We start from the raw sequence: 288,358 nt of genomic DNA, 5'->3' as shown, positions 1-288,358 counted from the left end.
TCTTTAGGTTCAGCATTCATGTGCAAACAAAGATGCTGCTTCAGATCATCAACATGTACACTATGCACACGTAGGGAGTTTACATCATCATTGTATGCAGTCTATGCTGGGCAACCACTGGTTCAGTCTGTCCAATGCAAGACGTATAGCAGTGTCCAGATCGTATAACTTCACAAGTGAGGCATGTCTTAAAAATACAGTAGTTGTCACCCGATTTCACACATAACGCACAGTCATCATACACTGTTGTAATAGAAAGTGGCACACTAGTAAGGTGATTGTCTAGGGGAAAACGAGTTGGATAATACTCTGTAGTCATCTGCTGAATGATGTAGCGCCCTGCACGACATATTCCGTCCCAGTCGAACTCGGAAATTGGCACTTTAACACACTTGGATACATTTTCAATCTCCATTCTCGCATGCAAGCCCCAGACATGATGCGCTTCCATAGCAATGTTCACATGCTTCGATCCACTGGGAGTTAAATTGTATGTGGAGGTGAAAAGCGTAGGTGCACTCGATGCCTTCTTATCCACAGTATCTGCACTCCGTGGTTGCACTATCACAGGAACGTTCTGCTGGGATGAGTCATATGTTGGTGACCAGTACTGACCTCCATCTTGTCGTTTAACACCGCCAGCGACAGCATTCGATGTGTTGGGGGCAGATTGCGTGTCCTCATCACGCAAAGCGATGAATGGGACGTACAACAGCAACTCCTTGTCCTGCTCCATCAAAAATGGTTCAAATGGCTCTGAGCACTATGGGACTCAACTGCTGTGGTCATCAGTCCCCTAGAACTTAGAGCTACTTAAACCTAACTAACCTAAGGACATCAGACACACCCATGCCCGAGGCAGGATTCGAACCTGCGACCGTAGCAGCAGCGTGGCTCCGGACTGGAGCACCTAGAACCACACGGCCACCGCGGCTGGCCCTGCTCCATCAAGTGGGCTATGTGCACTACCAGATCCCATGTGGCCGCTACTGGTTCAGATGCACTGGATGCTGTTGCTGCAGGTCTCGACAAGATGGCATCCAAGGTTGCTACAGGTCCGGACATGGCAGCAGAGCTTGGCATGTTGGCACTCAACGATGTTGAACAAAGACGAGGAAGCATTAGACATGGACCAAGACGCAAAAACATTGAATAATGATAATAATAATAATACTAAGACTAACCAGAGAGAAAGATGTAATATGGGATGCTTACTTTTCCGTTTAATCCTGTTTTGCTTGACTGTGCTGTAGTGCGACTGCTATTGACGCTTCATTGTTCTTCTTCTTCTGCTGTTGCTGCTGACTGACTGAGGTCCCAGAGCTGCTGAGCCTCTCCTATATCTCCTACTATGGTGTCACCAGATACTACCATCCTACTTGCTGAAGTTGAGCACATGACCAGATTAAGGGCTCCTATTGGGCCCCGCCATTATCCCCCATTTTAGACCGCCATCTTGGATTACATCACAGAACAAACGATAGCGCCCTCTGGTGGTGGTACTGTGTACTAGACCACTTGGGCCTCATGGTGAACACACTGTTTCCCGCCATCTTGGATAACAGTACTCGTGCCATCAGCTGACGTCATGTCCATCATCTTGGACGACAGCACCCTCTGCTGGTGGTAGTGTGTACTAAGTCAGTTGGAGTCCAGACCTTATGGTGAACACACTGGATGGCTGCACTGCATGAAATTGTTTAAATAATGACTGGTGCATGCAATATAAAGACTTATGTGCAGCACTGGTTGAGTCCTTTTCTCACGAATCCCTAGGAGGAGGTAGCGGTCGGATGACTTAGGTTAGTGGAGGTGACTTTTCTTTCTCGCTATTTACTTAGGTTAGTAGAGGTGCCCCAACTGACCTATTTCACAGCCAAAATTCAAACTTGGCGCCAGTTCATAGGACAAGGTTGTGGTCTGATGACTTAGGTTAGTGGGGGTAGCCCAATTGAACTATTTTCCCGCCATTTTCTTAGGTTAGTAGAGGTTACCATGGTGTGATGCATTATCCTGTTGGAATCCGAACTTTCCGCAATTTTTCTGGGGGATGGGTGGGGAGGGGGTTTATGTTAACGGAGGTAGCCCAATTAACGCATCTTACAGCCAAAATTCAAACTTCCCGCCAAAATCCGCCATCTTGGATGACGTCATCGCCGCCATCTTGGATAACCCACCTTGCCCCAATACTGACATCCATTAATGACACGAGGCGCTTGTGGGGGTGGGTTGGGGGTGGAGAGGGGGTCGAAACGAATCTCACCCATTCTCACGTGAGGGAAAGGGGGTCTCGGCTAATATCACATAATTTTTTTCCGCAAGAAACAGTGTAAAATTGTGAGAGAATGGGTTAAATTAAGTAAAACATGTTTCTTCACTAAAATATGGCTAAATCCTACACAACAATATTTATCGCAGTTATGCGAAAGCCACTAAGTAGCACAGTGGCTCCTCGATTGTTAAGCCGCCACCGGCCGACGAAACGCTCAAATCGAACAACGCTGCGGCGTACGAGCCGGGTGGCAGTGACAGGTCCCGCCCTACCGTGTTTACTCCCGTAAATGTTTCCTTACTCGATGGCTCAGTTAACGCTGTCACTCATAAAGAATGAGTTATCATTATTATGTTGCAAACGTGAAAAGACACATCTACAAAAAAAAATAAATGCTGCCAGAAAAAAGTGACAAAGTTATGGAATGCAGCAAAGCAGAGCTCCTGAAAAAGGAAGACATGGCGCTGCACGTTCAACATGAGATCGAGCAGGTCATCAGATAAGCGGCGGAGAGAAAGGCACAGGCTACTTGGGCTTCCTTAATAATGTAGGGTAAATACCTTTCTTTCTACTGAACCTCTGTGTGTGAGCGACAACGCTTTAGAGTGGCTACATCAGAGTGAGGTTGAAGTAGCAGATGATTTTACTGAAAATCACATGGACACGTTGATTCGAGTAGTCACACACGTGAGTCCCCGTGGATTGATTAGAATGGATATTCTTTTACGAATTTCTGTTGTTCCTTTTATTTCAGTATTTTGTTGGTCGATTTTCTCACTGATTCAGCCAACTTTGTGTCTTAAATACTAGTCTTAAATAAAAACAATTAAGCAAATTAAATTTTTTGAAATAAATCCAAGCCAGTCAAGAGAGATTAATGTATTTACACAAAAATACCCACTTTGAAAATTTCAAGTGAGATTCGGGGAGGGAGGGGGAGAGGGAGGGGATCGAATCAAATCTCACGACACCTCACCAAGGGGGGGAGGGCGGGCCGAAAAGACGCCAAAATCACCTCACCTCATTAATGGGCGTCCCCTTAATAACGCGTGCGATCAGCACGGAGGGCAATCCATGCTCTGCAACAGGCTCTCATGTGGCCACAATGTTGATAAGGGGTTCTTGTAGTACGGCGTTCCATTCCTCCATCAGCGCGGTTGACAAATGGTGGGTGGTCGTTGGCGCATGTGGATGAAAAGCAATACGTCTCCTCACTGCGTCCACACATGCTCAATGGGATTTAAGCGAGAGAAACGGGCAGGCCACTTTTCGTTCCAAGAACTCCTGCACCTGTGCTGTTCGAGGCGCTCGAGCGTTGTCATCCGCAAAAATGAAGTCAGGGCCGAATTCATCCTTGAAAAGATATACATGGAGAAGGAGCACAATATTACGAGAATGGACCAAGGTGAGTGTTTGGAGGTCAGTACTTCCATGCAACATTATGCCTCCCCGAAATGTGACGCCTGGACCACCAGAAGATCATGTTCAACAGCGTTCCTGGGCGCATTACGTTTCCTCACATCTCGCCATATGAGTGTATGTCCCGAAACACTACTCAGTCTTAATCTGTTCTTATCCGAGAAGAGCACACGACACCTATCCTCATTTGTCCAGTCTCTGTGCTTTTGACACAATTCCAAACGGTGCCACCGACCTGCAGGTGTCAACGGAACCCAACGTACTGGTCGTCGAACAAAGAGACCGCCCCATGTAGTCGCCGCCTACTTTGGAGCTTCAGGTTGCATGCCTTGCAGTCGTGTTAATTTGGTTGCAGTTGAACCTGTGAGGTTACCTTCGTAGCACCTCTTTCGTTATAAAAACAAATATAGCCACTGGTTACAAAAATCAGATATGACGTTGCTCTTTTTGAACGCGCAGCGCGCCAATTGTGGCTGCCGTTCAAAGTCAACCGGTCATTAAAGATGGTTCAAATGGCTGTAAGCACTACGGGACTTAAACCTAACTAACTTAAGGACATCACACACATCCAAGCCCGAGGCAGGATTCGAACCTGCGACCGTATCAGCAGCGCCGTTTCGGACTGAAGCGCCTAGAACCGCTCGTTCACAACGGCCGGCTGTCATTAAAGATAGGGGTACCGTAATATGTTTACAGCCGAGTGTGCGAATAATGTTTAGCGTTGGCGCGAGTGTAGGGAATATCGTCCCAGAATGAATCATTTCAGAACGCAAGGTGCTATTAGAATATCGTGGCATGATATCATTATTCTTATTTCACATAAATCAATAGTTGCATCTTAGTCTGTTGTGGTTTCTGAACTTCATCCACCGATAATTATATGTTATTGAGTAACAAGTCATCGTTAAAAAAGAAGAGGGAGACAAAGAAGGAGGATGGGTCTCACAAACTCTGTTTGACGCGGCTCCTTTCTTGCTTGTTGCATAATGTAGCCGTAGCGTGCCGCCGTTGTTGGCCTCCTCTCCTTCGGGCAGTAGTACCCATGGTTCGGGACGCTCCCCATGCACTTAAAACAATGTTCTGCTACACTACTCATACATCGACCTTCTTCCAGTTTCGCGATTATTCTTTCCGAAGTGAAATCATACAAATGTATCCGAGCCATGTAAAGAAGGGCACAACCACAGTGCACCGTAACTTCTCGCTGATTGACACACATTGTCTTTTCCCGTTTTTTCAACAGCCTCGTGTTATGGGGCTGTAGTTACGCTGACGCGAAACACACCTCATTTCCGTCGAGTAGTTAATCTTTATATAAAAAAAAATTCAGTCTGCGTATGTTTGTGTTCGCAAAACTCGAAAAATAGGGGATCGACTGACTTGAAATTTTTATCGCCACAGTACATTTAAGTATGCGCGAGTCTTTATAGGCTATACGATTTTTTTAAATATATGTAATATATATTTACTATATAAACGTTAGTGCCAAAAATCTAGAATATTTTTGTCTGATTTAATTCAAATTTTTACTCTATATTCTAGAGAACGTTACGACGGACATAGGCCATACGATTTTAATAAATGTAATATAGTAATATATATGTAACATATAAAGGGGAAGCATTGCTGACAAAAATCTCGAGACGTTCTTGAAAGATTTACTTAAAATTTTACAAGATACTCTAATGAATATTAAGACAGATGTAGGCTACACGTTTTTAATATATATAATATATATGTAATATATAAAGGGGAAACTTTGTTACCAGAAAACTCAAAAAGTATGATGCCGATTTGCCTCAAATTTTTACATGTTACTATTATAAACGTTTAGACACATGTAGGCTAGATTTTTTTGTATATAAAATATATAATAATGAAATGTTGTTGGCAAACGGGAAAGATGTATTTAGGCCTTACTGGCTTATGTTTAGAACACTACTACAGAATATAAATGTGCAATAATGATAAACAAGGTTCAAATGGTTCAAATGGCTCTGAGCACTATGGAACTTAACATCTCAGGTCATCAGTCCCCTAGAACTTAGATCTACTTAAACCTAACTAACCTAAAGACATCACACACATCCATGCCCGAGGCAGGATTCAAACCGGCGACCGTAGCAGTCGCGCGGTTCCGGACTGAAACGCCTAGAACCACTCGGCCACCGCGGCCGGCGATAAACAAGGCTCAAGGTCAGAGAGAAGGCAGAAGAGGTTGGTTGGTTGGTTGGTTTGGGGGAGGGGACCAAACAAGGATTAGGGAAGGATCTACATCTACATCATACTCCGCAAGCCACCTAATGGTGTGTGGCGGAGGGTACTTTCGGTACCACTATCTGATCTCACCAACCCTGTTCCACTCGCAAATAGCGCATGAGAAGAATGATTGCCGGTAAGCCTCTGGATTGGCTCGAATTTCTCGAATTTCCTCCTCGCGGTCAACACGCGAGATGTATGTGGGAGGAAGCAGTATGTTGTCTGACTCCTCCTGAAATGTGCTGTCCCGAAATTTCAATAGTAAATCTCTCCGTGATGCACAACGCCTCTCTGTCAGTGGAGTTCGTTTAGCAGATCCGTAACGATTTCTCGCCAGTTAAACGATCTCTTGACGAAACGCGCCGCTCCACGTTGGATCTTCTCTATCTCCTCTATTAGTCCTACCTGATAGGGACCCCAGACAGATGAACAATACTCAAGAATCTGGCGAACAAGTGCCATATAAGCCACTTTTTTCATGGATGAGTTACATTTCCTTAAGATTCTTCCAATCAATCTGAGTCTGGTGTCTGCTTTTCCCACTGTCTGTTTTATGTGGTCATTCCACTTAAGGTCGCTCTGGATAGTTACGCCTAGATATTTTACGGCAGATGCTGTCTCCAGCTGTTTGTCATCAATAGTGTAGCTGTACAGTAGTGGACTTCTTTTCCTATGTATACGCAATATGTTACATTTATTTACGTTCAGGGTCAACTGCCAGAGTCTGCACCATTCATCAATTCTCTGCCGGTCGTTCTACAATTTCTTATTATCTTCTGGCTTTGCTACTTTGGTATAAACAACTGTATCATCTGCGAATAGCCTTAAAGAGCATCGAACGCTTTCTACTACATCATTTATATATATTGTAAACAGCAACGGTACTATCACACTTCCCTTTGGTACTCCGGATATTACCTTTACATCTGTCGGTGTATTTCCGTTAAGATCGACGTGTTGAGTTCTATCTGCAAGAAAGTCTTGAATCCAATCGCAAGTCTGCTTCGATACTCCGTATGCTTGTATTTTTTTCATTAAACGGCAATGCAGGACGGTGTCAAATGCCTTACTGAAATCAAGGAACACGGCATCAACCTGGGGAAGGAAGTCGGCCGTGCCCTTTCAAAGGAACCATCCTGGCATTTGCCAGAAGCGATTTATGGGAACACGGGAAACCTAAATCAGTATGGCTGGACGCTTGTTTTAACCGTTGTCTGACCGAATGCGAGTCCAGTGTGCTAATCACTGCGCCACTTCGCTCGGTGGCGGAAGAGGAGATAGGCAGAGGGATGGGAGGAAATGGACATAGAGAGAGCGGAAAGGGGGCGATGGGAGGGAGGGGGTGGGAAGAGATGGAGAGAGGGGTAGGAGAAGATGGACCGAGAAAGGGGGGGAGGTGATGGACAGAGAGAGGGGGTAGGAGAAGATGGAGAGAGGGAGAGGAGAAGATGGGAGGCGGAGTTACTGATGGTCAGAGAGAGAGGTAAGCAGAACGACATGAACAGAGACCGATGGAGAAGGAGATAAGGACATATATCTACTTCATCTACGTATTTAGCTACAGCAATGCATGGCCGGGTATATCTAGTATGTTATGTTATTTTATCTATCTCGTCCTTAAGTATTGTAGAGCAGTGTATTGCAGGTGGTTGCCTTGGCTTCATGATCCTAAATACTCCACTAGCCAGTGTTGGAGGTTGTTCCTGTACCAAAGTTAACTATTTTGTGTCTTATTCCACTCGCGTAATGGCCGCTGGAAAAGTTATGGTTTCTGCACGCGCTCTAATCTTTTGTACATTATTCTCACGGTACCTGTGTGCGATACACGAAGGAGGCAGCAGAATTGTTGGCCAGTCCTCCTAGATCAAATGGTTCAAATGGCTCTGAGCACTATGGGACTTAACAGCTGTGGTCATCAGTCCCCTAGAACTTAGAACTACTTAAACCTAACTAACCTAAGGACATCACACACATCCATGCCCGAGGCAGGATTCGAACCTGCGACCGTAGCAGTTGCGCGGTTCCGGACTGCGCGCCTAGAACCGCGAGACCACCGCGGCCGGCTCCTCCTAGATCAGCAGCCCTCTAAGTTTGCCCAACACGGTTTCACGAGAGTCCTATTTAAGTTCAGTGAACATTCCTCTTAGAATTCAATTTCATATAGATTAGACTGACCTATTACGATCCTACCAAGATGTCTCTAAATTCTTTTTCTACATCTCCTGTCACGTATATTTGATACGACTCAGAATTAAGGACCAATACATAAGAACTGGTCACACTAGCGTCTTGTATGCTATTGTAGATGCATTGCCGCTTTTCCACAACCCCCACAACAAATCTTCATGCCCTGCCTCCTATTGATTTTAAGTGCTTCTTACTAGCTACCCATAATTTTTAAACGATATTGCGTTGCTCCAGAACTTTGTCCCTAATAGTGTATCCGGAAACTGTTGGATTCTCTCTCTTTGTTATGGGCATTAGCTTGAATTTATGAGGCAGTGCCCGGCGGAGGTTCGAGACCTCCTCGGGCATGGGCGTGTGTGTTTGTCCTTAGGTTAATTTACATTAAGTAGTGTGTAAGCTAATGGACTGATGACCTTAGCAGTTACGTCCCATGAGATTTCACACACATTTGAACATTTGAGGCAGCGCCGGGATTGACCCTCTTCCCGTCTTTCATCCCATATTAATGCATAACAACAATGCAGACAGAAACTCCAAAAACAACCGTCACAGTCGCCCACAATAAAAAGAAACATTCGTGGCACTCCACTGACAAGTCAGACGAAGGCATGTACAAATCACCACGAAGAAATCAATGCGAGATATCTGCACTAGATTTGGCCCCCAGCGCTCAGTACACATCTGACGTCGTGTCATCCTTGTACAACGAAGAGTCAAAGAAACTTGTACACCTGCCTAGTATCGTGCAGGGCCCCCGAGGGCACGCAGAAGTGCCGCAACACGACATGGCATGGACTCCTCTAATGTCTTAAATAGCGCTGGAGGGAACTGACACCATGAATCCTGCAGGGGTGTCTATAAATTCGTAAGAGCACGACGCGATGGAGATCTCTGCTTTACAGTACGTTGCAAGGCATCGCAGATATGGTCAATAATGTTCATGTCTGGGGAGTTTGGTAACCAGCGGAACTGTTTAAACTCAAAAGAGTGTTCCTGGGGCCATTCTGTAGCAATTGTGGACGTGTGGGGTGTTGCACTGTCTTGTTGGAATTGCCCAAGTCCGTCGGAAAGCATAATGGACATTAATGGATGCAGGTGATCAGACATGATGCTTACGTACGTGTCACCTATCAGAGTCGTATCTAGACTTATCAGGGATCCCATATCACTCCAACTGCACACGCCCCACAACATTATAGAGCCTCCACCAACTTGGACAGTCCAGCGCTGACATACAGGGTCCATGGATTCATGAGGCTGTCTCCATACACGTACGCGCCTATCCGCTCGATACAATTTGAAACGAGACTCGTCTGACCAGTCAATATGTTTCCAGTCATCAACAGTCCAATGTCGGCGCTGACAGGCCCAGGCGAGGCGTAAGGCTTTGTGTCGTGGAGTCATCAAGGGTACATGAGTAGGCCTTCGGCTCCGAAAGCCCATATCGATGATGCTTTGTTGAATGGTTCGCACTAAATCTTGTAGCAGCAATTACCGATCTAACAACTGCGCCAGACACTTGTTGTCTTATATAGACGTTGGCGACCGCAGCGCCGTATTCTGCCTGTTTACATATCTCTGTATTTGAATACGCATGCCTATACAAGTTTTTTGGCGCTTCAGTGCATATCAGTTGAATTCCTCAGTCCTAGGATTTGTTGATACAAAAAAAGGAACTTTAGGTTAACGTCTCGTCCATTTGGAGGTCAAAAAATGTGTGTGAAATCTTATGGGACTTAACTGCTAAGGTCATCAGTCCCTAAGCTTACACACTACTTAACCTAAAGTATTCTAAGGACAAACACACACACCCATGCCCGAGGGAGGACTCGAACCTCCGCCGGGACCAGCCGCACAGTCCATGACTGCAGCGCCTTAGATCGTTCGGCTAATCCTGCGCGGCATTTGGAGGTCAATATCGATGGATGACTAGATTAGATTGAAATTGCTTGAAGTGAGGATAGAGGGGGCTCAGTAATGGAGACTGGAGCGGTGGGGGAGGGGGGGGGGGGAGTAAAGGGGGGGGGGGTGGAATGAGTAAAAGGTGAGGAACTGTGAGAATCGATTTCGCTGGTGTGCTTACATTTTAATTACGAATCGGTTTTGCGATGGTCATTTGTTTTAAACAAAATAGTGTATCCAGTCAGCTAGTCCGGTCTTGCCAGTACGATGAAGTGATGGTATTCATAACATTTTTAACGAAAAGGGAGTACAATTTTCTGATGAACCCAAGTGAAGCTGTGGCGAGGAAATAGTTCAAGAGCAATGACTAAAATCGTTCTTGTTGTTGTTATTGATGTTTTCATCAGGCTGAAGACTGATGCAGCTCGCCATGCTAGCCTATGTTGTGTAAATCGTGTCCTATCTACACAATTACTGGAACCCAACGTAGGTAGAAATTTAACTTCATCCTACATCCATCTGAGCCTGCTTACTCAAGTCTGGTCTCCCTCTAAAGTGTTAGCCCCAATACATTTCTCCATTCAAGAGCGCCCATACCCGACAGCAAGCTTCAACCCCCTCACCTAGCTCCCAGGGAAAGGAGAAAATACAGTGTAGCAGGTGTTTTCTTTCACAGAATTATTTAAAAGTCGATATTACGCAGGTTTTTAACAGGGTCGAACTGGAACTATTTTATGGCTACTGACAATTCGCCATTCGTCTTGCAAAATATGTAAAATACTCTATACCTCCAGGTCTAGCCCGCTCCCCCCCCCCCCCCCCCTCACCCCTACAAACCATCGCACGGGTACTCTTGCATTCATTACCAAATTAACTATTTCTGTATGTCTCAGGATATATGTTATCAACCTGTCCCTTCTTTTAGTCAGGTTGCGCTCATAAAACTCACTTCTGCACAGTTTGATTAAATACCTCGCCGGTAGTAACTCGTTCTACACATCTGATCTTCAGTATTCTTCTGTGAGCCACATTTCAAAATCTCCCATCTTGTATTTGTCTGTAATGTTTAAATATCTTTCTATGTCAGATGATCAGAACGAAACTAATTTATTATGCCCAGTTAAAACACGGGCGTTTTGGGAAAAAAGTGTGGCGTTATCGCTGGTGGAACATTATTGTACTGAAATATTTTAGGGATCTGGAATGGCTAGAAAACATCTGTATGAGTAAAGATACATTCCTATACCTGTGTACAGAATTAACGAACGCTTTGTGAGAAGCCATTGATTTTGTGCGAAAGTTTTTATCAACAAGCAGTTTACTTGTTAGCCAGCTATGCATAATATAGAGCTGTTGCCAACCAGTTCCGTTTTACTAACTGACTAAAGATATCAGCATTTACGTACCTCTTTCCATCTAGTAAGGAATAAAAGTGCTTCTCTCCAGTTAAATAAAGGAAATAAATAACTTTTGGTCAGTACAAAACTTTTCCTTGACTCAGCACTAATTGCTTCTTTCACATTAATCAACATTTAAAAAAGCGAGAGTATACATGACAAGCCAGTCCGGAGTCAAATGCGATATAATACCTCTTTTGGGAACTGAAATCCTGCAACCAAACCCACCTTTCCAGGATCTATGTTTGAGTGTTAACATCACCATTCAGGAGTGCGAAAGGTAAATCGATTCACGGAAAACCGGATCCAGGAGCCTATGTAAACGTACTGAATGCGAGTACTACTTGAAACAATGCCCTAGCTCAGACACATGCAGGACTGCTTTAACACTGTCACAGTGCCCTGTTTCCAACCCTCTAACTCTGATAGGTGAGTGCCGCCCTTACGACTGCGAAACAGAGAAGTATGTGAGTTTTACTGTCCCGGGGATTTCCCGCTACACCAGCCCTGAAATATTTAACAGTGACATGCACTACGGTTGCTCCCATCGCGTCGATCGATCTCAAGGTTCCTCCTACTTGACGTGCTTCATGGAACAAAGCGTGTTCTTAATTGGAATTTACTTCGATATAAACGAGTCAAATATTTCGTAGATGCTTCGAGAAAATAAATATACGTTCACTTATAGTTTCATCAGTGCTGTGATGTCCCTGCTTGAGAAGAATGTCAAGATGGTTCCTAAACAAAACAAACCATGGTCGAATTCTTTCCCATCCTGGTACAGTTACAGTTTATCTTCTGTCTATAGTAACTTCGATATCGACGGACTTTAGGATGTAAACTTCTTTCTGTCCTCCTTGGTCAGATACTTCCAGAGTAAGATTTCCCGTGTCTTTCCTAACCGGTTAGGGCGGAAACCTCCATGTGTCCTTTGAAAAACCACCAGCGGTTTCCTTCCCCATGTTTCTTCTATTTGTGTTTCGTTTGTAACGGCATCGTCGTCGACGGGATACTGAACCCTGAAATCCCTTCCTACTTTCATTCTCTCTCTCTCTCTCTCTCTCTCTCTCTCTCTCTCTCTCTCTGCTTAATCAATGTATCCTCGATTTATGATTAGGAAGACGCAACCATACAGAAAATATCTTTCGCAGAAAATTGTCTGAAGACATCACCAGTAATAGTTCTGCAGAGCATTTCTTTTAGACTGCTGTCGCAGATCTTGGTTTCTGAATTATTCCCATATACCACTGAGCTATTACGTGTTTATTGGCGGCGGGGAAAATTAACGTTTCGGTGTCAGCAATTTCATTTCACATGGAGCAGTGGTTTGCCATTAAAAACATGTGTTTCTGATAAAACAATAAACCCAGGGTTCGATCGTAATGATTTACAGAACCAACAGGCAACCAAAATCAGCATTATAGGTGACTGAATCTGGCTTCTGGGTGTTTTGCCTTTGCATCTAGCAAGTGGCTACAGTGCATCGGAGAAATCCTCACGTTGCCAAATAACTTGATTCACTGTCTTTTCACTAGACAAGTTTGTACATTGGTGACCATTAAATTTGCAACGCCAAGAGGATAGCTAATATATAATTGTTCCTTATTGTTCTTATACATCACGGGTGCTCAGCCTTTTTAGGCTTGAGATCTAGTACATGCAATTTAGTCCGTTTAGAGAGCTACTAAATTAAAAAATTCATAAAAGATCTAAGCAAATAACAGCACCTTAGCCAAAATACAAGAAAGGTAACTTCCTCTCGATCAAAAATTGTAGGCCTACTACTAAACTTTCAAGACATTACACATGTGAAAAAAACTAAAATGTACACCATAATAAATGTTGAAAAAAGTGTAGGGAGCTACCTGGATTTGTGTATCATTGACAAGTTTATTATAATCTGGTGAATAATTTGTCACAGCCAACCTTACACAAACTTAAAGATGAGATCAGTTAGGTTACTTCTGCACTTAGATTTCACTGTGTTCATCGTTGAAACGCTGCCTCGCATAGATAATTTAATCAAAAAAATGATAAAACATACGATGCTACTTTTACAATGTTGGAGACGGTTTTTACACTCACTAAATTTCAAGAGTTATCTTCATTGTATTCTCACTCTAAGAAAATATTTTGAAATTAAATTATTTTCTATTCAAGTTCAGTCTCATTGCAAGAGAAAAGAGTACTCACTTTACTTGAAATATCTTTCACATCTACTTTTTGGAAAGGCTGGGGTATAAAACGTAGAACAAGTTCCATTACCTTGAAATCTGAAAATTGGTTTTCAAACTCTGTCTTCACTGCTGTCAGCTTGGCTGTATACTTCTCTGCGACTTCTTGATTCAGTGATGTTTGTTGATCGAACAGTTTTGACGGATTCTGAGGAAAGTGTTTCATATTTAATTACAGTTCGTGAGTAGTAATCTCACCATGCAGAAGGGAAGATAACTGTGCGCGAGAGTTAAAGGCGGTGAAATTCAGATGGAGACGAAAGAGGTGGAGAGAGTGTTGTCAGATTTAGCGCCTACAAATACCGTGCGAAACATTCATTGCCAACAAACTGGTATTTTACAAAAACAGCTCGTTTAAACGGATTTCGGACAAAGGCTGGTTCAAATGGTTCTGAGCACTATGGGACTTAACTTCTGAGGTCATCTGTCCCCTAGAACTTAGAATTACTTTAACCTAACTAACCTAAGGAATATCAAAAGCTCAGATGGAAACCCAGTTCTAAGCAAAGAAGGGAAAGCAGAAAGGTGGAAGGAGTATATAGAGGGTCTATACAAGGGCGATGTACTTGAGGACAATGTTATGGAAATGGAAGAGGATGTAGATGAAGATGAAATGGGAGATACGATACTGCGTGAAGAGTTTGACAGAGCACTGAAAGACCTGAGTCGAAACAAGGCCCCGGGAGTAGACAACATTCCATTAGAACTACTGATGGCCTTGGGAGAGCCAGTCCTGACAAAACTCTACCATCTGGTGAGCAAGATGTATGAGACAGGCGAAATACCCTCAGACTTCAAGAAGAATATAATAATTCCAATCCCAAAGAAAGCAGGTGTTGACAGATGTGAAAATTACCGAACTATCAGTTTAATAAGTCACAGCTGCAAAATACTAACACGAATTCTTTACAGACGAATGGAAAAACTAGTAGAAGCCGGCCTCGGGGAAGATCAGTTTGGATTCCGTAGAAATAATGGAACACGTGAGGCAATACTGACCTCACAACTTATCTTAGAAGAAAGATTAAGGAAAGGCAAACCTATGTTTCTAGCATTTGTAGACTTAGAGAAAGCTTTTGACAATGTTGACTGAAATACTCTCTTTCAAATTCTAAAGATGGCAGGGGTAAAATACAGGGAGCGAAAGGCAATTTACAATTTGTACAGAAACCAGATGGCAGTTATATGAGTCGAGGGGTATGAAAGGGAAGCAGTCGTTGGGAAGGGAGTGAGACAGGGTTTTAGCCTCTCCCCGATGTTATTCAATCTGTATATTGAGCAAGCAGTAAAGGAAACAAAAGAAAAATTCGGAGCAGGTATTAAAATCCATGGAGAAGAAATAGAAACTTTGAGGTTCGCCGATGACATTGTAATTCTATCAGAGACAGCAAAGGACTTGGAAGAGCAGTTGAACTGAATGGACAGAGTCTTGAAAGGAGGATATAAGATGAACATCAACATAAGCAAAACGAGGATAATGGAATGTAGTCGAATTAAGTCGGGTGATGCTGAGGGAATTAGATTAGGAAATGAGGCACTTAAAGTAGTAAAGGAGTTTTGCTATTTGGGGAGCAAAACAACTGATGATGGTCGAAGTAGAGAGGATATAAAATGTAGACTGGCAATGGCAAGGAAAGCGTTTCTGAAGAAGAGAAATTTGTTAACATCAAGTATTGATTTAAGTGTCAGGAAGTCGTTTCTGATAGTATTTGTATGGAGTGTAGCCATGTATGGAAGTGAAACATGGACGATAAATAGTTTGGACAAGAAGAGAATAGAAGCTTTCGAAATGTGGTGCTACAGAAGAATGCTGAAGATTAGATGGGTAGATCACATAACTAATGAGAAGGTATTGAACAGAATTGGGGAGAAGAGGAGTATGTGGCACAACTTGACAAAGAGAAGGGACCGGTTGGTAGGACATGTTCTGAGGCATCAAGGGATCACAAATTTAGCATTGGAGGGCAGCGTGGAGGGTAAAAATCGTAGAGGGAGACCAAGAGATGAATATACTAAGCAGATTCAGAAGGATGTGGGTTGCAGTGTACTGGGAGATGAAGAAGCTTGCACAGGATAGGGTTGCATGGAGAGCTTCATCAAACCAGTCTCAGGATTGAAGACCACAACAACAACAACAACCTAAGGACAACACACACATCAATGCCCGAGGCAGGATTCGAACCTGTGACCGTAGCGGTCGCGCGGTTCCACATTGTAGCGCCTAGAACCGCTCGGGTACCCTGGCTGGCTTGAATTAATTGTTTAACAATTTACAGGAGTAAAATAGATCGCTAAAAACACTCGCCTCCACTTTCCAATGATCCTTCTTCTTAATAAAATATATTTGGTACTTTTGGGTATCACACGCAAACATAATGGAAATGAAGTAATGAAATTTCCGCCACAAATAAAAAAAAAATGTTCAAAAGTGTGTGAAATCTTATGAGACTTAGCAGCTAAGGTCATCAGTCCCTAAGCTTACACACTATTTAACCTAAATTATCCTACGGACGAACACACACACCCATGCCCGAGGGAGGACTCGAACCTCCGCCGGGACCAGCAGCACAGTCCATGATTGCAGCGCCTCAGACCGCTCGGCTAATCCCGCGCGGCCCGCCACAAATAGATCGCAGCGCTAAACGTATCCGAGGTCTTGTATGCACCAAAGTTTGACAACACGAACACTCTGCTCCACCACAACGTTTCTACTAGCCATATCTGATGACAAAAAATCCTACCGATCACACAAACTCGCGATCGTGAAGCGAGGGCCCTCCACGCCGGCCTTGGCGGTAGCTGCAGGCCCATCCTCCGGCATCCACACGCCCGGCCTACCGAACGCTCAGAGGTCGGATAGACTGTCACCAAGCAGTCAACCGATCAATTTACATGGGGGGAATGATCGTCCAGCGCAAACACCCATCGTATTGAAGCTTCTCAAGTAACACATACTCGTACGTCTGCTTCTGTCACCACTCACCTAGCGCACTGGTCACTTCGCCAGCCCCTGTAGCCGTGGGCAAGAGCAGACAGGTCGGCCCATTCTTTGTACCTAATCACACGTCGCCGGCCAGGCTAATCTGTGATTTCCGGTCGCCGAAACCTCGTGAATATTCATGCCGCCGGCCGCGATGCACTGTGAGGCAAAATGTTCAAATGTGTGTGAATTCCCAAGGGACCATACTGCTGAGGTCGTCGGTCCCTAGACTTACACACTACTTAAACTAACTTAAACTAATCTATGGTAAGAAGAACACAAACACAAATATCAGAGGGAGGACTCGAACCTCCGGCGGGAGGGGCCGCGTAATCCGTGACATGGCGCCTTAAACCGTGCGACCACTCCGCGCGGCGCGCTGTGAGACAAACAACTGCGGCTTGGATGAGTCCTCAAAGCTTACAAAATCCACTTTACCCAGTCCGAAACTGAAATGTTGTTGACCATATACCTCAAATATCTCAGGCGAAATAAGGATTTCTTCCTTTTATACGAGTTATAATCGAAGACAAAAGGAATTGAGGCTTATACCCGTTTTCATATCGCTGGAGCATCGTTAGTAGTTGTGAAAATTCTGCAACAGTATCGCATAGGCTACATTTCCTCTAAGCATTCTCTCATCATCGCTCCCAGTGGACACTGCCTTATACTAGGCACCTTCAGTGCCAGGCGGGACGGTTTGCGTATTTCGTTGAAGTCGGGAGCTGTGCTGGCGGTAGCGTAGCTACTGGCAGGATTGGTCTCTACTGAGGAGCCCCACGATGTGTGTCCCACAACACAGGGCAGGGAGGGCTCTAGAGGCGAAAAAAATAAAAAAAATTACGGAAATTCAACACAAGCCTCGGAAATTGGATGAAAACATGTATCACGACCGCTGCAAAGGAAACGGATAAAGAATCTGAAAGTATCATCATGGAACGTGAGGACGATGTTTCAGCCTGGAAAAATGAAAGAAAGAGATGATAAATATGATGTCGTACGGCTACAAGAAATAAGATGGCAAGGAAATGAGAAGATAGGTAAACCTGAGTACTCACTGGTATATAGTGGAAAAGAAGAAAGATCAGGCCAACTCGGAACAGGGTTTACAATATCTAGGGAAGTTAGAATTTGAACCCATAAAAGAATGGATGTGCAGATTCAGACTAAGAGGGTAGGGATATATCAGTAGTGAATGCATATACACCAACAGAGGAAAAAAAGGATATAATTAAAGAACATTTCTATGAAGACTTGGAAAAGTATGCTGCGCGGTACCTAAATATGACCTGATGCTAGCAATAGGAGATTTTAATGCAAAAATAGGGAGGAATGTACATATATATGGAGTTTCTCGAAAATATTCACTACATGAATAAAACAAAGAGAATGGAGACTTACTATGCCAATTCCAAGCAAGGAATAATATAATTATTAAAAGTACCTGCTTCCCACACAAAAGGATCCATTGCATGCTTGAAAGTCTGCAGTCAATGAAGTAGTCAATCAGATTGGCCATATTTTTGTGATTTCACGCTACTCCACGTCAGTTACGGATGTACAGGGCTGCAGAGGACCAAACTCTGACTCAGACAACTTTGCGATAAAATCAGTCTTGGGAGAGAAACTGTCAGTAACAAACGGCAACAGAACAGGAAAGATGATGAAATGGAATACTGGCAAACTGAAAATCCCTGTTGACGTAAAAAAATACCAAGTAACAGTAAGCAGGAAGTTGAGCAATGAAGAGACCGCGGTAGGAGTAGACGAAAAGAGGAGCAAGATTGAAAAACGCATTAAAGATGCTGCAGAGGAAATAATAGGCATGAGAAGGAACAGAAGAGCCCAGGAATTGTTTGACGAAGATTACAGGTGAGCGATAGAGGAAAAGAACAGGGAAAGAACAAAAGTCCAACAGAGAGAAACCAGAAATAATGTGGAACACTATAGAGAATTAAGGAGAAGAGCTAACAGACTGTGTAAGAGAAAGAAAGGAGAGTGCACTAAGAAGAAATTTCAAGAACTAGAAAAGTTCAAGGAACAAACTAAAATAAGAATGTTCTATCATACTGTAGGCAAAATGAAGAATAGATTCCAGCCAAAAACAATGGCCTGTTCCAGTAAAGATGGGAAAATGATAAGGGAGGAGGAAAAGATAGTGGAAGATGGGCAGAGTATTTCAAAGATACACTAAGCACCAGCCTAGAAGATGAAGAGACAGCTTCACTGGAGGAAGGAGTCGAGGTAGAAGTACACAATGATACCAGTGAGGCAACACTACACGAGGTCTCCCAGGTCTGTGCAAAAGACAAAAACAAACGAGACCCTCGGGAAGGACGCATAATCCCTGAATTAATAAAACCTAGTGGTGAGGCTGTAATAAAGGAACTGCACACATTAATATCAGATATATGGGAAACAGAAACTATGCCAGATAATTGGAAAACTGGAACAATAATCCCTATTTATAAGAAAGGGGACAGAACAGCATGTGTAAAATATAGAGGTATAACACTCCTAAGCACACCTTATGAGATCTTCACAACTATTGTAGACGAAAGGATACAGAAGAATGCAAAAACATACTAGGGGAATATCAGTGTGGCTTTCGACCAGGCAGAGGAACAACTCATCAAATATTTGTGATAAGACAAATGATGGAAAAGTTCTGTGAATATGATATAGATCTCCATTTCCTATTCATTGACTTCAAACAAGCCTTCAACACCATAAACCGGCAAGAGGTGTACAAACTACTGGAAGAAGTTGGTATATGTGCTAAACTAATAAGGGTAATCAGAATAACAATGACAGAGTTAAGAGCAAAAGTAAAGTTCCTTAGCAGAACAAGTGAAAGCTTTGACTTTAATAAAGGCGTGAAGCACCATATTTATGAAAACTAGCCAGACATGAGCATACGCTGATGACATTGCTATAGTAGGAAGCAATACACTGTGAGATCAAAAGTATCCGAATATCTGGCTGAAAATGTCTTACAAGATCGTGGCGCCCTCCATCGGTAATGCTGGAATTCAATATGGTGTTGGACCACCCTTAGCCTTGATGACAGCTTCCACTCTCGCAGGCATACGTTCAATCAGGTGCTGGAAGCTTTCATGGGGAATGGCAGCCCATTCTTCACGGAGTGCTGCACTAAGGAAAGGTATCGACGTCGGTCGGTGAGGCCTGGCACAAAGTCGGCGTTCCAAAACATTCCAGAGGTGTTCTATAGGATTCAGGTCAGGGCTCGGTGTAGGCCAGTCCTTTACAGGGATATTATTGTCGGGCATCCACTACGCCACAGGCCGAGCTTTATTAACAGATGCTTGATCGTGTTGAAAGATGCAATCGCATTCCCCGAATTTCTCTTCAACAGTGGGAAGCAACAAGGTGCTTAAAACGTCAATGTAGGCCTGTGCTGTGATAGTGCCACGCTAAACAACAATGGGAGCAAGCCCCCCCACGAAAAAGACGACTACACCATAACACCACCGCCTCTGAATTTTACTGTTGGCACTACACACACTGGCAAATGCTCACCGGGCATTCGCCATATCCACACCCTGCCATCAGATCGCCACATTGTGTACCGTGATTAGTCACTCCACACAACGTTTTTCCACTGTTCTATCGTTCAATGTTTACGCTCTTTACACCATGCGAGGCGTCGTTTGGCGTTTACTGGCGTGATGTGTGGCTTATGAGCAGCTGCTCGACCATGAAATCCTAGTTTTCTCACCTCCCGCCTAACTGTCATAGTTCTTGCAGTGGATCCTGATGTAGTTTGGAATTCCTGTATGATGGTCTGGATAGATGTCTGCCTATTACACATTACGACCCACTTCAACTGTCGGCGGTCTCTGTCAGTCAACAGACGAGGTAGCCCTGTACGCTTTTGTGCAGTACGTGTCCCTTCACGTTTCCACTTCGCTATCACATGGGAAACAGTGGACCTATGGATGTTTAGGAGTGCGGAAATCTCGCGTACAGACGTATGATGCAAGTGACATTCAATAACCTGACCACATTCAAAGTCTGTGAGTTCCACTTAGCGCCCCTTTCTGCTGTCTCACGATGTCTAATGACTACCGAGGTCGCTGATATGAAGTACTTGGCAGTAGGTGGCAGCACAATGCACCTGATATGAAAAACTTATGTCTTTGGAGGTGGCCCGGTACTTTTGATCACATAGTGTATTAACACACTCCAAGAAACATACCAGGCAATAGAAACACAAGCCTTAAAAATTGGCCCCCCAATGAATGAAAACAAAGCAAAATGTATGGTAATGTCACAATCTGAGACGAGAACAACCCCTAAAAACTTAAACATCAATTGGAACTCCTTCCAAGGAGCCCTGCTTGGCAGCCCTAATAACAAATGATAACAGTAATGGAAAAGCTATAAGGGAAGGAATACGAGCAGGAAACAGAGCTTACTTTGCAAATATGCTACTTTTCAGAAATAGCCATGTTACAAGAAATCAAAACTGCTAATAAATAATTCTCTAGTCCGTTCAGTTATCACATACAGGTCAGAGGTGTGGACGTTGACAGAAAATGATGATGAAAGTGCACTACGAATCTTTGTGCGGAAAATACTACGCAAAACCTATGGGCCAATAAGGAAGGAAGGAGTCTGGAGAATACGCTGCAGTGCCGAATTACAAGAGTTTATACACTCCTGGAAATTGAAATAAGAACACCGTGAATTCATTGTCCCAGGAAGGGGAAACTTTATTGACACATTCCTGGAGTCAGATACATCACATGATCAAACTGACAGAACCACAGGCACATAGACACAGGCAACAGAGCATGCACAATGTCGGCACTAGTACAGTGTATATCCACCTTTCGCAGCAATGCAGGCTGCTATTCTCCCATGGAGACGATCGTAGAGATGCTGGATGTAGTCCTGTGGAACGGCTTGCCATGCCATTTCCACCTGGCGCCTCAGTTGGACCAGCGTTCGTGCTGGACGTGCAGACCGCGTGAGACGACGCTTCATCCAGTCCCAAACATGCTCAATGGGGGACAGATCCGGAGATCTTGCTGGCCAGGGTAGTTGACTTACACCTTCTAGAGCACGTTGGGTGGCACGGGATACATGCGGACGTGCATTGTCCTGTTGGAAAAGCAAGTTCCCTTGCCGGTCTAGGAATGGTAGAACGATGGGTTCGATGACGGTTTGGATGTACCGTGCGCTATTCAGTGTCCCCTCGACGATCACCAGTGGTGTACGGCCAGTGTAGGAGATCGCTCCCCACACCATGATGCCGGGTGTTGGCCCTGTGTGCCTCGGTCGTATGCAGTCCTGATTGTGGCGCTCACCTGCACGGCGCCAAACACGCATACGACCATCATTGGCACCAAGGCAGAAGCGACTCTCATCGCTGAAGACGACACGTCTCCATTCGTCCCTCCATTCACGCCTGTCGCGACACCACTGGAGGCGGGCTGCACGATGTTGGGGCGTGAGCGGAAGACGGCCTAACGGTGTGCGGGACCGTAGCCCAGCTTCATGGAGACGGTTGCGAATGGTCCTCGCCGATACCCCAGGAGCAACAGTGTCCTTAATTTGCTGGGAAGTGGCGGTGCGGTCCCCTACGGCACTGCGTAGGATCCTACGGTCTTGGCGTGCATCCGTGCGTCGCTGCGGTCCGGTCCCAGGTCGACGGGCACGTGCACCTTCCGCCGACCACTGGCAACAACATCGATGTACTGTGGAGACCTCACGCCCCACGTGTTGAGCAATTCGGTGGTACGTCCACCCGGCCTCCCGCATGCCCACTATACGCCCTCGCTCAAAGTCCGTCAACTGCACATACGGTTCACGTCCACGCTGTCGCGGCATGCTACCAGTGTTAAAGACTGCGATGGAGCTCCGTATGCCACGGCAAACTGGCTGACACTGACGGCGGCGGTGCACAAATGCTGCGCAGCTAGCGCCATTCGACGGCCAACACCGCGGTTCCTGGTGTGTCCGCTGTGCCGTGCGTGTGATCATTGCTTGTACAGCCCTCTCGCAGTGTCCGGAGCAAGTATGGTGGGTCTGACACACCGGTGTCAATGTGTTCTTTTTTCCATTTCCAGGAGTGTAGATGGTATGGACATAGTAAAATTTGTGAAATCACAGAGAATACGATGTCTAGGACACTTTGAGAGAATGGCAGGAGATAGAATTCCAAAGAAAACTATGAAAGGTGTGATCAATTCAGCTAGGAGAAAAGAGAGAACTAGAAGAAGATGGATTGACGACTGGAGTTCGGGGCTGGAAAAGAGCTGCAAACAACCAAGAAGTGTGGAGTAAAATCGTTGAAGAAGCCAAGACTCACCAAGCACTACTGAAGAAGAAGAAGATTATTGTATCAGGTAAAAAAATCTGTTCTAATCAGCTAAATACCTGTTACATCCTGCATCACAGAACTAGAATATTAAAGTCATTTGCTTATGACAGTGTGCAAAGGTCTACCTCTGCCACAGGATGCCACCTTCCTTTCGAACTCCGTTATAGTAACCAAACGCTTCGTCACATGTAAACGTTCGTACTGTAACAGCACATAGAAGTTGTAAATATCAGGTTTATACTGCATATCACTTTCTAAATTCAGTAATACAGCTGATTTTTTAGTGCAATGAAAAAACACCTGATCAACACTCCAAGTCATGATGATGGTACCCTAGCGCTCCCTTCCACCCACCAAGCAGCACACCATTGATATCAAACTGATAGGCTAATTAATTTTCGTGCAAGAACCGTGAAGACTAGATAACAGAAATTAGCGTTCATAAGGAGGCATATAGGCAATGTTTTCCCTCCCTCTTTTTGCAGGTTGACTAGGAAAGGGAATGCCTAGTGGTAGTACACACCACAAGATGGCTTGCAAAGTAAGCATATAGATGCAGAAGCTATATAGAGCTCACCTCTCAACTCTTCTTTCGTCATAGTATTGCTTGCCTACCATATTCTCACGAATCTTCCAGTCTTCGATATACTGCATTTGAAACCACGTGATTTCCATGAGTAAGACATGCCCTCTCCCCCCCCCCCCCCCCACCAAGTCACAGACCCCAGCTAATTCTCTTGAAATCTCATGTTCTGACAGCACTACTCCATTAGTTAGAAGGCTCACTAGGTTGAGAACTACAACAACATGAAAAATGGCACACTAACGTATAGAAGGAGATTTACTATTATGCAGAGTATGTGCAGACTGCACTCAAGTCATTGACATCAAATGACAGTCTATGAATAACACTCTTTACATGTCCTAACCTCGTTTATCGTATTCCTATAACTACTATGTTAGCCATAGGACAATGTAATGGTGTCAGACTTCCTTGACAGTGCATAGCGCTCTCTCTCTCTCTCTCTCTCTCTCTCTCTCTCTCTCTCATTATCTCTGTAACATCCAATGGAATAAAACTGCAAACTATAATAAGATGTTACCGCATCCCTCCCTCGTGGGATATCAAAAGCAAATACTGTCTGCATGCTGACATCGTGCATATTTGGCGATACTACTAAGTATACAGGTATTTGTCCATTGGAGCACGTGGCCAGTAATCGAAGTTGCTTGCACAGAGCAGTGTAAAGCTTTGCTGTTCATACTGGATGAAAACCATATCATCTATCAATCACATGGAGAGGATTCTCATGTTGTTTTCTCAAAAGTGGTTTGACTCGTGGTTTTTCTGCTGTAACACATCCAAGAAGTGTATGACTACAGCTTTGTACACTGACACACATTTTGCTTTTCCACCAAGACCTCGAGGTCAGCCGGCCGTTGTGGCCGTGCGGTTCTAGGCGCTACAGTCTGGAACCGAGCGACCGCTACGGTCGCAGATTCGAATCCTGCCGCGGGCATGGATGTGTGTGATGTCCTTAGGTTAGTTAGGTTTAATTAGTTCTAAGTTCTAGGCGACTGATGACCTCAGAAGTTAAGTCGCATACTGCTCAGAGCCATTTGAACCATTTTTGAACCTCGAGGTCAGTGACAAGTGCTAAACTGACATTAACATGTTCCGATCCTTTGGCTCTCACAGAAAGCTGGACATCGCATGGTGTAAACTAAACTGCTCCCACAACACACAGGATGGTTGAAATAAAAGACAGAGCTGGTGTTTCTTATTGGCAAAAATGTAGAGGATATCGCAACAAATGGAAACTCGAAGAGTTTTTGGCATTGTGCAGGGCTTCCAAACAGCTGTCTGAGGGTGATGATCTCTACATTTAATTTCATCTTCCCCAATGACAGGATAGCAGTTGTCCTGGAGTTCCGCTTCGAAGAGACCAAGAGCATTGATTCCTCATACTGCAGCCATGTATTTGATCACTGTTTCAGTGATAGCCATCCCCGAAAGGTATAGCTCTCACTAAGACTCTCTGCATCTCAAACAACTGGTGTCAGTGAATCATTATGTGGTAATCAACAATGTACCAGTGGACAAATGGGATGGGAAAGACACTGTCGAAATGGGTCAATGAACTGTAATAAGCACCACAGATGACAGCACAATCAGTTCTAGTAATTTTACCAGTTTTTCTATAATTTCAATGCCATCCAGTGACAGAACAGCATGCTTCCTAATTTCTGTATCATCACTAAACCACCTCTCCACTACCTTGCGAGTACCATATACTAGATTGCGAATGTAGATAGATGACTGTGCAGTACATTGATTCATGGTTAATGCTTGTACATATACACCAAAGTATGCCAGACATTACCCCATTCTATGCTGATGCATTTAGGTTATCTACATATTTCTAGCACTTCGATCATAGTGTGGGTTTTATGATTACTATTGGCCAACTTTTCCTATGTCGATAGAAATCACAGAGTATTCTCGCATTAATAAGATACAGTTGAGCATTGAAAGATCACACTACACTATGTTTGACCAACACTCCCTGCAACACTGTCGCTTACTTAACTGTCAACTGACTCGAAGTAGAACAGTACTATACCCACTATATTCCACATCTTGTGAAGGAACTGAGTGAGCTGGAGCCTTAACTACTTTTCAGTGAAGACTGTTCTGCACCGATCCTACTCACGGCACCCATCCAAGTGCACAAGATCGCTCTTGATGCGTGCATGTTGAGGAGATTAGCGCTTCTTATTGGTGCATTGTAGATATGAGAGTGTTGTGGTGAAGTAACAGACAGTAAAGAAGAAATGTGTGGCTTATGCATGAATGGAGTTTGAAGCATTTTACATAAATCAACTGTGCTATCAATTTTGAAATATTGTTCTAGTGTTGGCGGCCAGTACCAAGAATGTACTGACAAGAGAGAAATGATCACAGAACATAAACACACACACTTCTAAGTCTACATGGTTATGCACTTAAACACGATATAATGTTAAAGACATGTGGTTTCTGAGATATTAGTCATGTGAAGTGCAATGCTTTTAATACTCTAGTATAAAAGAAATACATCCAACATCTGGCATACATCCACCCTGTAAGTTTTCTATCCCACTCACTGCGGTGACAACCTTTATGATGACAAAACTACTTCTTTCTACACCAAAGAAAACATGGGTTCTTTGTGACACATGCACAATATAATTTCTGGAGGTGTATAGCGCCCAGTGCTCAGATCTGATTATGATTCAGAAATTATTCTATGTTCGCAACAGTCCTGTAAAATGATCGCCAACAATGGAAAATGCATCTAATGAGGAAACTGACAACTGCACAGAAGCGGTGTCTGACATGTGAAATTACACACCAAGCTACACTAACTCCATAAACAGGACAACTGTCAAGCGAATCTATGCACACCAGGTTTGCAGTACCTCACAAATGTCTATCAGTGACATTGAAAAGGAGTCTGAAACATTTTACATAAATCACTTGTGTCAATAGTTCTGAAGTATTGTTCCAGTGTTTCGTGTCCATACCAGGAATGTGAATGGTTGCGGTTCAGATGGATAACTTGCTACCTGTTTGTCTATAAATGACGCTGCAGGGGAGACACTCTCTGTGTGTGTGTGTGTGTGTGTGTGTGTGTGTGTGTGTGTGTGTGTGTGTGTGTGTGTGTGTGAGAGAGAGAGAGAGAGAGAGAGAGAGAGAGAATGAAAACTCCTATGGCCAAAGATGCTAGCTGCAGTCGACACACTGTCAACTAATGACTAACTTATTATTGGGATAATAAAAATAAATACCCAAAAGCTATAGTTTGTAGACGTCCTGACAGAGTTGTGGGTACATGTCAGAACTGGAAGGTATAAACAGAAATAACGAAGCACATCTGGTGAGCAATAAGAGCATAAACTTATGGGAAAAAATGTAGAACTGTTCCAGACTTTAAGTTTCCATCAAGTGCAGCACCACATTGGAATGGAGACAGGTTCCCTAATGGGTCAGAGCAGTGCGTGGAATTGTTTCCGGATTCTGAGTTTCCAATACGACCATCAACAGCACCACCCGTTGAGTTTCATATAGGTATGATGGTACCTCTATTGTACTTTTCATGCATCCATGTGGATAATCAGGGAGAGGGGAAATCTTAAGATTTTTTAGTGAGTTGGTGTATAGATGCGCAAATATTATCGTAGAAAATCAAACAACACATGGGTATGTCAGCAATATGACCATATACATATGGAAAACTGTCGAAAAAATTCGAAAAACACATAAAATAGGTAAAATTCGAGGAAAAAACTCGTATAATCAGAAAAGTTGATGTGAAATATGTCAAATCTAGGAAAATACGATGAAATATGTCAAATCGCAAAACTTAGTAAAATTACTGAAACTGACTAGGAATACACAAAATTAGAGAAGAAATACCATGAAACGAATACTGACTGAAATCAATAAAATTTCGTGTTCTGTAGGGCAGTGGACTAATGCTCCACTATGTGATCAAAACTATGCGGACACCCACTAAAACATACGTTTCTCATACTAGATGCATTGTGCTGCACCTACTACCAGGTACTCCATATCAGCGACCTCAGTAGTCTTTAGACATCGTGAGAGAGCAGAATGGGGTGCTCTGCAGAACGCATGGACTTCGAAGATGGTCAGGTGATTGGGTGTCACATGCATCATACGTCGGTACGCAAGATTTCCACACTTCTAAACATTCCTAGGTCCACCGTTTCCCATGTGATAGTGAAGTGGAAACGTGAAGGGACACATACGGCACAAAAGCGTACAGGGCGACCTCGTCTGTTGACTGAGACCACCGACAGTTGAAGAGGTTTGTGACGTGTAATAGGTAGACCATCAAACAGGAATTCCAAACTGCACCAGGATCCACTGCAAGAACTATGACAGTTAGATGGGAGGTGAGATAACTTGGATTTCATGCTCATAAGTCACACATCACGCCGGCAAATGCCAAACGAAGCCTCACTTGGCGCAAGGGAGCGTAAACATTGGACGATTGAATAGTGGAAAAACGTTGTGTGGAGTGACGGATCACGGTACACAATGTGGCGGTCTGATAGCAGAGTGTGGGTATGGCGAATGCCCGATGAACGTCATATGCCAGCGTGTGTAGTGCCAACAGTAAAATTAGGAGGCGGTGGTGTTATGGTGTAGTCGTGTTTTTCATAGAAGGGGCTTGCACCCATTGTTGTTTTGAGTGGAACCATCACAGCACAGGCCTACACTGATGTTTTAAGCACCTTCTTGCTTTCCGCTGTTGAAGAACAATTCGGGGATGGCAATTGCATCTTTCAACATGATCGAGCACCTGTTCATAATGCTCAGCCTGTGGCGGAGTGGTTGCACGACAATAACATCCCTGTAAAGGACTGGCCTGTTCAGAGTCCTGACCTGAATCCTATAGAACACCTTTGGGATGTTTTGGAACGCCGACTTCGTGCCAGGCTTCAAAAATGGTTCAAATAGCTCTGAGCGCTATGGGACTCAACTGCTGTAGTGATAAGTCCCCTAGAACTACTTAAACCTAACTAACCTAAGGACAGCACACAACACCCCGCCATCACGAGGCAGAGAAAATCCCTGACCCCGCCGGGAATCGAACCCGGGAACGGGAAGCGAGAACGCTACCGCACGACCACGAGATGCGGGCATGCCAGGCTTCACCGACCGACATCGATACCTTTCCTCAGTGCAGCACTCCGTGAAGAATGGGCTGCCATTTCCCAAGAAACCTTCCAGCACCTGATTGAACGTATGCCTGCGAGAGTGGAAGCTGTCATCAAGGCTTAGGGTGGGCCAACATCATATTGAATTCCAGCATTACCGATGGAGGGCGCCACGAACTTTTAAGTCATTTTCAGCCAGGTGTCCGGTTACCTTTAATCACTTAGTGTACATATACCCACGTTAATAGTGGAAAGGGGAGGCATTTTAGAGATGCGATGTCGAGGCGAAGCGGCCATATTATCCCGCAATACAACCTAACATCACACTATGACTTCCGTGTGCAAGAAGAAGGTTACCAAGGGCAGTGTTAAACTGGGTGTTTATTTCCTCTTAAGATGTCACTGTTCCTTCATATGTATTTCAGCTGCCGATGATAATTTTATAGAACTGTTGTGAATGTATCACAATTTCTGAAGTGTAATCGGACTTGAACTTCATAAACAGCAGGCATCATACACCTCTGGAAACTTATGTAGTGTTTGTGTCACAAAGAATCGATGTTTCCTTTGATGTGAAATGCAGTTTTTTTTATACTCTTACAGTTTGTCACCATAGCTGATCAGAGACCAACTTGCTGGGAGAATGTATGCCATGCACTGGAAATATATTTCTTCCACTGAAATATTAACAGCGTTGCATTCCACACGTCTATAGCTCAGAAACCACTTAGCTCTAGCATTATAGCATGTTTAAGTGCAGAACCATGTAGCCCTAGAAATGTGTTATGTTCCTCAATTATTTCTCTCTTTCCTATACATTCCTGGTATAGACAACAAACACTGGAACAATACTTCAGAATTATTTGCACAAGTGATGTATGTAAAATGTTTCAGATTCATTTTCTAAGTCACTGACAGGTTTGTGCGGTACTGCAAACCGTATGTGTGTAGATTTGCTTGACAGTTGACCTGTTTACAGAGTTATTGCAGCATGGTGTGTAATTTCACATATCAAACACCGCTGCTATGCAGTTGTGTGTTTCCTCATAAGATGCATTTTCCATTGTTGGCGATCATTTTATAGGATTGATGCAAGCATAGCGTAATTTCTGAACCGTAATCGGATGTGAGCACTGAGCGCTATACACCTCTGGAAAGTATACTGTGCATGTGTCACAAAGGATCTATGTTTTTCTTTGATGTAGAAGGAAGTAGATTTTTCATCTTAAAACTTGTCACCACACTGAGTGGGATAGAAAACTTGCAGGGAGGATGTACGTCAGATGTTGGGTGTATATGTCCTGCATTAGAGTATTAGGAGCGTTGCGCTCCACATGTGTAATATTTCGGAAACAACACGGTTTTAACATTATAGTATGCTGAAGTACAGAATCGTGTAGCCTTAGAAGTGCATATGTTTATGTTCTACAGTCATTTCTCTCTTGCTAGTACTTTCTTGGTACTGACTCCTGACACTAGAACAATACTTCAGAATTGAGAGCACAGTTAATTTATGTAAAATACTTCAAACTCCATCTGTCTAAAGCTTGTCATGCATAAACCACACGTTTCTTCTCAACCGCCTGTTACTACACCACAACTCTCTCACATCTACTACGCAGTAAAGAATGGTGCTACTAGGATTGTTGATGTTTTTAAAAATATCGAGAATGCGATTTATCGATATTTAAAATGTAACGTATTTGGCCCTCAATATGTCACAAAAATTATCGCTGTATTGACGTTAAATACATCGACACACTGGCAAAAAAAAAAAAAAAAAAAAAAAAAAAAAAAAAAAAAAAAAAAAAAAAAAAAAAAATCGACTCCACATTGTAAATATACTGCCTGTTTTAGAGCTATACATTTAAGTATTGATTTATTATTAGGCATTCTGTACATTAGCAAGCTAGTAACCTGCTTATTCCACTTAGACCAAGAATTGAAAGGAAAACCGTGCACGTTAATGCTTGGCGATAACCACTTTGCTAACAACGGTAACTGCGGGTAAGTGGCACACGGATTTGTCTGGAACACTTCATGTCGACTTCCCTTTTCTTCATTTCTGCAAACGCCAGCGACCTTGCAGTTATAATGTCAAAATTGGGTGGTGAAGTTAAACATTGCAGTTTCTGTTGGTAGCACTGAGCGCCGATTACGTCAGCATTTCCCTCACACATCTCTGCTCACTGCAAAGACAATTCTTGTCCTTTAGATTCTTGTTCATCAGTTTCAGCAATTGTTTTTAAAGAATGTCGATGTGAAGAAATTGTACACTAATTGCGTAAAAAATTGTTTTTTAATGCAACTGGTGTGCTATTTCCTCACATCAGATATCTTATTTCATCCACACCGCCACCCTCACCCGTGCAACCGAACTTCTTCTTTGTGCCAGCTACACTTGCTTCATACAGCCAAAGAAGGACTGGACGTGATGAAAGCTCAAATAGTAGAAGACTCCTCTACACAGTGCAAGTAAAATTATGTTCTACTATAATTGCAAAAGAGCAGCTTCAAACATTTATCCAAAACTGCTATAAAAATATAACATAGAATAAAAATATCGGCATATGATACTGCTATTTTGATATCGGTATATCGATATAGGGTGAAAACAATAAAGCAGACACATGGCGATGTTTTTGGAAAAATGTCAGTATATCGATATAGCGATTAGCACACATCTGGAGAAATCTTGTGCACTTGGATGGGTGCCATGAGTAAGATTGGTACAGAACAGTCTTCTCTGAACAGCAGGTACGGACCCAACTCACTCTATTCCTACACAGGACGTGGAATGTAGCGAGTATAGTACCCTCATGTTCCTGGTTAGTTTAAAATTAAATCAGAGACAGTGTTCCAGAGAGAGCTGGTCAAATACAATGCGTGGGGATCTCTAAAGCCTCAGCTTTATCCTATGAATGCGAGAATACTCTGTGACTCCTATCCATATAGGAAAAAATGGCCAATCGTAATCGTAAATTCCGCACTATGATCGAAGCGCTAGAAATATGTAGATAACCTAACTGCATCAGCATAGAATGGAGATGCTGTCTGGTATACTTTGGTGTATGTGTCTGAATATTCGACGTACTGCACAGCCATCTATCTACATTCGCAATCTAGTATATGGTACTCCCAAGACACCGCAGGGGAGGTTTAGTCATGATACAGAAATGGGAAGCATGCTCTCACTGATTGACGTTGAAATTATGGAGAAACTGATAAAATTGCTAAAGTTAATTCCACTATCAACTGTGCTGCTTATTACAGTACATTGTTCCATGTCGACAGTGTTTTTTCATCCTAATCATTCACTAGTACCCTGTTCATTGACTGATTGACTGACATCACTTGTTTGAGGTGAAAAGTGTCTTGGTGGGAGAAACATTTTCCGGTGATATCTGGCACCAAAGCAGTGATTATGTACATGGTTGCAATATGAGGAACCTATGCTCTTGGCTTTTCCAACGTGGAACATCGAGACATCTGCTACCCTAACACAGTGGAAGATGAGATTAAATGTAGAGATCATTATCTTCAAACAGCTGTTTAGAAACGTCCCGCAATGCTACAAACTTTTCCAGTTTCCATATGTTGCGATAACCTCCACATTTTTGTCAATAAGTAACACCACTTCTGTCTTTTATTTGTACCATCCTGTGTGTTGAGCGAGCAGAGTAGTTTACACCATGTGATGCCAAATTTTTTGTGAGAACCAATGAATCGAAACATGTTAATGTTAGTTTAGCACTTGACACTGACGGCAAAGTCATGGTGAAAAAGCAAAATGTGTGATGGTGCGCAGAGTTGTATTCATACGCTGTTTGGATGTGTTATAGCAGAAAAATCATGTATCAAACAGCTTATGAAGGGACAACACAAGAACCCTCTCCTTGAGACTGATAGTCGATATGGGTCTTCCTCCAGTATGAGTGACAAAATTTACACTGCTCTGCGAAGGGGACTTCGATGACTGGCCACCTGCTCCAGTGGACAAACACAATATATTTAATAGGATTTGCACATATGCTCGATGTCAACAAGCAGACAGTATTTGTTTTCGATGTATCAGGAACAAGGTAATATCTTACCGAGTTCATCATCGGGTAACGTTATCGAGTTTTTATTGTTTGTAGTTTTCCTCCGTTGGATGTTGTAATGTTAACGAGGAGAGAAAGAAAGAGAGAGAGAGAGAGCTGTCAAAGAAGTCTCTGACACCATTACATTGTGGTATTGTCAATGTTGAAACAATAGGAATACGATAAAGGAGATTAGGGCATGTAAAGATTGATATTCATAGATTGTCAGTCGATATCGATGACATAGGTGTTATGCTTTTGAATTTTTTTGCACTCTGTCTGATTGTTAATTTCCTCCTGTACATTAGTGTGCTATTTTTCATGTTGTTATAGTTCTTTGCCTAGTCAGCCTTCTAACTAATGGAGCAGTGCTGATGGAACGTGATGGGATTAGAATTAGTGGCGTTCTGTGACTTGGTTGGGGGGGGGGGGGGGGGTAGATCCCGCACTTGTGCAAATCAATGTGGATTCAAATGCTATATATCGAAAACTGGAAGATTCGTGAAAATATGGTAGGTAAGCGATACTCTGACTTAAGAGGAGTTGAGAGGTGAGCTCTATACTGCTTCTCCTCCATCTATCTGCTTACTTTCCAAGAGTTATCAGGTGGTGTGTGGCAGGGGGTATCCTGTACCACCATTAGGCATTCCCTTTCTTATTCTACTCGCAAACAGAGCGAAGGAAAACACTGCCTAAACGCCTCCTTATGAGCGCTGATTTCTGTTATCTTGCCTTCACAGTCCTTACCCGAAATGTATGTTGGCAGCGACAAAATCCTTCTGTGGTCAGCATCAGATGTCGGTTCTCAATAGTGTTCCTCGAAAAGACCATCGTGTTGCCTCCACGGATTCCCATTTGAGCTGCCTGGCGAGTGTAATCCGACTGCTGCAAAAAAAATTACTCGCCTTGCAAAGTGATTCTCAGGATTAATTAGCCTATCAATTTGATATCAATGACGTGCCGCTTGATGGGTGCAAGGGAGGCTATGGTACCACGGATATGACTCAGGAGTTGGAGTGGTAATCAGGTATTTTTTCGTTGAGGCGATATCTTTTAACGAAATTGAAATCTCCCACCTACACAGGGAGAGACTGCCATCGTAATAAAATCAGCTGCATAACCGAATTTGTCCGCAGCTCGTGGTCGTGCGGTAGCGTTCTCGCTTCCCGCGCCCGGGTTCCCGGGTTCGATTCCCGGCGGGGTCAGGGATTTTCTCTGCCTCGTGATGACTGGGTGTTGTGTGATGTCCTTAGGTTAGTTAGGTTTAAGTAGCTGTAAGTTCTAGGGGACTGATGACCATATATGTTAAGTTCCATAGTACTCAGAGCCATTTTCTTAACCGAATTGAGAAAATGATATGAAGTATAAACCCTATATTTAAAACTTCTATGTGCTGTTACCTTAAGAGACTTCATGCGTTTTGAAGCATTTGGTTACGATAATGGAGTTCGAAAGTGAGGAGGCATCCTGTGACAGAGGTAGATCTCAGCACTCTGTCATGAGTCAATGAATTTAATATTCTAGTCCTGTGATGCAGGACATAACAGGTATTAAGCTGATTAGAACAGATTTCTTTTACCTGATTAGAGAATGCTTAGAGGAACTTAGCCTGTGCCATACTGTTGCGGATATTTCACAGCTACCAACGACACTTCAGCGATATGAAAACGCGTGTAAGCCCCAATTCCTTCTGTGTTCGAATATTACTCGTATAAAAGGGAGACATCCATATTTCGCATGAGATATTTGAGGTGTATGGCCAACAACATCCCAGTTTCGGATTGGGTAAAGTTGATTTTTTGAACTTTGGGGACTCTGTTACACATCCAAGCTGTTTGTCTCACACGTACTTCAACGAAGTACGCAAACCGTCCCGCCTGGCACTGAAGGTGCCTAGTATAAGGCAGTGTCCACTGGGAGTGATGATGAGAGAATGCTTAGAGGAAATGTAGCCTATGCGATACTGTTGCAGAATTTTCACAACTACTAACGATGCTCCAGCGATATGAAAACGGGTATAAGCCTCAATTCCTTTTGTCTTCGATTATAACTCGTATAAAAGGAAGAAATCCTCATTTCGCATGAGATATTTGAGGTATATGGTCAACAACATTCCAGTTTCGGACTGGGTAAAGTGGATTTTGTAAGCTTTGGGGAATCATCCAAGCCGCAGTTGTTTGTCTCACAGCGCGCCGCGCGGAGTGGTCGCACGGTTTAAGGCGCCATGTCACGGATTATGCGGCCCCTCCCGCCGGAGGTTCGACTCCTCCCTCTGGCATTTGTGTTTGTGTTCTTCTTATCATAGGTTAGTTTAAGTTAGTTTAAGTAGTGTGTAATTCTAGGGACCGACGACCTCAGCAGTTTGGTCCCTTGGGAATTCACACACATTTGAACATTTTGCCTCACAGTGCATCGCGGCCGGTGTCATGAGTATTCACGAGGTTTCGGCAACCGGAAATCACAGATTAGCCTGGCCGGCGACGTGTGATTAGGTACAAAGAATGGGCCGACCTGTCTGCTCTTGCCCACGGCTACAGGGGCTGGCGAAGTGACCAGTGCGCTAGGTGAGTGGTGACAGAAGCAGACGTACGAGTATGTGTTACTTGAGAAGCTTCAATATGATGGGTGTTTGCGCTGGACGATCATTCCCCCCATGTAAATTGATCGGTTGACTGCTTGGTGACAGTCTATCCGACCTCTGAGCGTTCGGTAGGCCGGGCGTGTGGATGCCGGAGGATGGGCCTGCAGCTACCGCCAAGGCCGGCGTGGAGGGCCCTCGCTTTACGATCGCGAGTTTGTGTGATCGGTAGGATTTTTTGTCATCAGATATGGCTAGTAGAAACGTTGTGGTGGAGGAGAGTGTTCGTGTTGTCAAACTTTGGTGCATACAGGACCTCGGGTACGTTTAGCGCTACGATCTATTTGTGGCGGAAAATTGTACTTTATTTCCATAATGTTTGCATGTGATACCCGAAAGTTCAAAATATCTTTTCTACATCCACATCAAGGTGGATACTCTGCACATCACATTTAAGTGCCTGGAAGAGGGTTCATTGAACCACCTTCACAATTCTCTATTATTCCAGTCTACTACAGCGCGCGGAAAAAAGAGACACCAATATTTTTCCGTACGAACTCTGATTTCCCTTATTTTATCATGGTGATCGTTTCTCCATATTTAGGTGGGCGTCAACAAAATAGTTTCGCATTCGTAGGGGGAAGCTGATGTTTGAAATTTTGTGAGAAGATTCCTCCGCAGCGAAAAACGCCTCGTTTTAATGATGTCCAACCCAAATCCTGTAGCATTTCAGTGACACTCTCTCTCCTATTTGAACTTTTTCCATGTACTCCGTCAATTCTATCTGATAATGATCCCACACCAGGCATCAGTACTCTTAAAGAGGATGGTCAAGCGTAGTGTAGGCAGTAGATCTGTCAGAATTTCTAAGTGTCCTGCCAATAAAACGCAGTCTTTGATTAACCTTCCCCACAACATATTCTATGTGTTCCTTCCAATTTATGTTGTTCGTAATTCTAATTCCTGGCTATTAAGTTGAATTTACGGCCTTTGGGTTTGACTGATTTATCGCGTATCCGAAGTTTAACGGATCCCTTTTAGCACTCACGTAGATGACCTCACACTTTTCGTTATTTACGATCAATTGCCAATTTTCGCACCATAGAGTTATCTTTTCTTAATCGTTTTGCGCCGCGCGGGATTAGCCGAGGCGCTGCAGTCATGGGCTGTGCGGCTGGTCCCGGCGGAGGGTTCGAGTCCTCCCTCGGGCATGGGTGTGTGTGTTTGTCCTTAGGATAATTTAGGTTAAGTAGTGTCTAAGCTTAGGGACTGATGACCTTAGCAGTTATGTCCCATAAAATTTCACACATATTTCAACATTTTTTTTCTTAATCGTTTTGCAATTTGTTTTGATCTTCTGATGAATTTACTAGTTGATAAACGACAGGGTCATCTGCAAACAACCTATGACGGATGCTCAGATTGTCTCCCAAATCGTTTATATAGATAAGGAACAGTAGAGGGCCTTTAACACTACCGTGGGGAACGCCAGAAATCGCTTCTGTTGTACTCGATGGCTTTCCGTCAATTACTACGAACTGTGACCTCTCTGACAGGAAATCATAGATCCATTCACATAAGTGAGACGATATTCCACAAGCACGTATTTTCACTGCAAGCCGCTTGTGTGGTACAGTGTCGAAAGCCTTCTGGAAATCCATAAATACGGAATCAATTTGAAATCCCTTGTCAATAGCACTCAACACTTCGCGCAAGTAAAGAGCTAATTGTGTTTCACAAGAACGATGTTTTAATCAGTGTTGACTGTGTGTCAGTACAATGTTTTCTCCGAAGTAATTCGTAACGTTCGAGCAAAATATATGTTCCAAAATCCTGCTGCATATCGACGTTAATGGTGTGGGTAACACCTACTACCTTACTTGAATATTGCTATGACCTGTGCAACTTTCCAGTCTTTGAGTACGGATCTTTCGTCCAGCGAACGGTTGTATATGATTGTTAAGTATGGAGCTACTGCATCAGCATACTCTGAAAGTAACCCAATCGGCATACAGTCTGGACCAGAAGTCTTGGTTTTATTAAGTGATTTAAGTTGCTTCACTACTCTGAGGATATCTACTTCTTCGTTACTCATGTTGGCAGTAGTTCTTGATTCTAATTCTGGAATAATTACTTCGTCTTCTTTTGTGAAGGCATTTCGGAAGGCTATGTTTAATAACTCTGCTTTGGCAGCACTGTCTTCGATAGTATCTCCATTGCTATCGTGCAAAGAAGGCATTGATTGTTTCTTGCCGCTAACATACTTCACATACGACCAGAATCACTTTGGATTTTCTGCCAGGTTTCGAGACAAAGTTTCGTTGTGGAAACTGTTATAGGCATCTCGCATTGAAGTCCGCGCTAAATTTCCAGTTTCTGTAAAAGATCGCCAATCTTGGAGATTTTGCGTCTGTTTAAATTTGGCGTGTTTTTAGTGTTATTTGTGCAACAGTGTTCTGACCTGTTTTATGTACCAAGGAGGATCATCTCCTTCGTTTGTTAATTTATTTGATATAAATCTCTCAGTTGCTACCGACACTATTTCTTTGAATTCAGGCCACAGCTGGTCTACACTTATACTGTTAATTTGGAAGGAGTGGAGACTATCCCTCAGGAAGGCGTCAACTGAATTTTTATCCGCCTTTCTGAATAGGTATATTTTTCGTTTATTTTTGTAGGGTTTGGGGGTTGCAATATTCAATCTCGCTACGACAATCCTGTATTCACTAATCCCTGTGTCCGTTTTGATGCTCGTTATTAACTCAGGATTATTTATTGCTAAGAAGTCAAGTGTGTTTTCACAACCGTTTACTATTCGCGTGTGCGACTGCTACGGTCGCAGGTTCGAATCCTGCCTCGGGCATGGATGTGTGTGATGTCCTTAGGTTAGTTAGGTTTAAGTAGTTCTAAGTTCTAGGGGACTGATGACCACAGCTGTTAAGTCCCATAGTGCTCAGAGCCATTTGAACCATACTATTCGCGTGGGCTCATGAACTAACTGCTCGAAATAATTTTCAGAGAATGCGTTTAGCACAATTTCGGATGATATTTTATGCGTACCTCCGGAATTAAACATGTATTTTCGCTAACATATCGAGGGTAAATTAAAGTCATCACCAACTATTATCGTATGAGTCGGGTACGTGTTTGAAATCAAACTCAAGTTTTCTTTTAACCTTTCAGCAACTGTATCATCTGAATTGGGAGGTAGGTAAAAGGATCCTATTATTATTTTATTCCGATTGCCAACAATGACCTCTGCCCATCCGAACTCACAGGAAGTATCTACATCAATTTCGCGACAAGTTAAACTACTTCTAACAGCAACAAACACGCCATCGCCAACCGTGTTTAGCCTATCCTTTCGGGACACCGTTAGATTTTTCGCAAAAATTTCGGCTGAGCTTCTATCTGGCTTTAGCTGTGGCCCAGGGCCTATAATGATTTGAGCATCAGTGCTTTCTATTAGCACTTGGAGCTCTGGTACTTTCCCAACACAGCTACGACAATTTACAACTGTTATACCAATGGTTCCTGTGTTCGGCCTGCACCCTTTGTGACTGAAGCCCTTCTTGTGTCTTCCCGAGACTCTCTAACTTAAAAAAACCGCCCAGTCCACGCCACACATCCCCTGCTACCCGTGTAGCCGTCTCCTGCGTATAGTGGACACCCGACCTATTCAGCAGAACCCGAAACCCAACCACCCTTTGGCGCAAGTCGAGGAATCTGCAGCCTACACGGTCGTAGAACCGTCTGACCCTCTGATTCAGACCCTCCAGTCGGCTCCGTACCAGAGGTCCACAATCGGTCCTGTCGACTATGCTGCAAATGGTCAGCTCTGCTTTCATCTTGCAAGCAAGACTGGCAGCCTTTACCACTTCTGTTAGCCGCTCGAAACCAAAATGACACACACCATTGGTACTGACGTGAGCAACCACCTGCAGTTGGCTGCATCCTGTGCTCTTCATGGCATCCGGGAGGACCTTTTCCACATCTGGAATGACTCCACCCGGTATGCACACGGAGTGCACATTGTTCTTTTTCCCTTCTTGTCAGTCAAGTTCCTAAGAGGCCCCACAACGCGCCTAATGTTGGAGCTTCCAACTACCAATAATCCTTCCCTCTGTGATTGCCCGAATCTTGCAGGCTGAGTGGTTTCCTCTGAAACAGGACAGGCGACAGCATCTGGCTCAGCGACAGTGTCAGCCACAGACAGCACCTGGAACCTGTTTGTCAGACAAAACGAGGAGGCCTTACGTGCGGCCGCCTGGGAAGTCTTTCGCCGCCTGCTTCGCGCCCGGGCGACCTCCCACTCGACCACAGGTGAGGGGTCAACCTCTGCACGAGCAGCAACTGGGCTGGCCACCGGTCAGGACCGATCGGAGGACTCGGACGTGCTGGACGTCCGTTGGATCCCCACGGCCGGCCCACAACTGTAGTGCCCATCCACTGCAGCCTCAAGCTCTGTAACCGAAGCCGTCACAGCGTGAAGCTGAGAGCGAAGTGTCACCAACTCGGCTCGCATCCGCACACAACAATCGCTGTCCCTGTCCATACTAAAGACCGTGGAAAACTGAACTAGCAAGATAAACGGACTATGGACTCGTACTGCGGAACTCTACTGTAGACGCTGAAGAAAACGCATAAATTGTGTTTAATAAATTAGATTAATACGTAGATATTGAAAAACTGAACTACCAAAGCACTCAGGTGAAACTAAATAATTCGCTCTTGATTAGCAGCTTGTCATATGTCACAAAATAGGTTTACTTTGCGACGCAAACGAAAACACGAGAACTATGGTTATTATATGTTAATTAACACGGAGAAACTCAAGAAACTAAACTATCAAAGCACATAAATGGAATTATACAATTTACTCCTGGTTAGGGACCCGTAAAAGTCACAAAATCGGTTACTTCCCTGTTGCTGCGTCTGTCTCGGCCGGCTGCTGCTGCCTGACTGGCTGACTAACGCCAACAAGCGGTCATAGCTTTCGAAACAAACAAACGACTGTCGACTCGTGCTACGAAACTCCACTGTAGACGCTGACGGAAACACAGGAAGCGTCTAATAAATTAGATTAATAAGCAGAAGTTAAAATACCCAACTACCGAAGCACCCAGCTGAGACTAAATAATTCGCCCCTGATTAGGAACTTGTAATATGTCACAAAATCGGTTTACTTTCCGACACAAACAAAAACGCGAGAATTGTGTCTATTATATATTAAATTAACATGCAGAAACTCAAGAAACTAGACTATCAAAGCACACAAATGAAATTACACAATTCGCTCCTGGTTAGGAGCTCGTAAAAGTCACAAAATCGGTTACTTCTCTGTTGCTGCGTCTGTCTCGGCCGGCTGCTGCTGCCTGAAGAGAAGTGTCATCGGAAGGTGGAGGCGAGTGTTTTTATAGATCTATTTAACTCCTGTAAATTGTTAAACAATTAATTTAATAGGGTAGAGCAAATGAACTGTTTCACTCTATTTTTGATACTGAAATTACGTCATCTCTCCCTTTGTCCCCAGCATTAGCCAACAGGAACACAATATTCTGAGAAGAGATGAAAACCTATGTCTGCATGTTTGGAGATGTTGGTTCACTCACACACAAACAGGCAGTAGGCTCTTTAAAAAGACGAAGACAGGAAGCGAGCCTGGAATTTCCCGATCAAAAGAATACCACCACTTGATACGTTGTTTGGAGCCGCGAGATCAAAGTAGGTTAACATCGGGTCCGTGGTCGGCTGTATTTAGTATCGTGATCTGTAATTAGGACCTTGGGTGGTTTTTGACCTACGTGGCGGCGTCCGGACAACAGATACATGAGTAGGGGACGCCCAATGGCCCCGGATTCGATTCCCGGTCGGGTTGGGGATTTTCTCTATCCGATGACTAGGTGTTTGTGTTATCCTCATCATTTCATCATCATAATCATCATTCGTGACAGTGGGTAGACTGGACTGTGTAAAAACTGGGACTTTGTACAGGTGCTGATGACCGCGCAGTTGAGCGCCCTACAGACCAAACATCACCACGCCCAACTGCGACTAATATACCGCTTTTCATTCCATTCCTTGGTGCTTACAGTTATTATATCATGGGTCCGCCCCCGGTAGCTTAGTGGTCAGCGCGACAGACTGTCAATCCTAAAGGCCCGGGTTCAATTCCCAGCTGGGTCGGGGATTTTCTCTGCCCGGGGACTGGGTGTTATGTTGTTCTAGTCATCATCATTTCATCCCCATCGACGCGCAAGTCGCCGAAGTGGCGTCTAATCGAAAGACTTGCACCAGACGAGCGGTCTACCCGACGGGAGGCCCTCGTCACACGACATTTCATTTCATTATATCATGGGAAGCGGGGGTGGGGGATGCAGATGTGAGCTCTACTCAAGTAGAGGGAGCCTTGTCTCCCATAAACTGGTTAAATACAGACTATGCATCAATATATTATTGACACTGATTTGGATTTCATGTCGTGAGATCCTTTCTCTCCAGCACAAAGTGAGTCGTTTTCCGCCAATTTTTTTCTGTGAAGGGTTGGGCGGGAGAGGGCGAGGGGTGGGGTGTGGGACATCGTCTGGTGGCGGCATTGTGCACTACCTCAGTCGATCCCTGCATAGCAAGGTGACCACACAGGAAAATTTTTCCCAAATTAACAAGCAAGGCAGAATCTTCAACAAATTTGGACGATTAACAAACCCCTCCACACCTTCATCATCTGGCAGACAGTGTTAATAGTAACCTCAGACTTTTATTAGATGACGCAATTAACCATAATGAAGTAATCTCACAAGACAAAATACTAATCACCTCGCCGGCCGCGGTGGCCGAGTGGTTCTAGGCGCTTCAATCCGGAACCGCGCGACTGCTACGGTCGCAGGTTCGAATCCTGCCTCTGGCATGGATGTGTGTGATGTCCTTAGGTTAGTTAGGTTTAAGTAGTTCTAAGTTCTAGGGGACTGATGACCTCAGGTGTTAAGTCTCATAGTACTCAGAGCCAATTGAACCATTTGAACTAATCACCTCCTTTAAACAGCATAGAGTTCGCTTTGTAGCCCTATAAATGGTTTAAAAATTGTTTGAGGTGGTCACATGACTCTCCACCACTGATATAAGTCATGGCATTGAAGTGGTGTGTATGTGCCAATCGGTATTCTGGAATCAATGCGGTAGGACCGGTCGCCACGGTGGCATGATTGAAAAATAAGGACAAAAAGAAAAAAGTATGTTCATTTTCGGCCCTCATAAATTTTTATAAGCGTTTTATAAAGGAAACTGTCATGACAGCAAACTTCTGTCGCTCGAGAGTGAAGAACGTCACGTGCAGTGGACTGAGGCTGAACAGCAGGAATTAGAGCAAGTAAAAGTATTGAAAACATTGTTGAGAGCATCACTTCTATTCCATCCTGGCTTGAACAAAAAGTTCTGTATGTCTACAGATGTGTTACAGACGAGTCTTGGGGTGCATTTATTCCAAGAGGTGGAACAATATGTAGAAGTGGTTAAACAGACGATCGCATTTGCCAGTCACACCCTGAGTAAGGGTAAAAAGAAATACTCGGTATCCGAGCTGGAGGCATTGGCAATTATTTGAGGGTTTATCAGGTTTTGATATTTTTTAATGGGGAGAATGACGGAAGTACACAGTGATCATAAGGCTCTTGAATTTTTGATGAGCGCGAAACTTTACCTTAAATAATTCAGGTCCCACGTCATACATATGCCCAGGAAAGGAAACAGCATGGAGAACGCATTGTCATGAGCACCCACTGGGTTAACACATGAGGATAACAGTGAACTTAAAGAGATGAAATCTGATATATTGTATATGAAGGGGGTAACATTTGAGAGATTTGTGGGGACCACACATGCTAATCTTGGCAAAGAACTAGACAAGGATCCCATCTTGATAGGCATCAAATTCAAGTGGCAAGATGCTGAAGCGGTCAGTATCAGACACTACTACTTAATTAGGCCCAATATATTGTTCAAGCGAACCAATCTCGATGAAAGCAGTGCGTTAGTGAGTGTGCCACGCGAGTTTATCAACAAGCTTCTGTGGTACTCTCACGTAAGTCACATACACTTCAGGCTACGAATATGTTGTAACAAATTAATGGAGTCAGTATATTTTTTATAATATGGACAAGTGCATCAGGAAGGTATCAGGTAGTTGTGTGCCACGCCGAAAGGCCAAACCAGGAACAGTCACTCATCGAGCACCTATGATATCCATAGTGCCAAAGAGCGTGTGAGATATCGTAGCCATTGACATTTTAGAGCCGATTCTAAGATCGTGTAGAGGACACCAACACATTCTTGTAACAGCTGAGCTCACATTTTGAAGTTCATAATTCTCACACCACTGAGAAGTGCCAGTGGCTGCACAGTGACGAAAGCATTCGATAAGCAATTTCTTGCTGTGGCCAGACGACTTAAGAGGATCGTATCTGACACTGGACTCCAATTTCGTTCTCAGACCTGGAAAAATTTTATGGCACACAAGAAAATATCTGCTGTGTACATCTCATACAACAACCAGGCCTCAAAATCATCAGAGAGTTTGTGAAGTTACACCATTTATATTTCCACAGCGGTGACATGACCTGGGATGAGTATTTAACGGATTTTCAGGATACAGTTAACGCTGTGCCACATGAGACGACGGTATGGCGCCATGGTTAGTGCTGTTGAATCAACTGTCAGCTGATAAAATAAAGGAAAGAGTAGATTATACAGCTATCGGGCATCGATATCACCAGCAAGTTGTGAAACTAATGCTCTAGAGGAGAGTAGAAAAGTCCATGAGGTGCCAGGAAAATCAGGATAGTGAGATAAGGCAGATTAAATTCACAGTAGGAAATAAGGCTTTGTTGAATGCTAGGAAAAGGTCGCACAAAAGCTAGTTCTTAAGCCACAAGTTTTTCCACATCTTCTATGGACTATATCAGATGAGAAGAATTATCCACTACAATGTTGTGGAAATAGAAACGATGAGAGGCCATAAATCAAAGGGCTATCTCCATATTTCCCAGTTCAAACTATTTATAGAATAAAGAGAGCCTGAGTCCACACAGCAAGTCTCACACATGTGGAAGGAAGTATATTTAAAGAGCAGAAAAATCAGTTTAATCCGTGGATTTCCAGCAAGCTTGATTAATTATGGGACAGCCACTTGTGTTAACCAGTTTGATGTAGAAGACAGCGGAAGTTGCAAGCTTCAGTTTTTTTAAATGGATGAATAGTTTTAGGTTCCCTAAACTCATTTTCAAATCATTCAAACAGCGAAATGGTATATTCGATAACAGCATGTAAACCACGTTAAGATTGTACATACATGTATATCAAAGTCAAGTTTTTCTATGAACACTGGCAGGACGAACATGTTTGTGCTGAAGAAAATTTTCATTGTTTTTCAACGTTTTATTGTGGGTTCAGATGGTTCAAATGGCTCTGAGCACTATGCGACTTAACTTCTCAGGTCATCAGTCGCCTAGAACTTAGAACTAATTGAACCTAACTAACCTAAGAACATCACACACATCCATGCCCGAGGCATTGGTTCCAGACTGTACCGCCTAGAACCGCATGGCCACTCCGGCCGGCTCTATTGTGGGGGAAACAGTAGAGGTATGCAGAAGTTTGCATTTATGTGTGTGTGTTTTCTTTTTGTGAATGAGCCTCAGTTGACAGCGATATACAACAGACTCACGATGATCCAGGGAAGTGTTCATACAGCCTGATGACCGGGAGTCATGGGTCTGCTTATCAGAGCAATCACTTATTTGGGAATTTTATGGTATTTTACCTGTCTGGCTACAGAGACATATCACTGCTAGTTGTACCTGTGTGCTTTGAAGAAGGACTGTAGTCACGCTGACAAGAGATAGACCATCTCCGCTCGACAGTGAAGTGAGCAAATAAAGGTTTATTAAGCATGTACAAGCCCCCAGGTAGACAAGTAACAATAAACACTTTATTGACAGTAACATAAAAGACATTTCTCTTTAAACCACGAGGGTCGCAGTTAATAACGTCACAGTAACACAACCAGACTTCTTGTATCAATTAGAAAATTGTCAAACTATCTAAATAACAGTACAGTCACTCATAATTTTGAAAGTAGGGGTTTCTAGTGGGACACAGCACCGGCAACCAATATGTATAATTATACAGGGTGAGTCACCTAACATTACCGCTGGATATATTTCGTAAACCACATCAAATACTGACGAATCGATTCCACAGACCGAACGTGAGGAGAGCGGCTAGTGTAATTGGTTAATACAAACCATAAAAAAATGCACGGAAGTATGTTTTTAACACAAACCTACGTTTTTTTAAATGGAACCCCGTTAGTTTTGTTAGCACATCTGAACATATAAACAAATACGTAATCAGTGCCGTTTGTTGCATTGTAAAATGTTAATTACATCCGGAGATATTGTAACCTAAAGCTGACGCTTGAGTACCACTCCTCCGCTGTTCGATCGTGTGTATCGGAGAGCACCGAATTACGTAGGGATCCAAAGGGAACGGTGATGGACCTTAGGTACAGAAGAGACTGGAACAGCACATTACGTCCACATGCTAACACCATTTTATTGGTCTTTTTCACTGACGCACATGTACATTACCATGAGGGGTGAGGTACACGTACACACGTGGTTTCCGTTTTCAATTACGGAGTGGAATAGAGTGTGTCCCGACATGTCAGGCCAATAGATGTTCAATGTGGTGGCCATCATTTGCTGCACACAATTGCAATCTCTGGCGTAATGAATGTCGTACACGCCGCAGTACATCTGGTGTAATGTCGCCGCAGGCTACCACAATACGTTTTTTTCATATCCACTGGGGTTGTAGGCACATCACGGTACACATTCTCCTTTAACGTACCCCACAGAAAGAAGTCCCTGCAGATGCTGCTCGCCGACCGTGGCCCGTGTTTGTTACAACACGCAACTGAACGTCGGAGGTTTCAAGCGTCAACTTTAGGTTACAATATCTCCGGATGTAATTAACATTTTACAATGCAACAAACGGCACTGATTACGTATTTGTTTATATGTTCAGATGTGCTAACAAAACTAACGTGGTTCCATTTAAAAAAACGTAGGTTTGTGTTAAAAAACATACTTCCGTGCATTTTTGTATGGTTTGTATTAAACAATTACTCAAGCCCCACTCCTCACGTTCGGTCTGTGGAATCGGTTCGTCAGTATTTGATGTGGTTTACGAAATATATCCAGCGGTAACGTTAGGTTGGGGGTTGGGTTGGGTTGTTTGGGGAAAGAGACCAAACAGCGAGGTCATCGGTCTCATCGGATAAGGGAAGGATGGGGAAGGAAGTCGGCCGTGCCCTTTCAAAGGAACCATCCCAGCATTTGCCTCGAGCGATTTAGGAAAATCACGGAAAACCTAAATCAGGATAGCCGGACGCGGGATTGAACCGTCGTCCTCCCGAATGCGAGTCCAGTGTGCTACCACTGCGCCACGTCGCTCGGTTGACGTTAGGTGACTCACCCTGTGTATACAGACGGACCACAATTTCGATGGCTGTCCGCAATCCACTAGCACCAAATACAGTCAGTGGTAGTGGATACCCAGCCCTGGAGTTGGAGTTTGCCGAAGCCGAGGCCACAGAGTGTACGTGGAAGACTGCTGGTACCCTGCTGATGCCTCCATTAGCGTAGGCATCCAAAATCGTGCGTTGGGTGCAACTGCTTGGCAGGGGTTGACGGCATCCTAGATTCAGACACGGCATATATGGCCTGAACTACTTTCGACCACCTGTCACCGCCTACAGAAGAAGGGCCACAATAGCCTTGCCTCCCAATGGCGAACTGTACGCTGCCTATCTGCAAAGTGGTCACTGCCTACCGACGAGGTGGGTGCCCCTGCTTACAGTAGCTGCTGCCCGAGTTTCCCAAGACAACAAACCGTTTTTTGTCGTCCTTTGAAACTATTTGTTTTTTAATTGTGACGCCAAGGTACCTACCAAGCTGCTCTAAGACCACTTGTCAGGCTGACACGGGTCAGAACACTGTTGCAGAAACAACGAAAAAGCGTGCCAAATTTAAACGGACACAAAATTTTCAAGGCTGGCGATCTTTTACAGAAGCTCGTAGTTTAGCGCGGACATCGGTGATAGATGCTTATAATACTTTCCACAACACAACTTTGTCTCGAAACCTGGCAGAATATCCAAAAAGATTCTGGTCGTATGTGAAGTATGCTAGCGGCAAGACACAATCAATGCCTTCTCTGTGTGATTGCAATGGAGATACTATCGTCGACAGTGCTGCCAAAGCGGAGTTACTAAACACAGCCTTCTGAAATTCCTTCACCAAAGAAGACGAAGTAAATATTCCAGAATTCGAATGAAGAGCAGCTGCCAACATGAGTAACGTAGAAGTAGATATCTTCGGAGTAGTGAAGCAGCTTAAATCACTTAACAAAAGAAAGTCTTCCTGTCCAGAGTGTATACCAGTCAGGTTCCTATTAGAGTATGCTGATACAATAGCTCCGTACTTGACAATCACATACAACCGTTCGTTCAACGAAAGATCCGTACCCAAAGACTGGAAAGCAGCACAGGTCACACCAATATTCAAGGCAGTAGGAGTAATCCACTAAACTACAGGCTCATATCATTAACGTCGATATGCAGCAGGATTTCGGAATATACACTACTAGCCATTAAAATTGCTACACCACGAAGATGACGTGCTACAGACGCGAAATTTAACCGACAGGAAGAAGATGCTGTGGCATGAAAATGATTAGCTTTTCAGAGCATTCACACAAGGTTGGCGCCGGTGGCGACACCTACAACGTACTGACATGAGGAATGTTTCCAACCGATTCCTCATACACAAACAGCAGTTGACCGGCGTTGTCTCGTGAAACGTTGTGATGCCTCGTGTAAGGAAGAGAAATACGTACCATCACGTTTCCGACTTTGATAAAGGTCGGATTGTAGCCTATCGCGATTGCGGTTTATCGTATCGCGACATTGCAGCTCGCGTTGGTCGAGATCCAATGACTGTTAGCAGAATATGGAATCGGTGGGTTCAGGAGGGTAATACGGAACGCTGTGCTGGATCCCAACGGCCTCGTATCACTAGCAGTCGAGATGACAGGCATCTTATCCGCGTGGCTGTAACGGATTGTGCAGCCACGTCTCGATCCCTGAGTCAACAGATGGGAACGTTTTCAAGACAACAACCATCTGCACGAACAGCTCGACGACGTTTGCAGCAGCATGGACTATCAGCTCGGAGACCATGGCTGCGACAGGAGCGCCTGCGATGGTGTACTCAACGACGAACCTGGGTGCACGAATGGCAAAACGTAATTTTTTCGGATGAATCCAGGTTCTGTTTACAGCATCATGATGGTCGCATACGTGTTTGGCGACATCGCGGTGAACGCACATTGTAAGCGTGTATTCGTCATCGCCATACTGGCGTGTCACCCGGCTTGATGGTATAGGGTGCCATCTCGGCACCGTCTCGGTCATCTCTTGTTCGCATTGACGGCACTTTGAACAGTGGACGTTACATTTCAGATGTGTTACGACCCGTGGCTCTACCCTTCTTTCGATCCCTGCGAAACCCTACATTTCAGAAGGATTATGCATGACCGCATGTTGCAAGTCCTGAACGGGCCTTTCTGGATACAGAAAATGTTCGACTGCTGCCCTGGACAGCACATTCTCCAGATCTCTCACCAATTGAGAACGTCTGGTCAATGGTGGCCGAGCAACTGGCTCGTCACAATACGCCAGTCACTACTCTTGATGAACTGTGGTATCGTGTTGAAGCTGCATGGGCTGTTGTACCTGTACACACGATCCAAGCTCTGTTTGACTCAATGCCCAGGCGTATCAAGGCCGTTATATCGGCCAGAGGTGGTTGTTCTGGGTACTGATTTCTCAGGATCTATGCACCCAAATTGCGTGAAAATGTAATCACATGTCAGTTCTAATATAATATATTTGTCCAGTGAATACCCGTTTATCATCTGCATTTCTTCTTGGTGTAGCAATTTTAATGGCCAGTAGTGTATATTGTGTTCGAACATTATGAATTACCTCGAAGAGAATGTCTATTGACACACTGTCAACTCATATTTAGGAAACACCTTTCTTTTGAGACACAACTAGCTCTTCGCTCACACGATGTGTTGAGTGCTATTGGAAACAGATTTCAAATTGATTCCGCGTTTCTAGATTTCCAGAAGGCTTTTGAAACTATACCACACAAGCGGCTTATGGAATACCGTCTCAGTTATGTGACTGGATTCGTGATTTCCTCTCAGAGAGGTCACAGTTCGTAGCAATTCACGGGAAGTCATCGAGTAAAACAGAGGTGATTTCTGGTGTTCCCCAAAGTAGTGTTATAGGCCCTTTGCTGTTCCTTATCTTTATAAACGATTTGGGAGACAATCTGAACAGCCGTCTTAGGTTGTTTGCAGATGATGCTGTCGTTTATCGACTGGCAAAGTCATCAGAAAATCACATCAAATTGCAAAAGATTTAGAAAAGAAATCTGTATGGTGCAAAAATTGATAATTGACCCTAAATAACGAAAATGTCTAGTCATCCACATGAATGCTAAAAGGAAACCGTTAAGCTTCGGTTGCACGATAAATCAGTCAAACCTAAAGACCGTAAATTCAACTAAATACCTAAGAATTAGTATTACGAATAACTTAAATTGAAAGGAACACATAGAAAATGTTGTGGGAAAGGCAAACCAAGGACTATGATTTATTGGCAGGACACTTAAAAAATGTAACAGGGCTACTAAAGAGACTGCCTACACTGCGCTTGTCCGTCCTCTTTTAGAATACTGCTGCGTGGTGTGGGATTCTTACCAGATAGGATTGACGGAGTACATCGAAAAAGTTCAAAGAAGGGCAGCACATTTTTTACTATGGCGAAATAGGGGAGGGAGTGTCACTGAAATGATACAGGATTTTAGGATGGACATCATTAAAACAAAGGTGTTTTCCATTGCAGCCGGAATCTTCTCACGAAATTTCAATCATCAACTTTTTCCTCCGAATGCGAAAATATTTTATTGACGCCGACCTACATAGGGGAAACGATCATCATAATAAAATAAGGGAAATCAGAGCTAGCATGGGAAGATATAGGTGTTCGTTTTTCCCACGCGCTCTACAAGACTGGAATAATAGAGAATTATTGTGAAAGAGGTTCAATGAACCCTCTACCAGGCACTTAAATGTGATTTGCAGATTATCCATGTAGATGTAGATGCAGATGGCGTGTTACGATGGTGGACTACATGTCACGACATTGTATCCCCCTCCCCCCCCCCCCCCCCCCAAGAAGAGAGATCGTAGGCCGTTTCGCTCTCACGAAATCTGGAGGGATCGCTTTCGGTGGCTGTTGGAAGCAGCATTCCTGAGCCATAAGTTCGATGTCCGTGGAGACGAGGGCATCAGCAGTGATGGGGACTTCATCATGAACGTCAGTGTCATGCTGACTTGCTGGCTCCCATTCCTGCAGGTGTTGTTGCCGCTGTTGTTGCTGCTGCTGTAGTTGGTCGAGCTCTAACATCAGCCATGATAAATTTGGAACAGAGACAATGGTGGAGCCCTGTATGGCTGAAGCTGATTGAATTGTTTGCAGAACTGGGTCTGGACAACCGGAACTCCACAATAGCGCTGGTGAGAAGGTAGGTAGTGTGTGCAGAGGCCCAGCGACGTATGCCCCACGAAAAAACAGTTGCCCACACTTCATTGTAAATCGTATAGTGACGACGGCGTGGCCTCTGATAGAGGAGGTCATAGACCACAGGTTTCAACACAGAGATATGAGAACACTGAGGAGAACCATGTAACCTTTCCCCTTGGACTCGCCCCATCCAGTGGAGTAGAAATATTTTATGCCAAAAAGAGTGTGAGAGTTGTGGTCCTTATGTAATTTTTCCATTTAAGATTTGAAAGTTCGAACAAAGTATTCCATCTTATCATTTGAGGCTGGATGAAAAGGACCCATTTGCACAAGTTGACTGTCATTTGAGTCACAAAACTAGTGGAATTCCATTGACATAAACTGTGGACCATCGTCGGTCACAATAGTTTGTGGAAGGTCTTCAATGGCAAAGCTTCTTGTTAACGCTTGAATGGTTTTGTTTCTCATTGTTGCGCGTATCTGAGAAACCTAAGGGAATTTTCTCCCTCCATTGGCTAGTATAAGCCATGGAGAGCAGCACTTACACTCCAGTCAGGAAAGACAGAGTGTGAAGAGCAGAAGAAAGAAGCAGAGGTCTGGAGCCTGACACTGAATGAGGCAAGACACAGCCATGGCAGCCTGTCTTCACAACTTAATGAGAACACAGGCAGAGCAATAACGAGATGGAGCAGCGTTGGTGTTCCTAGGAGGCAGGACAATGGCAGCATCGTGGCCCAGCAGCGGACAGCGCGTGGCGCCTTTGCAAGCTTCAGCGGCAGACAGCGGGCAGCACATCACACGTGAAGGCAACAAAACACCGTGGACGTCACTCTGAGACGCCCTGCCCAGCTCAGTGCAGTGAAGCGCATCGCTTTCAGCAGCAGCACTGTCTCATCTCGCCTCTACTCATTTCATTGGTAACCAGAGTAAGGTATGTCCTCACCTAACAATGTACCTACTGAAAATGGAGCCGCAGCAAATAATATTAGTATTAGTGATTCCCTAAACTCATTCCTGAGGCTTCTGATGTTACGAAATCTGCATTAAATTAATTTATAAATAATTATAGCTTTTGAACTAGTGCATGAAGCAGACCATCAAATATTTTTAACATTTGTAAAAACCAATATTCGGGGTCCTGTACATAGTAAATTGCTTGTGCATGAATTACCTTCCACATAGGGAGAAGTAAGAAATATTTTGCTAGAAGATACGCATGTAAGCGTACTTTAGATTTTTACGCATGTAAACTGTTTGCTAGTGCGCAATCAAAGAGAGAATCGATTGCAGATTAGGCCAGTAAAGTAGATTCACTTCAACTCAGTTTAGTGAAACTGCCAATGGTGCAATGGCAGCGTCATAACTGGTGGGATCTTTGTCATTAGAAGGAAAATTAAGCAGAGCTGTATTTATTCGAGGCATCTATGATTAGTGCTACAGACAACTGTGTGGGTGTTCCATCATCTTTCGGGCGTGCACTCGGGACAGCGATAATTCTTCTTGCGATATTTCGGCTAGAAACCTCCCAGCCATCTTCAAGGCTAGTCAGAGACTGAGTTCATAGCTCGCTCGCTCGCTTTAAAACTCTGGCTACATATGCCAGGCGTAGAGGCAGTTTAAGCAGCGGAGCTGCTGTTCCTGCGGTGACCTCTTTGGGGGGCAGTGGGACCTAACGGGTTGAGCTGTCCTCACTGGGCGTCGTTCATTGTGACGCCCTTTGGTTCGACATCGGGCTGCAAGAGATGATTACTCTCGCAGTAGGTCTGGCCAACGAGTCGTTGGCCTGTGGTGGACCTGGTGGCCCAGACCACGAATCAGGCGGCTGCCAGACTGTTCTGCATTGCTGTAGAACAGTCTGGCGATTTGCCGGAAGCGATCCCGCAGGAAGGGGATCCCAGCTTCTTCATGGAGCAGCCTCGTCGGATAGCGAGGCGGCTTGTGGAGCGCAAGTCGCAGCGCCCTATTTTGCACGCGTTGGAGCGTCGCAATGTGAGTCGCTGCCGCGTTACCCCACACCACAGCCGCGTATTCCAGTACCGGCCGGACAAGGGACAGGTACATGGTGAGGCCATGGCGTGGAGGAAGTGTCGATGAGGGATTGAGCAGTGGGTAAAGCGCACGAAGGCGCCCCACTGCCCGCCCTCTGACGTCTCGGACGTGTGGCAGCCACGTCAGGTGCCTGTCCAACGTCACCCCGAGGTATTTGCCGGTCCGCAACCATGGGATGGGGCCCCCCATGATCGTGACCGGCGGTAGGTCCGGTGGCAGCCTCTTTCTGCTGAAGATGACAGCCTGACTCTTCGTAGCGTTGAACTTTAAGCGCCATTTCGTGGACCAGGCGCCCAGGACGTCGCATCCGAGCTGGAGGCGACGGCGCATCTCGGCCGCGTTCATGCTGCGGGTGAACAACGCCGTGTCGTCGGCATAAAGTGCCAACTCCACGCTTGCCACCCGCGGGGCGTCGGCGGTGTACAGGGAGTACAGCAGGGGACCGAGGACCGACCCCTGCGGCACTCCCGCTCGAATCTGCCGGTCGGTGGAAGTGCCTCCATCTGCTCGGACGTGGAAAGTGCGTCCCGAGAGATACGAGCGCAGCAGGACCACGTGCGACGTCGGTACCCCGTGCGCAAAAAGTTTGTACACGAGGCCGTCGTGCCACACGCAGTCGAAGGCCTTGGAGACGTCGAGAAGCACCGCCCCTAGGTACTCCCGCGTCTCCAGCGCTCGCATCGCCTGCTCCACGAGGTGCAACAGCTGCTGCGTGGTAGAATGGCCGCACCGGAAACCAAACTGCTCCTCGGGAATGAGTTGCTATTTTGTCACGTGGCGCAGCAGCCGCTCCACGTACAACCTCTCAAACGCTTTTGAGAGGGACGGGAGCAGACTGATCGGCCGGTAGTTCGCGGCCTGGCATGGATCCTTGCCGCTCTTGGGGATGGCAACCACTTCCGCATGTTTCCACGCGGAAGGGAAGGTCCCAGAGCGGAGGATGCTGTTAAAGATGTCCGCCAGAGATTGGTGTACCTCCGGCGGAAGCATCCTCAACAGGCAGTTGGTGACACCATCCGTGCCACCCGCCTTCTTCGGGTTGAGTCGACGGAGCTGCAGGTCCACTTCCTCAGCTGTGATTTGCTCGATCTCGTCGTCTTCCTCCCGTGCAGCGAGGAAAACCGGCAGGCGGTCCGCCACCAGCGGGTTGAAAGTTTTCCACGAACGTGTCCGCAAGGATGCCGGCTTTCGCATCTGGCTCGCAGACAACGTTCGCACCCGCATGGAGAGGCGGGACTCGCTGGCGACGACGAAAGAAACGCTTGGCGGTCCGCCAATCACTACCGTCTGTCGTTGTTAGTGTGGCCACAAGGCCCGCCCAGTCCCGATGTCGATGGTCGTCGATGGCGGCCCGAATCTCGCGCCGCGCCCTGTTGAGGCGGCGCTTCGTCTCTGGCAGCCGTGTGAGCTTCCACTCCAGGAAGAGGCGATTCTTGTTTGTGATCGCCTCTAGGATGTGCGGCGGGAGTTGGTGCGACATCTCTCGCGGCCGTCCTGGCCGCCTGGGGGTGGCCGCCTCCGCTGCAGCCAGTGTGTGCCGCGTGAAGAAGGCCAACGCTTCGTCAGCCCCTTGCACAGCGGGATCGGGCGCGCCCTCGAGGCGGTCTAGGACCTCGTCACGAAAGCGTGCCTCGTCTATGCCACGGAAGTTGTGGCGGTCGGACGGCATAGCTGCACCGATGACGTCCATGTCGAAGACCACCGGGAGATGATTCGACGACATGGCGCATCTAACGGTGGCAGATGTGAAGTGCCCAACACCTTTGAGCACGGCGATGTCGAGCACATCAGACTGGCCGCGATGGGGGAAGACGGTGTTATCATAAGGCCCCAGTACTATCGCGCCATGCCGTTGTGTGGCGCGAAGGAGGCGGCGGCCGCTGGCGTTGGTGATGCGGGAGTTCCATTGCGGGTGCTTGGCGTTCAAGTCGCCCGCAATGAAGACTTTCCCGCGCAGTGCCAGCAGGGCGTCGACGTCAGCCTCCTGAAGCAGTCCCCTCGGCGGCCTGTAGGCCGCAACGAAGGTGATGACCCCCGCCGTCGTGGTGACAGCCACCCCAGTGGCCTCCATTGCAGCGAGGGGCGGAAGCTGGACTTCATGATGTTTGAGGGACGCCTTGATATAGATAGCCGTCCCGCCGCCGTGGGTCAACCTGTCGGTGCGGTAGCACCGATAGTTGGCCACCTTCACGTGTATTCCCGGCTTTAGGAAGGTCTCGCACACGAGGCAGATGTCAATTGCCTCGTCGCGCAAGAACTCCCTGAATTTCCCTTGTTGGGGGACCAAACTGTTTGCATTGAAAGCGCAAACGGTGAGGCCATGGATATGGCAATTATCCATGGCGCGGTGGAGTTGCAACGCCGCCCTGAAGGGCCGACGTGACCGCGGTGACGAGCACCGGGAGCTGCTCGAGCAGCTGGCTCAACGACCGCAAGAGCGATCGGCGCTCGGCTGCGCCGGTGGCCAAGGGGGCGGTGGGGGACGCTGGGGCGGCCTCCGCCACTGGGGCGGCCGGTTGCGGCCGCTCCGTAGTAGGCGACTGCCGTGGAGCATCGGCAGCCGGTCGCGGTTGCGGCGCAGCACGAGGTGCCGTCCTCTGCAGCGGCAGAGTGTCGTCGGCAGTCCGTTGTGCAGCGGCAGGGGTGACCCGGCCCGCGCGCCGGCGACGCCTGCGCGGGGCGGCAACCCGCGCGCCCTGCGTGGGCGCGGGGGTTGCCACCCCCACGGGCGAAGCCGTGCACTGCGCGGTCGATTGCTGCGTCTCGCGCTCCACCTGTGCCGAACTTCGGGTGGTGGAGGCTGATGGTCCTCCCTTGGTGGCGGCAGCAAAACTGGTGGACGGGTGCGCCTTACGAGACGGAGCAGCCCCTCCCCTCGGTTGATTTCGGCCCCTTTTGAAGGCCGAACAGCCTCTGTAGCTGGCAACGTGCGTGCCGCCACAGTTGCAGCACGTCGGTTTGTCTTCCCTGGCAAGCCCGCAGGACTTGCTCTCGTGCTGGCCCGCGCACTTGACGCAGCGGGGCAATATGGAGCAGTAGCGGGAGACGTGGTCGAGCCTCTGGCAGGAAAAGCACTGGGCCCTCTTGCCTTTGGCCCGGAGAGGTTCCACTGCGACCTTGACGACCTGGAAAATCTTCCGATTTTCCAGGTTGTCAACGAGGACAACCTGGTACAGCGGCATGTCGCGGTGCGTGCGTGGAGACTTCATAAGTCCGGTGGACCGGACGCCGAAGCCCATGTCCTCGAGCTCCTCTCGAAGGTAGTCCGCACCAAACTTGAGGGGACGGTGGCGGAATACCACCTTCAGAAGTTTGAGCGGCTCGGAGGGGTGCGTGTAGCACGGGAGGCCATCTTTGCAGATGGCGTCCATCACCGCGCGGTACTCCTCGTTGGACGACACTGTGACCTTGTAGAGGTCACGGCCAACGTTCTTGACAGCGGCGGACGTGGCCATCCTGTCCAGTTTGTGCTGGAACTCCTTGTACTCGCCGGCCCATTGGATGACGATAGGCGGCGGCTTCTTTTGGGCCGGCGCCAGAGGCGCGGCGCCATCCTCCATCGCATCGACGCTGGCGCCCGCAAACGTGTTGGCGGTCGGCAGCGGGGTCGGTTGCTGCAGCGCAGCAGCCCTGGCAGTGTGCCGCCGGGGTGGGGCGACAAAACCATCCTCGTCCGGCTGCCGGGAAGCGGCAGGTGAACGAGTGGGCCGCCGCGTGGTCTTCGTCGATTTCTGCGCGGCGGTGCCCCGGGAGGAGCCCGCGATAGTCAGCCCAGACTCTGTGGTGGAGGTGCGGGAGGCCCTGGAGGCCTTCTTCCGCGGCCTCTCTGCTTCAGATGTCTGAGAGGGAGTGTCGGAATCGTCATGCGTCACAGCCCGGCGCTTTCTAGGCGCGCGGGCAGCGTCAAGGTCGGTGTCACGGCGCTCCGACTCGGCAATCGCCTCAGCCAGATTTGCGTCGGGCAGGTCGATGTCCTCCATATCGGTGGCCGCAGCTAGCGCAGCCACGGGCTCTTCTCGTGTCTCTGGGGCCAGGGGGGCAACCGGGGGCACATCGACCTCTTCAGTGGTCGAGGCCAGCGGCGCAACTCCCGCCGAGGCCGCCACCGCCGGGACCGCAAACTCGTGCGATGCGACCGGCGGGGCTCTCGGTGGCACACCCGACGCATGCTGCCTCGTGTGCGGTAGAGCGGCAGCCTTCTGAGTGTTACAGAAGGCGAGTATAGCCGCCTCGTCGTCCTCTCGACCAGGGTAGGGGCCCCCGTGGGCGAGTTTGTTCATAAGATTGAACACTCGATCACGAGAGTGCGCGTCAGAATCCGAAGAGTCAAACCTGTCAGCGTTATTTGTCGAAAGCCGGTTCGTCATAAGTGGGGGGCCGGATGGGGCCGCCACCGGGATCAACTCAGTCGCCTGAGCTGGCCCCGACGGACGGCGATCCGCCACACCCTTCGCAAGTAAAGCATCCTCTCACATCGACATCTCGAACAGCACTCGCGTGCGTCCGTGCGTGCGTCGTGGCGTGCGTGCGTCCGTCGCGTCGTGAATGTGAGTTCATATCGTTTGCGCGTGCCTTTTTATACGGAGAGTCACGTGATACAAAGCTGCCGAGGATTGAAAGCGCATGCGTCAAAGATATCAAAGTCGCCACTACTGCGCTGTGTGGGTAATGGGCAAAAACATCACCCTTAGTAAGCCCACTGAGGTAGTTTTGATGGAAGAGTCGACAATTATGACCGCAAAAAAAGTCCGAGGCTTCAATGCCAGTCAGCTGCAACAAATTGCAACTTATTGTGACATAGAGGTCCTTGTCAGAAAGCGAAGGCAGTTTTGAGTTTCATGTCATAAGCCAGGGCACATGGCTAGACTGTTTGCTGCGAACACGGAGTAACCTGTGAAAAATAAGAAGCAGTGAAACGAAAGAGAAGCATAAGATTACAGTCACCTTACGCTGATTTGGGAAAGGTATTTAAAGTCGACTTTGAAAGTAAAAATGAATTTGTGGAATTGAATTGCCCATGCAGTATAGTAAGTCCATCAAAATTGCTTCTAGATAATGGAGCATATATTGGCTCGTTCAGTATGAAGTATTTGCGAAACCAGGTTTGTTCAAAATGTTCAAATGTGTGTGAAATCCTATGGGACTTAACTGCTAAGGTCATCAGTCCCTAAGCTTACACACTACTTAACCTAAATTATCCTAAGGACAAACACTCACACCCATGGCCGAGGGAGGACTCGAACCTCCGCTGCGAGAACTTACACAGTCCATGACCGCAGCGCCCTAGACCGCTCGGCTAATCCCGCGCGGCGAAGCCAGGTTTGGTGTAGACTCAAAGAAAGTATACAAATTAAAGGAATTACAAGTCCAGTCATAAATACATATAGGACAACAGTTTTAGATCTTGGAATAGCTCGGGAACTAAAAGTGAAACATAAGTTTCTTCTGGTAGGAGGGGAATTGGCTATAAGCCATGCTGGTTTAATTGGTAGAGAATTCTTTATGAAGCATGGTATAGTAACCAAGGTAAAAGCAGCATCTACATGGTACAGTAACCATGGGAACCGTGTGGATTGGAGATAGTCCAATTAGATTGAGTATGGAAATAGAAGCACAAGAGGCAACTACACAGAGGTAGTAGCTTAGGGAACCACAAACAGATTTCGAATCTGCAATGCGTACATGCAGTAGAGTTCATAGTTCTCTGAGTTGATCAGAGGCACTAATAAACGAAAGTATGCCAATGAAATGACGAAGTAAACAACGCCTAAGGCAGGTCTGGTAGCTAAAATAAAGTTATGTCCTCATGAGGAGAGAATTTTGAGGATAAAGTTTGTAGATACTAGCGTAAGAGAAGACATTGTTGAGAAACAAGAGCCGCAGGAAAGTGTGTACGTATTGGGGGCGCTGGTAAGATTTCGATAAAGACTTTGTTCCATTAGCATGTTAAATACATGAGAGATGGCATTTTCTCCTGAGATGCATCGCCTTAAGGCGGAAGAAGTTATGCTATTTAGCACAAGTCTAAGGCAAATTGTTCTCAAGCTAGAAAAGGTCTCGAGTGAGAAAAAATTGAGAATCAGTTTATTAAAAGAAAACTTACAGTTACATCATTTAAATGCCATAGAGAAGCAGTCCATAATGGAGGTGTGTTCTGCATGTAATAGAATATTTCATCTGCCAGGAGATAAACTGACATATACAGTTATAATGCAGTACAAGATGGTGGTTCCGGGAAAATGGCGGGAAATTCGCTCAGTCTGTTCTGAGCTTCCCAGGAAGACGGCCGTAATTGTTTACTATATACTATGTGTCCAATGGATGAGATCTCAGTGCTCAAGAAGGAAGAGTTTAATGTGTATATTAGCTGTAATTATACAGCTGAGGACTGTTTCTATAGCCACCTGCATGATGCTTGGAAAGCAATGATATTTGGTAGAGACCAATACACTTCATCAAATAAGGAAGATGCAGTAGGAGGGGGCTAAATTACGCTTTGCGCCTCATTCTGATAAGTGCATGTGCTGTAAACATAGATCATTTGATAAAAGTCCACTCAGTGTTCCGGAGTGCAAGACGTTCACCCACTACGGCGCAAGCGCTCACGGCACCACTATGCAGCGACTACAGGGTGGCTGCATACTAAGCACTTCCTGTCACGCTGGAAATACCTCAACCTTCTTTGTAGTGCATGCATATCCCTTCTCATCAGCACGAACTGCCTCAGGAGTTATTGCATTTAGTGTTTAAGCAATGTGCGGAATATTGCCACATACATATCTTGAAGATGTCACAACAACTAAATATACCACTGCACAAAGGGAGAGGAAGAACTTTGCAGATGATACAAGAATATTTAAACAATTTTCGATGAAATTACACATTTTATTTCGAGGAATACCACCATCGCACTTGAACACGGACTCTAACAAAGGAGATCACGATACACTTGTGAAACCTCCCTGAGGCACTTCCCGTGCTTTTGTGATAAATACCACATCCTTCCCTTGTCTTTGAAGACGAGCTGCCTCAGGAGCTACTAAATACAACTGAATATGTATGTAAATACACTTTCAAAAAATTCTCTACACAGTAGTTTGCTTCATTTTTGTGATGTATACCACCTCGCTTGAACAGAGATTCTAAAAAGATCGCAGTGCACTCGTGAAAACTCCCATCCAGTCTTCAACCCTTGGACACTTCACAAGCTTTTGTGGAAAATGGATACTAAAACCGATATCAGCTGCAATATCCGATTTTTTGGAAGTCGAAATAAATATCTCTGTAACTCTAAATAGAACGCCCACCACTTTTCGAGTTTTAGCTGTTTGTTTGAAGACACTGCCAGAGAGAGAAAAATTTCTGAGTCCTACTGCTACTGTGGTGTTCATCACTTTTCTGAATCGCTGAGTGGACTTGCTTTATGTTTGTTGCTGGAGTCAGGGACGTTAAGGCTTTTAGTTTTTATTTTCCTCATTTCTCGAAGCACTCTGGTGTCTAAGCACAGACAGGAAAATCAGAACAATATGAGACCCGAGAGAGCAACGGGGAAAAAATGTTTAAATGCGTGATAAATCGTCTGCAGCAACATCTTCATCTCTCTAGAATACATCATTAGTCTACCATTAAATCATACCTCATCACAACCCCATCTCAACCGATCACTGCATCCACTTTCTGTCATCATTTAACGCATATGCAAGTCAATTTAGAGGTATATGGTTCTCTTTTTTCCAGGAAAGCATCAAAGACAGCAGTCAACTTGCGTGTGTCACTATTATGTCAATAGACATACAGTAGAATGTTGTTTAAAAAAGTATACAGCAACTGATGCAGAGGGACTGTCTACAACCACACTGGAGCTCTACTGCATGGGGTCCTTAGCAGGTAGGTTCAAAAAAGATGATTTGTTTCGACATACGAGAGTGCCACAACTGTGATTCACTAGTGGCTGTAATCATTCAAAGACATCTCCATAGGAACCAACGCAATTATGTGGTTGAATGGAAGGACTTGATTCCAAATTGCGGACAGTATTTCTACCAGAAAGCGTAACACTAGAGATCTGAAAAGCCAGTGTATTGGTCATAGGATTTTGTACATTTCTTACAACTTCAACCTAGCGTTGGGTTTTTTTAAGTGATCCGTCACATACTGCACCATATACTGTATGTGATCATTCTCAATCAACCATCATCCTCCTTCGCCTATAAACCAGTGGATATATCGCAGAACCTCTGAGCTGGCATCGAAATAGAAAGCATTACAAATACTGCTCGTTAGCGTGAGAAATATCTAGCACTGGCATCAGGGAGTTGCAAATACCGGCTTAATACCATGTTCCTTAACCAAATCACTTTCTAAATTCGGTGAAAAAGATGATTTTATTACGAGCTTACACCATCGGTGACGTGCACCTGCGCAGTGATCACCGTCTATGTTCAATGTTGCGGTATCTGTGTGGAAGACCACTTCATTCGAAAGCCTTACCATAGCTCAATTTATAAAGCTTGTATAGTTTTCAACATGAATATCGTTAGCGATATTTGTGTGCGCTTGTAGAACAAAGATCGCTTTTTATGCAGGGTGACAGTATCATAGCCATTCCGATCACGTTTTTAATAGCTGGTCGTTTACAAGACGATTACGTCTCTCTTGCTTAGACATGCTGGTATTATTCCTAAGAAAAATAAATGAGACATGTCCATCCTTCGCGGATTTTCGCTCAGTATTGTTTGGTGTCACCAGCATTCAGTTATTGGTGAAGTATTACACTTAGTATGGGATAGGGTACAACGACGGATGTTCGCCACCAATTTACAAAACAATATTTTAAATTGTTTTCATTCGTGAAAACATAATGAATTATTTTTTAATATGATAAGTTTACTTCTATACATGCAATAAAAACTCCATTAACTATTGAAAGTGACGTAATAAATGATAGGAAATTTTTTCCCCACAATGTTGCCAACTGGCGAACTTCCCTCCCAGGGAGAGAATTTCGTCTGAAATCAAATTTTGTTTACTTTAAATTCTGTTGTTTATAAAAGACACTTGAAAATTCTACAGGACATACAAATACAATTTTAGATAAGTTTTGTGACATTTCCATGCACGTTAATCTGTATCAGAGTCCAAGTCATTGCAAACAGTACACAAGCCACACTTCTTCACGCCGGCCGGAGTGGCCGAGCGGTTCTAGGCGCTTCAGTCCGGAACCGCGCTGCTGCTACGGTCGCAGGTTCGAATCCTGCCTCGGGCATGGATGTGTGTGATGTCCTTGGGTTAGTTAGGTTTAAGTAGGTCTAAGTTCTAGGGGACTGATGACCTCAGATGTTAAGTCCCATAGTGCTCAGAGCCATCACACTTCTTCACAGACTGTCACAATCTTCATGAAATCAGTTCTGGCAACTTACACACTGGTACCACTCCAGTTGCCTTTCTCTTGGATAGTAGTAATCTTCTCCACAGTCTTTGCAGGTAGATGATGTGGCACATTTACGTATCTTGGGAGTCAGTGTTAGTCCACTGTAGTCAGGCTGCAGCTCTTTGTTTTCGCTGTGTCTACTTTTTCTTCGAACAGGTTCCGACGTACTTGCTTGTTCATTCCTACTGCTATCTGTGTTCATCGTGGAATTATTTTCGTCTTCGTTGGAAGAGAAGAGCTTCTGAGTGATCAAAACTGCCGACGAATTCATCGAATTTGTTATCCTTTTCCTCTGGATATTAGGAGTTGACGTCAGGTCATGAAAAGAAACACTGTGAATGTCGTTGCTCTCCAGGTCATTTTGAGATGCGCTTGCAGAACCCTGTTCAAGAGGAACTGAATTATCTGAGACAGTGCTTGGTGCAAAAGCTTCCTTTGGTATGGCTTCCGGATTAAAAGGGTGAATCCCGGTTGCCTTAAAACCGAAAATAGCGTTGCTTGGGACTGCCGTCTTCAACCAAGCCTCTGTAAATATTGCAGGAAATTAGATCTTTGACACAGGGCGTCCTGGGTATCGCCATCTAAAGTTGTCTACAGCTTTGTTCCAATAAACTTTGAGTGCTCGGAATAAACTTTTATTCAGGGGTTGCAGCTCATGAGAGCAATGACCAGGCAGATAGAGAATTTCGACGTTGGATCTTTCCGCTATATTCAATACTGCTTCGTCCAATTGGCTTTTGTGTCCATCCAGAATGAGCAATGCTTTTCCTGGCAGTCTGTGGCGCTTAAAATGTTCCATGAATCTGCAGAATAAATCAACAGTGATATACCCTTTAGGTGTCATTTCAAATATCGAGCCTGGTGGCAACCCATCATCCCAAATATCCTTCCTGTTCTTTCTCTTGTATAGAATCATTGGGGGGGGGGGGGGGGGGATGAAATTTGTTCCAGTGGCATTGACATAAGCCAAGACTATCATAGTTTCTCCCTTTTCCCCGTGTGTTGCCACGTGAACACGCTTTGAACCTTTCAAAGCTAAAATATTCTCCTGTAGATTAAGAGTGAGTTGCAATCCTGTTTCATCCACATTGTAGATCAGCTGTGGGGTAGATGAAAGATTCATGGCGTCATAAACTTTTCCCAGAAGATTATAAAACTGGGATACTCTTTCAGCATTAAAACTCATCAATCTTCCGTAACTCAAACTTTCTCCTTTTCTGAAAACTATTTCAGGGTGGCGCAATATTGTAATACCATCGACTGTAGTTTTTCTTTTGTAATCCCAAATCCCCCAGACTGGAGTCTGATGATGCGGGTAACAAGTTCATTTTCCGATCCACTGAAAGAGTTGGTGGCCTGCCGAACATCTTTCTTGGTGATCTGCTACCAGCACGTTTTACGTGGCCTTTAAGAGTTTAGCGGAAGCATACACAGATTGTCCACTGCGGACAACTGTAACAGCACTTCTTAAATCCTCTTCTTTCCATTTACCGTACAGACCCTTCGATTGTCTAACCATTTTGGTTGGAAAGTCAATAGAGAACGCCAGTTTAGCTAATTTTAAACAGGGTAACAGAATATGAAATGTGCATCAACTTCTAATTTCCCCCAAAATTATTGTCAACATTAAAAATCGATGAATATTAATAAACATTAATTAAGTGGTCAATTAAAGGAAAAATTCTCAAAATATTACGTAAGGTAGCTCTTCTACAATAATCTCTTCTATTGTTCACGAGTCTAGTCTAATAAATGTCGATGTATGGCGTCAGACGAGAACGGGAGGTAAATTTGCCACACTAATGGCGAAATTCTCTCCAGAAGCACGCTTTATTATACAATAATATATCACAGCATTGTTAAGTAATTTAAAATTAATTCTTTGTCGTTTCACTCGCAGCACATATTTATACATTTTAGCAGTCAAAATAATAATTTATTTATACTTACAGTAGCGAAAACGGGTCTCAAATGGTGGAGATGGAAAAAACGTCTCCTGTCTCAGTGTAAGTCTTCTCACGAAATGTGTTCCACTAGTGATTGTGAGGACAATACGAAATTTTCTGTACTACCACATAGAATGGGCATGCTTTGAATCAGTTTTTCTCATGATCGCCAACAGATGGCAGTGAGTGCTAACACATCTGTTGCAATAGAAAGGCAAATACGGCGAACTTCCCTCCCTGGCGAACATCCCTCCCTCTACCCTAGATTCACTGTGTTCAGTGTGTGTTGGGGTGTAAAGTTACTGTGGTCACTGTTCCGACATGTGCAAAGAAAATGACTGTCTTGTCATACGGAAGGTAAGGATTTGACTTGGAAAACTTCGATTTCAGTGCATCGATAGCTGTAAGGGGGATGAAAGATTTTACATGGAAAATTATGTCCACTCATAAGGAGGATATAGATATTTATATTTCTAGAGCCACAATCGTCAGGAGTGGGTATTTCCAATACGTCACTCGCTGTCGAATGTCATCTGTTGAGGCTGCAACCATAATATTTTATTGCAATTACTGTGATAAATATGTGTCTGGTTTCCTAGGACGATTCTGTCTGGCATGCAGGGAGCGTGGTGGAGGCAGCCTGTGTCTGGAATGATTGACATTTCCGGCTTATGGTGGGAGCCGTCGTCTCGAGCCGCCCAGACTGGCCAGATTGGGTTACAACATGCAGCTGACCTACCTCTGTCGCCCTCTAGGCAGCTGAATAGCAATTTTTTTTTTTACTTTATTGTTATTTTAAAGCCTGTACAACAGGCAGGCTGTCAGCAGCACACTACGCTGCTCTTCAGCCATAGAATATACAAGCAGCAAAAACAGTGAGAAGACACAAGTTACAGAACGGTGGGCAATAAAACAGGAGACACATAGAGACAAACACGGAGCCGTTCACACTCGTCGATAATCCACACTGCTAACTGATGAGACGACGCACGAACACTGAAGATGACGATGGCACTGGTGAACGAGGGAGTGTGACGGTGAACACTGAACACTAAACACGACGGCACACACGAAACACTGATGGCGGTGATCTCCGGCTCGCGAATGTCCACGTAGCGTGTGCGAGTCCGGGGACCTGCCAAGAGGGGAACAGGGGTGAGGTGGGGGAGAGGGGAGAAAAAGGATGCCAATTGCTGAGGAGACGGGGGCAGGAGGAGAGGGACAGGGGAGGGGAGGCCCGGGGGAGGAGGGGGGAGAAAAGGAGGAGGGAGGGAAAAGGGAGAGAAGGGAGGGAGGGTGCCCAGAGGAGCAAACACAGGAGGAGGGCGGGAGGATCAAAGTTGGTAGGAGGGGTAGATGGAGGGGAGGAGGGCATCATCAGGGAGGGGGAGCTGGCGGAAGCCACCTTGGGAGAGGTTAAGGAGGGTGGAGAGATGGAGACTGGGTGGGACGTGGGAATACAGGCGCGGCAGCGGGCGGGGGTGGGAGAGGATCGGGGAGACGAGCGGGTGAGGAGGATCGAGTTTGCGGGAGGTGTACAGGATCCGTATCCTTTCAAGGAAAAGGAGGAGATGGGGGAAGGGGATGAGATCGTACAGGATCCGCATGGGGGAGGGGAGACGGATGCGATAGGTGAGGCGGAGAGCATGACGTTCAAGGATGGGGAGGGATTTATAAAAGGTAGGGGGGGCGGAGATCCAAGCCGGATGGGCATAACAAAGGATAAGGCGGATGAGGGACTTATAGGTGTGGAGGATGGTGGAGGGGTCCAGACCCCACGTACGGCCAGAGAGGAGCTTGAGGAGACTGAGTCGGGCGCCTGCCTTGGCTTGGATTGTCCGGAGGTGGGGAGTCCAGGTGAGGCGACGGTCGAGGGTGACGCCAAGGTACTTAAGGGTGGGAGTGAGGGTGATAGGACGGCCATAGATGGTGAGACAGAAATCAAGGAGGCGAAAGGAAGGGGTGGTTTGCCTACAATGATCGCCTGGGTTTTGGAGGGATTGACCTTGAGCAACCACTGGTTGCACCAAGCGGTGAACCGGTCAAGATGGGATTGGAGAAGGTGTTGGGAGTGCTGTAGGGTGGGGGCAAGGGCAAGGAAGGCGGTGTCATCGGCAAACTGGAGAAGGTGGACGGGGGCTGACGGCGGCGGCATGTCCGCCGTGTACAAAAGGTACAGAAGGGGGGAGAGGACGGAGCCTTGGGGCACACCGGCAGAGGGGAAAAAGGTGTAGGAATCCGTGTTATGGACGGTGACATAGGAAGGACGGCGGGAGAGAAAGGAGCCGATCAGACGGACGTAGTTAATGGGAAGGGCGAAGGTTTGGAGCTTGAAGAGGAGACCGGAATGCCATACGCGGTCATAGGCACGCTCGAGGTCCAGGGAGAGGAAGATTGCGGAGCGACGGGAATTAAGCTGTTCGGAAAGGAGATGAGTGAGGTGAAGGAGAAGGTCGTCGGAAGAGAAGGACGGCCGAAAGCCACACTGGTAACGGGAAGGAGGCAGTGCAGGCGGAGATGCTGGTGGATGCGTTGGGTGAGGATGGATTCCAGGACCTTGCTGAAGACCGAGGTAAGGCTGATGAGATGGTAGGAGGAAACGGCGGACGGCGGTTTGCCAGGTTTAAGGAACATGAGGATACGGGAGGTTTTCCACAGGTCAGGATAGTAACCGGTGGACAGGACTACATTGTAGAGCCTGGCCAGAGTGGAGAGGAAAGAGACAGGAGCTTCACGAAGGTGACGGTAGGTGACACAATCGTGACCAGGAGCGGTGTTGCGTTTTGTGCGGAGTGTATCAACGAGATCCTGTGTAGTGATAGGGGCATTGAGTTCCGTGTGTGTAATGTTGTCCAAGTACTGGAAACCAGGAGCGAGGGGAGGGACAGAAGTGTCAGTTCGATCACGGATATCCGGGAAGAGGGAGTAATCGAACTCGGGATCATCGGGGATGGAAAATACATCGGAGAGGTAGGAGGCAAAGTGGTTGGCCTTACAAAGGGTGTCAGGGAAGGGGTGATCATCATGGAGAAGAGGATAGTAGGGGGAGGGTTTAGTTCCGGTAAGGCGACGGAAGGCTGACCAGAACTTGGACGAGTTGATTGGTAGGGTAGCATTTAAATGGGTGCATGTCTGTCGCCAGTCCCGGTGTTTCTTAGCCGCGAGCAAATTACGAATGTGTCGTTGGAGTTGCTGGTGGCGTCGTAGTGTGTCCGGATCACGCGTGTGGAGGAAGGCACGGTAGAGACGGCGGGATTCACGGAGGAGGAGGACGGCCTGTGGGGGTAAGGTAGGACGGTGGGCGTGGATGGCGACAGTAGGGATGTGGGCCTCCACGGCCTCAGACAAGGTCTGCTGGAGAAAGGAGACAGCATGGGTGACATCATCGGGGTGGTGGTAGGTGAATGGGTGTCTATCGACCTGGGTGGAGAGGGTATCCCGGTAGGCATTCCACTTGGCACGGGAATAGCCATGGACGTACTTAGGGGGAGGGTCATTACGAGGGTCGGGTCGGGGGCGACGTCCGTCTGAAATGGTGATGAGGACAGAGAGATGGTCACTACCAATAGGCTCCAGGACATCCACCGTTATGCGACCAAGGAGGTTGGGGCAGGAGAGAATAACATCGGGAGTGGAGTTGGATTCGGGACGGGTGTGCTGGGGGATGGGGACGAGGTCGCCTTGAAGGGTGAAGAGGAACCGGTGCCACCGCCGTAACTGGGCAGCGGAACGACTATGGATGTTGAGGTCGGCGGCGATCACGTAGGAGGAGAAGGTACGGTCGACGTGGGAGAGGAAGTCGAAGGGAAGAGGAGTGTTGGGGCGGACATAGATGGTGGCGCAGGAAACAGTAAGGCCGGGGAAGAAGAGACTAAGGATCAGGTGTTCGGTGGGGTCGGGAAGGAGAGGCTGGAGCCGAACGGGGATCTGGCGGCGGTGACCAATAGCAACTCCGCCACGCGCAATTGGGAGGGGATTATCGGAGCGGTGGAGGAGATAGGGCGAAGTATGGATGGTGTGGTGGGGTTGGAGGAAGGTTTCATTAAGGAGGAAGGCATCCACGCGGTGGGTGGCAAGGGTGTGCAGGAAGAGGTTCTTGCTGGCGGGAAGGGAGCGGATGTTGTTGAAAAGGATACGTTGCTGTCGCGCCATGACAGGGATTTAGACGAGGGTGTCAAGGCGGGAGAAGGTGAAATGGGCCTGGTTGTTGGAGTAGGTGGCGTACATCTTGAGTTGGAAGATGGTACGGGCGGCGAGGGAGATCTGCTGGAGGGTGTGGGGGCGCTGAAAGGGATGGACATTCTGGAGGACGATGGTGAGGAACCGGATGATGTCCTCAGCGGGGGGGGGGGGGGGGACGAAGGGAATTTCCAGGAGGGGTGGGGGCGTCCAGAGGACGGACTGGGACGGTGAGTTCAGGAGTGGTCGGAGGGGGTCGGGCTCTACACTTTTGGGAGTAGGTGGGATGGGGAAGATGGCAGGTATTACAGGAAGGAGGGGACTGGAGGTTAGGGCACTGCCTGAGGAAGTGCGCTTGCCTACAATGCGGGCAGGTGGGGGCCTCGCGGCACTCAGCTGTGGGGTGCGCGTTATAGCGCAGACACCTCTGGCAGCGCAGGGATTGAGGAGGGGAACGGGAGGGGTCGACCCTGTAACGTTGGTTGAAGAGGAGGGCACCCTCCTTCAGGAGACGGTCAATGGAGGGGGCGTCCTCAGAGAAGACCCGCATAAGGCGGGTGGGGCCGGCCGAGTTGAAAATGCGGCGGACCGCCCGCACCTCCAGCATGGGATGCGCCTTGAGCTCCGCCAACACCTCCTCCGTGATCGACGGACTGAGCCGAGTGATCACGGCGGTGAGGGTCGGCGGGCGACACGGGGGTTGGGGTTGGCGGGTAGGAGATGGGGAAGGAGCAGGGGTGAGGGAGGCGTTGGGGCCAAAACGGGCGATGGGGAGGCGGGAGAGGATGTCAGTATGGAGGGTGGGGCTGGGGGAGGAGATGAGAACGGAATCCCGTCTGGGAGTGAGGAGAGAGATAGGTGCACCAGGGAAGTGTTGGCGGAGGAGGAGGGAGAGATTCCGGGCCTCAAGAAGGGAAGGATCGGGATGGGAGAGGAGGTATTTGTAGAAAGAGGGGGGGAAGGAGGAGGAGGAAGAGGCGGAGGGAGCAGGGCCAGGTGGGGAGACATCCATGGCACCCTGGGGGGGGGGGAAGGAGGACGGGGCGGGGCCTTTTTGGGGGCGGAGGAGGTGGTGGTGCCACTAGGGCGCTTAACGGCGGCAGAAGGGCGGGTGGTGACAAGAGGGACGGGAGCTATAGGGAGGTGGTGGGAAGGGACAGGTCCCGGCGTGGACGCAGCAGTCGGCGACGGAGACGGTGACGGAGACGGTGACGGTGACGGCGACGGCGACGGCGAGAGCTGGGCATGGACAGTGGCCCGACGGGCCACCACCCTAGCCGGAGCTGCAGTGACAGGCTGGGGGAGTGGGGGGAAAGGATCAGAGCGAGAGGAGCGGGAGGAAGAAGCTGGAGAGGGGGCGACAAAGAGCGAGGGCGAAGGGAGAGTGAGAAAAGGTGGGATGGAAGGAGGGGGGTGGGACTGGGCACACCACGTTATAGTGGTGGAGGCGGCGGAAGGGTAAGTGTAAACTATGGCGGTGGTGGTAGCGGTTGCGGTGGTGGTGGGGGTGGACATGACGTCAGGGAGAAACAATAACGCACAGAACGAAAGGGAAAGGACACAAACAGGGGACAGACGAAGACAAAGACGGAGGAGGACGAGGACGGAGGAAGACGAAGGCGGCCAAAGACCAGGGTCGGACGGCGGCGGCGGCGGCGGCGACGGCGACGGCGACGGCGAGCACCGGCTGGCGGCGACCAGGCGGCGGCGGCGACCAGACGGACGGACGGACAGCAGGCAGCAGCGGTAGCGGCGGTGGCGGACAGCGAGCAGGCAGGCGGACGGACGGACGGACGGACGAACAGCTACAGCAGTAAGCGGCGGGCAGGCAGACAGACAGACAGACAGACAGACGGACACAATCTTCGAAGACGGAGATTACAACCTGAAAGTAGCCCAGGCTTTGCAATCTGACGCCTTCAAATGAGGGGATCCAACCCTCTGATGCTGAATAGCAAACTAATACTCAGTATGTTTTCTGCAGCCTTCGTGGTCGCACTGTGTTGAGAGTATTCTGCTTGTTAATTTGATAAGATTCGATATGGGTGCGTATTTTCACCGGACAATTATTAGCTCCTATGCAAATTGACAGGTCGACTTCTTGTACTGCCATTCCACACGTTTCCTATCTTTGTTTGGTTGAAAGAACATCGATTGTGATATGTGTAGTGTGCATCTAGATGGTGAAAAACACGTAGATGAGACATCTGCTAGTTCTCTAGACATGAGAAACACCTTAGCTGACTTTGTAAAGTACAAGGATGTTTTGGAATCTGTTATCTCATTGACATCAGTAATTTGAGTGAAACTTCCAGTTTCCTCTATTTTGGAGCTTTCACATAAAGATCTTCACAGATGAGATAAGTGTCTAATTACTCTGTGGTTTGCAGCACGTTCCACATAAAGACCTCGCTAAAGTTTCTGGTTTGTAGATATATAATGTCCACTCTTCATCTTAGGATTTATACATTACAAGGGATGGGTATCACACTGCTACGTGGCTTATATCGAGAACTGTCGCGTAAACGGCGTGATATTCTGGCAAACCATGTGAAAATACACATGCTCTAGTAATCCCAGCCCCCCCCCCCCCCCCCCCCATGAACCATGGACCTTGCCGTTGGTGGGGAGGCTTGCGTGCCTCAGCGATACAGATAGCCGTACCGTAGGTACAACCACAACGGAGGGGTATCTGTTGAGAGGCCAGACAAACGTGTGGTTCCTGAAGAGGGGCAGCAGCCTTTTCAGTAGTTGCAAGGGCAACAGTCTGGATGATTGACTGATCTGGCGTTGTAACAATAACCAAAACGGCCTTGCTGTGCTGGTACTGCGAACGGCTGAAAGCAAGAGGAAACTACGGCCGTAATTTTTCCCGAGGGCATGCAGCTTTACTGTATGATTAAATGATGATGGCATCCTCTTGGGTAAAATATTCCGGAGGTAAAATAGTCCCCCATTCGGATCTCCGGGCGGGGACAACTCAAGAGGATGTCATTATCAGGAGAAAGAAAACTGGCGTTCTACAGATCGGAGCGTGGAATGTCAGATCCCTTAATCGGGCAGGTAGGTTAGAAAATTTAAAAAGGGAAATGGATAGGTTAAAGTTAGATATAGTGGGAATTAGTGAAGTTCGCTGGCAGGAGGAACAAGACTTCTGGTCAGGTGACTCCAGGGCTATAAACACAAAGTCAAATAGGGGTAATGCAGGAGTAGGTTTAATAATGAATAGGAAAATAGGAATGCGGGTAAGCTACTACAAACAGCATAGTGAACGCATTATTGTGGCCAAGATAGATACGAAGCCCACACCTACTACAGTAGTACAAGTTTATATGCCAACTAGCTCTGCAGATGACGAAGAAATTGAAGAAATGTATGATGAAATAAAAGAAATTATTCAGATAGTGAAGGGAGACGAAAATTTAATAGTCATGGGTGGCTGGAATTCAGTAGTAGGAAAAGGGAGAGAAGGAAACGTAGTAGGTGAATATGGATTGGGGCTAAGAAATGAAAGAGGAAGCCGCCTGATAGAATTTTGCGCAGAGCGCAACTTAATCATAGCTAACGCTTGGTTTAAGAATCATGAATGAAGGTTGTATACATGGAAGAACCCTGGAGATACTAAAAGGTATCAGATAGATTATATAATGGTAAGACAGAGATTAGGAACCAGGTTTTAAATTGTAAGACATTTCCAGGGGCAGATGTGGACTCTGACCACAATCTATTGGTTATGACCTGTAGATTAAAACTGAAGAAACTGCAAAAAGGTGGGAATTTAAGGAGATGGGACCTGGATAAACTGAAAGAACCAGAGGTTGTACAGAGTTTCAGGGAGAGCATAAGGGAACAATTGAAAGGAATGGGGGAAAGAAATACAGTAGAAGAAGAATGGGTAGCTCTGAGGGATGAAGTAGTGAAGGCAGCAGACGATCAAGTAGGTAAAAAGAAGAGGGTTAGTAGAAATCCTTGGGTAACAGAAGAAATATTGAATTTAATTGATGAAAGGAGAAAATATAAAAATGCAGTAAATGAAGCAGACAAAAAGGAATACAAACATCTCAAAAATGAGATCGACAGGAAGTGCAAAATGGCTAAGCAGGGATGGCTAGAGGACAAATGTAAGGATGTAGAGGCTTATCTCACTATGGGTAAGATAGATACTGCCTAGAGGAAAATTAAAGAGACCTTTGGAGATAAGAGAACCACATGTATGAATATCAAGAGCTCAGATGGCAACCCAGTTCTAAGCAAAGAAGGGAAGGCAGAAAGGTGGAAGGAGTATGTAGAGGGTTTATACAAGGGCGATGTACTTGAGGACAATATTATGGAAATGGAAGAGGATGTAGATGAAGACGAAATGGGAGATAAGATACTGCGTGAAGAGTTTGACAGAGCACTGAAAGACCTGAGTCGAAACAAGGCCCCGGGAGTAGACAACATTCCATTAGAACTACTGATGGCCTCGGGAGAGCCAGTCATGACAAAACTCTACCATCTGGTGAGCACGATGTATGAGACAGGTGAAATACCCTCAGACTTCAAGAAGAATATAATAATTCCAATTCCAAAGAAAGCAGGTGTTGACAGATGTGAAAATTACCGAACTATCAGTTTAATAAGTCACAGCTGCAAAATACTAACGCGAATTCTTTACAGACGAATGGAAAAACTGATAGAAGCCGACCTCAGGGAAAATCAGTTTGGATTCCGTAGAAATACTGGAACACGTGAGGCAATACTGACCTTACGACTTATCTTAGAAGAAAGATTAAGGAAAGGCAAACCTACGTTTCTAGCATTTGTAGACTTAGAGAAAGCTTTTGACAATGTTGACTGGAATACTCTCTTTCAAATTCTAAAGGTGGCAGGGGTAAAATACAGGGAGCGGAAGGCTATTTACAACTTGTACAGAAACCAGATGGCAGTTATATGAGTCGAGGGGTATGAAAGGGAAGCAGTCGTTGGGAAGGGAGTGAGACAGGGTTGTAGCCTCTCCCCGATGTTATTCAATCTCTATATTGAGCAAGCAGTAAAGGAAACAAAAGAAAAATTTGGAGTAGGTATTAAAATCCATGGAGAAGAAATAAAAACTTTGAGATTCGCCGATGACATTGTAATTCTGTCAGAGACAGCAAAGGACTTGGAAGAGCAGTTGAACGGAATGGATGGTGTCTTGAAGGGAGGATATAAGATGAACATCAACAAAAGTAAAACGAGGATAATGGAATGTAGTCGAGTTAAGTCGGGTGATGCTGAGGGTATTAGATTAGGAAATGAGACACTTAAAGTAGTAAAGGAGTTTTGCTATTTGGGGAGCAAAATAACTGATGATGGACGAAGTAGAGAGGATATCAAATGTAGACTGGCAATGGCAAGAAAAGCGTTTCTGAAGAAGAGAAATTTGTTAATATCGAGTATAGATTTAAGTGTCAGGAAGTTATTTCTGAAAGTATTTGTATGGAGTGTAGCCATGTATGGAAGTGAAACATGGACGGTAAATAGTTTGGACAAGAAGAGAATAGAAGCTTTTGAAATGTGGTGCTACAGAAGAGTGCTGAAGATTAGATGGGTAGATCACATAACTAATGAGGAAGTATTGAATAGGATCGGGGAGAAGAGAAGTTTGTGGCACAACTTGACCAGAAGAAGGGATCGGTTGATAGGACATGTTCTGAGGCATCAAGGGATCACCAATTTAGTATTGGAGGGCAGCGTGGAGGGTAAAAATCATAGGGGGAGACCAAGAGATGAATACACTAAGCAGATTCAGAAGGATGTAGGTTGCAGTAGGTACTGGGAGATGAAGAAGCTTGCACAGGATAGAGTAGCATGGAGAGGTGCATCAAACCAGTCTCAGGACTGAAGACCACAACAACAACAACAGTAATCCCAGAGTCTGGAGATGGCTGTAGAAAGTGTGGCAGCAAGCAAGCAGGTCGAGGCTGGAAACAGTAACGCTTTCGTACCGGGGAAACTAGCCCAACCTTAGTACACCAGTTCGTAGAGTGACCGTTGTCCTTGGAGGGCGCTCTGGGCATCGAGCCAGTGTGTGCGGCGGCAGTTGCCTCATGACCGTTGCCCGCGGTGGATGACTGACTGACCGAGCTCGCGAGAAATATCTAGTGCTGCGACTATATACGGTGCCATGTACTTATGTTTTTTTGGATCTGTCTGCCTTCACGGTATATGTATGAGTGTCTGGTGGTCGACAGCTGTCTACAGGATGCAAAAGTGATGATTGTATGGTGCAGGATACTACATCGATATGGTATGGTGGTACAGTCGTTTATGATGATATTGCCTGGTTGGAGATAGGTTTCACACCGAAAAATTCAAACTTTACTCGACATTAGCAGAGCAGTGTAACTGAAGAAGTATATTTGACAGTAGTTTCCGTATTTCATGATCTGTAGACCACAATTGCAGGGTGTAACTATCAGTGCAATATGATTGCTGTTTGTTTTTCGATCTGTACAAAATAGTTTGCCGCTGAACGTCTCGTAATGTACCCATCTGCAGAAAGTTGTGGCAGTGCACCTACACCGACAGAAGCAATTTGGCTGGTAAATCCAGTAAGAAGCAATCAGAATGCTCCGTTCACAGGAAGTTCGATGACAGAGAGTCACAAGACATCCTATGTGTGGGGCATAGGAGACTCTACAGACTGGTACAAACAAAAGGGTGCAAGGTACTGGTATCTACGGAAAGTTCCATGACGTCTGAGAGTCACGTGGTGTCTTCTTTGTTCAAGTGTTCAGAGACAGGTCCAAGCAGACCATCCTTCTGTGGATTGGACAGGCAGGGTGTTGTCCCCCACTCGCCATTGTGGCTTTAGAGCAGGGCTTAACAACTGGCCGGTTTTGAGCGCGAGTACTCGCGTCTGCTCAGGCACGTGCTCGCGAGCAGGTGCAAGGTCGCTGAGTAGGGAGGGTCGGGATGGAGGGGAAATGCGCGCGCACGTTTGAATGGGGCCGCAGCGTGCCTATTGAATTCGCGCCGACTATGTAACGTTTAAAGTACTACGATCAGCTCTAATAGTCACTTCGCTGGTTAAGAATCATGTCAAGTCGCCGTTGTGTAACCCCAACCATGCTTTCGCAGTTGAACCCCCACTGGGAGGAATTGTATCTGTTTACAGAAAAAGATGGTGTTGCAAAATGTTTAGTATGTCACAAAACGCTGAATTCTTTTACGAAAATTATTTTGCAGCGACATTATATGTCGTACCACGTGAAAGACCACGGAAGAGGAAAGTGTGATGGACCAGATCGTGCACAGGAAGTTATTAAACTTAAAAGGAAGCTATCCGAAGAAGATCTGGACGACGAACAAAAATCAACTGAGGCAGCTCTCAGAGTGAGCTACAAAACTCCTTTGCTTTTAGCAAAATCCCTGCGCCCCTTCACTGATGGCGATTTAATAAAAGAATGTTTGGTAGTTGCAGCGGAACATTTGTGTCCATCTCAAGTTGAACAGTTTCGGATTGTGCCATTATTTAACATGACCATTATGCGTCGCATACAGGACATGGCAGACGACGTCCAGAGCCAGCTTGCAAATATCTGTAAAGATTTTATGGCGTATTCTCTAGCTCTGGACGAAAGTGTTGATATCACTGGAACAGCGCAGCTTGCCATATTTATTAGAGGTGTTACTAGAGAACTTCAGGTGAGGGAGGAGCTCCTCGATGTAGTAGCCATGAAGAACGCTACAACCGGAGGTGATATTTTAAGTAGTGTTGAAGAAAGTGTTGAAAATATAGGATTGTCGTGGAATTCTTTAGTTTCAGTGTCTACAGGCGGTGCACCAGCGATGACAGGGAACAAATCAGGTTTCGTTGCGCTGTTGAAGGAGAAAATGCAAAAACTGACCGTGCCGAATAAAATAAGGGGCGTTCAGTATGTGATCCACCAGGAAAACTTATGTGCAAAGAGTATCACTCTAAAAAATGTGATGAGTGTTGTTGTTCGTACAACCAATTATATAAGGAAGCATGGGCTACAACACAGACAATTTAAAAGCTTTATTGAGGATGTAGAAAGCCAGTATGGTAGCCTGCCTTATTACAGCGAGGTCCGCTGAGTTAGTCGTGGCGAACTATTAAATCGATTTTTTCCCCTAATATATGAGATAAACATGTTCATGGAAATAAATAACATGTGTGTTCCTGAATTGAAAGAGCCTTCATGGAACTGTGATCTCGCGTCCTTAGCAGATTTAACTAGCCATCTGAATGCTTTGAACATTTCACTACAAGGTAAAGATCTGCTAATTACTCATTTCATAGATCGAATACGAGCTTTTAAAATGAAATTGACACTTTGGGTGAGTCAGCTGGAAACAGGAAATCTAGCTCATTTTCCTAAATTATCATCCATGCAAGATGTTAACAAAGACTGTGAACGTTATTCACATAGTTTAGTTGTCTATAAGGAAGAATTTGATCAACGCTTTCAAGATCTGACAGCACTAGACAGTGATTTTGATCTGTTCTCCTCTCCATATTCAGCGAATATTGAAGAGATTCGTCCTGAGCTGCAACTAGAAATTATTGACCCGCAGTGTGACAGAGATTACAGAGACAAATTTCAGAACAAGAAAAACATTTTTGAATTCTACAGACACTTCCCTCAGGATAGATTTCCTCGTTTGCACAAACTGGCGGCTACAATAATATCAATGTTCGGTTCCACGTATGTTTGTGAACAACTGTTCTCTGCAATGAAATGTAACAAGACGCGCCTGAGAAACGCATTGTCTGATCGAAATTTAAGCTGCACACTGCGCCTACAATGCGCAAGAATATTACTTCGAACATAGACGCAATTGTAAAGGGCAAAAAGTACAAGATAACCGAGAATCCCACACTTCAGTGACACCTTTTATTGTGTAACAGTTCACAAATTAATACGAATGTAGATGCATACACTAAGCTAATAAAATTATGTGGCACGTGTTCATTCTCCTTTATTTGTTTCATTTGTCGCAATAATAATTCGTGAGTGTTATCCCTGCGGGTGGCCGCGGATTTACATTGACTGGCGGCAGCCGTTGTGTGCCCCACGTGACTCTCCCCACTCTCCGCTCTAGTCCGGTAGTGGGGGTAGCGTGCTCGCGCTGCTCCGTGCTCGCGCCTTGCTACTCATAGCTTGCTCCGCGAGCACGTATGTTGTGAAGCCCTGCTTTAGAGCATCTCCAGACCAGCAGCTGTAGGACATCGAAAATTCACCGAAATTCCAGCAGGACAGTGCTTCGAATTATTTTGCGTTGCTTTCACAAACTGTTGTGCAGTTCTAAATACGTCATGAACTTTTAGATATTTAATTGTTCTGATTTTCCTGTCTGGGCTAAGACACTAGTGTGCTTCAGGAAGTGAGGAAAATAAAAACTAAAAGCCTTAATGTCCCTGACTCCAGCAAAACATAAACTAAGCCCACTCAGCGTTTCAGAAAAATGATGAACACCACAGTGGCAGTAGGACTCAGAAATTTCTCTCTCTTTTCAGTGCCTTCAAACAAACAGCTAAAATTCGAAAAGTGGTGAGTGTCCTGTTTAGTGTTACAGAGATATTTATTTTGACTTACAAATATCGTCGTTTTGGCTTGTAAAATCGGATATAACAGCTGATATCCGTTTCAGGGTCAATTTCCCACAAAAGCGTGTGAAATGTCCGAGGGTTGAAGATTGGGTGGGAGGTTTCACAAGTGCATTGTGATCTTTTTAGAATCTCTGTGCAAGCGAGGCGGTATACATCGCAAAATTGAAGCAAACTACTGTGCAGAGATCTTTTTGAAAGTGTATTTACATACATATTCAGTCGTATTTAGTAACTCCTGAGGCAGCTCGTGCTCAAAGACAAGGGAAGGATGTGGTATTTATCACAAAAGCACAGGGAGTGTCTCAGGGAGGTTCCACATGTGTGTCGTGATCTTTTTTGTTAGAGTGCATGTTCAAGTGAGGTGGTGGTATTCCTCGAAATAAAATGTGTAATTACATTGCAAATTGTTTAAATGTTCTTGCATCATCTGCAAAGCTCTTCCTCTCACTTTTTGCAGTGGTATATTTAGTAGTTGTGACATCTTCAAGATATGTATGTGTCCATATTGGTTCAAATGGCTCTGAGCACTATGGGACTTAACATCTATGGTCATCAGCCCCTAGAACTTAGAACTACTTAAACCTAACTAATCTAAGGACATCACACAACACCCAGCCATCACGAGGCAGAGAAAATCCCTGACCCCGCCAGGAATCAAACCCGGCAACCCGGGCGTGGGAAGCGAGAACACTACCGCACGACCACGAGATGCGGGCAGTGGCCATATTCCGCACATTGCTTAAACACCAGATGCAATAACTCCTGAGGCAGTTCGTGTTGATGAGAAGGGATATGCATGCACTACAAAGAAGGCCGAGGTATTTCCAGCGTGACAGGAAGTGCTTAGTATGCAGCCACCCTGTGGTCGCTGCGTAGTGGTACCAAGAGAGCTTGTGCCACAGTGGGTGAACATCTTGCATCTTGCACTTCAGAAAACTGACTGGACTTTTATCAAATGTGATGTGGTTATAGCACATGCACTTATCAGCATGAACTACAAAGCGTAATTTAGCCCCTCCTACTGCATCTTCCTTATTTGATGAAGTGTATTGGTCTTCACCAAATATCATTGCTTTCCAAGCATCGTGCAGGTGGCTATAGAAACAGTCCTCAGCTCTATGATTACAGCTAATATACACATTAAACTCCTCCTTCTTGAGCACTGAGATCTCATCCACTGAACACATAACACACGGTAAACAATTACATCTATCTTCTTGGGAACCTCAGCACAGACTGAGCTAATTTCCCGCCATTTTCCCTGCACCGCTATCTTGGATTACGTCACAGAAGGAGAGGGCCATCTGGTGGTGGTGTTGTGAAGTAGGTCAGTTGGACTCCAGACCTTAAGGTGAACACACGGAATGGAGCTACTGTCTATGACGAGTCAAATTGTTTAAATGAACAATATACCACAATGAATACAAAATAAAGACTTAAGTTTGTCCTACCCAGCAATACAGCACAGGTTGAGTCCTTTTCCTGCCAATATCCAGGTGGGGAGGGGAGGGTAGGTGTGGGGTGGGGGGAGGGAGAGGGGGCTGGAGTTAGGTTAGTGGAGGTAGCCCAACTGACCTATTTTCCCGCCAAAATTTCAGTTTCCCGCCATGACGTCAGAGCGACATTGCCACATGTATGGCCACCAGCTTCTGTCTGCCGTCTTGAATAAATCTGGCAACAGCATAGAGTAGGGTGGTGCTCTCTTTGTCCATTACTGAAGGATATTGAGGAGTAATCAGAAAATGTGTTAGTTGTCAAAAAAAAAGGTAGTGTAAAATAAGACATGATATCTCGGTCGTCTGACTGTGATAATGTCTGGTTTGCGGGACACTCAGCAACGGTATTGTCAGCGCCCATACAAATTTCCAACCTTTACACAGTCCAGGCTCGCCATTTTCCAGAATGATGACGAAATGATGAGGACAACACAAACTCCCAGTCCCCAGACAAAGAAAATCCCCGACCTGGCAAGGAATCAAACCTGGGATCCCGCCATCCAGAGGCAGCAATGCTAGCCACTAGACCATGAGCTGCAAACATCACCTGATGGTAACAGATAGAAATAATAAAAAATACTAACATTCTAGGATTCTCAAACAAAGTTCGCTGTACAGCGGCTTATGTCCTGGTGCAAAGAATAATTCTGAGATTTGGGATACCCTTGGTATTACTCAGTGAGAATGACAGCAATTTTTTGAGTGACACACTAAAGAGATTATTAATGATTGGCATGGTACAGATGCGTTACCATCCCCAGAGGAATGGGACTTTGGAAAGATCATACTGAACTGCAACGGAATTCCTAAGACATTATATCAATAGGTTTCAATCAAACTGGGATGAGTGGCTTCAATTCGCGGTATTTGTGTGCAATGCCATACTCCCTATAGCAACGAATTATACATTTTTTTCGGTATAGAAAGTAACATACCGGGTGTATTACAAAGAGATCACACGGGCGTTACAGGTAAGCCTAATTGCAATGATTATGTACTCGAATTAAAAAAGGGAATGAGACACATGCACCAATGTGGCAGGGATTTAACACACACTGCAAGGAGAAGAAGAAAGCTTGCTATGGTAGAGATCAGAATCCGCAAGATTTTATAACATGTGATCAAGTTCTGTTGTACAATGAAAGCGCTAGAAGGGGCAGAAGTCGTAAGCTAGACATGTAATGGCCTGGGCCATGCACTATAGGAAGGGCAAAAGACCCAAATGTGGTCAAAATTTTAACGATGCATGCAACTAGGTTAAAGTAATTCTGGAATGTAACTTTTTCTTGAATTTCAGATGAGGAAACTGACGAAAATGTTGCTCTTGGTGAGCTGTATTGTAAGAGTGTACACCCTTGGACAGTTTTAAGATTTTAACGAGAGAAGTTTTCTTGATCGGCGAGCTCATATTCTGGCAGTACTGGCAAAGGGCAAATTTGCAGTGTGACGTGGAAAATTGTCAGTTATATTAATCTGGGACAACTTCAGGGAAATGATGACGAGGTAGAGAGACTGGCATATTTATCGGCAGAACATTGTAAACAAAAGTTTACAAGATTGGGAACAAGCGATCACGGAATACAGCTGTACGGTACCCCTTAGAATGTCACACGAAAAAGATTAGGAATTCACAAGGTCTAATTGAACAATTAACAAGACAAGCAGCACGTAGGTAATGAGATGTCTTAAATTTCGATGGTGAAATTAGCATAATATTGTTTGGGACATTAGACGAATAGAATGCCTCGTATTTTAAGTCAAAGATTAATTTGACTGAAAATGGACTGATGCAATTCCTTAAGTTGACCCAAGGAGCGCATTAAGCAATGCGCAGAAATTAACACGTTTTCTCAGTTGTGCACATGACATCAAAGTGGAAACAGCCGCGCCAAAGAGTACACTAGTTCGCGTTGTTTGTAATAATTTTTGCTCTATTTGGTGGAGTCCTTTGAGTTCTTCCCTCGGAACTACACAGTCAACAGCGAAAACTTTAACGAATTCGTGAGTGTTGCAGTTTTTGCTGTAAATGCGTAGAGATTAGATTCAGAACTTAAATAGTTAGCGAACAGTGGGTTGGGGTTGGGTTGTTTGGGGAAGGAGACCAGACAGCGAGGTCATTGGTCTCATCGGATTAGGGAAGGAAGTCAGCCGTGCCCTTTCAAAGGAACCATCCCGACATTTGCCTGGAGCCATTTAGGGAAATCGCGGAAAACCTAAATCAGGATGGCCGGACGCGGGATTGAACCGTCGTCCTCCCGAATGCGAGTCCAGTGTCTAACCACTGTGAAGCGAACAGTGGACAGCGGGATCAACATTAAGGTAGTCGGCTTTATGATTTATGGTTTGTCCTATGAAATACTCAGGGCAGAACGTACAAATGAGTTTTTCTTACAACTGGAACACAAAAGGAACTGACGTAATATATCACAGTTTTCCGCGTAACGAAACATTACAAAAACTATGGCTGTCCAAATGTTGTAGGAAAGACAGTATAAATGTTGCGCATGCACGAATATGCTCTCGCCATTTCACAGAAGCAGATTACGTGATGGGTTTACAGTCTAAACTGCTCAATTTGCCCTGAAAAAAGAGTTCTCAATCCAACGCAGTTCCGTCGTGCAGTTTGCCGTGCACTAGTGCGATGGTCAATGTGTCACCTGCAACAGAAGACAGAAGCTAACGGTTTAAGAGACAAGAACTACATAAAAGATCTCTCGAGACTCAGGAAAAACTGTCACCCAGTAAGAAACATCTTAGTAAGGGCACATTTGCGGATGACAATCTTTCTTCCGGTACAGATGAAGTTACTTTGATGAATGCTATAGCAGCGTTAGAAAGAAGAAATGCTGGTCTTTTGCAAACAAGTGTGTGCAACTTAGAGAGCGTAATAATGGTCTTCGGAGTCGGTTGTTGAGAACACAACGACTTCTGCGCTAGGAAGAAATTAATAAGGGGGTTCTTGTGTCTAATGGAATTACTCGTGCGTTGGGAAAAATATTTTCACTCAATCAAATAAAAAAGTTTATGAAATGAATAAAAAAGGGCTCGATGGAGTAAAGAGGACATTTGTAAAGCAATTACTCTGCTTGCTACATTGTGGAAATGTTATAATTTTCTGAGGGGAAAGATCGGGTATACTCTACCGGAAGTGGCGACGTTGAAGGCCTGAAAAACCGCTCTTTTAGTTGCTGGCATTTTGAAAGGTGTTTTAATTATGATGGAACATTCACCGACAGGGAATGTGTTTGTGTTCTGCCCTTCGACCAATTGAACAATGAAAGCACGATTTGCTATAATCAACAAGGCGACAGGGTGTTAGGACCCAACAGCAATGTTTTAGTTGTTACGGTGCGTGGGCTGTTGGCGAGTTGGAAACAACCTGTTTATTTTGATTTTGGTATTCGCATGACAGCTGTCCTCTTTAATGAAATTATTGACGCCTCAGCCATTCATTCGTATAAGATTGTAGCTTGTGTAGCAGACAAGGGAACAAAAAAACATTTCCGTTCGGAACGAGCCTGTCGTGACGCACATGAAACAACTGTTACCCTCATCCTAGCGACCCACGGAAACGTTCGCTGACGTTCCACATTTTCTGAAGCTGGTCAGGAATCACTTGCTGGATGAAGGCATAATTGTAGAAAATAATGCAGTGTTCGAGATGCTTTGGGCTTTAGACAGTGCGAGATGAAAATATCCCCAAAGTTAACTCAGCAACACATCAATGTTAAGGGCAGAGACTGGCAGAGTGGGAGTTTAGCCAGTGATCTCTATATGGAGATCACTGATTTAGCAGTCGGATTGCTGTCTCATCCAACTTCTCACACTAGTGACTTCATACAGCTGGTCGATGATACTTTAGTTGTCCTCAGTTCAAGGATCTTCGAAAGTAAGAAACCTCTGACATGTGGATTGGGAAATCATTTAGGAGCACAAGAACAATGTCTGCGCAAGTTCTACAAATGCTGTGAGCGCATGCGCGTTGGATCATCAAGACATTTTGTTACCTTTTCTGAAAGAAGTCGTGAAATGTATTCCGTCACTTTTAGATCTGGGGGAAGTTTGCCTTCAGAAACATGGCTTGAGACAGTAAGCCAATTCGAGCTGACTTTTGCTCAGCTTCATGACAGTGAGAATTTGTCTAGAGAGAGGGGGCTTCATTAGCAACACTTGGTGAGCGGTTTCCCAGCATACACAAAGAGACAATTAGAATTTTCGCTAGAACTCGCACGTTTATTCGTTTGCGCTGGCTTTCATTAAAAGACAGAGCAAGAATATCCGAGGCAGCTCATCGAGAAAAAGGAAGAAAATGAAATATACCATCACAATAATCAGTTCAGTATGTAACCTAATTGTTTTGAAAATAAATGTTGTGTCCGTAGGTACGTACATTTTTGACAGAATCATTGTATATGGAATGTAGTTGAGTGTGATATTGTGTTTGTAAATATCTCCTAAATCTTGTCACGGCGTTACAAGACCGATATTACGAAAGTTTTTATTCATGTACAACACCGCTTGTCAGTTTCACTGCAGAGGAGAAGTGGTGAGTAAACTTGCTTTTTATTTATATAGTCGTACTTCACAGCAGTTATGCCCTTATATAAATTTATTCCAATGCGATTAAATTAATAGTTCCTGATTTATTTGAATCAACGTCCCACATTTTAAGTGTGCGACAGTGTAGTTGTGACCTGATATTTTACCGATGAGTAAGCCATAAGCTAAGACCGAATATAACTCATCAGCTTTAACTGTATCATTTTAGCAGCTGAAAAGCAGTTTACACAACTAAATTCTTTTATTTTGGTACAAACAAAATCTTTCGGCAAAAACTTGACGTAAACCCGTATGCCGTGTCATCTGCTCGTGAACGCCTTCTTCCACGCTGTCACGTCAGCCAATGGCAGAGCATAGCGCTTACTGCCCAACATTATTATTCACTATCCTTGAATTGACCATAGGACATGTAACAGTAGTAAAAGTGTTTCAATCATACAGTAGCAAGCCTTGCATGTTCTGGGGAAATGTTATCAAAAAATGGAAAATACGCTAGTAGCCCTATCTGAAGAAACAGCACTTAGCTGTGATCGCTACTGTTGTTGATTTGGTGAAAGAGACCAAATAGCGAGGTCATCTATTTCATCAGGTTACCGAAGGATGGCGAAGGAAGTCGGCCGTGCCCTTTTAAAAGAACCATCCCGGCATTTGGCTGAAGCGATTTAGGGAAATCCGGAAAACGTAAATCACGATGGCTGGACGCGGGATTGGACCGTCATCCTCTCTAATGCGAGTCCAGTGCGCTAACCACTGTGCCACCTCGCTCGGTATCGCTACTGTTAATGAACAGTTGATACAGTTGGTATCGACATAAACTGAGTTAAGAAGGCCAAAACACACAGAAGTTCTTGATTCTGGGATGTCTACTTGCGTAGTAAAATACTGTTCTCAGTGGTCAGTGAGGCCTAGACTTCATAAACTCCACCACGGAAAATCCGATACTTCCTAAATGTCTGAAAAAGAGTAAGGTTGTGTCCTTTTATAGGGGTGATCATAAGAAAAATCCTGCAAATTATAGTCCAATTACTATCATGCAAGTCTTAAGTAACACTGTGGAAAAGCCTAGAAAGATAGAAAATTAAATTTTATAGAAAAGAGTAACATACTAAGTGAGGCACAGCATGGTTTTGGAAAATGCAGATCTACCACCACAGTCATAGTTAACTTTGTAACCGATGTTATGGGAGACTTAGATCAACAAAGAAATATCTGTGGTATTTTTCTTGACCTTGTGTGTGTCACTGCTAATTAATTTACAAGCATACATACAACTACAAGCGAGTAAAACTGCAAAGGCTGATAATATTTCACTTGAAGTGGGTAATGCAGTTATCAAAGAAGTTAGGAATTACAAATTGTTGGGTTTCATTGTTGATAACTATTTGACATAGGAAAACCATATCAGCAAAGTATGCTAAAAGCAAACACCATCATATTCTTAATTAGGATTATGTCTGGGACTGTAAACACAGAAATGCTCTTAATAATGTACTATGGTCTAGTCGACTCCCACTTATCATACTGAATTTCAGTCTAGGGAAATGCTGCCCATATACATATCTATAGTGAAGCTTCAAAAGAAGGCTGTCTGATGCATTGCAAATCTAACCCCAAGACAATCCTGCAGAAATAAATTCAGGGAACTTAATATCGGGACAGTCTCTTCACTATAAGTATGCATGTGAAAGCAAATAGTACTATCAAGTTGAATACACAATTATTATCACCTACACACACACAATAGCTTGAGTTATCTGAAAAAGATTCTGCAACAACTTGGCTCATTTTACACAATAAAATGCTACCCAGATTAACAAGCATTAAAATGACATCTGTTTTCAGAAACAAATTAAAAGGTTATTTAGTCTACTTAGCCCTGTATGGTTGAAATGAATACCTAGAAACTAAACAGTAGAGATAATCTTGTTTAAGGAGGGAAGCCATCATAAAATGTATCCATAAACCAATAGGCACAAATATAAAATACATGTACATCCTTATTGTATATGAATAATCCTGATGCTGCTTGCCCTTTTTTGTTTGTTTCAAGTGCCCTGAGAAACAAAATGAGGCTGCCAGGGTGTAAGATGGCAGATATTACTCAATGCATGGTGTACACTACTGAAGTGCGACGACGAAAACATAATATTGTAAAAATGTGAAGATGAACATGTGATTATCATGTTGTCATGAAAGTGTTAATATCCATGCTTTCATCTCTTTCAGGTGAAGACATGAGCCACATGAAACAGACATACATAATTTAGCAAAATGTTAATTGTTTCTCACTGATAAATACCAAATCACTAAAAAAAATTTATGTTAATTTCTGCCACAGCAAATGCACACAAAGGACCACTGGAATCTCACATAATTAATCCTGCACAAATAGTTAAATACTTGCATTTATTTTGGGATGCCAATTATTACATGTAACTGATGTTGTGTTTATGTCAGGCCTTATAGTAACTTATGTACGGTATTGAATGTCCCATTAGTGGAAAATGAACTGTTTAATTTGTTCTGAAGTTGAAGGATTTCAAAATTTATTCATGTACATACAAGAAGGGAAAGATTATTTGTTAATTGTTGAATCCAACTGGTATTATGCAAAACTTAGTAACAAACAACTGTTGTGTAAAGACTTAAAGAGATACAACAAGCTGACAAAATTTGTAACCAAAAATTCATTTTAATGTCCCCGTGTGATCATAAAATGTATGAAGCTAGGATGTTGCAACCAGTAAGGGAAATGCCCAAGGACTGTATTAAGAAGTTTTTCAAAACTAAATGGTATTGTTTGGACTTCATTGAGTCAGGACAAGTCATTATTTGTTGCTCTGAAAGAGGAAAGTTTGACAGTTTTGTGTAATGACAACAAACCAAGAGATATACTGGTCAAGGGTGCAGAGAAACTTATTTTTTTATGGCAGATGTAAAGGATAGGGATCAAAGGTGTTTGTATAGTCTGAGCAACTAATAAGAATCAATGTGACCAGTAAAGACACAGTGCCAGCATTAAACACGAAGATTGATTGCTGTATAATAAACAAGGAAAAGACAAACATTTCTGTGTTAAAGTTACACATGCCATTAGAACATTTAATACAACATTTAGATGACCCTAAAATAGCAAGTCATAAAATACAGAAAAGGAGAGGCAATAGCTTTTCAAGAGCAGCATAGTTTCTCAGAAATATCTTGGTATCATTATTCATTCTGATCTTACCTAGAAGTTGTAATGCTTACTGTTATATTTATATGTTGTCTTTGTAGATACTACAAGTGTTTTAGAGATAGTTTTAAATATATTCTGAAAGGCATATGCAATGATTGTTGTAACAGAGTGTTTGTGAGAACAACCACTGTAAATCGGTGTGAAGGGTTGGAGATAATATGCATCTGTAGTAGGTGTCCCTTATGTCCAAGCTGAGGAAATAGTGAAGAGTGAGATCAAAGCAACATTATGTTTGAACACAGTGAGGAAAGAGCCTATGCCAGCTCCACATAGAGATTGATCATTATGCAGGACACTGCAAAACTCCATTAGTACATAAGAAAATAGTTTTGTGAATTACATAAAAAATGTACACAAGAATCTTGTAAGGATATGTATTCTTTTTTAGGGTTATTATTGTAATTGCAATATGCAATGTTCTGTAATGATGTATTTATGTATATGTAATGTGAGGAAAAATAAATAAGCATATATTGACATGTACATGTACAAATAAGAGAGAGAGAGAGAGATAATTTTTTTCTGCTGTGAATAGGTACTTGTAACGTGCAAAAGAAAAAAAAATTACCAGTGGTTTATATTGATGTTTCCATGTACATGTAAGTGCAGTGAAGAATGAAACAATGTTTTATACTGATGTTGATCTGTGCAAAAGTGAAGTGAAAAATGGACGTAACAAAGTGCAAAATGTAAAGAAGCCTAAGTGATTAACCAAGAATGTATGTAATGTCATTTTTGAAAGTAGGATGCTTTAACTTCAACAGAGGCCAGATTATATATTTGTTGCCAAATGATTGTCAACAAATTTTTCCCATTGGGGGAAATGTCATGTACTGGCAATGTATTGACTTGTAAATTGTTAAGCTTAAGGCTGTTGGAAACCAGGAACAGCACTCAAAGACAGTAAATCAGAGACACAATGCAGAGAGTATGCAAACATGTTAGCATTTCGATTACCAGATGCAAACTGTAATGCTAGAGCCCTGTGAGTTGCAGACATTCTGAGGCAACTGCCCCAGGGAAGAAGTTTCACTTCAGAGAATTAACTGGTAACTTCATTCACCATCTGGGGGGACTGCAGTGGCGTGGGTGTTGGGAAAGTGGATCAGGCTCATCAGTGGTTATGTAGGATTTGCAGCAGAGATAGGAAGATAGTGGAACAGGAGGGGAAAATTGCTGCCCTTCAGGCTGAGCTAGATCAGGCTAGGGAAGATCTGGACAGGTTAAGGAGGGAGAAGGGCAAAGAGAGGTGGGAAGTGGCAACAGGTAGCAGAAGGAACAGGCCTAGAACTAAGTCTGACAGTTTTGTGGTGAATGTCAAAAATAAGTTTGACCTGTTGCTTCAGTTAGAAACTGATGAGCCTCAAGCAGAGGTAGGTGTAGACAGGACACAACAAACTTTCAATAGGAAATTGAAAAAGAATGTAGGAAAGTCATCGAAAAGGAAGAAAGTTTTGTTGTTAGGCAGTTCTCATGCCAGAGGTGTAGGCCAACTTCTGCAGGAGGAATTAGGACCAGAATACCAGGTCACAAATTTTTTCAAACCAAGTGCTAGTCTGGATCAGGTGACAGAGGATTTAGGTTCACTCTGTAAAGGATTTACCAGGGAAGACACCGTGGTTATTGTGGGAGGGCCAGGGAACAGCATCGACAGAGATCCTGGGTACAGTATAGAGTGTGACCTGGTAAAGATTGCATCGGCATCGAGACACACCAATGTTGAATTTGTATCTGTCCTGAGACGCCATGACCGGCCTCATTTGAACTCTTCTGTTGGGAGAGTTAATTTGGAGTAGGAACGGCTGCTTGGGTCGGGTGCGGGGGCTCATATTGGTGTGGTTCCTGTTGATTATCTCAGTAGGTGGGACTATATCAGGCACAGCCTACATCTCAACAGGAAAGGGAAGGGGAAACTGGCTGGGGTAATAGCAGGAAATTTAAGGGGGGGAGGCACTGCCATGAATGGTAAAATACCAGTGGTTACAGGTGTTGGAGCAGCACCTTTTTTAGGATAGGTAAGACAGAAAGATGTCAAGTTCTACGAGAGGTCAGGATTGACACAAATCTTCAGTTTAGGAAAGAAATTAAACAGCACAATTCTAGCACATTGGATCACCAATCACAGCTATCAATTATAAATTTTCACCAATCACCAGAAATTTTATCTCCACCAAGTTGTATCTCAGTCCTAGGTAATTCCATTGATGAATTAAAGTCACCCAACCCAGTTGACATAATCTGCCTCTCTGAACACCATGTGACCACTGGTATAGGAACTAGGCCTAAGCACAATGAGAAACTCAGACAGGAGAGTACTGCAAATGTTAGAATAAGGAAAGGTTCTCATAAAAGTATAATTAAAAATAATGTAAGTATATTTCATCAAAATATTGGGAGTTTAAAGAATAAAGTAGATGAGCTTCTGGTTTGTTTAGAAGATTTAGAAACTGAGAATGAAATAGATATACTATGCCTGTCTGAGCATCACATTGTTACTGACATGGATAAGGTAAATGTAAGTGGTTATAAGCTCTCTGCACATGTAATGAGAGAAAATATGGAGAAAGGAGGAGTTGCCATATATGTCAAAAGTTATCATTGTGCAAAAAGTATAGAAACAAAAAAGTTTTGTGTAGAGAAACATATACAAGCATGTGCCTGTGAGCTTAAATTAAATAAAGGCACATTTATAATTGTAACTGTATATAGGTCCCCATCAGGAAATTTTCATCTATTTCTCAAAAATTTGGACTCCTTGTGCTATCTGTCAGACAAGGGGAAGCAAATTATTATTTGTGGGGACTTCAATGTAGATTCTCTGAAAGAGGGTAATAGGAAAAATGACCTTGAAGTATTACTCGGTTCTTTCAATTTGACACCCGTTATTGATTTTCCTACTCGGGTGGTAAAGGATAGCAGCTCACTGATAGATAACTTCTTTATAGACCAAGATAAGTTTAACCAGATAAATGCTCAGCCTGTTGAGAATGGTCTTTCTGATCATGGTGCACAGCTAGTTACAATATATGACATAGCTCCATTCAGCAATACTAAACAGTCCTCCAAAGTAGTACGTTCAGTCAACGATTTAACAATTGCAAATTTCAGGGAAAGCCTACAGCAGTTAGACTGGGATGAGGTGTACCGTGAACCTGATGCCAATTTAAAATATAATTTATTTCATGACATTTTTGTAAATGCATTTGAAAACTGCTTCCCCAAGAAAATAGTTAAATATACTCGTAAGAAACCTTGTAACAAACCATGGCTTACTAAGGGTATAAAAATATCTTGTAACCGGAAAAAGGAAATGTATCTGACAGCAAGAAAGAGTAGTGACCCAGAAACTATCAAAAATTATAAAAAACTACTCTGTTATATTAAGAAAAGTTATTAAAAAATCCAGGAGTATGTGTATCATGTCTGAAATCAGCAACTCTGATAATAAAATTAAAACAATTTGGAATATTATTAAAAGAGAAGCAGGTCAACCAAGAGCAGAGGAAGACAGTATTACCATCAAATTGAATGAAAACTTTATGAACAAAAAGTCAGAAGTTGAAAATATTTTTAATAATCATTTTCTAAATGTTGTGGACATAGTAGGATCCAGGTGTTCATTAGAAGATGCTAGGCTGTTAATGGAAGAGGCCATACCTACGCAATTTGATACAATTGAAATCTCACCAACTTCTCCCTCTGAAATTAGGAAAATAATAAACTTGCTTAAAAGCAAAAACTCACATGGAATTGATGGCATTTGCAGCAAAATACTAAAAGCTTGTTCTCAACAGATAAGTAAGATTCTCAGCCACCTGTGTAATAGCTCTCTGGAACAGGGCATTTTCCCTGATAGACTGAAATATGCTATTGTTATACCTTTGCATAAAAAGGGGGATAGATCTGATGTCAACAATTACCGTCCAATCTCCCTTCTAACAGCTTTATCCAAAATTTTTGAGAAAGTAATTTATTCAAGAGTAGCTTCACATATCTGTAAAAATGAAGTACTAACAAAATGTCAGTTTGGTTTCCAGAAAGGTTTTTCAACAGAAAATGCCATATATGCTTTCAGCAGTCAAATTTTGAATGATCTGAATAACCAAACACCTCCCATTGGGATTTTTTGTGATCTCTCAAAGGCTTTTGATTGTGCAAATCATGAAATTCTGCTAGACAAGCTCAAGTATTGTGGCATGAGTGGGACAGTGCACAAATGGTTTAATTTGTACCTAACTGGAAGAGTGCAGAAAGTTGAAATAAGTAGTTCTCGTAACATGCAAAGATCAGCACATTCCTCAAACTGGGGAACTATCAAGAATGGGGTTCCACAAGGGTCAGTCTTGGGTCCTTTGTTGTTCTTATTATATACACTCCTGGAAATTGAAATAAGGACACCGTGAATTAATTGTCCCAGGAAGGGGAAACTTTATTGACACATTCCTGGGGTCAGATACATCACATGATCACACTGACAGAACCACAGGCACATAGACACAGGCAACAGAGCATGCACAATGTCGGCACTAGTACAGTGTATATCCACCTTTCGCAGCAATGCAGGCTGCTATTCTCCCATGGAAACGATCGTAGAGATGCTGGATGTAGTCCTGTGGAACGGCTTGCCATGCCATTTCCACCTGGCACCTCAGTTGGACCAGCGTTCGTGCTGGATGTGCAGACCGCGTGAGACGACGCTTCATCCAGTCCCAAACATGCTCAATGGGGGACAGATCCGGAGATCTTGCTGGCCAGGGTAGTTGACTTACACCTTCTAGAGCACGTTGGGTGGCACGGGATACATGCGGACGTGCATTGTCCTGTTGGAACAGCAAGTTCCCTTGCCGGTCTAGGAATGGTAGAACGATGGGTTCGATGACGGTTTGGATGTACCGTGCACTATTCAGTGTCCCCTCGACGATCACCAGTGGTGTACGGCCAGTGTAGGAGATCACTCCCCACACCCATGATGCCGGGTGTTGGCCCTGTGTGCCTCAGTCGTATGCAGTCCTGATTGTGGCGCTCACCTGCACGGCGCCAAACACGCATACGACCATCAGTGGCACCAAGGCAGAAGCGACTCTCATTGCTGAAGACGACACGTCTCCATTCGTCCCTCCATTCACGCCTGTCGCGACACCACTGGAGGCGGGCTGCACGATGTTGGGGCGTGAGCGGAAGACGGCCTAACGGTGTGCGGGACCGTAGCCCAGCTTCATGGAGACAGTTGCGAATGGTCCTCGCCGATACCCCAGGAGCAACAGTGTCCCTAATTTGCTGGGAAGTGGCGGTGCGGTCCCCTACGGCACTGCGTAGGATCCTACGGTCTTGGCGTGCATCCGTGCGTCGCTGCGGTCCGGTCCCAGGTCGACGGGCACGTGCACCTTCCGCCGACCACTGGCGACAACATCGATGTACTGTGGAGACCTCACGCCCCACGTGTTGAGCAATTCAGCGGTACGTCCACCCGGCCTCCCGCATGCCCACTATACGCCCTCGCTCAAAGTCCGTCAACTGCACATACGGTTCACGTCCATGCTGTCGCGGCATGCTACCAGTGTTAAAGACTGCGATGGAGCTCCGTATGCCACGGCAAACTGGCTGACACTGACGGCGGCGGTGCACAAATGCTGCGCAGCTAGCGCCATTCGACGGCCAATACCGCGGTTCCTGGTGTGTCCACTGTGCCGTGCGTGTGATCATTGCTTGTACAGCCCTCTCGCAGTGTCCGGAGCAAGTATGGTGGGTCTGACACACCGGTGTCAATGTGTTCTTTTTTCCATTTCCAGGAGTGTATTAATGACTTGCCATTCTATATTCATGAAGAGGCAAAGTTAGTTCTCTTTGCTGATGATACAAGTATAGTAATCACACCTGAGAAACAAGAATTAACTGATGAAATTGTCAATACTGTCTTTCAGAAAATTACTAAGTGGTTCCTTGTAAACGGACTCTCACTGAATTTTGATAAGACACAGTACATACAGTTCCGTACAGTGAATGGTATGACGCCATTAATAAATATAGACCTTAATCAGAAGCATATAGCTAAGGTAGAATATTCCAAATTTTTAGGTATGTCCATTGATGAGAGATTAAATTGGAAGAAACACATTGATGATCTGCTGAAACGTTTGAGTTCAGCTACTTATGCAATAAGGGTCATTGCAAATTTTGGTGATAAACATCTTAGTAAATTAGCTTAGTACGCCTATTTTCACTCATTGCTTTCATATGGCATCATATTTTGGGGTAATTCATCACTGAGGAATAAAGAATTTATTGCACAGAAGCGTGTAATCAGAATAATAGCTGGAGTCCACCCAAGATCATCCTGCAGACATTTATTTAAGGATCTAGGGATATTCACACTAGCTTCTCAGTATATATACTCTCTTATGAAATTTGTTATTAACAACCAAACCCAATTCAAAAGTAATAGCAGTGTGCATAACTACAATACTAGGAGAAAGGACGATCTTCACTATTCAAGATTAAATCTAACTTTGGCACAGAAAGGGGTGAATTATACTGGCACTAAAGTCTTTGGTCACTTACCAAATAGTATCAAAAGTCTGACAGATAACCAACAAGTATTTAAGAAGAAATTAAAAGAATTTCTGAATGACAACTCCTTCTACTCCATAGAGGAATTTTTAGATATAAATTAAGAAAAAAAAATATTAAAAAAGTAAAAAAAACACCAAAAAAGTTGTTATATTAACTTAAGTATGTTGTTAAATTAACCTAATTATGTCATGTATTGGAAAATTCGACTCGTTCCACATCATTACGAAATATCGTATTCATGATCCATGGAACTAGTATTAATCTAATCTAATCTAATCATCTAGACATACTTGTAAGGCATCACAATAAAAGATGGTCACAGACAGGAGTGTCTTAGGATGGGCAGCAAATGATATTTAACCCTGAGAATCACAATGACAGTGGGTTTATACACAGATTAGAGTGAGATGGGAAATGGGTAATACTGCTGCAGCAAGAGGCCACAGGGCAGGGCCAAGTGACATAAAACACTGTTGTTACTAGACATAATAGGAAGGGCAGTGATGTTTAGCTTTCAGAGGAAAACTGTTGCTATCAACCTTGGATTTTGAAAGTTACTTTAAAGGCCAGAAATTTCCTGACATACACTGTAGGAGGAGGAAAACAAGCTAAACATGATTGTTTAGAGGCATCAGGGAGGTGTAGAGGTGGTCAAATTGGCCAAATCCAATGCCGGTGGATTTGTGGACTGACTATAGGAAGGGAAAAACAGAACCCTCCCGCAGTCCTTTTTGTACTTAAGACAGTTCTCAGTCAGACCACTGGGATGCCAAATCCATGTCTCTCATTGGCAGCTTTGGATAAGCACCAAAATGTCTGTTTTCCTCACTTGGAGTGCTGCTCTCACAGTTTGTACTTATAGTGCTGCTAGTGTTTGTACTTTCCTTAGCTCTCACCCCAAGGACTCAGATACTGATATCTGTCATGCAGCCAGTTGCTTCCCTTGCGTCTTCTAATGTTTATAATTACCCCTCAGTCTAGTAATTAGTCTGATTGCACTTAAATGCCATTAATCAGTCTCCTGAGTTCCTTGAATCTCTTGCTGTGAGCATCCTATTGAGTCCCAAAATCCACCAGATATGAGAAATCACCCCACTTTCATTGGAAGTTTGTCTTTCTGCATTTGCTCCCAACAGCTTGTAAATTGCAGACCGACCTATAGCTCCATCTTCCCTCTGTCTTATGTTAGGACTCAACAGTATAATGAGACCGATATGTTTCACAAGAAGGATATTTTCTGAATCTGTCTATGGGTTGATAGAGCATTTTTATGGAGGTAAATTTTTATGTTCAAACACAGTATATGTTCCAAAATCCTATTGCAAATTAATGGCAGTGATATGGGTCTATAATTCAGTGGATTATTTCTACTTCCTTTCCTGAGTTTTGGTGCAACCTGTGCAACTGTCCGGTCTTGAGGTATGGATCTTTCGTCGAGTGAATGATTCCATATGACTGCTAAGTATGGTCCTATTATATCAGCATATTCTGAAAGGAATCTGATTGGTATACAATCTGGACTGGAAGACTTACCTTTGTTAAGTGATTGATTGATTGACTGATTAATTGATTGAGGGTAGTTATGGAACTAAACGGTGAGGTCATGAGTCCTGCGATTCCAAAGTTACTCGCCGAAGAGAAGGGGTCCACTAAAAATGGACTTATCCAGTCGGAGGAGTCAAACTATAAAATGAGGAAGGTAAAACACACACAGTAGAAGGCATAAAAGAGTGGACCAAATATGTAAACTGGAAAAACAGAGGGGTAAAAGAGCAGTCTTTCCACTCAGAATGGTCATTGGTCCCAGACCAAGAAAACGTGAAGAGTGGCCCCAACCACAGTCACCCTACCCCTGCTCCAGAAGTAAAGCAAAACCTTATATCTGAGAATAAAAGCAACTTTCATGAAGGAAACTGAGGACCGATTCAACCATCTGTGAATCATCTGCCAATATTAAAATTAAGTAATTAGGAAGACTATACTTAGTACAAAGGGCCAAAATAAGGGGACTTTCCAGCTATATATGGGATATGATCAGTCTGGCTCCACAGCCACATTCTGGGGATGGTTCGTTACGCAAGAGGAGACAGTGGGTGAACCTGGCATGACCAATATGTAGACTGCATAAGACAATGGACTCCTTCCGAGTGGAGTGGAAAGAAGAGAGCCAAACTGCAGTGCACTCCTATTGTGTAAGTTTATTACTGAGAGCAATAGTGCACCAGACGTCATTCCACTTTTGGGCACAGAGAGATTTGATGTAGAGCCAGATAACTGCAGCTGGAATCATGAGAGGGAATGGGGGGGAGGTATCTGCTTCTCTAGCCAAACCGTCAGCCAGTTCATTCCCTGGGATGCCCACGTGACTTAGGACCCAAAGAAAGACAACTGATCAGGTGGCATGTCCAATGGCAGAGAGGAGGGCATGGATAGCAGAGACCAAATGTGATGGGAGTAGCGTCAGTAGGTACATATTAAAACACTGTGGAGGGAGGCTTGAGTACCAAATGAAGGTCCCTGTTACTGGCTAGTGGCTCTGTTGTGAACACACTACAGAGTGCCAGCAATAAATGATGTTCTAACCCAGTGTGAGACATGAAAGCATATCCCACCTTATCTACCATCTTAGAACCATCAGTGTAGAAGATGGTAGCGCCCTGCAACTCTGCAAGGATGGAACGTACAAAACGCCAGAAGACCATAGGAGCGAAAGAGACCTTGTGACCCTGGAATATGCAGTCCTAACCTATGGTCTAGGCACTCTCCAAGGAGGGCAGGGGGAGGAAATACTTGGGGCACAGTCCAGTGAGTGGAGATGGATATCCCAACACACTGAAGTGAGGTGCATTCCAACTGACAGTTTCACCCATTGGTGGTTATCAGGAGGGAGGCATCCCTTGTTTACAAAGAGGACAGGGTACACGGGATGATCAGGGAATCAGCAAATGGTGATAGTGTAAGAAACCAGGAGTTGGCTTCATTGTATTTGTAGAGGGGGAATCCCCACTTCTGCAAGGAGACTATAAATGGGACTAGTGTGAAAGGCACCAATACCCAGACACACCCCACAATGGTGAACAGGATCAAGTATTTTCAGTGTGGAAGGAACTGCAGGGGCCATAAACCTAACTACTATAATCTAGTCTGGACAAGACCAGAGCACGGCAAAGATGGAGAAGAGTTGCATGGTCTGCACCCCAAGATGTGTGGGCCACGAGGCAGAAAGCATTAAGCTTCTGCATGCATGTACTCTTCAGGTGGTGAACATGGGGCAGCCATGTCAGCTTTTTATCAGAAATCAGGCCCAAGAAACAGGACTGTGCAACATGTAGGAGCTGGTCACCTAAGTAAGTTCTGGATGGAGGTGTACTATGGGTCAATGACAAAAATGTGTAACCTGCATTTTGGAGGGAGAAAACTGGAAGCCATGGGAGACAGCCCATGCAGAGCCCCATCAAATGGTGCCTTGGAGCCAGTACTCAGCAGATGCTACTGAGTGGCAGCTGCACAAGATGCAAAAATTGTCGACACACAACGCCGGGGTAACCAGAGGCCCAACAGAGGTTACAAGCCCATTCATGGCTTAAACAGAACCCTGTGGAATATCATTCTCCTGAATCTGAGGGTTGCTGAAGGAAGTGCCAACTCGAACCCAGAAGATCCCGTGGGATAAAAACTTGTGGGTAAAAATCAGGAGGGGCCGTGAAAGCCCTAGTCATGGAGGGTAACTAAAATGTGATGGCATCAAGCCATGTCGTATGCCTTATGTAGGTTGAAGAAGACCACGACAAGGTGCCAGCGGTTAGTAAAAGCCTGTCAGATTGCTGTTTCCAATCTGAATAAATCGTCAGTTTGAGATCATCCTTCCTGGAAGCCACACTGATACAGGGACAAAAGACCCCGTAATGTGAGTACACAACATAATCGGAAGCTAACCACCCTCTCAAGCAGTTTACAAAGTACGTTTGTCAGGGTAATTGGGCAGTAGCTATCAAGAGATGTAGGGTTATTTCTGGTCTTAAGAATGGGGACAACTATACTGTCTTGCCATTGTGAGGGGAAGGCACCCGTGAACCAAATGCACCCTGAGTAGACATTGCCTTTGGGTAATGTCCAAGTGTTGGATCATCTGGTTCTGGATGGAATCCAAGCCTGGTGCTGTATCATGTGAAGAGGTAAGAGCCTGCAAGAATTCTCATTCAGTGAAGGGTTCAACCTGCAGTTTCTACGGGAGAAAGGTAGCCGGATAGGAAGAGAACACCGATGCTGTCGCAGTGTGTTGTGAGGTGTTCTGCAAGGACCAGTGCATCAGTACACAGGGCACCTTGGAGGATAAGACCTTGGACAGTTGACTGCCACTGGGAGCCCAGAAGACTACGGAGCTAGGAGCAAACCTGCAGTGAAAAGGCACACGTGCCCAGGGAGGAAATGAAGTGCTCCCAGCATTCCTTTTTACTCTGCTTAATAAGGTACTGAGCTTTAGCATGGAGATGCTTAAATGTGATGATGTTGGTCTGTGAAGGGTGTCATTTAAATCTCTGGAGCACCCGTTGGTGGTCCTGGACAGCAACTGCTAAATCCTTCATCCACCAAGGTACTGGTTGATGATGAGAGGGACCTCTGAATCGGGAGAAAGCAGTGCCAGCAACATGAAGAATAGTGACAGAAATGCCCTGCATGACCACATCAATGCAATTAGAGAGAGAGGTGTCAAAGTGCACAGCAGACATATATAAAAGCCAATTGGCCTTGTGGAATGCCCAACACGGGTGCCTGTCTACCCATTGGTGGCAGGGGAATGATAGAATCACTGGAAAACTGTCACAAAGATCGTCATGGGGTGACAAATTTATGGAAGCCATGAGAGTAGGAGAGGAGATTGTGAGATAAATAGCAATAAAGTTACCATGAGTTGTGCTGAAGTGGGTAGGGGAATCGTCATTGAGGAAACACAATTCAAAGTCTTTAATAAGCCGGTCAATTAGAAGATCCCTACCTATCAAAGTGGCACTCCCCCACAGGGGGTGGTGTGCATTGAAGTCCCTGAGGAGAAAATTAGGGGTGGGAATTGCTGTATTAAGGTAGACAGTTCAACATAAGGAAGTGGACAATGTGGAGGAAGGTAGACATTGCAAATGGTGATTGATGGAGTCGTTTGCACTCTCCAGGGGGATTCAGTCACCAATGACATCAGCATGAACCAAAATGCAGACCCCTCCAGATGCTACCCTGGGGCCAGCTCAGTTCTGACAGAACACCCAATAACCACGTAATGTGGGAGAGTGGTCATCAGAGAAGTGCGTTTCTTGAAGACAGAATGCAGAACATAAGGAAGCAAGGCATTGTATTTCTGGAAGGTGATGACAATATCTGTTGCAATTCCACTGGATTATAGTGTGGCGAGAGTCCAGGTTAGACATAAAGAAGCTGAGGGGAGGTCATGTCACTCGGTAGTGGTTGTCACTGACAAGAATGGGGTGACATCCATAAATAAGATGTTGGACTCAAGTTGCGAGGGGGGAGATGGCATCTTGTGATGTTTACCTGCTCTACTTCTTTGTTGATAGTCCTTGGTGTCAAACGTACTGTATTGTTATACTGCCTGAAAAATGGGGGGGGGGGGGGGGGGTAGAAGTTCAACACTGACTGCTGTAAAGCATGTAGCCAACAGTTGCACAGTAGCTTTTCACAGTTCTTTACTTTCACTGTTCACAACCCCACAATATTACACAGTTATATGGCCAGTTAATAGTTTGTAAGCAAATGTCAACATATTGCTACAATAGTTTACTGTTGAGCATCTATGAGCAGTAGAAACCTAACCACACAGTTCTTGCAGAATAATACGGTACATGCGACTCTATTGAACAGACACTGTCATTGTAACACACAGCCCATTTGTGTTACACTAATTCCGCTGTTCAGTTGATGAATTGTTGTTACTCTAAACTAATACAGGCTTCTCACCTGAAAATCGGCCATTGACTAACTGTCTCAGGACCAAAAATCACACCTTTACATATCCTCACAATAGTAGGCACTAAAACTATACATTGTTTGATGTTTAAGTTACAGAAATTACAATTAAAACATAGCTCATTCAATTAATACATTGAAAAATTGGTTCTTTTTAACAGTTTCTTCTACCACAAAGGTTAGGCTGAATTGTTTGTTTAAATAATGAAATTAACAGATATAGTTATAAAAACAATACTTTTGACAAACCTGGTAATTATTTTGGAATTAATTAAGGGCTGGCTTTGCTAATATGTTTTCAAATGGAGCCAAATATATACTTTAAGAATCCTAGTAGTTCTTTTTCCAAATGTTTATAATTAGTACAGAGTTTATATTTGTTTATAAGTTAACAACAGAATCTAAGTCAAGAAACAATTACTGACTTCACCCTATAACGAAATATGTTAACTAGAAATAGTCAAAATAAATTATGAAATTGATTACCAACACGAAGCTAAGCACAAAATTAGACCTGGTGTTAAGTTTCTTAATACTGAGAGCCAACCTTTCTCTTTTATGGAAATGCAGATTATACTCCTTAATGGTAATTAGTCATAAATGAGAAAATGAATTTAAGGACACAGATGGCAAAACAAGAGAAGAAGTAAAGAGATCCCAGCTTGCTTCATCGTAACCTCCAGGGCCACCAGGGGAGCCTTGTCCTGGGACATATGTTTCCTCTTCTTCTCTTTTGGAGGTGGAGGAGGGCAGGGCACTGTGGGGTGCACAAATTGTACATCTCGTAGCCAAGGTGTGGTAGTAGGCTTCCAGCCTGAGAACATTGAGGGGAGGGGTCATAGTGGAAGGGGGAGCCCCATCACTGGCAGGTGCCAAAGAAGGGGCGCACTTCTTTGGCTGGGAAGGGGGGGCATATCCTGGAGGAGAGGGTGTGGAAACTGCAGGGAAGAGGGAGGAGAGAGGGAGATGGGGCTGGGGTAAGGAAGAGGAAGGAGGGGGAAAGGATGTAACAGAGGCAAAAGTTGAGGAAAGTGACATTGGATGACATCTGTCATATTTTTGGTGAGCCCGAGCATAAGTTAAGCAATCCAGGGCTTGTACTCTTGGATCTTCTTTTTTCTCTTGTAAGCTGGGCAATCTGTGGAGCAAGGAAAGTGGCAGTCATGACAATTGACACATACAGCTGGTAGAACACGGGGGCTTCGCTCATGGAGTAGATTTCCACAGTCACCACACCTGTCATACAGCAGGAAGACATATGCCAAAAACGCAAGCACTGAAAGCACCTCATTGGTTTTGGAATGTACAGCTTTACATCACATTTGTAGCACACAACCTTCACATTCTCTGGGAGGGTATCTCCCTCAAAAGCCAGAATGAAGGTGCCAGTATCAGTGAGGTTGTCTTTATGACCCTTCTGCATGCACTGAACAAAATGAAAGCAATGTCACCCCATATTAGCATGAAGTTCCTCATCAGTATGCAGGATGAGGTCCATATGAAGAATCACTCCTTGGATCATATTCAGAGACTGATGAGGGGTTACAAACACTGGCCATTGCCAAGATAACCACTAGCATGAAGAGCTGCAGACTGTGTGGCAGAAGTTTTGATCAACAGGGAGCCCAACTGCATCTTACTAAGGGACTCCACTTCACCAAACTTGTCCCCAATATTCTCCACAAAAAACAATGGCTTTGTAGCAGTGCCCCACCAAGAACCATGGATCTTGCCGTTGGTGGGGAGGCCTGCATGCCTCAGCGATACAGATAGCCGTGCCGTAGGTGCAACCACAATGGAGGGGTATCTGTTGAGAGGCCAGACAAACGTGTGGTTCCTGAAGAGGGGCAGCAGCCTTTTCAGTAGTTGCAGGGGCAACAGTCTGGATGATTGACTGATCTGGCCTTGTTAACAATAACCAAAACGACCTTGCTGTTCTGGTACTGCGAACGGCTGAAAGCAAGGGGAAACTACAGCCGTAATTTTTCCCGAGGGCATGCAGCTTTACTGTATGGTTAAATGATGATGGCGTCCACTTGGGTAAAATATTCCGGAGGTAAAATAGTCCCCCATTTGGATCTCTGGGCGGGGACTACTCAGGAGGACGTTTTATTATCAGGAGAAAGAAAACTGGCGTTCTATGGATCGGAGCGTGGAATGTCAGATCCATTAATCGAGCTGGTAAGTTAGAAAATTTAAAAAGGGAAATGGATAGGTTAAAGTTAGATATAGTAGGAATTAGTGAAGTTTGCTGACAGGAGGAACAAGACTTTTGGTCAGGCGAATACAGGGTTATAAATACAAAATCAAATAGGGGTAATGCAGGAGTCAGTTTAATAATGAATAAAAAAATAGGAGTGCAGGTAAGCTACTACAAACAGCATAGTGAATGCATTATTGTGGCCAAGATAGACACGAAGCCCACGCCTACTACAGTAGTACAAGTTTATATGCCAACTAGCTCTGCAGATGAAGAAGAAATTGATGAAATGTATGATGAAATAAAAGAAATTATTCAGATAGTGAAAGGAGACGAAAATTTAATAGTCATGGGTGACTGGAATTCAGTAGTAGGAAAAGGGAGAGAAGGAAACGTAGTAGGTGAATATGGATTGGGGCTAAGAAATGAAAGAGGAAGCTGTCTGATAGAATTTTGCACAGAGCGCAACTTAATCATAGCTCTAACACTTGGTTCAAGAATCATAAAAGAAGGTTGTATAAATGGAAGAAGCCTGGAGTTACTGACAGGTTTCAGATAGACTATATAATGGTAAGACAGAGATTTACAAAACAGGTTTTAAATTGTAAGACATTTCCAGGGGCAGATGTGGACTCTGACCACAATCTATTGGTTATGAACTGTAGATTAAAACAGAAGAAACTGCAAAAAGGTGGGAATTTAAGGAGATGGACCTGGATAAACTGAAAAAATCAGAGGTTGTACAGAGTTTCAGGGAGAGCATAAGGGAACAATTGACAGGAACGGGGGAAAGAAATACAGTAGAAGAAGAATGGGTAGCTTTGAGAGATGAAGTAATGAAGGCAGAAGAGGATCTAGAAGGTAAAAAGATGAGGGCTAGTAGAAATCCTTGGGTTACAGAAGAAATATTGAATTTAAGGCCCCAGGAGTAGACAATATTCCATTAGAACTACTGATAGCCTTGGGAGAACCAGTTCTGACAAAACTCTACCATCTGGTGAGCAAGATGTATGAGACAGGCGAAATACCCTCAGACTTCAAGAAGAATGTAATAATTCCAACCCCAAAGAAAGCAAGTGCTGACAGATGTGAAAATTACCGAACAATCAGTTTAATAAGTCACAGCTGCAAAATACTAACCAAATTCTTTACAGGCAAATGGAAAAACTGGTAGAAGCCGACCTCGAGGATGCTCAGTTTGGATTACGTATAAATATTGTAACACGTGAGCCAATACTGACCCTACAACTTATCTTAGAAGCTAGATTAAGGAAAGGCAAACCTACATTTCTAGCATTTGTAGACTTAGAGAAAGCTTTTGACAATGTTGACTGGAATACTCTCTTTCAAATTCTGAAGGTGGCAGGGGTAAAATACAGGGAGCGAAAGGCTATTTACAATTTGTACAGAAACCAGATGGCAGTTATAAGAGTCGAGGGAGCATGAAAGGGAAGCAGTGGTTGAGAAGGGAGTGAGACAGGGTTTTAGCCTCTCCCCGATGTTATTCAATCTGTATATTGAGCAAGCAGTGAAGGAAACAAGAGGAAAATTTGGAGTAGGTATTAAAATCCATGGAGAAGAAATAAAAACTTTGAGGTTCGCCGATGACATTGTAATTCTGTCAGAGACAGCAAAGGACTTAGAAGAGCAGTTGAACGGAATGGATAGTGTCTTGAAAGGAGGATATAAGATGAACATCAACAAAAGCAAAACAAGGATAATGGAATGTAGTCGAATTAAGTCGGGTGATGCTGAGGGAATTAGATTAGGAAATGAGACACTTAAAGTAGTAAAAGTGTTTTGCTATTTGGGGAGCAAAATAACTGATGATGGTCGAAGTAGAGAGGATATCAAATGTAGACTGGCAATGGCAAGGAAAGCGTTTCTGAAGAAGAGAAATTTGTTAACATCGAGTATAGATTTAAGTGTCAGGAAGTCGTTTCTGAAAGTATTTGTATGGAGCGTAGCCATGTATGGAAGTGAAACATGGGCAATAACTAGTTTGGACAAGAAGAGAATAGAAGCTTTTGAAATGTGGTGCTACAGAAGAATGCTGAAGTTTAGATGGGTATATCATATAACTAATGAGGAGGTATTGAATAGGATTGGGGAGAAGAGAAGTTTGTGGCACAACTTGACTAGAAGAAGGGATCAGTTGGTAGGACATATCCTGAGGCATCAAGGGATCACCAATTTAGTATTGGAGGGCAGCATGGGGGGTAAAAATCGTAGAGGGAGACCAAGAGATGAATACACTAAACAGATTCAGAAGAATGTAGGTTACAGTAGGTACTGGGAGATGAAGAAGCTTGCACAGGACAGAGTAGCATGGAGAGCTGCATAAAACCAGTGTCAGGACTGAAGACCACAACAACAACAACATTGTAGCAGTGAATGTGTCCCCATCCATCCTAGTACAGACAAGGTAACAGGGAAAGTGTTTCATCCCAAGACAGCGAGCCTGGCCTTTCTCCCAGGTTGTATCCAGAGAAGGGAAGGCTGGTAGGTCAGAGGAAGCAGCATTCAGTGATAATTGATCATTAGAAGAGACAGCCATTTGAGAATGGCCAGATTTTTGCAGCTTGATACACTTCATGTGCCAAGCATCCACCCTAATACCACCCACTCCAGTCACAGGCGCTCCCCATGGATGCCACCCAGCCACGCCAAGGGCCGCCTGGCACAGAGGCCATTGTTGGGAATTCTGATGCTCCAGGAAGATAAGCACCACTCCTTGGCATATATGCGGAAGGAACAGCTCAGGTATCAGTAGTGTGATCCCTGTGTTGTCAGGGGGCTCTCAGCCAGATGGGTACATAACAGCCCCACCACAAAGACTGGCTACATGTGCTGGTGACCTAGCTGGGTGGAGGGGAGCTATGGCAGGGAAGGAAGAGGGGAAGGAATGGGGGAGAGGAATCCATGGTGTGGATGCTAGGGAGGGAGTTTTTCCCCAAATGGCTCACACTAAAAACAGAAAATTTAGAAGTGAAGGTCAAACCTCAAGTGGGGACCTAAATGCCAAAAATGATGAAAGAGAACAGGCATGAGGAAAAAATTGTAAGCAATACATGGTAGTAGGTGGACAGCCCAGTCAACATAAATCAGAACTCCAAGAGAGGGGAAGGAGGGGGTAGTGGGAAAGAGCAACAATACAGAGGGACGGGCACGGTGAAGGAAAGGCAAGCAGGGAGGGAAGAATGGGCTGCAATTGCTTGAGGTCCCATGTGTGCCACACATGAACTCACAAAAGAACCATGAGCCCCATTGGGGGTTTATTAATTAATTTAAGTCACTTTGCTACATTGAGGATATCTACGTCTAAGTTACTCATGTTTGCATATGTGCTTGATTCAAATTCTTTAATATTTACTTCATGTTATTTGGTGAAGGAATTTTGGGAAGCTGCTTTTATAACTCAGCTTTAGTGGCATCGTCATTGGTAAAATTACCACTGGTCTCATGCAGGAAAGGTATTGACTGTGTTACCACTGGTGTACTTTACGTATGAACAGAATATCTCGATTTTCTGCCAGATTTTGAGACAAAGTTTCAGCATGGAAATTATTAAAAGTGTCTCACATTGAAATATGTACCAGATATCAAGTTTCCACAAAACAATGAAAATATTGGAGATTTTGCATTATTTTATATCTGGCATGTTTTATTCATTGCTTCTGCAAGAATGTTCTTACCAGTTTTGTGTATGACAGCAGATCAGTTTCATCACATACTAATTTATTTGGTCCAAGTGCCTCAATTGTTGTCAATGGTATTTATTTGAATTTAAGCCTTGTCTGGCCTATGCTTACATAGTTAGTTTGAGAGGAATGAATACAGGCTCTGAGGAAAACATCACATGAATTTTTAGCAGCTTTCTTAAATTGTTATAATTCCATCTGTTTTTGGTGCATTTGAATGTTGCAGTACTCATTCTCATTACACAACCTTGTGGTCATTAATCTCTGTATCTATATCTACATCTACATCAATACTCCAAAAGTCATCTTGCAGTGTGTAGCAAAGGGTACTTTGTGTACCACTCTCACTTTCCCCTTTCCTGTTTCAGTTGCAAACAGTTTGTGGGAAGAATGATTGCCGGTAAGCCTTCATGTGGGCTCAGACCTTCAGTTTCACCTTCATGGTTTTTTCACGTAATACATAGAAGGAAGCAATATATTTGTTGACTCATCAAGGAATGCACACTCTCAGAACTTTAACAATAATCCACACCATGATGCAGAACGCCTTTCTTGCAGCGTCTGCTACTGGAGTTGGTTGATCATCTCTGTGAAGCTTTTGTGCCTACTCAATGAACCTATAACAAGATGTGCTGCTCTTCTTTTAATATTCTCTATTTCCTCTACCACTTCAATGTGGTACAGATCCTGTACTGAGAAGCAATATTCAAGTATTGGTCAAACGAGTGTTTTGTAAGTCACTGCCTTTGTTGTTGAACTACATTTCCCGAAGATTCTTCCAGTGGATCTCAGTTTGGCACCTGCCATACTCATTAATTTTATGTGGGCATTCCACGTCAGATCCCTCTGTGCATATACTCCTTGATATTTTATGGAAGTAACTGCTGCTAGTTATTGTTCTGTGTTTGTGTAATCATACAATAAAGGGTCTTTTTGTCTATGTGTTTGTAATAAATATGTTACATTTGTTTATATTGAAGGTCAATTTCCACTCCCTGAATCAAGTGTTGATCCTCTGCAGGTCTTCCTCCATTTCTCTCCAATTTTTTTACATCGTGACTTCTCTGTGTACAACAGGATCACCCACAAAAAGCCTCATGGAAATTCCAACCTTATCTGTCTCGTGGATGGACAGAGCAAGCTGGGTTTCACATGATTGTTGTTTTTGGAACCTACGTTGTTTCCTAAAAAGGAGATTTCCAGCCTCCAGGTATGTCATAATACACAAGCAGAAAACATGTTCCAAAATTCTACAACTAAATAATGTCAGAAATATAGACATATGTTTTGTGTGTCCATTTGATGACCTTTCTTGAAAACAGGAATGTCCAGTCCTTCTTTCCAAACTTCAGGAACACTTCACTCACTGAAAGACGTACAGTACGCTGCTGCTAGGGGGAGGTCAAGTTCTTCTGGATACTCTAAATAGAATCATACTGGCATCCTGTCAGGTCCAGTGGCCTCCCCATTCTTAAGTGATTTCAGTTGCTTTTATATCCCATGGTAGCCTATTTTGATATGTAATTTTGTCATAAACAAAGATTTAATGAAGGAACTACAGTGCAATACTCAGTGAAACAATTTTGGAAAAAGATGTATAATATTTTGGTCTTTTCTGTGTCTTCCTCAGTTTCAGTGCCATTATGGTCACAGAGTGTGTGGACAGATGGCTTTGATCTATTTACTCATTTAATAAAAGACTGGAACTCCTTACGATTTTCTGTCAAGTCGGTAGATAGAATTATAATTTCATATCCATTGAATGCTTCACACATTGTTCTCCTTAGGCTAATTTTAGCTTCGTTAAATTTTTATTTGTCTGTGAAGCTTTGGCTATGTCTAAATTTGCAGTGAAGCTCTCTCTGATTTTGTAGCAGTTTTCTGTCATGGCCGTTAAGCTATGGTGGGTCTTTTCCATCCCCTTATAACCTTGTTTGGCATACACCTGTCTCAAGTGTATTGTACAATGCACTTGAACTTTGACCATTGATACTCAGTGTTGTTAGTGCTGGAGATGAAATGTTTGTATTGACTGCTCAGGTAATCAGAAATGTGTTCCTTGTCACACTTGCTAAGCAGAACGATTTCCTACCTTTCTTTTTATTCCTATTTACAGCTGTATTCAGTGATGCTGTAATGGTTTTATGATCACTGAATTCCTGTTCTATGCAACTAACTGAGTCAAAAAGTTTGGATCTGTATGTCAGCAGCAGATGTAAGATGTTATCTTTATGAGTCAGTTCTCTTGTCTATAGCTGGTAAGTTAAAATCTCAACCTAAAACTGTTGCATGACCAGAAAATGTATGCAAAGTATTCTCCATGTCTCCCCTCAACTCTTCCACTATTACTGCTGCTGAGACAGGAAGTCTGTAAAAGCATCCGATGACCATGTTTGATCCACCTCTAACACTTGTCTTTGCCCAAATTATTTCACATTTGGAATCTGTACTAATCTCACTAGATATTATCATTTTGTATGTCTATAAACACATCTCCACCAACAGCATTCACCTTATCTTTGCGATACACATTCCTGTCAGAATATATAAATTCATTGCTATTGACATCTGGTTTCAGACAGTGTTCTGTCCCTTGTACTATCTCGGCATTGTTACGGCTTATGTGTGAGATTTGTTCTGGGACCTTTCCACAGATGCTCCTGCATGTAACTGATACTATATTTACATTTTATGTCTCTGATCTGATATGATAAATACTACTATTTCTGGGCTTCGAAGGCATCTTATTAAGTCTGTGGAGGGATTTCTCTATTCCAAAAAACCCACACATGCACATCACGTGTCCTCTGCTATCTTAGTAGCCACATCCTGTGTGTAGTGCACGCCTGACTTATTAAGAGGAATCCTACAATTCTACACCCGGTGTGGAGGTCAAGAAATTTGCACCCAGTACCATCGCAGAAACATCAGAGCTTCTGGTTTAGATCTTCCACTATGCTACACACCAGAGGACCACAATCTGTTCTCGGAATGATGCTGTAAAATGATAGCTGTGCTTCCACCCCCACAGTCAAGGCTGTCTTCACCATCATCCATCATGATGTTCCCTATTTGCTTAGGATTATTTGTTTTTAGGAGGTCGTGTACATTATCACAACCATTTAAACTTTGAGTGGGCTCCTGAACTAATTACTCAAAATAATTTTTTGAGAAAGCATTTAGCACAATTTTGGATGGTGTTTTACGCATACCAAAGACTTTAAACATGAGTTTTCACCAACATATTAAAGGTAGATTGATGTTACCATCAACTATAATTGTATGAGTAGGATATCTATTTAAATGAGACTCAAGTTTTCTTTGAATCTTTCAGGGATTATGCCATCTAAAGAAACCAGTTATTAATGTATTCTGTTTGTCAAGTACAATCTTTACCTATGCTAACTCACAGGAACTACCTACTTAAAGTTCATTACAAGATAAACTACTTCCAATAGCAAATGAACGTGGCAGCACCAACTGTATTTAATCCTCAAACAACTTACAGGTATTCAGCCAGGTAATATTTTGAGTGAGCGCCGATATTTTGGTGGGAGTACATCCTGCCATTTTCAAGGCAAACTGCAATGGTCAGGCGATGTACAGGCAAATTTAAAACCTCAGTTCTTAGACTGATGCAGGAAAGTAACACACACTGAACACTAGTGCCACCGAAGATGACCAGAGACAGAGATATCGATAGTGAGACTACGAACTAGGAGGCGAGGTAACATTGACTCTGTCCCTCTGTTTTTTGACAAGGGAGAGAGCAGGAATCCAAACAGAGTTTAAACAAAAACCTCCATCCCTGTTCACAAGGTTGCTCGCTAATTTAATCTCAACTGCTTCCTTAATAGCACTGCCCCAATAGCTGGACGTGCATGCCAATATCTTGGTGTTGTTATATAGCATGGGGTGATCAGTATCCAAGCAATGTTCGGCAATAGCAGATCTACTTGGCTGCCGTAATCGTGTGTGCCATTTATGCTCAGTACATCAGTCCTCCATGGTCCTGATAGTTTGACCAATATATGCCATGCCACAGCTACAAGGAATGCGATATACACCCGCCTTACACAAACCAAGATCATCCTGAACAGAACCCAAAAGCACTTTAATTTTAGATGAAAGTCGGAAAACACATTTCACATCGTATTTCGATAAAATACAACTGATCTTGTTGGAAGTGCTTCCTATGTAATGTAAAAAGGCAGTAGACTTAGGTGTCGACTCAGAATTATCATCAATCAGCCAATGCACAGTTGGTCGATAGCACAACGCACGTTCAATCTGTATATCACTATAGCCATTTTGATGAAACGTAACTTCAAGATGGGACAGCTCAGCTGGCAAAGTCTCAGCATCGGAAACGACATGTGCCCTATGTACCAAGGTACAAAGTACCCCTTCATGCTGAGCTGGATGGTGACACTATTAGCCTGTAAATACAAGTCAGTGTGAGTACGCTTCCTGTAAATTAGGAGAATTAATATGGTGCACAACCTTGGCAAATGTTGGGACATGATTTTCATCACGACACCTCAATAAAAACGACAAAGCACATTGCAGTCTAACTTGACAGTTATGAAGTTTAGCCAATTCTCCTGCCACCAATTGCATTAAGGAACATGCTGGCTTGGCTCTTGTTCATGAAAGGATTCGTTTTACTCATTGATGTTTGGATTCTGTTTCCAAAGATTTGTTTTGTTTCCATTTAATGGTTGCTTTGAAATTGTCTGATTGCACTTGGGACTGGTGCCTCATGGACTCAAGCCAACTGAGAATACAATTCTGTTACTGCCCGGCATTTGGCCAAGTTTGAACGTTTTCATGGCTCGGAGTCTGATGTTATATCTCAAAGTTCTGTGATAAATCTCACAGAGAAATCTCTTGATGGCACAGCCTTATCTGTGCTTGGGAAGGGTTTAAATTTTGCACCCACACTGAAGGGTTTGCCGGTAGTTGATTTTATTAGTTCAATTGAACAGGCAGTTTGCAAACTACATCCTGACACTGCAGAGAAGGTTAGGAGGGAGGCCTGCCGTGTGTTCACTAGGGTTCGTCCACCCAAAAGTAATGTAACAGCAGCGTAGAGGGCTGCTTTACACTCTCTCAAAGTTGATCCTGATATTATTATTTTACCTGCAGGTAAGGGCAATGCCACCATTGTTTTAAACAAACAGGATTATCGACAAAAGATGCAACATTTACTATCCGACTCAGCGTATCGCAGAATCAATGCAGACCCCACAAAAAGTGTTGAGAGAAAGACCAACAACATCCTGAAGAAAAGTGGTTTGTCTCAGAACACTATCAAGAGTCTTAACATCTATAGTGCATTTCCCCCTAGGATATACGGCCTTCTGAAGATATACAAGGAAGGGGTTCCTTTCTGTCCTATAGTGAGTAATATTGGCGCTCCAACATATCGTGTAGCCAAGCATCTTTCTTCTCTGTTGCGTCCACAAGTTGGTCGATGTGAACATCATATCAGGAACTCAGCTGATTTTTTACGTCATTTGGAGGGGCTGCAGTTGAATGACTCTGATATTTTAGTAAGTTTCGATGTGGTCTCTGTCTTCACTCATGTTCCTCTGTCCGATTTGTTGTGGTTAATTGAGGTTAGGTTTGGTGCTGAATTAACTAATCTCTTTCGGTATGTGCTGACATTCAATTACTTTTTATTTAATGACCAGTATTACGAGCAGACAGATGGAGTTGCGATGGGTAGTTCGTTGTCTCCTGCGATTGCAAATTTGTTTACGGAAGACTTCAAGGAACGTGCATTGGAGTCGGCGCCTTTGAAACCTGCCCGTTTCTTCAGATATGTTGATGATACTTTTGTATGATTACCTCATGGTAGGGAGAATTTGAATGCCTTTCTAGAACATCTGAACTTGATCCACCCGAACATTCATTTTACGATGAACGTGAAAGACGATGGTTGCCTTCCGTTTCTTGATGTTTTGGTTAGGAGGAAGGATGATGGATCATTGGGACATGCAGTTTACAGGAAACGTACACACATCGACTTGTATTTACAGGCAAATAGTTGTCACCATCCGGTTCAGCGTGACGGGGTACTTCGTACCTTGGTATACAGGGCACATGTTGTTTCCGATGCTGATACTTTGCCAGCTGAGCTGTCCCATCTTGAAGTTACATTTTGTCAAAATGATTAGTGGCAGACAGATTGAACATGCATTGCGCTATCGACCAATGGTGCATCAGGTGATTGATGATAATTCTGAGTCGAAACCTAAGTCTACTGCTTTTTTGCCTCATGTAGGAAGCACTTCCAACAAGATCAGTCATATTTTATGCAAATATGATGTGAAATGTGTTTTCCAACCTACATCTAATATTAAAGTGCTTTTGGGTTCTGTTAAGGATGATCTTGGTTTGCGTGAGGCGGGTGTATATCGCATTCCTTGTAGCTGTGGCATGGCATATATTGTTCAAACTATCAGGACTGTGGAGGACCGATGTACTGAGCATGAATGGCACATACAATTACAGCAGCCAAGCAGATCTGCTATTGCCAAACATTGCTTGGATACTGGTCACCCCATGCTATATGACAACACTGAGATATTGGCATGCACGTCCAGCTATTGGGGCAGTGTTATTAAGGAAGCAGTTGAGATCAAATTAGCGAGAAACCATGTGAACAGGGATGGAGGTTTTTGTTTAAAATCTGTTTGGAATCCTGCTCTCTCCCTTGTCAAAAAACAGAGGGATGAGTCAATGTTACCTTACCTGCTAGTTCGTAATCTCATTATGATATCTCTGACTTTGGTCATCTTCGGTAGCACTAGTGTTCAGTGTGTATTATCCTTCCTGCTCTCAGTCTAAGAACCGAGGTTTTAAATTTGCTTGTACATTGCCTGTCCATTGCAGTTTGCCTTGAAAATGGCAGGGTGTACTCCCACCGAAATATCGGCGGTCGCTGAAAATATTACCTGGCTGAATATCCGTAAGTTGTTTGAAAATTGTACATACCAGGAGAAATTCAGATCCCACACTGTATTTAATCTATCCTTTCTGAACACCATTAGGTTCTTTGTAAAAATTTTGACTGAATTTAACTCCGGTTTTAGCTATAATGATTTGAGCTTCAGTGCTTTCTATTAGTGCTTGGAGCTCTGGTTAAGTCCAAACACAGCTATGACAATTTACAACTATAAAACTGATAGATCCTAGGTATACCCTCATTCTGTGCTAACACTCTTACCATTTAAAAACTGTATTATGACTGGTCATTGACTTAACATGGAGTTCTGCGCCAGTTTTGACTTTCCCCTTCTGTGCTTACTTGTCCAGCAATAAGACCCTCCTTACCTTAAACTTTTCTTCCTCCACTTAGCTTGCACATTGTGCCCTGCACAGTCAAACTGCTGCTGAATATTTTTGTCTGTTTGAATACTTCTTTACTCAGCCTCCAAAGCATTTAAGGTATTGGAGACAGCTGAGGCAACCAGACTTGCAACATCTCCTGGATCTTTTCACTTACTTGGAAAGGCTTGCTTGTAATTTCGTCTTCTCTAGTCCTAACATTACTACTGCAGCTCACAAAACTCCTAACTCTTCTCGTTATAGAGCCAAATCAGCTCTAAATTTCAAGATAAGTTGCTCTTTTCCAGTATCGTATAGCGGTAATGGTAATCACTGCATCTTCAGAAGAGACCTGCATCATTTCTCATGTTGATGGTATTACAACATGGCATATGTAAATCAGTCTGACGTTCCTCACTCTGATTGCCATTTCTGATGATTTTGCAGTAGTTTGCACACTGGTCCGTTATGACAGATAAGGTGTTCGTGTAAAAAACTCTTTTCAAAGAAAGGTAACATCTAAGGAAATGCTGAAATTAATTTTGACTAAACTGTTTGAAAATGAGACTTTTGTGACAATTGCATCCCGTAATTGAAATTTAGCTCAGAAGTTTAAATACATTGTGTAATATAATTTACTTGAGAAAGATAGCAAAATTATTAACAAAAAATAACTTCATTTACAAAAGAGAGATGAAAATTATTTACAATAGGTTACATTCACATGATCTGTAAGGGCAATTTAGTTGATCTTAGGTGTTGATTGACGAAGATTTTATGATAGATGCAAATGTTTACTGACAGAGAGACAGAGGTTCAGTTAATTCACCACTGATATGCAATGGAGAAAATTCTTACAACTTGTCAATTACATTAAATTCAACTAACAGTTGTATGAAATAATGATGTTAAAGAAAACTAAAAATTTATTAATATTTTTGTAAATGTAAATATTAAAGACTGCCTCTGCAGCCAAGTGGTCAGCACATTTGACTCTCATGCAGAGGATCCAGATTCATAGCCCAGTACTACCAGGGATTTTTCCTCGGTATAACTGGAATGGGGTACACTCACCCTAATGATGCCAATCGAGAAGCTACTTGCATGGGAAGAAGTGGCTCAATGGTCTGGAAAATCGACAATAGCTGGGAAATTGGTATGCTGATGCTATGCCCCTCCATACCACGTAACGCCACATGGCATCCAGTCAAAACTGTGTAGTCTTCAGGGGCTTATCACAGAGTTTAGTTTAGTTTTTAAATATTAAAACATGAGGAATGATGCAGGTCTCTTCTGAAGATGCAGATTCACAGCCTGGTACTACCAGGGATTTTTTCCTTGGTATAATTGGAACGGGGTACACTCACCCTCATGATGCCAATCGAGAAGCTACTTGAATGAGAAGTAGTGGCTCAATGGTCTGGAAAATCAACTATAGCTGGGAAATTGGTATGCTGATGCTATGCCCCTCCATACCACATAACACCACATGGCAGCCAGTTGAAATTGTGAAGTCTTTAGGGACTTATCACAGAGTTTAATTTAGTTTTTACATATTAAAACCTAGCTTTCAGGAACAGTGACATTGTATTGTTACCAGCTGTAAGAGAGGAAGAAAAGGAATACACTACAACTTCCTACATAACTGTGTTAATGAAAGAGATTTCCACTTGTCTGTGGGCTTTTGTTTTGCAGATTTTCATGAATATTCAAAACAATAGTCTATAGAAAACTCGAATATGTGTTTCATTAATTCAGTTATGAAATTTTTGCAATGTTTGAAATATGAGTGTAATAAGAGTAACTTGGACGGGTATTACAAGAAGTGTATATGCTGCCTTTTCAATGGGAGTAAGCTGATGTCCAGTTACTGTGTAATTAAGTGTGTGCCAATTGAGGAGCTACTTGACTGAGAAGTAGTGGCTCCATGGTCTGGAAAATCGACAAAAGCTGCGAAATTGGTGTGCTGACCCCATGCCCCTCCATACCACATCTACATGATGCCACATGGCAGCCAGTCAACACTGTGCAGTTTTCAGGGACTTATCATGGAGATGTTTGTCCCTTTAAGTCAATACAAAATTATGGCAACTATGTTTAACACATTAAAAAAACGAAATGCTATAATAAATTTTTGACCAGTGCCAAATGGTGGTTCATATAGACCAAAACTAGTAGCTAATTTTCATACAGTTTATACAGCAGCTGATAGTGTACATAAATACATCTTTCATTAAATGCTTTTTATAGCTGTAACCTATCTGATTTTCATAAACTCGATTATGTTTTCACATGGTTTCTGTTTAAAAATTGCATAGCCAAGGAAAGCATGTGTTTGGAAGGACAACATTTTAGTCGTTGAGGTGCAATATTCCCAAGGAATCTTTGTTGCTTATTCTTCTATGATCTTTGTCTGGGGAGGAAAGTAATAAGGGTTGTAGAAGGTCATACGGTAAATATCTATTTGTGTCTGAAGCACAATATGGCAGATTATTGCCCTCATCATCAAGTATATACTTCCCTCAAAGAAACTATAACAGAAGGGTATTCCATTTACTTACAGAAAAGAAGTACCATACTGATAATTTATTTATTTCATATCTGAATCCACAATATGGCAAGATGGAATGATACAAAAAAAAAAAAAAAAAAAAAAAAAAAAGAAAAAGAAAAGAAAGGACGGCAACACTGATTTTCAGATCTCAAACAGTAAATTCTCATCCAATTGTTAGACACATTGAGATTACAGGTATTGTGACAGTCTGATATTGTCAGTGCACTAACGGTTCATCTATGTAGAAATCTTTACAGTCAATGTTTCATTAATCATGAGCAAAAGTCATAATTTTACTATACACAGATCCAGCCATTTATAAACTTACTTTTATCACTAGTCTACTTTATTACAGCACACATCGGTTACAACATTCTCTCATCACACACAGTCTTTGTTCACATAGCATTTTACATTTCATTCTATTTTTATTTTGTTCAGAAAATAATAGGTAGTAGCTTATTACTGTCATACTAAAAGCAGCTACTTTAAAGAAATAATTTCTGAAGAAATAAAGTTGGATTCTGGAGGATTCCTGATATTCTGGTCAGTTTTTCTTCAGCTGAATGTGTGAGAATGTGGGGGGGAGGGGGGGGGGGGGGGAGCAGCATGTGCATGTAGTAGTAACATGGATGTGAGTGGCTGTGCATGCCTACACATGTCTATGCACATTCATTTTCATCAGCATATGAACCAGAGTAGGTACCCTGGTAAGTCCCTGTTAATCAAAGAAAGATGATCTCTCGCACTGCTTTATCATGGCACATAGTAGTATCAATTCTGTTTCTCATTCAGACCAGCAGTACAGTAGATTAATGCAACAAGTTTACAGAAACATAAAATAAGAAAAAAACAAGAAAAAAATATATGTCTGAAAGGAGTAAAATAAATTATAATGGCAAGAGATTCTTCATTGCAAGTTGTGCACCAAATATAGGATGAAAAAAACTTATTAAAATATTTTGTAAAAATAATGAAAAGATATTAACAAGGAAATGGCAAGAGTACGAGATTCTTAAATACAAGCTGTGCATCAAATATGACAAAATATATTCTAAAAAATAGACAGTAAAAATCTCCAGTCAGGAAAATAATATTAGTATTCCAGTGTGACACATTTCACTTTCAAGTATTCATTAAGGGCCTCCTCACCTGAAACAGAAACAAAAGAAAAATCAGTCTCCAATTATTGAGAAAGAAATCCTTTCAAATTGTGTCCATTCTTATGGTCATATAATCTACTAACATATAACTGCCGATTTAAAAACAAATGGTTATATGTAAAATTTAACCAAGTACTCCACTGGTGCGTAATGAAAAAAAAAAAAAATCACAAAACATGCACAATCTCTTCTTATAAATCAATATCTTGTTTGATTTTAAAGAGAAAACAGTCCAGTGACAATTTATTGTTAGTTTCTAATGAGGAGAACACAATTATTGCTATGCCCGTTCCGCAAAAGGTAATGGAGGGAAACAACTGAGAAATGTTACTGCAACTCTTGCATCTGTAAAGAAGACTATCCTTGCCATCTATGAAAATTTTCACACTTGGAATTCCATGGAAGATTTTTCATAAAATCCTAGGATATTCTGGTCCTATAAAAATGCAATGGATGGACTGGAACATTACAACAAGTCTAGCATTTAAATAGTTGTTGATGTCATAGGGTTGAAATTGCTTGAATAAGAAGGAGAGTTACTTTATTTGTAAAGGTCTGTCTTGATCAAAAAAAAAAAATGGTTCAAATGGCTCTGAGCACTATGGGACTTAACATCTGAGGTCATCAGTCCCCTAAAACTTAGAACTACTTAAACCTAACTAACCTAAGGACATCACACACATCCATGCTCGAGGCAGGATTCGAACCTGCGACCATAGCAGTCCCGCGGTTCTGGACTGAAGCGCCTAGAACCGCTCGGCCACAACGGACGGCTGTCTTGATCACTTGTATGATCAAGATGGATCTTTACAAATAAAGAGCCACAATATTATTGCGGACTCATTTACAGACTTTACGTCTTCAATTGATAAGAAGAAGAGGGTGTGTGGAACAAAAACATAAAATATCAAATTCTGGATTTAAAAATGCATTCCCCTGAAGAGATCACACCAAGTGTCACTGCCACATATACTTTGTATTAGCTGATAATGAAAAAAATGTCCAGCATTGAAAACCAAGTGAAGCATCAAGCACCAATGACAGACAAGATTACTATATAATGGATCATAAATGTTAAAGAGAAATGAAAATCATACAAGGTGTGATTGAAGACACCATAATAGGGCCACCAGTGTTCTCAAAATACACAGACGATTTGTCAGATGTGGACAGCAGCACTTGCAGAATAATTTCAACAGTTCATTCGACCAAACTCAACATAAATGTGCAAATTGTATCCACATTGCTTTCCTATTCTTGGGACTTAAAACACTAATATATTTTTACTGGAGAGTTCATTACTATATGAAAATTCTTCAAATGCATTTAGTTTCTTCAATTTCTTTCTACTACATATCTAGTACTACATTTGCTCAACTAAAGCTTCTGTTGACATCACAGGAAATCCCAACTTACTTTATACTAGTAAGTTCATTGCTTAAGTGGCTGTTACACAGTTGTTGCTACAGACTACTACATCAATTAATTACAAAATGCACACACTCAAGTACACACAAAAATTAAGAAATAAAAGGATGGTAGATCAGGGTTCAATAAGGTAATTAGAGACTGAATACAAGCTAGGATTGGACAGAGATATGGAAAGTAATCAGCAGTGTCATTTTCAAAGGAAAAACTCTGGGCCACACCTTAATGATTTGGTGGAAATCACAGAAAACTTAAATCTGGATGCCCAGAGATGGGTTCAAACATTACTGCTCCTGAATGTGAGTCCTGTCTGTTAAAAACTATTTCATCTCACTTTGTATCCAAAAAGGAAACTGGACATATACACAATGACATTAAAGAAGCTTAAGACATGACTGTAAATTGTAAGACCAAATTCAGTTGTTTAGATAAGAACCCAATGAAACTTTAAGAGAAATATAACAAATGTTATGTGTAACAAAGAGGATTTAATTTGATATGACAACAAAAGTAGTTTACAAGAAAATTTACAACTGATAAAGGAACTGGATAAAAGCACAGAAGAAGAAAATATGCAGGTCACATAACAGCATATGAAAGTGCAAAGCTAAAAATACAAAATGAGAACAGAAAACTATGTGGGGAAAGAAAAAAAGAAAAATCAACGAGTTGCCCAATCCTTGGTGAAGAATAAATCTATGAAGCATTGTCATAAAGAGGAAAGTATGGAAGAAGTGTATCAAGAAAGTATGAATATATCAAAAAATTTACACAAAACAAAGAGAGGAAAAAACTGAGATGGAAGGACTTTGATAAAATGGGAAAGCACTAAGATTACAATGACTCATAGTATGATTATCAACAAAGCCACAGGACCATGTTATGCATGTATTACATACGGTGCTGAGAGCTACAGTGCCGAGAGCTCTATGAATAGAAAACTAACTGAGGAAGAGATCATAACTGTATCACTGAAATATGAGAGATGCTTACAACAAGCATAATACAGCGGCTCAATGATTAATTACATATAACATCAAAAAAGTATAAAGAGAAAATAAAAAAAATAAAAAAATATAAATAACAGCATCTGACACCAAAGTAGAGCAGCTGTTGAGACACTGGACTCACACCTGGGAAAACAACGGATGAGATTCCCATTCACCCATCCCGATTAAGTTTTCCTGTTGTTATTGGGAATCACTTAAGGCAAATGCCGAGACGGCTCCTCTGAAAAGGACATGGTGAACTTCCTTCCCTAATCTCAACTTGCACTCTGTCCCTAATAATTGTCATCAATGAGACTCTAAACCCTTATCTTTCTTTTTTCCATTTCATACTGCACCACATTATCAATTGATAACCAAAACAGTTAAACAAAGTATCTTAAAAAATAAGTGACTGGCTCAAAGACTTATTGGCTAATAGAACGTGGTGAATGTTCAACACAAGCAAAAGTAATACCAGTAGTGTGTCCAAGTAAGTATAATAGAATTGCTTCTGTTCTCAATAAACATAAATGATTTATCACATGGAACCAGAAGTCTCTCAGATTGATCATTGATAAAACTGTGAAACATGCCACCCCCTCACATAAGAATTACTCCTGTACCACCACCAGCACATTGCTCTTGTCAATTGTTCATATGGTTGCACCAACTACTATTTTCCCTCTGGACAAACATGTGACTGATTGATGAGCACATTCCTCGGTTTACTCATAGTGCAATTTTGATGTAGTTGAATCCAAAATATGTGGGCTTCTCTCTATGCTGGCATGAGTGGGACATACACATTGCCTGATGTCTGGTATTCATATACTGCTCTGAGCCACTGATACACAATTTGACAAAAAACCCCAAAGCCTACAGCATCTTTAAATACTACAAAATGTGTTACTGAAACCATTATGTCATTTATGGGTTATAAATTTGAGCAGCCTTCTGATAAGGACGCAAAGTTGACGATGAGTTGTCAATTTGGTTAAGAACTCATCCAGCTACAAACTTTCATATAGAATTCACTTGACTGATTTTGAGTCAATTGCAAGTCACTTTTCTACATTTATAGGGAAAAAATCATTCATTCAAGCTAGAGCAAAAAGTGGATGATAGGCAAGTATTCAGGGCAGTTTGAGAGGGTTTCTCAACACAATTGACATATTTATTTGGCACCTCCCCCCCTCCTACCTCAGGTATTAGGTACCTTTCTTAGGCATTTGCTCATTTTATTACTGTTGTAAGTGTTATTATCTCTCCTCCTCCCCTCCCCCCCCCCTCCACCCTCATAGCTGAAAGGCATCATTCACACCCTTCATACAGTGGAACTGGGTTCATTTCCTGGTGACAGTACCAGTTTGAATTGACACACCCATTGCTGAAATGGCAACAGACAAAAAACAATATACACCATGCTGTGAGCCACATGAGATTCAATATTTAACTAAAAACATTATAATAAAAATGTCGTTGTGATATTTATATACAGGGTAGATCATAATCAATAATGAAAAAACACATCAGCAGAAGCAAATGCGTGCCACTAAATATAGGTCCACAAATGCGCCATTTGTGAGCCAGTTTTGAAGGTTTGGTTACGAGCTGCCACTCACTTCACTACGAAATACTGTTCTGGTACTATACATGTACATGAAATATAAACTTTTCATGTTATATACCCATATAATTAGGCTCAAATTTCACCCATGACCCAGTATACCTTGCACAATGTTGTGGAGACTAGTACAAGCATGATGGGACACAGGCATATTTTGCTGCTGACGTAAGATGACTTTTAACACACCAGTACTGCATAAGATGGGTTAAGCAGGCCCTGTACCTTGGCCACAAAGGTCACCTGCCCTCAGTACTCTGGACTTTTCTGTCTGAGGTCATCTCAGTAGTGTCATCGACATGGTTGAAAATCTGAAGCAGTGAAAAGGAAAGTCGCAATTTATGAGATGATCCGAGAGTGTTTGAAAGAATTTGTAACTCACTGCAGTATTACCTCCAAATGTAAAGGTGACAAGTGCAAGACCTTCTTTAACAGATACAAGTGTACAGTAAATTGTAACAAGTACGTAGCCTTGTATTTCTTGTTAAGGTGGGTGCTGGATGAAAATTTGAACCTAATTAGATGTGCACTTGATCAAAAAGTTTACATTTCGGATACATTTAGAGTAACCATGATAATAATTCATACTGAAGTCAGAGATGACTGCAACAGCACATTAGCAATTATTTCGCAAACAGCTTATCTGGAAACCCATGTTTACTGCAAGTTTTTTGCCTCCCATATCAAGTACTCTCAACCATTTCAGTTTTCATTACTAATTATGATTCACTCCATATACAAATGTTTCATTAACAGCCCAAGTGACCACTTGTGTCACTTGGACCTTAAATTTGCCCCGCAAGTGCTTTATAGTTATCACACTGTCATATTGTCTCTAAAAGTATTCATTTGTTTATGTATTCACATTTTCTATTATATCATGACAAGCAGATTTCTGGTGCTTTACTGAGAATTAGCCCTAAAACTTAGATATGAAAAAGTGTTTCACTGAGCAGCACTCTTGTTAAGAAAAAATGTTTCATCACAACTGAACAGTTTTTATGCTGTATTAAATATGTTGAATTTTCAATTTACCGAGTGGTAAAATCAATGAATGATTATACCATTTATAGTACGATAAAAGTGTTAATGACCTGAACAACCTTATCTGGTTATTTGGAGGGCACGACTCACTTAAGCAAATATTTCAAGCAATTTTCCAAAACAGTCATATGTTGAATGCTTGGTTCTACACACTTTTATATACAACATGGTGAAGTTATATTATTGTATTGCAGGAAATGTTCTGTGTAAATTTGCTGAAAGATTTTCAATGACTGTAATCCAAAATATTTGGAAGCTAAATAATATGTACCCAAGTCTTTTCCAAATCCAGATTGTTTGAAACCTCCAAATGGAGCTGCCACATCAGTCTTATTGTAGGTATTTATGAAAACTGTCCCTGCATCTATTTTCTCTGCTATGTAAAGTGCACGATTAATGTCTCTTGTAAATACTCCAGATGCGAGTCCGAATTCTGTGTTGTTTGCTCGGTTGATTACTGCGTCAATATCTCTGAAACAAATCAAAACAAATATTCTGAAATTGAAGTAAAATGCAACTAGATGGCAAATTTTGCATCTTGCTCAAGAAAAACATAATGGTGAAAAAATGAGTGTATTCACTAGCCTGTGGAACAATGAATAGAGCCAATTCATCAGTCATTCATGTTGATGTATGAACACGATGAATGTAGGTCATATCAATGTGTTGGCTGTCAAATACACTTTACAGTTTGTAAATATTTATTCACTGTGCACAATGTCAGTCTTATTATGTATCTTTGACAAGACCAAATATACATTATTTTGATGACAAAATATCATTTAGGCATGTCAGACTTTTCTGACATTTCAACTTGCACGTGAGAATGGTTATAAAGCCAAAAACATGATTATGTGAAATAAATAAATAGTAGAATGAGATTTTCACTCTCCAGCGGAGTGTGCGCTGATATGAAACTTTCTGGCAGATTAAAACTGTGTGCCGGACTGAGACCTGAACTCGGGACCTTTGCCTTTCGCGGGCAAGTGCTCTACCAACTGAGCTACCCAAGCACTGGAAGAAGTAAAGCTGTGAGGACGGGGCGTGAGTCGTGCTTGGGTAGCTCAGTTGGTAGAGCATTTGCCCGCGAAAGGCAAAGGTCCCGAGTTCGAGTCTCAGTCCGGCACACAGTTTTAATCTGCCAGGAAGTTTCATATCAGTGCACACTCCGCTGCAGAGTGAAAATCTCATTCTGGAAACATCCCCTAGGCTGTGGCTAAGCCATGTCTCCGCAATATCCTTTCTTTCAGGAGTGCTAGTTCTCCAAGGTTCGCAGAAGAGCTTCTGTGAAGTTTGGAAGGTAGGAGACGAGGTACTGACAGAAGTGAAGCCGTGAGGACAGGGCGTGAGTCGTGCTTGATAGCTCAGTTGGTAGAGCACTTGCCCGCGAAAGGCAAAGGTCCCGAGTTCGAGTCTCAGTCCGGCACACAGTTTTAATCTGCCAGGAAGTTTCATATCAGTGCACACTCCGCTGCAGAGTGAAAATCTCATTCTGGAAACATCCCCTAGGCTGTGGCTAAGCCATGTCTCCGCAATATCCTTTCTTTCAGGAGTGCTAGTTTTGCAAGGTTTGCAGAAGAGCTTCTGTAAAGTTTGGAAGGTAGGAGACAAGGTACTGACAGAAGTGAAGCTGTGAGGACAAGGCGTGAGTCGTGCTTGGGTAGCTCAGTAGGTAGAGCACTTGCCCGCGAAAGGCAAAGGTCCCGAGTTCGAGTCTCGGTCCGGCACACAGTTTTAATCTGGCAGGAAGTTTTAAATAAATAGTAATTTACAGTCAAATGGCGTACATTTCTTTCAAATACTTCTACTTAAGTATGTTTCCCCTTGAACGAAAAATTTTATTTCATGTTTCCTTTTAACTTAATTACTTATCATTGCTTATCACTGCATAATAGAGGGTACTTTTAATCCGATTAAATTAGATACACTTTTTGTTCCACAGACAGGAGACTACAAATACATATTTATAACAACCTAAACGCCCGCATCTTGTGGTCGTGCGGTAGCGTTCTCGCTTCCCACGCCCGGGTTCCCGGGTTCGATTCCCGGCGGGGTCAGGGATTTTCTCTGCCTCGTGATGGCTGGGTGTTGTGTGCTGTCCTTAGGTTAGTTAGGTTTAAGTAGTTCTAAGTTCTAGGGGACTGATGACCATAGATGTTAAGTCCCATAGTGCTCAGAGCCATTTGAACCATTTTTTGAACAACCTAAACAAGATAAATTTTTGACCCTTCCACTTATACTAAGTGAAATGGTCCTCATGGATTTGAAATAAGTCAAAAAAATTGCAAGCATATTTTCATTTAGATAATAATAATCATGTAACAAAACATGTAAATGTACAATACACTGAGGTTAATATGATAATCCTTGGGTTATTGTAACCACACATCGACAGACAGGAAACTGCTCACAATATTTCTTTCTGTTGATCACACTACTGCAATGAAAATGTGCCGAAGTTGGCTTTTACATGACATTCACATTACCTGATATTGCTAATTATATACACATCAAAGGGTTCTAGTAAGTAACTTGCAAGTGGAGTGGAAAACACTGAACGTGCGTGATCCTTTAAGCTCCTGTTACACTGAAAATATTTATAACTGCTGGCAAGTTACCGAAAATGTGAGTTCCTGAATAATGGACACTTTCTGGGCCACAACAAGCGACTTTATTTCTTTGTGTGAAGATTATTCTTATTTTTGGTACTGTTTAAATGAAGTGAGCTGTCAGTTTTGAAAACAAATATATTATTGACGACAAATTTTATCACTGGATAAATATGTTGGGAAACAATAGGTGGTAATCCCCAGCTCCCTGAACACACCTCTGCAGGATGTTCTTCAGTCCACACAAGAAATAATTCACGTTAAATGGTTTCAAATTCAGAGAACTTTAGCTTTGTTTGCTGAGTTAAAAAAAAGGATCATGTATGACATTATGGAATGATATGTTCCCCCCAATTAAATTTATTAGACTTATTAATGTCCATGAAAATTTCACTAGCTGATCTTTCTAAAACTATACTTGATATGCAATTTATTTTACTTGCCACCTCCTGCAATCTGTGGCAGACTTCTTGTTAATTTTAGAATTCCCACATATTTCCAGTGTTCTCTCTGATTCTTCTCAAGCATGGATTTAGCATTATGGAATGCAAGGGGAACACTGTGGTTTTAGTAAACACTACATTGTTGGGTTTTCATATTGTCACGGCAGCAGTTTCGGCGTATCCAGTGAACGTGTTCTTTATAGGACACTGTCAGAATGGAGTACCCCTTCTTCACTCAGTTGCTTACTTGTAAAGACATTGATGAGCCCTAAAACAGGACAGTTCCAACACCCATAACAGTACAAACATGGCTGCAGTATACCCACCCGACACCTGCCCCAATTCCTACAGTAACAGCCCCTTTGCCTCCTGCATGTCATAAGCTCAACAGTAGGTTTGTATTTGACCCATGAAGGTTTGCTGAGACTGTATTCAGTTCTACACAGTAGAGTGATTTTTGAGAAACACAGTCATTCTGTAGTGTAGGTTTATTCACCTACACTTCATATTTGGGCCTAAACTCAGAAGACATGCCAATTTTGGCACTGTAAGAGATGAAAAAATGGTGAAGTATCAAGGTCAATAAGATGTTTGGGCTTTCTTGAACTATCCTCCTCTTGAAACATATGAAGCAAAATTCATTGCAACATCCAGCCATAGAGTTAGAAGTTCTGTAGCCCAGCTGTCATGGCTAAACAGTAACATGCCAAGACGTGGGGAAGATGAGCATTTTCATTCAGTCCTCAGCTGTTTAGAGTTGACTCAACTGACCCATATTAAAAATGCAAAAAGATGTATTTTGGATATACCAATGAAATATGCTTACCTTTATGATGTAATAGTAACCTGTTGTTGTTGTTGTGGTTTTCAGTCCTGAGACTGGTTTGATGCAGCTCTCCATGCTACTCTATCCTGTGCAAGTTTTTTCATCTCCCAGTACTTACTGCAACCTACATCCTTCTGAATCTGCTTAGTGTATTCATCTCTTGGTCTCCCCCTACGATTTTTACCCTCCACGCTGCCCTCCAATACTAAATTGGTGATCCCTTGATGCCTCAGAACATGTCCTACCAACCGATCCCTTCTTCTGGTCAAGTTGTGCCACAAACTTCTCTTCTCCCCAATCCTATTCAATACTTCCTCATTAGTTATGTGATCTACCCATCAAATCTTCAGCATTCTTTTGTAGCACCACATTTCGAAAGCTTCTATTCTCTTCTTGTCCACACTATTTATCGTCCATGTTTCACTTCCATACATGGCTACACTCCATACGAATACTTTCAGAAACGACTTCCTGACACTTAAATCAATACTGGATGTCAACAAATTTCTCTTCTTCAGAAACGCTTTCCTCGCCATTGCCAGCCTACATTTTATATCCTCTCTACTTTGACCATCATCAGTTATTTTGCTCCCCAAATAGCAAAACTCCTTTACTACTTTAAGTGCCTCATTTCCTAATCTAATTCCCTCAGCATCACCCGACTTAATTAGACTACATTCCATTATCCTTGTTTTGCTTTTGTTGATGTTCATCTTATATCCTCCTTTCAAGACACTGTCCATTCCATTCAACTGCTCTTCCAAGTCCTTTGCTGTCTCTGACAGAATTACAATGTCATCGGCGAACCTCAAAGTTTTTATTTCTTCTCCATGAATTTTAATACCCACTCCGAACTTTTCTTTTGTTTCCTTTACTGCTTGCTCAATATACAGATTGAACAACATCGGGGACAGGCTACAACCCTGTCTTACTCCCTTCCCAACCACTGCTTCCCTTTCATGTCCCTCGACTCTTATAACTGCCATCTGGTTTCTGTACAAATTGTAAATAGCCTTTCGCTCCCTGTATTTTACCCCTGCCACCTTTAGAATTTGAAAGAGAGTATTCCAGTCAACATTGTCAAAAGCTTTCTCTAAGTCTACAAATGCTAGAAACGTAGGTTTGCCTTTCCTTAATCTTTCTTCTAAGATAAGTCGTAAGGTCAGTATTGCCTCACGTGTTCCAGTGTTTCTACGGAATCCAAACTGATCTTCCCCGAGGTTGGCTTCTACTAGTTTTTCCATTCGTCTGTAAAGAATTCGTGTTAGTATTTTGCAGCTGTGACTTATTAAGCTGATAGTAATCTACCTTAAAAAAAGAAGAGACTTGATAACTATCAAATGTTTAAGATACAGTGAGTGAGTTTTGTGTATTTTCTGTCAAATTTATTTCTTTGGTCCAAACATACACTCAAATTCAGCTAATGAGCTATAAGAAAAATGGAAATTTGAGAATCTTATCCCTCTTGGAAAAATTTCTGTGGACACCCATGCTTCCCCTCCACTCCCCAACCTATCAAGAGCATTAATGGATGATGAAAAGGGGTAATTCCCCTTCAACGGATCCTCCATTCCAACAAACCCCTGGCTTTAATATCCACTACCACTTTCTTGTACTTGTCTCTCACTTTTAAGGGTTTTTACACCTGTGTGCCTTGCAGCTAGTCACCATGCAACTGCAGCTTATGCCACATGCAAGCAGAGGCACACGTGTAGGTGCATGCTTCTTCCTCAACATGTGCATGCGAGTGAATCCATTTACACCTCTGTTAACACTGTGCGCCTCTACTTCCATGTGGAGGCAAGCTGCAAATGCAAGGTGATGAACCACAAGGCACACAGTTGTAAACACACCTTTAGTTTTCTCAAACCATATCATTCACCTGCACCATACGAGACTTATACTTCATTCCTTTCCTTTCCTTTCCTTCTTTCATTTTTCCTTTCCTTCTTTCTTTTTTCCATTCCTTATCCTACAGCTTAATACTCAGTGTCACTCAGTTTTATTTCCAGATGACATATTTGTAATCATTTAAACAGTCCCAATCAAATTCCTCAATCCATCATCAATACCTTAGAAAAATTAGAAAAGTAGATTAAAATTAAACACAGAAAAACTCACTTAACGCAACTTAAAACAAGCAAAGTTAAATGATATTCAAATTCATTGTAAAAATCAGAATTTGTAGAAATTTGTGAAATTCCTTGGATTCCAGTTAGACAAAAATTTATCGCAGTATATACTTTGCAAATAAATTAAATAGTCTAGTATTTGCAATAATGATACTATTACAATGCTATCAGTATGGAGATAAGGAAAGTAGTATATCGCAGCTACTTTGTATCAATAATATAGTATGGAATTATATTTTGGAGTAGCTCGAACCATATGTCTCTATTATTAAAACTTCAAAACACTATCATTAGAAATACGTACAATGTAAAGCAAAGAAAATCATGTTGCTCACTCCTAAAAGATCTAAGTACATCAAATGTTCCCTCACTGTACATCTATGAACTGATTACCTTTCTACATAGTAACCATCATTATTTGTACCAAATCAATTTCAACATTATTACAGCACCACCCACTATTTAAAGCTTTACGCTCAAACTCCACAGTATGTTGGTATGAAAATTTACAAGGTGAAAGGAAAGAATTTTTTCACTATTAATTTATAAACATTGCAAAGGTGCAGAAATGTTACCATTCAGTTGAAGAGTTCATGGAGGATGATCTGAAAATTTGAGCTTGAGAGAACACATACTTAGGATGTTATATTTCGTTATTTTTTAAAAATCCACATGTTGTGTAATAATTATGTATTCAGTACAGTATATTAAATTAATTATATTTTAAGGAAAACTGTAAACAAGCTGTTGTGTTTTGATGTTTTGATGACTCTCCTGTACACCATGTCAATGACTTGAAATTGTATGTTATGAGACAATAAACTTCTATTCAATCTGTTTCTCCTATTCTTGATCCTCATCTTTTTTCAAAAAATAAGGTTACAACATACACAATGTTTAGAAAACAGAACACCTGGAACAACTGGAGATAGTATGTTCATATTCACAAGACATGTACATTAGCATGTTCTGCAGAAATGATTAGCACGAGGTCAACATCGACATTGCGATGCAACACCACCTACCAGTAAAATGTGCCTGTGGCTCTTGTTGGCACAATGAAATGAAGGTAACGGACCAGTCTGACTTGATCAGATGTGCAGAATGTTCCACAGACATAGGCGCAAACCGTATCATCAAATTAGCGAGTTTGAAAGAGGGCACATTATTGGCATGAGGGAATGTGATGCATCCATCCAGGAAACTGCTTCATGGAAGGCCATAGAACACAACGAGATGGGTTAGGTCACACCACCCAGACAATCGCCTGCAAAGATCGACACCTCATCCGAATGGTATTGCAGGACAGATCTGTGACCTCCTCAGCTCTGGCGCAACAGTGGAACAGAGTAACACATCACATACTACCAGGGGTGACAGTCCATCACCATTTATTATGGCATGGATTACGTACGCGACATCCAGTTCTCCACCTAGCTTTGACGAATATGCAGAAACATGGTACACAGCAATTGTATATGGAACTACATCACAGGGGACAGGAATGGCAACAGATAGTGTTTTTGGATGAATTTAGGTTCTGTTTGTTTGAAAATGATGGCCGCATTGCGGTTAGCCACAGACTGGGGGAGCAGCATCATACTGACTGCATTCGCATAAGGCATACAGCACCAACTCAAGGCCTTGTGGTGTGGGGTGCTATTGGATACAACCGCAAATGGCAGGTGGTGCATGTCCAGGGCACTGTGACCAGAGTGACCTACGTGAATGGCATCCCATGACCCACATCCATATCCTTTCTGCACAACATCCCAGATGGCATTTCTCAGTAAGACAATGCATTACCACATGTTTCTGCATGAACATGTGCCTTCTTGATGTCACACTATGTCAGCCTTTTGTACTGGCCTGCCAGATCACCAGACTTGTGGCCAGTCAAAAATGTGTGGGATATGGCAAAACGATGGGTGCAGTGCTGTGACACAATGCCAACTGTCACAGATGAACTCTGAAATCAGGTGAACGCAGCACGGATGGTTATACCACAGGACACCATTTGTGCTTACACATGTTGATGTCATCACGCATAGAATGAATTATCTGGGCCCATGGTGGACCCTGTGCTCACTAGGCAATGGGACACATGCTTAACTGAGGTGACTGAAATGCTGATCATTTCTGCAGAGCATACTAATGTATATATCCTGTGAATACGAGCATCCTATCTCTAGTCGTTCAAGGTGTTCTGCTTTTTCTAATCAGTCTGAAAGTTGGTAAAGCTCTAAGTTTTCAAAGGTCGGAAACTGGAGCAAAAATCAAAATGTGAATTGTCTGTTGTGAAACAGGAGTAGTCTGTATCTATAGTCCGTAAATATGAATACGATAATAACATGTTTTTAGTCAGTGTGTGATTTATAATATTCAAATAAAGTGAATACTCGAGAGTCACACATAATTGCTGCCAACTCCCTTGATTCCTACACAGCATCATTAACCTCCTGCTTCACTGAAAACAGTTCTCTGCTCATGTGCTCTTTCAATACGGCAAAAAGAAACAGGTCACTTGGTGCTAGCTTGAGACTATACCCAGGTGATCCAGGATATCCCAATAAAAGCCGTTAATGACTTCTGCCAGTTTACCTGTAGTGTGGGCTGAGGTTCATCATGCAACAAACACACCCTCTTCAACAGCTGTTCTAACCCCCACCCCACCCTTTTTTTAACTGCCTGATAAAGCCTCTAGAGGGTCTCTCAGCACCTGTCAATATTTATGGATTGACGTGGAGTCAACAAGTCAAATATAAACAAACATTCTTATTAAATCCTAAAGAATATCACAACAATTTTTTTCCTGACAGAGATATAGTATGATACCACTGCATTAATTGCCTTTTAAACTATGGCATGTACTGGGTCATCTAGGTTCCATACGGTGTCACAGGAGATTACAGGAATTCTTCATCCCTCACAAACAACCCTGAGCCAACTCTACTCATTTTATACGTGTGGTGTTTGTTCTGTCAGAAATTTAACATAGTGGCTGTAAAAATCAATATTTTGAGGGAAGTACCAACGTCAGCCACAACTGGGCATTGCAACTGCAGCTGACATCAGTACCTCCTCAGAATGTTGATTTTTATTCTTTAATGTGTATGCACAATAGGGGCAATACTCCTTGTGGGAATACAGGAAATGCTGTGAGCAAATGAGGCAAATGGACAGGGATGCTACTTCATAGTGTGCAACAAGTTGAGAATTTGGGTAAGCTGGTAAGTGTGCTCAGATAGCAGTTAAAGCTACCACCTGCATAAAGCAGAAAGTCCACGTTTGAATCCGTGTTTGACACAAATTTTCAACTTTCACCATTGAATTGCACTGCACAATGAAAATGGGATAATGATGATGCACCACAAGTGAGTTATGCAAATTGGTCACAAACTGGCACTCATATAGGTATCAGGCACAATTGTAAACTTTGGCAGCCGACAGATGCATGTGTGATGATGCAGAGCAATTTCACAGCACAGCTGGCAAGGATAAAAAACAGGGGACATGTTGATACCAGGACATAAACTCTTTGTAAATTTCATTCAGTATAATCAGTTGGAGAGTAACTACACCTTGCAGACAGGTGCATGTACAATATACACAGATGTCAGTATTTGAGAGAGATTGTATAGTTTGGTTGGAGTAATCGGTGAATCGCTCTGCATTTGAATAGAAGCGATACCACTATATTTGATGATGTTGGCACGAATGGGTGAAACATGGCCAAACACAGTGTCAAGAAGGAGACAGCTGATCTAGGGAGATGACAGAATGAGATGACCGAGCAATCGTCAGATAAGCACTCAGAGCCCCAGATTCATCATCATCAATTCAACATGCAACTGGTGCTTCAGTGACCACATGGATCATTAATAGATAGCACACACAAGGAGGAATGAGCTTACTGTGCCCCTTGCACTGACTATCATTGACCTCTGTACACCGACAAGCCCATCTGCTGTGGTGTCAGGCACATTCAGCCTGAAATCTCATTGACTGGAGCAGAATTGTTTCCAGTGATGAGTCCTACTTTGAACTGAGCCCCAATGACCAGCAAAGACATGTCTGGAGATGCACTGGTGGCAGTGGGATAAAAACCTGACTGTTGCCCATCATACAGCCCAACAACCAGGAGTGATGGTCTGGGGTGCCATACCATTTCATAGCAGGACCCCTTTGGTTGTCATACATGGCACCCTTGCACCACTGTGGCACATCAACAATATTCTATGCCTCATTTTGTTGCCCTTCACAGCAAGTCATGCTGGGCTTACATTTCAGCGCAATACTGCCACACATTCATGTTGCGAACTTCTACTATTTATCTTCGTGCTTGCCAAACCCTATCTTGGCCAATAAGGTTGCCGGATCTCTCCCCAACTGAGAATATTTGGAGCATTATCAGTAGGGCCCTCCAAGCAGCTCAGGATTTTGATGACCTAATAGAACAGAATTTGGGACAATATTCCTCAGGAGAACACCCAACAATGCTGTCAACCACTGACATGCTGAATAGTTGCTTGTGTAATGGCCAGAGGTGGACCAACATGTCTGACTTGCTCAATTTGTGAAACTCTTCCTCTTCAATAAATCAACCAATTTTTCTGATAATTTGAGCATTTATTTGTCTGTACATGTACATCACATCTACCAATTTCCATCGCATTCAGATTATACCTTCATGTTTTTTTCCTTCCTTAGATTCTATTTCAGTGCCAAAATGCAGCTGACATCAGTACCTTACTCAATATATTAAATTAAATTTCTTTTGTGCTAAGTTATTAACATTTTCAGCATCAAGTGAGTTCACAATTTTTGGAAATCTACTCAACCAATTATCAATTGGTAGTTTGATCAATTTATGAATGTATTTCATACAAAAAGACAGCGGGCTTTGCAAAGCAACTATTTCAGAATGGTCCACAACTGATGGTTTCCAGCTCCTTTGTTCATCATGAAGTTTACAAAATAATCTTTAAATCCCAACACAACATCATCAATTTACCATGTAATATTATTTCATTCTAAAATGTTATTACTTCAGAGTAGATGCTGGCAGCCTTCTCACATTTCATGACAATGCACACTTTATACTTGACAAGATTCTGAATTGCCAGGTTCATGTTTAGAAACAACTATGGTACAGCCACTAAAGCTGTCGACTGAAAATGTTGGTTTGTATTCTGCTCTATATACTCCCCTTTACGCAGGAATATCACCTTAGCTGTGACAAACATCCCTCAGGGCCACAGACATACTGAATGCTCACTATATGAACATAACTGATACACTTTTAACATGTATGACCTAATGGCTCCCATCCCTACCCCTTTGTCTCGTTTGAGTAATGGAATATTCATACAATTACAGTTTGGGTTTCAAACGAGCCACTTTGTTGAGCCAGTTATTCATACATTTATTGAACACATAATAAAATGTTTAAATGATAAAATGTCACGAGTTGGGACCTTCTGTGACTTATGTAAGACACTTGAGTCCATCAATCACAATATTCTATTAAAGAAGTTGCATTTTTATGGAATACATAGTTCAGCACATGCCTCATTTATTTCTTATTTTAGAAACACAATGCAGAAAGTTACAGTACGGTTTTTGAATAATGCAAGGGGGATGCCACATTATCTGCAGGGAGAAAAATTACAATGGGAATCAATCAAGATTCAATCTTTGTCACACTATTCTCACTTTACATTAGTAATCCGGTATTTTATGTTAATCAGGAGTCAAAATTAGTCCTGTTTGCAGATGGTACAAGCATTGTTGTGAAGCAGTGCAAAGAAGCATCAACAGAGAATATAATAGATGATGTTATTGTAAAAGTTACTGACTGTTTTTGCATAAATAGGCTAGATTTAAGCTCTGAAAAAACATATCTCATCCACTTTTTTACTCTCATCAACATCCCACCTCCTATTAACCTAGCATACCAACAAGAAATAATAAATGATTAGGTGTGCTTAGTGGTAGAAACTTTAAGGGGAAAACCAGATAATAGACCTGATAAAACATTCAGGTTCAGCTACTTTTGCCATAGGAATAACTGCCTACTTATGGGATACAGAAGTCAATAAGTTACCATAGTTCACATATTTTCATTCACATTCTAGGGTAGCTTGTCATTTAGGCAAAAAGTACACATTGCACAAAAGCAAGTAATTAGAATTAAGTGTGGGGTTGATACACAGACATCTTGCAGGCATTTCTTTAAGCATCTGGGAATACTAACCACAGCCTCACAACACATTTAGTCACTTATAAAATTTGTTATCAACAATCCATCTGAGTTGCAGAGTAACCGATATACTCCCAAGTACACCGCTAGAAGGAAAAATGATCTGCATGACTCTCTAATGAACCTATCTTTGGCACATAAGTGGGTGGAACATGCGGGTATAAAACTCTTTGTCTATCTGCTCTTTGAAATAAAATATTTGACAGATAGAAAGAGTGTTTTCAGATTTATATTAGAGACATTTCTCCTTAACACATATTTTTTGTTGAAACTGGCATTAAAGAGAAATAGCTATGATTTTGTTTGTTTGTGTGTGTGTGTGTGTGTGTGTGTGTGTGTGTGTGTGTGTGTGTAATCATAAATGACTTAATACTTCTAGAAGGTTGAAGAACACCAACTAAGTGTTGCAAATATGAATAATCCAAGAGTGTTTCCATGATTGATTAGGATGTCCCACAAAGGCTTTCAATACATTAATGTAAGTGTATGGGTGGAACATAAACAACTGTATGAAACAAAACAAACATTCAACATACAGAGAAAACACTGAGCAGTAGATATGGACATTAAACAAGTGCCAAACACAGAAGCTCAGCTTTCTTGTATATTTCATCATAGTACACACAGTTATGAACATAAGTGTTCAAGTGCCTATCTATTACTCAACTATTCCTTGACAGGTCTCTCTCTCTCTCTCTCTCTCTCTCTCTCTCTCTCTCTCTCTCTCTCTCTCTCATTCCAAATTTTATCCTCCAATTTATTTATTTATGAAGCAAGCATTTGTTCCACTGAAATTCAATTTGTATTGTCAACTCCATTCACCCTGATCTCGCGTTATTTTTGTACTTCATAGAATTCTGAGATTCACTCTCAACTACCGAGTGCCACAGTCCTCACCATTTCACCATTTGTCATAATACCAGCCCATATGGCAAAACAAAAAGTATTTCCATTACATAAAAGACGTATACCTAGTTTTCTTGTTGATGGAGTTGTAAAGGAAAACAGAAAAATTTAGGATAAGAAAAGAGGTTTGCCAATAAGGAATTGTACAGGAACATGTGTCAAGAATTCCAAATTTATGGGGTATGCAGGGGCATGGGGTAAGCACACCACTCTCCAGTCAGTTTTCATGACATGGAGCCACTATTACTCAGCCAAGTAGCTCTCCAATTGGCATCCTGAAGCTCAGTGCATCCTGTTCCAGTCCTCCTACCAAGCTGAATTACCTGACACTACTGGGAATTGAACCCCAGTCCTCTACATGGCAGTCTGCCACACTGACCATTCAGCTACGGAGGCTGACACTTAAGTATACTACATATACCAAAAATAATTTGTAATGGATTGCCTATAGAAATCACAAATATAAAAAACATTATGCAAATATTATGTACATTTAAGAAAGTTGAAACATTTGTTAATATCTAATCATTTTTATAGCACTGAGAAATACATAAATACAGCTCTGCTAGTTTGTTCAAGAATACGTGTGATGTGTTTCACTGTGTCTTTTATTTGAAGAATGTTTCTTCTGCTGCTTTTGTGTGTGTGTGTGTTTCTAGCTTGAAAGAGGATTTGTCTGAAAGCTAGCAAAGTTCTCAGTGTTGTTTATGTTATAACGTCAAGTTGAACACACATATTTCAAAACGACACAAAACATATAAGTCACTGAGCAAGTTGACAAAGCAAGACATGTGAACACTGTAACATTCGAATGAGCACTGAGTCCAAGTCTAGCGGCTGCTGGCTGGCTGGCTGGCCGCTTAGGTGGCGCAGCTGCTGCATGGCTGGCAAACAGCGCCACATGCAGAGGATGCGCGTAATTGCGTGGCGGCACTTTGAATGATCGGCGAGTCACAACAGTTTATCTGCCTTTTAGCAACTCCACACCTCTATTATTTGGTGAATTGTTATCTTCACTACTGAAGTATTTACATTCCAGCAGTATTTCCATACACGATATACAATTTTCATTGTTTTTGTACATCATTAAGACAAAAAAAAAATTCCCAGACTATATTCTCTAATTTTGTGTGTTGTACATCACTTTGAAGTGACTTGCAGAAAATGATAAAAGGATGAATTATTATTATTATTATCACTACTACTACTACTACTACTACTACTACTACTACTACTATTATTATTATTATTATTATTATTATTATTATTATTTAGTAGTAGTAGCAGTAGCAGCAGCAGCAGTGGTGGTGGTGGTGGTAGTAATAGTAGTAGTAGTGAGTAAATATCTGATGTCATACTACACACTATTATGTTGCTGTATCAGTATTAGCTTTCAAGTAATTGTACAAGCATTACTGAAACACATGTAACACACATCACTCTTCATGTAACTGTGAAACACTGTTTTTGGTCTAAGATTAAATGTTTTGTAGATGATGCTACAGAGGAAATATATGAACAGAGTATGCTTTAGTTAAATGGGACAACTTACCCACTAGCAAACTTTGATATAACCATAACAGGCCCAAAGGATTCTTCCTGAGCAATAAACATGTGGTCTTCCACATTGGTAAATACCGTTGGTTCAAAAAAGAGACCAGGACGATCAGCTCGCTTTCCTCCACACACAAGTGTTGCCCCCTCCTTCACACCACGTTCACAATATTCGATCAGTTTATCAAGATGGGCTTTGTGATTTTGTGGTCCATGTTGAGTACTTCTGTTTAAAGGATCTCCCATCACCTGAGAGTCAACACAAACTGTGATTATGATTTGTACAATAAAATAGAAAAAAGGCTGCATATTTCACACACTGAAACCTCAAGAGGAGAGAAAAAGGAACATTTTGAGTTTGCACTGTGGTTTTGAAAATAAAGGTATCTTATGCTTACCATTTTTTTACACTCTGCAGCTACCCTTTCAACAAATTTGTCATGAATGGAAGCATCCACAAAGAGACGTCCTGCTGCTATACAGTTCTCACCCTTGTTGAAGAAAACACCACTCATTCCCTGAAAATAAGTTGAAGTAACTTAGTCTTTGCAACACATAAAAATCAAGTGAGACTAAACATTCATTTTCTTATAATTTTCTTTAGTATAGGTGGAGTCACATATAATACAAATACATAATGTAATTTTTACCATTCTAACTGCTCTGTCAAGATCACAATCATCAAATATAATGAGAGGGGATTTTCCTCCCAGCTCAAGAGATACTTTCTTCAAGTTAGAATCAGCACATGATTTCATTATAACTTGGCCAATTCCAGTACTGCCAGTGAAACCTAATTTCCTTACATCTGGATGGTTTGCTATGGCATTACCAGTTTCAGAACCTAGAAATGGGAAGAGAGATTACTGTAGCTGCATGTTTTATAATAGTCTACATCATATTACCCTAATCACTAAACTCACTGTATGAATATATCTGGCTGACCATGAAAAGGAAACTAAAAGAAAAAGCCAGTCACCCTGAAAATGCATCAAAATCTTCACAAAATGTTCCAAAGATGAGGCCAGGTTTTACACAAAATTTCAAGGTATGTTCTATAGTCATCTGCAGGGGAAGGTGAGAGATTAATCACAACTGGGTTTCTGCCTTAGCAACCACATGTTCCTGTTCTCTGATACCACCAACTAAATGTTTCACAGTCATATGATTTTTACTGTTTACTGTCAGATGATAATACACAGTGGGGTAGCACATCAGAGAATACCACCTCCTATACTACAAGTTCCTAAACACCCCCCGCCCAACTGCTACACTGGCTGTACAATTTCCCTGTAGTCCTAACAGTACAATATCTTTTTCACCAGATTTTTGGATGGCATCCTGCATGTTCTGAATCATTCATTCTGCTAGGTACATTTCTTATTCCACATCTACATCTACACCTGCAAGTGATACTGAATCTACACAACAGAGGGTACTTCCTACTGTTCCAGCTATTAGAGCTGCTTTCTGTTCCATTCACATATGGAAGAAGGGAAGAAAGATTTCTTAAATGCCTCTGTGTGAGATGTAATTAGTCTAATCTTGTCTTGCAATATATATGAGAGCACTACACAGGCATAGTTGACATATATTCCTAGATTCCTCACTTAAAGATGGTTAATGAAACTTTCTAGGTAGGCTTCCACAGCACTTTGGTTCTTTCAACATCTCGACAGCTTTCTCTCATGGGTCAAACAAACTTAAACCTGTGATCATTCATGCCACTCTTCTTTGTATGTGTTCTACCTCTTATAATTTATATTTGGTATGGGTCCTGTACATGTGATCAATAGTCTAGGATGGGTTGCATGCGTGTTTTGTAAGTTATGTCCTTTGTAGAAACATTGTGTTTTCCTAGAATCCTACCAAGTTCCTTGGGCGAAGTCGAGGTAAGTTGATTTATGCTATAAGTCTAAAGAACTCAGTAATATGCATTTCTGTTAAGAATGGAATTTCATTCATGCTGATGGTAGACTACTGTTCCATGGACTTGGTGATCATCAGACTGAACAATGTGAGGGAAATTGTATTGACCTCAGCTTACCTTCCTTATGAGGACAGTACTACTCCTTCCTGGGAAGTGAGGACACTGGCAGGCAGCTGCTAACAGCAAAATCAACAACTGCTGGTTTTGATGCCAATGCCCACAACCTGGTATGGTGAGCAGCAACACCAACAACAGAGGTGAGTACCTTCTTGAATCTTTCATTCAATAGTAAACTGGAGATCCTGAACAGGGGCAGGGAAGCTGCATTCAGGAACATAAGGAGGGAAGAACTAACTGACATAACTTTTGGGTCCATTTTAATGGGTAGCAATGTCAAACAATGGCATGTGGCATTGGAGCCATCCTTATCTGAATACATGTATATTATGTTTGAGATTCAAATGGGTGTTAAACAGACCATGACATACAGGAATCCTACAAAAATGGTCTGGGACCTTTATAGGAAAGTCTTCAACTCACACTTATTGGAAATCAAAACTTTGATAAGAAATCTACTAGATTTTGAGAATATGTAAGACACAATAACATCTGCCATTATGACCTCACATTTAGAACACTGGCCAATCACCAAGAAGTGCATAAACAGGAATGTACCTTGATAGTGTAATAACACAGAATTGCAAAGGAAGTAGTTAAGAAGACTGTTTAACCTTGCAAGAATGAAAGAATAATGAGCAAAGTATCAGGAGACCATTGCCAAATACAATCTTATGAACAAATAAGTGAAATTATCATCCTGGAAGGCATTAGGAGGGGAAGTGGAAGGTGCAACTACTTGTGACAGACTTCACAGAATCCTCACCAGAATACCAACTAATCCAGGAGATACTCTAAGGAAGGAGGATGGCGAATATACAAGGACAGTGAATGAGAGACTGGATTTGCTGCTCAAGACTCACTTCCCTCAGTGCACGCTGGCAAACAACATAGACCAAGATTCATTTCCTGAGAGGCACTGATTTACAGTCAATCAATGGGAGAACTGGGAATCTGCCAGGGAATGTGTTTATTTTAAAAAATCAGTGGGCAGTGGGAATGTTTAAACCATTCAAGTCACCAGGCCCAGATGGAATCTTTCCAGCTCTAATGCAACAGGCAGGAGAGTGTTTAATTAGATTCCTATGTAAGCCGTTTAAGGTCAGCCTAGCAGCAAGAATCATCCCCAAAGCTTGGAGAACAGTGAGGGTTGTTTTCATGCTGAAGCAAGGGAGAAATGATCATGCTAAGGCCAAGGATGTGAGGCCAATCAGTCTGTCCTCTTTTCTTATAAAGACATTAGAAAAACTGGTTAATGTGCACATTATGGAAAGCAGCCTAATCAAGACTTCTCTACAGTAAACTAACATGCATATCAACCAGGCAAATTGTGTGAAATAGCACTTCACCGCCCTGTTGGGAAGGTGGAAAAATGATTACACTTTCATGAAATAGCTCTCTGCATCCTCCTGTATGTTGAGGGGGCTTTTTGCAATCAGCCTTTGAATTTATTGTTATAACTGCAGAAGGGCATCGCACAGACCATCATATGCAGTGGGATTATGTTAGAAGCCACTATGTTGAATGAGAAAATGGCGATCAACATCACCAGGGGTTGTCCACAAGGCAGGGTTTTGTCCCCACTAGTGTAGAAGCTAGCAGTGAATGAACTCATTGAAGAGCTATGTACTAGAGGCTACTTTTGTCAAGGATACGCAGATGACTTAGTCATAGTAATACTTGGTAAATTTGCTAGTACTGTTAGAACTAAGCCACAATGTGCATTGAACTGGTGCAAGAAACAGGATCCAAGAGTCAGCCCCAAGAAAACTGTTGTAGTACCATTTATAAATTTATGAAGAAGCACATTCAGTACACAGACTGAAATCTTAAGTTTCTTGATGAAACTATGCCTGTAGAGAGGGTGTTTAAATATCTTAAGATAACCCTGGATGCGAAACTATCATGGACACCCACATAAAGAAAATATGTTCAAAGGAAAAAGACACTCTTCTGAGCACTAGAAGAGCAAGTGGGAAAAACTGGGGTACAAATCCCAAGAGTATGTACTGCATATACACCACTGTAATAAGACCTTAAGACCTGTGATAATTTATGGGGCTACAGTATGGTGGAACAATATAGGAAAGGAGGAGGCTGTTAAGGAGAATGGCAAGGTGCAGAGACTGGCCTGTTTAGCCACAATAGGCAGAATTAGCACCACACCAACAGCTGGGATGGAGATCATGCTGGACATGCTCCCATTACACCTGTGGGTTAAAACGGAGGCAGCAGCAGGCACATGCAGGCTAAAAACTGGAAATAAGTGGGTACCCTTAGGATATCCTGAATCCTGCATCAATATAGGGAGTGTGATAAATATAGGAATGTTATTTTATACATGTTGCATCTTGTGGACTCTGTGGCCATTAATGATAGTTTGTGAATAGGGAGTGTGATAAATATAGGAATGTTATTTTATACATGTTGCATCTTGTGGACTCTGTGGCCATTAATGATAGTTTGTGAATGGTGCAACCAGCTACAAATACTTTTTAAATGTTTTATTTTAGTGTCATAACTGGTTTCAGGCTAACATGCCCATCTTCAGATGGCTAATATTTTTTGTTACCCAGATGTTTTGACCAACAGCATGTTGTCTGCTCCAAACTGCACAAGAATATTTGAGTATTTAGTGCCACTTTATATAAGTAGTTTCATTCATAAAAATACGCCAAAGTGCTAGCATTACTTCTATACGATGCAAAATAGTTGTGTTCACTTACATAAGTTCCAGTAGATGGCAATTTGTTTTGTTGTGGTCCATGTCGTTTCCTAGCTCTAGCTCTAGTTCTCAAATACCACATAGCACATACATTGTAAATAAATTACTGTGGCACACTTCATAATACTCTTAAAATAAGTGATGAGCATCAGACATGTGCTTCACACTTGAGGTTTTTGTTTATTGTTTACAATGCAAAGATTACCATTAAGCAAGGATACAAAGATTACCATTAAGCAAGGATACAAAGATACCATTCATTAAATACTGACCAAGGACGTAAACAGAGCAATGATGATGTGTGGAATGTGCAAAAATGTAACATGTTAATAACATAAAAATGTTTGAACTCTAAGCGTAAACTTATTATTAAAAGACTGTACGACAAATTGCTTTCAGTAGTTTTCTTCCCCAGTGGAAATTATTGATGAAATACTTCAAAGCCAACCAATTGCATATTGTAAAGTAGACACACATGTGCACACATTTATGTATACCAACATTTGATTATCGTTACAGTTAACTGCAGGAAATATAAAATTACAAAGTTGGAGGGTGGGATGAGAGCAACACATTTTTTCATCGGGGTTGTTTATATCTATACAATTATATACTAGTATCAAACTGCAGCAGTGTGACTGTTAGGTGTGCAGCTTGAGTTTGATTTCTGTGAACAGCCCAAGGAAATTGTTTAGAAAATGTATGTAATATCTGTAAGTTGTCATTAATGTTAGAAACACAGTGTCCATATTAATTCAAGTGAGTGGCTATTGCAGATTTATTTAAAGTTTTAGTCTAGAGGTATTAATGTGTTCATGATATCTTGTACTGAAGCTTTTGCCAGTCTGTTCATGATAAAAGCTAGGGTAATTGTCACAAATAATTTTGTAAATTCCTGATTTTTCTAGGCATAGGCTGGTGGTTTTGGTGCTGTGGATAATCTTATGTTGCACAGTGTCACTGCCGTGGAAACATATTTGAACTCCTGTCCTTCAGAAAAGATTGGCAATTTGATATGAGACTGTGCCTAGGAAGGGAATGTATGAAAATAGTTCCTTATCTGCTGCTTGTCGTGAATTTAATGCAGGTGATTTACTATCTTTAATTTTATTGTACAGGTTGTCAATTATTTGTGGTTTACAGTCATTATTTTTATCTGCAATTTTGATAATATTAATTTCTTTCTCCTTAGCAGATGAACTAAGGGGAAGTCTATTTATATGGTTTAACATGGGCCTGAAGTAAGCCAGTTTGCACTGTGTAGGGTTGCACAGAGAATTCTGTCTGACACTCAACAGTGAATTTGATATTGGGGTCCATGTTACTCATGGCAGTTGCATACGATTCTATTTCATCTACTGTACCATTGAACCACATGACTGTGTCATCAACAGACCTTTTGTAATAAACCAGTTTCCCTTTTAATTGGGTACTGGCCCTCTTAGAATACAGAAATGGTCAGGGAAATGACAGCTGCTTCAATAAACCTTTCAATGTAATAATTTGAACTAGGGAGCAGGGGAAGAATGAACCATGACACTGAGCAGGAGACATAGTCTGGTTTACTGACAGATTAAACACAGATGAAGGCCCTAGGACTGAGGTATACACAACAGAGTGCAATCTCTCTAGGGAAGCTCTCCACGGTATTCCAGGTGAAAATATCTGCTATCAGGGTGTGCGGGGAAGAGAGAATTTGCGTAGGCATCAAAAAGATCATAGCATCTACATTTATTCAGACAGCCAAGCAGCTCTAAAATCCCTATCAAACACTGTAACAATCTTTGAGAGTAAAGATCGTTACACAATGTCATGAAGCCCTTGTAAGACTAGCAAAAAGCAATGAGGTAAACCTGCTGCGGGACTCTGGTCACTCAGAAATCAGTGGTGATGAACAAGCGGATAGGCTGGCCAGGACTGGTGCAATGACTCCAATTATTGGACCTTAACCTGCCCTAATCATTACTGAGGTGATGGTTAAAGCAAAATTACAAAACTGTATCAGAAGGCTGCACATAGAATATTGGACTATAATCCAAAAACAAAAACATGGCAAGCCAATGATGCCAAAGCCATGTTTTAGGAGAAGTTCTGTAATCCTGGACTTGGACAGAAGACAGAATAAACTCATGGTACAACTAATGACTGGCCATGGGAACTTTAATAACACCTACTCATGATGGATGTGCAGAAAGAAGCTCTTATGTGTAGGCTGTGTGGTGAGGTTGATGAAACTGCACCACACCTAATCTTCCAATGTGAAGGTTTGGGGACCAAAAGACAAAATATTCAGGTCTCCAGATCCTGAAAAAATCATGTCTCATAAACAAACACTAAAGGGCCTCCACCCACTCTTTGAGGGTACTAGTTGGCTTTACTAGAACTATAGGGATTGAAAAGGCACAATGAACCCTGTTACAGTGTGAGCAATAGTAAGCTAGGACAGCTGTTTTCATCTCCCTGTTCAACTCAAATCAACCCTACCAACATACTGAAATCAGCCATCTGCGTTACCTACAACTGAGTCGATGTGATCACTCCCCTGAAAATTGTTACACCCACATATTTCTACAAGCTGACTGATTTATGTGACTAATTGATATTGTAGCAATAGGACACTATATTTTGTTTTGTTTTGTGAAGTACAAACTGTTACATTACTGAACATTTAAAGCAAGCTGCCAATCTTTGCACCACTTTGAAATCTTACAGATCTAACTGAATATTTGTGCAGCCTTTATCAGACAACTCTTTATTACAGAGAAATTCATCACCTGCCAAAAGTCTGAGGTTACTATTAGTATGGTCTGTAAGGCCATTAATATACAACATGAACAGCACAGGTCTTAACACACTTCCTTAGGGCACACCTAAAATGTCTTCCACATCCATTAGTGACTTTCCGTACAAGATAATACACTGTGTCCTTCCTAGTAACAGTGTTTTACAACAGATGAAAATTTTATACAGGAACAACATCCTGCCTGCTACAGTGTCCCTGATGCAACAAACAGAACAATAAGGCCATGGGTCAAACGTCAAATTTAAAGCATTGTAAAATGCAATCTGTAGTACAAGATTTTTTTGTACTCACTTAACATTAAAATCTTTCTGAGCATCTGAAGCAAATTCCAATGATGAATTATTTCATTTCTGGCACTTTACCTTCATGCCTGACATTGCCAGAAACTCATCATGAATCCAAATGACTTAGGTTACATTCTGCTGATTCCTGAGTGTCTGCTTCATAGTTTGATGAGCGATGAGACCAGATACCTTTTAACTACACAAAAACAAGCATTCTAACGGCAGGTTTCTGCACTGAGGTGAGGAACTTATCACTCACCAGCTCAACAGACTTACCTTCTTGATGTTGATATTGGCCTCTCTACTGACAATACTTTGCCATGAAATGAGGAGTATTCTACCCAAAATCCTCTGCTTACCTCCCAAAGTGGTATTCCACTGATTGCCCAACCTGAGCAATATCTTAGTCCAGCCCTACACTGCTCCAGGTTCAACCCCAAACCCCACAACTCATGTCCCTGTAGATGACCCAGGTGTAAGATTTTGCCTAGACATACACTGATGAGCCAAAACATTATGACCAGCTGCTTAATAGCCTGTTTGCCCATCTTTGGAATGAAATACATCACTGATTCTGCATATCAGGGATCCAACAGTTTGTTAGTAGGTCCGTAGATGTGTGGGGCATTACATGTCTATGCACAGGTCATGTAATTCACGTAAATAATGGGCTGCTGATTTGCGTACGCAGTGACAACATCCAATAGCGACCTAGATGTGTTCCATAGGATTTACATCACACAAATTTTGTCACTCAGGCATCAGCCTCAAATGCTGGTTGCCTAAATTTTCTCAACAGTGTCTCACAAAAGCAAAGTCATCTTCCCTCCAGAGATTCTCCTTTGAGTTCATGAAACTTGCATGCTGATCAAAACTACCAGTAACAAATCTAGCAACATACCTTTGAATTGCTTTGATGTCTTCCTTTAATCTGGCCTGGTGAGGATCCAAGAATGGGGCACAATAGTTTGTCTGCTGTCTCCTTTACAAATGAGGTACACTTTCCTAAAATTCTCTCAATTAACCATAGTCAACCATTTGCCTTCCCTACTACCACCCTTACATGCTCATTCAATTTCATATTGCTTTTCAACATTAAATCTAGATATTTAATCGACAAGATTATGTCAAGCACCATATTACTAATGCTGTATTCAAACATTATGGGATTGTTTTCCCTACTCATCTGCATTAACATGGATTTTTCTACATTTAGAGCAAGCTGCCACTCTTCACACCAACTAGAAATTTTGTCCACATCATCTTGTATCCTCCTACTCAATGATGATACTTTCCTGTAAACTACAGCATCATCATCAAACAGTCACAGATTGCTGCTCACCTTGTCTGTCAGATCATTTTTGTATATTTAGAATAAGAGTGGTCCCACCACAGTTCCCTGGGACACTCCTGACGATAACCATGTCTCCTATGAACACTCGCCATTGAGAACAACATACTGTGCTCTAGTACCTCAAAAGTCTTTGAGCCACTCACATATCTGGGAACCTACTCTGTATGCTCGTGCTCTTGTTAACAATCAGTAGAGGGGAACCATGTGAAATTACTTCTGGAAATCTAGGGATATGGAATCTGCCTGTTGCCCTTCATCCATGGTTCGCAGGATGACATGTGAGAAAAGGGTAAGCCAAGTTTTGCATGAGTGATGCTTTCTAAATCTATCTTAATTTGTGGACAGAAACTCTTTTTCTCAAGGAAATTTATTAATTTTGAAATCAGAATATGTTCAATAATTCTGCGGCAAACTGTTGTTCAGGATATTGATCAGTAATTTTGTGGGCCCATTCTTTCACTCTTCTTATTTAAGTGTGTCATCTACACTTTTTTCCAATCACTAAGGACTTTGTATTGGGTGCAAGATTCACAATAAATGCAAGCTAAGTAATGAGCCAATGCCACATCGTACTCTCTGTAAAACAGAAGTGGTATTTAATCTGGAGCTAGCAACTCATTTGTTTACAACTCTTGTAGCTGCTTCTTTAAGCCAGGATGCCTATTACTATGTCCTCCATACAGGAGTCTGTGCGATGGTCAAACAAAGGTAGGTTTGTAAGATCCTCCTACATAAATGATTTCTTAAATGCAAAATTTCAAACTTTAGCTTTCCTTTTGCTTAATGACTGGACAGAAGCCTTTGACAAGGACCAGAATTTTCTCGCATTCTTGGCAAGATCTTGCACTGAAGTATGATGATGGAAGATGTACGCTATGTGCATCGATCGTTTTAGAGATGCACGAATTTCAACCAAGTTTTGCCCACTGATCTTGCCACAATCTTGTTTTAACTGAGTGTGTAACAATCTCTGCTTCCTCATCATTTTCCTGATTTTATTATTAAACCACAGTCAGTTCTTTTCCCACTAACTCAGCGTATACTTATTGTGATGACTGAATCATGGAGTGTGCTAGGAAAAAAAAGAAGAAGAAAAATCATGTAAGTATGGATATTAGGAGTAAGCCTTGTAACTTATGTACAGTGCAAGCCACTTTCATCAATTAAGTTGGAGGTCAGGGACATTGAGAAACAGCTGATTTCACACTTGCGTATTACAGATTGAAGGTAAAAGGTGACACAGTCATGTACCATCTACATGCAAAGAGGTCCAACTGCTGTATATAGAGGTCCACAAATGATAAGCAAGGCAGAGTTCCAGATAGAGAAGAGTTCTAAACAGCAGCCTCTGATGGGCAGTGGTTTCCAGCAGATACTATGTAAGTGAGCATTATACTCAATTGAGTTTGTACACTATGGACTTTCAACGCTTGCCTGTATGTATCTCTGAACTAGGATTGTTAGTTTTCAATGTCTATTAGTCTACATGTACCTATGTCTGTATGTCACTTTCATTGTGGCAAGTGCTTGAACCGAAGGGTTCAATTAGATAAATCGTTTGTAGTCTGTAGTACCATATGTTACTTCGTATACCTGAATCCTAATAAAATTATGGGCCAGGATGGTCATGTGTTTTGGTAGCTGACTGGAAAATTTAGTAAGCCTCTTCTGTGTTTTACACTAAATACGTGAAAAAGCAATGAAAATCAGACCAGTAAGCAAACTCAGGATCTCATTTCCTTATCACCATATCTACCTCCTTCGCCTGACATCCAAGTTATTCTGTAATGTTTCCAACCACAGAGACCTGAAAAATCTCAGCTTGACCCCATCGCCATCTGAATCCTATACATTGCCACTTGTGTACCAAGATATGGATGACCTCAAATCCCTCCTGGTGATTGAATTCTGCATCAGGATCTAGAAGGAGGCAGGACAGGGAGTCCATGTTGGCGTGTTGGATGGTGGGGTGAAAGCAGATTTCATGGTGGTACCCACTAAAAAACCATACTGAGTGCTGCAGGTGCTGCGCAGTCTTTTCCAGAAGCTTAGAGTGATGCCCATACAATGAAATCTAGGTTTTGTGATCAGTCAACAGGTGAAATTCCTGCCAAACAAAAACACATGAAATTTCTTGACCCTTTGAATGGTCACTAAAGAGCTCTGCTGCGGTCAACATTTTGGCCTGTTCAGACCCATCTGCCAACTTATGAGACAAAACTGCCACAATTCCACATGTCCACTGTAAGTGTCGATGCAGGCCCAGTTATATGGTATCCTACACAGCAACATCTTAAGACTGCCCTTAAGACACTGAAAAGCATAGTGACAGGTGGCGAACCACACAAATTTAATGTCCTTTTTGCACTTCTGAATTGGAGGGTGTGAAATAAATTAGGCATAGTGGATAATTTTACACAGGAACAACTGCAGCTGTTTAAGGTTAGTAGGGGTCAGCATATCAGTGATCTTATTGACGTGGTCACGTGTGCACGATACCCTTGCAACAAAGAATGTGCCCCAGTTATTTGATACTGGGGCCAAGGAAACCTCACTTTTCCAATTGACAGTGAAAGCCACTTTCCTGGAGCCATCTGAAGAGAGATTCGAGGTTGCTGAGCTGTTCCACATGCGTTGGCCTCATAACAATGGCAGAATGGCCTCATAACAAGTGTAGAATACCTTTTATCACTTGTTCTAAATACTTTTGTAAAATGGAAGGTCCACTAACAACTTCAAAAGGTAAGCAATTGTACCTGTGTAAGCCGAATGGCATATTTAAGACTAGCAGCTGACCTGACACCTCATCAAGCTACAGCTGTATAAACACATCCTTTAGATCTATCTCTGAAAAATAATGGTCCCCAGCCAGTTTAGTTAACAAAATCTGCATGTGGGGCATAAAACAGAGACCACTGCTGGACTGGGCATTTATGGATGACTTAAAATTAGCACAAATGCCTGAAGACTCACTAGGTTTCTTAAGGACAACCACAAATAACACACACCGACTGGTTGAAAATGGGGATACGCTTGAAGAACCTCTCTGATCACAAATGGTAGCTGGTGAGCTCTACAAAATTTTGGCAATGCTGAAGGCTTCATAGAGTTGCGAGCAGTAAAACTATGCGCACACCCAAGTGTTGATTCAAAAATCTCTTTGTACAAATTGCACAAAATGTCACAGGCAGAAGAAGGCACCATTTCAGACACTGAATTGAAACTATTTCGAAACCAAATCTGGTAAGTGCATCTGAGCTAGCACACAGATGCCAGTGACAGCTCTCCAAGAAGAGGAATGTTTGTGCAGCAGTAAGACACGACGCAAAACCAGGCTCTTTGCAGCAAAGGAGACCTGAGCTTCTGATATGTATCCTCATTGATTATTGACATGGCAGTGCCAGTGTGCAACTGATATTTTACAGTCCCGGCCAGGAAGTGTTGGCCAGCATAAGCTCCTGTGGCAGTAGGGGAGCCACATGCTCTGCAGCCATGACCGTGTGGGCTGATGTGCCATCCTCATCTCATGGCTGAGTATGTGACTGGTGGACATCTACATCTACATCTACATCTACATTTACACTCCGCAAGCCACCCAACGGTGTGTGGCGGAGGGCACTTTACGTGCCACTGTCATTACCTCCCTTTCCTGTTCCAGTCGCGTATGGTTCGTGGGAAGAACGACTGTCTGAAAGCCTCCGTGCGCGCTCTAATCTCTCTAATTTTACATTCGTGATCTCCTCGGGCGGTATAAGTAGGGGGAAGCAATATATTCGATACCTCATCCAGAAACGCACCCTCTCGAAACCTGGCGAGCAAGCTACACCGCGATGCAGAGCGCCTCTCTTGCAGAGTCTGCCACTTGAGTTTATTAAACATCTCCGTAACACTATCACGGTTACCAAATAACCCTGTGACGAAACGTGCCGCTCTTCTTTGGATCTTCTCTATCTCCTCCGTCAAACCGATCTGGTACGGATCCCACACTGATGAGCAATACTCAAGTATAGGTCGAACGAGTATTTTGTAAGCCACCTCCTTTGTTGATGGACTACATTTTCTAAGCACTCTCCCAATTAATCTCAACCTGGTACCCGCCTTACCAACAATTAATTTTATATGATCATTCCACTTCAAATCGTTGCGCATGCATACTCCCAGATATTTTACAGAAGTAACTGCTACCAGTGTTTGTTCCGCTATCATATAATCATACAATAAAGGATCCTTCTTTCTATGTATTCGCAATACATTACATTTGTCTATGTTAAGGGACAGTTGCCACTCCCTGCACCAAGTGCCTATCCGCTGCAGATCTTCCTGCATTTCGCTACAATATTCTAATGCTGCAACTTCTCTGTATACTACAGCATCATCCGCGAAAAGCCGCATGGAACTTCCGACACTATCTACTAGGTCATTTACATATATTGTGAAAAGCAATGGTCCCATAACACTCCCCTGTGGCACGCTAGAGGTTACTTTAATGTCTGTGGACGTCTCTCCATTCATAACAACATGCTGTGTTCTGTTTGCTAAAAACTCTTCAATCCAGCCACACAGCTGGTCTGATATTCTGTAGGCTCTTACTTTGTTTATCAGGCGACAGTGCGGAACTGTATCGAACGCCTTCCGGAAGTCAAGAAAAATAGCATCTACCTGGGAGCCTGTATCTAATATTTTCTGGGTCTCATGAACAAATAAAGCGAGTTGGGTCTCACACGATCGCTGTTTCCGGAATCCATGTTGATTCCTACATAGTAGATTCTGGGTTTCCAAAAACGACATGATACTTGAGCAAAAAATATGTTCTAAAATTCTACAACAGATCGACGTCAGAGATATAGGTCTATAGTTTTGCGCATCTGCTCGACGACCCTTCTTGAAGACTGGGACTACCTGTGCTCTTTTCCAATCATTTGGAACCCTCCGTTCCTCTAGAGACTTGCGGTACACGGCTGTTAGAAGGGGGGCAAGTTCTTTCGCATACTCTGTGTAGAATCGAATTGGTATCCCGTCAGGTCCAGTGGACTTTCCTCTATTGGGTGATTCCAGTTGCTTTTCTATTCCTTGGACACTTATTTCGATGTCAGCCATCAGCCATTTTTTCGTTTGTGCGAGGATTTAGAGAAGGAACTGCAGTGCGGTCTTCCTCTGTGAAACAGCTTTGGAAAAAGGTGTTTAGTATTTCAGCTTTAAGCGTGTCATCCTCTGTTTCAATGCCATCATCATCCCGGAGTGTCTGGATATGCTGTTTCGAGCCACTTACTGATTTAACGTAAGACCAGAACTTCCTAGGATTTTCTGTCAAGTCCATACATAGAATTTTACATTCGAATTCACTGAACGCGTCACGCATAGCCCTCCTTACGTTAACTTTGACATCGTTTAGCTTCTGTTTGTCTGAGAGGTTTTGGCTGCGTTTCAACTTGGAGTGAAGCTCTCTTTGCTTTCGCAGTAGTTTCCTAACTTTGTTGTTGTACCACGGTGGGTTTTTCCCGTCCCTCACAGTTTTACTCGGCACGTACCTGTCTAAAACGCATTTACGATTGCCTTGAACTTTTTCCATAAACACTCAACATTGTCAGTGTCGGAACAGAAATTTTCGTTTTGATCTGTTAGGTAGTCTGAAATCTGCCTTCTATTACTCTTGCTAAACAGATAAACCTTCCTCCCTTTTTATCAATAGGTCCAAAATGTTATCTCCACGAATCGGTTCTCTGTTTTAATTGCTCGAGGTAATTTTCGAATAGTGCACTCAGTGTAATGTCACTCGATGCTCTGTCCCTACCACCTGTCCTAAACATCTGAGTGTCCCAGTCTATATCTGGTAAATTGAAATCTCCACCTAAGACTATAACATGCTTAGAAAATTTATGTGAAATGTATTCCAAATTTTCTCTCAGTTGTTCTGCCACTAATGCTGCTGAGTCGGGAGGTCGGTAAAAGGAGCCAATTATTAACCTAGCTCGGTTGTTGAGTGTAACCTCCACCCATAATAATTCACAGGAACTATCCACTTCTACTTCACTACAGGATAAACTACTACTAACAGCGATGAACACTCCACCACCAGTTGCATGCAATCTATCCTTTCTAAACACCGTCTGTATCTTTGTAAAAATTTCGGCAGAATTTATCTCTGGCTTAAGCCAGCTTTCTGTACCTATAACGATTTCAGCTTCGGTGCTTTCTATCAGCGCTTGAAGTTCTGGTACTTTACCAACGCAGCTTCGACAGTTGACAATTACAATACCGATTGCTGCTTGGTCCCCGCATGTCCTGACTTTGCCCCGCACCCGTTGAGGCTGTTGCCCTTTCTGTACTTGGCCAAGGCTATCTAACCTAAAAAACAGCCCAGCCCACGCCACACAACCCCTGCTACCCGTGTAGCCGCTTGTTGCGTGTAGTGGACTCCTGACCTATCCAGCGGAACCCGAAACCCCACCACCCTATGGCGCAAGTCGAGGAATCTGCAGCCCACACGGTCGCAGAACCGTCTCAGCCTCTGATTCAGACCCTCCACTCGGCTCTGTACCATAGTGCATATTTTAATGTTTTGCGAAATGTCTGAATAATTTCCTAAAATTTAGGGAGAAGTTTTTAATGTGTTATCAGAGTGGCTAGCTCAACCTTGTTTTTTTTTGTATGAAAAAGCATCTGTTGACACACTGCTGCAAGGTGGTCCCGCTTACCACAGGTCCAACAGTCCACAGGACAGTGTGTACAGCTGCATCTTGAATGTCAGCTACCGCAGTCAGGGCAGGACTGGAGTTTTTTCAACTTGTGTGTAGCATGTAACAATGCTGAGGAGGGAGGGCATTCTTATCCACCAGGCTACTATTTTTTAAAAAAAAAAAAGTCATTCACTGCTGCAAAAGGAGCAGCACGATCTACGTATTTAAGTCTCTCACAAGATGCTGGCAATCCAGATGTTCATCAACTTGGGTGAAACTTAGGGGCAAGAAAAGATTAGGGTCAAGCGGAATTGTCAACTGATTGGTGTTTATAATGGCGAGGAACTACTGTTGACACTTTCACACCATTTGTGAAAGAATTCTGAGCTTCAGAAGCAGCCTAAAAAGCTTTTGCAATTTTAAGCATGTCAACACGGTTAGTATCCATACATGGTCAAAACTTTTTCATACAAAAAAAAAAAAACAAGGTTGAGCTAGCCACTCTGATAACACATTAAAAACTTCTCCCTACATTTTAGGAAATTATTCAGACATTTCACAAAACATTAAAATATGCACTATATTCATGACATTGTCATTTAAAATAAAGGGAAAAATCTGTTGGCAAACGAGCTGCTGCTCTCTTGTCTGAATATAAAATAGGGTCTATTACAATGAGGTGCATCATGATCTGTGTGCCAGAAGCATCACACACTCGATGGTCCTCTCACTGAAGCAAGAAGCCATGCGTTACACGGCTGTGTCCTATGTTAAGATGAGTGAGAAGGACCTCATTCCCTCTGCATGGCTGAAAGGAGGTACACTATGGCCAAATAATAGATTTTAACAAGTGCAGCTTATTGACTATCACTTCCAACCACTCTTCTTCCCATCTATGGAAAAGACCCACTGTTGTTTAACAGCGCAATTCAGAGAATGCTCAGGAAGCAAAGGCAGCTGCACTCATGGTACAAGAAAGATCGGGAGAATGAGGACAGGCAAAAGTTAGTAGAGATTCATGCTGCTGTAAAAAGAGCGATGCGCAAAGCATTCAACCACTACCACCGTCATACCTTAGCAAAAGATATTGCTGAAAACCCAAGGAAATTCTGGTCTTATGTAAAATTGGTAAGCGGGTCAAAGGCTTCCATCCAGTCACTCATTGATCCGTCTGGCCTGGCAACGGAAGACAGCAAAACGAAAGCTGAAATTTTAAATTTAGCATTTGAGAAACCTTTCACACAGGAGGATCATACAAACATACCGCCGTTTGAGTCTCGTACAGATTCCCGTATGGAGGACATAGTGATAGACATACCTGGGGTTGTGAAGCAGCTGAATGGGTTGAAAATAAATAAATTGCCAGGTCCTGATGGGATTCCAATTTGGTTTTACAGAGAGTACTCTAATGCATTGGCTCCTTACTTAGCTTGCATTTATCGTGAATCTCTTGCCCAACGTAAAGTCCCGAGCGACTGGAAAAAAGTGCAGGTGACGCCTGTATATAAGAAGGGTAGAAGGACGGATCCTCAAAATTACAGACCAATATCCGTAACATCGGTTTGTTGCAGGATTCTTGAACATATTCTCAGTTCGAATATAATGAATTTCCTTGAGACAGAGAAGTTGCTGTCCATGCATCAGCACGGCTTTAGAAAGCATCGCTCCTGCGAATAGCAGCTCACCCTTTTTTCACATGATATCTTGCGAACTATGGATGAAGGGTATCAGACGGATGCCATATTCCTTGACTTCTGGAAAGCGTTTGACTCGGTGCCCCACTGCAGACTCCTGACTAAGGTACGAGCACCTGGGATTGGTTCCCAAGTATGTGAGTGGCTCGAAGACTTCTTAAGTAATAGAACCCAGTACGTTGTCCTCGATGGTGAGTGTTCATTGGAGGTGAGGGTATCATCTGGAGTGCCCCAGGGAAGTGTGGTAGGTCCGCTGTTGTTTTCTATCTACATAAATGATCTTTTGGATAGGGTGGATAGCAATGTGTGGCTGTTTGCTGATGATGCTGTGGTGTGCGGGAAGGTGTCATCGTTGAGTGACTGTAGGAGGATACAAGATGACTTGGACAGGATTTGTTGGTTGGTTGGTTGGTTGTTTAAGGTTAAAGGGACCAAACAGCAAGGTCATCAGTCCCTTGTTTCAAATAGACTCCATTCTGCTAACGGGACATCTCAGAAAAGTCAGAACAATAAAACGGAAAAAGGGGAAACGTAAAAGGGCAGTCACGTTGTCATTAGTAAAAACAAATGAGGGAAGTTGGCAAGAGAACGAACCCAACACTATGCTGAAGCAGCATAGGCAAGACCACCTGTGACTTAAAAGGTACAACTGCTATAATGCAGAAAGTACGTACGGGAATAGAAAAACTAACCAAGCCTTAAAAAGAAGGGGTAAAAACAGAGTAAAAGGGGAAGAAAAGAGGATTCCGGTCAGGGAGGTGAATCGGGAATCTCTGAACGCTGCCTACAGTGGGAGACACCCAAACACTCACCGCCCTGCCCCAACACCAGAGGGACATTAAAAACTTTAAAACTGAGAATAAAAACCACTCTCCCGGAGGAAACCTAGAACCAGAGAGACCATCCGGGAATCGTCAGCCAACATCAAAGGTAAAGTGTGGGGGAGTCTGTACTTAGCACGCAGAGCCAAAAGAAGGGGGCATTCAACCAAAATGTGGGCCACTGACTGGAAGGCTCCACAACCACATAGCGGGGGTGGCTCATCACGCAAAAGGAAACCATGGGTCAGCCTGGTATGGCCAATGCGGAGACGACACAGTGTGGTCGAGTCCTTGCGGGAGAGGCGAAAGGAAGAACGCCATGGGCCTGGATTCACCTTAATTGCACGAAGTTTATTAGACAGTGGAGTAGCCTCCCAAGAATTGGCCCATGACTGTGCAAAGTGGGATTTGATGTGAAGCCGTAAATCCGCTGCAGGAGGGGTTACAGAAAACGGGGGTAAGTAACTGCTCCCCCAGCCAAACGATCAGCGAGCTCATTACCCTGGATACCCACATGGCCCGGGACCCATAGGAAGTCAATGGAACAAGCAGCACGGTGAAGATCAGCGAGATGGTCATGGATGGCAGAGACCAAGGGATGGCGCGAAAAACACCGGTCAATAGCAAGAAGGCCACTCATCGAGTTCGTACATAACAAAACGCGGTGGTGTTGGGATTGTTTAATAAAGGTAAGGGCCCAGGAAATTGCCATCAATTCCGCAGTAAACACCCCACATGAGGGTGGCAGCAGATGATTTTCCGTTCCAACAAAGGACATGAAGGCATACCCAACATGATCAGCAGATTTAGAGCCATCAGTGTAAAAAACAACAGCATCCCGAAACTCCCATAAAATTTGGCGGAAAAAGGAACGGAACACCACCGGGGGGATGGAATCTTTCGGACCGCGGCGGAGATCCATCCGAATTCGAGGCTGAGGAACTAACCAAGGAGGGGTGGAGGGGAGGGAGCGAGGAAGACAGGACAAAGAAGGAAGCCGAAAATCATGGTTAAGAGACGCAAGGCGCAGCCCTACCGGTAAACCCGCCCAAGGGCGGGAGTCAGGCGGGCGACGTCCATGGTCTGGGAATAGGATAGAATAGGAAGGATGAGCGGGAGAAGAACGGATAGTAAGGGCATAAGACACCAGAAGCTGGGACCGCCGAACAGAAAGGGGGGGGATCCCAGCTTCAACCAGGAGACTATCAACAGGGCTAGTAGGGAAGGCACCGGTGGCCAAACGGATACCACGATGGTGGACTGGATCCAGCACGTGCAGCGTGGAAGGAGCAGCTGAACCATAAACTTGACAACCATAGTCCAAACGTGACAGAACTAGAGCACGATAAAGACGGAGGAGGAGGGAACGGTCCGCACCCCAAGAGGAGTGGGCAAGGAAGCGAAGGACATTGAGTTTACGGAAACATCCTACCTTCAGGAGTCTGATATGGGGCAGCCAAGTGAGCTTGTTGTCGAAAAGAAGACCTAGGAAACGAAACTGTGGAACCACAGGCAATCTTTGTGCAGCGAGATAGAGCTCTGGATCAGGGTGGACCGTAGTACGGCGACAGAAGTGGACCACCCGCGATTTTAAAGGAGAGAATTGAAACCCGTGTGAGAGGGTCCATGCAGAGGCACGCCGTATAGCCACCTGGAGCTGCCGTTCTGCAGATGGCATCGAGGAGGAACTAACCCAAATGCAGAAATCATCCATATACAGGGCAGGGGCGACCAAGGGACCGACAGAGGCCACAAGTCCATCGATAGCAATGAGGAAAAGAAGGACACTCAAGACAGAACCCTGTGGGATGCCCGTCTCCTGGGTCCGTGGAGAACTAAAAGCAGTACCAACTCGAACTCTGAATGACCGATGGATCAGGAACTGGCAGATAAAAATCGGGAGTGGGCCCCGAAGACCCCACTGATGAAGGGTTAGTAAGATGTGATGGCACCAGGCCGTGTCATAGGCCTTGCGAAGGTCAAAAAACACTGCAACCAAATGGCGGCGCTGGGAAAAAGCCTGCCGAACTGCGGATTCCAAGCGAAGTAAATGATCGATTGGAGATCGGCCCTCTCAAAATCCACACTGGTAAGGGGACAACAGATCCCGAGATTCGAGGACCCAAGTGAGCCGACGGGCTACCAGCCGTTCAAGTAACTTACAAACAACATTGGTCAAACTAATTGGCCGATAGCTGTCAACAGATAGTGGGTTCTGACCAGGCTTAAGGACAGGAACCACAATGCTATCCCTCCACTGAGAAGGGAAGTCACCCTGGAGCCAGATACGGTTAAACACCCGAAGAAGATGGTGCCGTTGTGGAGCACTGAGATGTTGAAGCAGCTGGTTATGAATGGAATCTGGGCCAGGGGCCGTATAATGAGAAGAAGATAGAGCAGAAAGAAATTCCCATTCAGTGAAAGGTTCGTTGTAAGATTCTGACTCACAAGTGGTGAAACATAAGGTGACAGCTTCAGCCTGCTGTTTTTGATGAAGGAAAGCAGCTGGATAGGAGGCCGACGCTGATGCCACTGCAAAATGGGTCGCAAGATGTTCTGCGAGAACTAATGGGTCCGTACAAATGCCATCTGGGAGGTGAAGGCCTGGGAGGGTGGACTGCCGATGGCAACCTTGGAGAGAGCGAAGTGTAGCCCATACCCGTGACAGAGGGACAGTGGAACCAAGGGAAGAAACGAATCGTTCCCAACATATCCGCTTGCTCTGTTTGATTAAATAACGGGCTTTAGCGCGAAGGCGCTTAAAGGTAGAAAGGCTGGCTACAGATGGGTGCCTCTTAAAGTGTTGCAAAGCTCGACGGCGATCACGGATGGCAATGGCAATGGCCGTACTCCACCACGGGACTTGCCGACGACGAAATTGTCCAGATGAGCGCGGGACAGCAAGGTTAGCAGCGCGAACAATCGCGTCAGACACGTCACGTAGGACGTCATCAATACAACCCGACAAAGAGGGAGAAAACTCGACCTGTGCAGTGTATAGAGGCTAATCGGCGCGGTGGAAAGACCAACGAGGTAACCTGTCCATCGGGGAGCGGGAAGGGAGCGTGATAATCAACGGGAAATGGTCACTATCACAAAGGTCGTCGTGTGGCGACCAGTGTAATGAAGGGAGGAGAGAGGGAGAAGAAAGAGAAAGATCAATGGCAGAAAAGGTACCATGACCAGCACTGAAATGAGTAGGGGAGCCATCATTAAGAAGACACAGGTCGTGGTCTGCAATAAATTGGTCTATAAGAAGACCTCGTCTAGATGGAAAGGCACTGCCCCACAAAGGATGATGAGCATTAAAATCCCCAAGGAGGAGGAAGGGAGGAGGAAGTTGCTGAAGAAGGGTGGTTAAGGCAGCAGGTGTAAGAGTCCTGTCAGGAGGGAGATAAAGATTGCATACTGTGACTGCAGAGTCTAAGTGGACCCTAACAGCAACCGCTTCCAATGTAGTTTGGAGAGGAATCCACGTGCTAGCAATGTCTGTACGGACCAACGTACAAACGCCACCAGAAGCCCGCAAGGGTCCGACCCGATTTCGACAGAAAACATGGAACCCACGGAGGGTCGGTGAGTGAGCATCAGTAAAATGAGATTCCTGGAGAACCACACAAGCTGCTGAGTAGGACGAAAGAAGGGATTTCAATTCCGGAAGGTGACGATAGTAGCCATTACAATTCCATTGGAGAACCACAGAACGATGGTTTAAATGAGGGCTGAACACGCTAAATCCAGTCATACCGCCGGGTCCCCACCCGTCACCGACAAGAAGGGGGCGACATCCATAAATGACAGGTCAGAATCCGGTTGTGAAGTCGGGGAAGGGACCTCCGGTGACACCAGAGGCTCTTTGTCCCGGGACTTATGTTTCTTCTTCTTTTCAGGCTGAGATCGAGGAGGGCTGTGTGGCATAATGGAGCCAGCTGCAGCAAGATCAGGAACAGAAAGAGACCGGGCGACCTGGGGGCCGATAGACCGCGGCTCTCGCGGTCGCCGCGCTGCAGCAGACCTTTGACCTGGAAGGTGCCGGGAAGGGGCATCCCGGGAGAGGTGCCCTTGACCGGCAGACGCCGAAGGAGTGGGACACTTCTCCGGCTGGGGAGGGGGAGCAGCGCCCAGAGGAGAAGGTGTGGGAGCCGCAGGGGAGGGGGGAAGGAGAGGGGTCCGGGATGGGGGTAAGGAAGGGGGAGGAAGGGATGAAGATGTAACCAAGGCGTAACCAGATGTCATGGACACAGGGTGCAATCGTGCATATTTCTTACGGGCCTCTGTGTAGCTTAAACGATCAAGGGACTTATACTCCTGTATCTTTTTTTCTTTCTTATAGACTGGGCAATCTGCTGAACGTGGAGAATGACTACCATGACAATTTACACATACAGGAGGGGGAACACAGGGACTCCCCTCATGGAGTGGACGTCCACAGTCACCACAGAGAGGGTCCTGGGAACAGCGAGAAGACATGTGGCCAAATCGCAAGCACTTAAAACACCGCATAGGAGGTGGGATGTACGGCTTCACATCACAGCGATAGACCATAATCTTAACTTTCTCAGGAAGGGTATCCCCTTCAAAGGCCAGGATAAAGGCACCAGTATCAATACGATTATCTTTAGGACCCTTCTGAACACGCCGAACAAAGTGAACACCCCGCCGTCCGAGATTGTCCCGAAGTTCCTCATCAGTTTGAAGGATGAGGTCTCTGTGAAAAATCACACCTTGTACCATATTTAGAGACTGGTGAGGGGTAATGGACACGGGAATTGTGCCAAGATGGGTACAGGCACGAAGGGCCGCAGATTGGGCAGCCGAAGCAGTTTTTATCAGCAACGAACCCGACCGCATCTTGCTCAGGGAGTCCACTTCGCCGAACTTGTCTTCAATGTGTTCAACAAAGAATAAAGGTTTGACACTGGTGAAAGTATCTCCATCAGTCCTGGTGCAAACTAGATAACGGGGGAAAGGTTTTGCCCATAGACGACGGGCCTGACCCTCCTCCCAGGGGGTAGCCATGGAAGGGAAGGCCGAAGGGGCAAGAGAAGCAGCACTTGAGGAATCAGTACCACGCAGAGAGACGGCCGCAGAAGAGCGGCCAGAGTTTTGGACCCGTATGCGTTTCATCTGCATAGCGTCCGCCCTGATACCACCCACTCCGATCAGGGGCTCTCCTCACGGGCGCCACCCAGCCACAGCAAGGGCCGTCTGGCACGGCGGCCATTGCCGGGAGTTCCGATGCTCCAGGATGACGAGCAACCACTCCAAGGCATGCATGAGGAGGTCACAGCTCAGGTATCAGAAGTGTGATCCCTGTGTGTTCAGGGGGCTCAACCAAAAGGGTACATAGCGACCCCACCACACGGGCTGGCTACCGTGCTGGCTATGCACCCTAGCATCAGACAACGACGTAAAAGAAAAGGTGGAATGTACTAGGAGGGCGCACGTCGGAGACACTAGGTAAGGTGCTCTTCCCCAAATGGCTCACACTACGGAAGAGAAAATTTTGGAATGGAGGTCAAACCCGAGAGGGGGACCAAGGAATGCCAAAAGGAGGAGATGATTACGCAACAAAGCCGGAGTGTAAAACCAACAGAACCAGGAGGATAGCGTGGGCCAACATAAGCAAGGACACCAATAGAGGGAGAGGAGAGGGCGAGGGGAAAGGGGTATGGAGGGGAAAGGAGGGGAAGGGAAAGGAAATGCAGCCCGGGAGAGAAAGAAGGCTGCAATGGCTCGGGGCCCCGTGCTCGCCACGCACGTATCCACTAAAGAGTTGTGGACCCCCTGGGGGGGACAGGATTTGTGATTTGTGTAAAGAATGGCAGCTAACTCTAAATATAGATAAATGTAAATTAATGCAGATGAATATGAAAAAGAATCCTGTAATGTTTGAATACTCCATTAGTGGTGTAGCACTTGACACAGTCACATCGATTAAATATTTGGGCGTAACATTTCAGAGTGATATGAAGTGGGACAAGCATGTAATGGCAGTTGTGGGGAAGGCGGATAGTCGTCTTCGGTTCATTAGTAGAATTTTGGGAAGATGTGGTTCATATGTAAAGGAGACTGCTTATAAAACACTAATACGACCTATTCTTGAGTACTGCTTGAGCATTTGGGATCCCTATCAGGTCAGATTGAGGGAGGACATTGAAGCAATTCAGAGGCGGGCTGCTAGATTTGTTACTGGTAGGTCTGATCATCACGCGAGTGTTACGGAAATGCTTCAGGAACTCAGGTGGGAGTCTCTAGAGGAAAGGAGGCACTCTTTTCGTGAATCGCTACTAAGGAAATTTAGAGAACCAGCATTTGAGGCTGACTGCAGCACAATTTTATTGCCACCAAATTACATTTCGCGGAAAGACCACAAAGATAAGATAAGATAAGAGAGATTAGGTCTCGTACAGAGGAATATAGGCAGTCATTTTTCCCTCATTCTGTTTGGGAGTGGAACAGGGAGAGAAGATGCTAGTTGTGGTACGAGGTACCCTCCGCCACGCACCGTATGGTGGATTGCGGAGTATGTATGTAGATGTAGATGTACGCACGTCTCTCTACCTCAGCAGTGAGATGACAGCAAACAGGGAAAGGCAAACTGGGCTATCTGGTTATCATGACACACTTCATTGGCTGCTACATCTGCCATTTCATTTCATTTAATACTCATTTGCCCTGGCATCCATCAAAAAGTCACCTCCTTTCCCAGCTTTTGTTAGTGGATATTCTGGACTACTTTATCTGCTGGGTGCAAGTGTTACAGAGAATAAAGGGCACTCCGAGAGCTGATACAGAGGAGGCATTTAGCAGCTGCAACACATTTCACTTGCTCCAGTGTCCTCTCAGTTGTGTACAATTCTACATCAAACATTATAAATTCTTGAGCACTCAGATCTTGATGACATGACAAGTGAAGACAGCCGAGCAACCAACAGAGTCCCCCTACTTTGTCTCACCTGTGAATACAGTTTAATAGTTGTGATGCTCATTTAAACAATGGAAAATTTGGTATTAAAAACAGATGCAGGAATGCAGCCTTTCCTGTACTGCACTAAATCTAAAATTAATCTGGGCCTCTGTAACAACCATGTTGGCAGTCATTTCCATCCCTTGATATGGGTCTGAACTTTTGCCATACCAGGTGACTCCAACACATGCTTCACACGGATCCCAAAAGGCCTTGTTGCTCATGGATAATTGGAAAAAAAGGTGTTCCATAGGTGGACGGGCAACAGGATGGAATGCCAGTGAACTTTAAGCAGCAAGGAACTTATATGCCTGATGCACCACAAGGAGCTGCTGCTGGATGGTGAGTGGTCGTTCCCCAGCCTCAGCACAGAGACTGGGAATGGGGTTCATCCTGCATCCTAGCCAGATCCCCTCATGGTGGATAGTGTCAATGACCTCCAGTTCTCACTGATCCATACACTGTGCACCAACAGTCTAGCCGTAATTGTATGAGAGTCCTATAAGACTGGAACTGTCTGTTACCTAAGACAATGCCTACTAGAAGACAAGAGCAGTGTACTTTTGTGCCTACCAGAACTGCAATAAGCAAAACAGTACAGTTCAAAATTATGGAGGAAGACTTTCCAGCTCTCCAAAGACAGGTGGGGACATTACCATGACCACTGACTGACATCACTGTTGCTGCTGATATATGAGCTGCGGGAGAACCACATGGTGTTCTTGTTGTTTCTGCATAGTTCCTGGTACTGCTGTTGCAGTGACAGTTGTTACTGTCAATATTCCAGAATTTTGGGATCTATAACACTGGCAGTAGGTGTGAGTGTGTAACCAAAAGCATGATAGGGGAAGAACTCATCATCAGTATTCTGTCTGCTCCTGACATGGATGCATAATACATAACAAAGCCAAGTTTGTTGAAAGTAAAACACTAAATAAAAGCCAAATACGAGAACAAGGAAGTCCAAGTGCAATGCCGGGTCGAATCCAACAAGCAGAATGGCATGATTGATAGCAGTTCATGCGATAGATGGTACTAGAACTGAATCACAGTTGCCTCCTGGACTTGTTGGTGTGAGTGGCTCAGCCCATGTGATATGCTACACCTTCCCCTAGTGGTGTTTGTCAACCACAATATGTAGTGCCTCTGAACTATTGTCAATATTGCCCATAGATGGAAATATTAAAACTGAACTCACTCTTCTTCTCTGTCTCACGCATGACTCACTCAGTTTCGTGATCATTACCATTTCTGATCCACAGTTCCATCACTGCCACTGAGAGCCATCGGTTATCCCCTTTCATGCTCCCAGCATTTTCCTACACCTCCTGATCTCCATACCTTCCTCACTCTCTCCTGCCACACTCCTTCACTCTTCCTTCAAAACTGCCTGCCCTGATGATCATTTGTTAATGTCTATTATTGCCATGAAGATCAGCATTAGTTGTGTGTGTGTGTGTGTGTGTGTGTGTGTGTGTGTGTGTGTGTGTGTGAAGGAGGTAGGGGGGGGGGGGGGGGGGGGGGGGTGAGTAGAAAGAGTGGAAGTTTGAAAGCTACAAGTGAGTAACTATGAGATGTATGCCCTATGTATCATCCATGATTTATCTGTATGCAAGTTGTTGCTTGTCGTAAAAGTAGCTGTTTCCATTATTCCCGTATGTTCCACAATACTTTACTTTAACCAAAATTATTATAACAAGATAAAGGAGTGGAATAAGCATTTCATATACACTAACAAATGTAATTCAATCAATCACTTTCAGTTTGCTTTCACACTTACTGAGATGCACTACTCTACAAAGAAAGAAGAGTTTCTTGAGACTTTAGTTGAGTGTCATGCTTCAGAAGAGTGGGGCTCAAGCTAATTTCAACCCATTTCTGACAGCTTCTAAAGATTTATAATATTGGACACTTGTTATATTAGCTCCAGACCTTAAAACAGAAGAGATGTTGTTGTTGTTGTTGTTGTGGTCTTCAGTCCTGAGACTGGTTTGATGCAGCTCTCCATGCTACTCTAACCTGTGCAAGCTTTTTCATCTCCCAGTACCTACTGCAACCTACATCCTTCTGAATCTGCTTAGTGTATTCATCTCTTGGTCTCCCTCTATGATTTTTACCCTCCACGCTGCCCTCCAATACTAAATTGGTGATCCCTTGATGCCTCAGAACATGTCCTACCAACCGATCCCTTCTTCTGGTCAAGTTGTGCCACAAACTTCTCTTCTCCCCAATCCTATTCAATACTTCCTCATTAGTTATGTGATCTACCCAACTAATCTTCAGCATTCTTCTGTAGCACCACATTTCGAAAGCTTCTATTCTCTTCTTGTCCAAACTATTTATCGTCCATGTTTCACTTCCATACATGGCTACACTCCATATGAATACTTTCAGAAATGACTTCCTGACACTTAAATCAATACTGGATGTTAACAAATTTCTCTTCTTCAGAAACGCTTTCCTTGCCATTGCCAGCCTACACTTTATATCCTCTCTACTTCGACCATCATCAGTTATTTTGCTCCCCAAATAGCAAAACTCCTTTACTACTTTAAGTGCCTCATTTCCTAATCTAATTCCCTCAGCATCACCCAACTTAATTAGACTACATTCCATTATCCTTGTTTTGCTTTTGTTGATGTTCATCTTATATCCTCCTTTCAAGACACTGTCCATTCCATTCAACTGTCTCTGACAGAATTACAATGTCATCGGCGAACCTCAAAGTTTTTATTTCTTCTCCATGAATACTACCTACTCCGAATTTTTCTTTTGTTTCCTTTACTGCTTGCTCAATATACAGACTGAACAACATCGGGGAGAGGCTACAACCCTGTCTTACTCCCTTCCCAACCACTGCTTCCCTTTCATGTCCCTCGACTCTTATAACTGCCATCTGGTTTCTGTACAAATTGTAAATAGCCTTTCGCTCCCTGTATTTTACCCCTGCCACCTTTAGAATTTGAAAGAGAGTATTCCAGTCAACATTGTCAAAAGCTTTCTCTAAGTCTACAAATGCTAGAAATGTAGGTTTGCCTTTCCTTAATCTTTCTTCTAAGATAAGTCATAAGGTCAGTATTGCCTCACGTGTTCCAATGTTTCTACAGAATCCAAACTGATCTTCCCCAAGGTTGGCTTCTACTAGTTTTTCCATTCGTCTGTAAAGAATTCGTGTTAGTATTTTGCAGCTGTGACTTATTAAACTGATAGTTCGATAATTTTCACATCTGTCAACACCTGCTTTCTTTGGGATTGGAATTATTATATTCTTCTTGAAGTCTGAGGGTATTTCGCCTGTCTCATACATCTTGCTCACCAGATGGTAGAGTTTTGTCAGGACTGGCTCTCCCAAGGCCGTCAGTAGTTCCAATGGAATGTTGTCTACTTCAGGGGGCCTTGTTTCGACTCAGGTCTTTCAGTGCTCTGTCAAACTCTTCACGCAGTATCATATCTCCCATTTCATCTTCATCTACATCCTCTTCCATTTCCATAATATTGTCCTCAAGTACATCGCCCTTGTATAGACCCTCTATATACTCCTTCCACCTTTCTGCTTTCCCTTCTTTGCTTAGAACTGGGTTTCCATCTGAGCTCTTGATATTCATACAAGTCGTTCACTTTTCTCCAAAGGTCTCTTTAATTTTCCTGTAGGCAGTATCTATCTTACCCCTAGTGAGATAGGCCTCTACATCCTTACATTTGTCCTCTAGCCATCCCTGCTTAGCCATTTTGCACTTCCTGTCCATCTCATTTTTTAGACGTTTGTATTCCTTTTTGCCTGCTTCATTTACGGCATTTTTATATTTTCTCCTTTCATCAATTAAATTCAATATTTCTTCTGTTACCCAAGGATTTCTACTAGCCCTTGTCTTTTTACCTACTTGATCCTCTGCTGCCTTCGCTACTTCATCCCTCAAAGCTACCCATTCTTCTTCTACTGTATTTCTTTCCCCCATTCCTGTCAATTGTTCCCTTATGCTCTCCCTGAAACTCTGTACAACCTCTGGTTCTTTCAGTTTATCCAGGTCCCATCTCCTTAAATTCCCACCTTTTTGCAGTTTCTTCAGTTTTAATCTACAGGTCATAACCAATAGATTGTGGTCAGAGTCCACATCTGCCCCTGGAAATGTCTTACAATTTAAAACCTGGTTCCTAAATCTCTGTCTTACCATTATATAATCTATCTGATACCTTTTAGTATCTCCAGGGTTCTTCCATGTATACAACCTTCTTTCATGATTCTTAAACCAAGTGTTAGTTATGATTATGTTGTGCTCTGTGCAAAATTCTACCAGTCGGCTTCCTCTTTCATTTCTTAGCCCCAATCCATATTCACCTACTATGTTTCCTTCTCTCCGTTTTCCTACACTCGAATTCCAGTCACCTATGACTATTAAATTTTCGTCTCCCTTCACAATCTGAATAATTTCTTTTATTTCATCATACATTTCTTCAATTTCTTCGTCATCTGCAGAGCCAGTTGGCATATAAACTTGTACTACTGTAGTAGGTGTGGGCTTCGTATCTATCTTGGCCACAATAATGCGTTCACTATGCTGTTTGTAGTAGCTTACCCGCATTCCTATTTTCCTATTCATTATTAAACCTACTCCTGCATTACCCCTATTTGATTTTGTGTTTATAACCCTGTAGTCACCTGACCAGAAGTCTTGTTCCTCCTGCCACCGAACTTCACTAATTCCCACTATATCTAACTTCAACCTATCCATTTCCCTCTTTAAATTTTCTAACCTACCTGCCCGATTAAGGGATCTGACATTCCACGCTCCGATCCGTAGAACGCCAGTTTTCTTTCTCCTGATAATGACATCCTCTTGAGTAGTCCCCGCCCGGAGATCCAAATGGGGGACTATTTTACCTCCGGAATATTTTACCCAAGAGGACGCCATCATCATTTAATCATACAGTAAAGCTGCATGCCCTCGGGAAAAATTACGGCTATAGTTTCCCCTTGCTTTCAGCCGTTCGCAGTACCAGCACAGCAAGGCCGTTTTGGTTATTGTTACAAGGCCAGATCAGTCAATCATCCAGACTGTTGGCCTTGCAACTACTGAAAAGGCTGCTGCCCCTCTTCAGGAACCACACGTTTGTCTGGCCTCTCAACAGATACCCCTCCGTTGTGGTTGCACCTACGGTACGGCTATCTATATCGCTGAGGCACGCAAGCCTCCCCACCAACGGCAAGGTCCATGGTTCATGGGGGGGGAACAGAAGAGATATTATGCACAATAGTCTACATAAAGTTAATTGTCAAAGAAAACTGGTAATCAGATGCTACTATGTCCACTTACTTCAACAGCAAAAGTAGTCAGTTGCTTTATCACAAGAATGCCTCTAATGAAGCATCTTTTCTTACTCTGATACCTTATGAAATGGGTATAGTCTTATTTACTTTTATATGATAACATTTAACACAACATAATTAGGCTTACCTGCACCAGGCAATATATTTATTACACCTGGAGGGATGCCTGCTTTAATAGACAGTTCTGCAAATTTCAGTGCTGTTAAAGGTGACACTTGTGCAGGTTTCATCACTACTGTATTACCAGCTGCTAAACAGGCTGCCATTTTCCAAGACAGCATCATAAGTGGATAATTCCATGGTGTTATCAAGCCACACACACTAAATTAAAAAAAAAAAGATGTTTATGTAGTTGAAACACTTTAATATTGTGAAGAAAAGACAAACACACAATTTTAAGAGTAAAATCTTAAATGGCTGATTGAAGTACTCAAAATTTCAAAAAGTCAGCAGAAAGTTAATTAACTGAACAGTGTTTTATTGAGATACAGAAAATCACAAGGGCATAACAACAACAGGGAAATTCATGAATGTTATTACAGTAAACAATTTTCAGTTTTCATTAGTATTAATATCATTACTATGACTTCTATTATTAACATAATTTTAAAAATGAATCAGTCTATGAAACTCACCCTATTGGCTCTTTGCGCGTGAATGTGAGATTTCTGTTTGGCCTTGCATGATTTATTGGGATTGTAGTTCCATGTATTTTATCACACCAACCAGCAAAATATCTCCAGGTTTCAATTGACATACCAACATGTGTTTTGAGAGCCAGAGTGTAAACTGCCCCAGAATCTATTGATTCAATTGTTGCAAGCTCCTCTTTGTGTTCTTCCATAAGATCTGTCAGCCTATCAAAGAAAGAAGAAAATCTAAGGTCATCTCCATTACTTATTTTGTAATTTACAGAGAGAGAGAGAGAGAGAGAGAGAGAGAGAGAGAGAGAGAGAGAGAGAGACTTTTCAACAAATAAATGTGTAGACTTGAAAATAAAGCACCAGTATCTTATAAGAACAAATGTTTAATAAAGAACTATAATGCCCTTGTAGAGCTACTAGTCATCCTTCGTGCACCTCCTAAGGTTGTGGATTGGGGAATGCCTCCCAGGTATGGATGGTAGCAGAGAAATGATGTTGGTGAGGTCATCAGAAATGGTGTGCAAGCTTGGATAGGACAGGAATGTGGAAGATAAGTGGTTTGACATTTTCAAAGAAACCATCTCATCATCTGCATTAAGTGACTTCATGAAACCATGGAAAATCTGAATCTAGATGGGTGCACAGAAAACTGAATCCCAGTTCTACTGAATGCAAGACTATTGCAGTCAAAAATAACAATTTCCAGGTGAACAACGTGGTGTTATTTTGGAAATCTTAAATTTTTCAACATTTTACAATGTACCACTTCAATTCATAGTATGGGAAGTTCACATAAAGACAGTATTACCCCCACAGTAACTTACTAGGGGACTCTAAAATTACATCTTGTAACACACATGCACTTAAGATTCTGGGAAGTACTAACATCTGAAGTAAAGACAAGTTGGAGTGATTTGGAATATTTCTTACATTGAAATTCAAAAAATTAATATTATTTTGTAATGCTAAATGTTAATTACGTTCTAAAAACTGGATAGCAAATATAAGATTAATTACTCCTATAGCAAAATCCTATCACAATTTTATATCAGTGCAAGAAACTAGACTTTAGATGAGAGTGTAACAAATACTAAATAATACAAAATTTTCAAACGAAATCTGCAGTGAGATCAATGGAAAAATTTCCTGTTTGACACTGCATTTTAAGTAAATAAAAACGAAGTAAATAATATAACATAATTTAAGCCAAAATTAGAGAAACTGCCTATTTCAAAAATGACACTTAGAAATTAAAATAATACACACTTACAAATGTAATGCACATATAAATGGGAAAAAACAAGAGAAATCAATAAAAAGGAGGTCAACAATGGGATATGCTACAATCTGTTAAAATAGTGAATTTCATATGGATCACTAACTTTCTGAGGTTAATAATCTGTCTTTTTCCATACATTTTCAAAAATAACATCGGAAAAATTGTTAAGATATGATGCAAACAGGGGGCTTAAGTGAAATGCCATAAAACTAAAAATAAGAAACTGAGACAAATAAAGTACCAAGTTGAGGGATAATGAGAATTACAAATCCAGAAAGCTGGAAACAAAACATTACGATCAGTTAAGAATAAAAGGAATGAAATGTGTCAGATTGTGACAGAAAATATCTAGGAAGAGAAGGAAATCCCTTGAACAAAATCTGGATTGATAGAGCTAACAAAGCACAGAAACATCAAAAGATCTATTGAAAAATTAGGATGTTTAACAATACCATGTTATTTTGAGGAGAATTTATCACCAAAAGTCTTAAAATGATGGATGGAACTCTAAAGACTCATTAACAACGAAAGTCCAGAGTGTTTCCAAATCATGTATTGTTTGTTCTTTGGAAAGTTTAAATACAAACAAAAAAAAGTCCAAAAGAAGTATAAATAATAGCCATAATCCATCTACTTCATACAAAATGAGAAAAGCAAAGTGTTACCAATTATGGAAGGGTGTCAAACTTTCCATTCACATACAAAAGACCTTCATAGATTATCCTAAGCAATAATGAAATAACTTTAGATGAACAACTTGGAGAATATTAGGATTGCTTCACAAAGGGAATATAATGAGGAGAACAAACATGTAATTTGAAATCAATTATTTGCCATATAATTCTAAACTGCAAAACCAAACTATATCTAATTTGACTTCAACAGAGCATTTGACTCAATACACAGAGAATTATTAAATAAAATTATTAGCAAACATCTCTGAAATCCCCATAAACAGAGCATTTTAATTAAAATTTAGAATAAACATGTTGATTACTTGAAATAAAACCGATTTAATGTATAACCATGGCTCATCACCTTTACTACCTACTTCTGTAACCAAGATTGCTAATGTACACTTTATTCAGAGGTAAGCCTGTTGTAATCCTGGTGGTGGAAAATTTTCACTGCCATTATGTAGCCAGCAAGAGGGGGAGAGGTTTGAAGTGAGTGCACATGACACACTTGATAGTGATCCACCCACTGGATGGAGACATTAAGCCAGGCAGTCCCCCTGATGCTCTTAGAGAGGAGTGAGCTACGTGTCAGCACCAGGTTTCACACACTCCTCTCTCTCATCATTGTTGTCGTCATCATCATCATCATCATCATCATCCCATCATCATACAACACAATTTCCTTGTGCCTATATCCTCAATCACCGCAGGGTCGGCAATGTTAGGAACGAATTTGGCGGGGACAGTTTAAGGGATGGCCAGATGCCCTTCCTGTCGCCTCTCATGAATAATGATGATGATGATGAAGAAACTATGAGGACAACACAGACACCCAGTCCCTGGGCAGAGAAAATCCCTAACTCAACCAGGAATCGAACGCTGGACCCTGTGATCCAGAGGCAGCAGCAACAAACACACACACACACACACACACACACACACACACACACACACACACACACCTATACACTGCAAATACAAGTATGGCACAACTCTCACATACAATGAAGAGGCAAAAAAACTGGCATACCTGCTTAAAATATTGTGTAGGGCCCCCACGGCCGTGCAGAAGTACCACAACATGATGTGGAATGGACTTGACTAATGTCTCAAGTAGTGCTGGAGGGAACTGACACCACGAATCCTGTAGGGCTGTCCATAAATCCGTAAGAGTATGAGGGGGTGGAGATATCTTCTGAACAGCATGTTGCAAGACATCCAGGATATGCTCAATAATTTTCATGTGTGGGGAGTTTGGTGGGCAGTGGAAGTGTTTAAACTCTGAAGAGTGTTCCTGGAGCCACTCTGTAGCATTTCTGGATGTGTGGGGTGTCGCATTTTCCTGCTGGAATTGCCCAAGTCCATCGGAATGCACAATGGACATAAATGGATTCAGGTGATCAGACAGGATGCTTACTTATGTGTCACCAGTCAGAGTTGTCTCTAGACGTATCAGGGGTCCCATATCACTCCAACTGCACATGCCCCACACCATTGCAGAGCCTCCACCAGCTTGAACAGTCCCCTGCTAACATGCAAGGTTCATCCATTCGTGAGATTGTCGCCATACCCATGCACATCCATCCGATACAATTTGGAATGCAACTAGTCCGACCAGGCAATATGTTTCCAGTCTTCAACAGTCCAATGTCGGTGCTAACAGATCTAGGCAAGATGTAAAGCTTTGTTTTGTGCAGTCATCAAGGGTACACGAGTGTGCCTTCGGTTCCAGAAGCCCATATCGATGACGTTTCATTGAATGGTTTGAACACTGACACTTGTTGATGCCTCAGCATTGAAATCTGCAGCAATTTGTGGAAGGGTTGCACTTCTGTCATATTGAATGATTCTCTTCAGTCATTATTGCTCCTGTTCTTGCAGGATCTTTTTCCAGCCCGAGAGATGTCAGAAATTTGATGTTTTACTGGATTCGTGATACTCACAGTACTTGTGAACTGGTCGTATGGCAAAATTCCCACTTCATCGCTACCTTGGAGATACTGTGTCCCATCACTCATGCACCTACTATAACAGTATGTTCAAACTCATTTAAATGTTGATAACCTGCTACTGTAGCAGCAGTAACTGATCAAACAACTGCACCAGACACTTGTCTTATGTAGGCATTGCCGACCACAGTGTCATATTCTGCCTGTTTACATATCTCTGTATTTGAATATGCATGCCTATACCCAGCTTTTTGGTGCTTCAGTGTGTCTGCAACAAAAGGGGCCATGATGTGCACTGAAAGAAAACCATTTCCGACTCAGCGACTGAACCTACCCCTTGAGGTCTCCCAGCCTACAATGCCATATGACTTGACTTTATCACATTTACTCTTCAGCTGGTGAATCTGGAACTCACAACTCCAAAATAACTTAATTAAACAACTAATTCTAAGAAGAAAATCAAATAAAAGTAAGGTATGTTACCTTATTTTTGTGAATTGTTTTTTTATGTTACTGTCAGAAAATCTTGCTGGAGTAAGGTTTCAACTAAATATTTTTGAAATAATAGCTAACAAAACAAGAATCAGATTCTCAGATACAAATACATTCATGAAAAACATAAAGAATTTTTTAACCCAAATTCAAATAAGTAGAAGTAGAAAGAGGTAAAATACAAAAGGTCAGATTGTTCAAATACTTAGAAGTAATAACGGAAGAAAATTGGCTACAGAAGTTTTCAACAGACGAATGTATCAGACAAATGGAAGTAGTATGTGACTTAAGAAAGAATATTTACAATAATCGAACAATGGAAAATCCAGGATGGAATAATGATAGTATTATGAAAAGGACAGTTGTTACTAACCACATAGACGAGATGGTGAGTTGCAAATAGGCACAACAAAAAGACCATCAAACAAAGCTTTCAGGCAAGTGTTTGCGTATTTACGTGTAAGCTGAATGAGTGAGTGAGTGAGAGAGAGAGAGAGAGAGAGAGAGAGAGAGAGAGAGAGTGTATCCTGATGAAGGCCTGTTTGGCCAAAAGCTTTGTTTGACAGTCTTTCTATTTTGCCTATCTACGATTCAGCATTTCTGCTATGTGGTGAGTAACAACTAACCTTTTCATGATATTGTCAATATTTGGAATAAGAAATGCATCTCTGACAACATGAAACTAAGTTGCTATAACACAGTGGTCAGAGCGAAATGTTCATTCATATGTCTATAAGAATGAATTGTCAGCTTGAAAAACAGGGCTTGAAAGAAGGAAAAATAATAATATGTTGCAATATTAGAATTATCAAGGAAATCTTCTAGGATAACCATAAACAATAATAAATAATGACAAAGTGGAGGTTGACGTCCATTGAATATTGCCATAGAATGATATGAAATAACTATTCAAATATTTCTGGGATAATAAATCAACACCATGAATCAGAGAAGTCAAGAGGGAACTATTAACAAATAATTTTCAAGAATTATAAATAATGAAAATAAATTTCTTTAGAAGAAAAGATATTAAACACTGAACGACTCCAAGACAGGAAAACCTAGACAACAGGAGAAGTGTAGATGGAAGAAAAAGCATGACAACATACAGAGTGATTAAGAGGACATGAAAAGACCGGAAACAACAAAGAAACAAGGGAAACTGAAATGGGAAAAGAAATAAAGAGGGAAGTTTGAGGTTTAATGTAACATTTACAAGGTCAGAATAGATGATGGACAAGATCAGATTAGGAAGGATGGAAAGGACTCACTTGTGCCCTTTCAAAGGAACCATCCCAGATTTTGCATTAAGCAATTTACATAAAGCACAAAAAACACAATTTGGAGGGCCAGACATGGATCTGAACTTGGCCCTCATGAATAGGACTCCAGTGCCTTAACCACCTTGACATGCCTTGCCTTAAGCATTAATAAGACCCAAGTTGCTCAGTAGGAAATTTAGGAGGACAAAATAATGAACTTCAAAATATTTATTAAGGTCTTTGACAGGTAATAAGAATAACATACATGGCTTCAAGACTTTGTAACTAAAAGCCTACGAAGCTGACCTTGCATAGAGTATTCGACGAGTCACAGGTGGAGGATAGTGAATGTTCCATCAGATACGGCAGACAACTGCGAATATAGAATAAGCAGTCCTGGACCAAGGCACAAAAAAGCCAAATCCACTTTGCATCTGTCCTGTAGCAAGAGGTAAAGTGGTCAGCATCTGTTAACCAGTGGTGCAGCTGAAATTTATATTCTGGAACTAACCCTTCCAGCCTTAACACTCTGAGTTCACTCGATGAGTCTACTCAACCCTGCCTGATTCCAGGTACAATCAACACGGAGCATTCTGATAATCACAGTATTACCCCAGGTGGTCAATCTACTGTCAGTATTACTGGCGCAACGGGTCTTCTGGATTCTGGGGCGGTCAGATTAAAATGCAATGAGATTCAACAGAGGAAGTCAAGAGTCCTCAGGCCAACTTAGAACTAAAACAAATACATTTTTTGCAACACTTAACATAAAACACTTTTGCAAATAAGTAAACTCCATAAATTGGGAGATACATTAAAAGAACAGAAGATTCAAATTTTGGCACTTCAAGAAACACGAATGATGAACAGTACCACCATGGATTTTTCTTTTTCTTTTTTTTTTCTCTTTTTTTTAAATATAAAAGTGATAAAAGGATGCTTAATAATACACCACACCTGGTAGTTGCTTTTGCAGACCCCAAAAATATTTTAAATTCAATAATGAAGACAAAACTCATTAATAATAGACTAATGAGAATTTCTCTTACATGTGCAAGTAAAGCATACACTTTAATTAATGCCCATATGCCAGTCAATGAGGATAACCGTACATAACCTGAAGAAGTTAATGAAGCTTGGGAAACGTTAGAAAGCATCAGATCGAAAACTCCCTCAAACCATGATTTTAACACTCAATTAGGTAAAGAGAAAATATGTACGGAAACGGTGGGTGGATATCCTGTGCATAGATGGGCAAACCAAAATGGCCAAAGACTTGTTGAAATGTGTAAAAATTTTTACCTTAAAACCATGTCAACACATTTTAAAAAGGTTGTAGAAAAATTTCCGCTACCAGTCACATTGTGACTGGTACTGGAAATTTTTCTACAACTTATAAAGGAACAGTCACAGAGTTCAACAGCATCCACTATGGATAAAATTCAGTTTAAAAAGAACCCTTTTAAACAAAAACTTTGGCGGGCACCCAATACATTTACCAGGGAATTGAAAATCAATCGTGTAGCAATTTCATACCCTAACTACACAGAAATTTTAAATGTCCAAGTCAGGAAAGGGGCTAATATTGATTCTGACCATTATTTACTGCTAATAAAAGTAAAATTTCAACCTAAAAAACTCTTCAAAACAAAAAATGTTATCTCAAAATCTGACTGCTGAAATAACCCCAACTCTAACAAGCAAACTTGACAAAAAAACAATCCAACAATTAGCAAAGCCTAAAAGAAAAGTTCATCGAAACAGCACAAAATTTAATTCTGCTTCAAAAGAAACAAAAACACCCTTGGTGGAATGTGGACTGTAAAACAGCTGTTAAGTCTAGGCATGAGGCATTCAAAAATTGGAATAGTAACAAAACTGAAAATAAGTACACCACCTTTTTAACTGTACAAAAAGAAACATCTAAATTAATCCAACAGACTAAAAGAAACTATACAAATTCCCAACTTTTAGAAATCAAAAGAGACTTCCAAAAGAACAATGCAAGAAACTTTTATAAAACATTCAAAACAAAACTAACTGGTCACCAAGCTCAAAGTCTTTGCTTCAAAAATGAAAATGGCAGTTTGGCTCCTAACAACTGGGAAAATTGTAAGTACTTGCTAATTATTCTGACAAACTATTAAACTGTCCAGAACCAGCAAACAAATTCCAACCACAGCAAACTAATAACACCAACCCTAAGTCTACAAACCTGACAAAATCAGAATAACTAAACAAATTAAGAGACTTAGAGAAACAACAAAGCATCCAGAGAAGTTAGTATAATGGCAGTACTACTAAAAGCAGCTGGCCCTAACACTATAAAAGAGATCACTCAACTAATAGGGCATATATGGCTAACTGAGAAAATAGCTGAGGACTGGAAAACTGCCCTAATTCATCCATTGCATAAAAAAGGGGATGGAACCAATGCTAATAATTACCGAGGAATCTTTCTTCTCCTGGTCACATACCAAATTCTCTCACAGTGTTAACTAGACTGAGCCCGAGAACAGTTAGAACCTAAAACTGGTGAATACCAAGCACGCTTTAGACCAAACAGATCCTGTTCGGAACAAATTATTAATTTAAAACTAATCATTATGCACCAAAGGATTTCTAGTAACAATATTGTATGTACATTTGAGGATTTTAAAAGGGCCTATGACTCAGTTCATTGTGAATCTCTTTTCCAAATTTTAAAGGAACAAGGGCTAGATAATAAAACTCTAATACTGATTAAGGAAATGTTAACCGACACTAGCTCTAAAGTTAAATTCATGGGAGAAATTTCTGAACCATTTTATGTAAAGACTGGTGTTAGACAGGGAGATGAACTCCCCTCATTACTGTTTAACTGTGTTTGGAAAAGATAATTACAGAACGGTGAGAGCAAAAGTCAAGTCAAAATATAGATCAATCAATCAAGTTAGGTAGAAGTAATATTAGAGCAGATTGCCCCACCTTTGCAGATGATCTGGCAGTTTTAACTAGGGTTATTACCACAGCTCAGAAACAAATTTAAATTCTTGAAGTAGCTGCGGAAAAAGTAGGACTACAAATATCATTTGAAAAAATGGAATATACAACATACAACAAACAAGCACTAAAGTTTTTGAACACGAAATATGGAAAAATAAAAAGGGTTTCTCAATTTAATTACTTGGGGAAAATCATAGAAGAAAACGGCCTGGAAAAAGCTGCAAATGAAGTTCGCTGTCAAAAAATGGCAACTTTATTCAGATTAACACAAAATATTATAATAAAAAATCACTTTCTAAGTTCAGTAAACTTAGGCATTACAGCACTGTAATCAAACCTAAATGTCTTTATCAAGCAGAAACTTTAATTTTAAATAGAAAGAGGGATATTGAAGAAATTCAAAAGAAGGAAAGAAAGATTATTGGGAAAATATTAGGCCTCAAAAGCACTGATGGAGAAACTTATAGGCTGAGAAGTAATAAGAAAATAAATGAATACACAGACATACGTGGTGACATGAAAAAATTAATATTTAAATTTTATGGGCACATTAAAAGAACGGTAGCCACTACGTTGACAGAACAAATAGTGGGATTCCATGAAAACAGAAGTAAGGCCAAAACTGAGCCAATTAAATGGATCGCTGCAATTAAGGAGGATCCTAAAGTAGCTGGTATAACTCAGGCAGATGTTACAGATAGAAAAACATTCAGACAAAAGATATTTGACTGAGAAGTTCGTCAGAGGGAAATTAGAAAATGAACTGGAACACCATGGTCTGATGAAGGAAAGAGACTTCATTCTGAAAGGGTGAAACAAATCTGGACACAAAGGAAGGCCAACCATCAAAAGCGACATTGACTGACTAATTGGGCCCATATGTGAATAATAATAATAACATACACAGATGATTGTTTTCTTAACTCGTTGAAAAGATCAACAACACTGTTAAAGTGACAAATTAAATTATGCATTTACATGTCAGTTGTGAGTTCTTATTCAGTAAGGTCTTGGCACAATGTAATCAGGTCTTTTGATTCGAATACTTTTTTGGGTAGGATCAGAGATCATAATATCTAAAACAGATGACTCGGACACTCAGCTGAATTTTTAGAGAGTGAATTGTGCCACAAAATGTAGTGATGTTTACAGTTTGCGAGTCTTAAAATTTAGAAGCTACTAACAAGTAATGCTTTCAAAAACAATGTAAGAACTTCACAAAGTGATTTTAGAAGACCAAAAAAATTAAAAAGCCTACTGAAAATGTTGGGGCCCTATTTTTACCCCAAAAAATCTGTTGCCACTTCATTAGTAACACCCACAGAATAAAAAATGCACGGAATAAAAATACATACACCTGGAAAGAAAGTGTCAAGTACGGATTTGTTCAGCCTCAACAAATATGGTGTCAGTTTATCATAAATGTGGCAAAATTACATCACAGCATTCATGTTTGAGATAAAATTTGGAAAAAAATGGCTCTCTTGATGTAGAACACAAAATCACGTTATTGATTTCAACATAATAGTTTCAGCATTGCAATATCATTAGTTTACAAAAGACTGGATACATACCTATACAGCAAAATTCCTCTATCCCGTGCATTCATTTTGGACCACTCTCCTGCAAATGCATTTTTTGCTGCTTCAACTGCTTTATCTACATCCAATTTTGAAGCGCACTGAACCTATTAATGAAGAAAATATATGTATAATGTATTCTTTGCAGGTTCCAAGGTAAGATTTCAGTAATGTAATACATAACTACATAATTAAATTATATTATAAAAATGATTATGTGGTATACAATAGGCAACCACAATCTTCATAACATTCTACTCATTAATTCTGAATCCCCTCTTCAATAGTTGCTAATCTCATTCTACAATTGTGTTTATTCTGTTTCAAGATTTTTTTACAGTTTATCTAGCTATGTAATGTAAAATGTAATACACCACGAAAAACATCCAACAGTAACTATAAAATTCAGCACACAAAAGAAGACTGTGTTGCTTCTTATGCAAAATAAAAGGAGACGCAACATAAGCAAAACGAAAATTATGTTTTAAAAATGCATGGACATTCCTCATGGAGGATGAATCAAAATAACTGACAAGGGTTTTTAAAAACAGAATTTCACCAGAGACTGTTTGTGCTTTCTCATGATCATCATACAAAATTATGTCCACACTGATAGATAGGTGGTCTCCTCGATTATGTGAACTGTGGTTTTCAATTGTCTCCATCAGCACTCACACATACAGTAACTTTTTCAGAACTTTGTACAAAACTTGTTGTATGTATTCAATACGTTTCATTGAAAATGAGTTACAGTTGATAGAAATTATTGAAATTACTTCACAGTTACCAGCAACTATCAACTTATTAATTTACTCTCAGTATAAATGTCCAATTTTTTCCTTAAGGCATTTTCAAGTATATCTGTTAATGTAATTATAAATACATGATAGTATGTCAGTTGATCAATTAATAACTGCTACATCAACTCAGGAAGTAGTGCTGAGTTTGAATGATAAAATAGCAGTTCTTGGAAATAGCTTAAGACAAAAATTATACATTTGTACAAAGGATAAAACAAGTAGTTGACAGTTGCAGAGGGTTATGAAGTAATTTCAATAATGTTTTATTTATTCTTTTACAACTGTTTGACTGAACTTAAAATATTCCCGGACAGTCACATACAACTTGTCATAGCTATTCATTTTAGTTTTTACACAATTACTGAGTTGTTTTACCCAACAGTCAGTCTAGTTTACATCAAGGTCACAAAAGCCATGGGATACCTCCTAGTATCGTGTTGAACCTCCTCCTGCCTGATGTGACATGGACTCAACAAGTCACTGGAAGTCCTCTGTGAAAATATTGAGTCACACTGCTTCTACAGCAATCAATAGTTGTGAAAGTGTTGCCAGTGCAGGATTTTGTGCATGTTGGATGATCTGGGTGGCCAAGTGATTGGCTCTAACTGTGCAGCAAGTTCTTCAAACCAATTGCAAACAATTGTGGACTTGTGTCATGGCACATTATCATCCATAAAAATCCTACTGTTGTTTGGAAACATGAAGTCCGTGAATGGCTGCAAATGGTCTCTAAGTGGCCCAATATAATCATTTCCAGTCAATGACTGGTTCAGTTGGTCCAGAGGACCCAGTCTATTACATGTAAAACATAGCCCACATCATTATGGCGCCATCACCAGCTTGCACAGTGCCTTGTTGATGAACTGAGTCCACGGCTTCATGGTGTCTGTGTCACACTCGAACCCTATCATTAGCTCTTACCAAATGAGATCAGGACTCATATGACCACGTCAAGGCTTTCCAGTCATCTATAGTCCAACAGACATGGTCACAAGCCCAGAAGAGAGGTGATGTGCTGTTACCAAAGGCACTCGCATCGGTCGTCTGTTGGCATAACCCATTAATTCCAGATTTCACTGCACTGTCCTAACGGATAAATTCGTCATACATCCCACAATGATTTCTGTGCTTATTTCATCCAGTGTTTCTTGTCTGTTAGCACTGATAATGCTACGCAAACATCACTGCTCTTGGTCATTAAGTGAAGGTCGCTGGCCAATGTGTTGTCTGTGATGAGAGGCAATACCTGAAATAAGGTATTCTCAGCACACTCTTGACATTGTAGGTCTCAGAATATTGAATTCACTAATGATTTCCAAAATGGAACGTTCCATGCATCTAGCTACAACTATCATTCCACACTGAAAGTCTTAATACCCGTCATGTGGTCATAATCACATCTGAAACCTTTTCACGTGAACACCCTAGTACAAATGACAGCTTTGCCAATGCATTGTCTTTTACGCCTCATGTACATGATACTACATGTACATGTGCATATCTCTATCCCATGACTTTTGTCATCTCAGTGTACAGTCTATGTACACAGCTACTTCACCTCTCTCTCAATTTCTCCAACAAGATTAACACCTATTCAGTTCCTGTAATTTTAAAATAATGTTCCAACAAACATTTCACACCCACAGATATTCCAAATGACTTGCCACATTCTTGTACAAAGGTCTTTTAATAAGTAATGCCCAACAGTTTTTGTCTCAGAATATATTTATTCTTAAGAATTAGAATTTAGTGACAATATAAATCAACATTTCTTTTACATTTACTAGTTTTCTACCCAGTCTCCATCACGTTCTGTGGCCAGTGATGTATATGAGCATGTATACCCTACTGGTAATAGCTCTTCTTCTGTGCTTGCAGCCATGTTTTCACTGCATGAATTATGCTCTCATCGCCTTCAAAATGTCCCCTATACAGAGAATCCTTAAGTGGTCCAAACAGATGGAAGTCGGAGAGCACGAGGTGTGTGCTATATGGTGGATGAACAATGATGCCCAACCCACTTTAATTATGTGTTCATGGTTTCTGAAATTTGATTACGGGCACCCACTGTCATGTTGAAGCACGGTTGCTTTTGGATTCTTGTCAGACCAAACCCATCAGAAACAGTTTTCGAGTTTGTTCAGGGTCTTCATATATGCACCTAAATTAATAGTTGAACATTTGTGCAAAACATTCATGAGAATGACACCATCACTACCCTAGAAGACTTCATGACTGTCAGCAGAGCGAGCTGTCATGAAATTCTTCTTTTTGGGCGATTTTGGGTGGTGACTGCCTTTTAATTTCTGGCTCAAAGTGATGCACAAAGTTTTCACCAGCGACTGCAAGATCTCTCCAGTGGGCTCAAACAGCCCCAATAGTTCAGTTGAAATGGCTTTTCTTTGAATCTTATGGTCTGTTTCAACATTTGTGGAACCCATCTTGAGCACATTTTTGAATACCCAGGAGTCTCAATCATTGCACAGTACTTCCAATGCTTACTGATAGCTGTGGAATCAATTGTCAAGTTTTAATGCATTGATCTGCATGAATGACATCCTTGAGATTCACCATCTTGAGAGCAACGGCTGTGACAGGACATCCTAAATGTGTCATTCATCTCTCCATTACTCACTGTTGGTTTTGGTGTAGTGATAGACCAGGTGCATGTTGCATAAATGATAGTGCATGCTATTTAGGTTGGGAAGGAATGAAGGAAGTAATATAGGGTTTAACACCCCATCAACAATGGGATAATTACAGATGAAGCACCAGCTTAGATTGTTTCGAGGATGGGAAGGAAATCAGCTATATCCTTTCAAAGGAACTATCCTGGAATTTGCCCAGAGCAATCTAGGCAAATCACAAAAAACCTAAATCAAGGTGGACAGGCATCGATTTGAACTGTTTTCCTCCTGAACGCAAATCCAGTCTGTTAACCACTGTGCCACCTCATTCAGTATTTCGGTTGGGAACCACCATATAAGCAATAGGAAATTATCTATCACAAATTAGTGCAGAGTTGGACGTGACCATGATTGTAGATAGTACAGAGCAAGGCAGGAGCACTCTCAGCATCCCCCGATCTCAATTTAATCAAGGGGCTGTTTGAAATGAAGACTGAGGTTAAACAGATTAGTAAAAAATTCACAAAACAGTTGGGCAACATATGAACACTAGAGAAATAGCAGAATACTTCATGGAATATCTGTGAAAAATCAAAAGTGCCATTGCAACATGACAATAGAGGATAAAATATAGTGGCATGTGTCAACTATGTCAAGTATACAGAATGCCAATATCTCACGTCCAAAATTTGGTAGAAACAGGAAAATTAATTACAAGGCAGTCTTACTACACCCCGATGCAGATTTCTGCATGAAAGGTATCGTGAATGCAGTAAACTGCTGATCATGCAGCAGGTGCTAGACCCAGATGTTAAGGTGTGGTTTGAAGTGTTGATATGTGAAGACTTCTGAATGATGGCTTTAATGTCAAGTTCCTGGTGACACATTATGGTCAAGAAGAGCAAATGGTCACTAGGATAATGATACAACTGCGAGTAGTGCACCCATCAGAATGCCAGGGAGAAAAACCTAAAGTTGTGAGGTGGTATGGGGCCCCTGTGGAAAAGAACATCGCATCAAGCAGTAGCCGAGCTAAACACAGCTGACAGGTTACTTTGTTGCCCTTGTGTTACTCATGTCCGCTGTCTATGTAAACAATGAAGTGGAAAGTGGAAACCTTCACCACAATGATGTCAACAAGCCAATAGCAAAGAGAAATCTGAATCGCAACCAGTGGCAAAGCTCACGTGTCATGCAACATTGATATCCAATAGTTTGTAGTTCAGCAATGACAGTAACTGACAATACCAGACTTGAGTACAAAACTGACTGACCATTCACTGGGTGGCTGTATTTATATCGGCCACTAGGAATACTATTGGCTGGCATATTCACATGGAGAGACGAGTGGCACGCTCATGTTGCAAACACAGCACTGTGGCAAGACTATGGCCTCTAACTGCCATCTAGGTCCATTACCTCCAGCGGGCATTCAATTTCTGTGAAGTCAAATATCAAATTGCCTACCTGCCCCCCACCTCCCCCTCCCCCCCACAAAAAAAATAAAAATTAAAAAAAATACGCCCATATGCATGGAAACACCCCGAAGGGTGCCACGGAGGGAGGAATGGAGGTAACAGCACAGTCACAATCATTTCGACTGCTGGCTGCAGAAAGCATGGGTGTTTGGTGGCACCCATTCGGGCATCGTTGGCTATGGGTGTGCCAGGGGGTTCCACAGATCCACAGGTGTTCAAGGCTCAATATTCCTGTAGGATCAGCCCCACATAGCCACACCACCACGTGCGTAACACTGGGAGGGACAGGTGGGGCTCTGAAGGTGGCAGTGTCAGAAAATGAACCAGGGTGCACAGTTACCACCTGGGGAGGAGCTCAGCTGCGCTATGATTGTCAACTGGCGCTGTTTGATAAGTGCTCAATGGCAGGGTGAAGGCTGAAATAGTTGCTGAGGATTCAACAGCTTTTTTCAGTTGCTGCTTAAGCATCTGAATGAGACGTTCCACTTCACCATTGGAGGAAGGATGGAACGGAAGGCTGCAAATACGTTTTATGCCATTGACCTCACAGATATCTTTGATGGCAGATGCAGTGAATTGTGGCCAATTATTAGTGAAAAATGTATGAGGCAACCCTTCTATGGCCAAAACATGAGGCAAGGCAATGAGGGTGGCATCAATCCTGACAGATGTCATGTGTACAACATGGGTGCTTTGAGTAAGCGTCCAATATGAGCAACAACATTGATCCCAAAAATGAGCCTGCTGAATCAAGATGGATGCAGTCCAAAGGAGGTGGGGTGAAGGTGAGGGTGTGAAAGATTACAGGGGCGCTGCCTGGTGCCATGCGCATGCTCTGCAACTGTTGACCATCGCTTTAATGTCGATGTTGCTCCCCAGTCATTACACATGTCAGCAAGCTAGCACCTTAATGTGGAATATCCCCCAATGTTTCTGGTGCAGCAAGCTCAACACTTGTTGATGCAAGTCTACCAGGTTGACCAACTGATGTGTGTCTGCCTCAGTGTCCAAAAGAATGACATCATTGACAACCAGTAGTGTAAGAAATATGTTTTCAGGAGTTGAACTCATTCACCGATAATGTGAGTGAGGTTAATTGCCCAGCCATGGGTCTCACAGCAGAGGACCTGCAGCAACGTTTTGTCCCAGCGCGTGGTGGCAGCAACACATGCAGCCATAGTGAGGAAACTGTCTGCCATATGTTGCCACTTGGTTTCGATGTGGGTGCAGAGGATCCACTGTTGGTTGAAATCTGGGTCTGGGCCAATGGGTAGACACAACAAAGCAGTGAAATTGGAATGCTGTGCCATGGGCTTGTACCAGATAGTATAACTGTATGCAATCAGGAACAATACACAGTGCCAGAGGCATTGGACTGTTTGTTCCAAAAGCCTGGACTGCAACCCAAATAATGCAACCAATGGCTTGTGATCTGTAATAGGGGGAACCATGTCCCAAAAAGATAGACACAAAATTTTTTAATTGCAAACACTACTGCCAATGCCTCTTTTTTTATGGGAATAGTTTCACTGTGCATGGGTCAATGTCTTTGACGAGTATGCTATAGGCTGTTCAGAGGCATCCCCATGCCTGTGTGCCAAGACTGCACCGATGCTATAGACAGATGCATAGGCTGCCACAACCAACAGGTGACTGGGAGAAAATGGCACGAGGCAATGGGTGCATTTCAGCATGATTTTCAATTGAGTAAAGGCCCAGTTGCAGGCAGGTGTCCTGTTGTAAGGCGCACCCTTTTTATGCAGTTGACCGATTGGCTGCATAATGTGGGCTGCACAGGGTAAGAACTCTGAATAATAGTCGATTTTGTCCAAAAACACATACAATTTGGGTGAGTTCATTGGGCAGGGTAAGGAGCCTCTCACAGCAACATTAGGATCAGTTGGCCCAATTCCCTCTTGGTGAGTCAGTGCACCAAATATTCCACCTCTGGACGAAAAAACCTATACTTCTCTAAACAACAATGCAGGCCTGCACCCCGGCAGGGGCATAAAAAGGATATGGAGATTTTGCAAATGCTCCTGGAGGAGAGTCCTGTGACAATGAGATCATCCATCTAATTCACACAAGCCAGAATATGCTGTAAACTGTTCCAAAAACCTTTGGAAAATTGCATGGGCTGAAGCAGTGGCAAAGTAACTTGTACTTGTACAAATAAAAATGCGTATTAATGACAATGATGTTCTGCAATTTCTCATCTATGGATAAGTGGTGGTAAGCAGCAGCAGCAAGGTTGATCTTGGAGTAGTATCACCCTTGAGCAAGTTTTGTCAGGAGGTCCTCCAGCTGGGGATAGGATAATTTTCCACCTGCGATTGAGCATTGATTGTTGCCTTGAAATCGCCACACAATCTGAGAGAACCATTGGGTTTTCTGATGACGACTAGAGGAGTGGCCCAAGCACTAGATTTCACCAGATCAATTACCCCAGCAGCCTGGAGACAATCAAGCTCCTGCTTCACATCAGCATGTAAAATAACCAGAATTGGTCTGGCATGGCAAAAACAAGGCATGCCATCTAGGCTGAAGGGTGATGAATGCTTGAAAGTCTGAGGCACACCCCAGATCTGGCTGAAATAGAGATGCAAATGCAGTGCAGAGATCATCCAGTTCTTGGAAAGAAACTGCGGCTCATATCACCTTACACAAATGAAATTACTATTTCTGAGAGTTTACTGGTCTCATACAGATAAGATTTTATGTATATACACTTAAACACTGTGCCAAGATGGCGTAGTGGCTAGTGAACATGCAGGAGACTCTGATTTGATTCCTGGCCTTGGTGCAGATTTCCACTTCCTGGTTCAGTCTATATAAACAAAATCATATGAACTTGACATCCGAAATAGAAACACCAACAATGTAATGGTGTTGAGGCCAAAAACGTTGGTAGCAGATGAGAGGTCAACCACAAACAATGTGGTGAGTTGCATAATGCTTCTGTAGGCCGCAGTGACTGAGAACTGGCACAAAGAGTAACAGAACCACCATGTAGGCACAAAATGGTGCAAGGGTGCAGACAACTCAGGTGAGCCCAGCTGTGGCTATCCCATCTGATTTATCAAATAAATAATGGCCCTCGTGTCCACGATGCCTTGAGGGACCACCAACTGCAGTGCACGTATGATGTCCTGTTGCACTAGCGGGGTGGGACGGGAGTGGGTTACACAACTCCGACACATTGAGTAGAGAGGTCCCTCTTTGCCATAGCACAACCCAGGACCCCAGCAATCCAGACAGTCTGCTCGCGAGTGAGCAGAAAAACACTGCAGGCCTGAACAAAGCAGTCACTGTGACTGTCAACGAGGGGCAATTGGCAGCTCTGACACCACAAAGACGTCAGACGATGATGAATCACAACATTGCTGCAACCTGGGGGTCGCACTACTCTTGCAGTGTGGGGAAGGAATGCACGGTGGCACATTTATCGCCACAACTTGTGGCCTTGCCATATGTCATTTGTTAGCAGCCTGTCCAACCTTGAACAAGTGTGTGATGCACAAGATGTCCTCCACTGATGGGTTATTCAGTTTCGATGCTGGTACAGGGGCTCAGAATCACATGCCAATCACTGTATCATCAATCAAGAAGTCTGCATACAAAGCCTTACAGCCTTGACTGGCGCACGAGAAATAGCATTTGCAGCTGAGACCCTACAAGTTAGTGACCCAGGAGTGGTACGATTGTCCAGGCTGTTTATGGTATTGCCGAAACTCTAGCCCGGCGGTAACCACAGCTGGAGGCAAACATATGATATCTCTGTGAATAATAATTGGGCAATAGAGTACATATCTCTTGAAAGGAGAGCACAGTGGGGTCAGACAGAAGCACAAATATGCGGAGCAGAAAAAATGTTTCTGGCGACACATGACACAGAAATAATGATCACCACAATGAATCATCTGTGACTTGAAATGTTTCAGTTGATGTGAATATGTGTCCCAGTCCTCTTTAGCATCACTGAAAGGTGGAAACTAAGAAGGACAAAATGGGAGCCTCGACTGCTGGGGGTGTTGAGGCCTTGAGCAAAGTGGCTTAATGCACACAGAGTTTGTCCACCTCAAGCTGAAATGACTTTTTGTGAAACGTCTGTCTGAAGTTGCTGCTGTTGCATTAGCTGCTGCTGTTACTCCAGCAGGCAAATCAATTTCACATCCATGCTAGCAAACAACTTTCTTTTTTTCTTGGCACCAGCACTATATCCGTGAATAGCCAGATATTGGCACACACATCAGAACCTAAGATACAAACAGCTGAAGTTGGAAGGGCCACCTGCAGAAAAGAACACAGAACCAAGAGGTAGCTGTGTTAAACACAGCTGACTGATGGCAAACAGGGCACAGACAAGGTGTAAATAATGAGGTGCAAAGTGGAAACTTCACCATAATGATGCCAACAGGCCAAGAGCAAAGAGAGAGACAATCCGAATTGCAACCAGAGAGAAAGACCAAGAGCCAAGTGAGGTTGTTATCCTATAGTCCGTAATACAGTAATGATAGTAACCGACAATATCAGACGCGATAACAGAATTGACTGACTGCTGAATTTATATTCACTGCAAGGAACACTACTGACCAGCGTATTCACATCGCAAGATGAGTGGCGTGCTCACACAGTCAGTGCATTGCTGTGGAGAATGTGCCATCTAATGGCTATCTAGGTATGTTACCTCTAGCAGGCATTCAGCTTGCATGGAGCCAGATACCAGATATGATGATTTTCCATGGGCATTATGTTCAGTAATCATGACAGACAATGCCAATGTATACCATTAACCTTGATGTTACGGCACAACTGCTAGACAACCCCATGGGGGAAGCTCAACGGTGTGGGGCCATAGCAACATATTTCTTTGTGCACAGACAGCATTCACCGACAAACACCAGTCATTTCTACAATGACTCAATCAAAGGTTGGAGGGATAACAGGACAGGCATTGCAGGAGAATGGGGTGGCACAAATGTGAGGCCACCACTGTTCATGAGGAAATGAAGAGATGGGCTCATAGGGAAAATATGTGGTGCTGTGGCCGGGAGCAAAGATACAGTGATTGGAAAGAAAGAAGTGGAGGGTGAGACCACAGCCCACAATATATTAGTACCCCACAATGCAATAGCAAGCATCAGGAGAAAAACAACAATCAGGTTGAAGGACTGATGTTGCTGAAAGTGGAAAAACACTTCAGCAAAGCATCTACATGTATGTCACAATGATTATGACATCAGGACTCCAGCCTCAAGCTAGCTTTTAGACACATTAAGAATTTGTGTTACTGGTAATCAATGCTGCAAGGAGATATTGATCATCAGGTAAAAGACCTCACTTCGAATGAGAGACAGACTCCAATGTGTTCCCAACTAAAACTATTCATCATAAGGAAACAGTTTTCTGTTTGTGTAGACTGTTTCACAACTGATGATCATTTCCAAAGAATTATGTGAGGAACTGGTAAAAGGAGGAATCACACTACATGAATTACTGGTAATAAACATGGTAATCACACCTATGTTGGGTATGCACTGAATTAAAACAGGTAAAAAGATGCTAATCATGCTTTTCGATAAGAAAAGTCAGATTCACGGGAATGCACTGGTCATCAGTAGACTGACCCTCCATTTTAGAACAAGCTGCAATATCTCAGCAGAGACAGCTGCAACAATCAACTGTACCAGAAGCTAAGTCAGAAAACATAAAAAGATGTGATTGTGTGAGGAAAATACACAGTGAGAACACATTATAGGCATGATAGGAATAAACCCATAGAGCAAAGTGACAGCCGAAGGGAGTAGCTTCGATGGGCCACAGGAATCCTCGAATGAATTGCAGTTAAGCTATCTAGAGTAGTCAGAGGACTCATCAGAGGAGCAAATGGTGATATTAGTGCATAAGGTGTGTGATAAGAAGAAAATATATATAGATGACGAAAGCGTGGAGGCCTCCTTAGAAGGAGAGTGCCTTGTGAAAATCCTATTGAGATTCAGGGTCAGATGCAATGAACAGAAAATGCTTCTGTTAACACACAACTCACCCAAACAAATAACGAAGAGCATTACTGTGTCACTGGTGGGTGTGAGACTGCATCCATATGACTGGGAGCAGACAAGCTGACTTTAAATCAGATAGTACATTTCTAGAAGTACAAGGGCACAAGGAACTAGAATCTCCTCTGAGGTCTGCAATACATGCGAAAGCCAATATGACCAAAAGGAAATTTTAAGGAATTAAGCAGCCAGTTTCTAATGAGTAAGCAAGTTCATTAGAACAAAAAATTACAAGGTAACACCAGTATAATACTGTGGCATAGGGAGAAGGGGAGCTCCCAGAAGAAAGTGACTTTAACTGCTTCAAAATAGCAAGCTAAAACCGAATCACTGTCAGTTATTTTAGGTCTGGGAGATACCACTAGTGCAAAAGCGATAGTGACGGTAGGCCTGACCTCCACATCGCATAATACACACATCAAAAAAAGTTTTGCATCACCTTGGTTCAGAGCGTTCTGGAACCTGTACAGAAAATTGGAATAGCGATTAACATAAACATCATTTCCGCCCTTTTTATTGCTCATGAAAACCACACATTGCATGAGACCTTCAGAGGTGGTGGTCCAGATTACTTTACACACCGATACCTCTAATACCCAGTAGCACGTCCTCTTGCATCGACGCATGCCTGTATTCGTCATGGCATACTATCCACATGTTCATCAAGGCAATGTTGGTCCAGATTGTCCCATTCCTCAATGGAGATTGAGCGTAGATCCTCAGAGTGGTTGGTAGGTCATGTAGTCAATAAACAGCCATTTTCAATCTACTCTAGGCGTGTTTGAAAGGGTTCATGCCTGGAGAACACCCTGGCCACTCTAGTCGAACGATGTCGTTAACCTGAAGGAAGTCATTCACAAGATGTGCATGACTGGTGCACGAATTGTCATCCATGAAGATGAATGCCTCGCCAATATGCTGCCAATATGGTTGTACTATTGGTCAGAGGATGGCAGTCACGTATCGTACAGCCATTACGGTGCCTTCCATGAGTACCAGCGGTGTATGTCGACACCATATAATGCCACCCCAAAACAGCAGGGAACCTCCACCTTGCTGCACTCGTTGGACAGAGTGCCTAGGCATTCAGCCTGACTGGGTTGCCTCCAAACACGTCTCCGATGACTGTCTGCTTGAAGGCATACGTGACACTCATCAGTGAAGAAAACGTGATGCCAATCCTGAGCTGTCCATTCGACATGTTGTTGGGTCCATCTGTACCGCACTGCATGGTGTCATGGTTGCAAACGTGGACCTTGCCATGGACATCGGGAGTGAATTGTGCATCATGCAGCCTATTGCGCACAGTTTGAGTCGTAACATGACACCCTGTGACTGCATGAAAAGCATTATTCAACATTGTGACATTGCTGTCAGGGTTACTCTGAGCCATAATCCACAGGTAGCAGTCATCCACTGCAGTAGTAGCCCTTGGGCAGCCCGAGCAAGGCATGTAATCAACAGTTCCTGTCTCTCTGTATCTCCTCCATGTCCGAACAACATCGCTTTGGTTCACTCCAAGACACCTGGACAATTCCCTTGTTGAGAGCCTTTCCTGGCCCAACGTAACAATGGTGAAAACTGTGAAGATGGAACTAATTGTCAGAAATGAATATTCACTTTTCTTATTTCTTCATGTGTGATTCCACAGCCTTGACTTAACTTCTGAAGGATGAAACCACTAAAAGAAGAAAAAAAAATAAGGAAAAGACACCATATATTGTCAATTCTATTTGCAAGATGCCTCTATTGCACCTTGTCCATATATGACATTATAAGCCAATTTCAGTCTGTGGTCATTTTCAGATAAATCAATAATAGGAACAGACACTTGTCCCCCCCCCCCCCCACCCCCTACACACACACACACACACACACACACACACACACACAGTTATAACGTCAAGTTTAACACATATATTTCAGAACGACACAACACATATAAGTCACAGAGCACAGAGTAAGTTGACAAGCAAGACATGTGTACACGTTAGCATTCGAATGAGCACTAAGTCCCCGTCCAGCGGCCGCTGCTCGGCTGGCCGCTTAGGTGGCGCAGCTGCTGCATGGCTGGCAGACAGCGTCGCACGTAGATGATGCGTGTAATTGCGCGGCAGCGCTTTGAATGATCAGCGAGTCACAACACTTTTCCCCCCTTTGAAATTGTTGCACTGGTCTTGATGGAGGTGTCCTGGAGATGGCTAACGTCCATAGGCATTGTTTGACTCGCCGTAAAGCCTCGAGGAGGAGGCTTCCCGTACGGACGGAAGTGTCCCTGATGATAACGGGTCGAGATGACAGGAGACGTAGGGGTCGAATCTGCTGGGGCCCCATGCACCAATCTGCCCGTTGCGGCAAGTCCAGTTGATATGACAGGAGACATGGGCAATGTGTCGGCGTCCGTTGGAGGAGGAGGCGGCGAGTAGATTTGCTCTGACAGAGGATGGTCATCCGGTTCCTGCATGGGCACGTCTCCTGGTGGTGTCCGTTCTTGTGCTGGCATTGCGATGACAGTGAGAGGGTTGCATTGTGAGTACTGAGAGATGCCAAGATCCCGAGTGTCAGGTAGAGCCAAATGTGGTGTAGCGGCATTCGGAACAGGCATTGCTGGCACACGAGGCCAAAGCTGGTCCGAATGACGCACTGCAACACCCGTGTCCGTCTGGATTTCATACAGGCATTTGCCACGGTGTCTTAAGATGTGGCCCAGGCTCCAATTTGGCCGCCTGCCATATCCCTGTACCCAGACGAGGTCGCCGGCGGTGAACCGGCCAAGTGAAGGCACCCGCGGCCGTGAGGTGGAAGGCCGCAGAAGATGAAGTAGCGTGCGGGGCTGTCGGCCATGTAAGAGCTCAGCCGGGCTGTGGTCGCCCATGGGGGTGAAACGGTAAGACGCCAGAAACTGGAGAAGCGCATCATCAGCAGCAGAAGAAGTCAGAATTTTCCGCATCTGAGCCTTAAATGTGCAGACCAGTCGTTCAGCCTCACTGTTGGATTGTGGATGGAACGGTGGGGCCGTGACATGCATAACGCCGTGACGAGCACAAAAATCCGCAAATTCGGAAGAAGCAAATTGCGGACCATTATCAGTAACAAGAGTAGAGGGGAGGCCTTCCAAAGAAAAAATGCGGGCGAGAGCACTGGTGGTTGCCGCGGTGGTAGGCGACGTGCAACGGACAATGAAAGGAGAGTTAGAGTAGGTGTCAATTACGAGGAGCCAATAAGTACCTAAAAAGGGTCCCGCAAAGTCAGCATGAATGCACTCCCAGGGCTTCTCAGGCGAAGGCCACAGTGACAAAGATGACCTCGTGGCAGCGGCCTGTGATGCACAAGGGCCGCAGGCAGCGACCATGTGTGCTATTTCAGAGTCGATGCCAGGCCAGTACACATGACGGTGCGCCAGAGATTTTGTGCGAGACACACCCCAGTGCCCTTGGTGAAGGAGGCGCAAGACCAAAGCACGCAAAGATGCAGGTACCACAATACGCGGCGAAGCATTGTCATTGGAGAGGAGGATAACACCATCCCTAGCCGTGAGGTGGTAGCGGAAAGCGTAGTAGTTCTGCAACGGATCAGAAGTCTTAGCAGATGGGCGATCTGGCCAACCCTTCTGAATACAGCGTAAAACCCGGGAGAGGGTAGGGTCAGAACCCGTAGCAGCCGCCAGTCTGTCCCCAGTGATGGGGAACCCGTCTACAACCTGCTGCTTGGCAATATCCAGGTGGAAACACAAAAGTTCGTCCCTATCGAATGCCTGATCAGGACCCATGGGAAAGCGAGACAGAGCATCAGCATTTGCATGTTGAGCCGTTGGCCGGAAATGAATCTCATAATTGAAACGAGACAAGTAAAGAGCCCAACGCTGGAGGCGGTGTGCAGCCTTGTCGGGAAGTGACGTTGATGGATGAAACAAGGAAACAAGTGGTTTGTGATCCGTAACAAGATGAAATTTTGAGCCATAGAGAACACCAAACTTATGAAGAGCATAAATAATGGCCAAAGCTTCTTTCTCAATTTGAGAATACTTTTGTTGGGCATCCGTGAGCGTTTTGGAGGCATAAGCAATGGGTTGTTCCGAACCGTCAGAAGAACGGTGCGCAAGGACTGCACCGACCCCATATTGAGAGGCGTCTGTGGCAAGAACAAGATGTTGGCCAGGTCGATAAGTAGCCAGGCACGGGGCCTGTTTCAGCATAGTCTTCAATTTCTGGAAAGCCGCTTCGCATGAAGCGGACCAGTGAAAAGGCACGTTTTTATGCAACACGCGATGCAACGGCTGAGCCACCGAAGCCGCAGACGATAAAAACTTGTGATACTACGCTATTTTCCCCCAGAAGGCCTGCAGTTCCTTAACAGATGTAGGGCGAGGAAGGGCATTGATCGCAGCGACAGTTTGCTGAAGCGGACGAATACCATCCCGAGAGAGTTGAAACCCCAAGTACGTGATAGATGCCTGAAAAAATTGTGATTTCTGAAGATTACACTTAAGATCGGCAGTCTGTAAGACATGAAAAAGTGTGCAGAGATTTTGAAGATGTTCTTCAGTGGTGGAGCCGGTGACAACAATGTCATCCATGTAATTGATACACCCAGGGACAAGGAGCAATAATTGTTCCAAGAATCGCTGAAAGAGAGCAGGGGTGCTAGCAACCCCGAATGGCAAGCGTTGGTATTGATAGAGGCAGAAAGGCGTGTTAAGGACCAGAAACTGCCAGGAAGCAGCATCGAGAGGAATTTGACGATAAGCTTCTGACAGTCAGTTTTAGAAAAATACTGGCCTCCAGCAAGTTTAGTGAACAGTTCTTCAGGACGTGGCATAGGGTAAGTGTCAATGAGGCATTGAGCATTTACAGTGGCTTTGAAATTGCCACAGAGGCAAATATCACCATTTGGCTTAGCAACAACAACGACAGGAGAGGACCACTCACTGGAAGTGACAGGAAGCAAGACCCCTCAAGTAGTGAGACGATCCAACTCCCGTTTTACCCAATCACGAAGGGCAACAGGAATGGGCTGAGCCCGAAAAAACTTAGGCCGATCAGTGGGTTTGAGTGATATGAGCTTCAAAGTCGTTTGCACGGCCTAACCCAGGAGAAAAAAGAAACGAAAATGTCGTCGACAAGGAATCCAGATGAGCGTAAGGAATAGCATCAGAGACAATTTTGACAGAGTTATCTATGGAGAACCCAAAAACGCGAAAGGTATCGAAACCAAAAAGATTTTTTGCGTTGCTCTGGTTGACCACAAATATGGGAACAGTGCGAACGACAGATTTGTAAGATACCTCAGCAGTAAACTGTCCCAAGAGAGAAATCTTCTGTTTATTGTACGTCCGTAATTGCCGAGTGACAGGTGACAGGAGTGGAGAACCCAACTGAAGATACGTCTGATAATTAATTATAGTGGCAGCAGAACCGGTATCCACTTGCATGCGAACATCTCGGCCAAGGATTTAGACAGTGAAGAATAACTTCCCTGAAAGGGAAGAAGTGCAATTGACAGACAACACAGAATCAGAATCAGCATCATGTTCATGAACATCATGTATGCGGTCGGATTTGAAAACAGAAGACACATGACCTTTCTTTTTGCAATTGTGACACACAGCCCAACGTTGGGTACAATTCTCGCGTGAATGTTTCGTAAAACACCGCGGACATGAAGGAAGTTGCCGGGGGTTTTGCTGCAGCTTCTTAGCGGGTTGTTTACGGCTAGGCCGAGGCTGTGCGTGGGAGCGCACTGCGGCCACGTCGGCCGGCGGGGACGCGCCACACGCGTTGTCAACAGCGCACAGAGGTTGTATTTCCCCGACATCACCCCACACCTATATTTGCGGCCCAGTGGCGCGAGAAATTTCAAAAGACTGCGCAATGGAGAGAACTTCATCTAGAGTCGGATTCACCAACTGAAGGGCACGTTGCCGAACTTCTTTGTCGGGCGCCGACCAGATAATAGCATCCTGTACCATGGAATCGGCATAGGATTCTTTGTGAACGTCAGTAACAAATTGACACTTTCGACTGAGGCCATGAAGTTCAGCAGCCCAAGCGCGATAGGATTGATGTGGCTGTTTTTGACAACGATAAAAGGCAACATGAGAGGCTACCACATGCGTTTGCTTTTGAAAATAGACAGACAGAAGTGAACACATTTCAGCAAAGGACAAAGACGCAGGATCCTTCAAAGGAGCCAATTGCGACAACAACCGATACATTTGAGGTGAAATCTAGGAAAGGAACCGAGACTTACATGGTTGTTCGTCCGTGACATGAAATGCCAAGAAGTGCTGTTGAAGACGTTTTTCATAATCAGACCAGTCTTCCGCCGTCTCGTCATAAGGAGGAAAAGGAGGTATAGCCAACAACGAGAAACACCCCGCATTTGACATCGCGACGAAATCGCGAATCGCCGCTGTTATAAGTGTTTGCTGTTCAAGGAGATTTTGCAATAGTTGCTCAACAGTAGTCATGGAACACTGTGGGTCAACGGTGAAAAGGAAAAATCCACTACCTCGTCGTCAATTGTTAAAACGTCAAGTTTAACACATATATTTCAGAACGACACAACACATATAAGTCACAGAGTAAGTTGACAAGCAAGACATGTGTACACGTTAGCATTCGAATGAGCACTGAGTCCCAGTCTAGCGGCCACTGCTCGGCTGGCCGCTTAGGTGGCGCAGCTGCTGCATGGCTGGCAGACAGCGCCGCACATGGAGGACGCGCATAACTGCGCGGCGGCGCTTTGAATGATCGGCAAGTCACAACACACACACACACACACACACACACACACACACACACACACACACACACACACACAAAAAACACCCACCGGCAAGCCAGATGTTTGTAGTGGAATAATTTACCAGTAAATATAATTGTGTAGCCTTCTGCAGCCAGAATAAGTTGACATAAATGTTTCTGAGCATTGTACCATGTCATAATGTAAGAAACTTTACTGGTGAAACCAAGGTTTGACCATAAAGTGGCAGAATGACCCAGAAGAAGACCACTGTAACCATGGCCAAAATGTTGGTTTTTCTGGTAGAGTTTTTTTACATTATGATTTGGTACGATAGTCAGAGGATTTTTATGTCAATTTAATGTAAAGTCGCAAATATCCTGTAACAAGTAATGTTCTATCTTTGACAAATAGTTATGAACTATAAACTGTGTTCAGCTCCACTGCAAACACATCACAGATGATGGAGAATTTGTTGTTTTGCAGGCAAGTACCAACCAATTTGATGAGGGTAAGTAGCTGCACGATTCGAACACGTACCCAACTCATACAATTATTGTTGGTGGTGACTTTGATTTACCCTCAATATAATGGTGAAAATACATGTTTAAATCTGGAGCTACACTTATATAACCATCTGAAACTGTGCAAAATGCATTCTCTGAAAATTATTTTGAGCAGTTAGTTTATGAGCCCACACGAATAGTAAATAATTGTGAAAACATGCTTGACCCCTTAGCAACAAATAATCCTGAGCAAATAACAAGCATCAAAATGGATACAGGGATTATTGAATGCAGGGTTGTTGTAGTGAGATTGAATATTTCAACCCCCAAATACTCCAAAAATAAATGAAAAAATACCTATTCAAAAAAGCAGATAAAAATTCACTGGATGCCTTCCTGAGTGACAATCTCCACTCCTATCAAATTAACAATGTAAATGTAGTCCAGATGTGGCTTTAATTCAGAAAAAATAGTATTGGCAGCATTTGATAGATTAATACCAAATAAACTAACAGAAGACAGAGCCGACCCTCTTTGGTACACAAAACACATCAGAACACTGTTGCAGAAACAATGAAAAAAAGCATGCCAAATTTAAATTGAAGCAAAATCTCGAAGATTGGCAATCTTTTACAGAAGCTCAAATTTTAGCTCAGTCTTCAATGCAAGGTGCTTATAATATTTTCTACAACGAAACTTTGTCTCAAACCTGGAAGAAAATCCAAAGAGATTCTGGTTGTATGTGAAGTCTGCTAGCGGCAAGACACAATCAACGCCTTCTCTGAGCAACAGCAATGGAAATATGATCGACGACAGTGCTGCCAAAGCAGAGTTACAAGACACAGCCTTCCAAAATTCTGTCACCAAAGAACGTGAAGTAAATATTCCAGAATTTGAATGAAGAACAGCTGCCAACATGGGTAATGTAGAAGTAGATATCCTCTGACTAACGAAGTAACCTAAATCACTTAATAAAATCAAGTCTTCTGTTCCAGGCTGTATACCAGTTAGGTTCCTTTCAGAGTATGCTGATACAATAGCTCCATACTTAATCATATACAACCTTTGATCAACAAAAGATCCGTACCCAGAGTCTGGAAAGTTGCACAGGTCACACAAATATTCAAGAAAGATAGTACGAGTAATGCACTGAATTACAGGCCCATATTATTAATGTCAATATGCAGCAGGATTTTGGAACATATATTGTGTTCGAACATTACGAATTACCTTGAAGAGAGTGGACTATTGACACACAGTCAGTACAGATTTGGAAAACATCGTTCTTGTGAAACACAACAAGCTCTTTACACACACACAAAGTGTTGAGTGCTATTGACACGTGTTTTCTAATCTATTCTGTATTTCTAGATTTCCAGAAGGTTTTTAACACTGCACCACACAAGCAGCTTGTGAAATTGCATGTTTATGGAATATTATCTCAGTTATGTGACTGGATTCATGATTTCCTGTCAGAGAGGTCACTGTTCATAGTACTTGACGAAAAGAAGTAGAATAAAACAGAGTAGATTTCTGGCATTCCCCAAGGTAGTGTTACAGGCCCTTTGCAGTTCCATAACTATATAAATGATTTAGGAGACAATCTGAGCAGTCATCTTAGGTTGTTTGCAGATGATGCTGTCATTTATTGACTAGTAAAGTCATCAGAAGATCAAAACAAATTGCAAAATGATTTAGAAATTATATCTGTATGGTGCAAAAATTGGCAAGTGACACTAAGTAACGAAAAGTGTGAGGTCATCCACATGAGTGCTAAAAGGAATACGTTTAACTTTGGTTACACGATAAATCGGTAAAATCTAAAGGCCGTAAATTCAACTAAACACGTAAATACAACTAAATACCTGGGAATTATAATTACAAACAACTTGAATGGGAATGAACACACAGAAAATTTTGTGAGGAAGGCAAACCAAAGATTGTGTTTTATTTGCAGGACACTTAGAAAATGTAACAGATCTGCTAAAGAGACTGCCTACTCTACACTTGTCCATCCTCTTTTAGAATACTGCTGCACAGTGTGGGATTCTTACCAGATAGGATAGAGTACGCTGATACAATAGCTCCCTACTTAGCAATCGTATACAACCGCTCACTCACCGATAGATCTGTACCTACAGATTGGAAAATTGCGCAGGTCGCACCGGTGTTTAAGAAGGGTAGTAGGAGTAATCCATCGAACTACAGACCTATATCATTGACATCAGTTTGCAGTAGGGTTTTAAAGCATGTACTGTATTCAAACATTATGAATCACCTCGAAGGAAACGATCGATTGATACGTAATCGGCACGGTTTCAGAAAACATCGTTATTGTGCAACGCAGCTAGCTCTTTATTCGCACGAAGTAATGGCCGCTATCGACAGGGGATCTCAAGTTGATTCCGTATTTCTAGATTTCCGGAAAGCTTTTGACACTGTTCCTCACAAAAGACTTCTAATCAAGCTGCGGGCCAATGGGGTATCGTCTCAGTTGTGCGACTGGATTTGTGATTTCCTGTCAGGAAGGTCACAGTTCGTAGTAATAGATGGCAAATCATCGCGTAAAACTGAAGTGATATCAGGTATTCACCAGGGAAGCGTCCTGGGACCTCTGCTGTTCCTGATCTATATAAATGACCTGGGTGAAAATTTGAGCAGTTCTCTTAGGTTGTTCGCAGATGCTGCTGTAATTTACCGTCTAGTAAGGTCATCCAAAGACCAGTATCAGTTGCAAAGCGATTTAGAAAAAATTGCTGTATGGTGTGGCAGGTGGCAGTTGACGCTAAATAACGAAAAGTGTGAGGTGATCCACATGAGTTCCAAAAGAAATCCACTGGAATTTGATTACTCGATAAATAGTACAATTCTCAAGGCTGTCAATTCAACTAAGTACCTGGGTGTAAAAATTACGAACAACTTCAGTTGGAAAGACCACATAGATAATATTGTGGGGAAGGCGAGCCAAAGGATACGTTTCATTGGCAGGACACTTAGAAGATGCAACAAGTCCACTAAACAGACAGCTTGCACTACACTCATTCGTCCTCTGTTAGAATATTGCTGCGCGGTGTGGGATCCTTACCAGGTGGGACTGACGGAGGACATCGAAAGGATACAAAAAAGGGCAGCTCGTTCTGTATTATCACGTAATAGGGGAGAGAGTGTGGCAGATATGATACGCGAGTTGGGATGGAAGTCATTAAAGCAAAGACGTTTTTCGTCGCGGCGAGATCTATTTATGAAATTTCAGTCACCAACTTTCTCTTCCGAATGCTAAAATATTTTGTTGAGCCCAACCTACATAGGTAGGAATGATCATCAAAATAAAATAAGAGAAATCAGAGCTCAAACAGAAAGGTTTAGGTGTTTGTTTTTCCCGCGCGCTGTTAGGGAGTGGAATGGTAGGGAGATAGTATGATTGTGGTTCGATGAACCCTCTGCCAAGCACTTAAATGAGAATTGCAGAGTAATCATGTAGAGAGTACATCAAGAAAGTTCAAAGAAGGGCAGCATGTTTTGTATTATTGTGAAATACGGGGAGACAGTCATTGAAATGATACAGGATTTGCAGTGGGCATCATTAAAACAAAGGCATTTTTCATTTGGGCAGAATCTTCTCACGAAATTTCAATCACCAACTTTCTTCTCCGAATGTGAAAATATTTTGTTGACGCCGACCTACATATGGAGAAACAATCATCATAATACAATAAGGTAAATCAGAGCTGGCATTGAAAAATACAGGTGTTCGTTTTTTCCACGCACTGTTTGAGATAGGAATAATAGAGAATTATTGTGAAGGCGCTTTTATAAACCCTCTGCCAGGCATTTAAATGTGATTTGCAGATTATCCATGTAGATGTAGAACATAAGCAGTTTGCAGAATATGCTTTGCAAGAATCTGGGAGACACTATATTATACTGATTTCTTACAATATAAATTCTTACATGCATGTCTGAAAGAACAGACACAGATTATGGTCCACAGCTGTACTAAATACTTCAAAAATTAATTCACTGATGGTGAATTCTTTGACATCAGATGTTTTAGCTATAGATCTACTATGCAGTATTGACATATGAAGAGTTGCGTGAGACGAGGACTCAAACCTGGATTTCCCACTTATTGTGAACAGTCACCTTAGTTAGTTGATGTTTAACATCCCACTGACAGCAAGGTTATTTGAGGCAAACTGTCACCTTAACCACTTTGGCTATCCATGAATGCCCCCCAGACCAATCCAAACTTCCATGTTTCACACTGATAAAAGGATGCAGACAATGTGACATGTAGAAGTTTGAGTTGGTCTGGGGAGCATGCACAGAGAGCCAAAGTGATTACAGTGACAGCTCATTATAAGTGGGAAATCTGGGTTCGAATCCCCATCAAGCTCAAATTTTCATATGTCAGTATTGGATAGCAGATCTATACCTAATGTAGTTGATGTCAAGACATTCACAGCCAGCAAATTAATTTCAAAATATAAATTCTGTTGTTGTTGTGGTCTTCAGTCCTGAGACTGGTTTGATGCAGCTCTTCACGCCACTCTATCCCACGCAAGCCTCTTCATCTCCCAGTACCTACTGCAGCATACATCCTTCTGAATCTGCTTAGTGTATTCATCTCTTGGTCTCCCTCTACGATTTTTACCCTCCACACTGCCCTCCAATACTAAATTGGTGATCCCTCAATGTCTCAGAACATGTCCTACCAACAGATCCCTTCTTCTTGTCAAGTTGTGCCACAAGCTCCTCTTTTCCCCAATTCTATTCAATACCTCCCCATTAGTTATGTGATCTACCCATCTAATCTTCAGCATTATTCTGTAGCACCACATTTCAAAAGCAGCTTCTTCTTCTTCTTCTTCTTCTTCTTCTTCTTCTTCTTCTTCTAAGACTGATTATGCCTAACATTGCTAACATTGGTGCCTCCTCTGATGTTAAACCTATTACTTCAAAATCATTCTTAACCGAATCCAGGTACCTTCTCCTTGGTCTGCCCCGACTCCTCCTACCCTCTACTGCTGAACCCATGAGTCACTTGGGTAACCTTGCTTCTCCCATGCGTGTAACATGACCCCACCATCTAAGCCTGTTCCCCCTGACTGCTACATCTATAGAGTTCATTCCCAGTTTTTCTTTGATTTCCTCATTGTGGACACCCCCCTGCCATTGTTCCGATCTACTAGTACCTGCAAACATCCTAGCTACTTTCATATCCATAACCTCAACCTTGTTGATAAGGTAACCTGAATCCACCCACCTTCCGCTCCCATACAACAAAGTTGGTCGAAAGATTGAACGGTGCACAGATAACTTAGTCTTGGTACTGACTTCCTTCTTGCAGAAGAGAGTAGATCGTAGCTGAGCGCTCACTGCATTAGCTTTGCTACACCTCACTTCCAGTTCTTTCACTATGTTGCCATCCTGTGAGAATATGCATCCTAAGTACCTGAAACCGTCCACCTGTTATAACTTTGTTCCTCCAATTTGGCACTCAATCTGTTTATATTTCTTTCCCACTGACATTACTTTCGTTTTGGAGATGCTAATCTTCATACCATAGTCTTACATTTCTGATCTAGCTCTGAAATATTACTTTGCAAACTATCAATCGAATCTGCCATCACAACTAAGTCATCCGCATATGCAAGACTGCTTATTTTGTGTTCACATATCTTAATCTCACCCAGCCAGTCTATTGTTTTCAACATATGATCCATGAATAATATGAACAACAGTGGAGACAGGTTGCAGCCTTGTCTTACCCCTGAAACTACTCTGAACCATGAACTCAATTTACCGTCAACTCTAACTGCTGCCTCACTAGCCATGTAAAGACCTTTAATTGCTTGCAAAAGTTTGCCTCCTATTCCATAATCTCGTAGAACAGACAATAACTTCCTCCTAGGAATGCGGTCATATGCCTTTTCTAGATCTATAAAGCATAGATACAATTCCCTGTTCCACTCATAACACTTCTCCATTATTTGCCGTAAGCTAAAGATCTGGTCCCGACAACCTCTAAGAGGCCTAAACCCACACTGATTTTCATCCAGTTGGTCCTCAACTAATACTCGCACTTTCCTTTCAACAATACCTGAGAAGATTTTACCCACAACACTGATTAAAGAGATACCTCTGTAGTTGTTACAATCTTTTATGTTTCCATGTTTAAAGATTGGTGTGATTACTGCTTTTGTCCAGTCTAATGGAACCTGTCCCGACTCCCAGGCCATTTCAATTATCCTGTGTAGCCATTTAAGACCTGACATTCCACTGTATTTGATGAGTTACAACTTAATTTCATCCACCCCAGCTGCTTTATTGCACTGCAACCTATTGACCATTTTATCCACTTCTTCAAATGTGATCCTATTTCCATCATCATTCCTATCCCATTCTACCTTGAAATCTGAAACATTACTGATCGTATTTTCACCTACATTGAGCAACTCTTCAAAATATTCCCTCCATCTGCCCAAGGCATTCACAGGATTTACCAGCAGTTTTCCTCACCTGTCCAAAATACTTGTCATTTCCTTCTTACCTCCCTTTCGAAGACTGCTAATTACACTACAGAATGGTTTTCCATCAGCTTGACCCATAGTCTCCAACCTGTTTCCAAAGTCTTCCCAAGATTTCTTCTTGGATGCTGCAATTATCTGTTTGGCTTTGTTTCTTTCTTTCTTCAACATAACTTTCTCTGTCTACCCGAGTTCTAGTATATAGCCATTTTTGATACGCCTTCTTTTTCCTTTTACAGGCTGCCTTGACTGTGTCATTCCACCAAGCTGTTTGCTTCATCCTACTTTTACACACTACTGTTCCAAGACATTCTTTGGCCACTTCTAGTACTGTGTCCCTGTACCTTGTCCATTCCTTTTCCAATGACTGTAATTGACTACATTCAACTAACTGGTACCTTTCTGAGATTGCTGTTATGTACTTGTGCCTGATTTCCTTATCCTGAAGTTTCTCCACTCTTATCCTCCTACATATGGACCTGACCTCCTGCACTTTCGGCCTCACAATCCCAATTTCACTGCATATTAAATAATGATCAGTGTCATCAAAGAATCCCCTGAATACACGTGTGTCCCTCACAGCCTTCCTGAATTCCTGATCTGTTATTATATAGTCAATGACAGATCTGGTTCCCCTGCCTTCCCAAGTATACCGGTGAATGTTCTTATGTTTAAAAAAGGAGTTTGTGATTACAAAGCCCATACTGGCACAGAAATCCAAGAGTCGTTTCCTGTTCCTGTTGGCCTCCATATCCTCTCCAAATTTACCCATAACCTTTTCATACCCTTCTGTTTGATTTCCAATCCTGGCATTAAAATCCCATATGAGCAGAACACTGTCCTTGTCCTTTACTCTAACAACTACATCACTGAATGCCTCATAAAAACTATCCATCTTATCTTGATCTGTCCCTTCACAATGCGAATATACTGACACAATCCTAATTTTCTTGCTAGACACTGTCAAATCTATCCACATCAGTCGTTCGTTTACACTATATTCTCTTCTTATCTAAACTATTTATTGTCCATGTTTCACTTCCATACATGGCTACACTCCATACAAATACTTTCAGAAACGACTTCCTGACACTTAAATCTACACTCGATGTTAACAAATTTTTCATCTTCAGAAACGCTTTCCTTGCCATTGCCAGTCTACATGTTATATCCTCTCTACTTCGACCATCATCAGTTATTTTGCTCTCCAAATACCAAAACTCCTTTACTACTTTTTCTAATCTAATTCCCTCAGCATCACCCAACTTAATTAGACTACATGCCATTATCCTCGTTTTGCTTTTGTTGATGTTCATCTTATACACTCCTTTCAAGACACTGTCCATTCCGTTCAACTGCTCTTCCAAGTCCTTTGCTGTCTCTGACAGAATTACAATGTCATCAGCGAACCTCAAAGTTTTTATTTCTTCTCCATGGATTTTAATTCCTCCTCCAAACTTTTCTTTTGTTTCCTTTATTGCTTGCTCAATATACAGATTGAATAACATCGGGGATAGGCTACAACCCTGTCTTACTCCCTTCCCAACCACTGCTTCCCTTTCATCTACCTCGACTCTTATAACTGCCATCTGCGATCTGTAAAATTGTAAATAGCCTTTCGTTCCCTGTATTTTACCCCTACCACCTTCAGAATTTGAAAGAGAGTATTCCAATCAACATTGTCAAAAGCTTTCTCTAAGTCTACAAATGCTAGAAATGTAGGTTTGCCTTTCTTTAATTTTTCTTCTAAGATAAGTCGTAGGGTCAGTATTGCCTCACATGTTCCAACATTTCTACGGAATCCAAACTGATCTTCCCCGAGGTCGGCTTCTATCAGTTTTTCCATTCGTCTGTAAAGAATTCGTGTTTGTATTTTGCAGCTGTGACTTATTAAACTGATAGTTCGGTAATTTTCACGTCTGTCAACACCTGCTTTCTTTGGGATTGGAATTATTATATTCTTCTTGAAGTCTGAGGGTATTTCGCCTGTCTCATACATCTTGCTCAGCAGATGGTAGAATTTTGTCAGGACTGGCTCTCCCAAGGCCGTCAGTAGTTCTAACGGAATGTTTTCTACTCCGGGGGCCTTGTTTTGGCTCAGGTCTTTCAGTGCTCTGTCAAACTCTTCATACAGTATCGTATCTCCCATTTCATCTTCATCTACATCCTCTTCTATTTCAATAATATTGTCCTCAAGTACATTGCCCTTGTATAGACCGTCTATATACTCCTTCCACCTTTCTGCTCTCCCTTCTTTGCTTAGAACTGGGTTTCCATCTGAGCTCTTGATATGCATACAAGTCGTTCACTTTTCTCCAAAGGTCTCTTTAATTTTCCTGTAGGCAGTATCTATCTTACCCCTAGTGAGATAGGCCTCTACATCCTTACATTTGTCCTCTAGCCATCCCTGCTTAGCCATTTTGCACTTCCTGTCCATCTCATTTTTGAGACGTTTGTATTCCTTTTTGCCTGCTTCATTTACTGCATTTTTATATTTTCTCCTTTCATCAATTAAATTCAATATTTCTTCTGTTACCCAAGGGTTTCTACTAGGCCTCGTTTTTTTTTACCTATTTGATCATCTGCTACCTTCACTATTTCATCCCTCAAAGTTACCCATTCTTCTTCTACTGTATGTCTTTCCCCCATTCCTGTCAGTTGTTCCCTTATGCTCTCCCTGAAACTCTGTACAGCCTCTGGTTCTTTCAGTTTATCCAGGTCCCATCTCCTTAAATTCCCACCTTTTTGCAGTTTCTTCAGTTTTAATCTACAGTTCATAACCAATAGATTGTGGTCAGAGTCCACATCCGCCCCTGTAAATGTCTTACAATTTAAAACCTGGTTCCTAAATCTCTGTCTTACCATTATATAATCTATCTGATACCTTTTAGTATCACCAGGGTTCTTCCATGTATACAACCTTCTTTCATGATTCTTAAACCAAGTGTTAGCTATGATTAAGTTATGCTCTGCGCAAAATTCTACCAGACAGCTTCCTCTTTCATTTCTTAGCCCCAATCCATATTCACCTACTATGTTTCCTTCTCTCCCTTTTCCTACGCTTGAATTCCAGTCACCCATGACTATTAAATTTTCGTCTCCCTTCACTATTTGAATAATTTCTTTTATCTCCTCATACATTTCATCAATTTCTTCATCATCTGCAGAGCTAGTTGGCATATAAACTTGTACTACTGTAGTAGGTGTGGGCTTCATGTCTATCTTGGCCACAATAATGCGTTCACTATGCTGTTTGTAGTAGCTTACCTGTACTCCTATTTTTTTATTCATTATTACACCTACTCCTGCATTACCCCTATTTGTTTTGTATTTATGACCCTGTATTCACCTGACCAAAAGTCTTGTTGCTCCTGCCACTGAACTTCACTAATTCCCACTATATCTAACTTTAACCTATCCATTTCCCTTTTTAAATTTTCTAACCTACCTGCCCGATTAAGGGATCTGACATTCCACGCTCCGATCCGTAGAACGCCAGTTTTCTTTCTCCTGATAATGACATCCTCTTGAGTAGTCCCCGCCCGGAGATCCAAATGGGGGACTATTTTACCTCCGGAATATTTTACCCAAGAGGACGCCATCATCATTTAATCATACAGTAAAGCTGCATGCCCTCGGGAAAAATTACGGCTATAGTTTCCCCTTGCTTTCAGCCGTTCGCAGTACCAGCACAGCAAGTCCGTTTTGGTTATTGTTACAAGGCCAGATCAGTCAATCATCCAGACTGTTGGCCTTGCAACTACTGAAAAGGCTGCTGCCCCTCTTCAGGAACCACACGTTTGTCTGGCCTCTCAACAGATACCCCTCCGTTGTGTTTGCACCTACGATATGGCTATCTGTATCGATGAGGCCCGCAAGCCTCCCCACCAATGCCAAGTTCCATGGTTCATGGGGGGGATAAATTCTGCATGAATAATATTTTCAACTTTTAGTGGCCAGTTAATTGTGCTAATAATGGTGCTGCCTATTTTGCATACCACATTACAGTAATGGAAATACCACTGATGAATATATTATGTTAAAAGAGAGGCTTATCAATTACGAATGTCAAAGGAGCAGTCTAAATAGCCATAGTTTTCCTCAACTTTCAGTATCATTTTCTATTTCAGCCAGAGTGATGATACTTTACTAATCAATCTGATTTATGGTACGTCTGACACAGATTATATCCGCAGTCACTGGATTAAGAAAATAAACTGATCACTGAAGCAAAACCACATCACACGATATGAAAGTTTTAGCTAAGTTTGGAGTTATGATGAAGTATTCCCTATACTAATTATTTATACAAACCTTGCAAATAAGAGATTCGTCATATGGATTTATACAATTCAGTACTTTTCCAGATTCAGAATTGACAAATTCACCATTTATGAACAACTGGTGTGGAAATGAGATGTCCATGTTATTTGCTTTCAGTTTGAAAACACTATGATCCAATTTCTTCTCATCTGAACCTCCTCTGGCTTTTAATACACACAGACCAACAAAGCTCTCAAATGTAGTGGCCATGAGGATGTCTTCATTCTGTATACTGACATTAAGTTTTTCTTTCACTTCCTCAACCAATCTGAAAATTGAATATATTACTTAGTTAGTGGTGACACACATTTGAAATAAATCCATTAACATATGACACTACCAGTAGTGCATTTGCTACCAACATGTGAATGGGCTAGTCAATTTTACATTATTTTCATAACAGAACTTGGGTTTTCAGCACTGTACATCACATTTAAGGCCAGATAGATCTCTGTTACTGGCCAGAAAATGCATCAAGAAACCAAGACTAGATTAATTAGCAAGAATGATTGAACTTGTGCAATCAGAAAAAATTCATGAATGAATTTCAAGTTTTAAGGAGCTGTAGAATAAAGGGTGAATGGGAAAACAGAGGTAACTTGGCAAAATGATGGACAATTCATTAACATATTGCAATGAATAAGAGAATATCAGATACACATACATTTATATGCACCAGTCTTCACTTATATAACACTGGTAATTTTGTGACAAATGCTAAATCCAAATCAAATTATGAAGCCTATATCTTCAGTCATGATGAGACCTGTGAAGTTACTGTAATGCTGTACTCACAGACTGGATAATAAGTGATCACTATCATCTCAGCTAAAATTCACTTGTGAAATAATTTTTCATCCTTTGAGGGCAACCATAGAGAAGACACATATATGAGTTTCCTCAAGATGAAACAGCGAATCAATAGCGAGTGTGATGATTTTACTCTACTCATGAAGCCACTTAGCCTGTGTCCCTATTGGCATGATTAATTTCAAAGCAGTGTCCAACGTGTCAACCAATACTGAAAAATGTGTAATGACTAAACTTTGAGCGCTACCTTCAGAGATTGAACTCTTTGCTCCCAAGGCTCTAAAGGCATTTAGAGGTTTAGTGTTGTACCAATCTTTCTTACTCACTAATACTGGAAGTTAGATATGTGTCATCATGTTCCACTCCAAATTAAAAAGACTCTTCAAAATCAACACTTACACCTGGTGCTCTTTAAACATGATAAATTAAGTCACCCATTGTGAGCAGATATCACATCAGATACACACACGGGTTCAGTGTCTTAATCCCACTGCCATCTTGCTCAGTCATGTAGAACATGCATTCCTTGTAAATGATGTTTAACAGCTTTGTCACTGATTTCAGGGACATTAGAGGATCTTCTTCACAATGGTAGCAACCCTGTTGATCATGACCTCATGCATCGTGGTGGCTGCAGGAAACTGAGCATGTTGTCTTGAAGTCATAGATTGTTTAAAACTGTTTGAACCATTAAATTAAGTCAAACTATATTATTTCAGACGAGACCTTTCCAGGTCTCAGACATTTATGACATATATATGCAGAATGAAGCAACAAATGAAAATTTGTACCAAGGTCAGGATTCGAATCTGGCAGGAGACCAATGTTCAACTCCTTGCCTCGGTATAAAATTTCATTTGTCACTTTAGTTTGCATATATGCATCATTAAATTATGGTTGACTACTGCAGATTATCTTCAACATATACATTCAGTAACTTTTCCATTAGTGTCAACGATAAATTTCTGCAAAGAGATGCAAAATTTCGAGCTAAATGCAAGTCTCATCCAACTCCATTTTCTATTAATTTGTTCTGTTTTGCTTTTATACATTTACCAGGAGCTTACAGACAAAAATTTCGCTTTTATATCATTCATACATGAGCTGATCTCCTTCCAAAATAATGTTTTGCTGCCAAAGAATTCACCCTCGCTCTTTAGTGGATTGGCTTCATATTTATTCAAAGTGTAATGTCTGTACTTGTTTGTAACCCACCTTACAATATCCATTGATCCAGCACCAGAGCTGAAAAAGTCAGTCTGATCTGACACTTCCATACTTAGTATCCCTGACCAAATAGCTCTAAGGACTTCAGCCATTCCTCTTTCTTCATCTGACAGCTGTACTTTCACAGTGGTATCAGCTTCTTTTCCATAGTTTGAAGCGGGTATCATTTTTCCAGCAACAGATATTCGTTGCACATTGAGCTGTTGAATAAGAAGAAAGAGGCATAAATATTGAATAGGAAAGTATTGTTTACAAATTTACAAAGGAAAAAATATAGTCCATAAAATGAAAAACAAAAGTGTGTACAAATTATGACAATAACCTATGCAAATGTATTAAGCTGTCTTGACAGTCAACATGGGACTGCATTACAGTGCACTACAATGCAAATTTCCAACCAAAGCAGAAGCAGAAAAGGCTCTGCAGTAATCATTATTGACCATTTCTGGCTTTAAAAGGAATTGATGCTATACCACTCCTTCTCACCTATCTGAGGTATCCTAATAACTGCAGATAGCACCACCGTTATGCTGCGACTGCACTAATCAATAGGAATTGAACCTTTAAGAGCTGCAGTATGATTACAAAAGGCTTCTGTTGAATGATTAACACAATTTTTAGCTTAGCCACACTGATTTATTAAATAGTAAAATTCAATTAAATACAGCTTGACTGCTGGACATGGCAGTCATGTGTGCCTGACGTGTACTTGCTCGTGTGACTGAATGTGTATGCGTTTCCTTTTCTGGGCAAAAACTAATGTGTAAGTGTCTTTTGACTGCACCTATCTGGAACTTAATGTGTCATCTTTGTGGTAAGTAGCAGTCTATCTTCTCCTTATATTGTTGATATTCCAATCAGGAGTTTTGATTGTTTGATAGTATATGAAATCATATTTTAATTAAGTTCAATATAAAAATTATTTCAATAAGTGTGAGAGTGATTCCAACCAAGTGCAAGCTAGGCACTTACAATCACTACTCAATCTGTGTTAGCACACACACTACCACATACCCTGCACAGCCAGAACCATTAGTGATGAGAAGTTCATATTGTCTGTAGCGTTTATTGGTTTTGCTGGCACATTACTATTCTGGGCTATTCTGCCTGTATAACCATTAACAGGTGCACAGCAATAATTAAATAAACCAAACAATAAATAAATCCTACCATGAGCATAGTATGCTCACATTCTCAGACATCATCATCATCATCATCATCATCATCATCATCATTTAAACCTGATTATGCCTTTCAGCGTTCAGTCTGGAGCATAGCCCCCTTATAAAATTCCTCCATGATCCCCTATTCAGTGCTAACATTGGTGCCTCTTCTGATGTTAAACCTATTACTTCAAAATCATTCTTAACCAAATCCAGGTACCTTCTCCTTGGTCTGCCCCGACTCCTCCTACCCTCCACTGCTGAACCCATGAGTCTCTTTGGTAGCCTTGCTTCTCCCATGCGTGTAACATGACCCCACCGTCTAAGCCTGTTCGCCCTGACTGCTACATCTATAGAGTTCATTCCCAGTTTTTCTTTGATTTCCTCATTGTGGACACCCCCCTGCCATTGTTCCCGTCTACTGGTACCTGCAATCATCCTAGCTACTTTCATATCCATAACCTCAACCTTGTTGATAAGGTAACCTGAATCCACCCACCTTCCGCTCCCATACAACAAAGTTGGTCGAAAGATTGAACGGTGCACAGATAACTTAGTCTTGGTACTGACTTCCTTCTTGCAGAAGAGAGTAGATCGTAGCTGAGCGCTCACTGCATTAGCTTTGCTACACCTCACTTCCAGTTCTTTCACTATGTTGCCATCCTGTGAGAATATGCATCCTAAGTACCTGAAACCGTCCACCTGTTATAACTTTGTTCCTCCAATTTGGCACTCAATCTGTTTATATTTCTTTCCCACTGACATTACTTTCGTTTTGGAGATGCTAATCTTCATACCATAGTCTTACATTTCTGATCTAGCTCTGAAATATTACTTTGCAAACTATCAATCGAATCTGCCATCACAACTAAGTCATCCGCATATGCAAGACTGCTTATTTTGTGTTCACATATCTTAATCTCACCCAGCCAGTCTATTGTTTTCAACATATGATCCATGAATAATATGAACAACAGTGGAGACAGGTTGCAGCCTTGTCTTACCCCTGAAACTACTCTGAACCATGAACTCAATTTACCGTCAACTCTAACTGCTGCCTCACTAGCCATGTAAAGACCTTTAATTGCTTGCAAAAGTTTGCCTCCTATTCCATAATCTTGTAGAACAGACAATAACTTCCTCCTAGGAACACGGTCATATGCCTTTTCTAGATCTATAAAGCATAGATACAATTCCCTGTTCCACTCATAACACTTCTCCATTATTTGCCGTAAGCTAAAGATCTGGTCCCGACAACCTCTAAGAGGCCTAAACCCACACTGATTTTCGTCCAATTGGTCCTCAACTAATACTCGCACTTTCCTTTCAACAATACCTGAGAAGATTTTACCCACAACACTGATTAAAGAGATACCTCTGTAGTTGTTACAATCTTTTCTGTTTCCATGTTTAAAGATTGGTGTGATTACTGCTTTTGTCCAGTCTAATGGAACCTGTCCCGACTCCCAGGCCATTTCAATTATCCTGTGTAGCCATTTAAGACCTGACATTCCACTGTATTTGATGAGTTACAACTTAATTTCATCCACCCCAGCTGCTTTATTGCACTGCAACCTATTGACCATTTTATCCACTTCCTCAAATGTGATCCTATTTCCATCATCATTCCTATCCCATTCTACCTTGAAATCTGAAACATTACTGATCGTATTTTCACCTACATTGAGCAACTCTTCAAAATATTCCCTCCATCTGCCCAAGGCATTCACAGGATTTACCAGCAGTTTTCCTCACCTGTCCAAAATACTTGTCATTTCCTTCTTACCTCCCTTTCGAAGACTGCTAATTACACTACAGAATGGTTTTCCATCAGCTTGACCCATAGTCTCCAACCTGTTTCCAAAGTCTTCCCAAGATTTCTTCTTGGATGCTGCAATTATCTGTTTGGCTTTGTTTCTTTCTTTCTTCAACATAACTTTCTCTGTCTACCCGAGTTCTAGTATGTAGCCATTTTTGATACGCCTTCTTTTTCCTTTTACAGGCTGCCTTGACTGTGTCATTCCACCAAGCTGTTTGCTTCATCCTACTTTTACACACTACTGTTCCAAGACATTCTTTGGCCACTTCTAGTACTGTGTCCCTGTACCTTGTCCATTCCTTTTCCAATGACTGTAATTGACTACATTCAACTAACTGGTACCTTTCTGAGATCGCTGTTATGTACTTGTGCCTGATTTCCTTATCCTGAAGTTTCTCCACTCTTATCCTCCTACATATGGACCTGACCTCCTGCACTTTCGGCCTCACAATCCCAATTTCACTGCATATTAAATAATGATCAGTGTCATCAAAGAATCCCCTGAATACACGTGTGTCCCTCACAGCCTTCCTGAATTCCTGATCTGTTATTATATAGTCAATGACAGATCTGGTTCCCCTGCCTTCCCAAGTATACCGGTGAATGTTCTTATGTTTAGAAAAGGAGTTTGTGATTACAAAGCCCATACTGGCACAGAAATCCAAGAGTTGTTTCCCGTTCCTGTTGGCCTCCATATCCTCTCCAAATTTACCCATAACCTTTTCATACCCCTCCGTTCGATTTCCAATCCTGGCACTAAAATCCCCTATGAGCAGAACACTGTCCTTGTCCTTTACTCTAACAACTACATCACTGAATGCCTCATAAAAACTATCCATCTTATCTTGACCTGTCCCTTCACAATGCGAATATACTGACAATCCTAATTTTCTTGCTAGACACTGTCAAATCTATCCACATCAGCCGTTTGTTTACATACCTTATTGCAACTACGCTGGGTTCCATTTCTTTCCTGATGTAAAGCCCTACACCCCATTGTGCTATTCCTGCTTTCTCACCCCTTACCCGAATGTCAGTAACAGCTAAAACGTCCAGCCCCATCTTACTTGGAACCTCTGCCAGCTCTAGCTTCTTCCCAGAGTAGCCCCCATTGATATTAATAGCTCCCTGTCTCATTACCATTTGTTTGCCAAGTCGTATCTTAGAAGTTCCTGGTTTGTCAGTTAGAGGTGGGACTCCGTCACCTCCTAAGGTCGAAGGTATTTTGCTCTGGTTGTTGCCAGCATCATATTTAAAGTACCAGGGAAGCAGGTTGCTAGCCTTACTTGCCCCGAGTCCCATTGGGTTTTACCCCTAACAGTTGAGGGACTAACCGGTGGATTTGGTAGTCTTTGCCGTATGAGCACAATGGTGACCACGACTCAGAATATGTCCGAGATGCCCAGCCTTCTTCCAAAGTAACTGGTATCTCGACTGTCGGGACCACTTACTTGGCCACTCATATGTTGCCCGTGGTTCATGAACTAGGACATGACTACAGGAACCCACACCATGAACCACCATTCTCAGACAAAAGGAAAAAATAGCTAGTGATTCAAAATAGTAAATTCAAGCAAAAAAAAAAGTGAAGAGACGTTTTAGTTCTGTGAACTGTATCATAATTAATTGAAAAAAATGGAATTTCATATAAAATCAGCTTAAGGTACCTAACAAAATGCTTAAAAGGTAACATCACATTACTCAAAAACATGAAACTCACGAAAATCTTAAAAAGCAGTGTATATAACAAAGGTATTTTACTAAAAATGTAAGGTAAGGAATAGAAAAAACACAGAACTGGAAAATCATTACATCAAACAGTAAAAAAATCAGTACATGTTTTTAAGTCACTAATGTTAGGTTAGAATGACCCAGTATTATAAATAGCTCATTATTCACAAGCATAATAAGCCATCATAATTGTGTAAAAATTCCATCATACATGACCAATTTTACTAATATCAGTAGGAAGATAAAATCATGCAAGCATAACAAATGGAACATAGTTCACAGTTTACTAAATCCAATTGCATGAGAAGAATAAAGTTACAAGCCTTGCCCACATGTCGCGAAAGTTGTTCCGAGTCCATTGCAAAAGTTTCTTTTGGAACCCCTTACACATCCTCCATACAGTTCTCATCTCTTCCCCGTGCAATTTCCATGTTTTTGGAACTCTGAAGAAAGATACTTGTAGCTGTTGATTTGCTTTGGACAAAGAGGCATATGCCTGGGTACAATCCTAGTTCTGTAGGCAACTGCAAGCATTTTTCCATTGAGGCATTGACCATCTTATCTCACAGTGGGATAAATGTATTAGTAGTTATGGTGATTACTTTTGAAATAATAAAAAGTTTATCTACTTTTTTCCATCTGTCTCATTTGCATTTGACTGCCCCTTGTAATATACACTCTTGTTCATAAATTAAGGATAATGCTGAACATGGCGAAACAACGCTCAGGTGGGCGGTTTGCGAGTTTAAATCACCTCGGAATGTTACCATGCAGTGCATTTGACCTGTGGTCGTCGCACGGTGGCGCTGGCAGCAGTCCACATATGCAGAGATGTGTTGGTGCATGTCAGAGTACAGTGCAGTGAGTAAGTGTGCAGACGTTTTCACATGTGCTAATGGTGACTGTGTGTTGAAAATGGCTCAGAGAACACATATTGATGACGTTATGAGGGGTAGAATACTAGGGTGACTGGAGGCTGGTCAAACACAGCAGGTCGTAGCACGGGACCTCCGTGTGCCACAAAGTGTGATCTCAAGATTATGGCAATGATTCCAGCAGACAGGAAACTTGTCCAGGTGCTACAGTACGGGACGTTCACAGTGTTCAACACCACAAGAAGACCAATATCTCACCATCAGTGCCCGCAGACGGCCATGGAGCACTGAAGGTAGCCTTGCTCGGGACCTTATCGCAGCCACTGGAACAGTTGTCTCTAGACACACAGTCTGCAGACAACTGAACAGACATGGTTTATTCACCTGGAGACCTGTAAGGGGCATTCCACTGAGCCCTGCTCACAGAAGAGCCCATAAAGCCTGGTGTCAAGAACACAGTACATGGTCATTGGAACAGTGGTCCCAGGTATAGTCTGAACAGTGATTCTCGCCGGGTTTTCATCTGGCATGAACCAGGAACCAGATACCAACCTCCTAATGTCCTTGAAAGGGACCTGTATGGAGGTCATTGTTTGATAGTGTGGGGTGGGATTATGATTGATGCATGTACATACCTGCATGTCTTTGACAGAGGAACTGTAACGCACAGCCCCACTAAGCTGCCATTGTGGAGGAGTAACTTGAAACAGAAGATATCAGGTGAATACAGTGGCCTGCCTGTTCTCCACACCTAAATCCCATCGAGCACATCTGGGATGCTCTCGGTTGACGTATCGCTGCATGTCTTCAAACCCCTAGGACACTTCAAGAGCTCCGACAGGCACTAGTGCACGAATGGGAGGCTATACTCCAACAGCTGCTTGACCACTGGATCCAGAGTATGCCAACCCGTTGTGAGGCCTGTGTACGTGTGCATGGTGATCATATCCCATATTGACGTCGGGGTACATGCGCAGGAAACAGTGGCATTTTGTAGCACATGTGTTTCGGGACAGTTTTCTCAATTTATCACCAATAGCGTGGACTTACAGATCTGTGTCATGTGCGTTACCTATGTGCCTTTGCTTTTAGTGCCAGTTTTGTGTAGTGCCACGTTGTGTGACATCACATTCTGCAATTGACCTTAATTTATGAGCATGAGTGAAGTTTATGTCTCTTGAATCAATGACATTTCTGACAAACACATTTTTCTTACTGACAACATGCATTAGACTGCAATATTCACTCTCTGAGCACTCTATGGTGCTGTTATTTAACATGCAACAAATTCCATCACGCGCCCACTTCTTTGCTGATGGAGTTGGATAACTCTTAATTAAGAACAGTTCATGCTCTTTAACCTTTAAGTAACAGACACATCCTTTTACAAGTTCCAGTTTTTGGTAGAAAATGTCTGAATAACATCTCAATAATTCACAAAATTCTCCTTTCTTTGTGGCAGTTAATTCTACTATGTCTTTCATCTTCAAAAAGGATGTCATTGATAGTGTTTTGAGTGAAATTTCCTTTTCTGTAATTAACTCCATCTCTATTTGATTCTGGAGCCATGAATCTTTCTTTTTGAGATGTCCTTAACATCCTCAAACTCACGTCTGCAGACTCCCGTTACTACCACCAACATACCCTTGATCATGCCCTTGCTTATGGAGGGAGTTCTGATATTAAACTAATCAATTAGACTGTGGCACAGGGTATTGTCATTTATGTAGCATTTTTTTAATTTTTTCACGTTTGTCAAAGTGAATTTTGTTTGTTTTCATCATTTAATAAACTGAGATGGCCAAGCTAAAATTATGTTAACAATTCAAATAGAAACATTTTATGATTATAATCAAAATCCTCAAGGTTAAATTCATATTGACCAGAACAGTCACAGAGTAACAACGATGCTAGCAGCGGTTATTAGGACACCAGAAGACACTCAGACACCCGAGTGGGGAGTGTTAAGTGACAACCATGTCAGAAAACCTTTCGATGGAGTCTTAGGATGCAGTCAATGACCTTCATAGAAGCACATGGCGAGTTTCAGTTGAATTTAGAGAGAGTTCGATATTTTGGAGAATAACTATGGATTTAATTTTTCTATTGTGATAAATTTGAGAACTGTTAGACACTGTTTAGTGACTTATTTTGAAATGGCTGATACCAGTAAAAATGGGAGTGTGATAGAGGATGCAGGACCAATTTAGGTTAATATTGTGAATGTCGATAGTAACAATTCTAGAGTTTATAGTAAGGAACATAATGATGTATTATTTCAACTTATGCTAAAAATGAACGAAAACTTTAATGTGATACATAAAACCACAAGAGTAACTAAAGATAATTTTTTTTAAAATTCTGTTCTCTAGACAAGAATTTGGATCCATCATGAATTTCAGGACATGATCACTAATACTACAAAGGAGCTAATTAATTTAACTGATACAAAACAAATTAAATGACACTCAGTATTTCTTAGCAAGCATTTCCACAATGAAACCCAAGATTACTGAAGTTACAATTCATGTTTCCAATTATCAACATCAAACATAAAAGTCAACTGAAATCCTCGCTAATCAAAAACTGCACAGCACAGAATTTTCAGTGTACAGTAATCATTACATAAATCAAATAAACAAAACAATAAATACAAGCTATTACAAACATTACACTTACAACATCAACTTCTCACTTTCCTTACATATTTAAATGGGGCTTTTCTGTACATGTCAGTCACTTTACAACATGAAGATGAAATACTGTATTGTCTCATATTTAGGACTTGAGTTTCACAGTTTTCACATACTGGCTTCATAACTGAGAAGTATTCCTATTACTGTAAATTCCAGACCCCCCTGTCATGTCTCTAGCATAGTCAAACTTATGCAGGGAATTAGCAGACAGTACGCAGCTTGATATTTTATTTTTATATATAAGTTTATTTCAGCATTATTGCCTTCATCAGTACATGTGCTAACAATCACATTTATTTAAATTTTATGTAGTACAAAATGTACAAAGGTTTTTTTTTACATTGGACATTGTACTCACATCATCTTGTTGTAGATGGACATATGTCTACTTTAAGTATACTATGATTGCTGTCCGGTGTTGTTAGATGTATTATTTTTACACTAACATTTTAAAGTTTTTCGATGATTTAATGTTGCATGCATATTATAATACATTTTTTCATATTTTGACAATCATAGAAATTCAAGTTTCATAACTAGTTGTTTACCCAAAGATATTTATGCTGTTGCAGGTCATGTATCCATCGAACTGTTATTGATGTGTTTTTAATCTCTGGTGTTTTGTTTATCCATTACCCAGAGATTACAAATACATCAATAACAGTTCCATAGATACATGACCCACCAACAACAAAAATATAATAAACAACTAGCTATCAAAGTTGGAATCTCTATGACTGTCGAAGTACTAAAAACAAATACTTATATATGTGCAACATCAAATCTTTGAACAACTTTAAAACATTAATCAAAAAATATTACATCCAAAAACTACGGGTGGCAGTAATAGTTTACTCAAAGTTTTATTGTTTCCATATTGTTTCCATCTACAACATCAAGATGTGAGTACAATATCCAACATAAAAAACCTTTGAAAATTGTATTTTATGTAAAATATAAATAAAAGTGATTGTTTGAAGATGCACTGATAAAGAGAAAAAAAAAGCGAAAATGTGGATATAGTATCACAGACACAGTTCCTTTGACTGTTCAGAGAAATCACTAAACCCACCCAAAGATGGAAACAACCATGCATGAGCAGTGCCTATTAGGTGTAGAGAGTCCAACAGCCAATCAGTTCCAGTCATTCCACCAGGAAGGAGGTACACTTCTAGTGTTGTCTGAAGTTCAGCCATGCCTAGATGGTCAATACCATGGTTCAATCGCGTCTGCATTGTTACTTTGTGCCAGGAAGGGCTCTCAATAAGGGAAGTGTCCAGGCTTCTCGTAGTGAACCAAAGTGATGTTGTTCAGATATGGAGGAGATATAGAGAGAAAGAAACTGTGAATGACATGCCTCGCCCATGCTGCCCAAGGGCTACTACTGCAGTGGATGACCGCTACCTATGGATTATAACTCTGAGAAAACCAGACAGCGACGCCACCATGTTGAATAACGCTTTTTGTGCAGCCACAGGATGTCATGTTACGACTCAAATGGTGCGCAACAGGCTGCATGATGCGCAACTTCATTCCCGACGTCCATCTTTGCAACCACGACACCATGCAGCGCAGTACAGATGGGTCCAACAACATGCCAAATCGATCGCTCAGGACTGGCATCATGTTCTTTTCACCGATGAGTGTCACATATGCATTCAACCAGACAATCATCGGAGACGTGTTTGGAAGCAAACCAGTCAGGCTGAAGGCCTTAGACACACAGTCCAGTGAGTGCAGCAAGGTGTAGGTTCCCTGCTGTTTTGGGGTGGCATTATGTGGGGCCAACGTACGCTGCTGGTGGTCATGGAAGGTGCCATAACGGCTGTATGATACGTGAATGCCATCCTCTGATCGATAGTGCAACCATATTGGCAGCATATTGGCAAAGCATTCGTCTTCATGGACAACAATTCGCACCCCCATCGTGCCCATCTTGTAAATGACTTCCTTCAGGACAATGACATCACTCAACTAGAGTAACTAGCATGTTCTCCAGACATGAAACCTATTGAACGTGCCTGGCATAGATTGAAATGGGTTGTTTATGGACGATGTGACCCACCAACCACTCTGAGGGATCTACGCTGAATTGCCATTGAGGAGTGGGACAATCTGGACCAACAATGCCTTGATGAACTTGTGGATAGTATGCCACGATGAATACAGGCATGCATCAGCGCAAGAGGATTTGCTACTGGGTATCAGGGGTACCGGCGTGTACAGCAATCTGAACCACCACCTCTGAAGGTCTCGCTGTATGGTGGTACAACATGCAATGTGTGGTTTTCATGAGCAATACAGAGGGCGGAAATGATGTTTATCTTGATGTCTGTTTCAATTTTCTGTACAGGTTCCAGCACACTTGAAACCATGGTGATGCAAAACTTTTTTTGAAGCGTGTACAAAAATAACGTATCAAGCACCATACTGTATACTAATTCTCTGCATAATGTCCTACCATGACATAATATATCCTGCAGGTCCCATAATAAAGACACTTCTAATCAAACTTGTTTTAAGATACATTTTCATTCAGAAGAAATAATTCTTTTCTGCTTGTGATTTGCAGTAAACTGCAAACTAGTCCTCAAATTCCTCCATCATACAAGGATGGTGAGCAATATGACATCTGAAATTCTCCAAGCATGCATGAAATCCTGTAACTATTACAAAGAGCATGTTGCATATTTATGGGAGAGTATTATGAAGGACATGCTGGAGATTGGAACATTTTGTTTCTTTATTTCTCTCAATTTCCTAAATAAATGATTTTCATGCATTGATTGCATTACACATTTTCACAGTGCATACCCTCAAATTATTGCTAAAATCGAAACTCATTTAAATGTGCATTTGACAAATGTTGCAGTCATCAGTTGAAAAATCATTTAATTTTGAATGACACACAACAGCCACATGTGTTGTTATTACACCTAACAAACCAGCGTTTGTTTCCACACAAACACAAGACACTTTTTTAATTCACTGTCCAATACACACAAAATTGACTTTTGATAATTCCACAAAATTAATTATCCTGTAGAAGTTACAATTAAAAACAGTAAGAAGCCAGGTCTCTCTGCATGTTTTTAAGATGTCAGTAGCTAAATTTAGTATCTGGATAAAAATTATAATTAAGTGCTTCAAGTTGTTCTTGAAAATTAGTCTTGCTCAAATATTTTCATATCCAGCCTCAATATGGAGTCCGTTTCCTGTCAGAGAACAAATATGTCAGACTGACTAGTTCTTTTCTTAAAATTTTAGATTTGCAATGAAAAATGTGTCAACATTAATTTATTATTTCTGATACCTGAATTAACATACAGTACATGACACCTATCCCACTTTCACAGTCGAAGGCCACCTTATCAATCACTTGCTATGTTTTATGGGTTCATGAAAACTGGCATCTGATGGTGACGATAGACAGAGATGAATCTAAACAGTTAAATTTCATTTTGATTCATTTTTTCTAATCTTGATAGTGTGTTTCATAATATAAAGATCTTGGATACATTCACAGACACTTAGTACTGATATTACTTCTAGTGTGTACTAAGTGTGTACTATATATTCTACTCATTAAGTGGAACTGCAAAGCCAACTATCTTGGCAAATGTTCGAAAAAGCATAAGGAAACTAACAAAATCTGACAAAGTATAAAATAGTCACAAAGAATCTAAAGCAATAAAACATTTCTGTCTCAAAAACATATTTTTTTGGTGGTTGCATGCAATGGAGGACGTAATTATATTACAAAAAGTCCCAAAATTAGGAAATATGTAAGCCAATTTACAACAATAAGACTGATACATAAAAGTAACCCACAAAAATGTTACCAATGAGTAGAGAATCCATCAAGTATTGTCCTTAAAACACTGTGCTCCAAGCATTATTAAAGTTGTGGCAGCAGTGATATGCAAAAATCTTATGCCAAAGCTTTCTTGCAGTTCATGAATTCCGATCAGAATATGTGCACAGAAAATGCTTATCTACATTGTGCAGCAATCTAACACTGATGACTTACACTACCTCAGCATTGATGGACAAAAACAGCCACAGACAGACATTTTTGTTCATTTCTAATGGCATTTGATAGCTTGTAGTGCATTCCCTGATAAATATGCAAAAGTTTTTACAGATTTGGTAATCCAAGAGGATTCCTTTCTTGAAAGAGATGTTTCTTGGTAAGAAAATAATACTGGTTACTATTTCATATAGATCTTTTTCACTTGACATTTTATTAATACTTAAATAAAATTGATATGTAACATTTGTTTTGTTTTACCATCATATTAAGGAAGAGCCTTTCTCTTTTTCTGAAATTAGTTTACACCTTTGCTAATATAATTATTGTTGTGATGTTCAGTCTGAAGACCGGTTTGATGCAGCTCTCCATGCTACTCCATCCCGTGCAAGCCTCATCATTTCCAAGTAACTACTGCAACCTACATCCCTCTGAATCTGCTTACTGTGTTCATCTCTTGCTCTTCCTCTATGATTTTTACCCCACACACTTCTCTCCAGTACTAAATTGGTGATCCCTTGATGTCTCAGAATGTGTCCTACCAACAGATCCCTTCTTTTGGTCAGGTTGTACCACAAATTTCTCTTCTCCTCCATTCTATTCAGTACCTCCTCATTAGTTGTGTGAGCTACCCATCCAATCTTCAGCATTCTTCCATAGCACTGCATTTCAAAAACTTCTATTCTTTTTTGTCTAAACTACTTATCATGCACATTTCACTTCCATATGTGGCTACATCCCACTCAAATACTTTCAGAAAGGACTTCCTGACACTTCAATCTATACTCAACGTTAACAAATTTCTCTTCTTCAGAGACGCTTTCCTAGCCATTGTCAGTCTACATTTTACATCCTCCCTACTTTGATTTCATGAGTTATTTTGCTTCCCAAATAACAAAACTCATCTAATACTTTAAGTGTCTCATTTCCTAATGTAATTGCCTCAGCATCACCTGATTTAATTCGGCTACATTCCATTATTATCGTTTTGCTTTTGTTGATGTTCATCTTATATCCTCCTTTCAGGATACTGTCCATTCTGTTCAACTGCTCCTCCAAGTCCTTTGCTGTCTCTGCCAAAATTGCAATGTCATCGGCAAACCTCAAAGCTTTTATTTCCTTCTCCTGGACTTTAATTCCTACTCTAAATGTTTCTTTTGTTTCCTTTACTGCTTTTTCAATGTGCAGACTGAATAACATTGGGGATAATCTACAATCCTGTCTCACTCTCTTCTCAACCACTGCTTCCATTTTGTGCCCCTTGACTGTTATAACTGCCCTCTGGTTTCTGTACAAATTGTAAATAGCCTTTTTTCTCTCTGTATTTTACCTCTGCCACCTTTAGAATTTGAAAGAGAGAATTCCAGTCAACACTGTCAGGAGCTTTCTCCAAGTCTACAAATGCTGTCAACGTTGGTTTGCCTTTCCATAACTTATCTTCTATGAGAAGTCGTAGGGTCAGAATTGCCTCGAGTGTTCCTACATTTCTCCAGAATCCAAACTGATCTTCCCCAAGGTCAGCATCTAGCAGTTTTTCCGTTCTTCTGTAAATAATTCATGTTAGCATTTTGCAACAGTTAGTTCAGTAATTTTCACACCTGTCAACACCTGCTTTCTTTGGGATTGGAATTATTATATTCTTGTTGAAATCTGAGGGTATTTCACCTGTCTTGTAAATCTTGCTCACTAGATGAAAGAGTTATGTCATGGTTGGCTCTCCCAAGGCTATCAGTAGCTCTAACGGAATGTTGTCTACTCCCGAGGCCTTGTTTCAACCTAGGTCTTTCAGTACTTTGTCAAATTCTTCACACAGTATCATATGTCCCTTCTCATCTTCCTCTATATTCTCTTCCATTTTCATAATATTGCCCTCAAGTGCATCTCCTTTGTATAGACCCTCTATATACTCCTTCCACCCATCTGCTTTCCCTTCTTTGCTTAGGACTGGTTTACCATCTGTGTTCTTCATATTCATACAGGTTCTCTTTTCTCCAAAGGTCTCTTTAATTTTCCTGTAGGCATTATCCATCTTACCACTAGTGATATATGGTTCTACACCCTTACATTCACCCCCTAGCTATTCCTGCTTAGCCATTTTGCACTTCCTGCCAATCTCATTTTTTAGGCATTTGTACCCTCTTTCACCTGCTCCATTTATTGCATTTTTATATTTTCTCCTTTCATTGATTAAATTCAATATCTCTTGTGTTACCAAAGGATTTCTACTAGCCCTGATCTTTTTAACTACTTGATTCTCTGCTGCCTTCACTATTTCACCTCTCAAAGCTATCCATTCTTCTTCTATAATCCTTTCCCCTGTTCTTGTCAATCATTCCCTAATGCTCCCTCTGAAACCCTCTACAACCACTGGTTCTTTCAGTTTATCCAGGTCCCATCTGCTTAAATTCCTGCATTTTTGCAGTTCATAACAAAATAAATTGTGGCCAGAGTCCACATCTGCCCCTGGAAATGTCTTACAATTTAAAATCTGGTTCCTAATTCTCTGTCTAACCATTATACGATCAATCTGAAACATTCCGATATCTCCAGATCTCTTCCAAGTATAGTACCTTCTTTCATGATTCTTAAACCAAGTGTTAGCTATGATTAAATAATGATCTGTGCAAAATTCTACTAGGCAGATTGCTCTTTCATTCCTTTCTCCCAGTCCATATGCACATACCACTTTTCCTTCCCTTCCTTTTCCTACAATCAAATTCCACATCACAATTAAATTTTCATCTCCCTAAACTATCTGAATAATTTCTTTTATCTCATCATACATTTCTTCAGTCTCCTCCTCATCTGCGGTGCTAGTCGGCATATAAACTTGTACTACTGTGGTGGGTGTGGGCTTCATGTCAGTCTTGGTTACAATAATGTGTTCACTATGCTGTTCATAGTGGCTTAACCATGTTTCTATTTTTTTTACTCATTATTAAACCTACTACTGCATTACCCCTATCTGATTTCGTATTTACAAACTTGTATTCACCTGACCAGAAGTCTTGTTCCTCCTGCCACCGAACTTCATTAATTCCCACTATATGTAACTTTAACCCATCCATTTCTCTTTCCAAATTTTCTAACCTACCTGCTGGATTAAGGGATCTGACATTCCATGCTCTGATCTGTAGAATGGCAGTTTTGTTTCGTCTGATGATGACTACCTCCTGAGTAGTCCCCACCCGGAGATTGGAATATTTTACCCAAGAGAATGCCATCATCATTTAACCACATAGTAGAGCTGCATACCCTCAGAAAAAATTATGGCTGTAGCTTCTCCTTGCTTTCAGCCGTTCGCAGTACCAGCACACAAGGCCATTTTGGTTGATGTTACAAGGCCTGATCAATCAATCATCCAGACTGTTGTCCCTGTAACTACTGAAAAGGCTGCTGCCCTTCTTCAGGAACCACATGTTTCACGTTTGTCTGGCCTCTCAACAGATACCCCCTCCATTGTGGTTGCACCTATGGAACAGCTATCTGTATCCCTGAAGCACACAAGCCTCCCCAGCATTGGCAAGGTCCATAGTTCATAATATAATTAGGAGAAAACAAAGTAAGCATATAAAGAAAGGAAAAAGTCCACAATTCTGTGTCATGCAATCTACAAATAGTGTATGTTTGAGGATTAAAGAACGATCTTCATCTCCATATAAAGTTATTTAGAAATATTTTCAAAAACTCTAATCTGAGCATATTGTGTTCAGCATCATTTCCATGCCAAACATGAAACATCACTCAAAATAGTGATTAGAGTCTTCTGGTCTTGTGCCAAAAGAAGTAATGTCAATTTTACTTCTGGGAAGTTCATGGCCAGTATTCTCTGGGGAGTAAATAGGATTCTTCTGCTTGATTATCTGAAAAGGGTCAAACAGTAAATGGCAAATGCTACATAAATCTATTGAACAAACTTCATACATCCATAGTTAAAATGGAGGACAGTGGGATGTCAGCTGGTATAAATTTATATTAAAAATGAAGAATTTCCTCCATCTGTATTTAAGGTGTCGATTTTATTTTGGCAACTAGTTTCAACATTGTAAAAACATCATCTTCAGGCCCACGCACTTGATGACGTCAACAAGTTCGTGGGCCTGAAGATGATGTTTTATAACACTGAAACTAGTTGCCAAAATAAAATCGACACCTTATATACAGGTGGAGGAATTTCTTCATTTTTAATATACACTACTGGCCATTAAAATTGCTACATGACAAAGATGACATGCTACAGAAGCGAAATTTAACCGACAGGAAGAAGATGCTGTGATATGCAAATGATTAGCTTTTCAGAGCATTCACACAAGGTTGGCACCAGTGGCGACACCTACAACGTGCTGACATGAGGAAAGTTTCCAACCGATTTCTCATACACAAACAGCAGTTGACCGGCGTTGCCAGGTGAAACGTTGTTTTTTTTTTATTGGATTGTTTGGGGGGAGAGACCAAACAGTGAGGTCATCGGTCTCATCAGATTAGGGAAGGTCGTGGAAGGAAGTCGGCCATGCCCTTTCAAAGGAACCATCCCGGCATTTGCCTGGAGCGATTTAGGGAAATCGCGGAAAACCTAAATCAGGATGGCCGGACGCGGGATTGAACCATCGTCCTCCCGAATACGAGTCCAGTGTGCTAACAACTGCACCACCTCGCTTGGTGAAATGTTGTTGTGATGTCTCGTGTAAGGAGGAGAAATGCGTACCATCACGTTTCCAACTTTGATAAAGGTCAGATTGTAGCCTATCGCGATTGCGGTTTATCGTATCGCGACATTGCTGCTCGCGTTGGTCAAGATACAATGACTGTTAGCAGAATATGGAATCAGTGGGTTCAGGAGGGTAATACGGAACACCATGCTGGATCCCAACGGCCTCGTATCACTAGCATTCGAGATGACAGGCATCTTATCCGCATAGCTGTAACAGATCGTGCAGACACGTCTCGATCCCTGAGTCAACAGATGGGGATGTTTGCAAGACAACAACCATCTGCACGAACAGTTTGATGACGTTTGCAGCAGCATGTACTATCAGCTCGCAGACCATGGCTGCGGTTACCCTTGACGCTGCATCACAGACGGGAGTGCCTGCAATGGTGTACTCATCGACGAACCTGGGTGCATGAATGGCAAAACATCATTTTTTCGGATGAATCCAGGTTCTGTTTACAGCATCATGATGGTCGCATCCGTGTTTGGCGACATCGTGGTGAACGCACATTGGAAGCATGTATTCGTCATCGCCATACTGGCGTATCAGCTGGTGTGATGGTATGGGGTACCATTGGTTACACGTCTCTGTCACCTCTTGTTCACATTGACAGCACTTTGAACAGTGGACGTTACTTTTCAGATGTTTTACGACCTGTGGCTCTATCCTTCATTCGATCCCTGCAAAACCCTACAATACAGCAGGATAATGCACGATCGCATGTTGCAGGTCCTGTACGGGCCTTTCTGGATACAGAAAATGTTCGACTGCTGCCCTGGACAGCACATTCTCCAGATCTCTCACCAACTGAAAACGTCTGGTCAATGGTGGCCGTGCAACTGGCTCGTCACAATACGCCAGTCACTACTCTTGACGAACTGTGGTATCATGTGGAAGCTGCATGGTTAGCTGTACCTGTACACGCCATCCAAGCTCTGTTTGACTCAATGCCCAGGCGTATCAAGGCCGTTATTGCGGCCAGAGGTGGTTGTTCTGGGTACTGATTTCTCAGGATCTATGCACCCAAATTGTGTGAAAATGTAATCACATGTTAGTTCTATTATAATATATTTGTTCAATGAATACCCGTTGATCATCTGCATTTCTTCTTGGTGTAGCAATTTTAATGGCCAGTAGAGTAAATTGAACAAACTCGTTGAAAAAGTATGTTAGATGAAACCTGAATCACAAATGAAAAATATCTTCCACCAGGTAAACTAAATGCTCTTTAACAATTGGGAAAACTGTGGTGTTTGAAGTAAAAAATTGTTGGAACATCCAAACTGTCCACAGGAATGCCACACTCTGACTTTCACCTGCTTTTACCTGTAAAACATTTGACTATAGAGTGTTTCAAGTACCATGTAGAGATTACGGCAGCCAGAAATGGATGTTTTGCAGACAATCCATAATTCCACTTCAATGGTGGAATCTACTCATTTTATAAACAATGGACAAAGTATGTTGGTTCACAATGGTACTATGTTGTAAAGTAATAGCATTTTTTACTGAAAAGTGCACACTTACATTGCAAGGCCAAGGATTTTTAACTTTTAACTCTAACTGGAGTAACAGCTCACAATGAATGTCCGAAGGTAAGTTGATGATGATATCGTTGCCATCGTCATCGTCTACATCGTTGTTGTCGTCGACATAATCACAGTCGCCATTGTTGTCATAATCATTGTCATCATCACTGTTTTATTTGGTCTGAAGACTGATTTAATACAGCTCTCTACACCAGTTTATCCTCTACAAGTCTCTTCAACTCCCCATAATTATAGCAATCTACATCCACTTGAATCTGCTAACTGTAGTTGTCTCTTGGTCCCTCTAACAGTTTTTATCCACTTTACTTATCTTCATTGGCAAATTGACTATTCCTTGATGCCTCAGGAGAAGACGACTTACTACAGTCAAAACTAGTCATGTCATTTTATGTGTTGCATTCACTGACCAACTGTTGTGCTGAAAGCCACTGTATTTAAAACAACTGATCTAATATGTAGCCTGATAACGGAAACTTTTAAAAGATTAAATATTCCTAAATATACTGAGGTCAGGAGCATTATAATTAATTTTTGCCATTTCATTAATTTTTGATTTATTGAACAGAGGTCTGACTGGAAACACTTCTTCCATTTTTCCCAGTACTGATCCCATTGATCTGACCCCCTAATCTTAAACACTAATACTGTATCATGAAGCACAAACACATTTCACATCTAAACCCACTTACATGGTGATGTTCCTTAAATTTGCATTCTTATCATTTAAAACACATTTCTCATCTCTCTAATTTGTACAGCTAATTACATTTTGACTAGTTGTTATTGCAGTGTGTTAACCTCAAATACAACTGCAGTGAAACTTTCAGAGATGATAATCGTGGAAATGCCCAACACAGTGCCACAGAACTCAAAAAGCTAGTGTGGTTTAGATACAAAAATAAAGTTTTTTAATCTCACTACAACAGCCACAACAATTTTTCTTTGCAGCTGCTCAGACATAACTTTTTTTCTCACAGCAGACATCACATAAAGTGAGAGCTTCTGTGAAGTTTGGAAAGTAGGAGACGACGTACTGGCATAATTGAAGCTATGAGGATGGGTCGTTAGTCATGCTTGGGTAGCTCAGTTGGTAGAGCGCTTGCCCGCGAAAGGCAAGGTCCCAAGTTTGAGTCTCGGTCTGGCACACAGTTTCAATCTGTCAGGAAGTTTCATCACAAAGTGTTTGTACTGACCCTTTCTCTGATATAACTTGCTATTTCAACATTTATTTCCAACCAGAAAAATCATCAGTGTCATGGAAGTCTTATCTTCACTGATATGGCATAACCACGGGTAGAATTGAACCAAAGACACACAAATGCTGTTTAGTACAGAGACTTTCATCATACATGGGCCCCTCTGTATCTTTGGGCTTTTGGTTCTTTGTCCTCATGCTGATTAACAATATTTCCTTTAGCAGTATATGACGTTAACAAAATACTTGAATTACAGAAGAGCATGACTTCAACATACAAACTTTTATTCTTCACCAGACACAACTAAAGCACTTATTTTACATTCAAGGCCATCATTTCAAGCATTTCACTAAGACAACTGTTTCACTAGTAATAAAAATGAGAAATACTTCAATATTTCTATGGTCTATTTCTGACATCAATAATCATCTCCCATACCTTCTGGTTTTAGTACCTTCTCTTCTCCACTTGTGTCTTTCTAACAATTTCTAAGATGTCCTGACAAAAGTTCCTGAAGAATTAAGTCTTTTGGTCACATTTTCTGTGAATATTTTAATAGTGTGTCAGGTCAAAAGATTGAATCACACTGTTACATTGACACTTAAATGAAAACTAATTCACACTACATCAAGCAAACAACGCAAATGAAAAAAATCTTGTTTGGGCAGTGCATTTATCCATTTGTCAGTACACATGCAATTAGTTTCATTTCACATGCAACACTGACAGAATTAATGCTTCTGTGACAGCTTACACTGTATGCTCTTTTTACTTCGTCCACAGTGCTACAGACTTCACACGAAAACAGGGATGGCATTCGCAGCATCCACAGACTACTGTAAATCTTTTCAATATATTTCTGTTAACAGGTAAATCATCTTTTTGCAGTTACATTATGATGTAACCAACAGATTCAAATCCAAATGCTGAAAAACAATTTATTCTGACAGTATCTTTTATTGTCATAAAAAACTATTCATAAATAAAATGATCTACTATCTATTCAAGATGAACATCAACAAAAGCAAAACAAGGATAATGGAATGTAGTCTAATTAAGTCGGGTGATGCTGAGGGAATTAGATTAGGAAATGAGGCACTTAAAGTAGTAAAGGAGTTTTGCTATTTGGGGAGCAAAATAACTGATGATGGTTGAAGTAGAGAGGATATAAAATGTAGGCTGGCAATGGCAAGGAAAGCATTTCTGAAGAAGAGAAATTTGTTAACATCCAGTATTGATTTAAGTGTCAGGAAGTCATTTCTGAAAGTATTCGTATGGAGTGTAGCCATGTATGGAAGTGAAACATGGATGATAAATAGTTTGGACAAGAGGAGAATAGAAGCTTTCCAAATCTGGTGCTACAGAAGAATGCTGAAGATTAGATGGGTAGATCACATAACTAATGAGGAAGTATTGAATAGGATTGGGGAGAAGAGAAGTTTGTGGCACAACTTGACCAGAAGAAGGGATCGGTTGGTAGGACATGTTCTGAGGCATCAAGGGATCACCAATTTAGTATTGGAGGGCAGTGTGGAGGGTAAAAATCGTAGAGGGAGACCAAGAGATGAATACACTAAGCAGATTCAGAAGGATGTAGGTTGCAGTAGGTACTGGGAGATGAAAAAGCTTGCACAGGATAGAGTAGCATGGAGAGCTGCATCAAACCAGTCTCAGGACTGAAGACCACAACAACAAACAACATCTATTCAAGAATAAGAACCTAGACAATTTAATTATAATTTTGACTGTTACCATGCCATCCTCTGAATAAAGTCACATTAAATTAAAACCTGAAGAGTTCTTCTCAATTTTATGTAGCAACTTACATTATTTGGGTACAAGATTACAAAGATTCACACTAAGCATATAATTAGCATTTATTCAGATATTTCAAATACATATACCAGCTCAATACTCACCAGACCTCCATCTAGGCCACGTAGTAGTAACCCACCAGAATGAACAACACCACATCCTGCCATGCCATCAATAGTCACTTCATTGCCGCTAGGTTCTTTACCATGCCATAAACTCGAACCAAATAACTTCACCTCTCGACCATCAATAACAGTCCATGCTCCAGGTGAGCTATCCATCCCACGAATAAAATTATGTATATTTTGTACTGGTTGATCCCATTTCACCTATTAAATATTATGTTTGGGCATTAATGACTTATAATCACCTTGATTTGCAAACACTGCAAACAGTACACTCTCAGACAATTATGTTTATAAAATATGCACAATTTAACTGACACCGGTAAAAAGAAAACTACAGTTTACAACATCAAAGCAAGAACAGCAACTGTGGAACTACTAACTACACAACAGATGGCAACTTTTATAATTTTTATCATAATCATCACCAACAGCAGCAGCAGCTTTGGTCTTAGGCCCATTCTTTTTCCTTATTGGACTTTATAGATTTTAAGGACAAATATATTTAAACATAACTGAAAGAGATACAAAACATATTAAAAAAGTGTATCTACAGATGACGTATAATGTAAGATACAATGAAAATGAGAAATGACGATAATATGAAGACAATGGCAGGACCTGACTACATTACAAAGGAGCAGATGCAAGAGTTAAGTGGCATACGCAAGGTATCAAATTGCTCTCATTTATATTTTAATGTCCTCTTTAATAGTACAGAAACAGAATGCACGAGGAATGTTCATTGCTCCATAATTTGTTCCACAAGTGCATCTTTTGACTGCTCTACCAGCTTTCTGATTTTCGTTGGGTGGCACATGCCCTAGTATCCAGCAGTATGAGACAAGAATGGCATGCCCTAGAATGGAAAAATGTTATTTGCTTTAAACGTTTTTGTCTGACAACCTCATGGGCACTTAAGGAACAGTTTGTCAAACCTGCTTTCAACCAAAAACAGCTGGAATCTTTAAGAACTCAGCATCTGCCAACACACAAGGGACATACACATAATTGGATTCCTACAGTCATTAACCCACAAGTACACTTTGAAGAAAAAGAAAATGTATAAGGTACCACAATTTTTTCACCTGTGCATTGTCTCTTTCTGTGTGCTACGAATAGGTTAATCTCATAAATACCAGTGTGTCTGTTGTACCACTGTGTTAAGACCTCTTTGTTAGCACTGAATTGTGGCTACAGCTTCCTCATATTTTGCTTCAGATGATAATTCGTCTTATGCCACTTTATGAAAAACAGATGATGAATGCAATGAGAGCATAGGAATACGTATTTCTAACTTATCTCGATGATCTGTCAAGGGGGAAGGGAGACCCGGGGGGAGGGGGGGAGGAGAGAGAGGGGAAAAGAGGGTGATATATACATATTGAAAATAAGAATGGCTGACTCTAAAGGGAAAATAATTGAGGAAAGTAATTCCAATATAAAAGATGCCACACTTTCGTATGAGGGAAATCCCATAAGTAATGTTGCCTATTTTTTTTTATAAGTACATAGACCTGTTTATTTCTACAATGGTTTACATCAGTTTACAGCTTGAACATTTAGCTATTTTTCAACATAATCACCATTTCTGTCAATGTATTTTTGTAGACGGTGTGGCACTTTTTGTATGCCAATGTGATACCATCTCACCACCATGCTGTTATGAACCCCTTCTTTCACCTCGTCATTGGAGCTGAATCGCTGAGACCACAATTAATGCTGACAGGTACTGTGACACTCTGAAAAAACTCAAATGGTCAACTCAGAATGGGAGGAGAGGAATGTTAAGCAAGGGCGTACACATTTACCATGACAACACTTGCCCATACATCGCTTGGCAAACTGTAGCTCTCCTGCAACAGTTTCAGTGGAACATAATCACCCACCCACCCTCTAGTCCTGACTTGGCACCCAGGGACTATCACCTGTTCCCTAGGTTGAAAGAACATTTGGCCGGAAAGCGATTCAGCTCCGACGACGAGGTGAAAGAAGAGGTTCATAACTTTCTGAACAGCATGGCAGTGAGCTGGTATGGCATGGGCATACAAAAACTGCCACAGCATCTACAAAAATGCTTTTACAGAAATGGTGATTATGTCAAAAAATACCTAAATGTTCACAAATAATAGGAGACCTTACTTTTGGGATTACCCTCGTATATCAGAGCACCTGAAGAACACAAGAAGGAGCTTCAATGCATTCATTAAAATGACTTACATGAAACTCAGAATCACACCATTAGAATATTTAAAGTGTAAGCCACTATCCCATTTTTCTGCAACAAATTACACACATCAAAAAAAGTTTTGCATCACCCCAGTCCCCAGACCTCGGGAAGATAGTCGTTGACTGTGGATATTGTATCACAGAAACAGTCCCTTTGACTGTTCTTATGTCACTAACCCAGCACCAAGATGTAAACAAAAAATGGTTCAAATGGCTCTGAGCACTATGGGGACTTAACTTCTGAGGTCATCAGTCCCCTAGAACTTAGAACTACTTAAACCTAACTAACCTAAGGACATCACACACATCCATGCCCAAGGCAGGATTCGAACCTGCGACTGTAGCGGTCGCGCGGTTCCAGACTGTAGCGCCTAGAACCGCTCAGCCACCCCGGCTGGCGGATGTAAACAACCATGCATGAGCAGCACCTATTAGATGGGGGGAGGGGGGAGGGGGGTCTAACAGCCTACCAGTTCTAGTCATTCCACCAGGAAGGAGGTACACGGCTTGTGTTGTCTGTAGTTCAACCATGCTTAGATGGTCAATACTGCAGTTTGATTGCATCGGCATTTTTATTTTGTGCCAGGAATGGCTCTCAACAAGGGAAGTGTCCAGGCGTCTCGGAGTGAACCAAAGCAATGTTGTTCAGACATGGAGGAGATACAGACAAACCGGAACTGTCTATGACATGCCTTGCTCAGGCCGTCCAAGGGCTACTACTGCAGTGGATGACCACTACCTACGGAATATGGCTCAGAGGATCTCTGACAGCAACACCTCCATGTTGAATAATGCTTCTCGTACAGCCACAGGACTTCTTGCGCAATAGGCGGCATGATGTGCAACTCCACTCCCAACATCCATGGCGAGATCCATCTTTGCAACCATGACACTATGCAGCACAGTACAGATGGGTCCAACAACATGCCAAATGGATCGCTCAGAATTGGCGTCACGTTCTCTTCACCGATGAGTGTCACATATGCATTCAACCAGACAATCGTCGGAGACGTGTTTGGAGGCAAACCGGTCAGGCTGACTGCCTTAGACACACTGTCCATCAAGTGCAGCAAGGTGTATGTTCCCTGCTGTTTTGGGGTAGCATTGTGCCGATGTATGCTGCTGGTGGTCATGGAAGATGCCGTAATGGCTGTACAATACGTGAATACCAGCCTCCGACCGATAGTGCAACCATATCTGCAGTATATTGGCGTGGCATTCGTCTTCATGGAAGACAATTCGCACCCCCACCGTGCACATCTTCTGAATGACTTCCTTCAGGATAACAACATCACTCGACTAGAGTGGTCAGTATGTTCTCCAGACATGAACCCTATTGAACATACCTGGCATAGATTGAAAAGGACTGTTTATGGATGGCATGACCTACCAACCACTCTGAGGGACCTACACCGAATTGCCATTGAGGAGTGGGATAATCTGGATCAACAATGCCTTGATGAACTTGTGGATAAAATGCCACGATGAACACAGGCATGCATCAGTGCAAGAGGATGTGCTACTGGGTATTTGAGGCATTGGCGAGTACAGCAATCTGGACCACCGCCTCTGAAGGTATCACTGTATGGTGGTACAACATGCAATTTGTGGTTTTCATGAGCAATAAAAAGGGTGGAAATGATGTTTATGTTGATCTCTATTCCAATTTTCTGTACAGGTTCCGGAACTCTCGGAACTGAGATGATGCAAAACTTTGTTTGATATGTGTATTTGAGAAAACATAACCCTTTTCTGTGAATAATGTCTCATCTCATTTCTTATTTCTAAAATACAGTTATAATTTAATGAAACATATAGTGCAGAAAATTTTCCAACTTGTATAATAAAACATGGAACAGTACTACAGCACTTTAGTCTGTTGATGTATGAATTATGACACTATATTTTACACTTTTCATATGGGAATAATGCTCAATAACAGAATGGAGAAACTTCTCACAAACATGTCATGAAAGTTCATAAAAAGGTTTATGAATTATCCTTACATATTGACTGGTCATAACTGACCAGCCTCAACATGGTACAGCAAAGGCCAATTGAAGTACAATTCTGAGAATTTATTGTATCCTCAAAATCTTCAGTACTGGTGGAATCATATTTTCAATCTCAAGACAAGAACACTAGTTTCAATGAAAAGGGGATGCAAAACAAAATAATATTTTTTAGTCTCTAGGCTTTTGTGGCTGGACTAATTTCTATAAAATTATTCTAGCTTGTAGACCACACCATGTTATAAAATGATGTATTAACATTTCAGCCCCGATTGTAAATCACCTTCATTAGGATATGTAATAATATTGCACATCATGAAGAGGATCACTTACGACAGTAGCTGACACATTGATGCATCGTTTAACGACGTAATGTGGGCTACAACTCAAGAATTTTATGAAAATATATTATATATTCCACAAAATCATAAGTTAAGTGAAGTAAAAATGTAAATAATCTTGTTTGTAATATGGTATACAGCTTGTAGACTCTCAAATGCAAATGATTATGCCAATCAATCATCGGGATGAGGCAGGTGGCTGACTTTCATTCATTGGCAGGATACTGGAAAAATGCAGTCAGTCTACAAAGGAGAATGCTTGCAAATCACTTGCGCTATTATTGCTCAACTGTGTGGGACCCATAGGGCTACCATGGGATACTGACTGTAAACACAAAAAGACAGCATTAATAGGCGCAGGCCTGTTTGACTCATGGGAGAGTAGTTTGGAAAGCGTTTGACACTTACAAGCACCCACCAGTGCAAATTATGCTTAGTACAGTTCAAGTATGGAGCACTAACATATGCACAAGTGAGAAGTTTTAGATGTGCAGACTGTAGTGAATAAATTAGTATACTCTACACTTGCCTGTTGAAGTTCTTTCTTACTAAGGGATGGCTCATAAGAAGCTCCTTCTTCAGACTGCTTGATGCTCGGAGCTGTGCCATTTGCCACCATGTTAACAGCTTCTGCCTATTACAAAAAAAAAAAAAATGGAAAAATCTCTTTTCAACATTAGAGTGCATTTTATCGTGTGTGTGTGTGTGTGTGTGTGTGTGTGTGTGTGTGTGTGTGTGTGTGTATGGTGCAAATAGTAATTAGTTTTAAGGATAATAAAATAATCAAGTGACAAATGAATTAAAAACCCTGCAACTTACTATCATTTTTCCGCAAAAGACACTATAACTACAAAATAACATAGGCAACTATTTGTTGGCAAGTAATAATCAGTCTGGAAAAGCAACATCCATCAGCTCCATCTTTACTATAATGCCTATAAAGCCTAAAGCAGATTGTACTAATACGAACACTATTTTCAGAACAAAGACAGCCAACAAATTGTTTATGCATATTAATGATTTTTTTCTCTAATATAACTTAAATATATTTTCAGCTAATTATATGTGACATTAATGTGAAATGACAAACACTCACCATAGCTTTAATTCCCTCAGGATACAAGAATTTGTTATAGAGGGAGTCAACTGTATCATTGGGCTCAACATCACAAGCTCTTTGTAGGAGTATTGGACCAGTGTCTAGCCCATCATCAGCCCAGAAGACTGAGAAGCCAGCAACTTTGTCCCCAGATATCAATGTCCTAAAATGCATATTTCATAATTGGTGCTGATCATTTTAATTATTAAAATTTTTTGATTAACAATTAAATTATCACCCAGTATAATCTATTCATGGTAGGCATATTTAATGTTGTAACAAATCATTATTACATTCCAAACAACTTTGTGAGTCGTCGTGTGGTTGGATGCCTCAGATACAAAATATATTTGGCAGTTAACAAAATTAATAGCAACAGTTGTCAAGGTGATATGAATACTTTTAGTTAGAATCTCTTTCAGTAAATAAAAATCAAGTATAATTGCACAGTACAAAATGTTAAAAACTGAAATAAAACTAAGCTAACTGGAAAAAGCACGAAGAAAAGATGTTTGAAAAGTTCCATCCTCTTGAAAGCAGGATCACTGGACAGAACACTTGCTCAGTTGGAGCAGATGTGGGAAGGAACTGACCTTGACCTTAAGAAGGAAAAAATCCAAGATTTCACTTTAAGAGATATAGGGAATGATACAAAACATAAATTTTGACGGGAGGACATTGAACTGAAACACATTCTTCCTGAATACAAGTTCAGTGCCTTAACTACCTGGTGGACTGTCACAAGCATTGGTTCTATATGCAGCAGGATGAAGAACTGTCAGTATCTCTCTTTATAAGTCTAAATTACTCCAACATTAGAGCCATTGACATTATGCAAGGTGTACATATGTGTCTTGATTTCTTCAAATGTGTACTGCGATAATTTTAGTTGTGATCCTTTCTGCGATGCACAATCTCTTTCTCAAAGTAGATACTAAACTGAACACTCATTGACACAAGCTATATTTTTTGTTGTAGTTGCATAGCTGCAAATAAATTTCTTTCAGTGTATTCTTATTCACACTTAACAAAGTCAATAAAAGAAGATACCTTGCCATATACCTGAAAAACTTGTCAACCTATGAGACACTGCTTATAAATCTGAGTCAGTATCTCAAACAAATACTGCAGGCAGAAGACATTGTTTGTTTGTTCATTGTCTTACACATCTAACATGTTCTGGTTTGTAACATATATATCTGTTGTGTGAACAGACCACTGGAGTGAAAACAATCTGAAAACCATGCCAAAATGGGAAAATTGTCAGATATGCAGTACTATTCATCCAGTGATTTTTTTTGGGGGGGGGGGGGGAAATTGGGTGTAGTGGTGGGGGGAACACAGCATACTACTGTCTTAAAATGTTACATACAAACAAAGTCAGAATCTTAAATTTCCCTTCTGCACATTAACCAAAAACAGAAACAGATCAAAATGGAATAGCTGAGAGCCACTGTTGCTATCTACAACTACATAACACTCTGCAAGCCACTGTAAATTGCATAGTGATGGTACATTTACCAAAATTACCATTTTTTGTTTTCCTAACCCATTCTTACATTGTGTGTGGGAAAAAACAACTGTCCAGATACCTCTGGTTATGCCGTAATCTCTCACTATCTTTTTCTCATGATCTCTATGTGAGATATACATTTTTGGTAGCATAGTGGATGTACAGTCTTCTTTAGATGCAGAATCTCTAAATTTACCTACCAGGGTTTCGCAAAAACTATGTCGACTTTCTTCACAGTATTTCCATATAAGTTATCTGCACATTTCTGTTACACATTAGCATGGGCTATACCAACATGTTAAGATCCTATCATCATGTCTCTGAATTTGTTCAGTGTCTGGTGTCAGGACTCCAGATACTGTAACAATATTCTGATGTACTGTGTGTTATTTCTTTTACAGATGCACAACATCCAACATATCTAAGTCTTCCATTCGCCTGCCCTACTACTGATTTTAGATGATTGTCTCATTTCATATTCTTTCTTAGTATTACCCCTAAGTACATTATTTGATGAGCTCAGGATGTGATCAGACACCAAATGGAAATTTTCTCCAAGTATTCCTGCAGTTCCTAATGACTGTCCAAAAATGACACTTTTCTGTACACAACTGCATCATCAGCAAACAATCTTACAGTGCTACTGATTTTATCTGACAAATCCTTTATGTACAACAAAAACATTAGAAGTCCTAGTAAACTTTCTTGCAGCACACATGATTCTACTTTCATTTCTGTGGAACATTTTTCTGTCCAGTATAACATACTGGGTTCTACTAGACAAATATTCCTTGAACCCTTTAAATATTTGTCATGGTATTCCATATGATCATATATTGGTCAGTATTTGATGATGTGGTACAATGTTGATTGGGTTACAGGTATCTACAAAGATGGAACTGACCTTTTCACCTGCGTCTACTGTTAGAAAGGTGCCATATATTAATAAAACAAATTGTGTGTTGTTGTTTTTTTTTGCTGAATCCATGCTAATCCTTTGAGAGAAAGTGATTTTCCTCCAGGAATTTTATACTGTCTGAGCTTCTAATCTATTACCCTTTTTTAGAAAAAAGAGTACGTTGGATTCTTTTTCGGCAACATGGGTGTGATGCCATGTGCTCTTTTTTTAGTCTTACTTGTTTCTCAGTAACAGGATGCTAATACTGATATTACTCATTTGTGAGTCTGTGCATCAGTCAAACATTGGTAAGGTGATAGTCTCTTGCATGAACACATTTTTAAATGGGTAGGTTATAATTTCTGCTTTCCATCTGCTGTCATCAGTTTCTGTACGAGAATGACCCACAAGAGCTTGAATAAAAGTTGGATCTGGGCATTAACTTTATGTATGATCAGAACTTCCTATGATTTTCTAATTAATCTTTTACCACAATCTGAGTGAAAATTATTCTAGGTTTCATGCATGGCAGTTCTTAAGGATGCACGAGGTGCTATTAACTTTTCTCTATCAGTATCCCTGCAGTCTCTCATGTAGCAAGAGCATAGTAGTCCCTGTAATCGCAACAATGTGAGTCTTTACCATCTTTCATTACTTTACTTGGAATGTACTTATGCAGGCAGCAGTTTACAAAGTCTTTCAACTTTAAAACAATTTTTCTACATTTGCCAGATCTGAACTAGATGTACCCTGTTCATCTTCTAAATAAGGTGACAGTGACTATCAGTTCAGTCAGACACAAATACTCTCCCAGCTTTCTTAATGATCGCTTAGCCTTTGCTAAGTTCTTTAACAGCATCATCATCTCTAATCCTTCTTTCATTGCTGACACTCTTTAAAAGATTGGGTCTGTTTGTAACTAAGAGGTGAAGAATATTTATTTTGTATGTGGGCTACTGGAACAGTTGTTCAACGCAGTTGTCAGATAAAGTTTTCAGTATTACTTCACAAGACTATTTGTCTTTAGCACCAGTAACATATGCATAATTTTTCCAGTCTATGCTGGATGGGTTGAAGTCACTGCCTACTACTACCACCAACATATGGTGAGGGTTTTTCCAAGCTACTGTGTTTAAGCTGTGTTTGAATGACTATGACCAATGTGCCTGAATCTGATAGTTGATAGACACACCCTGCTATATCCATGAGTTGTCAGATACTGGTGCACACATCAACAAACAGGCAAGAAACGACAACGACACAAGGCGGGAAGACCACTTGCAGTCGGGACTCAAACCTACGCTAGAGTCAAGCAACAGAGCAGACGAATGGCAGACCTGACACAAAGCAACGTAGGCTACAACAAAGTGCAATGAACTTTTGACACGACGCTGTCAACAGACAATACAAATAGACACCATAGAGGAGTACCAATAAATAACAAAGCTCAGTCATTGGCAAGAAGTCATTAGTATGGCGGAAATAAAAAATGAATGCTATCAGATGAAGTACACAACTGACTGAGGGGTCGAGATGTGGTGGTATTTATGCCGGAAATGAGGGGCACTACTGGCCGGTGTATTCATGTGGCAAGGCGGTGGTGCACTCACTAGAAGAGTGCAGCGCTGTGGTGACACTGCCCTCTATCAGCCATCTAGATCCATTTGTTCTGATGGACATTCAACCAGTTCCGCCCCCCCCCCCCAAATTGGTGCATACAGATGGAAATACCCCAGACAGTGCAGTGGAAGGTGAAACAAAGGTATGGATGAAGGTGCAGTCGCATCGACAGTAACCTGTGGGGTGGAAGTGTGGTTGGCAGTATCCAATAGAACATTGTTTGAGATGGGCATCCCAAGGGGAACGACTGATACACAGGGAGCTGGACAAGAGTGCCTGGGTGACAACAGGATGTCTGCAGTAGCCGCCCAGAGTTTTAGTCATTACATCACATTGGCATCCGAAGGCCATGGAAGAGGGGGCGGCAGAGGGGATGCTTATGTCAGAGGCCTAAACTGGTTGTGGTGACAGTGCTTGAGCCCTTCTGTGTTTGTACCAACGTAACTCATCATCCATGAGTGGACATTACTGTTGCTGGCGTCCAAGCCTCAGCACTCCCAGAGGAGCATGCCCACTCCACCGTGCCAGGGGTGTAACTCACGGAGGGATGCGAGTCAGGCTCTGACAGTGACGGTGTCAGAAGATGAAACAAGGTCTGAGGCTGGTGACCACGGAGGAGCTCCACAGGGCTAGGATTGTTAATCGGTGTGGTGCAATAAGTGCTCAAAAACAAAATAAGGGCTGTTTAGTGGCAGAGGATTCGACAGCTTTCTTCATCTGTTGCTTAAAAGTCCGGAGATGTTCAGCTTCACCACTGAAGGAAGGGTGGAACAGAGGGCTACAGATATGTTTGATGACATTGGCAGCACAGAAGTCCTCAAATGCAGAGGCCGTGAATTGTGGGCCACTGTCAGAGGCCAATGTGCGAGGCAACACATGGCCGAAACTTGGGATAAGGCAGTAACGGTGGCCCCGGTCGTGGTGGATGCCATTTGTATGACATAGGGGTACTTCAAATAAGCATCCACAATGAGCAACCCCATAGAACGTACAAATAGGCCTGCAAAATTGAGATGGATGTGGTTCCAAGGGAGGCAAGGAGTAAGCCAGGAAGCAGAGGATTGAGGGGGTGCTGACCAGTGACGGGCACATGCTGTGAAACTACGGACTACCTTTTCGATATTGATCCCAGGCCAGTACACATGGCAGTGTGCCAGCATCTTCATGTGTTACATGCCCCAATGACTCCAGTGGAGCAAACGCAACACCCAATGATGCAATTCTGCTGGAATAACCACTCAATGCGCATCTGTCTCAGTATCCAAAAGGATGACACCATCCACAATCGAGAGGGAGTGAGAAAGCTGTTTCCAAGGGCGTAGCTCTGTCGTCAAATGATGAGGAGATAATGGGGCCAGCGATGGTTTATATAGCGATGGACCTGCCACATGATGGGGTCTCGGTGCACTGCGGTGGCAAGACACTTCGCTATAAGGGGAAAAACTGTCCAACATATGTTGGCGTTCAGCATCGATGTGGAGGCAGAGCAGCTCCTGTTGGTTGAAATCTGGATCCAGGCCAGCCAGTAGATGGGACAACATTAGAATGCTGGGCTGTCGGCTTGTACCGGATAGTATAACTGCGGGGACAGGAACAATGCCCAGTGCTGGAGACATTGTACTGTTCATTCTGGGTGATTGGAATGTGGCCTGAATAACACCACCAACAGCATGTGATACGTTATTAGAGACAACTGTGTCTGCAAAAGGTAGACATGGAATTTCTTGAGTGCGAACACTATTGTCCAGGGTACCTTTTCGATTTGTGAATAGTTGCACTGTGCTGGGGTCAGGGTCTTGGATGCATATGCATGAGGCTGTTCAGGACCATCCTTATTCCTGTGGGTCAAGACTGCTCCGATACCATAAGTGGACGTATTGGCAGCCACAACCAATGCGCGGTCAGGACAAAAGGGCATGAGGCAGAGTGCGGATGTCAGCATAGTTTTCAATTTGATAAAACCCTGGCCGCAGGAACGGTCCAGATATAAGAGAACCCCTTTTCATGCAATTGATTGAGAGGTTGTGCCATGTGGGCCACCTGGGGTAAGAATTTAGAATAATAGGTAAGCTTGCCCAAAAATGCTTGTAATTCGGGTAAGTTCATCGCGCGAGGTAAAGAAGTGATGGTGGCAATTCTGATAGGTGGGGCAGATACCCTCTCTGGAGATCCAATGTCTCAAGCACTCCACCACTGGCTGAAAAAATCTGCCCTTTTCCAAAGGACACCACAGGCCTGCATCCCACAGAGTCGTGAACAGGGTGCGGAAGTTTTGCAAATGCTCTTGGTGAGAGAATTCTGTGACAATAAGGTCATCCAAGTAATTGACCCAAGCTGGAATATGCTGTATCAACTGTGTGAAAAATCACTGGAATATTGCAGGGGCTGGGGAAATGCTAAGGGGCAAAGCTGGCACTCATCCTACGGTGATGATGCTGTGGTGGCACATGTGGTGGTGTGTGAACTGCTGTCACATGAGGCCTTGCCACAAGTCATTCATTAGGCACCTGTGCAACGAATGAGCAATGTGCAAGATGTCCTGTGCAAACCTCTGGGTCAGGTGCCAGTTGAACCACCACATCCCAAATCAAGGAATCAGCAAGATGTAAACAACCATGCATGAGCAGCACCTATTAGATGGGGGGAGGGGGGGGGGGGGGTCTAACAGCCTACCAGTTCTAGTCATTCCACCAGGAAGGAGGTACATGGCTCGTGTTGTCTGTAGTTCAACCATGCTTAGATGGTCAATACTGCAGTTCGATCGCATCCGCTTTTTTACTTTGTGCCAGGAATGGCTCTCAACAAGGGAAGTGTCCAGGCGTCTTCGGAGTGAACCAAAGCAATGTTGTTCAGACATGGAGGAGATACAGAGAAAGAGGAACTGTTGATGACATGCCTCGCTCAGGCCGTCCAAGGGCTACTATTGCAGTGGATGACTGTTATCTACGGATTATGGCTCAGAGGAGCCCTGATAGCAACGCCACCATGTTGAATAATGCTTTTTTGTGCAGCCACAGGACGTCGTGTTAAGACTCAAACTGTGCGCAATAGGCTGCATGATGTGCAATTCACTCCCAATGTCCATGTCAAGATCCATCTTTGCAACAACCACACCATGCAGTGCGGTACTGATGGTTCCAGCTACATGCCAAATGGACCGCTCAGGATTGGCATCACATTCTCTTCACCGATGAGTGTCGCATATGCCTTCAACCAGACAATCAACGAAGACGTGTTTGGAGGCAAACCGGTCAGGCTGAACGCCCTAGACACACTGTCCATCAAGTGCAGCAAGGTGTAGGTTTCATGCTGTTTTGGGGTGGCATTATGTGGGGCCGATGTATGCCACTGGTGGTCATGGAAGACGCCGTAACGGCTGTACGATATGTGAATGCCATCCACTGACCAATAGAGCAACCATATCAGCAGCATATTGGCGAGGCATTCGTCTTCATGGATGACAATTCACACCCCCATCTTGCACATCTTGTGAATGAATGCCTTCAGTATAACGGCATCGCTCCACTAGAGTGGCCAGCATGTTCTCCAGACATGAACCCTATCAAACATGCCTGGGAGAGATTCAAAAGAGCTGTTTACAGACGATGTGACCCATCCACCACTCTGAGGGATCTACACCAAATCTACGTGGTGGAGTGGGAAAATCTGAACCAACAGTGCCGTGATGAACTTGTGGATACAAGAGAACGTGCTACTGGGTATTAGAGGTACCAGTGTGTACAGCGATCTGGACCACCACCTCTGAAGGTCTCACTGTATGGTGGTACAACACATAATGTGTGGTTTTCATGAGCAATAAAAAGGGCGGAAATGATGTTTATGTTGATCTCTATTCCAATTTTCTGTACAGGTTCTGGAACTCTCGGAACTGAGGTGATGTAAAAAATTTTTTGATGTGTGTGTATAAATAACAGCAATTTTCCAGTATGCGTGCGTGCGCGCACACACACACACACACACACACACACACACACACACACCATTAAAAATGGAAAAAGATAAATGCCATCAAAACAGTGCCATGCACAGATGAGCCATTTCCTTTGATTTACCAACATTGCCATTTCGTTTGATTTACCAACATTGTGCAGAACTTCATTGTTGCACCAAGTGATATGGTTTGCTGTCTGGACCTGACACATGAAACCAACTGTGCAACCTTCTTGTCGATTTGACAAAACTATGCCCCGTCAGCCGTGTAGCAGCAAGGACCTAGGTGCAGCAGTCAGTAGTCAGTCACATTCATATCTAATTTGGTAGTTACGTTTCTACAGGCAGTGACACTGTTTAAGTAAACTTGTGATCATTGCTGATTTGCTAACAGTTACAGTGTTATCAATGAAGTGTAAATATGAAGGAGAGAAAAGAATTTTTAATAAGGAGTGAGAGGAGCAATTCCTTTTTGCAGAGAGTAAAGGTTAACCAATGTGCCTTTTTTTGTCAAATGTGGCAATGGCCTTGCTGCATTGGAAACACCGGTTCCCATGAGATCACCAAAGTTAAGCGCTGTCGGGCATGGCCGGCACTTGGATGGGTGACCATCCAGCCGCCATGCGCTGTTGCCATTTTTCGGGGTGCACTCAGCCTCATGATGCCAATTGAGGAGCTACTCGACCGAATAGTAGCGGCTCCGGTCAAAGAAAACCATCATAACGATTGGGAGAGCGGTGTGCTGACCAGCTGCCCCTCCTATCTGCATCCTCAACTGAGGAGGACACGGCGGTCGGATGGTCCCGATGGCCTGAAGACGGAGTGCTTTTTTGTCAAATGACATTGTAACACTACACGGTCAATAATCTCAAATGCCATCATGACACTAACCACAGTAGTTTCAGGAGAGATTCCTCATGGTTCTCAGTCAAGGAAAGCTAAATTGCCATCATTAAAGAAAAAATTTCAAGGTCAGGGAAGGGTTACCGTATTTACTCGAATCTAAGCCGCACTTTTTTCCGGTTTTTGTAATCCAAAAAACTGCCTGTGGCTTAGAATCGAGTGCAAAGCAAGCGGAAGTTCTGAAAAATGTTGGTAGGTGCCAAAACCTCTGCGTCAGTAAAAAAAAAGAGGTGGAAGACGAGCTTTTTTCTCCGCCCCGAATTTCGACCACTGTATTTTCATACATTATTCAACGAAGTAAATACAAATTCCGTATTGTTCATCTTTGAATGTGGCAGAATTTCAATGTAATACGAAAATCCGACTGGCAAGACTGTTTGGGATGTTTGTCAATATGGCCAACTCTACGTTCTGAATTTTTTCCTACCTGTGAGAAGGGATGGTTGCTAATAGGAACCTGATGAAATGTGAATCACATGCAGTATTCTCTTCACTATAAGAATAATACGAATATAAACATTTTGCCATGTATTCTTTCGTGTTTGCTGCTATCTCATTTAAATCCTGTCTGCCTAATAAACTACGAAACTAGAGTGAGACAACAGCAAACGTGGAAGAATATATGTATCGTTTCATGTTTATATTCGTATTATTCTTATGCCTAATAGTGACACAGTCAGAAATGAAGTACGGCAACTGATGAGATTTTTAAATATAAGGTGACTCTAATTTCTGTGCAGAATTTGATGTACTAAAGAAGCGGCCGCAAAGCTTTTCAAACGGAGAAAAATTTTCGACTAACTCTCGTACAGAACTATGTTCTATCATACGCAGTCTATTATTTGGTTCTTGTTGATCATTATCAAAGAAAGTAGCAGTGTAAGTAACAACAAATAGCAGTCTCTTGCCGTTGTTTCGGTTATGAGACAATTCCTCTCTTTTTTATTATTGTAAGCGGCGGTAGCGCGCACAAAAGCAAGCCATGCCGCGAGCGGCGACAGGCCGTAAACACGAACTATCAGAATGCGACAAACAATGCATGACGCAGTACAGTAATGCATTTTCAGCTTAGAGTGACGTAAACACCTATAACAAAGAAAACGGCACTTATCAGATCAAAGCAAAATAAGCAATCGATTCAAACCAGACGAAGCGCGTGAAAAAGGAAGGATACCCGTATAAATACGGATGGAGCGCCTGATGTATAGCAATGGCTACCTGGTAAAGCTTAACTGCTAAGCTTACGACTCGAACCAAACTACTGTAGCTGCATCGTCATTCATTCGACCTAAATTGTGTCTCATATTACAATGGACCAACTTTGTTTCGATTTGGAGGTGCGGCCTAAAACTTTTTTCTCCCCTTGAATTTTGAGTCTCAGATTTCAGGTGCGGCTTAGATTCGAGAATTTTTTTTTCCTTTATTTCGAGTCTCATTTTTCAGGTGCGGCTTAGATTCGAGTAAATACGGCATGATCATGTTTACCAAGGAAACAGATTTAGTGAGATGGCTATCAGCATATAATGTTCTAGGTACAGTTTTATAATACTGGATCCAATAAAGCAATTTCTGCAAGAAAAGAGAAAATCTTTCTCTCAGGTTGATGACCCACAGTGGCTGTTAAATATGACCTTTTTACTGATGATGTTCAGGATTTACAAACACTAAATACAACATTACATGGGTGAGACAAACTTATCTCTGACCACATTCAGTGTACAAATTTCATAAAAAATTAAGACTCTATTGGAAAATCCTTGAGACTAAAACAGTTGCTCATTTCATATGTCCGAAGAAAAGCCTTCCTTTAGTTCAGGTGCAAATACAAGATTGATTAAATGGAACATCTGCCCTTGCTGAAGAAATAAATGATAGGTTTAGTGATTTAAGGCCACTTAAACCTTCATTTTCATTCTTGTAAAATCCTTTCTCTGTTGATGATGTGGAAGATGGCTGCCCCATTTCACTGCCAATTATTAAGGATTCACCGGCTGTACAGTTCGAGCTACTGGAACTTCAAAAATATGAAGGTGAGTCTGGCTACCTTCACCACTTCTACCAGTCTTTGGAGAGAGCTTTGATTCATTTCAGCACCCAGCCATGTCATAAGTGCCAACGTGGGCTATGATGTTCAGCTGAGTGCAATCTTTACTGTCAGTTGCTCCCAGGACAGCCTCCTCCACCTTATGGACAATTCCTCCTATGATACACACAGAATGTACATTTGGGTCATTCCCTACCCATGACACTATTTTCTGAAGAGGGGTCAACATGCATCTGACATTGGGATGTCTACCACCACCACCCTCTTTCCCTCCATGGATGCCCTATCTGAAAGAGAAAAGACTCTCACATGAGCAGAAAGGGCAAGCTCTAATGGCTCTGTCTCATTACCAGCAGAAGACAAAAGAGTGTTTGGTAGATGTGAAGGGCTAGCAGTTTAGTCATTAGTTACATACAACCTTCCTTACAAAAATACTCTAGATCTGAGCATGTCCTGTCAGCCACCATCAGATGACTGCTTGAAACCAGCTCCTGTAGCACCTTGCCTACAGGAGACCACACTAACTCTCTCAAGTGAATTTCAGTAAAATGTGCAACCCTTCTTGCAGAGTATCCTGTGTGCATGTTTCTCTAAGGCTAAAGAGGAGAAACAAATTGTGCAAGAGCCTGAAACCCTTTTTGTATCAGTTCTTGTGTGAGCTGTATCTGTTTTATCTGTTGTTATATGGATCAATTTCTCTATTTTTATTGAATACTGTTGAAATTAGTGTAAACGAATCAAGGCTTTATAACAAAGTAGTACAATGAGATGATAAACTATGTTTTCCTAAAATGGTACGCAGCCAAATAAGTATCCAGCTACATCAATATAAGGAAATCAACACTATCCCTACTTCACAATTAATAGTGCTCTTTACTCTGACAGCCCATAACTCTTTCCATACAAAACTATTTGAACTAAAATCACATTCCCCTAATCTAAAACTGTATCAATGCTGATATATTAGCAGAATCTGTAAGTCTTGTCATCATGCAGTTCCATATTTGTGCTATGTGTAAATGAAAAACGATGCAGAACAGACTCGAACCAAGTGGATATTGACAAAAGAGTAAATATTACAAGACAACCCATATATGTAACATTTTCTTTTTCCAATAATTGATTCAGGTTCTGTGCCCATAAAAATGCAGGATATATTAACAAACTCTCTGCACATAAGCTTTATCTGTAATAAAGTTCAAATGCAATTCCTAGTGCACCTCGATGCAGTGAACATGAGTGTACCACAAACATTACATCACAATACTTTTGCAAATTATCAAATGGTATTAATAAACTGCTGCCCCACCTCTCCCTGTTTTGTCTCTTTCCCGTAAACATATTCCCCAATCAAGGTTTTTAACTTCCTTTCATATTTATTTCATTTATACTACGGAAAATACCCATATTATGAAGATACCTATAATTTTTTAAACATCTGCTTATTTCATGGGACAGAACAGACACTAAAGCACACTAATCTAACAATAAATTAAGCTTTCACAATTTAAGTATTCATTAAACAACAGTTAAAACAAGACATACTTACCAGTTTATTGCACTAACTCCTCTGTGCTTTGGTAATAAAGATGGGTGATAGCAAATGCTCTTATGATCTGGATGATTAATAACATCCATAGGAATAAACTGTGAGCAGAATGGCAACACATTAAGATCAGCATCTACACTTTTATATTTATTCACTATCTCTGCCAATGGCTGACCACCTTTCCTCCATGCTTTAACTTTGAATACTGGTGTCTTATCAGCTGCAGCAGTGGATGCTACAAATTGATAATAAGTCTCTTAGAAAGTTATTTCAACATTTCACAGCAATTGAAGAGCAAATTATATGAAAGGCTCATAACTACTGTTAACCTTAACTTAAACTCAAAACTAATATTAAAACAAGAATAGTCAATTTTGGCATTGGCAACCACAGTACATGGGACAGCAGTACACTAGTGTACTTCCTAATAATTACACTACATCACAACATCTACAATTAAATTCAGAATCTCTCCAAAGTGTCTCATGAAACAGGTCCAAACATACAATAAAGGTTTGAATATCATGTGAAAATGTAAAGCTTTGCGGAAATTTGTACTTTGGCTTATTAATTAATTTTACACATGTGGAGTAAATGCCTTTTGCCTTTGTGCTAATTTTCATTTTTATTCTAACCATTAATAACATGAATATTACATTACTCAAAACATATACTACTCCAGCTACATATTGCAATAGCAAAATTGCAAACATTTTCTGAAACACCTGAGAAAATGTTCCGGATGACTCTTAGACACTGTGTATAACGACAGACCAAAAAAACTCTTAAAAATGACACAGTCTTAATATGACAGATTGAAATACCCATGAATGAACTTTAGAGAGTGATCATATTTAGTTACGTGTTTCAGAGATCATATTCACAAAAACCTTAAGATGTGGAACATGTCAACTGAACAAATGTAAAACATTTAGAGAAAGAAAGAAAGAAAGAGAGAGAGAGAGAGAGAGAGAGAGAGAGAGAGAGAGAGAGAGAGAGAGGGGGGGGGGGGGGGGGGGGGGAGGGATGAGAGAATAAGAAGAAGATGGTTCAGCAATGTGTCATGCTTTAGAGCAAATTAGTCCACAATTAGACGAAAGCAAAAGTTGATGACTGATGGATGAGTACAAATACAAATAAATTACACAGTAATATACAAAACATTATCCCAAGGTATAAAAAAACTCACAGATTTCACACAGTTAACAAATCAAATGCATGATGATTGTGTGTGACAATTTAAAACTGTGTGCAGGACTAAGGCTCGAACCCAGGCACTTATCTTTTGAAGGCAGTGTTTTGATGCTTAAGCCACTCAAACATTGATCACATCTAACTGAATGTGCCCAAAGCATGTACACGCGGCTCAAATGGCAGAGCACTGCCTATGAATGCAGGTATCTTGGTTCAGTTCCTGGTTTTGCACACAGTTTTAACTTTTGATGTCTGATCAACATAGTGCATAGCGTACGCAAAGCAAGTAGTAAATTAATGCCATCTCAAACATACAAATGTTTTGATAATTGGCTCCTCTGCAAGTAGTTCATACCTGGACAATGATGATTAGTATATACACCACACAAATTTTACATCACAGTTAGTTACACAGACTGTAACTAACCATGGGTACTGAAAGAAGTCTTTAGTGTTCTTTGGTCTGATTAGGATCTGGGGATTTTGTTGCACATGGATTTTGCATTTCTAGGCAAACTGTGAAAAAGTTTCATGTCTTACTTCTGTCTACCACTGTTCACTTTTTTCACTTTTACATCTGGTTTCCTCCATTACTTATTCCTGGGAGAGAAGGAAGAGTGTTTCTTTTCTGTTCTATCAAAAAATTAGGCCATCCTACAGACAGTGGATTTCTTTCAGCTACTGCCAAGTGTATTGGGAAAAAACGTCCACCACATCTCAGTTACTGATTTTACTGAATGTGGGTTTCTTATTCTAATATGAGATCAAAAAGCAATCAATGGTGATCTTATTGAATAAATAGATGCATCAAAGCACTTGGTGCAATTCATGAGAAGCTAAAATTGTTCATTTAAGATTTCAGGAGAGTTTTATTAATGAGCAAGAATACTCCTTTCTCTTTTATTTGGTGAACCCCTATTATTATCAATCATTAAATGCTGTCAGAAACATTCTGTATCTTGTGACATACAACTTACATTTTTTGAATTTGACCATAAATGAACACATCTTTTAACTTTTATATTAGTTTTAGATGTGTGGACATACATTAAACTAAATAACAATGCAACAACAACAAAATCATGGTTCTGAAAATCAGTAATTATGTTCTACTAAAGTATTGTCCATTAACCTAGTATTGTGAGGATGTTTAAACATTAAAATGTGTATACCTAAAGGATCTTCCCTGTTTCCTTTGTCTGGAATTGTGAATACTCCAACAATTTTGTGTCCATCTTTCTTCAAAAGTCTGTAGACTTCAGCTGCAAATGTACTCTGTCCAATCACAGCAATTTTTAATTTGTTGAAAGTGCTCTGAAATGAGAAAGTTGTAATGAAATATTAGAAGTTACAGTTGTGCACTGTAGGCCTATGCAGCATCTGTAATTTTATAACTGGCCTATTGTTGTTGATATAATGAACAGCAAGCACAACTGTTCTGCTTTCATGCAGAACATTACAGTATGACAACTGCTCATACATCAAAATCCAATGAGACTGAAAGTGTAATTCAATTACTGACACCTTTTAGACAATGTTACAACCTCTGCATAGAAGGATAACTTTGGTGCCTTTGTTCATGAGTAAATAATGACAAAAATTTTCCATTCCTGTATGTAGCTCTACTCCAATGTATGTTTAGTCATAGTTATTGTAAATACAGTCCTAATGAATTTTGTAAACCCATATGCAACTGTGTCAAAGTTGTCAACAGAGATAACTTTCACAGTTTTAAGTCAAGAATTGCAAGAGTAAGAAGATGACATGTTTATCTGTGCTTGGTTCTCAATTTTAGAATCAGATGTGTACTAGAAAATGAACTTATAACCTGAAACCTAGGCTGTGCAGTAATAACAAAGTTTGTGAAACAAGGATAACGAGTGTTTTGTGTGGTTAATTAGAAGTGTAATAGTTAATCTGATCATAATTTTGATGGCAATTAATGTAATGAATACATATGCTGCCCATTAAAATGCACCAAATATGTTTTAAAATATCTAAAACTTATTTGGTCTTCTATCATAATTTACACTCAAGTTATAAAGAATTAATTTGTGATGTACAAGTTCTCAGCACTCTGAAATGCATGTCATTTTCCCAAAAATTTTGTCAGTTGTGTAACAGGTTTCCTATTGTTCTTTACAGAATAATTAAGGTGCACATACTCATACTCTCAGACGAGATACTGACATGCAATACTTTGACATTTGCTAAATGTTTCATCATCATCCATCCACTTCAATTACACTGTACTGATTTCAGCATGTGAAAATTCAAGAAGCCTTGCTATTTCTGTTACACTCACTCCCAGGGTCCTTGTGATTATAATCTGCATTTTGCTAAAGTTCAAAGTAGCTTTCTCCAGTCCTTGCACATATAATTGATTCAATGAAAGAAGCATCCTAGATTTTTTTCTTAAAATAAGAATCATTACATGTTGAGTCAATGACGTGCTGAATTACAATTTGGACAGTGATAGATGAAGTGGCGTAACTGGCACAAATGGTTGTAGAACTTCTCAAATAATAACAACGTAAATCTGTCATCATTCAATACATGTGATGAAACTCATCAGCAATTAGCTGATTAAAAGAGACACCATCAAACATTAGCAGTATCTACAAAAGGAGTATAGATGCATTAGATAGTCTCTGACCCTTCAGATTTGTAGATATCATCCTGTCATTGTTAACAAACATGATAATGTGAGAAATAATTTATGAAAGGTTTATAGACCAAGTGACAGATGTCAGCTGAATTGAACACATTAAGAAAATTTGAGGTGCATATTGGATTTACGCAGAAGTACTTTATATAACAAGGCATAATTTTCACTTATAAAAGGAAAAGATTAAGACATAATCAGCTCCAAATTAGGCATATTGGAGGGAAACAGGCAGCACACAGTGGTTGTATAAGGAAGAGGTTAAGCTGTAGGCCTCTGAAGCTCCCAGCAAACTATGCTCACTTCAAAATTCAGATCCAGAAAAAGAGTAAGTCCCACATGAAGTTCCTGTCTGTGGTCACTGGGCTCCTGTTCAAGTGATCATCTGGCATGATTGGAAAGGCTGCTATAAGGCTGTATGATGGTGGGTTAGCAGCACATCTTTAAGTCAGTTTAGCTGCCTACTCAACAGATGATATTTGTACCTTTCCTTCACTTTATCACAAAAATTAAAAAAAAAAACAGTGTTAAAATGTAGCATTATATTTTGGACATGTCCTAAAGAACAGACACCATACATATATAAATACATAGGGCTTGACAGCCATTAAGATCATTTCAGTGCTGACGCACTCTCTCTCCTGAACTCTTTTTCAGGGCTCCAGAGTGATGCTGTGAGCAAAAGTATGGTTGACAGGGGTCACTCGTAAGTAGTGTGTGGCAAGACAGGAATTTGCATTGGATGGAAAGCATGCTCAGACAGCCGAAGTGATTAAGGCGACCACTCACATACAGCGAGAAATCTGGGTTCGGTTCCTGGTACTGCACGAATTCTTACTTGTTGCCATTGAATTCATTTCAATGGCCAATATTTTCAATGTCAGAATTCATTTCACTTCATCGTGTATAAGTATAGCTGTGGGATCAATAATGGTGTCTGTCTTTTCAGACAGATCCAAAAGAACAAACACCACACATATTTAAAACTAAATAAGTAGCCCACCTATAGTTAGAAGATTGTAATACACTCCTGGAAATTGAAATAAGAACACCGTGAATTCATTGTCCCAGGAAGGGGAAACTTTATTGACACATTCCTGGGGTCAGATACATCACATGATCACACTGACAGAACCACAGGCACATAGACACAGGCAACAGAGCATGCAAAATGTCGGCACCAGTACAGTGTATATCCACCTTTCGCAGCAATGCAGGCTGCTATTCTCCCATGGAGACGATCGTAGAGATGCTGGATGTAGTCCTGCGGAACGGCTTGCCATGCCATTTCCACCTGGCGCCTCAGTTGGACCCGCGTTCGTGCTGGACGTGCAGACCGCGTGAGACGACGCTTCATCCAGTCCCAAACATGCTCAATAGGGGACAGATCCGGAGATCTTGCTGGCCAGGGTAGCTGACTTACACCTTCTAGAGCACGTTGGGTGGCACGGGATACATGTGGACGTGCATTGTCCTGTTGGAACAGCAAGTTCCCTTGCCGGTCTAGGAATGGTAGAACGATGGGTTCGATGACGGTTTGGATGTACCGTGCACTATTCAGTGTCCCCTCGACGATCACCAGTGGTGTACGGCCAGTGTAGGAGATCGCTCCCCACACCATGATGCCGGGTGTTGGCCCTGTGTGCCTCGGTCGTATGCAGTCCTGATTGTGGTGCTCACCTGCACGGCGCCAAACACGCATACGACCATCATTGGCACCAAGGCAGAAGCGACTCTCATCGCTGAAGACGACACGTCTCCATTCGTCCCTCCATTCACGCCTGTCGCGACACCACTGGAGGCGGGCTGCACGATGTTGGGGCGTGAGCGGAAGACGGCCTAACGGTGTGCGGGACCGTAGCCCAGCTTCATGGAGACGGTTGCGAATGGTCCTCGCCGATACCCCAGGAGCAACAGTGTCCCTAATTTGCTGGGAAGTGGCGGTGCGGTCCCGTACGGCACTGCGTAGGATCCTACGGTCTTGGCGTGCATCCGTGCATCGCTGCGGTCCGGTCCCAGGTCGACGGGCACGTGCACCTTCCGCCGACCACTGGCGACAACATCGATGTACTGTGGAGACCTCACGCCCCACGTGTTGAGCAATTCGGCGGTACGTCCACCCGGCCTCCCGCATGCCCACTATACGCCCTCGCTCAAAGTCCGTCAACTGCACATACGGTTCACGTCCACGCTGTCGCGGCATGCTACCAGTGTTAAAAGACTGCGATGGAGCTCCATATGCCACGGCAAACTGGCTGACACTGACGGCGGCGGTGCACAAATGCTGCGCAGCTAGCGCCATTCGACGGCCAACACTGCGGTTCCTGGTGTGTCCGCTGTGCCGTGCGTATGATCATTGCTTGTACAGCCCTCTCGCAGTGTCCGGAGCAAGTATGGTGGGTCTGACACACCAGTGTCAATGTGTTCTTTTTTCCATTTCCAGGAGTGTATAATAAACAAGCAAATGATGTAGACTCTTGATGTTGCTGCTGGAGTGAAGGGTGGTGCCTGGCTCTGGAGGACAGATATGGGTACACCAATCCATGATGCTTTAACTCTAAGTGAGAGTTCATCAATTATAGTGGCAGACAAACGGTGGTATGCCACTGTCTCAGCAATCCATGGCCAGATGTTTTCAGTGGGTGACACATCTCGAGAACGTACTGAACACAGCAAAAACCACACATCTTCTGTATCAAAGTAGGGTAGTACGACTTGGGCAACATTATCTTGTTGAAAGATGTTGTCACAGAGACCTTGAAGATAGGGTATTGCCACCAGCTTTAACACATCAAAAATGTAATGTCTTCTGTCCAAAATACCAGTTATGTGGAACAGAGGTAATCTGTGTCATGAAACCAATGGCACCTCGTATCTTCATGCCAGAATCTGAACCCACATGACAATGATGAATGCATAATAATGATGATTACAGGTTTGAAGGGACTGAACTACTTGGTTATCAGTTGCTCGTTGAACTGGAAATTTGTGTAAAAACAATGCAGAATGAGAAAAAGAGAACTATCAGCTCAAGGGTCTGTGACCTTGTCATCACAGTTAGCTTGAATCATATGGTTTTTAGAGAGAGAAAATCGAGGCAACTAAAAGCCATAGCTGATCACTGCAGTCCACACCAAGAAGTGTCATCATACTCTAAGACTACTAAAATGGGGTGAGAAAATAATGACCGGATGGACTACAGAGTTAGTTATCTTAAACTCTTGGACAAATAAAATACATGCTGCAGCAACAGATGCCCCCTCCAAATCCACCCCTGACAGCTAACACTGAGGTCCATTAAATTTTATTATAAATCCACTTTCCCTTAGGAAATGTAAGACTGTTGGCTGCTATCCCATCATCTCCAAGGATCTTGGGTAGGGAGGTATACAGGTTGAAGGCTCACCTCAGATCAGCCAGTACGGCTCACACTGCAAGAATATGGGCTACCATGAAATGACCAATACAGCTGCTTTAAGGGGGTCCTCTTGATGCAAAAGGAACTTGTGGTAAAGTCTGGGGTGGTCGATAAGCAATTGGCATAGTACAATGGCATCTTTCTGAGATGCCTGGAGAGAAGTATGCCACAGCTTGGTGGTTCCCTGAATTGTTTTCAGATTGTTGAGGGCTCTAGTAACCTGCCATTCCATATCCCAAGTTTTCAAAATTTGATGCCACAGTTATTATCATAGGTCTGTGCCCGGCACTCAGAGTTCAAGTTTGTCTCCTGCAATTGCTTCTTTAGATAATTTGTCAGTGAATTCATTTCCCGGAATACCCACGTGGCTTTGTTTCCAGATGAATGTCACTGTCATTTTGGAGCTGTGGAGGCCAAATAATAAGTCTTGGAAGTCGCCGACCAAAAACTTTCTGGGGTAGCAAAGAGATATGCCTTGTAAGCAGCTCATGAAGTCACTACAAACCAGGAAGGCCTTTGGCACAAGAGTTTCAATTTACTGCGCAGTGCACAATATAGCAACCAACTCTGCAATGTGTATACTGCATGCACTCAGCAAAGAATACTTCTTGTGCCCCTTAGTTGTGCAAAAGCAAAACCAATCCTGTCATTGGCAATCCATCCTTGTAAATGCATGTTACTTTTGGGAAGTCGTGGAGAATCAAATGGAATAGGTGTCTGAGAATGGTGGGATCAGCATTTTCCTTAGGGCCACAAAACAGATCCTTCTGAATCATAGGACTGGCTACACACCACACACAGGGAGGGGTTGGGGAGAGGGGGCCGGGGATGTGACGGGGGGAGGGGGGGGGGGGGGTTGGCACGGGAGAGCTCTACAAACACAGACAAGGAGGAGGCAGGTGGACGTCCTTGCATAGGAGCTTCTAATCATATCCCAGCTAGTCTACTGATTTCTGGGTGATCTGTAAACAGTCTGAGCTGTTAGTTGTGAACAGATTTGAGTAACATAGATTGGTAGTCACCTGACAGACCGTAACCACATAATTCGCCAAGAGATTCTGGCCTCTGATGTTCAGTGGTGGAATACCAGCTTCCACCAGGAGGCTGTCTAAAGGGCATGTGCAAAAATCCCTAGTTGCCTGTATGTATTGATTGTGAGGTTTGAACCTATCTGGACCTGGAACAGTTGGAAATACTGGATAAAATGGGTAAGTAGCCCCAGAAGCTCCACCCATGCAAAGTGAACAGGACTTAATGTCACCAGATGGTGTCTTACACCTTCTGCACGTCAAAGAACATAGTGATTAGATGTTGGTGATGCACAGAAGCATCACGCACTGCACATTCCAGATGAATCAGTTCATCTGTAATGAACTGGAATGCCCGAAAGCCACTCTGAAATTGCAACAAATGTCCTCTGGCTTCCAGGCAACAACACAGTCAGCAGTTGACCATTCTTTTGAATAATTTACTCAGCCTGTTCATACAAGAGATTTATCTATAATTAGTCAAAATTTGAAGGTATTTTCCTGGTTTCAAGATAGGAATAATAATACTCTCCCGGCATTGGGGAAAGGGGGGGGGGTCTCCCCTTCCTGCCAAATGTGGTTGAACAACCCAAGGGTGTGTTCTGTGCTGCTGTTATTAATGTGTTTAAGCATTTGATTGGAAATTTTTTCAGGTCGATGGTCTGCGTCATGACACGCAGCTAATGCACTGCAGAACTCCCATTCACTAAATGGAACATCATATAACTCAAGGCCTCATGAATGGAAGGATAAGTAGTGATACTTGCCAGGTGTTTCCAGGTCAGGAAATTAGGATAGTAGTTACTGGATGACGACACTGTGGTAAAGTGCACCACAAAACATTCAGTAATAAACACAGGATCAGTACAGATGTCACCATACAGGGAAATGCCAAGGACTACTGTAGACACTAGGTGACCATAAATGCAGTTGAATTTAGTCCATACTTGAGACAATGAGGTGTCAGCTCTCTCAGATGACACACTGTTCCAAACACTCATGCTTTTTCCTTTGCTCAAAGTCTCTTGAATGTTATTAAGTTTTCCACAAAAGGATGTTGTTCACGTCATTGAAGTGTACCTTGATGCCCTCTCACAGCTGAAGCTATTTCTTTACACTGCACTGGCACACATTTCCAGTGGAATGGGCCTGAATAATAGGGCATCTGTCATTACTTCCACAGAGTGTATAATCCTTTCAATAGTATCTTGTACCACTCCTTGGATATCCTTCCCTTGACTGGTTTCAAAATTTTGTTCGGATATGAACACTTCCCAGTTGGCTTTACGAAATGACAAATATGGTGTAAGTCGTATTAGTTGGTGGTTTGACTAAGGGAGTCTGGCTGCACAGACTGACACAGATGTACCACTTTATCATGGGCAAGATGCTCGCATTGCAGACTGTGAGATCTATGGCTGGGTACATTCCATGGCCAATACTGAAATGTGTTGCAGCTCCAGTGTTAAGTCAGCAGACTTCCTGTTCTGAAGTTAATTGTTCTATTACTTGGCTCCTGCTAGATGTGGTTTCACTACCCCATACAGGACTGTAGGCACTGAAGTTCCCCAGTAGGAGGAAGCATGGAGGCACCTGTTTTACTAGTTCCACCAGCCCGTGACATGATATAGATGGTACATACTATTACCCTGACTGAAAGGTAGACATAAACAGCCATAGCTTCTAATGCAATTGTTAGTGGGACATGCTCACTGAAATTGTCAGAGCATATGAGCAGGCAGAGACCTTCAGATGTGCTCTTAGCATTAACATGATTTTTATACTACAATTTGTAGTTTATAACACATTTAAAACTGATATCTCTCCTCTTTGATAGCATATGTGAACTGGCAATTTTCTAGCAAATTTAAAGAATAATTAAACAACAGTCACTCACCTTAGAGACACACACCTAGCACCATTTTAAACTCCATATTTTACAGATTAGGAAATAAAAGCAAAAATCTTCACAAGTGAGTATTTATTTCATATTTTATGACAAAAAATTATTAAATGCAATTTATACATAATTTACTTCCAATTGGCAGTCTTGAAAACATTGTGGTACATAAAAGTCCAGCATTGCAGTCTTTGTACCACCACCTACTTTCTTTCCTTATCTGATTGCCAGTCTCTCTCTTTCCTTTGTCAGAACAAACTTCACAGTAGAACATGGTGTTTACTTTGGGAGCAGTGTGTGGTACTTTTTCTTGAAAACAGTAACCAAAATTTCTATCTAGGCTAGAGGTTGGTGTTGGTTCCAATGACTCCTGCAGCTACCAAGTCTATGTTAACTTCTATAATAAATACCATTAGATATATCTTTTGCTTGGTGACATTCTTGAACAAAATAAAAAAATTCACAATAGCCATTAGAAAATATGAAAGAAAAGTTTTTCGCACCGCTTCACTGTTTTGTTTGCTAATGGGTAACAGCTGTACAGGTGATTGACACAATCTCCATCAGTCTTGATCATGTTATAATCTATGACAATGTTTGGCTTCATTGTTTCTGTAAAACCTCCTTTTGATCAAACAGAACCTCCTTCATGATTGGCTGATGTTTTGTGGAGACGAAATATACATCATGTTTATTTTTCCATTTCAGCATTAGAATAGGATCCTTCCTCAAAAACAGAATATTTCATTTTGTTTCTGCTTTCGTGTTTTGAAACTTGTTGGTAGGCCCTTTCTGTTCTTCATGACAATTTTGACAACCGGTGTCTGATGTTCCTACAACACACTTGTAAATCAGTTTCTGTTGCATCCAGTGGTCAAATATGAACTACTATGGCTATCCTACAGCTAGCAGTCATATAGCATGTGAGAAAAAATGTTTCAGTGGATCGAAAAGCTGTGAATGCAGGATAGGGGCACCATCGGCACAGTCAATACGTGCGCGCTCATAAGGCATACAGGTGTAGTGCTGAATGTATTAATAGTAGGGAGTTGGCTTTCTGAGAATTGTTCCTCCAGAAATGCCAAGCCAACTGTTGAGTAAGTGGTCATTAATTAATGGAGTTTGACCATGTGGTGGTGGTAGTCATTACAGTTCCACTGAAGGAATGTCAGAAAGTCATGAAGGGGAAATTGGAGTACAAATAACTTTGCTGATAAATCATTTTTCACCTGAATGTATGATTCTTTATCAGTATACATAGGCTCGATATCTCGGGAGGTGGGGGGCGGCAATCGAACAGAGCAGTAGAATTTGGTTTAACTTTCGATTTTTCCTTCTTGTCCCTGTGAGATTTTGGTTTTTGTGAGGATTTTCCTGTCTTTGCTTCTTGGCCTATGGCCTGTGGCTCTGTCAGCCACTGGTTGGTGGTATACTGCTGATCTGTTTCATGCTAGGAGGAGAGCACCTAGGTAGGTGTCCTCTTCCCTAATGGAGGAGTAGGAGGCATCTCTAGTTTCACTAAAGAGGTGCTCACCATTGGTACTACAGGTTTGGGTGTCAAATGAGTTGCTGTCCTTCCCCCATCTATAAAACAGACATTGACATTTGGCTGGGACTAGGAATTACTGTCAGTCTCTGTCAATGCTCTAGATGTGGATTTTGACATGATATTTGCAAAGTTTGACATTATATTGATTGGGTTGAGTCATTTAAACTTTTTCTCACCATCTTGATACGACAGGTGCTCAAATGTTATATAGTCTTAGATTTTCTTCTTCCTGTTGAAAACTTGACATGTCGGCAATAAGGGGGATGGTATTCTGGGCAGTTTACACATGTAGGGGCTTGTTCACAAGGGCTGTCTTCTTGAATTGTCCTTCTGCATGTCCCACAAGTAGCCTCATTAGTACAGAGTGAGAACATGTACCCAAACATCTGGCATCTAAAACATCACATAAGAGGAGGAAAATAGGGCTGGACATCACGCCTATAAACCATGATCCCAACTTTCTCAGGTAAAATATTTCCATTGAAAGCTTCAGTGTCTACCCTATGATCCTTACATCCTCTCTGGATGCAATAAACAAAACGGACTCAGCAAGCAGCATTCAGTTCATCTGTTTGTGATGAGGTTCCGTTGGAAGAGAACACCTTGAATCCTATTGAGTTTATAGGGAGAGAGGGTAACTGATACATCTCCATGCTTATCATACGCCTGAAGCGCCTGCAATTGGTTGGCATTCAAAGCTTTATCAACAAACATAAATATATCATTTTCTCTATTCAGCAACTTGTCCAAAGTTATGGTCAATATTTTCAATGAACAACGGTGGATTTGTCATTGCAAAAGATTCTCTGTCAGTTCTGGAGCATAACAAAAATTGGGTGAAGTATCAACCTCCATATCTCCTTGCCCGATTCTGATCTCATTGTGTAGCCCCATAAACGGATATTCCATGAGGTTGTAAGCCTCTGCATTAAAATCTTGCTTTCTGTCTGCTGAGACAGCCATACTGGCACAGCCATTGGTATAGGTACATTTGGTACACTTCATTGCAGATCACAATACTACTCACTCTGAAAGCTCACCCCATAAGTGTCACCCTGTCACAACAAAGGCTACTTAGCTTAGTACCCGTTGCCCACAGTCCTAGTGCCCCAGATTGGAAAGACACCTACTCCTCAGCAAAAATGTGGAGGTTACAGCTCAGGCATCAGCAGTGCAATCCATGCGATGTCAGGGGCTACAACTGTAAGGGTACACAACAACCCCACCCCACCCCTCCCCCACTTCCATCTCCTACCCCAAATCCTGCCATGACAGATTGACTATCACACTGGATTTTGAGTGTGAACATAAATCCACTTTAATAGTAGGTGCAGAAGTACTCTGTGCACAGTGTACAGATTATGCACCACATAAGGTGTTCTTACCCAAACGGCCTGCATTTCTGTGAAACTTGGAAATGTGGAGGTCAAACTGTAGATGGAAACCAGAAGTTATCAAATCAAAAAGGGTGAGGGAAAGGTTGTGAAATAAGCTAAACTTGACAGGTGTGCTAATAGTAACCGAGTTGTCAATGTAAATACTTGACTAGGTATAATACCCATTTTTATCATCTCTTATGACAGACAAGGACTAACTGTGAGTTTGTTCTAGCCCCTGCTACTGCAAGGGGGATCGAACAATGTAATCTGGCAACATTTGCTCTTCTTGGAGGATCCACACAGAGATACGTGCATAGCGAAGCTATACTGTTGTCTATGCACAAAATATTCACATCTCTAAAATACAGCAAGCATGAGTATAAACAAGTGAAGGTACAGGTACAGCCACCGACGATTATTTGATCACTGTGTATGCGAAGATAACATTTAAGGCATTGGACAGAGGTCTGCCGACAATTCCCAATAATTCCAGAGGAAACTCTGATTCAACTGTACTTCAAATACTATTATCAATAGAAGCACAACTTCGAGTTAGCCAACTTAGAAAATAAGGCATAGGCTGCACCTGGCAGATGCACTACGTGGTAGAAGCCAATGACTTTCTGGAGAATGTTCTGGATGCCACAAGACATTCAATATTCAATGGAATCTGAAAATCTCATGAGCTGACACAGGACAAGTACAACATCACACAGAGTAGCATATAACCCCTCAGACCAGCAGTCTGAGAGATAGTCAGTGAACCGATTACAGAATTTGGAATTATTAGCCTGAAGTCTAATTGATTGGTTGGTTGGTTTGTGGTATAGAGTGACCAAACTACAGGGTCATCAGTCCCTTTTTCCTGATGCAAGCAAGGCTCAAGGTACAAAAACACTCCATACCACACCTAAAAAGAAAACAAATAAAATGAACAAAAAATGGGGAAAACATACACCAGAAGGAAAAGTGGAAGAAGGTATTAAAACAGAGCATATGGACTGGGCTGGCTGATCACAATAATAAAAGAGGATGAGCCAGCCACTCTGCAACACATTAAAATGTCCACCCCAAAAAGACAAGGTGAGATGAACACATGTAGGGAAAAGACAACCACCAAGACAAACAAATGCAAAGAAAGTGCGGCAGAGTTAAAACAGAGGGAGGGTGGCGACCTCAGAGAGAAGGCTAAATGCCCACCCTCAGATGGTATGATAAAAACCCCCCTCATGAATAAAACATAAAACTAAATTTGCTGTTCAGGCATTGTCACCCAACACCGAAGGTAGGGTGCTGAGAAGGTTAAAAGTCCACCACAGAGTGGCTAAAAGTGGGCAGTCCAGCAAGATGTGGACGACAGTCATATGTGAGAGACAGTGACACCAAAGTGGGTCCTTGCAATGGAGGAGATAGCCATGTGTTAGCCACATATGGCCAACGCGGAACTGGCAGAGAACCACAGCGTCCCTGTGAGAGGCAGGCATGGAGATCTTCCACACATTCGTAGTCTCCTTAAGGGCATGCAGTTTGTTGTGCGTACTGAGATTATGCCACTCCATCTCCCAAAGCTGAAAAACTTTGTGGCATAATAATGATCGCAGGTCAGTTACAGGGATGCCGATCTCCAGAAGTGGTTTCTATGTAGCCTGTTTGGCCAGCCTGTCAGCAAGTTCATTTCCTTGGATTCCGACATGGTCCGGGGTCCACACAAACACCACAGAACAATTCACTTGTGTTTTTTTGAGTGATCAGTTCGTTCATATTTCTAGTTACAGTCGTACTGTTTACACTTTGTACATTTGGTTGTGCAGACCTACGAATTTTATGGCTAGCATTAATGAGATCTTGTTGCCTTGACGATTCAGACAGTTCCCGTATGGTCAGTACCAAATTTTCCATTGTTTTTATACATTTTTTTACAATGTCAAGTTCTTTTTGAAGTTCGTCTTGCACGCTGTCTTCTATTCCCGCGTAGCACTTTTCACTCGCGATCTTGCGGCCGTTACACTCTATGTCACATTTACACTGTATTTGTAAATCATCATGAGCATAGCAGTGTGAATGGCACCATTTATGTTTAAACATGCATATTCTAATTCCATTTAGCACTGTTTCGTTACAAACAATACACTTGATTGAAATTAAGTCCTCAAAAACTGCAGAGCGGTTTAAAGTTACGTGTACACTTGCCGCCATGTTCATATTCGAGTCCTTAGGACCATGTGAAAGGTCCAGGCGAAGCTTCGGCCTAGGTGTACACCATGGAGGTGTACGTGAATGGACCTCGAGTATAGGTGGTAAAGGCAAGGACTCTACTTCAGACAGAAGAGATCGGACGCGAACGGCAATCTTAAGCCATGACCTGGGCCTCCGATGTGGGAGATGAACTGCCGTGGATGGGAAAAGGAGACGATAATTCAGATGCTCAAGAGAACTATGAATGTGTGCAGTGTAACAGGTGAGCAGCTGTGCATGCCTAACCTTCAATGGAGGGACTACAGCCTCCACCAGGACACTGGTCACCGGATTCGTCCTAAAAGCTCCTGTTGCCAGTCGAACGCCACAGTGGTGCACTGGGTTGAGTAAACGCAATGCTGAGGGCACTGCCGAATTATAAACCAGACTCCCACAGTTAAGGCGGGATTGAATAAGGGCTCTGTAGAGCTGCAGCATCGTAGAGCGATCTGCACCCCAGTTAGTGCTGCTCAGGCAGCGGAGGGTATTGAGATGTTGCCAGCACTTCCACTTCAGCTGATCATGATGAGCAAGCCACATCAATCGGACATAGAAAACCACTCCTAAGAATCGATATGTCTCCACTACAGTGAGTGGATCATCATTAAGGTAAAGTTCTGGTTCCAGATGAACGGTAGAATGCCGATGGAAGTGCACGACACACGACTTTGCGGATGAAAACTGGAAGCAGTGGGCTAGAGCCCATGACTGCTCCTTGTGGATGGCTCCCTGTAGGCGCTGCTTGGCAAAACCAGTACTGGAGGAGCAGTATGAAATGCGGAAGTCGTCTGCATACAAAGAAGGTGAGACCGACGGCCCGACAGCTGCTGCTAGACCATTAATGGCCACTAAAAATAGAGAGACACTCAACACAGAGCCCTGCGGGACCCCATTCTCCTGGATAGGAGGGGAACTATGGGAGGCACCAACTTGGACATGGAAAGTATGGAGCGATAGGAAATTTTGGATAAAAATCAGGAGCGGGTATATAATGTGGAAAGGATATGATGTCGCCAGGTCGTGTCTTAAGCTTTTCGTAAATCAAAAAAGACAGCAACCAGGTGTTGGCATTTGGAAAAGGCTATTTGGATGGCAGACTCAAGGGAAACTAGATTATCAATGGTGGAGTGACCGTGGCAGAAACCGCCCTGGCATGGAACCAGTAGGCCACATGACTCCAGGACCCAACACAACTGCCAACTTACCATACGTTCTAACAGCTAACAAAGAACGTTGGTGAGGCTTTTTTTTATTTTGTTTATGGTTTTAGGGCGCAAAACTGCTACGGTCATTAGTGCCCGGTCTGTGACTTAGGATAAGGTAAAAATATGAAACTGGAAACCAGCAGCAATGGGAACGAAACTCAAAAAATTGGGGAAACTAAAAACAGAAGGAAAGCTTAAAAAACCACTATAGAAGGGGGGTTGTTTGTCCCCAAAAAGAGCTTCAAATGACTGATGTCATCTCACTGGCACTAATAAACTCGAGAATGCGATCAGCTGAGCACGTGTCATCTGCAAAAATGGAAGATATATCAGGTGACAGCTGTAGACGGGCGCGTAACAGAGTAAAATAGGGGCACTCAAGTAAAAGGTGTCTCACCGTCCACAGCTGAGAGCAGTGGGGACAGAGTGGGGGAGGATTGCCACTTAAAAGATGTCAATGGCTAAAAAGACAGTGCCCTATCCGGAGTCTAGTTAAAATTACCTCCTCCCGACAACGAGTTCGGGAGGAAGACGTCCAAGCACAGGGAAGAGCTTTCACGTCCCACAATTTATTATTGGGAAGTGTTGCCATAAAAGAGCAACATGACGACATAAAACACTCCGCAGATCAGCAAAGGGAATCATGCCAATAGCTGGCTAAAGAAGAGAGATTGCAGCCTTGGCCGCTATATCTGCTGCCTCATTTCCACAGATACCAACGTGTCCTGGGATCCAGAGGAACGCCACAGAGACGCTCCCCAAATGGAGCAAGTGCAGGCAGTCCCGAATCCGGTGGACCAGAAGGTGGACAGGGTAGAGAGCTTGGAGACTGAGGGGAGAGCTGAGCGAATCTGAGCAGATAACACACTGTATCCGCTGATGGTGACGGATGTATTGGACAGCCTGGACAACAGCGTAAAGCTCCGCAATAAAAACCAAACACTGGTCCGAAAGCTGAAATCGATTGGGGGGTGTTGCCAACAATATAGGCACTCCCAACTCCAAGCGATGTTTTTGAGCCATCAGTGTACATACATGTGGCATCCTTCATTTGTGCGCATAGAGCAGCAAATGCCCGACGATAAACAAGAGAAGGGGTACCATCCTTGGGAAACTGACAAAGGTGACGGAGCAGGCAGGTCCGGGGCTGGAGCCAAGGCAGTGCTGTACCCCAAGTTGTCAAGAAAGTTTTAGGAAAGTGGAAGGGAGCGGTTGACGGAAGCGGACTCTCGGTGGTAGTAGGGAGGAAGGGCGGCCTGCATACCCTAAATCCAAGGAGGTGTCGAAAAAAATGTCATGGGCCGGATTTGCTGGCGTGAAAGGCAGATGGCTAGCATAACGACTAAGGACAGCTCACTGATTGGACAGTGGAGGTTCAGCAGTCTCAGCACAAAGGCTTTCCACAGGGCTGGTGTAAAAAGCTCCAGACACTAAACGTAATCCACGGTGGTGGACAGAGTTGAGACGCCGAAGAACAGACGGCCGAGCTGAGGAGTAAACTATGCTTCCATAGTCCAATTTCGAGTGCACTAAGGCGCAATAGAGGCAGAGAAGGACCACTCGGTCCGCTCCCCAGGAGGTACCATTCAAGACAAGGAGGATGTTGAAGGATCGCAGACAGCACGCCGAAAGATAGGAAACGTGGGAAGACCAGCACAGTTTTCTGTCAAACATAAGACCCAAGAAGTTTGCGACGTCTGCGAACGGAAGGTTGACAGGGCCTAGATGTAAGGAAGGCAGAAGAAACTCCGTAGGATGCCAAAAATTAACACAGACGGTCTTACTGGGAGAAAAGCGGAAGCCGGTTTCGATGCTCCAAGAGTGGAGGCGATTGAGACATCCTTGAAGACGTCGTTCAAGAAGGTTGGTCCGTTGAGAGCTGTAGTAGTTTGCAAAATCGTCCACAAAGAGGGAGCCCAAGACATCAGGAAGGAGACAATCCATAATTGGATTGATGGCAATGGCAAACAGTACAACACCTAGCACGGAGCCCTGGGGTACCCCGTTTTCTTGGGAGAAAGTACGGGAGAGAGTAGTGTTCACCTGCACTCTAAATGTGTGCTCTGCCATAAATTCACGAAGAAAAAGGGGCAGCCGATCTCGAAAGCCCCAAGAGAACAGTGTGCGGAGGATGCCTGTCCTCCAACAGGTATCGTATGCTCTCTCCAGATCAAAAAATATTGCTACTGTTTGGCGTTTCCTGAGAAAATTGTTCATGATATAAGAGGAGAGAGCAACAAGATGGTCAACTGCAGAACAATGCTTTCGGAAACCGCATTGGGCAGGTGTTAAAAGACTTTGGGACTCCAGCCACCAGGCTAAACAGCAATTCACCATACGCTCCAAAACCTTACATACACTACTCGTGAGAGAAATGGGGCGATAGCTAGAGGGGAGATGTTTGTCCTTTCCAGGTTTCGGAACAGGAACGACGATAGCTTCCCGCCATTGTCTGGGGAAAGTACTGTCAGTCCAAATTCGATCATAAAGGTGAAGGAAGTAATGCAGACTATGGTATGATAAATGCAGCAACATTTGGATGTGTATACCATCCGGTCCTGGGGCAGAAGAGCGAGAAGAAGAGAGTGTGTGTTGGAGTTCCCACATAGAGAAAACAGTATTATAGCTTTCGCAATTTTGAGAGGAGGAAGCTAGAGGTCGCACTTCCACTGCTTGTTTCTTCAGGAGAAAAGCTGGCAGGTAATTTGAAGAGCTCGAAATCTCAGCAAAGTGTTGACCCAATGAGTTAGAAATTTCGACAGGGTCCACTAATTTATCATGCGCAACAGTGAGCCCAGAGACCGGGGAGAAACTAGGTGCACCAGATAACTGTCGAATCCAATTCCAAACTTCCGAGGAGGGAGTGAAGGTGTTAAATGAGCTAGTAAAGAAGTCCCAGCTTGCCTTCTTGCTATCGCAGATGACGCGATGGCATCGCGCACAGAACTGCTTATAGCGGATACAGTTGGCCAAAGTAGGATGGTGGCAGAAAACGCGAAGAGCACGTCGCCGCTCACATATTGCATCTCGGCATGCCTTGTTCCACCAAGGAACTGGGGGGCGCCAGGGCAATTCGGAGGTGCAAGGTATTGAACGTTCCGCAGCTGTAAGAATAACTTCTGTAATATGAGTGACCTCATCGTCGACGCTAGGAAAGTGACGGTCATCGAATGTCGCTAGAGACGAAAAGAGTGTGCAATCGGCTTGGGCAAACTTTCAGCATCTCGGGCGCATATATGGCAGTTGTGGCTGCAATCTAAGGACACATGGAAAGTGGTCACTGGAGTGTGTACCAGCAAGAGTGAACCATTCGAAGCGCCGAGCTAGCGGAACAGTACCAACCAAAAGGTCCAAATGAGAGAAATTTATCGTGGAGGCAGACAAAAATGTAGGGTCCCCAGTATTGAGGCAAACAAGATCTGCTTGGTGGAAGACGTCTATCAATAGTGAGCCGCGCGGACAAGGAAGCGGAGATCAACAAACAGGTGGTGGGCATTGAAGTCCTCAACCAGCAAATAGGGAGGCGGAAGCTGACCAAGAAGATGAAGGAGATCAGCTCTTGCCATTGGTGTGGACGATGGAATGTATACAGTACAAAGAGAGAATGTGTATCCAGAAAGGGAAAGACGGACAGTGATGGCTTGGAAGGAACTGTTTAAGGGGATTGGGTGATAATGGACAGTATCATGGAGAAGAATCACGAGTCCTCCATGTGCTGGAGTGCCTTCAACAGAGGGGAGACCAAATCGGACTGACTGAAAATGGGGGAAAACAAAGCAATCTTGGGGATGCAGCTTTGTTTCCTGAAGACAGAAGATGACCGGCAAGTAGGATCATAAGAGGATCGACAATTCATCCTGATTGGCTCGAACGCCGCAGATATTCCAATGGATAATGGACATTGGGTGGACAGAAAGGGGAAGAATGTGACCAAGGTTGCCCTCGACTCAACAACTGCTCAGACCTTGCGACTGACAGCATGGAGTGGCTATCAGCTGAAGGCGGAAGATCCTCATCCATAGGTTGTCTGGGAGCAGCTCCTGCCACCAGCGATCAGCCAGTTGATCGGTCGGCAGCAGTGCGCCTTGGCGACACAGAAGATGGCCGAGGGCGGTTACCGCCAGGTGGTGCTGTAGATGAAACACACCATGGCGGAGAAGGAGAAGAACTGGGTTTCTTATTAGCCTTCTTGGAAACTGGACGTTGAGATGAAGGAGGAACTGATGGTTGTGAAGGTGGGGTACGTAAAAAATCTTCACGAGTAGGCTCTTTTTTCGAACTCTGGGTGTCTGATTTTGGGGCTTGAGATTTAGCAGAACCCGGTCCCGATGAAGGGTGAGCCATAGAGTGAGCAGGCGAGAGTGGGGACGTTGAACGGGCAATCTTTGCACTGGCCGATCTGACGACCGTGGCACTAAAGGTGAGATAACAAGTCTGCGTGGCTGCCTCCTTTGTTGGTCGAGGAGAGGCAAGGGCAGTGCTGTATTTACCTGTGTGAGGCACAGTGGGCTTTCGACTGGCGAATAGCTTTCGAGCAGCAAAGGTCGACACCTTTTCCTTCACTCTGATTTCCTGAACGAGCCGTTCGTCTTTAAAAATGGGGCAATTGCGAGAGGAAGTAGCGTGGTCACCTATACAGTTGATGCAACGAGGGGATGGAGGTGGACAAGCACCCTCATGGGCATCCTTGCCACACATAACGCATTTGGCTGGATTGGAACAGGACTGGCTGGTGTGATTGAACCGCCGACACCGATAGCAACGCGTAGGGTTTGGGATGTAAGGCCGAACGGAAATTATCTCATAGCCTGCTTTTATGTTCAATGGAAGCTGAACTTTGTCAAATGTCAAGAAGACAGTTCGGGTTGGAACGATGTTCTTGTCAACCCTTTTCATGACTCGAACAGCCGTTACGCCCTGGTCAAACAGGTAGTTTTGAATTTCCTTGTCAGACAATCCGTCAAGGGAGCATGTATAAATGACCCCACGTGATGAATTTAAGGTGCAGTGCGCTTCCACCCGGACAGGGAAGGTGTGTAGCAGTGAAGCATGCAGCAATTTTTGTGCCTGGAGGGCACTGACTGTTTCTAACAACAAGGTGCCATTTCGTAAAAGGGAACAAGACTTTACAGGACCTGCAATTGTATTGACACCTTTCTGAATAATGAAAGGGTTGACTGTGGAGAAAACTTGACCTTCATCCGACCGGGAAACAACAAGGAACTGTGGCAATGATGGAAGAACTGTCCGTGGCTGAGACTCATTGAACTTACGCTTGTGAGCAGACACAGTAGATGATGAGGAAACCATTGCGGAAGTATCCCCCATGATTACCGGCGTCTCCGATGGCGTGCTCCTTCCTTGTGGGGACCCTCTCTGAGGGCACTCCCGCCTTAGGTGATTGTTCACACCTCAAGTCACACCTCCAGAGAAACAGACAGAGGGACCAATCGGCACTTTCGGAGGGTATCAGCTCGGGTAATCACCCCTCCCTGAGCCTGGCCGTTACCAGCGGGTACATACGTGTCCTACCTGTCTACCCGGGGCGGGGAATTACGCGTTACCCAGTCACCGGCTACGCATGGGAATGCATGGGTCGGCCTTCAGACATGCACAGGGAGGAGAAAAGAGAAAGGGAGGAACAAAGAAAAGGAAAGGAAAGAAGAGAGGTCTCAAACACCGCAGCGGAGAAAAGGGCAAAGAGAAGAGGTAAGGAAAAAGGAAGGGCAAAGACTTGCCTGCAGAGAAAGCATAGAAGAGAGACCGATTTACAGTTTCGAGCGTCCATCTCCAGATGTAGGCACTAAACATACCCCAGAGGGGTAGAAAGGGAAGGGAAGAGGCAGAGATGGGGGGGGGGGGGGGGGGGGAGATGAGGGATGGGGAAGGATGCGGAAAAGGAAGGTATGCAACCCGGAAAGGAAGGAGGGCCACACTAGCTCGGAGTCCCATGCTCGCTACGCATGTATCCACAGAAGAGTTGTGGACCCCCTGGGGGGGTTGGCGAGGCTGATGGGCCGATAGCTATCCACATCAAGCAGGTTTTTACTGGGTTTGAACACCGGAATGATGGTGTTCTCCCACCATTGTGATGAAAGATTCCATCACACCAGATCCGGTTGAAGATGATGAGGAGATGTTGCTTGTAGTCGGACGAGAGATGTTTAATCATATGACTGTGGATCCAATCTGACCCAGGAGCTGTGTCGGGTCAATGTGCAAGGACGCTGAGGAGGTCCCTCTCTGTAAATGGATCATTATAGAGTTCACTGTGACATTCAGTGAACAAGAAGGCTTTCCTTTCCATCCGCCATTTGAGGGTGCGAAATGCTGGGGGTAATTCTCTGATGCAGAGGCTCGAGCATAGTGCTCAGTAATTGCATTTGCGTTGGTAGATAACACGTCATTGATGTTAATGCCAGTAACACCTGTCGGGATCTGGTACCCACAAACACGTTTGGTCTTCGTCCAGACTTGGGAAGGTGACATATGGCACCCAATGGTTGAGACGTACCTCTCCCAACACGCCTGTTTGCATCTTTTTATAAGCTGGCGAATGCGGGCATGGACACATTTAAAAGCTATTAGGTGCTCTAGGGAAGGGTGCCGTTTATGTTGCTGTAGAGCTTGCCGACGCTCTTTAATGGCCTCATCGATTTCCGGCAACCACCAAGGTACTGACTTTCACCGGGGGCACCGTAAAGGACAAGGGATCATGTTTTCCACTGCAGAAACGATCATTCTTGTGACCTGCTCAACTACCACATCGATGGTACCAAGTGGGGGAGATTCAAAGTTGACAGCAGAGGTGAAAGCTTCCAAGTCTACCTTGTTTAAAGCCCATCTTGGTAGATGTCAGGGGGAATGGTGCTGGGGGCGAGACAGGAAGATCAGAAAGTGGGCTCTCCAGTGGACAGATGGTAGAAGTCCTGGGCTGCACAAGGATAAATCAATGGCTGAGTACGTACCACTAGCTACACTGAAATTTGTGAGGGCCTCAGGATTTAAGAGGCAGAGGCCGAGCTGAGACAGGAAATTTTCAACATATCTACCCTGACCAGTAAGCACAGTGCCACCCCACAAGGGGTTATGAGCATTAAAATCTCCCAAAAGTAGGAAATGTTTAGGGAGTTGATGAATCAATGCAGCCAGTGCATTCAAGGGTACGGCACCATCTGGAGGAAGATATATGTTGCAGACAGTTATTTCCTGCGTCGTCCTTTCCTGCCACAGCTTCAACAGGCGTTTGAAAAGGCACAGGTTCAGCGCATATTGAGTTCAGGACATAGACACAAACTCCACCCAACATGCTATTATAGTCACTACAGCCCTTGTAATATCCCCTATAGCTGTGAAGGGCACGGGTCTGCATTGCTGGCAACCGGGTTTCCAGGAGGGCAATGCAGAAAGCAGGTGTCAAGCTTATCAGTTGCCGTAGCTCAGGCAGGTGGTGGAAAAAACCACAGCAATTCCACTGGAGAATGACGTTATCATGAGGCTGGGAAGGCATGAAGCATGCAAGGAGGCAGGTTACACCCCAGGGTCACCTGCTGCCACTGATTGAGTGTTTGTATCCATTCCTATTGTCGATGAGGCATCAGTGAGATCCAGGTCCTCAAGGGATGCTGAGATCTCCACCTCATCCGCAGGTGCAGAATTGGCAAGGAGTGGTGGTGTTGGCTCCACCAGAGGGTCCTTTTTCTTGGCAGAGGCCTCGTCTGAAGTTGCTTCATGCACGGAGGAAGACTGTGAAGCTCTTCATCCAGCAGCTTATGGCTCCTTTAGCCACTGGCGAGTGTCTGCTGTGGCATTAGTGAAGACCTTGGGTCCCAAGGGACCCCTTCTGCATGAGATGAACCGGAGGAGGCTGTAGCTTCTCCGGCTGGGGGAAGGGGAGCTATGTCCCCTGCATTTGGGGGGGGGGGGGGGGGGGGGGCGGCCTTGCTCCCACAGTAGGTACTTTGGGAGCAACGGAAGGAGATCTTCCCCCTACCACCAGGGGGGGGGGGGGGGCAGATGTATTCTGGAGGCCTGGAGGGCCCACTGTTCATGGTACAGAGTGTGGTATGACTGGTACTTGTGATGGCAATGGTAATGTAGCTGCAGTGTATGTGGATGTCAACTGAACAGGGTGTAATCATTAAAATTTACGTTTAGCTTTTTGGTAACTCAAAGTGTCCAGGGTCTTTTACTCCACGATTTTCCACTCCTTTTGGAGTGCTGTGCAGTCTGGCGAGCAGGGGGAGTGCTGCCCCCTGCAGTTGATACAGGTGGGAGTAGGCGCACAGGAAGTATCTGAATGCAGTGGACGTCTGCAGTCTCAACATTTGGCACTGGAAGTCCAGTGGGAAGAAACGTGTCCAAATTTCCAGCACTTAAAGTGCCACATAGGGGGAGGGATGTACGGTTTAACTTCACAGTGGTAAACTATCACCTTGACCTTTTCAGGCAATGAATCACCCTCAAAGGCCAAGATGAAAGCATCAGTAGCAACCCCGTTGTCATTGGGTCCCCTGTAAATGCGCCAGATGAAATGTACACCCCACCATTCTAGATTGGCATGGAGCTCGTCATCAGGCTGCAAGAGGAGGTCGCAGTGGGAAATAATCCCCAGGACCATGTTGAGGCTCTTAAGGGGAGTGACGGAAACAGGAATATCACCCAGCCGGTCACAGGTGAGTAACGCCCAGGATTGGGCTGGGGATGCTGTCTGAATCAAGACTGCACTGCTTCTCATCTTGGACAGCGCTGTCACTTCCTCAAACTTATCCTCAAGATGTTCAACAAAAACTTGAGGCTTTATAGGTAGAAAGGAGTCCCCATCAGTTCTGCTACAGACTAAAAGCCGAGGTGAATATGGCTCTCTCCGTTCTGTAGCCCTACGTTCCTCCCATGGTGTAGTGACAGAGGGAAATGGAATGACGTAGCCAGAAGGAAGTGCCATTCATTGAGTTATATGAAGATATGATGCCTCCAAGTAGTACCACATGCCTTCTCAAGATTGAAAAATATATTTATTAGGTACTTCCTGCCAAGCTGAGCCTCTCATACAGCTGCCCCCATAGCGTCAGATTTTTAGTGAACCACCACATCTGTGACTGTGGTATTGTCTGGCAGGCAATAGCATTTCAACATTTACTCCACAGTATCTGCTTTGTATCTAGTAAGGACAATACTATAACTATACAGACAGGTATATTCATTCCCAGGTTTTAGTATGGGTACTGAAGTGGAATCTCTCCATGAATCAGATGACTATTTCATAGATCAGATTTAAAAGAGTAATGGCCTGGAGTTGTTCTTCTGTGTTCCAGAGTTACGAGTTGCCACAGTGTTCAGCAGTGGCTCTCATTATCACATAATGATGTGTCTTCAGTCATAGGTGATACAGAAGCCAGATACCATATGTAGAGAGAGCAGTTACATGCAGTATTATTGGTAGAACTGAAGACCCAAGTACACCTTGTCAGAAATTGCTTTTTGGCAGTAGATGGCTGGACCCAACCTGGCACTCGTGGTAATATCAATGTTTCGCCATTGTCTGAACTACATGTCTTGGGTTCATGTGGAAAATTTCCACTGCAAAGACACCAAGTAATACATGGAAAAATCCTACACCAGCAATATTCTTAGCTCCAAGTGCATGACTTTTATTCAGGTATGTACCTTCCCAGACAGACTTTGCCATTGACAAGGTCCCTGGACAAGATGGGGGGGAGCAGACCAAATAAGCAAGTCCATGCCAATATCATTATTGCATGTTTTCTTCAAAACTAGTGAAAAGGAAATGTATGCGGGGTAGTCATAAAATTTTAACAATCACTTTGAAGAAATGAAGTTACATAGTTAAGTTTTCCTTTATTCACAGATAAACGTCTGCAGTAATGGTATACAATGAAATCCCTGCATCACAATACCATAGCATGCCACTAGTGGAGCCAAAACAAAGGGGAGTTATGTACAGTGATTAATTTTTGGCAGCAGTGAAAATGTTACAGCAGTGTCAGACAAATCCATACGACTTCTATAGCTGTTTGGACTGGCTTTACATAACTACAACATTTCTGCAGTTGCTGAGAATGAATTACTGTATGATACTAAATGTTCTCAATGGGCTGTGCCATTTTGCTTTGGTACCTCTAGCACTGTTCTACAGGACAGTGGTGCATGGATTTCAATGTGTACCTGGACTACAGACATGTATCTGTGAACAAGTTAAATTAGTTACGGAACTTTATTTTATCAAAGTAGTAATTAAACTTTATGACTACCCCTCAGAAAATACAGTAGTAGCTGTCTATATTAGTAAACTATTGCTTACTGAACAGACAATCAAGATAAGATAGAAGAGTTGACAATCAGCGGCCATTTACTCTTTGTGCACTAAAGCACTGACAGTTTTTAAAAACATGTCTTTGGCTACTGTGTACCTCTTGTGACTTTATGAGGGCTTTTGAGAGAGTATACTACCAAATAAAGTATGAGTACAGCATTATGGAATTAGTGAGAAGTCATGTAGTTGGTTTCATTTTTGGTTCTGTGGTAGTAAGCAGGAAATTGTTTCACACAGTTTCATAATAGAAAATTAACATTTCTCTCACTGTGGCACAGTAACAGTTTTGAGTTTGAGGATTCTGTATCCTTGCCACTTCTTTTCATAACACCCTTTAATGACCTTCTGCTTAGTGTGCCAGAAAACTCCTACACCATTTTCTTTACCAAAGAAATACATTTGATTTTACTGATTCATGGCAGAAAACAAATAACTATACAAAATATGTACTACAGAGAATCAGCTTCTATTCTACAGGTAACAAGCTGACTCAGTTACAATAAAAATCATTACATTCTGTATTCTACTTGAAATGTTTTATGGATAACATTCTGCTCCCAAACAATGTTGGCAGGGCACGAAGTGGAGAACACCAGTTTATGTAGAAGTGGGTATAGATGGGAAATGGACACTGAAGGCATGTGTTTATGACCTCCTGTAGATGCTGAACAAAACTAACAATGACAATATTGTCTGCCATCAGTACCTGTGGTACATTTCTCATAGTTTACTTTGCATATCTTCATTCCTTGGCGTCATGTGGATTTACATTCTCTGGCAGTTCACTTAATTCACAAGAGATTAATTTTAGTTCAAAATAGGTAATTTGATTCACAAAAATCATGTAGACCAGCATGCAGTAAACAGTGGTCTCTTAAAATGACATTGAAATATCTGGAAAAGGAGAAAATCTCTTGTCTTGGCACTGATATACTATTGATTTAAAATAAATTTTGTTTTTGTTTGTTAGTATGTGTTGTGCGATGGTGTGAGCCAAGGGTCAATGTGGCTTTTAAAGTAATCATGTTGTATACGCTTCATTCATATTAATAACCTGGAAACCTGTGCCATTATGCAACTCTTTCTTGTGTACAGTTTTACGCCAGCGGAAATTCAGCCAAAGTTGGTAGCTGGTTATAAGAAGTTTGCTTCTTCATTTTAAGAGTTAGGAAATGCGTAAAAACTTCAAATTTGGCTGCACTACCCCTGAATATAATCCACTTTAAGGATGTCCACAAACTGCCACTATAAATGAAAATATCAATGCAGTACATAATTTGGTATCGCATGATACACATTTAGAGGTGCATGACGTAGCTGATGTCTTAGACACACAGCAGGAAATAATACATTTTATTTTATACGATGAATTAACTACATTTGTTGAACGCTGACGACAAACAAATGCGAAAATTAATTCCTCAGAAAAATCTGGACAATTTAAATTGATATTTGATGCCAATTTCTTATTATGAGTCAGAAGTGGGTCACACCCATAATGAAACAGCCATCAAAAGAGTGGGTGAATTTCTGTGGTCCTGCGCTAAAGTAGATACAGTTGATTCAATTTGGCAGCTTTCTGTCAGGAACTTCTCTCTGTCATACAGATGGAGATCACTGAGAGGTCACTGGAATATGAATAACTAACCACCTATCACTGAGATGTGTCTATGTGGACAGCAGAACATGGCAAGAAACTAATGGCTTGAATGTTCCTGTAAACAGTGCTAAAATGTGTGTGCCCCTGTATGTTCAGAAGACTTTTTACAACATGAGTGTCATCAAAATCTCACTACTTGGCAGGTGGCAGCAATGCTCCATAATGAATTGCATGCACTAATTCCACAAAGGGAAAATTGACAGGGAGTTGCATGAGGTGGTTAGGGACAGAGTTGTAGTCTAATGCTTCATGAGGTACTAAGCACGAGAAATAAGGGAGAAAATGAAGAGTGGTATAAGTAATTTACAGAGATGTCCACTTTGTCATTATCCTGTCTCCAATGATGATTTAATCCCTTATTGTAAGAGGTGTCAGTGATTAAAATGTGAAAGAACAAAAAGGGACAATTAGAGTTTAATGTCACACTGACAATTATGGTATTAGAGACAGAGCAGAAGACAGGACTGGGGAATGAATTCAGCTGTGTTCTTGACAGACGAACAATCCCTGTAGTTGCCTTAGGTGCTTTACGGAAACCATGGAAAACTTCTGAATGGCTGGATAGGACTTTGAATTGGCATCCTCCTGAATGTGAGTTCAGTGTCTTAATAACTAAACCACTAATGATGATAAACAGAAGGCCGAAATTCTAAACTTAGCTTTCAACAACTCACTTACAGTAGAGGACTGCAGCATCATTACCCCTTTCAATTATCGAACAAACGCAAGGATGGCTGACATAGTGTTTAGTGTATCTGGGATTGTAAAACAGTAAAGATCCTTAGATGCCAGGAAGGCACCTGGCCCAGATGGTATCCCCATAAGATTATATGTTGACTATGCTACAAATATAGCACCATTCTTATCCATCATCTATCAGAGATCATTGGACCAGTGGAAAGTTCCACGGGACTGGAAGAAGGACCAGGGCATAGCAATCTATAAAAAGGGTAGAAAATCAGATGCACATAATTACCAGTCAGTTTCAGTGACATTGATTTGTTGTAGAATTATGGAACATATTTTGTGTTCAGACATAATGACCTTTCTAGACTCTGAGAAGCTCATCTGCAGAAACCAGCACGGTTTTAGGAAACAGCGGTCATGCTAGATACAGCTGGTCTTCTTTGTGCACAATACACAACAGGCTCTAGATACTGGCTCCCAGGTTGATGCCACATTTCTCAACTTTTGAAAGGTGTTTGACTCAGTTCTGCATTGTTGGTTGCCCCAAAAAGCGCACTTACGACCTATCCGATGACATATGCAGTTGGATAGAAAGTTTTCTAACAGACAGACAGGAGTATGTTATCCTGAATGGGGAGACTTCAACAGAAACAAGTGAAACTTCAGGTGTGCCCCAGGGCAGTGTAATAGGTCCGCTGCTTTTTATGATTTACATAAACGATCTGGTTGATGGTATTGACAGCAGCATTAGACTGTTTGCCGATGACACTCATGTCTACAGGAAAGTAGTATCACACGAAAGCTGTGAACAAATCAATAAGGATTTGCGGAAAATAAATGTGTGGTGTAATGACTGGCTGTTATCTCTCAATATTAGTAAGTGTAACCTACTGCGTATAACAAGACAAAAATCCTCATTAATGTAAGAGTACAAAATAAATGCCCAGTCTTTGGAAGCGGTAACATCCGTCAAGTACCTGGGTGTGACTATTCGAAATGATCTCGAATGGAACCATCAGATTACACAAGTAACGGGCAAGGCAAACTATAGATTGCGGTCTACTGGTAGAATCCTGAAGCGATGCAGTCCTTCAACAAAGGAAATAGCTTACAATACGTTAGTTCATCTAGTCTTAGAGTATTGTTCGTCTGTATGGGACCCTTACCAGTTGGCTCTGATTCAAGAGATTGAGAAGGTCCAAAGAAGAGCAGCAAGATTCATGACTGGTACATTTAGCCATCGTGAGAGTGTTACAAATCTCATAGAAAGTTTGAAGTAGGACACACTTGCAGATAGATGGCACGCGAAATGGAAGGGGCTGCTTACTGAATTCTGAAATCCGATCTTTGCTGAGGATATAGAGTATATATTACCACCACCAACTTTCAAATCACGCAGTGATCACCATACAAAGATAAGGGAAATTAGAACTCGTACTGAGGCATTCAGACAGTCGTTTTTCCCTAGCGCAATCCATGAGTCGAACAGAGGGGGGAAATATGACTTTGGTGCAAATTGTGCCCTCCGCCACACACCGCTTGGTAGCTAGCGAAGTATATATGTAGATGTAGATCTACACCAGAATTTTTACACACAACACAAGCCAGACTTACGCATTTTCCAACTAATTGTCATCACCTGATTCCTTTTCAGGTTCCCTCCATAGTATACTTACATAGTTACCTGTTTGATTACTGAAGTGAGCTAATGTGTGTCAGCACTTTTATTTCCTCCTCATGTGTATGGGGACATTGATAGGATAAGTCCTGCTGCAGTTATTAAGAAGAACCTGTGTATACATATCATATCAGTTGCTGGAATATTTCTTATAGCAATAAAAGTAAATAATATTGTGAACAAGAAGAGCTATGGGAAAGAGAGATCAATGACTGAAGAGCATGTCCTGCTCTCTGTTTAGAAGACATGTATCCTTTCTGGCAGTGTGAGGCTCCCGACAAAGATGATTGCCAAGGCAGGTGACTGTAGAACCCACAAGTCGAGAAATGGATGGAGGACTTTTGCAATAAGACGGGTGAGATCTGTTGCATGACTCTGTAAGAGGGCAAGCAGACAGAGCATATTGTTAGCTCGTTAGGCAGACATGCAATTAAAACTGCCTGAAAGTTGGAAGAGGCCAGAAAGATAACGTGTGTTACCCTAGGTGGTATTGTCGGAGGCTTTTATTGGTAAGCAACGTTTGTTTTGGTTTTATTCTATAGTAATTGTGATGTTTTGTCTGTTGTATATTTATGGTGCGTTGTCCGTGTTTTAATTCCAGTAGTGAATATGGGGTGTTTGGGTTTCTGAGTTGGTGGGGGTTTTGGTTCCACTTTTTGGAGCTGTAGGTGTTGGTGTTTTGGTATTGATAGTTGCAGTTGAGCTATATAGGTCAAGAGAAATGTCCAATTACTGTGGTTTTATTGGTGTAGCAGAAATGTTGTAATTAAAATAGTTTTTTAAATTATTTGTTTTAGGATGGCGCAGTGTTTTTTTGTTGTTGTATATTGACTCTGCCCCCAGTTTCCCGTTAGTTCTTCTTCTGTTTTTTTTTTTTTCATGAGACTTTGTTGTGTCATTTTTATTTTTGTTTGCATTTATTGGTGTGTGTATGTAGTGACATCATTGTCATCATATTGTATATGCTTGGACTAGCCATTTCCGCCATATTGTTGACATTATTGGTAAAAGCAGACGGGTGGAATTCGACACTTCTGTAATGCCCTCTGCTGAATGAGGTAGACCTTTTTATGGAAGCTATAAACCCATAGCATGGGAATCTTCAAAAATAACTTATTGTAAATACAAGTACATAGTTTTACACTATAATTAATTAATTTTTTTAGGTTCCATTCTGTGCTTGTTTGGCAAGGGTGATGACTTTGTCATAGTTGACACAGTGTTTGATTTGTCAATGTCTATGTGTGAAAATATCTTGATACACTCATGCCTATGAAGAAGACTAGAGATTTTAGTGCAAGCCATATGGAAGAATACTTTCAGTGAATGCATACCTACCAGCTCAAGTTTGATGAATTCCTTACTTCCAAATATGGTATTTGCTTCATGACTCTTTACCTCAAAATAGATGGACAGACTCAGTTCTAGATTGTGATTACCTAAACATTACACACAAGTCTCTGGCAAAGAACATGGCATTACTGTCTGGTTGTGTATCATGGCCATAGTCCCCAGATGTTTCCTGCCAGTAGCAGGACAAAGTGGTGTGATCACAGCACTGACTCTTGAGGCAGTGTGTTGCATTAGGGATGTAGTACCTGCTCTTCAGATGAATAAAACTCACATAAACTGTAATAACTTAGGAAAACATAAACTAACTCCCACAAAAGTAGAAGAACAGTTTTATAGAGGCTGTAGCTCTCTGACAGGTAAGTCATACTGCACTTTGAACCTGGACAAGGGAGCCCACACATGGGTCAGAGGGGGGAGGGAGGGGGTATGGAGCACTTTTAATATTTTGGAAGATGAATGGTGAGTTGCAAGAAGCCTTAAAAAAAAAAAAAGTTCCAGCTCTGACCGTGTTAAAAACCTACATAATACTGACTTAAATCTTTTTATGAATGAAAAACACCTAACTTCACTATACTTTTTCCTTTTTATAAGAGTGTTAGGGAAGCAGTGCAGGCCGCCCCCCCCCCCATCACACACACACACACACACACACACACACACACACACACACACACACGTGTCCTTAGTCAATGAGATTTCGCTTCTTCAGTTTTCCTAACTTAGGGAGTTAAACTACAGTTTAATATGTGTTATGCTGAAATATAGCCATAGCTAATAACATGTGCTTAACCCCATTACTGGATTAACCGTGAAGGAAGGGTTCCATAATTGATGTGTTCACAACTGATACATAAGAAGCAATGGAGCAAGGGTTTATTATAATTTTTTACAGGGAAAGTCAAACATGATTATTTCATTCAAGTTCAGTAACTAACATCCAATTATGTGAGAAATTTAAGTGAGCAACTGCTTTTACTATCACTGTACTGTTCTTACAAAATATTTTTGGGTGGTGGCATGTTTCGATAGCAACACAATTATATCACAGTCTATTTCTCTTCATTCATCAATTTGGAGCTACTCATATTTCTACAAAATTGATGGCATTTAACAATCATTACACCAACTTTTAGATTTACAAAATATGATCAGAAGCCTGTATAATTTTTGCACTTGTGACTCCTCATTACCAGTATCCACAACTAGAGACATGTAACTGCTGAATCATTTATGACTTAAACATGCAACTTTAATACTGGGGCTAGATGAGGAACTTTTGAAGCCATGTGAACTGCAATTTTATTTCTCATAAACTGGTTTACCGACAACAAATGTGTTACACCAGATGATATTTAGTGTGTACTACCAGACCACTACGTAAGATTATTGAAAATTTGAGGCAGCATCTTACATTTTGCATGATTATGTGAATAAATTAGTTCGCTCACAAGTATTTGAAAACAGCTTCTTGCAAGCAAACCAAAAAAATTATATTCACATGAAGCATGTTCCATTATTTCTATTAGGAGAAGTGTATACTGGCTGTGAACTTTTCTTTGCAGTAATTATGTACAAATATTGAACGCAGACTCAACTATAGTGGTATTTCGCTTAAAATCAAGACAAACTTTCCGGTTTCAGTTTCATCCTCCATACAAATACACAAGTATTTGTCAAAGGCAATTACCAGTGCTCTGCAACTGGTGTCATGGTTGAATTTTCAGCAACACCTTGTGAAACACGATAGTCTCGAAGTGGTAGAAAGTTCATACTTTTAAAGTTTTGTTGAACATACATAGTTGTACGTACATGAAAACTGAGCTGAAAAGGCACCCCAGAAGTTCGAACGGAATAAAATACATTTAAAAACATACTTGAGAAAAATCAACTACGAGAACAGAACTACATATTAGCATTACTTTTATATACAATATAATGGAATTTACTGCCAAAAATAATTACCTGACATTTAAAGGAAGCTTATACTATTCAAACACAATTTGCATAGAAATCTGTAAGTCGATTTTTCTCAGGTATTGAATTTTTCAGTTGTATCACTATTCTTGCTGGGGGTGCAATATATGAAGCCGCAAAAAATAATAATAATAATAATAATAATAATAATATTATTATTATTATTATTATTCAAACGAGTAACGTGCTTTGTTTTCAAAATCTGACTGCAGTAACAGTAAATTTGAAAGCTACAAGAAATAATACTGTAGTCGTTCCTGACACTGACAGCTGGTGAAGTCTACAAGACGACATACCGGTACCCAATAATTAAAACAGTATACGTGTACATGAACAACAGTACTGGCCTATATCAAACGTAAAACACAAAGTCCGAACAGGCTTACCTGACTACTAGAAAACTGTCTACTTAGTATAAAGAACGCTCGTGTGCCTAACATGTTCACTACTTCCTACAGCTACTGCTACTGCACACTAAACGGCCTTGGTTCCCGCAACTAAACATCGGGCAAAACGCGAAGTCGTGTTTCCAAGTCGATAAGCAATGTTCTGGCAAAACGGCAGACTTAGACTAAAAGAGCAAATTACATTCCGTCAAGATTATACAAGGAGACTGGTTTATTACATCAATCTTCACTGGGGAAACGGGATAAGAATCCAACAACAACACAATCATGATTACATAACACATGTTTCATGTTTGTAAATCACTTGAAAGCACTGTAAACAAAAAATCGATAATCGATATTCCTGTTATATTGCTTGCGACATGACTGTACGCTTTCGACTGAAAAATTCCGAAGCAAATTTACTGAAAATAAGTTGCGAAGCACGCAATACCTCCACAGTTACGAGTTCATATATTTTGGATTTCTTGTTCAGTGACAGAGATTCTTTACTTTCTAAAAGATTGGGTGTAAAAAACTGCGATGATATGCTGTGGTATAAGTTCCGTAATATTTCCAATACCGTTTCAAGGGAAATTTATAAAAGGAAAACGCATTTGAAGGCTCCTGTGCAGTATGTTCGGCTACTTAATTAAGGTCGGGTGGTATGTTGATGCATTTAGTCTAATGTAGCATCTCGATTTATTCAATATAGGCGAAGGGAAACCCACACTCCCAAAAGATTATAGTACCCCTAATACATGCCTTATAAATCCTACCATCTCCCATGCTCCATCCAATATAACAAATTCTAATAATTATTCAGCTGTCGTGTCTCTAAGTTAGTAACAGTATTATTAATTACACAGCCTCAGAAATCATAATACCACTAACATATATATATCAAAGCAGCTGAATGTCTTCTCAATTTCTCTATTGTTTTATAACTTTTGGACTGATGTGGTATATGCATTTTACCTTAAGGCACAATTATGACATTAGAAGTAGTAATGATTATTTATTTATTTATCATATGGCATGATTACAAATCACAATAATGAACATAAACTTCAGTTGGAATAATTTTCATGCAGAAGTACATAGCAATGTATTGTATCATAAAAGTATGCCAATAGATATAAAACACTCTACAGTGCACATCATACAGAGATAAATACTACAAAACATGAAGCACCTTTAGGAATAGTTTTAAAAAATCAGACATATGGGAATCCAGAAATCTGTTTATAGTGAGTTTGGCAAAGAGCAACCATAGTTATATGAATTAAAGTATATGTGAATAGAGTAGTGTTAGTATTTCAGTATAAATATAGGGCTTTAATTAATGAGATCTTAATAACAACTATAATTTCATGTGCCTCAATGGCCTGATGCAGATCCTTCAATTAGATGCCAATCTGGAGTCTTGCATGTTCCTAATCTACCCTAGTAATGTAACTAGGAAAAGTTGACCTACAGTTTAATGTGGAGGCTGAACAACTTGTTGTTTCTGGTGACTCCTCACAGTGTTGATAGGTGAAGCCTAGGTTAAAACGCTGACTGAAAAATCGATGATCTCAGTGTCATTTTATCCCACGATTTCTTGATTTTCAGGCGTGCACTTTACCACTGGAGAACACAATATTTTTATTCTTAATGTTAAGACAAAAATTTATTTCCATAAATGTAGTCTAATTCCTTGTGTATATCTTGTTCATTTCATTGCAGAAAATGACAAAAGGATGAATAATCATTGCTATTAATACAAACACTGAAACCTACTTACTGAAATGTCTTCTCAATAACATATATAAAGATATACGTATACAGATTATGAAAACAAGAAACTCATATGTGAAACACCTATTTAAACAAAGGATTTGAGTCTGTCTCACATGATACAGTCAAATCTCGATATAACGAAATTCATGGGACCATGAAAATTAAATTGTTGTAGCAGGATTATTGTTATAATGAGGTTGTTATTATGACTCGGAGCAAGGAGCCATGTTTTCGTGGGTGAGAAGTACATTACTGTAGTACTTTTGTGATGGAAAATAATATTAAAAGACAAATAATGAAACGCATTTTATTCGCTTCATTTATTAATACTGTACTTGTAGAGTATCTTACTTTTATGTACAGAAAAAATTACTTATTTTCCTTTGTTTCTTTTTTCTTATAGGTTCTCTTGTGAATATTGTCTTTATCTCCTCCAATGCAATCAAATGCTGCGCTGAAACACGGGACTGAAGATGCTGAATGGATTCCAACTGACCTATGAGCTGCATCAAAGGAGGCGGATTCGCACTTGGCACATCACTGTCATCGTAAGAATCTTAAACAGGCGAATTACTCTGTAACACCTCGATGATAGATTCGTCGGTATATGCTTCAAACACTAACGCCTCATCATCCACTGACAAATATTCAACAACTGAAGCATCTATGGTTTTACCAGTAACTGCTAAATAAATCTCCAGTTCACTTGGAATATCATCCTGCGTTATTTCATCCACCATAACATTCTCACCAACATCTTCACTTTCGGAAATTCTAGTAGTTTTCCAGCAGTTCACAATCACATTCGGCTGTACACTGTTCCAGGAACCAGCAACCATGTCACAAGTCAGCTTCACATTGAAACTGTAGGGATTTCTCACATTTCTTTCAATGTTTGTGATCACGTGTTGAACTAAACGTGAACAGTATTTCGTCTTAAAGTTCGTAATTATCCCCATATCTAATGGCTGAAGAATCGAAGTACAGTTCAGGGGGAAGTAAAATAGTTCAATGTTCTTCAGCGCTAGCATGTTGTTATGCACACTACAATTATCCACCAGCAATACAATTTTCTTATTCTTCATTGTCATCTCTTTATCAAGCGAAAGCAACCACTCACTAAAAAGAGTGGATGTCGTCCATGCTTTTCAATTTGTCTTTAAATTGACTGCCATAAAAGAAATAACATTTTCAATACGAGTGTAGCACAACATTGCAGCTGAAACTAAACTGTAACGAATTAACTTATAAATTAAAGGAAGGTAAAATAAAATGTATGTACTCTCTTACCTGGTAAGCCTCTTACATTTTTTAAGCACCGTGGGTTTGCTGGTCGTTCGATCACCAGTGGTGTCAATTTATGTATTCCTGACATGTTGCTACAGAGAAGAACAGTTAGGTGTACTTTCGACTGCTTCCCTCCGTTATATTTTTCTCCTCTGAAGGCCATCGCCTTCTCTGGCACCAGTTGATAAAACAATCCCGTTGTACAAGTTTTCAGGACTGTATTTTTCTAACAGCTTACACATGACGTTTTTCCTCTAAAATTCTGCATCACCTAAAGGCGCTGATTTTTCTTCTCCTTAAATCACTTTAAAATGATCCAATGCCTGTAGTTAAATCTTTGCAACAATCCGTTACTTGCCTTAAAATTAGAATCGCCAAGCAACTTAGCGAAATCTAAGAATCTTTGACATTCAACGAACTATTAATTGGTACACTCTGCACTCGCATCTCATTAAACCACTGCAGTGTAGCACTGTCTGCACCGTCAGCAACAGCCACATTCATTCTTTTTCTTGAAGGGTTAAATTTGCCAACTACAAAACTTTCTTCAATTTCTTTTCGTCTTTTAAGCAACGTAGCTAACGTTGATTTTCCAAGTCCATACCTCCTCGCCATGTCTAATTATTTCATTCCGTTATCAATGCCTTAGAAAACCTCCATTTTTGTCTCCAACCTTATTTGTTTCCAAGGCCCAGCCATTGTCCACATCTTAGCAAGGCCAAAGCGTTTACTTCAACTAAAAACATTCACAGATTGCAAAAATCATAGAGATTAGCTGTGTACGAGCCCAATAAAACACTTCTGTCTGCTACTGAAGCTCAACAATGGACAAATTTAAACACTCGTTCAAACAAAGGAGCTCTTTGACATTTGCCGCTCCGCACAGACCGCCTGCGGCTGTACGCTATTCTCTTTACCGCTAGAACAAATACAGTATTGTAGCATGTAGTGAAGCTCCTGGAAATAAAGCGCCGAAAGTCTAGTAGCTAAATAAACAATACGTACTGCTACAGTGAATTTCTTAGAAGTAGGAAATAGTAAGATCCTCGAAATTTTGTTTTCGTTATAACAGGTTGTTGCTAAATTTACTTCATCATTGTAATGAGGGGTAATTAACTGAGTACATTCAGGAAATCAGTAGGGGCCATATAAAATTATTGCTGCACGCGGGTTTATCGTTGT

At 42.3% G+C, this 288,358-nt stretch overlaps 1 protein-coding gene across 1 annotated transcript; it reads right to left on the bottom strand.

Moving 5' to 3' along the window:
- Positions 1-116,972: 116,972 nt before the first annotated feature.
- Positions 116,973-284,256, bottom strand: LOC124721294 (cytosolic 10-formyltetrahydrofolate dehydrogenase). Its single transcript, XM_047246202.1, has 16 exons — positions 284,108-284,256; positions 251,830-251,971; positions 249,464-249,698; positions 236,983-237,148; positions 236,416-236,520; positions 231,284-231,508; positions 209,581-209,792; positions 207,547-207,823; positions 178,483-178,595; positions 168,256-168,477; positions 167,748-167,941; positions 137,570-137,763; positions 137,318-137,437; positions 136,918-137,168; positions 122,459-122,658; positions 116,973-117,091 (listed from the first exon to the last, which is right to left on the bottom strand). Exons 1-16 carry the CDS (start codon positions 284,159-284,161, stop codon positions 117,036-117,038), a joined length of 2,766 nt encoding a protein of 921 aa, XP_047102158.1. The 5' UTR covers positions 284,162-284,256; the 3' UTR covers positions 116,973-117,035.
- Between the last annotated feature and the right edge of the window lie 4,102 nt (positions 284,257-288,358).

Source organism: Schistocerca piceifrons, chromosome X, assembly GCF_021461385.2.
Source record: "Schistocerca piceifrons isolate TAMUIC-IGC-003096 chromosome X, iqSchPice1.1, whole genome shotgun sequence".
In the NCBI taxonomy this organism is placed as follows: Eukaryota; Metazoa; Arthropoda; class Insecta; order Orthoptera; family Acrididae; genus Schistocerca; species Schistocerca piceifrons.
The sequence above is the reverse complement of the archived record's forward strand: the minus strand, read 5'-3'. Positions and strand labels throughout refer to the sequence as shown.

Excerpts from the sequence above, each read along its gene's own strand:
- LOC124721294 (XM_047246202.1), bottom strand. The coding sequence starts at position 284,161 with ATGTTAGGCACACGAGCGTTCTTTATACTAAGTAGACAGTTTTCTAGT. Across the intron at positions 251,972-284,107 it reads GACAGTTTTCTAGTAGTCAG|AGCACTTTCAACAAATTAAA; the intron begins GTAAGCCTGTTC and ends TTCTCATTTCAG. Across the intron at positions 167,942-168,255 it reads ACGCGCAAAGAGCCAATAGG|TGTGTGTGGCTTGATAACAC; the intron begins GTGAGTTTCATA and ends TTTTTAATTTAG.